This window comes from Neofelis nebulosa, chromosome 2, assembly GCF_028018385.1.
Source record: "Neofelis nebulosa isolate mNeoNeb1 chromosome 2, mNeoNeb1.pri, whole genome shotgun sequence".
Lineage (NCBI taxonomy): Eukaryota > Metazoa > Chordata > Mammalia > Carnivora > Felidae > Neofelis > Neofelis nebulosa.
The window spans coordinates 6,789,583-7,028,106 of record NC_080783.1 but is presented as its reverse complement, the minus strand read 5'-3'; the positions used below and the strand labels follow the sequence as shown (position 1 = coordinate 7,028,106).

Below are 238,524 nucleotides of genomic sequence, written 5' to 3'. Positions count from 1 at the left end.
AAGGGAGTGGATATTCCGGAGGGTTCTACAGCTGGGTGATTCATCAGATGTAGGTGGTGAAAGGAGGGGGGGGTGAAGACTTGGATTCTGGCTTGGGAGACTGGGTAGTTGGGTGACCACGTGGAAGAACAGGTTTTCACCGTAAAACTGGGAAACTCAGGTGAAGTAGGGCTTTAGTGCCCGTAAGAAAACCACCTGGGCAGCGGGAAGTGTGGACGAGGCTTAGGAATGACGTCAGGTCTGGAAAGGCAGATTTGGAAGCCCTCGTGGGGAAAGAGCCCTGGGAGAGCAGCAGACAGACAAAAGAGAAGGCCAGGAACAAAAGTGGGGAAGCAGCCGTATTTCAGGGGATGGGGATGAGACAGGCTGGGAGGGAGGAACAGCAAGGCGGGGGGGCAGCAGTCAGGGTTCCAGAAAGGCGGCACGCCACAGCGAGAATGTTGGGAGAGGGGAGCGATTGGAATTTTGACAAGAGGTTTTCAGTGGGAATACAAGACGCTGTGACAGCAAGGACAGTTTCTGCAAAAGGATCACCAGTGAAGGCACAGAATTGGGCAATACCCAGGCACGAAGGAAGCAGGTGGGGACTTGGCTCTCAGTCTCGGCTGCCCACTGGACTCGCCGGGGGTGTCCAGACCCTCCTGAGAGATTTCTTTTTAATTGGGCTGGTGTGGAGCCTTTCAAACGCACAGCCGAGGCTGGGAACCCTTGGCAGGGAGGGTTGTTGTTGATTTAAGATAGAAAAATTTTAAGCTTCCTTGTGGGACGAGGGGGAGGAGAGAGAGAGAAAATCTGGGGGGGGGGGGGCAGGGTGCCTTCAGGAGCTGGTGTCCCAGCAAGGTGACACGGGAACCCAGAATGGCGAGGAGAGAGGCTGATGAAGATACATTTGAAGGTGTCCTGGGAGGCCCAGCTACCTGGGCAGAAAAGTGAGGGGTTTCTTTTTTGATGGCTTCTGGCTTCTGGGTGAGCTGCTCTGAGGAGCGTGGGGAGGTGAGGTAGGCCAACGGGGAAAACGCTGGCGCTGGCCAGTGGGGAAGGCAGAGGGCATGTCTGCAAGAGCCTGGCCGCCATGCAGGTTGGGAGCTGGGCATCTGTCCAGGCTAAGCTGCCTGGTAAGGGGTTGTTCTGGGGAAGGTCAGCACCCCATCCGAGGGAAGAACCTGGCTGGAGGCTTTCAGGGAGGGGTGGCGGGAGGAGGGGGTGGGGAGAGGAGTTGAGGGTGGAGAGAGGCCCGTCATGGGGACAAGGGAAGGGGGGAAGGGTAAGGACTGAGGTCTGTGGAAGACAGAAGGGAGGGAGGTGGTGGTCTGAGGGGTAGAGCAAGGTCTGGAGGTCAAGATTTGGTTGTACACATTCCGGTAGCCACCGCTACAATGGACAGGCGTGGGAGTAGATGCCCCTCCAGACATGGAGTCAGGAGGTCTCCTACCAAGTCCCCAAAGGTGGGGTGGGAAAGAAGAAGGGACGAAGGGACCCGGGTTAATTTGGTGAGCCCGCTTAGAGTTTTTGCAAATGCAGGATTTGCAATTGCAGAGGCTTTGTTCTACGGACAGCCAGGAGCCATCAGAGGATTTTCAGTTGGAAGTGGCTAGACCAAAGCAAGGCTTTAGGAAGATGACCCTGGAGGTTGTTTGCAGTCTGGATTGTAGCCCAGGGCTTGGAATTGCAGATTTGGGAGATGAGCTTGGCCACTACTACAAGGAGAACAGGGACCTGCAGACGGGAAGGGATTTGCAGGTCGACAGGTTCAACAAGCAGCCGAGGCCCCAGTGCCCCCTACCAGGTGGTCATCACACCATACTTGAGTTCACGGGAAGAAATCTGGGGCACCTGGGCACCGGCTGGTTAAGCGTCTTCATTTCAGCTCAGGTCATGATCGCACGGTTCGTGAAATGGAGCCCTGTGCTGGGCTCTGCACAGCACGGAGCCTGCTTAGGATTCTCTCTCTCTCTCTCTCTCTCTCTCTCTCTCTCTCTCTCCTCCTCCTCCTCCTTCTCCTCCGCAATTTGCATGCATGCACTTTCTCTCTCCCAAAATAAATAAACACAAACAAAAAGAAACCTGGAGGGTTGAGTGTGAACCAAACTTCTGTTCTCCTCAAGGAACCTGTTCTAATTCTGAAACTCTTATGAGCAGGAGACCAGCACCCTTGCCTGGAACCCAGCTACTCCTTCACCTGTGCTACTCCCAACAATGGGGGCCCATGGGGCTTCCACAGACGATGCAGGGAAGCCTTTAGGTGAATGGAGCAAAGGCTCCAACCTAAGGATTCCAGAGTCCACACAGAATTTCAGTCTCATCCAACCCAAAGTGTGCAATGTGCATACTGGTTATGAGGTCAAGCAGACAAGAGCTAGAATCTCCGATCTGCCACTAACTTGCAGATGAATTATTTACTTAATGTCTCTGGTTCTCCATCTCTCTGCCAGTTGAACGGAGATTATAATGAGACCCCCTATGGGGTATCACGAGGAATGAATGAAGCAATTCATATGCCAAGAGCTTAGCACAGTGTCTCACACATAGTAGCTGGTAGATAGATATTAGCTTTTGTTATAATGCAGCAAATATTTAGTAGGTACTGCTGTGGACCAAATCGTTTCCCTTCTGAATTCACATGTTGAAGCCCTAACCCCTAGTGTGACTGTATTCGGAGATAGGGTTTTTAGGAGGTAAGTAAGGTTACATGAGTTCATCGAGATGGGGTCCAAATCCTAGAGGTTTGGTAGCCTTATAAGAAGAGGAAGAGTGGGGCGCCTGGGTGGCTCAGTCGGTTAAGCCTCTGACTTGGGCTCAGGTCGTGATCTCACAGTTGGTGAGTTGGGAGCCCTGCATCGGGCTCTGTGCTGACAGCTCAGAGCCTGGAGCATGCTTCAGATTCTGTGTCTCCCTCTCTCTCTGCCCCTCCCCTGCTCTCTCTCTCTCTCTCAAAAATAAATAAACATTAAAAAATTTAAAAAAAAAATGAGGAAGAGAGAGAAAGTCTCCCACTCTCCCCCGTCTCATACAGGCCACGTGGGGAGGAAGCGAGAAGGCAGCCATCTACAAGCCAGGAAGAGGGTCCTCAGAGGGGCATTTCAGAGACGACGTTCACACAGCTTGGGGACCCCCTCGGGGAGCAGGGATACGGTCAAGAAATCCCAGGGCTTCCCAGCCAGGGGCCTCCGCGCAGGAGGAAGTTCACAAGACAACAGTGGGCAGAAGATGCTGATGGGAATGAAGTTAGAACCAACAGCATGGATTTGCTTTTGGTTTGGGCATTGGTGAAGAGCTCTGCTGGCCGTGGAGGCAAAGAGGAAGACCGACCGAACACGAAGCCGGGAAGGAGCTGACGTGTAGTCGCCACGGAAAGCTGATGGCTGTTGGCAGAAAATGCATTTGGGAAATGCAGCGACAGGCCCAGGCAAGGGAGGATTGGGAAGCGCTCAGGGCTGGGACAGAGGCTGGAGGTGACGTGGAGATGTCAAAATAGGTAAAAACGTGAAAAAAAATTTAAAAATAGAAGACGATATGGCATAATTAACCCCAAAGGAAAACGTGCACTGCCTTTGGACCCCTCGCCCTTCTGAGGATCTATATCCAGCAGACACACTGACTAGGATTTGTAATAACAAATATTGGAAACACTCTCAGGGGCCACCGGTAGGAGACTGGTACAATGCATGATGCTATGGCATATCATAGTATGCTAGCTTTTTTTTTTTTTTAAGTTTTTTTAAAAATTTATTTCTGGGAGAGCACAAGTCGGGGAGGGGCAGAGAGCGAGGGACAGAGGATCCGAAGCGGGCTCTTCGCTGACAGCAGCGAGCCCAGTGTGGGGCTTGAACTCACGAACCTCGAGATCCTGACCTGAGCCAAAGTCGGACACTCAACCTATAGCCACCCCGGTGGCCCTAGTATGCTAGCTTTTCAAAGACTATGGTAGATACAAAAACTCCACGAAATGTTCAGAAATATTGTGAAGTGAAAAAAGTAAGCTGTATGACAGGGTTAAAAGAAAAAAAAAAAAAGATGAGGCCTTGGTTCCTCTCTCTTCCTTATGATTCCAGAGGGACATGTAACTGGGATGCAACCAGCCCAAAGCCAAGTTGTCCAGAAAGATTTCACGCAAAACTTCTGGAACCCTAGTTGTCTTTGTATTTATTTAATTTCTATTTACATAAAAGTAGCATGTGGTCCTAAAGGAAATCTGGGAAACTAGAAGGAGGAAAAAAAATCGCTCGTGGATATGCCACTTAAGTCAGCACTCTTCAGATTCGGTGATTTCCCAGGATAAAGTTTTTTCCACAGCTGGATTCATGCTGTATCCTCAACTCGGTTTCCTGATTTTTTTTTCCTTTTTTTTTTTTTTTTTTAACTTACCATTGTATTTTGAATATGTCCCTGTGTCCTTAACAATCTTGGCAAAAGACACAAGTTATTTTTGTAGATGTGATTTTTCTCTCTTACTCAATTCTTCCCCCAAATCGAGCCCTATTCTCCTGGTTGCAGTTCAGGCCTATTTGATCTTCTGGCAAGGGGAGAGCTGCTCGCTGCCAGGCCTTTGGTATTCGAGGGAAATCCTTGAGCACAATGATGAACTCGGCCCCTGGACTCCTTGGGAAATAGCCCCCCCCCCCCCCCCCCCCCGTCCCTATGGCGTCGTTACTATGGGAACGGCAGAGGCGGGACTCTTGGAAAGGAACAGCTCTCCCCACACAGGAACTCATGGATGGAGGCAAGAGTTGGAGGCTCCCCCTGGTGGTGGGGGGTCGCAAGGCTCAGAATCTGACCTATTTTCGGTTATTTTTAGTTGTAGGTAAAGAGCACTTTTATAGAATCCTCTCTTTCATACCAGGGTTGTTAAATCAGTGGCCAGCGTCAATGGCACTGGCGGCTGGCTGGGGCCCCCCAGGACTCTGTCGTCCAGCCACCGGTCAGGGGGGCCCCCTACGGGAGCCGTCTCATCGGAGAGCACCTGCCTCACACCAGACCTTTCAGTGACTTCACAGACACTCCGTAGCAGCGGGATCTTGGGGCAGAGCTGGGGCTCAGACCCGGCCTTGCTCCTGGGTGTGTGCCTCGGGGTCTGATTTCCAGCCCTGAAATAGAACTACTTGATGGGGCGCCTGGGTGGCGCAGTCGGTTAAGCTTCCGACTTCAGCCAGGTCACGATCTCGCGGTCCGTGAGTTCGAGCCCCGCGTCAGGCTCTGGGCTGATGGCTCGGAGCCTGGAGCCTGTTTCGATTCTGTGTCTCCCTCTCTCTCTGCCCCTCCCCCGTTCATGCTCTGTCTCTCTCTGTCCCAAAAATAAATAAAAAACGTTGAAAAAAAAATTTATAAAAAAAATTAAAAAAAAATATATTTGAAATAGAACTACTTGAGACTGGAGGGAAAATAGTGTGGGCGCGCCGTGAACGGAGACCCTGCCTTCCCACCCTTCGGGGTGCTCCGGACTCCGGGAGAAGCCCCGCCCAGCACTCAGAGGACTGCTGAGCAGAATTTATGTCTGCAGGGGCCTGGGGGGAGGATCTGGAAAAGCCACCCGAAGATGCCATAGCGGACGCGGAGCCGGGAGTCTGTGAGAAGGCAGGCAGTTGGAGCCAGGCACCCTGATAGCGCTGGAGAACCCGCAGAGGTGAAGCTGGGAGACAGAGGGCCCAAGAAGGAGGCACCCTTCCTTCCCTGCAGAGGGTCGGGGGGATGATCCTTGCTATGTTTGGAGGTGTCTCAGCCCTCAGAAGATCTCTGCTGGGTCGTCGTCTTTCACTCTAGTGGAGAGTGAGCCCTTCCCCATCTCAATAATAAGTGTCCTTGACCTTTGATTTGGGAGGGGTCAATGGGGACAGGGTATATTCTCAGGGCAGAAGAGGGTGTCACTCTTTCCTGATGGGGGCGCTGACCCACTTGCCCTGGGCCCCCTGGCACTGGGAGCAACACTGCTTGACCACAGGAGGCTCAGGCCTCCTTGTCCTATCCCAGTTTTCTGGGAATGGCTACCCCATCTCCTTCTTCAGCCCAAGATGCCTTTTTCTCAGGTCTGGGGGGGTGAGGGAAGTTCACTCCTGATGACACCAGCCCGCGGGCAGCTTTCAAACAGTTCCTTCTGTATTGGTCAGGGTTTTCCAGAGAAACACCACCAACAGGATGTGTGTGTGTATGTACATATATATGAGAGAGCTTTATTTTTAAGGAATTGTCTCATGTGATTACAGAAACTGACAAGTCCAGAATCTGCAGGGTGGGCTGGCAGGCTGGGGGGGGTGGGCGGGGGTAGACTGCAATTCAAGCTTAAGGCAATCTGCTGACAGAATTCCCTCTTCTTATGGGAGCCTTGGTCTTTTTCTATAAAGGCCTTCAACTGATTGCATGAGGCCCACCCACCATATGGAGAGTAATCTGCTTTACTCAGAGTTTACGGATTTAAATACTAACCTTGGGGTGCCTGGCTGGCTCAGTTGGCAGAGCATGCAACTCTTGATCTTGGGGTTGTGGGTTTGAGCCCCACGTTAGGTGCAGAGGCTACTTAAAAAATAGAATCTAAAAAATGTTTAAATAAAATAAATACTAATCTCATCTAAAAGTATCTTCACAGAGACATCTAGAATAATGGCCCAGCCAAGTTGCAGAAAATTGACTATCACGGCTCCCTCTGTTTTTGGTGACTCAGTGAGTCAACACTTCCTTCACTCCTTCATTCCTTTGCCCTCCAGTAGGAATCAGTGGGTGACTGTCTGCGCAGGCTGGTGGGCCGTGGGGAGCCCTGAGGTACAGCAAAGGGCTTCCGTGAACCCAAGACACTAAAAAACAGGATCTGAACAGGAAGCAAGAGCCTGGACGTCACAAAAGACTCTTCAGTGCACTGACTGGACACTGAACATATAGATAATTACCTCCTCTCTATCCATTATACTAAATCTTCAATGATAAGTCACTGTACCTCACGTGGGTGCATGAATTTTATAATACACATTTTTAGTACATTGTTTATATAGACAGGGGCCCCGCAAAAAATATTCACCCAGGCCCCACCCACCCGCCGAAAGGGCAGCCCTGGTCTAAGTGTCGTGGTTTTCCGAACAGGGCAGCAGAAGGGCAGGGGGACCAGGAAGCTGACCGTGTCAGATGGCTCAGGCAGCTGGGTTGGATGGAAGTAGAAATGGGATGGGCCTTCAAAATTAGGGAAATGCGTGTGTCATGTATGTGTCCTGTGTGTCCAAGGAAAATCACAGGGGTAAAGGGCAAAGGTGGTCCCACTGGCCCCCCGACTCTGCTGAAAGGCAGGACTCGGTAGGGACAGAGGCCTGAGAGAGGGAGTGTGGGAAGCTGGAGAAAGTGGCAGGAAGGCAGTGATAAGTGCAAGAGTCTTGGACGTGGTGGAGGGTCTGGTCAAGGTACTAAGGGGTCAGGATTGCAGATGGATCCTTCTGATGGGCCCTAAAGAGACCAAGGGGCCTTGAGGCTGAGACCAAGGAGGAGGTTATTGGAGGGAGAGCAGGGAGGCAAGAAGGGTGCTAAATGGTGGTGATGGGAGCGTAGAGCTGGCTTCCAGAAGGCTGGAGTGTGGAGGCCAGCTCTTGTCCCCACGCCTAGCTCAGGGCCTGCCCAGAGGACCCTTGCTTTCTATGTCCTGAGAGTTTGGGAGTTGAGTTGTTAGTCCAGTGGGAGGAGCCGGGCAGGGTCCGAGGTCAGGGGAGAGGAAGCTCAGAGTGGCTTAGGGAGGTGGGAGTGAGGACTGGGGAGTTCACTGAGCTGGAGTTTCCAGAAGGAACGTCACCTGGAGCCCAGAGGCCACACTCTGGCCTCAGAATCAGGACATGCTTGTTCAGAATCACCTGCCGTGTGGAGGTCCATGCAGGTGGAGGTTCTAAGGGCTCATCAGCACAGGCGAGCTCTGTTAGGGGTTATTTCCTCAAGATAGAAAAGAGGAAACCTCAGCTGAGAGAAAGACGTCTGATCAGCTCCTGAAGCTCCGATGTAGAGCTGGGGGGGCTCAGACGGAGGCTCACTGAGCTCGGGCCTCTGGAGGGGGTCTCTTGTCATGTCTTGGGGGGTGGGGCGAGGCCTGGGTGTGGGATGGGTCAGCAGCACCCCTTGACCCTGCTGGGCCTGACCCAAGGACGGAGTGCACCCCACGAGCGGACGTCTGCTTTGGTGCCCTCAGAATCTGCTGGTCCGGGATGGCGGCCCCATGGGGGCAGCTCTCCTTTGGGCCACCGGCAAGTGCAACCACGGCAGCCTGGAGGCGCTCCACTGGCCACCCCGACTCTCCTGGGATAAAGGGCACCGGAAGCCATGGTCTTCATCCTTGGCCAGGTGGTCAGCCTGTGGGGAAGTGTCATTTCCGAGCGTCCTGGAAAGACCCAGAGGGGAAAACCCAGCCCGCATTCTCTCTGTGCAGGGTCAACGTCCCCAAGCCCTCCACCCCCTTCGTGCGTGGCTAAGCTGGACCGCCACGGAGAACAGGGTTCCTTCACACCCACCGGCGCTTGGGGACGAGTGTAAACGTGTCACAGAGCTGTCACCTGGGCCCTTGGAGCCCTCCGGTGGTGTCCCTCAAGGTCCTTCCAGCACCCAAGGCTGTGTGGTGTCCTGACTCTCTCACATTGGGAGGGGGCTCCACTGCGCCCCTCTCCCTCAATCTCGCCTGGCCCTGGGGGGCAGGCGGTGGTCCCAGCTGAGTAGCCCCTGGAGTAGGGTAAAGCCGAAGGCGAGGGATCCGGCCAGGGCGTGGCCATCCCACGTGAGCATCCAGACAGGCCTCCAGTGGCCACTGTCCTGGCCCGTCCACCTGCCAGGCCGCGCTTCTCCGGCAGCCGGCCGTGAGCCTCCTGACCCCGACGACGACCCAGCTGCCGCCCCGGGGAGGCCTTGGGGGGGCAGCGGGAGGGGCGGCCGGCGGGTGGGCGGGGTGGGAAGGTGGAGCGCGGCCTCCCCCGGCCGGTCTCCGCAATGAGGAAGTTCTCTGCCGCTGCTGGCTTCCTTTCCCTCGCTGAGCTCCTGAAACAGGAAGTCGGGCAGGGAGCTGGTGGCAGCAGCGGGGCAACCGAGAGGGGACCGACGGCGGCTCGCGGTGCGGGGGCCTCAGCTCCCCTCGGTGGCGTGTGGGTCCCGGGGTGGCCGCCCGCCCGGCCCGGGGAGGCCCGTGGCCGCCATGGTCCCCTGCTGGAACCATGGCAACATCACCCGCTCCAAGGCCGAGGAGCTGCTGTCCAGGACGGGCAAGGACGGGAGCTTCCTCGTGCGTGCCAGCGAGTCCATCTCCAAGGCCTACGCGCTCTGCGTGCTGTAAGTGCGCCGGGCCCGCGGGAGGAGGCGCGGCCCGCCGGGGGACAGGGTGGCTTCGGGTCACGGGATGCGTGGGCCGGACTTGTGTGCTGCCCGGATTTGTTGATGGGTCCTGCTGAGGCCCCTGTGGGCCTGCGTGGCCTTGGAGCTCAGGTTTTTCAACGCCGGACCCCCCAGAGCCACTCTGGGCCTGGTCACACACGAGCGGCAGGGCCAGGGGCTGGGACGAGGGTCTCCAGGCTCTGGGAGGCAGGCGGGAGCTCGGGGCTCCAAGGTGGTGCCCTTGTTAGACAGCGGCTGGCTCAGCTCAGGTGTGGGTCACAGGTGCCCAGCCCGGAGACCCTGGTGCAGACCTCTGGGGAGCAGGCGTGGCGAGCGGGGACCCTTCTGGCGCCTAGGCTTTGGGTCCCCGGAGGACGCCGTTGTTCGGGAGCCAGAATGTGGGGTGGGTTCGCTCAAGAAGGACCTTTCAGTTCACCTAGAAGTTGCATTCGGGGCCCTGAGAGCAGAGGAAGTCACCATCACTGACGGGGAGAGCCTCTTCCCTCCTCACCCCGGCACCGGGCTGTGTCCCCCACCCATTTCGGCCACCCTCATCTACCCGCTTCACCTCACTCCCGGCTCCGGGAGATCGCCCAACGCTCCGGTTCTGTTAACAATGGAGGAACCAGCCACTTGCTGGAGGTTCCTTTTTAAAACACCCTTCTTGACCCATGTCGGAAGAAGGCCCTCAGCCCTGCAACCCTGGCATCTAAGCACCCCTGCATGGCCTAGGGCAGCACCAGGGCACAGCAGGGGACGGGCTGTCCCCCTGCACCTCTCAGGTAGCATCCCCGGGCTTGCAGGAAGTTCCCTGTGACCAGGCAGCAGGGAGGCAGGTCACTGAACACAGACCCGTTTTGAGCATTAAGCGTACGTACTTGTCGGGGCGTTATCTCATTTCGTTCCCACGGCAACCTGAACCGCAGGTGCTGGTGTCACCCCCCTCCTTTGCAGTTGAGGAAACTGAGGCTCGGATAGGTTAAGCGACGGACGACGGTCGAAGCCAGGGCCATCTGACCCCAGAGGCTGCACCCAGGCCACCCCACTCCTCACCCTGTCAAGCTGTGAGCCTAGGTTCCGGGTGATACAGCAGGAGAAGCCAAGGTGTCTACGAGGACCAGCTGGGAGTATTAGAAAATGCTCCTAAACAGGCCTGAGTGTTGATGGCACCAGAGGCCCACCTCCCAAGGCCAGCTTCCCATGCCCCCCAGTCTCACACTCAGAGGAGGGGACCCAGGACCTCCCCACAGGCAGTGCCCCCGTGGGGACCCACCAACAGGGCCTGGGAAATAGCGGGGAGACTCCAAATTGACTCCGCTGGGCCCTCATGGACCGGTCTCCTGCCCCAGTGGGCGGCCGGTTCTGTTGGGTGTTCGCTGTGTGCTGAGCCCCCGCTGAGACCTTCCAGGGCTAACCGGTGCAGCAGCCCTCTGGTCAAGGGGCTCTGATTGTGCCCCGGCTGCAATGCAATCTCTGACTCCAAATGGGCAGCATGATGGAGGCCAGAGCCGGGGCTGAGTGGAGGCCTTGGGAGGCCTTGGGTCTCGTCCGATGACCCCTGAGTTTGCAAGTGAGCGGAAGGAGCTTTGAGAGGGTGAGGCCTATGTCTCCACTGCCCTTACTAGCTGGTGGCAGGCTGGGATCCAGGCCTGGTTTCCCATAGTCCTTCCTCCACTCCTCCTCCTGTCCCCTCTTCTGCATGGAGTGACTCTCAGAGCTGCAGAGAGTTCGGGGTCTGCATCTTAGGGAGGGCGCCCATGGTGCCCAGCTGTCCACCGTCCTCTTCACCGAGGCCTGGACTTGTCATCAAGTTCCTGTCCTCGAAACCCTTTCAGGTCTAGACCCCAGGGCTTGGATTCTTCCCTGGGAACCCTGCCCTTCGGCCAGGCCCGGGGCTCCCCGAGCCCCTCTGCTTTTCAAGGGAAGCCATCCTGCCCGCAGGGTCAGGAGCCACTCCAGGCTGTGGGATGCCAGGGACCACCAAACTTTCCCCAAACCTGTGAGACACAATCCTGCTGCCACCTTTCATTTTGCCAATGGAGGAGATTTAAAAATGAAAAACTGACTAAATGGGTGACAACTAACTGGACCTTCCAAAGGCTCATTTCATGGAAGAAAGCATCCTTTAACACCGAAAAGCAGGAAGAGTGTAGTCTTTAAAACAAAACAAAACAGGGGTGCCTGGGTGGCTCAGTTGGTTAAGCTTAGTCTGACTCTTGATTTCGGCTCAGGTCGTGATCTCATGGTTCATGGGTTTGAGCCCTGCATCGGGCTCTCTGTGCTGGTAGCACAAAGCCTGCTTGGGATTCTCTGTCTCCCTCTCTGTCTGCCTCTCCCCTGCTCATGTTCTCTCTCTCTCTCTCTCTCTCTCTCTCTCTCTCTCTCTCAAAAATAAATAAATGTTAAAAACAAAACAAAAAACCAACCAAACAAAAAACAAAGCAAACACCAGTCCTTTAAATCGAATAGATTTAACCTCTTGGGAAACAAAGCCCACCATCCTTAGTTTTCTCTGTTCCCCGTGGCCCGGTGCAAACCTTGCCCCACGCCGTCCTGTCCACGGCCTGCGGGGTGAAAAGCAACTGGGCAAAATGTCCTCGGTTTCACAAGCGACAGGCTTCGCCCCTCTGCTGTCTCTCTGGAAGTCAGCTGGGAGTACGGGGACCCAGCTGGTGGAGGTGTGGGGTCAGGGCTCTCAAAGTGAGCCAGGACTGCAGGAGGAGACCACCAAGACTCCCCTCCTGCTCTAGAAATATCCACAGAAAGAGACCTCATGGCCCTGCGTGCGCAGGCCTCATTCTGCCTGTGCCCACTGCCTGGAGCCTGTCCCCAGTCCCCTCTGCTGAGTGAGGGGACAGCAGGGGGCCTCCAGCAGCCGGTTTAGGCAGCTGTGTTCGGAGCACCAGGAACTGAGTACAACCTCCCCAGTGGCCTTGGTGCTCAGGAAAGAGAACAGGATTTGACTATTTAAATGAAACGAAGAGGGGGGTGAGGAAGGCACCAAAAGACAAGGCTGCAATTCAGTGCCACCCACGTGATGAGAGCACACGTTCACCCCAGGCCTCGCAAACCCGCATTTCCTCCAGAGAGGTCAGCCCTACCGCCCACCTGCCACTGGGCAGGAAAGCTCAGGCCTCTCGTCAGCGCTCAGAGAACCCCGCTTTAGGGAGGCCTGGAGGCCCATCTTGGGCCCTGAGAGCCGGAGGGGGAAGGCCCCAGGCAGCTCTGCCGTCTTGGGGCAAGGGGGCTTGGAAACACGAGCGACAGTGTGCTCTTCTAGATGGGGCCTCTGTCGTGCTCACCTGACCGCACTCAGTCCCACCGCAGGGGAAGCTGGAGGGGGCCTCCGGCCCAGCTGGGATGGGCATACTAAGAGGCCATCTAGCTTGTGCCCTCCTCTCCGGCCAGGACAGCATAGGTGCTTTATGCTACAGAAAAGAGATACATACCTTTGGGGATGGGGGTCCCCCCGATGTAAGAGCCAGGAGTCAGCAGGGCCAGCCTCCCCTGGCTCAGGCCACATAGGCAGAACCAGAACAATGGCCCAGTGTGGTTGGGAACACAGTCTGCCCAGTGGGGTGGCGTTCCCACTGTGGCACACTAGAGTTGGCTTCCCTCCTGGAGGAGGGGCAGACGTGCGCTGCCTCAGTCCAGCCAGCTGGGGGGCGGGGGGGGGGGCGGGTGGGGAAGTAATCTCGGGTTCCTCAACACACAGCCTTCCCCGAGACGCCCGGGTCCACCCACGGCCTCCTTCCCGGGGACGGCGGCCAGGCAGCCTGGATTGTGGCCTCGTCAGCACAGCCCCAAAGATGAAGAAGCACAGGCAGGACATTCAGTCACCAAAAGCTCCCTCAGAGAAGGCCGCCTTCTCGTTAGGAAGTGTGACAGGCCAGTTGGGGTAGAGCAGGCCCTAAGCCTTGCTCCCCTCACAAAAGGTGGTTGCTAACCTGTTCTGCCTAAAAATAACCGCGAGAGATTCACGAAGGCTAACTGTGTGCCAGGCTTTGTTCCAGGCTCTTTATGTGTATTAACTCACCGTCGCCAGTGACCTTCGGAGGAAGTCCTGTTATTATCCCCACCTTAGGGATGAGGAAACTGAGGCCCAGAGAGGTTAGGTAGCATGCCACATTTACAGGACCGATAAATGGCAGGGTCAGGACTTGAACTCAGGCCGTTCTCAGGAAGGAGAAACAGAGGGGAGCCAGCAAGCCTGGGGGTGTGTGGGATCGGGTAGGCCCGGAAAGGGGGGACACAGAGAAGGGACTTGGGAGGGCAGAAATGTCCAGGAGAGGCATAAAGCCATTTCCGGTGGTGTGAACGCATGGATACAACCCCCTTTCCTCCAATTCCCTTCCAAAGTTTCAGTCAAGTTTGCACTGCTCACTGGTTATTTTTGTGCAATGCAAAGAAATACACTGGTTTTCGTAGCTGGGGTTGACAGAAAGTGGGGACCAATACTGGTCCAAACGGTAGCCTCTAGCCAGGCTGGAGGACCACGGGCTCTTGAAACCCAGTTTACGTCAGAGTTGGTCCAAGTGTTCTTTTTTCTTCTGAGTTTTCTTTCTGTGCGCAAGACGGGAGAGAGTGGAGCGCCCATGAAGGCCTGTGCGTTAATGGCTCACTGGTGTCTTCTGTGCACGGTGAGGGACTCACAACGACCTGGTGAAGCTGACAGTCTCCAGGCTTTCTGCGCCCGTGCCCAGCACACCAGGGCAGCTCTTCCAGAACCAGCGTAGGCTCTGGCTTTGGTGTGTTTTGCAAGTTGGCCTGCTTGGCGGGTTAACTTCACCTGGACACAGACACTGGTGCCTCCCCGTCGAAGGGTCCGCTCTCCTGGAGCGTGAACCCAAACATGGTGGTGAAATGGCTGCGGTGCTCCTGGCCAGGCATTCCTCGTTGCCCCGGAGATGGGGTCACAGGGGGTCTGCCCTTCCCGCCTCTATCCATGCCGTGCGACACAGTGCTTAGCAGACAGCCCTCCGGGATTGGCTGTGTTCGATGTGAGTTCTAGTGTTTGCGAGATGCTAACCTGCCTGTGCCCACCCAGCGTCCTCGCTGGTGAGGTGCCCACTCCTGGGGTTAATTTGTTTTTATTGAGGTATAATTCACATCCCACAAAATCCCCCTTTGCACAGTGTACAATTCAGTGGTGTTTAGGACATCCTTAGCGTTGTGCAGGTATCACCACTGTCTAACTCCATCATCCCAAAAAGAAACCCTGTACCCACTGGCACTCACTCGGGATTTCCCCACCCTCCAACCCTTGGCAACCACTAATAGACTTTCTGACACTTGCCTGGTCTGGATATTTTATGTGAATGGAATCATACAATATGCGGCCTTTGTGTCTGGCTTTTTCCACCCAGCATAATGCTTTTGGAGTTCAGCCCTGTTGTAGGATGATTACGGTTAAATAATAGTCTGTTGTGTGGCTAGGCCACATTTTAATCATCCATTTATCAGTTGGTGGACGTTGGGGTCGTTTTGGCTATTATGAGAAATGCTGCTGTGAACATTTATGTACAAGGTTTTTGTGGTTTGGTTTTGTTTTTAAAGTTTATTTATTGGGGTGCCTGGGCGGCTCAGTCAATTAAGCGTCTGACTTCGGCTCAGGTCATGGTCCCACGGTTGGTGGGTTTGAGCCCCGTGTCGGGCTCTGTGCTGACAGCTCGGAGCCTGGAGCCTGCTTCTGATTCTGTGCGTCCCTCGCTCTCTGCCCCTCCCCTTCTCGTGCTCATAAATAAATAAACATTTAAAAAATTTTTTAAGTTTATGTATTTATTTTGAGAGAGACAGAGACAGCACAAGTGAGGGAGGGGCAGAAGGGGGGGTGGAGAGAGAGAATCACAAGCAGGCTCCACAATGTCAGTGCAGAGCCTGACGTGGGGCTCGAATGCACAAACCGCGCCCATGATCGTGACCTGAGCTGAAACCAAGAGTCAGGCACTTACCTGGGTGAGCCACCCAGGTTCCCCCCTGTGCAAGGTTTTGTGTGAACACGTGTTTTCAATGGTCTTGGGTGGGATTGCTGGGTCAAATAGTAATGGTAGCTTTCTGTGGAACGGTCGCACTGTTTTCCACAGGAACTGCACCGTTTTATGTTCCCATCAGCCATGACTGTTCCACATTTTCACCAACCCCCGTTATTATCTTTTTGGTGATAATGATTCTGGTGGCTGTGAAGTGGCATCTTATTGCGACCTGGGGCTGCGTCTCCCTAAATGATTAACGACGTCGAGCTTCTTTTCGTGTTTATTGGCCATTTGTCTATCTTTTTTTTTTTTTTTTAATGTTTTTATTTCTTTTTTAGATAGAGACAAGAGCACAAACGGAGGAGGGGCAGAGAGAGAGGGAGACACAGAATCCGAAGCAGGCTCCAGGGTCCGAGCCATCAGCACAGAGCCCGACATGGGGCTTGAACTCACAGACTGTGAGATCATGACCTGAGCCAAAGTCGGACGCCCGACCGACTGAGCCACCCAGGCGCCCCGGCCATTTGTCTATTTTATTTGGAGAAATGTCTCTTCAGATCCTTTGCCCATTTTAAAAGTCGGCCTATTTGTCTTTCTGTTGTTGTCATTGGATTACTGAGAGAGGGTAAAAATGGGAGAATGTGGGCAAAATGTGTGACCCAAGGCCAGGCACACACGGTCAACACCCACTAAACCCTGGCCGTTATTTTTTACAACTCATAAAGTGAGTAGTGACATTTCAGATGCAGAGGAGTATAGGGCCCCTCGGTGGAGAAAGTTCCACAGCAGAAGGAAAGAGAGCACCGGCAGAGTGACACTTCTAGAACTTCCTGGAGCCCTGTAGGAGCCTCCGGGAGACAGCGAGCTGTCATGTGGGGCCTCCTCAGAGGAAGTGCTCAAAAAGATAAGGCAGGAAGAGCACTTGAATGGCGCATGAGTGTCCAGTGGCCGCTGGGGCCAGGGTTGAGCTCCCGGAAGCCTGACAGAGAGAAGGGTCTGGGGCATGGATGCCAGGAAGAAGCACCAGGCAGATTGAAGATAAAATCAAGAAGGAATGGAGGCCGTTTTAAGAGGGATTAACTAGTTCCCATTTGGGAGGGAGCTACTGAGGGGACAAAAGTCCTAAGGCTCTGCAGAGGGAGCCAGCCCAGCATGTGGACGGGGTGGGGATCGGTGCAGGTGGCCGAAGCAGGCCCTGCCAGAGCAGAGTGGGTAGAATAAGCCTGCAGCTCTGGGGACCAGATCTTTCCTTTCTCCCGTGCTCATTTCATACCCCCGTTGTCCGTTAATTAGAAAAGCATTGTATCAGGGCGCCTGGGTGGCTCGGTCGGTTAAGCGTCCGACTTCGGCTCGGGTCATGATCTCACGGTCCGTGAGTTCGAGCCCCGCGTCGGGCTCTGTGCGGACAGCTCGGAGCCTGGAGCCTGTTTCAGATTCTGTGTCTCCCTCTCTCTCTGCCCCTCCCCTGCTCATGCTCTGTCTCTCTCTGTCTCAAAAATAAATAAATGTTAAAAAAAAAAAAAAAGAAAGAAAGAAAGAAAGAAAGAAAAGCATTGTATTAACAAGGACCCAAACAATTTGGGTTCAACTACTTTTTAAAAATCACCCCAGACAGGGCTGGTCCCCAGAGCATCAGCTGCTCCGGCCTTGCACTCATAGCCAGGACCCTGCCCTCCAGAGTCTCGAGGCTTGTTGAGGCCATCACAGACGTCAGTGACGATGCAGAAATAGATCTTCTGATAAACAGCGCAGTGTTCTTTCAAGTAACTTAAAAAAAAAATAGTGTTAAGGGGAGCCTGGGTGGCTCAGTCAGGTAAGCATCAGACTTCAGCTCAGGTCATGATCTGGCGGTTTGTGGGTTTGAGCCCCACATCGGGCTCTGCGCTGATGGTGTGGAGCCTGCTTGGGATTCTCTCTCTCTCTCTCTCTCTCTCTCTCTCTCTCTCTCAAAATAAATAAATAAACTGGAAAAAAAATCTTAAAAAAATAGTATTAAGCATAATGTGCAAAGAGGTATAAAGAAAGAAAGTAATCACCCACCTATTGACAGACAAACGTGAATACTGCTAATTTGTACGTGTACCTTCTCATTCTCTTTATTCCTCTTTCTCCAGGGATGTAGAAATCTCTGTAATATTATATCTAGCTATACGCACATAATTTTGGTCTGTGTTACATTAACATTCCTCAGTTGGTTAAAAATTTTCCTAAATATCATGTTTAGCGGGCGCCAAGATTCTAGCACAACATGTGCCACAATTGATGAAATGACTTGTGTGATATGGCATTTAAGTCGCCAGCAGTGTTTTATTGTTATAAATACGATGGTGATGGAGGTCTTTGTGCAGAATTGTGACGTTTCTGGGTATAGATTCCTAGAGGTGGAATTATTGGATCAAAGGATAGAAATACTTTTTAGATTCTTGGTACAGAAAGACCAACGGCTCTCCAGAATGTGGTTCCACTTTGTGCTCTGGTCGGCTGTACAAGAGAGTGCCTACCTCATTCCAGCGGCCGTGTGCTGAATCTTTGCTCCTAAAAAAACATTTTTAAGTTGCAAGGTGAAAGGTGGTTAATACCTGTTCATTTCTCTTTGCATTTCTTGATTGCAGTCGTGGTAAACTTGTTTGACAGGTGCATTGACCTTCATCATTCCTCTTCCGAGAATGGTCTGTCCATTCTCTCTCACATTTTGCTTTTGAAGCTGCCGTGTGGTTTTTCTGTTATCTGTTTGCATAAAGTCTTTGTATCACATTTGTTGCAAATATTTGCACTGTGGTTTCCCTTTAAACTTTGATTTTCTTGACATTCAGAGACTTTTCCCTTCTTTTTCCTTTGTGATTTTTTTCTCTCTTTCTCCTTTGCTTTTAAATGTAGAGAGTCCCTCCGCTCAAGATATTCTGGGTTTGTTTTTTTTTTTTTAGTGGGAGGCAGGAGGGTTAGGACAGGGCCTTTGGAACTTGATAGACTTGGGCTAAGGAGGACTCTGCCTGTCCAACCTCCAGCAAGTTGTCTAATTCCACGGGCCCTTGGTTTCCTTATCTGAAAACCAGGCTAAGAATACCTTTTGGGGTGCCTGGGTGGCTCAGTCGGTTAAGCGTCCCACTTCAGCTCAGGTCATGATCTCACTTGTGAGTTCGAGCCCCGCATGAGGTTCTGTGCTGACAGCTCAGAGCCTGGGGCCTGCTTCAGATTCTGTGACCCTCTCTCTCTCTCTGCCCCTCCCCTGCTCATGCTCTGTCTCTCTCTGTCTCTCAAAAATTAAACGTTAAAAAAAAATTGTTTAAAGAATACCTATGTAGTAGTGTCATTGGGTGGATTGAATTTAAGTGTACATCACGTGCAAAGTATTTGGGAAAAACAGATGGAGAGATGATAAATTTTTCATTTTTGTATGTTTATTTATTTATTTTGAGAGAGGGGGAGGGGCAGAAAGAAAGGGAAAGAGAGAATCCCAAGCAGGCTCCATGCTGTCAACACAGAGCCCAACACAGGGCTCAGTCTCACCAACTGTGAGATCATGACGAGCCAAGATCAAGCGTTGGATGCTAAACCGACTGAGCCACCCAGGTGCCCCCAGTTTTTTGTTGTTTGTTTTGTTTTGTTTTTTACATTTGACACTTTAATCTCTCTGGAATTAATTTAATGAGTAGCGTAAGCCAAGGATGTATGTGTATTTTTTTCAAGTAGCCAATCATCTTTCTCAAGAACTTTCACTGAATGATTTACTTCTTTTCCTTTTCTGATTCATCCTTCACTGTATAGTAAGTCTTATATATCTCTTTCTTGCCTGTTAACCCTGCTCTGCCTATTGTCTGTTTTCTTACATCACTATCATGCCAAATGCATCACCACAATTTTATAAACGATTTTATTTTAGGATTTTCACATCTATCGTTTTCAAGTATCCTTCCAGGCGAACCACCTAATAATTTTGTCGAGTTGGGAAAAAAGACAGTTGCACCTTCAATTAGAATTCCATGAAATCCATAATATAACTTGAGAAAAGGGACATTTTAGTATTAGTCTTAATGACAAGTATAGCTACCCCTATTTAAAATTGTGTCATTTTCTTCATACAGATCCTTCATATTTCTTGTTATGATTACTTCTGATTACTTTACAATTTTGTTAGTTTTGTACATGATAGCTTTTCCCCTGCAGTTACCCTTTTGTGGTAACTGAGAACATACAGGAAAGTTACAGTTTTCATGAATTCACCTTTTATTCTGTTACCTTACTCCTCCTTGTTTCAAATTGCTTTTCATTTGCTTCTCTTGGATTTTCTTGATGGACAATCCTGTTGTAAGTAAATTGTGATCATTTTGTGGTCTACTGTCCAAATACTTATAACTCTGATTTAGATTTCATAATTTATTACATTGGCCAGTATTTCTAAAACACTGCAGCGGAGGGTATTGGGAAGAGAACATATCAACCTCAGGAAGTTCTGTGAGAATCAAACGTGACAGTTCCTGGAAAGAATTTGGTACAATACCTGCATGGAGTTAGCACTTGATAAAAGTTAGTTGTTGCTCGTTGTCACGTTAAACAAGGACCCACCTTTCCTAGTTTTGTAAATAGTTTTGAATGACTAAGTATTGAATTTTATCAAGTGCCTTTTTAGTATCTATTGAGATAGTACGTTGTTTCCCTTATTTCAGTATAATAGCTTAATTTTATAAAGTCCCTAACATTGGGGCGCCTGGGTGGCTCAGTCGGTTAAACATTTGACTTCGGCTCAGGTCATGATCTCATTCATGGTTTGTGGGTTCGAGCCCCGCGTCGGGCTCTGTGCTGACAGCTCGGAGCCTGGAGCCTGCTTCGGATTCTGTGTCTCCTTCTCTCTCTGCCCCTCCCCTGCTCACGTGCTGTCTCTCTCTCTCTCTCTCTCTCTCTCTGTCTTGCAAAAATAAATAAAATGTTAAAAAAAACCCACTTTTAATAAATAAATAAATAAATAAAGTCCCTGACATTAACCATTTTTGCATGGTTAAAATTAACTGGTTTTGATCATGACAACTTTTGATTGTATTCTGAATTATTTAGGATTTTTGTGTATATGTGCATAGGTGAGATCGATTTATGTGATTTGGGTCAGGTTGTGGCTTAAGAGTCATATAAGTTTTATAAAATATGGAGACATTTATGTGGCATCATCATTATTAAAAAAAGTTGGGCAGAGGTGCTTTTCCTCAGAGCCACTTATAGAGATCATTTTTATTTTTCATTTATTTTTTATTTTAAAAAAATTATTTATTTTTTTAAATTTTATTTCTTATTTTTTTTAATTTATATCCAAATTAGTTAGCATATAGTACAACAATGATTTCAGGAGTAGATTCCTTAGTGCCCCTCCCCCATTTAGCCCATCCCCCTTCCCACAACCCCTCCGGTAACCCTCAGTTTGTTCTCCATATTTATGAGTCTCTTCTGTTTTGTTCCCCTCCCTGTTTTTATATTGTTTTTGGTTCCCTTCCCTTATGTTCATCTGTTTTGTCTCTTAAAGTTCTCAGATGAGTGAAGTCATATGATTTTTGTCTTTCTATGACTGACTAATTTCTCTTAGCATAATAGCCTCCAGTTCCATCCATGTAGTTGCCAATGGCAAGATTTCATTCTTTTTGATTGCCGAGTAATACTCCATTGTATCTATATACCACATCTTCTTTACCCATTCATCCATCGATGGACATTTGGGCTCTTTCCATCCTTTGGCTATTGTTGATAGTGCTGCTATAAACATGGGGGTGCATGTGTCCCTTCGAAACAGCACCCCTGTATCTTGTGGATAAATGCCTAGTAGTGCAATTGCTGGACCGTAGGGTAGTTCTATTTTTAGTTTTTTGAGGAAGCTCCATCCTGTTTTCCAGAGTGGCTGCACCAGCTTGCATGCCCATAAAAAAATTTATTTTTAAGCAATCTCTACACCCAACTTGGGGCTTGAACTCATGATCCCAAGATCAAGAGTCATATGGTCTCCCAACTGAGCCAGCCAGGTGCCCCAGAGATAATTTTTAAATATTTCAGGTGCCTGGGTGGCTCAGTTGGTTAAGCATCCGACTCGATTTCGGCTCACGGGTCATGGGATCAAGCCCCGCATCAGGATCTGTGCTGATAGCATGGAGCCTGCTTTGGATTCTCTCTCCTCTCTCTGCCCCTCCCCGACTTGCGTGCGTGTACTCTCTCTCTCTCTCAAAATAAATATGTAAACATTTTTTTTAAAAAGTTTTTAAAAAAAAGCATCTGTGCTTTCAGAAACCCCTATTTATGCATGTATGAGGACAGAGATCCTTCTTGTCTCTTATCTTCCCTCCCTATCTTTTCTTTCTGTACTGAATTTCTCGAACTTTTCTTCCCCGTTAACATTCCCCAGGACACGAGCTGTTGTGGTATTTAGTGCTGACTCGTGAACTCCACGTTTTCCACTTCTGATCACTTTTCCTTTGTCTCCTGCTGCTCAGTTCTCACAACTGACTTTTCCCACACCAGCAATGCAATGGTGTGCTGAGTTCACAATCAGACTTCTCCAGAATGTCTTTTATTCTTTTCGCAGTGATTCTGTGAAACATGGAGGTAACGCCTTTGAGTCCTTAGAAAAATGATGCCCTTCTTTTGAGTGGCGATAGGTTTTCATATGTCTGGTGTTTTTTCTTTTCTGACAAAGAACTGTCAGGAAACGTCGAGTCAGATTCTTTTGGAGATCAGAGTGGGTTTTTGCCCAAATCCTCTTACTAGCAAAAAAAAAAAAAAAAAAAAAAAAAAAAAGGACCAGCAAGATTGGGGGTGGGAGCCCTGATCCGAGATCTAGCTGATGGGGGTAAGTGATGAGGGGTGTTATGGCCTCAAGGATAGGTGGGCTTCCTCCCAGGGGTCTCATATAAGGAACAATTTGCTGGACCCCCAGACTGCTGGGGCAGGGTGCTCAGCAGACCCCCAACAGCACTCTGGCTGCCTCCCCTCTGCCTCTCACCCGGCCACCTGGCCTTCCCTCACCTTCTCTCTTCTGAACTAATGGCTTCTTATAATTCATCCATTTTCTTACTCTCTTTCTCTGGGATTCTTTGAGGTTCTGGTGGTGAACGGTGAACAAACACTGTTGGTTCCTAGGGCTGACACACATTTTCCCTTGTTTCTATATGGTCCAAGTGGCTTTTTTGAACACAAGGTTTCCACCCCTTGTTCTCCCACCCCATCTTGTCTACAACACTTAAGGAAGAAAAACAAAACATGTACAAACAGCACTAGAAATTGAACTGATATGTAACAAGAGTTACAAAGGGACTTAAAAACAATTATAGGGCATGCTAAGCCAATCAGCAAAGCGAGACAGAGACACTCATGAGGTTCTTGAATTTTAGAATTTGATTTCTGCCTCTTTCTCTTTCTCTCTCTTTCTCCCCCCATGGGGCTGGCTGTGGCAAAGGATGTTTCTGGGTATGCTCATCAGTGTTTATTTGGCTAGGAATAGTCATACAGATATAGTCCTGTTTATCTGACAGAATAAAAGTGCTGTGATATTTCTTCCTACTTCTGTTTCCTTGTCCTCTTGCATTAAAAAAAAAAATTTTTTAATGTTTATTTATTTTTGAGAAAGAAAGAGACAGAGTGTGAGCAGGAGAGGGGCAGAGAGAGAGGGAGACACAGAGCCGGAAGCCGGCTCCAGGCTCTGAGCTGTCAGCACAGAGCCCAACGTGGGGCTTGAACTCACCAACCGCGAGATCATGACCTTAGCTGAGTTGGGCGTTCAACCGACTGAGCCACCCAGGTGCCCCCGCTTGTCCTCCTGCATTTACGTATAACTTCCCCAACCATATTGGGATTGATCAGGAAATGCCCTTCCCGGGAAGCATCTTCCCTCTTAGAACAGGATGGGCACCTGCTGTCACCTGGCAGCTGTTGGGAGTCATGCGGGAAATTTGCTGTAAGCCCCACGTCATCTGAGGTGGGACAGCCTCCTCCATACCCAGCCCAGCACCGTCCCAACGTGGGTCTCCAGTGGGACTGTTCCTAACACATTCACCTTGAAATGCGACGTGATCACTGGAAGGAGTAGCAGCCGAGGGCCCGTGTTCGCACCCTAAATTGTTACTGAATCACCCCAAAAGAGCTGGGAAGGGCTGGATGACGCAGCCAAGCACGTTGTCTGGATTGCGTTCCCGTGTGGTCGTTGTCAAAGCTGATAGAGTCGTGGAATCTTCACTTGAAACATTTTACATGTGAGATTGTGCATGTACATGTCGGTTCCACGTCTGTATGTGGAGATACGCTTGTATGTACACGTATATGTGTGTTGTGTGTGTGTACATGTGTGCATTTGTACAACGTTTGTGCATCTGGGACCAGAATGCGGTGTAGCTGCTGAGGAGTGAGGGAGACCAAGGAGTGCCCCCCTCCACCTGCTCGCGGAGCCCCCGGAGCCCCACGGCATGCAGTCTGGAACAACTCATCTCCTGTGGGCTGTGTGTGTGGCATGAGTGGTGGTGGTGGTGACGTTGTACATTTTCCCCACAAAGACCTGAAATGACCCGGCTCCGGGGTTGGCTTGTCTGGCCCTGTGCACTGGGGCTGCTGAGATATCAGTGTCTAAGGGGAAATGTCCTCTCTTCCTATCGGACTAGCTTCTGAATCCTGGTCTGTTTGAACAACATGGAACTGAGTCTGTCTTTCGGTGTTCCTAGAACTTCTCTGAAAAGGCCATAACGGCTTGTCTGCCACACTTGATTAACTGAAGGGCCGTTCCGGTTCCGTGCAGTTGTCTGCGCCCCTCTCCTTGGGACCCTGTTCTTTTGCTTTAGGGGCTGGTGTTTGGGGCCTGCTGAACTTCTTGCACAAACCAGCTGCCCTCAGCCAAATGAGACTCTTCTGGCCCTGGTGTCATTTGCATATCTACTGGAGGAAGTGTCGTGAGAGCCAGCAGTGAAAGATAAGGGGGTAGCAGGGCGGAGCCACTCTTGGCATTTGTTGCTGGCTCTGCACGGGGGGGGGGGGGGGGGGGGGGGGGGGGCTGAGGCTGGAGGGGATGGCGACTGGGGGCTTGGACTGGGGTCCTGGGGCCGTCCTCCGTTTCTGGGACCTGTGCGGGAGGTGACGTGGCAGTGGCCTAGAGAGTCATCCCTGACATCTCTGACATAAGCCAGGTGTGCTGTCAGCTCAGGCTCTGGAGACAGGGTGCAGGTTGCTGAGAATTCAGAGATGAGACAAGACAGGAAAAGAAACTTCCCTGTGAGAACTGAACCAGGTGGAAGTGAAATTACGCAAAACATTCTCTAAAAGTTTCCTGAAATATCCATTGGTTCAAAAGCCAAAAAAGATTGTAAAATTGACCACATACAATCGTAAAACACAGCTAAAAAAAAAAAAAAAAAAGTCCCATGAGCACTGTCAATGACAACTCCAAAATAGGGTAGCATCTATCAAAGTCTGGCAAATAAATAAACAAAAGATGGTCTTAAAAAATGTAATTCGCAGAAAATGTCAGTTTGTAAAAAGAAATTCGCAGAAAAAGAAAGACAACTATGAAACATAAGAGAACGCGTTCAACCTTCCTCATAAAGAAAGGCAGATTAAAGTAAGCGATCATTTTTCTTTCACCTCTCAGATTTGCAAAGATTGAAATGTCTGATAACAGCCAGTTGGCAGGGTGTGGGGAAACAGACATATCCGGTTAGTGGGAGAAAAAAGTGACACAGCCTCACGGGAAGGCAATCGGTTGTCCCTGTCTCAAAATCTAGAGCCCGTGTCCAGCTCTTCTCGTGCCGACCTCCCCACAACCGCTAGTAAATGTCAGCACGTGCAGGGTTTAGCGTGCTCCAGGCATGTTCAAATGCTTTTCAGGGGTGCCAGGTGGCCCAGTCGGCCAAGCATCTGACTCTTGATGTTGGCTCAGGTCATGATCTCACAGTTCGTGAGTTCAAGCCCCACGTCGTGCTCCTTGGAGTTCTCTGTCTCTCCCGGCCACGTGCATGTGCTTTCTCGCTCTCCTAAATCAATAGGTAAACATTAAAAAATGAGAAGAAATGGGGCGCCTGGGTGGCTCAGTCGGTTGAGCGTCCGACTTCGGCTCAGGTCACGATCTCGTGGTCTGTGAGTTCGAGCCCCGCGTCGGGCTCTGTGCTGACAGCTCAGAGCCTGGAGCCTGAGCTCCAGATTCTATGTCTTTCAGATTCTATGTCTCCCTCTTCCTCTGACCCTCCCCTCTTCATGCTCTCTCTCTCTGTCTCAAAAATAAATAAATGCTAAAAAAAAAATGAGAAGAAATGCTTTTCGTACGTTAACTCGCTTAATCGACACAGCAACAGGTAGGTGTTGTTCCTGTCCCCGTTGTACTGACGGGGAGGCTGAATCTGTGACTTCACCAGTGCATGTGAGATGTAGGCACAGAGATGATAAAAAGTTAAGAAGTAGCTACTCATCTCTCATCATAGGCTGGTCAAATAAATGATCACACAACCACATGGTGGAACATGAGTTGGGAAGAATTCTAAGATTTTTTTTTTTTTTGGGGGGTGAGAAAAGCAAATTTCAGAACAGCATGTATACTATGATATTATTTGCATTTAAAAAGACAGGGACATATAAGCTTGCATGTATGTTTAAAAGTTCCGGAATGGCTTACAAAAAGGAGTAGTAAATCTAAGAAGTGGGGCTCCACAGGAGCAGGAGAAGGAGACATTTATTTTTCATCCTTTACCTTTCTGCATGGTTTTAAATTTTTAAAAATCGGGGTATAATTTTAAGATCTAGTTACCCAACACGTATAAATGTTGAGCAGAGTGCCAGGCACCCAGGAGGGGCTGAGTAAGTGAAACTCCTGTAACGAAGCTGTGTCTTGATGGCGGATTCCTTTAAATCAGACCACGAAGCTGTCAAGCGCCAACGTAAATCACGCGCAAAAGACCCCACTGCCTTTCTTCCTAAAGTTCCTTGGGTGTGGAGGGGGGCGGGGAAGGGGGCTTGGTACAGGACTGCTCGATGTCAAGGCCGATCTCCACCTCCGTATGATCGGCTCCAAAGTTCAGAGACATCGTGCCCAGATTCCTCCAGCCAGGTCAGGAATTCTCCAGAGAAATGAATTCTCTTGCGTGGGTTCTGATAAAGTCTTTGGTCTATTTCAGGTATCGGAATTGTGTTTACACGTACAGGATTCTGCCCAATGAAGATGATAAATTCACTGTCCAGGTAAGCCCTTTATCAACCTAGACACTGGCCCTGCGTGGAGCCCGTGTTGGCACAAGTGGGTGACAAAGAAGAAGAAGAAGAGAAGGAAAGCCTGTGCCCCAGACAGCCTGGACATGAGGGCCCGGCTGAGCCTCTTTCTCCCCCAGAAGTCTGTGGTTGGGGGTGGCTTAGTAGCTAAACTATGACCCTGCAGAGTAACCCCGCTCCGTGACACGTGGAAGCAGGCCTGACAGACATTAACTTGTGTTCCTGAGTGCAAAGGAGAACGATGGTGAGGAAGGATGCCCAGAGGCAGAGGAAGGGGACTGTGGCTTGTCAATTCTTTCCTTCAGGGAGCTCAGCTGAGTGAAGGTCAGTGGGCCAGGGAGGAGAGGAGGGGGAACTTCCAGGAGAACGGACCGTTCTTCCTGAGGGACTAGATGATTGCCCGGCGGGTTAGCGTGAGATGGTAACTTTCACTTCGCAGACGCCCGTTCTGCCCAAGGCTGATGCTCATGGCACCTGGCTGCACCAGGTAAAGTCCAAGTGTGTAAAATTTGCCGTTAAATGTTAACAAAGAATCAGCTGCACAAGTCTTTCCAAGTCTGGAAAGACCACCCTACACATAGTTTGCATGACAAACACCACGGGCTCTGTGTGACCGCAGTGCATGACAACCAAGTGAGGTGGAGGCCAGGGGAGCTATTTTTATCTGGCTGTGTTAAGAGAGCATGGGGGTGGTCAGAACAAAGGAGGTGATGCTCTCAGTGTCCTCAGCAGGGACAGAGGAGTCATGCTCAGTTCTCGAGAGGCACCAACAAATGGGGTGCACCTGTGTGTGGAGCAGAGCGGAGGAATAGAGCAGGGCTGGGACACCGTGTCATGTAGGAGCAGCAACGGGGTCTGTGGGGTTTAGTTGAAAAGAAAGTAAAAGTGGAGGAAGAGAGGTGGGGCCCTATCGTTGATTCCAGAACGTGAAGGGAAGGATGCATTTTGTCCAGAACTAGATGCAGTTATGGAAACAGGGCTGGACTAGAGGGCAGGACAGCAGGCGAGTCCCTGGGGCACAGGTCACTGGAAATGTGTCAAGAGGGAGAAGCTGTGTGGAGTGGAGCACCTCTGGGGAGAAGCTGTGTGGAGTAGAGCGCCTCTGGGGAGAAGCTGTGTGGAGTAGAGGGCCTCTGGGGAGAAGCTGTGTGGAGTAGAGCGCCTCTGGGGAGAAGCTGTGTGGAGTAGAGGGCCTCTGGGGAGAAGCTGTGTGGAGTAGAGCGCCTCTGGGGAGAAGCTGTGTGGAGTAGAGAGCCTCTGGGGAGCCTATTTACAGGGTCAAAGGAATCACTTCAATGAGCCACTTGTCAGAGAGTGATGTCCTAAGGGCATGCTTGAACCAACCCAGGGGGTTGTGAAGCTGCCTCCTCAGGCAGCTGGGGCTGTTTGATGCAGGGGCTTCTGGGAGATACAAGTTTGGGCTCGCTCGGAATTACTCCACCCGGTAGAGGTCAGGCTGAGAGCCGCTTTTGGCTTCTTTGTCCTTTCCACATGTGCACCTACACCAGTATCTGAAGAGTATCCATCTGAAGAGTTTTGGCTAGCCTGGGGTGTCCCCCTGTCTCAGCTTGGTCACCAGGGATGAATGGTAGCACATCTAGTATAAGACTGTCCGTTCATGTCCCTGGCGGCCGCTGACCACTGGTACGGTTGTCTCTCACGTGGGCTCCTCGCCTGCAGGGTGAGGCCTCAGGGAGGCCCGTGTGGGGCGGGCAGTGGGCCTCAGCTGCCTCGACCACTTTACGTATGTCTAGGACCGTGTGAACTTTCCTGGCCGGGTTGGCATCCCTGACAGGTGGTTTGCTGAAAGGAGTCTACACTCTCTTAAGTTAAAAGTTGGTCAATGCTTTTGATCTTTTTTTCCCCTTGTGGTTTCTTCTTTTCCTTCAAAGGGCAGAAGACTTTAAATATGACTAGGCCTTAAGCTGGAAAAGACACAACTTTGTGGCTTCTTGTATATACAGCGGCACCCACGACCTGTAAACACGTATAGACTGCGTCTAGTGTGCCCCGCCCCACCCCCCTCCACTCACCTTCACACCCTTGCTGCTGGGTGGCCTGTGTGGCTGTGCGTGGCGGGGTGGCGGGGCACCGAGGGAGAAGGCCTGGACTGGGACCAGAGGGTTTGGGGCCCTGCACCCGGGTGCAGCCTGCCGCGACTCAGCCCTTCTCTGTGGGTCCGCTCTTTCTCCCACCAACAGGTGCACTTCTCAGTTCCAGTCCCCAGAGGTAATCTGGGTGGCTCAGCCACCAACAGCTTTCTCTGCACAGGCCACTCGGGGGCCACGGGCCTGTGTGTGAACGGGCTGCCCGAGCCACTACCTGCCCCACAGTCAGAGTGTGAGGACAGAGGGTTACCTGAGGCCACGCTCAGCCAGGGCGATGGGCGGGCAGGTTCCCTAGAAGAGCTGGGGCCCTGCTGGACACGTGTGCTCCCGACCCCGGCACCGGGCCTGCGACTTCTTTGGTGGCCAACAGCAGGTAACCAGGGTGCGGGGATCTGTGAGGATGGGCAGCCTGTGGAAGCTTCCACGCCTAAGAATACACCTTCCTACAGAAAGACAACACCTTACCGAAATAATGAGAGTAGCTGGCTGCTGAGGAGCTACTTAAAGCACATGCCCCATGAGGTGAAGTCAGAGACTCGACGGGGCCTCGGTCCTCGCCAACTGCCGCTTATTTTAACTCTGGTTCCTCTTTTCATGTCGAGGCAAAACCTCATACTCTTTTCTGAGCTGAGCCACAGTTTCTAAATAACTCATTCCTTACACCTGAGTCTGCTCAGTGCCACCAGAATGTGAGGCTCCTAAAATAAGAATCGGGCCTGAAAAACTTGGCCAAGTGAAGCGGCAAAGGCTTTACTGGCTTTCTCATGTTAATTGCGTCCGCTCTTCTCCTGGGGCTTCTGTCTTTTTGGCAAAACCAAAGGGCCACTCCTGGGCTGTCCGTCCGTCCGTCCGTCCGTCCGTTCTTTGTAGAGGGACCTCATGATGAGTGCATCGTGACCGGCAGGAGGAAGCAATCCTGGCCCTCTGTGACCTTGCTCTCTCTCCACCTTTCTCAGGCTTCCAGATAATCAGAGAGGGGAGGGAAGGATGTAAACTAACTTCGTTCAACGCCCCCCCCCCCACCCCTGCTGTTAAGTACGAATGTGGCTGACGCGTACAGACGGTGGAGCTCAGACCCGGGTCTCCACCCCAAAAGTGTGTCCAGACCTGGCTGGGTGTTGGCCCCCTGGGAAGGGTGGACTCTGGCAAGGGAGGATGAGGAGGCAGGGCCATGTGGCCTCTCAGAGAGAGAGGCCTCTCTTCCTTCCCACGGTTGTTGATGACACTGGTCGTCACTGGCATTTGGGCCTTGTGGCGAATCAATGAGGCACCTGGCACTGAGGCAGGAAAGCATAAAACGTGTAGAACACCCACCCGGGTGACCGGCTGACATGGGGGAGCCATCACCTCCACCACTGCTGTCTTTATTGGCTGAGAGGAAACCAACGTAAGTCAGTCCTACCTCATGCTCAGGTGAGGGAGGGAGGGAAGGAAAAATGGAGGAAATGAGATGGAAAGATGGGGGGAGAGAGGCAATGGAGAGACAGGGAAGAAGGAAAGAGAAATGAATGAGAAAAAGAGGAAGAGGAAGAAAAAAGGAAGGAAGGGGGAGGAGTAGAGGTGGGTGAGGGTGGGGGCCTGTTTTGACAGAAGACAGCGTGGAAATAGGTGTGGGGCAGAGCCAGCAGAGAAAGGGGAGGTGGGGAGAAGGGGAGGAGGTATTCTAGAAGATTCTAGGCAAGTGCCTAGGGGTGGTGGGAAGGGGGCAGATCTTGTGGTGACCAGTCTCTCTCTGCTCTGCTCCTTGGGCTGTGGATTTCTGTGTCTCGGTTACCTCAGGGGCCCGTAGAATTGTCATGGAGTTGTTCAACACCCTCTCTGCCCCCCAGGGCCTGAGAACCTTCTGGTCCTCAGGGGTGGGCAGTGCTGAGAGCCCTGTGTGAGGCCAGAGGAAGGCACACCAGCTCAGCCCCTCACGCCTGAGTTTCCCAGGCCCAGAGCTTGGGTTTCTTGTAAAGCCCAAACTCCTTTTCTGACTTGGAAAGGGAAGTGACACTCCTCTGAGGAGCATTGACTCCAGAATGAGCTGTTAGGCCTCTGTGGCTTTTAAAATGGCCCTCCTCCGTGGGAGATTACGGACAAGTTTGAAGCAGCACGAGTGGTCCTGATGGGCCAGCCTGAGCGTGAGCAAGGGGAGAGAGGAGGCTCACGACATGGCTCATAAATGGCTGTCCCAAAGCCAACACCACAGTCGAAGTCCACACAGTCCTTTCAGCTGTGTTCCTACAACCCCTCAACCTTTGCCCTTGTTCTGACATCCTTCCTACCAAGAAGAATAAAGCAGAAAATAAAAACGGCCCCTGGTCCCCGTCACATCAGTGTTTGCGGTGAACTTCCTGTCTTTTCTCATGGTTGAGACTGTATCCAGGATATGGACTGTTTAAGACAGGAACACGCACGAGTTTTAACGCAAGTTTAAGTGAAGACAGAATGAATTTGAAACTCTGCCTCATAGACTCTTTCGGTCTTCTTTCCTGATTTAGAAGAAAAAGCCCAGTGGCTCAAGCCGCTCGGGTGAGAGGCTCATGACTCAGTTCCTGGTCCCTGACAGTGGCTGTCATGTTGCTCTGGGCAGTGTGGCTTTGGGAGACAGAAAACAAAACAACTTTCTAAAAGTTGTTCATTCGTCACAGTGTCCCGGAGGGTAAACGGTTGAGCCATTGTTATTAAGTTCAGGAAGAGGGTGGTAGCTGTTATTGTTCTGAGTGGTCACCAAGTGCAGTAAAGATTCCGTCTGAGCTGCTGGGCGAAGGATGTGGCTCTAACACACATTTCCTGACATTGCACAACGAGAGGGAGCAGAGAAGGTGCAGGCAGCAAAAGACACCCCGGGGCCATGCAGAGGGCAGTGGGCCTGGTGGGGGCCCAGCAGTCCCTTCAGGCCTTGAAGGCCACATTCTAGAAGCCTGCATTTCTTTACATTGAATTGAATTGGCTTGAACTGAATCGAATTGAATTTATTTTGTGAATTTTAAAAATTTTGCTTGCTGCAGAACACAGGCCAGTTTTCTAAGCTCCTGAACATCTCAAAACGTCCCCAGTTGCCTTTACACTCAAAGGGAAATTTGATGGGGATAAAATTTTTTGAGGACCAAGGTTTTTTCTCAAAATCCTACAGAGGTACCCTTCCAGTGCCTTCAGAAAATAGCCCCCAGTGCAAAACCCAAGGCCATCCTGGGGCTGGTTCCATTATGGGGAATCTGTTTTTTCTAATTTCTCTGCTCGGAAGCTGGTGTGAATTGTTTTCTACCCTTGTCGTTTTCCTTTCGTCAGTAGTTCCTGGAATGTGTTCAGCCTGTGTGCTCTGCAAATTTGGGTCTGTCTTTGGCTCAGACTTCTCTCCTGTTTGGTCTTTGAATAAGCTTTTTTGCCAGCTCTTCTGACTTCTGTTTGTCACAGCTACTTCTATGTGACTGTCTTTATCTTGTCTACGCACCCCCCCTCCCTGTCCCCAGACATCTTGTCCTGTCCCTGCCTCTCGTGCCCTAAGCCTTCTGGTCCACCTTGCCCCCCGAGATGGGCCCGTTTCCTCTTTGTTGCCCAAAGCAAAGCTCCCACAGGGCCATCCCCAGCTGTGGCTGGCAGGCTTGGGCACGGGGATGGGACGCAATTGTGACCAGTGGAGTGTGAAGGGAAGTGTTCCGTGGGGCTTCTGGGAAAGGTTGATTTGTCTTAGAGACACAAAGACAAAATGGCCCCCTTTCTCCTTTCAGAAGCTGTCATAGTGTGTGGTAGCTGGGGCTTTTGCCCCCCCCCCACCCCCGCCTTGCACCCAAGAGGCAGCTGGAGAGAGAGGCCAATACGTAGAGGAAAGAGCAGAAAGATGAAATGCACCTGAGGCCACCATCCCCCATGATGCCATTAAATGAACTGAACACGATTAGCCAACCTGGTCACCGCCCTGCCTCCAGTCTTTCTTTCTGTTCAAGTAACTGAATTAGGCCCTTCCGTCACCTGCAGCCAAAAGTGTCCTCACATGCAAAGGTTCGGGCTCCCTAAGGGGAATTTCAAAGCAGAAAATGAAAATTTTAAATTGAACATCCAGTTTCACTGCCCCACAAGCCCACAAGCCCACGACATGTCCCATGTGGTCTCTGCCTTTCCGCTGTCCTTAGCTGCCGCCTGCGCCGTGTTCCTGGACTCACTCCCCAACCCTCCCCCCAAATATTGCCCGTGATGCACCTCCATGCCAAACATCCTGGCGTTCAGTGTCCCCTTCTCCAGCTGTAACCACAAAAAAGAGCACAGAAACCAATCCGTATCTTAGCAGCTTCTGCCCTGGGAAGGCTCCTCAGTTGCTGCTTACAGCAAATGGGTTAGCCCCTCCTCTGGACTTTGCCTTTCAAGATGAGATCCTGGGTCTAGCTGTGGCATATGGAAGAGGCCACTTAGTGTTACCCAACAGAAGGGAGTCTTTCCTCTAAGAAAATACCTCACCTGAGAGGCCTGCCCTGACGACTCCACAAAAATATCTACCCGCACCCCCGTCCCCATATCTTGCTATATCTTCCATATGGCACTTGTAACTACCTGACTTTATATACTTCTCACCTGATTCATGTATTGTCTGTCCCAGAACTGTCTCTGCCATGCAGTGGCCACTTGGTAAATATTTATGGAATGAATGAATTCTCTGCCACCCTTGAGAATACAGAAAGAGCTACATACTTCAGTCACAACTTGTTTTGCCCTAGCCGCACTCAGCAGTCCTAAATTGGGTCTCCACGGGATCCACTTTATCTGTTGACTACTCACTCCTGTTTTTCGTGCCCTGTTTCTCGCTGCCTTCAGAATGCCAATTTCCTCTGCATTCTGGGCAGGGGCCTCTGTCCCACAGTCTCCGTTTGGCTGCCACTCCCTCCCATGTGGATTAGAAGTTCACCATTGAGTTTTTCATTTTGCTGCAAGCCTGCCTTATCTGGCTCATCTCCCTCTTTAACTGGCCTTGTCATTTGTTGGTTTTTCCCTTCGTCCTCTTCTTGTGGGTTTTCACTCCTGGGTATTAAAGGCCCCGCCTTCTACATTTGTGTGAGGACATCAGATGCTTCCCAGGGTGTTTTCCTAGTTTCTGCCGCAGCATTTTCAGAGAAGGCTCCTTCCCGTCTTCTTCCCTCTACCCTCTGTTTCTTCTTCTGAAATACTGGGATAAAGGCAGTACGTGCCTCGTAGGCAGGTTTCCAGGGTGGAGGGAGATGGTTTATGTGAGGCACGCAGTGCAGTGTTGGATGTATGTGTGACTCCATGAATGATCGATTTACAACAAGGAACGGGGGAGAGAAGCAGGGAGCTTCTCTAAGTCAGCTAAGCAACCCCCAGGCAGAAGCCCAGGCCTGCCAAGGGTTAAGGATGCTAGCTGCAGGGGAGGCAGGAAGTCCAGACATTTGGGGACACAGAAGACTCAGGAGTCCTGGGATTGGTACACGACAGTCAGAGGGGCTTGGGAAGAAGTGTGAGTGGCCAGGCATCCTGACTGGCCAGATTACTGCCCAGGAGCAGAGAGGAGAGGGAGGCACCAAGTTTGGGCTTCTCTGTCCTGTCTGGAAGGGGACCTGTTCGAGAACTGTGATTGGCCTAGGCCTGCTCATTCCCAGCTTTGAAGCAGTAGGGAAGACAGAAGCAGGGGGTCAGGGCAGGGGCTGGTGGCTGGGGTCCCCACTAGGCAGCTCTCAGAGAGCCTTGAGGATACCGGAGAGGTCAGAGGGAGGGTCCTCTCACTCCCCCTGGGTCCTACCTCATCGTCCCTTCTCACCACTGCCCCCCATCGATTGAGCCCTTCTTGGAGCCAGCCACTTGACATATGTTCTTTAGTTTAATCCTGGAAGGGAGTATCATTATCATTATTCTCACTTTAAATACAAGGAAACCAAGGGGCCGATATTATTTGCTTGGTTCACACAAGTAGTCAGTGACAGGATAAGGCTGTTATTTGACCGGCCATGCTCTGGCTCTGGCCAGGCCACCCTCCCTCTCTTCTTAGCTTGGCTCTTAGTCACTAAGGCACCCTGCAGCCTGGGCCTCCGGCTGGAAGGTAAGCGCCAGACTGAGTCTGCTGCTGCCACCATGTTTGACTATCGGCCTTTGGTTTCCCAACCACTGGAGTATGGCCCTAGCAATGGAACCAGCTGTGAGTTGTATGGCATTTTAGCCTTTAACCTTCTTGAAGGAGGCTCGAGATGACCCTACTTTTAAGCCGAGTCCAGTCAGCTCTATAGCCATATCTCCTGACCATATTCCTTAATGACTTGTCATTCCAGAATGACTTAGCTCAGAGATGCCCCATTTGTACATCTGCTTGTTCACGCAGCAACTTCTGGTTGGGCGCTGGGGGTACAATAGTTAGCCAACTTCCTAGGCATTGTTCCTGCCCTTATGGAACAGATGTTCACCCTAGAGACTGATGACAAGCAATCATCAAGATTGTCCCCTGGACCGAGATCTATACCGCTTGAAGTAGAGGTGTTTCAGGTGTTTCTGTAGCAAAAGGAGCCCGCCCCAAATGGGAGGAGATGAACGACCCAACCCAATGCCCCTAAAATATCATCACTCCCTCTTCTGTGCTGCCATAGCACTCCCCCTTTTCCCGCTACCGTGCCCTCTCCGTGTGGGTGGTCCTCAGCTCTGTTGTCTGTCCCCCACCCCCCGCCCCCCGCTCTGGTGAACCGTGGGTGCCTCACGAACATGTGTGAGGGCTCGTTTGGTTCTGTGTTGCCCTACAGCCTGGCACAAGACAGAAGGTTCATAAGCATTTGTCCAACAAAAGGCCCGGTTGGACTTAGCTTGAAAATGGTGCCTCTGTTTACCACTCAGGGCTCACAAAACCTCTGGAGGTTAACCTTAATCCCCCCATTTCTTGGCAGAGGTGTGCCCTGCTTTGAGCAACCACAAGAAGGAAAAATCCAAATTTCTTCCTAAGTATTGAATGACTTAATAGATAATCCGTTAGTCATTTTTACAAAGAAATTCACCATAAGAGAGTAGGAAGATCTCAAAGTCCCTTCATTTCTTCTCTTCCTGACAGTCCAAGTCAAGAGACCCTCAGTGCCTGCCCATCTCTCCGCCACACTTATGCTCCTTCATGACTTGGGGGGAAAGTTTCTGAAGTTTTGAAATGAAGAAATGTGTTTTCCAAAATCCAGTATCTCTGGCAAATATATATACTCTTAAGACCCTAAGAAGAGGCCTTAGTACCTCATACTGGGACAAGGAGAGAACACAGGGACACAGGGACACAGTCCCAGGCTTTAAGGAGGGAAACCAGACATTCAAACAAGTAGATTTCAAGGTTACTCAGAAGTCTGCAAGAAAAACCATTGACTGCTCGGGAAACCGGACAACAGAATGGCTCTCTCTTTGTGGGAAGGCATCAAGGAGGTAGAAAAGATAGTTACTTCTACCAATACCAAGCTCCTTCCTGCCCCAGGATCTTTGCACTTGCCCTGCCCTCTGCCTGTGACTCTGTCCCTCTAGATTACCATGTAGCTAACTGCCCCAAAGTTACTCCCAGGTCTTCCTGTCTAAAGTCATGCCCTGCCCTGACAATCATTCTATTTATACCCCTTTCTTCATAGCCCTGATCACTGTCAGCAACCGTATTAGTTTCCTTTTGCTGCTGTAACAAATAACTGCAAATGTAGTGATTTAAAAACAACACAAATGTGGGACGCCTGGCTGGCTCAGTCGGTAGGGCATGTGACTCTAAATCTTGGGGTTGTAAGTGGGAGTCCCTCGTTGGGTGTAGAGATTACTTAAAACTAAAATCTTTAGGGGCACCTGGGTGCTCTGGCTCAGTCGGTTAAGCATCTGGCTCTTGATTTCGGCTCAGGTCATGATCTCACAGTTTGTGGGATCAAGCCCTGCATCAGGCTCTGTGCTTACAGCATGGAGCCCGCTTGGGATTTTCTCTCTCCCACTCTCTCTCTGCCCCTCCTCTGTTCACACACACACACTCTCTCTCTCAAAATAAATAAATAAGTATCATAAAAAAATAAAATATTAAAAAAAAACATAACACATATGTATTATTTTACAGTTCTAGGGGCTGCTAGCCTGAAATGGGTCTCACTGGGCTAAAATCAAGGTATTGGCTGGACTGTGGTCCTTTCTGGAGACGTAGGGGGAAATCTCTCTTCTTGCCTTTTCCAATTGCTGGGGGCCACCTGCCCTTCTTGGCTCACAGCCCATTTTCCCATCTTCAGCGTCAGCAGCAGCCAGTCAAGGCTTCCTCCCCATGCCATGTCTCTGGTTCTGACTCTCCGACCTCCCTCTGTCCCTTCTGAGGACCCTTGGAATTTGACTGGGCCCACCTGAATAGTTCAGGACGCTATCCTTATCTCAAGGTCAGTACATCAGCGACCTTAATTCCTTCTGCATCTTAATCGCCCCCCCCCCCCCACCTGCCCCAATGCCATGCAAGAAAAGCTATCTATGGGATTCAGGGGTCCGGGATCCGGACATGGCCTTCTTTGGCAGGTTGTTGTTCAGCCCACCCCAGTGACTGTCTTTGTTATTTACCAACTCCCCTGTTTGTCCTCTGTCTCCACCATGAGGATATGAAACCCACAGGGGAGCTAAGACCTTGGCCGGCTTGCTCACCACTGTATCCCCAGCTCTTAGAAGAGCGCAGAGCACATAGGCGGTTCACCATAAACATTTGCTAAATGGCTGAATGAAGGGGTCAATTTGTAACATGAGTGTGGGAGGAGACGCCTGCATTTCTTCACCTCTCAGTGGAGGGGAGTGGGGTAGGGACCATCAAAGGCCTCTGTGCTTTAAAAGTCTACGATTCCTTCCGTATCAATGACCTCAACCAAGGTTTAGGAGAAGGGGTGCTCAGAGCAGCTGTTTCATAATCTGTTCCGGGGTGTGGCGGCACACCGGGTGTGGCAGGCGGTGGGTCTGGGACAAAGTGAAGGCAGCAGGGGAGTTTGGGGGCGAGCAGCAGAGTTCGTTAGGGAGCTGCCCCAGGCGGCGTCCCCCCCAGGCAGCTCCTCTCCAGGCTGAGGACTCAGAGTCTGTCTGCCAGCTGTCATTTCTGTCTCCCCCGGAGCACCTTGAGAGCTTCACAAAGAGAAAATGAAGCAAGCTGGAAAGAAGACCATCTCAGGGACCTGTAATTAAGGATAAAAATATCCCTCCTCGCCTCCCAGGAGCGGAGAAACAGAGAATGCCTCTGTCCCGGGGACCCGGGGAACCATGTGGGGTTTGGAAAGATCATGATTAGCACAGGTTGTTGGTATGGATGAGCTTGTACAATTAGAAACACCACCTATATCCGAGCAGTGCCAAAAGACATGTGGTTAACTTCCTGACGGGGAGGACTGAAGCGTGAGGCATGTTAAATACAGAACCTTTGCTTGAGGAGGAGACAAAAGGGGAACTGGACACAGGGAAGGAGAAGATGGGCTTCCTTCTCTGCAAGCGTCAGAGGGAAATGGCGATTCCGAAGGCGAATGTCGAATACTGGGGGTGGAGGGGGACGAAGAGACCCCCGGCAGCACCCCCGCCTTCCCCTGCCTCCCGGCCCATCAGTCTTGAGCTGGACTGAGCCAGGCTGTGGAGCCCATGACTGTCCTGGGCCCGCAGGTGCCCCCACCCCAGCCCCCTGCCCCCCTCAGCCCCACCCATGCTTCCCACCTAAAGGACGTATCCCTGCTGGCACGGGTGAACACATTTGGACCCCGTGGTGAAAATGGTTATGCAGGCAGGAACGGAGAGGTAAATCAGGAGCACGTCCTGAGAGCGATGTCTTCCTGTCTTCCTGCTTACACAGCCCGGCTAGGACCACTCGATCACTCTGTCCTGTCGGCTAACTTTTCTTTCTTTGCATTCAGAAGGATTACTGCGGACCAATGTGTGTTATCTCTGCTTTTGCTCTTAGCAAAGTAGTAAGTGAAGGTGAGGAAGTTCAAACCGAAAATACTAAGCAGAAATGAAATCCCCTGCCCCTGAGCCATGCCTTGCTTCCTGGGAAACCGTCCGTGTAAATGTGTTTCTCTAAAATGTAACTTTAGAAGCTGTGACACATTTGCCGTCTTAAAAATAGTCTTAAAAGTACTTTGAGTGCTCGTTAACGCCCTCTTTAAATGGTGACACTCCTCCCGTAAGTGGGGGAGAGATTTGCAAAAATTTGGCAACGATGGTGTTGTGCCCGGTCAGCTAGAGCAAACACAATTTTAAGTGTGCTCTGATTCCCTTTAAAAGTGGAAGTGGTCAAAAGGTGCACACTTTCAGTTATAAAATAAGTAAGTCGTGGGGAGCGACGTATAGCATAGTAGCTCTAGCTAATGGGACTGTACTGTACCTTTGAACGTTGCAAAAAGTAAGTATATGGCAAAAGCTCTGATTACGGGGGGGGGGGGGGGGGGGAATTGTAACTGTGGTGCTGAATGTCAACTAGACACGTGGTGATCATTTTGCAACACATATGCTTATATCGACTCATCATGTTGTACACCTGAGCTAACATGTTGTATGTGAGTTCCAGCTCAATGTTTTTCTTTAGTTTTGAGAGAGGGCGCAAGTGAGCGAGGGGCAGAGAGAGAGGGAGAAAGAGAGAAGAACCCCATGAGAGAGAGGGAGAGAGAGAGAGAGAGGGAGAGAAAGAGAGAGAATCCCATTTAGGCTCCCCGCTGTCAGCAAGGAGCCTGATGCGGGGCTCGAACTCGCGAACCGTGTGATCGTGACCTGAGCCGAGTCGGATACTTAACTGACTGAGCCACCCGGGCGCCCCTCAATTTTTTTAATGTGAAAAAGAGTTTATTGGAAATGTTGCCTAGGAACAGGTCAGTGATAGTGCTGGTAGTAATAAGAGCATCATTGCTTGAAGCCCTTATGCCATCCGGAGCTCCTGCTACTGTCAGTCCTGAGGCAGCCTCAGGCCACACTCCCTTTGGCCAAAGAATGTTCTCACTAGTGCCTCCCGAGTGCCCTTCCTCTGCCTCCGCCCCATTCGCCCTGTGCCGTCCCCTGGTTCCCTCCCTGGTAGAGCCCAAGAGGTTCTCTAGCTCTGGGGAATGAGGCAGCCGCTGGCCCCAGGAGGACATAAAGTATTTGGGTTGCAGCTGGTCTGAACGGAGATGTGCAAAGTGAGAAATGCACACCAGATTTCAAACACTTAGTACAAAAAAAGAAAATTGAAAATTTTAAGAGACAAAGAAAAGAATAATATATCTCATAATGATTTTTTTTATTGCCGATTGAAATCCTCCCATTTTGCTCTATTGGGTTGAATATATGCATCAACTTAATTTTACTTAATTTTTTAAAGCCTTTTTTTAACTTTTTTTTTTTTTGTAATCTCTGTGCCCAATGTGGGGCTCAAACTCACAACCCTGACATCCAGAGTTGCATGCACCAGCAGTCAAGCACCACGTAAAATTCTTTTTTTTTTTTTTTTTTTTGAGAAAGAGAGAGAGAGAATCCCACAAGGGGCAGAGGGAGAGAGATAGAGGGAGGGAGAGAGAGAGAGAAGTGTGGCTTACCCAAAGTGGGGCTCCAACTCATGAACTGTGAGATCATGACCTGAGCCGAACTCAGATGCTTAATGACTGAGCCACCCAGGTGCCCTTAAATTTATTTTCAATGTAAAAAAATTCTTTTTAATGTAACTACTAGAAAATTTAAAACCATATATAAGGCTCGAGTTGTATTTCTATTGGAGAGCCCAGAGTGTGGGCCAAAGACCAGCATCACCTGGGAGCTTATTAGAAATGCAGAGCATCAGGCCCAGAGCTACTGATTCAGAAGCAGCATTTAAACAAGATCCTCAAGTGACAGCCAAGTGTGAAGACCATGTGTGCGGGGGGGAGGGGGGGATGGCAGTTGGTCTCACACATGATGGGAGGGAGGGCAAATCACCAGTATCCGAGAGCACAGATAGCGCCTGGGCCCGTGAGGATGGCTGAACCACCGAGAATGCGTCCAACAGGTCACATGGTCGGAGATACACACAAGGGCATTCACTGCAGCCATCACTGCAAGCAGGGGACCAGGGAGAATTGCAGACAACCTGACTGTGATTAATAAGGAACCGATACGTGAATTGTGGCCTGGCTAGTGGAAGATTTTGCAGTTATTTGAAAAATTAAGGCAGAGTTGTGTACAATAGGCTGGAAATCTCTCCAAAATGCTAAAAAAGTTGCAGGATGATATGCATTCGAGTACAATTGCTTTGTTAGGGGATAGATTATATACACAAAGCTACACATGCATCAGAATAACAGGAAAGATGTCTGAGAGACTGTTAACAGTGGAACAAGAAGGGGGATTTTCGGGCCATGGCGGGGGGGGGGGGGCAGTTACCAACAAGAGAAAGGAATTCTACTTTCCAATTTACACCCGTTAGTACCATTTTAATTTTTTTTTTTAACCATGGCTGAGGTGGAACTCCCGTAATCATTATTTTCTTTTTAATATTTCACTTCTTGCCTTTATTTAAAAATTATTACTACAGGAAATGGGATCGTCTCAGAAAATCTGGGGCTGAGGTTGCTGTAGCTTGGGGTCCCAAACGGGAGTCCCCATAGAGGTTGGGGAAAGACAGCCTGAGACCTGATTGAGGAAGGGCTTGAATGCTGGGCTAGGGAGGTCAGAGACCGTTCTGTGGGTAGGAGGGAGTCATGGAGGGTTGTTTGTAACTGATGTGAAATTCCCATCACACAAAATTAACTGTTTTGAAATGAACAATCCTGTGGCATCTGGTACATTCACAATTCTGCATGACCACCACCTCTGTCTAGTTCCTGGACATTTTCATCATTCCAGCATAAAACCCCAGACACATAGAGTAACCATTTGAAAGTGAGTTGTTGTTTTTTAAATGACCATTTATTCCTTACACCCGTTTCCCCGACATCAAGACCCTTGTAGGGAAGTGCTCCTGTTCTCTTTCCTTCCCGTTCTTTCTCGTTTTCCTGCCCTTTTTTTCTTGTTTTCTTTTTCAACCCAAATGAAACGTGAATATACCTTTTAAAAGTGTTCAGACAGGGACGCCTGGGTGGCTCAGTCGGTTAAGCGTCCGACTTCGGCTCAGGTCATGATCTCACGGTCTGTGAGTTCGAGCCCCACATCGGGCTCTGTGCTGACAGCTCAGAGCCTGGAGCCTGTTTCAGATTCTGTGTCTCCCTCTCTCTCTGCCCCTCCCCTGTTCATGCTCTGTCTCTCTCTGTCTCAAAAATAAATAAACATTAAAAAAAAAAATTAAAAAAATAAATAAATAAAAGTGTTCAGACAAGGGCGCCTGGGTGGCTCAGTCAGTTAAGTGTCTGATGTCGGCTCAGGTTGTGGTCTCATGATTCATGAGTTTGAGCCCAGCATCGAACTCAGCATCCATGCTGACAGTGCAAAGCCTACTTGGGAGTCTCTCTCTCTCCCTCTCTCCCTGTACCCCCCCACCCATCTCAAAATAAATAATAATTTTAAAAAATACTTAAAATCGTTCAGACAAAACAGAAGCACAGAGAGTAGAAAGCAAAATTCTGCCCTCATCATCGCCATACCCCTCTCTCCTCTGTGGGGGTAACCATTGCCAATGATGTGGTGTACATTTACATAGAGATATGATGTACAAATATATAGCATTTAAAAAATAAATGGGATGATGTGGGCCGCCTGGGTAGCTCAGTCCGTTAACCATCCGACTTTGGCTCAGGTCATGATCTCATGGTTCATGGGTTCCAACCCCATGACAGGCTCTGTGCTGACAGCTTCTCAGAGCCCGGAGCCTGCTTCAGATTCCCTCCGTCCCTCTCTCTCTCTGATTCTCCCTCACGGTCTCTTTTTCAAAATAAATAAATAAACATTAAAGAAAATAAATGAGGGTAAACATTTTTTCCTATGTTCACTGACCATTCATATTTCTTTTCCTGTAATTGCCTATTTATAGTTTGTCAGTTCTTTTTCCTTTTAAAAAATCCTTCTGGTTAAAAAAAAAACTCTTTATATGTTTTCATATTAATTTTGGGGTTAGTTAGTTATGATGTAAATATTTTCTCCCAACCTGTCATGTTTTAAAAACTTTGTTTGCGGTTCATTTGTCATGCGGAATTTTAACCACTTTTATGCAGTCACATGTTTTCACTTATGCGTTCTGCATTTTGTGAATTATTCATTTCAATATTATTTATCCAGGGAAAATACTAGTTTTTCCTAACAGTTTCATGATAAGCTTTTTTTAAAAGTTTATTAATTATTTTGAGAAAGAGAGAGCGCGCATGTGAGCATGAGTGGGGGAGGGGCAGAGAGAGACAGAGAGAGAGAGAGAATCTCAAGCAGGCTCCACACTGTCAGCACAGAGCCCAATGCAGGGTTTGAACCCACGAACTCTGAGATCATAACCTGAGCCGAAACCAAGAGTCGGATGCTTCACTGACTGAGCCACCCAGGTGCCCCATGATAAACTTTTATGTTTATCTCTCTATTTTTACACTTGATATAAAACAGGGGCAGTAACCCCATCCTCCGAATGGATAGCCGTACCGTATGTTAGACAGTATTCATCCCACCATCTTATTACACACTAAGTCCCACATCCCGCTAAAATGCTTTTGGGCTCTTCCTTTGGACGCGCGGACTGACGAATCTATTCTTGCCCTCGTTCCATCCCGTCCGCGTGACACGGCTTTGCTCTCTGTGCTCCCATCCGGTGGGCCAAGTTCCTGTTTATCGCGCTTGTTTTTATTCCTTGGGGGTTTCCGTACATTTTCTTTCCCAGATGAATTGTCTAATCAGCTTGCAAAGTTCTTTTGAAAAATCCGTTGGCGTTTTCATGTAATTACATTGAATGTATAGCTTAATTGGAAAATAATTCGTACCTTTCCACTACTGAGTCCTTCTATCTGAGAGCGTAGCCCCTCTTCCGTTTGTTCAGGTTTCCTTTTATGTCCGTTTTGTGCTGTCTTTTATAATTTCTCACTGTAGTTCTTACGCCTTATGTTCTTACATGTAATGTAGTTTGGTTACCTTGGCAGACAGAATCCGTCCTCTTCCGTGATTTTCCGAGTGGGCCTTGTTGATGTCTAGGGAAGTTATGGTGCCTGTAGGGTGCCCTGACCTATGTTTCTGAATTGTCTCGTGGGTTTTCCTTTCTTTAATGTGTCCTTTGGCCCCTCTAGGGACACGATCTTGTTGTCTGCAAATAAGGCTAGACTTGTCTCTCCTTTTCCACGGCTAATTGCGGGGGGAGGGGAACTGTTCTTGTTGCTCTCTGCTGGGGGGACCCCCGGTGCGGTCATATCCAGCAATGGCAGAGTGGTACCACTCGTCTCGTTTGTGATTTCCGAGGACGTTTTTGCTCCAGATGGAGGGTGCAAATCAAAGACAAGGAATAAAAAGGGGGAGGCGGAGGGGAGGGTATCAGCCGCACAGTGCCCAACCCGGAAAGACGCAGCTGATGGGAAGCTAAGCTAAGCAGGGCCAGGTGGTCGGTGCCCAATGGCCTTCCACCTGACTCGCCCACTGCCTCAGATCTCGGAGCTCTGCCTCCACCTGCTTCTGTCTGGCACCCAGCGAATCTGAGAAGCCGGAGGGCTTGGAGGTGGCCACACGTTGGTGAGCCCGCCACGGGGATCCTAATCTGAATCACTGGTGTAAACGAGGAGGAGAGCCCAAGAGCACCAGAGGCCATGCCCAGGCGGACGGGGGTGTGCTCTCACCCCAGTCCATATTCCTCCACGTAGCCCTCGACAAAACATCATGCAAGAATATCACTTTATTGGAACTATGTATGTTATATCGAAGATCACAGACTGGCCCACAGCCCCTGCTGTGTTGGATTTAGTGTTCTCCTTGCCTGACATATGTTTTTAAAAATTATGAACCAGCTAAAAGCAGTTTTAGGAATTCTGAGAGTTCATAAAATATTCTGAATTTTTCACTTTCCTTGAAAAACTTGAAGATCTGGTAAGCTTAGACCTGTCTTAGCCCACGGTAAGCTTCCCCCTTTTAATGAGGCATTTCTCTTTGACGTGACAAGGTCCCCACCTCTCCCTACCGCCCCACTTCCCAGCCTATTCCACTTGTTTATACCGGCTGCCTGGCCTCAGTAGGCAGCGGAGCTGTGACCTCTATCAGTTACAACCAACGATCTAATTCTTTAGGCTAGCAAACCTACATCAGCCTTCTGTGTAAATAAAATAAGAGGGGCGCCTGGGTGGCGCAGTCAGTTAAGCGTCCGACTTCAGCTCAGGTCACGATCTCGCGGTCCGTGAGTTCGAGCCCCGCGTCGGGCTCTGGGCTGATGGCTCGGAGCCTGGAGCCCGCTTCCGATTCTGTGTCTCCTTCTCTCTCTGCCCCTCCCCCCTTCATGCTCTGTCTCTCTCTGTCTCAAAAATAAATAAACGTCAAAAAAAAAATAAAATAAGAAAAACAGGTTCACCTGACCTGGTCTGGTCCCAGCAGACTCCTGCTGGCTCCCAGGATCGCTCCTTGCTCTGGCACGTCTTACCAACCATGCCGATAGTAATCTGATCTAGAATCTTGCCCAAAATGAACACAAAGCTCACTCAACTGTAAGCTACAGAAGAACCCGCCTGACCCATTGTGAAAATCACAACTGGCCTGCCTGCAGGCATCTGGCCTTCCTCTCTGCCCTTCCCTCCAGGTGGTCAGTACTGTGTGGTTGACTTCCCACCCCGATTGCACTTCCTCCCCTGGGGGAGGCTTGGATTCTGCAGAAGCAGGTATGGCTGTGTTCCCCGTTTCCGTCTGGGGCTTCGGACCCGTGACGTACAGGTGCTTATATCGGTCCCTCAGAGCCAGCGGGAGCCTGCACACGGTGGTGACTTTCGGTTCCTCTGCAGAGCATATGTTTACCCTAGGCTGCCCATTCACTGCTGTTTACCTAACCTGAGCCTCTTACCCCCCAGAAAGGGGGCTCTGGAGGGTTCATTCATCCCTGCATCTGGCCGACCAGAACATTTTGCTACCGTCCTTTGTAGACAGTCTCACCTCCCCAGCAGGCAGGTGGGAAGCTTCCTGATTTGATCTGGATCTCTATCGTCTTTAAGGGAAAAAGTGCTCTTCCTCACTGAAAGGTCACCCCCCACCTCTACATCCCCCCCGCACCCAGTGAATCACCAGCCATCTTGTGTCAACGATATTGTTTCCTGATCCAGTGTTGCTTCCAGAGGTTGGGGCCGTGCGGCGCAAAAGGCAGGTGTGTCCGTGAGGCCTCTAGGAATTGAAGGGATGATTTTGCCAAAGCTGTAAATGTCGCCGGGGCCCATGCAGTGGCAAAGACGACAGGTTCTCCAGGGAAGAAGACAAGATGCCGTTTTGCAGTGCTGGCCAATTCCTGTGGTGTAAATACGCTCACCGTGACCTCACCATAGTGGCCACATGTAATACCCAGCTCTTGGGGTTCTGGAAAAATTGGGCTTTGGGCCAGTATGAGTTGGCACAAGCTGGCACGAGATTATAAATGTATACCTGCTCCTGCCCTGGCCGAGTCTGCGTGCCTCTGGGACAGTAGACGTCTTTATTAGAGACTCCCGTGGCTTGTTAGGGGTCAGCCAGATTAATAATCACTTCTGCTTTACTTAAAGTCCTTTTAGGGGCGCCTGGGTGGCGCAGTCGGTTAAGCGTCCGACTTCAGCCAGGTCACGATCTCGCGGTCCGTGAGTTCGAGCCCCGCGTCAGGCTCTGGGCTGATGGCTCGGAGCCTGGAGCCTGTTTCCGATTCTGTGTCTCCCTCTCTCTCTGCCCCTCCCCCGTTCATGCTCTGTCTCTCTCTGTCCCAAAAATAAATAAAAAACGTTGAAAAAAAAAAAAAAGTCCTTTTAATACCCAAACCCTTATTTATACGTTATTTTAACTCAGTTTCACCCATTCCTTTTTATCGTATTTGGGGAAGATATTTGTTTTTCTTTTTTTTTTGAGAGAGAGAGACCCACACACACAGACTGTGAGCAGGGGAAGGGCAGAGAGAGAATCCCAAGCGGGTTTCATGCTGTTAGCACAGAGCCCAGGGAGGGGCTCGATCGCAACCTGATCTGAGATCAAGAGTAGCACACTTAACTGACTGAGCCACCCAGGCACCCCACTTCCCTTGAATATTCTGAAGTTCTGGCAACTTTAGGCCCATGTCACCCCACAGGGATGTAATTGGAGCTACACGAAGCTGGTCCCTTCAAAGGGACGTTTTTCCATTGTGCCACAGTCCCCACCTCTCCCTAGCGCCTCCCACCCTGCCTGCTTCGCTCACTTCAGGCTTCAGATTTTGTGTTTTTACCTACAGGCCATATTGCTTTGTGACTAACAGTTACTTCCCCTTGCCCCTTTCCCTCTCCACTTGACCAAGAGAAAAACAGACACAGAAGGTTTAGGTAATTAATTCAGGTCAAATCAGAAAGGCCACAACACAGCAAAGAACCCATCTTTCGCTATCAGGCGTCACGATCAAAACCGCAGTGCATTCTCGCTATAAAGTAATGTCTTACCAACGGCTTGGGTCCCTTCTGTCCCCATATGCACCTGCATACCCTTCCTTTAATAGGCATCCACTTGAGTGGGTTGTCTTTTTATTTGACTATGCTCCTGTGAAATGTATATTGTCGTTCGTGTACAATTTTAATTTGCTGAGACGATATCATAGCGCTCAGTCTATTTTCTACTTTCTTCACCAAAGGATCTTCTTAAGACCCTTCCATGTTGCCTCTGGCTGCTGTGTGACTCCTCACATGCACTGGGACTGCACTTTACCTCGTCTACTCTCCCAATGCTGGGCACCCAGATCTCTGCCGCCGCCGAAGTTGTGATGGCCATCCAAATAGGTGGCCCACGGTGACACTCGGGGCATATGCCCAGGGGTGAAAACGCTGTGCCATAGACTATACACATGCTTACAGTTGCGTCTGATGGTTCTGCAGAACTGGCGGGCTACCTGGATCCTTTATATAACACAGACGCGGAGGGAGGGGTAGAGGGAGAGGGGGCTGTTAAATATATATTATCCGTTAGTAAATAAGGCCTTTTGGATGGAGTTCAAAACAGACTTGCCTCGGGGCGCCTGGGTGGTTCAGTTGGTTGAGGGCTGACTCATGATCTCAACTAAGGTCATGATCTCGCGGTTTGTGAGATTGAGCCCCAACCTCTCTTGGGATTCTCTCTCAACCTCTCTCTCTGCCCCTCCCCAACTTGCATGCTTGTGCTCTCTCTCTTTCTCTCTCTCTCTCAAAATAAATAAAGAATCTTTAAAAACAAAAAACAACCAGACTTGCCTCCTACCAAAGGTACCAGAACACACAGGCAGAGAAACTGGAGGGTAGCCCCCTTTCGGAGTGCAAGAGCACAGAGCCTGGAGTAAGGGACCTGAGACCTGGTTCAAGTCCTGGTGCTGCCTCTTACGAGCCAAGTCAGTTGGCCCTTCTGAGCCTCAGTTTCTTCCTCTGCAAAGTGGGAAGACCAACAGAAACTTAAGGAAAGTTGTTTGGGTACTTGAAACATAGTCATCCTTCCTTCCTTCATTCTCAGCCCTGAAGTAAATATGTGATGCGTTTTGTCACCCAAATGCTGAGTTTCTGAGTGCGCTCAGTCTCATCAGGGCATTGAGTCTAGCTGACTCGGGGACTCACGGGACCAGAGGCCCAGCTACCAAGAGGGTTTTGGACTAGTCTGCGCAGGAGGCGAGGCAGGGTGTACAGGAGAGTGCGCTGAGCCCCAGGGAGGGGAGGAGGGAGGGAGCAGGGAGGGATGGTAGTGGTCCTCATGGGCAGCCATGTTTGGGGGGGGAGAGGAAGCTAAGGGCTTCAGGTCTGATCAGTTCCTCCATTAAGTGGTGGGGGAGGGGGCAGGGTTCCAAATTCTTTGCTGTTGGCCGGGGGCCTGGGTGCAGGGCGTGAGGGAGAATCCTTGGATCGGCTGTCGAGGGAGGGCTCAAGATGGACAAGGACCCGGTTGGGGAGTTGAGCCTTACAGGTCACATTCTCCCAGAAGTACACCCTGAGCTTGAGGACCAGTGATGCACTAGAGAAGAGCTCCCAGGAGAAGCCTGGAAGGCAGTGGGAGATGCAGGAGAGAGAAGGGGTGAAGCCAAGTGGTGCGGGTAAAGCCTGAGACCCAGCCTGATCTGCTAAGAGCCCTGGAGTGTGAGTTACATCTTGGGTGTTGTCCCACACGGAAGCGAGGAGCTGGGCTTTTGACACCCACCCCAAGCACATGTCAGCCACCTTGGGTGGGCACAGGGAACCCAGAGCTCCCCAGTCTCTCCTGAATCTCTGTGCGAGTGAGGTGGCTCCAGCGCCCAAACGGAATCATCTGAGGTTGCAGAGTCAGGCCTTCAGCAGCAAAGCACAGAGCCCCCAGGAGAGTGGGGACGGGAGCAGAGTGGTGAAGGGATCCTGGGAGAAGGGGGCAGGACACCAATAGCATTCCGTTTAAGGACCTAGCTGTGATCGGAAACCATAATTTGTATTCACGCAAATACTTTGCGCGAGCCGCTCCCTCTGCCTGCCGTGATGTCCCCCTCTCTTCGCCTCATCAACTGCCATCCACCCTTTGCATGCCAGCCCAAGTGTTGTTTCTTTGAGAAATAATTCCTGACCCGCCAGACAAAGTCTCTTTGTACGATCCTCCCAGGGCACCACGGTCTTCTCACAGCCTCTGCACCTTGGAATTATTTACTTGTTTATTGTACCATATCTCACTTCTTTGCCAGACTGTGGACAAGACCAGCACTGGGTCTGTGTTGGTCCCTGGTGAAAGCCTGCGGCCAAGTCCTGGGCAGGGCCCACGGCAAGAGGTTAACAAAAAGTGTGTGAGTGCTGCCTGCTGGCTCCACGAGCTTCCTGGCTCTGGTTTAGTCCAGTCGTGCTCAGGTACAGAAGGTGGTTGGGCTGCTGATCCTGGGCAGCGGCTTGGATGGGCAGGGCCTGCAGACGTGTGGGGCGGGGGTGGGGGTGGTCCCATGGCGCTAGGAGCTCTCGTGGCCACAGAGGGCTGCAGGCTTGTTGGAAAGATGGTGGAGCCCAGAGGGGCCTGACGGCCTGCGCAGAGGACGAGCTTGGAGGCTGGAGAGCAGACATTGTGGGAATGAGGGCATGAACTGAAGGAGTCGTCCCTGTGGCAGGTCCTGGTGATAAAATAAGTTGTGTCACAGTGGGCAGTTGACCGAATCTCTTGGACGTTCAGCTTCCTCCTGGGTAAGTGGAGATAATTCTGCCCTGAAGTTTCAATAAAAGGAAGACTCTCAGGAAAAGTTCATTCTTCCCTTCAAGCTTGTATCTGTCAGTGTTTGCTGCGTAACAAACTCAGAAAAAATCTCAGCAGTTCACAACAGGAAACATTTCTTTTCCGGTCCTGGGCCTGCAGGTCAGCTGGTTGGCTGATCTAAGCTGGGATCTCCTGGACTCAGCTACGCTGGGCTGGACTCCACGTTTCTGATCAGCTCCAGGTCTGTTCCTCTTGCCTGTATCCTTAGCCCACGCTGAAGGGCCAGAGGCTCCCTAGGGCATGTCATCTCATGGCAGATTGCAAGGGTCCAGGGCGGGCAAGCAGAACCCCACATTGCCCATTAAGCCCTGAGCTTGGAACTGGATCTTTTGCCTACATTGCATTGGCCAAAGCAGGTCATGTGGCCAAATCCAACATCGGTGGGCAAAGAAGTAAATTCTTCACACTGTAGTGCAAGGTGTTGCAAGATGCCATGATGAGGGGTGTGGCTGTGAAATTCTGCAGCAGGGAAGGGCCACTCAGCCTCAGCCCTCCTTCCCAAGTAGAGTGAAGTCCGGGCTTCGGTTTTTGTGAGATCCTAGAGAAAGCATGAAACTTTTCCCACAGGGCCTGGCAGCCTAACTGGGATGTTGGGTATGATGCATAGTTTCTAGGTGTCAACTGTGACTATTGACAAAGGACCCAGCCTTTCCCAGGGTCTGCACTGTGGGCCTGAAGTCCCCAGATGGGGATTCCCCCATCGAAACACCCAGACCACATGCTGGCAGGCAGAGCGTTGTCATTGCCTGACCCCTGGCCCCGACTGTGGTGGCACCTACGGAGACCTCAGACGACGCATCTCAGAACTGTCATTTCAGAACCAGCCAGAGGCACCGCGTTACCATTCAAGCTGCAGCTCCTTTGATGTGAGAGGTTCAAAGCACTTTATAAGCTGTTCAAGTCTGCGAGGAGAGCGTGGGGCTTACTCCCCCTGCACAGATATCAGAGAGCGAGAGGCAGAGATTTGGGACCTCATGATCTCAAATCCCAGTGGGGATGCCAGCTCACGAGCGATAAAGCTGAACGAGCTGCTGAACGCCTGGTGGGTGAGGGCTGTTGACCCGACACCCGGGGCTTCCCCGGCGGGAGAGTGCAGTGGGCAGGGCCGTTGGCTGTGTCGGTGAGGGCACGGGGCAGTCTGGGAGGGGGCTGGCTGCTACAGAAGCGGGAGCCGGGAACCGAGAGGCGGAGGGTTCCCAGCCTGAGGAAGGGGCATGGGTTGAGAAATGGAGATGTTGGCTCGGAGCACCGGGGAGGGATGTGGATTTAGAAGTAAGTGCAGACTGGCAGAGAGCAGAACTCATGCCAAGTCGTTCTGGGAAGTCTGCCCAAGACAAGGCAAGAGGAAAGCCAAAGAACCCAGCTTCAGGAAGTGGGGACAGGTTAGAACAAGGTAGATGGGAGACCCCAGCTTGATGGCCGGGAGTGAGACAGAGCCCCCCACCCCATGCAGTTCTGGGCTCACCGGACCCAGTGGGCAGCCTGGTGCCCGCCTGGGAGCTGGGGGTGAGCACGGCGTGAGCTGGGAGCCGTGCGCCCTGCTGGCTGCAGCTGGTGGGTGGGGCTGGGGCAGGCTTGGCCGTCCGCCCTTTTCTTCCTTTGAGCTTCTTGCCTCCTCACAGAGCTGCCACATGTGAGACCGAACCAGCCTCGTGTTGGCTTTCATGCTTTCGGCGCCTTCAGACATGTGATCGGGGGGGGGGGGGGGGGGGGCCTGCCACGGGGCAGGTCCATCGGAGACAGAACCGTGCCCACGGGTTACAGATGCCAGCCTCCCCACCCCCATCGCCGCCCACCACAGCTCGGAGGGCAGGCCCGCTGCCACCCAGGATATGAGCTTTTCCCACCCGCGGGGTTTCATACCACCCAGCCCGCCCATTGCGCCGCTGGGGGCTGAAGTGTGCCAGAGGATCTCCAGCCACCTGGTCCCACCCCGAGTTGGCAGCTCCCTGTGTCTGCTCTCCTCCTTCCTGTCTAGCTAGAAAGTCCGTGACACCCCCCCCCTCCTCTCTCTTGTCTTGAAACTTTCCCTTGGGTGCCGTTCTTCCAACAGCGTCACCCATACAAGTCGCTTACCCACTCTGAGTCTGTTTTCTCAGCTGTCAAATGGGGCAACGGCACCCACCTGTGATATTAGGTATACTGTAAATTAGACAACATACCTAACATAGCTGGCCCGGTTTCGGTTTCTTCCTTTGGGGAGGGTGGAGTCGTCACCCCAGAGAGGTTCCAGGAGACCCCTCAGAGGGACCCCGCCCCTGCCCCTGGCGTAGGACGACAGCACGCAACGGTGTTCTTGCTGCCACGAACTTACCTTCTGTCTCCCGTGGCCAACGCCTGGACTGTTCACGGCTCCTAAAAGAGGAAAGGTGGCGTAGAGCCTCTCCCCTGCACCTGGAGAGTCCTTGTTCCCCACCTGCTCCCTCCCTCCCCTCCAAGTGCTCCCGCAGCTCCACCCTCCAAGCCCCTTGAACTCACAACACCAGGCTGTTTACAAAACATGGCAGCTCCAGGGGCGCCTGGGTGGCTCAGTCAGTTAAGCAGAGGACTTTGGCTCCGGTCGTGATCTCACGGTTCCGTGGGTTCGGGTCTGTGGGTTCAAGCCCCACGTCGGGCTCTGTGCTGACAGCTCAGAGCCTGGAGCCTGTTTCAGATTCTGAGTGTGTGTCTCTCTCTCTGCTCTTCCCCTGCTTGTGCTCTGTCTCTGTCTCTCTCTCTCTCTCTCAAAAATAAGTAAACGTTAACAAAAATTAAATAAAACTTGGCGGCTCCAGCTTCTTGCAGCCTGACTGCCAGAAAGTGGCGCCTCTGAAAGGTCCCACAAATAGTTCTGAGACCCTCGAAGACCCCTCAATGTGCCCTCCGCCGGCACCGAGCATTGTCCCTTTCTCCTTCATGCGCTCCCGCTTGTGAGGGGCTGTGGCAGGGGAGACCCTTGGAGAAGTTTGTGCTGCCCTTTGGGTACCCCGAGGTCACCAGGGTCCCTGCCCCTGCCTCTGTCCGCTCGTGCCGGGTGACCCCTGTGGTTGTCTTTCTATTCTTGGTATGTTAGTATTATTACAGTTCTGAGCGTCAAAGATGTTTCCGAGATGTAGTTTTTGTACACAAGCCTCCAGAAACGTTTTTATCCAACTTTTTCAAAATCTGGCACTCTTAGACAAGATGCCTTGTAAACCCCTCTCCTCTGTGTGTGTCTGCTTGTGTGCACGTGTGTGTGTTAAATGGGCTAGGTTACAAAAACAGATTTTAAAAACTATTTAATTACTGCGTATAGCTCAAAAAAGCGTTTACATGTGACCGAGGTGCAGAGTAAGATAAATTAATCTTAAGATAAGTTGTAAAGTTACCATCCTTCCCTTTACTTATTTATTTTTTTAAGTTTATTTCTTTATTTTGAGAGACTGAGAGAGAGACAGAGAACGCCGAGGAGGGGCAGAGACAGAGGGAGAGAGAGAGAGAGAGAGTCCCAAGCAGGCTCCACACCATCAGCACAGAGCCCGACACGGGGCTCGATCCCAGGAACCGTGGGATCACGACCTGAGCGGAGGTGAAGCGTAGGTAGTGTTATGGACTGAGCCACCCAGGCGCCACACAAAGTTACTATCTTTGCCTTTAAAATTACTCACTATGTTATGAGGGTACATTTTTGGCCACTTGTACACCCCATTCGTCTCCAGACGCTCCCGGCTGGTCTTTAGCGTCTGTGCGTGCTTGCCTGAATCTCCTGTTACTGTGGTGGTTGGCAAACAGTGACGATTTCCATCATTCCTTCAGCAGTTATTAACTGGCATTCTCCTGTGAGGAAGAGCGTTTCCGTCTCGTTTGTTTCCATCAGAATAGACTCACCAATTGCGTGTTTATTCCATGAATTATAATTATTGTTAGTATTCATTTTGCTGCTCAAACGGAGCTCAGATAATCCTCTTTGTTTTCTGAGCATTTCCTTATTTTCTGGGACAACGGATGCCCCAGGTCTATCGCAAACCCTTCCTGCCGGGCCCTGGAATCGGCCTTCTCTCCTGGGAGCCCGGCTCTTTTTAGCGCTGAGTGGTGTTTCGCGACCGAGACCTGAGCTCTGGGTTTACTGACTGCAACTGCGGCATCTGTCGTTGCCTCCAGGCTGCGTCAGCAGACAGAGCTGGGACGCGTGTGGGTACACATGCACACTCACACGGGCATCAGTATTTACCTGAGTTCACCCTGATACGTCCCTGTCTAATACGACACTACAGAGTTCATTCTAGCCTGACTCCTTTGACAGTGAGAAGCCCCACTCCCCTGTCTCTGTATTTCTCGCCCTTTGTGCGTAGCTCTGTGCCCCTGGGCCCCCGTCAGACTTCCTTCTAAGGTCCCGGCCACTTCCTTGTCCCACCTGTGTCTTCTGCCTGCTGATCACCTCCTTGGCCCCAGGCCCCAAAGCCCTGCTGGCCCTGGCCCCTTGAAAGGGAGAGCAGGGAGAGGAAGCAAACCCATAAATATGTTTTTTTTTAAGTTTCTTCATTTATTTTGAGTGAGAGAGATAACACAAGTAGAGGAGGAACGGGGGGGGGGGGGGGGGGGGGAAGAGAGAGAGAGAGAGAGAATCCCCAAACAGGCTCTACACTGTCAGCACGGAGCCCGATGCGGGGCTCAAACTCACAAACTGTGAGATCATGACCTGAGCAGAAATCAAGAGTCAGACACTTAACCAACTGAGCCGCTCAGGTGCCCTCTGATGATTATGTCTTTTTATTTTATTTTATTTTATTTTATTTTATTTTATTTTATTTTATTTTATTGTTTTTGTTTTAACGTTTATTTATTTTTGAGACAGAGAGAGACAGAGCATGAACAGGGGAGGGGCAGAGAGAGAGGGAGACACAGAACCGGAAGCAGGCTCCAGGCTCCGAGCTGTCAGCACAGAGCCCGACGCAGGGCTCGAACTCACAGACCGCGAGATCGTGACCTGAGCCGAAGTTGGACGCTCAACCGACTGAGCCACCCAGGCCCCCCTGATGATTATGTCTTAAAGAGAAGAAAAGGGGCACCTGGGTGGCTCAGTGAGTTAAGCCTCTGACTTCAGCTCAGGTCATGATCTCGCGGTTTGTGGGTTCAAGCCCCACGTCGGGCTCTGTGCTGACAGCTCGGAGCCTGGAGCCTGCTTCCGGTTCTGTGTCTCCCTCTCTCTCTGCCCATTCTCTGCTCATGCTCTGTCTCTCTCTCTCTCTCTCTCTCAAAAATAAATAAACATTAAAAAAAAATTAAAGAGAAGAATAAAAGGGGAGGGAGGGAAGGGCAGGGCTGACTGGTTTTTAAGGAGACACATCCTGGGGTCCCTCCTAGGCCATATAGTTGAAGAGGGATTTCTAGATCTGAAGTTGGCCTCCAAAGCTCTTCCCAAACAGGACTATCCCCTCCTTTTTCCTCATCAAGGGACACTGACATCAACCAAGTTACCAAAACCAGAGATCTGGAGCGTCCTTCCTGGCTCCTTGTCCCTCACCGACCCCTCCCTGGCTGCTCCGGGCACAGCTCTGGCTCCATCCTGGCCCCTGGCCCTCCACCACACCTCCCCCGTTTAAGCACCAGAGTGGGGCTGCTAGGCTCCCCGCCCTGCAGACTCTATCCTGCCCTACACTAACTGGCCAAACTGACATTTTCAAAAATGTGAATCTGATCAGGTACACACGCACACACTTTTAAATGTCATTAGTAGGGGCGCCTGGGTGGCGCAGTCGGTTAAGCGTCCGACTTCAGCCAGGTCACGATCTCGCGGTCTGTGAGTTCGAGCCCCGCGTCAGGCTCTGGGCTGATGACTCGGAGCCTGGAGCCTGTTTCCGATTCTGTGTCTCCCTCTCTCTCTGCCCCTCCCCCGTTCATGCTCTGTCTCTCTGTCCCAAAAATAAATAAAAAACGTTGGAAAAAAAAAAAAAATTTAAAAAAAAATAAATGTCATTAGTGGCTCCAAATCAATTTTAGAACAAAATCCAAACTCTGCAAAGCCCCAAAGGTCTCTCTGCTTCCTCCTTCTTCACCCAAGTTGGGGTCTGCAATTCTTAGGAAGAGGTTTTGAGAGAGAGAAGGTTGTAAAGGATTGAGAACAACCCCGAGGGCAGAAGGAAGCCAAGGAGAGAAAACAGAGGGGAGGCAGAGGCGGTGGCCAAAGGGAGGTGGGTCCCAGCTGCGGCTGGGACACTGGACAGCAGTGTCCAGCCCCTGCTGAGCTCCTCTCTGAGTAGACGAAACGCTGCTGGACCTCAGAGGTCAGGAGGTGATGCCCCAGAAACGGAGGCTGGGCCTGGACGTTACCCCTCCCTCTGCTCCATTGGCACGGTGCCTCAGGGGATGTGTGGGAGCCCCGGGTCTGGGGGGCCGCGAGGCCTGGGCTGAATCCAGCCCTGCCCCCACTGCCCCTCTGAGGCCTCCAACGCCTCTCCAGCCTCCAAGGGAAAATGGGGACAACAGTGACACCGGCCTCCCCACAGCCCTCCCGGCCCCTTCTTCACAGCAGCCAAACGGTATCGTCACCTGCTCAAGAACCTCTAGTGACTTTCTCCCTGAACTTAAATGAAATGCTTTGCTGTAGTGGGATAACGAACACTTTCTCGTCCTCTGCGCGGTGACTGCATATGCTTGTTAATTTAAAGCGATTGTATATGCTTGTTAATTGGCGGAAGCTTGAGGAGGGGGCCCCTTGCAGCAGCGGCTTCCTGGCTCCCCGTCGGATCCCACTCTGCTCCCTGTGCTGGCTTCCTCCTGTGTGTTAGGGCTCTTTCGGTTCCCCATTTAGAGATCCCAGACAGTGCTGAAGTTAAAGTTACCCCCTGGGAAAGTTTAGCCCATCCAGCGCTCTGGCCTCCCTGCCCTGCTCGCCCTTCCTCCGGAGGGTGTCTGAAAGTCGCAGTTATTTCTGGACATACCACATTTCTCAGAGTGCACAGCCCTGAGTCTCCAACAGACTGGATGTACAGCTGCCCTTTGTCGTAAAGACCCTGGTGGTAAAAAAAAAAAAAAAAAAAAAAAAAAAAAAAAAGACCCTGGTGGTGGTCTCTTCCTGAGCCCTGGGGCTGGGGCTGGCCATCTTCCCTTGCTGTACCTTCCCCAGGAGCACTGTACCTGGGTGAGCTCAGGGGCCAGGTGGTGGGGGAAGAGGCGTTTCCCTGCAAGGCCCAGCCTGGCAACCCGCATCTCTGTTTCCTTCTGCAACTTTTCAAACGCGAGGCCTGTTTTATGCCATGAGCACATCTCCCCAAACAGAGGTGGGGCGGGTCATCACCCTTGAAGGGGCTTCAGGGACTGTTTGAGGCTGAGCCAAGCAGGGTCCCTTTCCTTCTAGGACTTAGAAACTTGTGGGGAGGCAGGCATCGCTGGGTGTGGGGACGAGGGCTTTGTGGAAATGCTAGTGCTGGAAAGTGCCTAGAACATTCCAGAGACGAGATTGTAACGGAGACAGAAGAGACCGGTGTTTTGTTTCACCGTCGAAACTACCCCCTACCATATTTTTTCCTGTGTGACTTTTGGTGATGAACATAAATTCATGTCCGTTCTGTCGCTCCCACAAATCCCAAGAGGCGCCTGTCTGCTCTGTACCCACACGCCGTAAGTTGACAGGCTGACCTAGCGCGGGAGATGCTTCGCTCTTTGCATTTTCAAAGTCGAGCTGGTATGTGCTCTAGGTGTCTGCCGAAGAGAGAAGGAACTCACTCCTGGTGGCAGGGGAGTCGCCACAGAGCGGAAAGCCGGCCATCCATTGGCAGTACCCTGGGGAGGGTCTATAATCACGTGGGGCTCACGCTCTCAGTGCAAGTCTAACGTGGGGCTTCAGGGTTTCTCTGTTTCAAAATGACTCGATAAATCTGCTCAGGAAGGCAGTGGCTGCGGAATGCGGAACGAAGTCTGGAGGCCCCAACAATCAAGGATGGAGGGCAGCCCCCCTTCCCGGAAAGCACGGCCGGTTCCCTCTGCCCTTGCGAGCGCTGCCTTCCCACTGCTTCCCTGGGGGCCCACCCCACCGCCTGCATGTGCCGAGGCTCTCCCGGTAGAGCCCACCTTCGCTCCCTCCCCAGCCCTGGTTTCCAGCTGGTGGAGGGGAGGCACAGCCACGTGAGGGTGCAGGACGGCCTGTCCTGGCCACAGAGGGCCGCAGCTCCTGCCGGACAGCCCTCTTGGGGTTCCTACACCTGCCCCACTTCGTGGGTGGTGCCACAGGGCGGCAGCTGCTCCCCTGTTGCTGGCTCCGGAAGGCTGTACCCCTCTCATTGGTATCCCTGAACCCCCATCCACTAAATTCTCCCCCAAGGCCCTGATGTCACGTGACATCCGGCTCCTGCCAGGACCTGAATGATACATACAACAGACTTCTTGTCAGCATTTGTATGTGCAAGTGGTTGGAAAGGCAGCACTTTTGAGGGAGGGCTGTGGTCCTGGGTGGTGAGGGGGGAGACCTCCCCACTGCCAACACCGCCCCACCCTGTTTCTTCGCATCCCCCTGCCCCGGACCCACATCGGGTCCTCTCTGACCATCTCTCCTGGCTCCAGATACCCGGCTCCTACCCCGACTCCACCAGAGCAAGTCCACAGGGTACGTGGTAACGTGGATATGAACGTGACCTGGCCTCTATCCCCGAGGGACCTCAGTGTTCCTGCTGGCCCATGGTCAGCGCCCTGTTCACCTGGAAGCCCCGACAGCTGACTCCCTGCTCCTGTCATTGACTTGACAGTGTTTGCTAGGTGGCCCCCAAGTCTGGCTCTCCTCTGAGCAGCCCCATCCCCTTGCTGGCCACACCACCCCACCCTCTTGGCTACCCTACCTGAGTGGAGAGCGTTTCTAGGTCCAGCTGAGGAGCAGGAAGGCCACAGCTGGGCTGCTCCTTTCTGTGCCTGCCAGGTGGGGACGCCCACCTCCTGTCTGCGCTGCACTCCTCACCCCTGCACCCCACCCTCAGCCTGGGCCAGCTCAGGAGCTTATATAATCCTGGGCACCCTGACCTTTTTCTCTTCCTGTTGCTGTTCTAGAATGTGCTTTGAACATAAGTTATTCCAGGAGTCTCTGCAAACCCCTTCAAATCTCAGTGCCAAGAGCAAATACTGATGAGAACAGTTCCTCCTCCGGAGAGACCCTGACTTTGGCCTAATTGGCATCCTGCCATCCACGTTTCCTCCGCGTCTGTGCTGCCTGTTGAGACAGGCTGCTCCCTGTTGACCCACACGTGCACAGCGTGTCTTCACTCCGCGTGGGATCTGCTGCGTGTAGACCTGCCCCCTGGCGAGCGCCCCATGCCTTTCCTGGGTGCTTCCCTCTCAGGAGTGGTGGGGGAGGTGCAGGAAGGCATCCCCTCCCCCCAGGAAGCAGTGCCTTTCAGTGACCACTCACTGGCTTGCGCACCCATCCCCGAAGACAGTCCTTGAGGCCTGGGCTCAACCTTCACCATCTACCTTCCTGGGTTTGCCAGGCCCTGGCTCCCTGGCCTCTGTGAACCGTCCAAACACAGGCAGGGTCCGGCATGTCTCTCCCGCCAACAGCACTCTGCATCTGCTTCTGGCTGCCTGGTCCTCCCACCTGCCTCCTGCCTCCTGCCTCACGGGATCTGTAGGGATTAGATTCATGTTAGGGGGCCCTGTTCCTCTGCATGCTTAAGACACTGTATTTCATCAGTTCTAAGACGCTTATTTTCTCACATTGAACATTTCTGAAATAAAACGTGTCCATGCTTAATGGCGGATCGTAGTTTACGCGTTAGCCTTTTTAGGGCTATGCGTAATAACATGGGTCTTAGCATCGATGCCTCTTAAGTCCCACCTCCAGCGTGCCCCCCTCAGACACACATTCCTGGCAGAGAACCCTCCTCCACACTCACGTATGAGCCGTTTCCCTTTGGCTTTCTTTGGTGGTTTCATATCCTTGTTCCGTACGCCTAAAAGCTTGTCGTCCATTAGCTGCAAATTCTTTGGCAAGGTGACGCTCACCACGGCTGCTTTAATGGAAGCGAGTTCATCGATCTTGCATCATGTCAGATTATTGTTGTTATTCTGCTCATTTTTGGTTTTGAACCTATTCTTGTTGCTTTTGAGAAGGTCTGCTGCTCAGAGATCTCTGGTTCCATAATGTTTGAAAGAGACTGCTTAACATGGGGCTTTGTGACAATAGGGAATTTATTGAAAATAATCTTTAAAAAAAAAACCTTTGTTAAACTATAAATTTACTAACTGGCTTAAACAGCACAGTCACACACACATAGCCTCACGTACAGATTTACACGCGTGTGGTGCAAATGCACAAACGAATACACTTGGAGAGACAGAGAGGCCAAGTGGAGAGCCGAGGCGAAAGTCAGGTGGATTCTTGTTGAAGGCAAATGCATCCTCACTACGGCATGGGGTTAACCACCAGGAGCAGGGCCTCAGGGACGGGTCTGAGTCCTGGTCTGTTCCCAGAGGTCTGGGTCTTTCCCGGTCTGGGTCATGCTGCTTCGTTTGCTATCGCAATCCCACTTACCTATAGCCCTTCGTGAAGACCTCCAGTCCAAGCAGCCACCCCCAGCCTCCCACGTCAGTCCCAACCATGCTGGAGTAATGGGTACCTGACTTGGAGGTGGGCAAGTCAGGATGGTCCAGCCACACTAAGCCAGACCCCCTGCGTTCGCCCACCTGGCAGGCTTTCCATCCCCCACCCTATTGTCCTATTGGCCTTCCTTCCCACCTGTGGTCAGTCCCAGCCCCTTCAGCAAGAAGGCTGCTGGCAGCCCCCAGGGGAGTGATGGCACCTTCTCAGCTTATTGTAAAATTCCATGACTGCCAGCGGGCGCCTGGGTGGTACAGTCAGTTAAGCACCCGATTCTTGATTTCATCTCAGGTCACGATTTCACGGTTCATGAGATCGAGCCCGACATCAGGCACTGCGCTGACAGCATGAAGCCTGCTTGAGATTCTCTCTTTCCCTCTCTCTATGCCCCTCCCCTGCTTGTGTGCACTCTCTGCCAATATAAATAAATAAACATTTTGAAAATAAATAAATAAAATTACATGACTGCCGTGGACAAGATGGGTGTTATGAAAACGCAGGTGAACTTAGTGTTAGGACCCAGATGGCTGTGCTCTGACTCCAGGGAACCCCGCCCAGAAAGGGGCGTCCTTTTGTATCATCCCTGTGCCCACCAACAGCCTGGTCCCTTTCCCCTGTCCAGCTGCACCAGGGTCACTGCTCCTCCCCAGAGCCCGGCTACATCTCCCTCCTCCACCCAGGGCAGCAACCCCACTCAACCGCTTCTTGGCTGGATCCGGAACACCCGGCCTCACACTGTCCACATTTGCCCTCTGTGCCAGAGGGAGGGAGAAGTCCAAGATGCCTCTGGGTTTCTGGCTATGTCAGTGGGGACATGATGCTGCCATTCCTTGAGACAGGGAGCACGAGGAGAGGCAGGCAAGGTACTGGACAGGAAGGGTGCACAGGACTTGGGGACACGGTGGGTTAGGAGGGTAGGGTACTGCATTCAAGAGAAGGTGAGTCTCCTTGTGGTTCTCACATCCAGCCCTGCCGCCTGATAGCTTCTTGGTATGGGCGGGGCCTCAGTGGGTGGGGCCTCCATTAGCCATGCTGGCTGCCCAAGGCCCACCTTGAATTTTTTGCTGGAGCCACTGTACAAGCAAGAGGAAGGAGACCTGGCCCCAGGGCATTTGAACAGCACTGCAGAATCACCTGCTGGCTCCTCTGTCATCAGCAACAGAGATATAAATCAGGGAAAAATACTGTGCTGCCTCACCATTTTTCTGAGTTTTGATAAAACAGAATTTTAACAAATGAAAATATTAAAATTAAAGCAAAACAATTGCCAGAATAGATTGCCTTGTGTTTAAAGATAAATTATCTTGGGGGGGGGGGGCGCGGTGAGAGGAAATAAAAATAATTCCCCAACAGAACACACATATACACACAGTCTAGAAAAACTTATTCCCATGTATTAAAAGTGGGTCTCGGGTGCCTGGACATCTCAGTTGGTTGAGCATCCGACTTTGGCTCAGGTCATGATCTCATGGTTTCTGGGTTTGAACCCCACATTGGGCTCTGTGCTGACAGCTAGGAGCCCGGAGCCTGCTTCAGATTCTGTGTCTCCCTCTCTCTCTGCCCCTCCCTCACTCACACTCTGTCTTTCTCTCTCTCAAAAAAAAAAAAATAAATTAAATTAAATTAAATTTAAAAAAAAGTAGGTCTCTTGGGGTTTGGGACTACAGGTGAGTTCTTTTTTTAAAAAAGTCTGTATTTTCTAATTTTGCCATAATGAAAATGTATTACTTGTATAACCAAATGCTTTTTAAAATAAAAGTTAAAAAAAAACAAACAAAGAAAAAGAATCTTTAAGACTGTCCTATTTGTGCCTTTTGCAGACTGGCTCTTGGGGCTGCTGGTTCCAGGATGTGAGGGTGTGGGCGTGGTGGACAGACACCGCGTGGGAGCCCAGGGCTTTTTCTGGATCGAGGTCACTCCCTCGGCCTTGTTGGTCTCTGCTACAGGTGGCCTTTGTGGTTAGGTGATGTCCCAGCCAGTTCAAATGTGTTTCTGTTTGGGGTTCTGTCCTCAGGCGTCCGAAGGTGTCCCCATGAGGTTCTTCACCAAGCTGGACCAGCTCATCGAGTTTTACAAGAAAGAAAACATGGGTCTGGTCACCCACCTGCAATATCCAGTGCCCCTGGAGGAGGAGGACGCAGGTGATGAGCCAGAGGAGGACACAGGTAGGAAGGGGTGGAAGGGAAGGCAGGAGGGGGACAGGGAGCCTCTAAGCACTATGGGGGGAAAGCCCTGGGATGTTTCTTTCACTACAAGGCCTTGCAGATTAAGTGAGTCTGATTATCAGAAGGGGAGAGGGTGACGTGGTGGCTAAGGACGAGCTAGCAAGGTAGCTCTGGGGTCAGACAGACCTGGGTCAAACTTCCTGTTCCCCAGCTTCATAGCTGTGTGACCTTGGGCAAACTACTTAACCTCTCTGAACCACAGACTTCTCTTAAAGAGACAGTAAAAATAATATGTACCTGTCAGGGTGTCACCAAATGAGTCAATGAATATAGCACACAGTAAGCACTCAATATATGCAGCTATCATCCTCATCAAAATAACTAGCTGCATTTCACTGTAAAGAGAATGGATGAGGAAATACTTGTAACTAACTGGAAGGCCTGTGAGAGAGGTGTTTCTTTATATCATCTCTAAAAGGAAAAAACAGTAGAGCCCCTAAAAAGTCTGTGAGAGTCAGGCCTCCCCTTAAAACCGTGGAGGGCCACAGACCAGTCAAACAGGAGCCCGGCAGAGGACCCTGCAGCACAGAACCCCACCTGGACGGCACCCTTTTCGCCTCAAAAGTTCGCTTTCTGGGGCGCCTGTTCAGCTTAGTCAGTTAAGCGTCCGACTCTTGATTTCAGCTCAGGTCATGATCTCACGGTTTGTGGGTTCGAGCCCCACACTGGGCTCTGCACTGACAGTGTGGAGCCTGCTTGGGATTCTCAGTTCCTCTCTCTCTGCCCCTCCCCTGCTCGTGCGCTCTCTCTCTCTCTCTCTCTCTCTCTCTCTCAAAATAAATAAATAAACGTTTAAAAAAAAAAATTACTTCCTAAAAGAAAACCTGAGATAAGTAACTGAGCCCCTCAACTGGTCAGGATTCCTCCTAAGTCCCCAGGGCCTGGAAACAGGTCCCCTGGACTTGCCCCCCCTAAGAGGGGGTAGGTTAGACCAGAGATGCTGAGGTCCCTGGGCTGGCTCCCACCCTGTCCCTGCAGGCTGCTGCCCGCCATGTGCTGGGCGCCCTTTTCACCCCACTCCCACAGGCTGGCTTGTGGGCCACAGGCCCATCTTCCTCCTGACTTCCTGGGGACCCACTCTGAGTGGTTGCATAGTTCATAGGCCGCCTCAGCAGAGGATAAACTCTGAGGAGCAGAGTTCTCTGGGCCAGGCAGAGTGTTGGAAAAGGACCGAAGCTCCGTGGAGACTGAGACAAGGCCCAGGCAGCCCGTGTCCCTTCTCACCTCCCTCCGCTGAGTAAGAGGTGCCCTCATCTGAAATAGCCCCAGATGACGTGTTCCCGGGTGAGTCCAGGGTCACTCACCTGCTCCATGCCACGGCCACATGTCCCCCGGCTGTCCCCAAGGCCTCGGCCTTGATGCTGAGAAGCCGTCCTGCAGAAATGCCCTTCACACGCTGGTGTCCTCACTCCCCGCACACCTTGATGGCTTTCCGGGGATGGCCGTCTGGAGAAAGACCCCGGCACCCTCACTAGCAGCTGGGAAGAGAAACCCAGTCTCGTGACGGCTGGCTTCACTTCCCCAAAGGAGGCACAGTTGTGGGCTTGAACCCAAGCAGTGTGGCAGTCACCCCCTCCGCCCAGTCCAGGGGTCTGATTTGGCTCAGGTCTCAAGGTGCTGCCAGTCCCCCAGGGCTCAAAACGCACTCATATCACCGAAAGAACCCCAGGCCACAGAGAGTGTGATGAGCTCATCCTTTAAAGATAATGTCCCCGGGGCAGCCCGGTGGCAGGGGGCCCTGGTGTGGCCATTCGATGTGGGAGGAGGCCCCAGACAGGAGGTCTTGGACCCAAGGGGCTCGGATCCCTCGTCCATTTGTGCTGTGCACAGGAGAGCAGTTCTCCTGAGGGTGAATGTGCAGGAGTCCTTTCTCCCAGGCCAAATTCAAGTTGTTTGTTTTATACTTCAGTTCTCTGGGTGAAGGAGGCCCTCGCATTCTTTATTTGTCTCCTAGGGTATGGTGGGGAGAGAAGGAGCAGCAGAAGCTGGAGGGAAAGCAGAGGAAGGGAGGCCGGGGTGGGAGAGAGAGGAGCCGGGCCTGCTTGCTCCCCACCCTTGCGCCTCCTGTCTGGGGAACTGGGCCTGTGCCCCATCCAGGGCCCCTGCCTCAGCCCTGAAAGCTGGCCTTCCCGCTGAGGCTGCTGGCTCCACCTGTCCAAGGCCAGCAGCCCTGCCCGGTGCCCAGCTGGCGGGTGTTTGCTGAGCGCCTCAATGGGCCAACCTAGCCGCACGGCCAAAGACTTCTAAGACCGGGCCCCTGCCATCAGCAGGCCCCCCATCTAGTCAGGGAGCAGAGACAGAGGGGACCATGCAGGCACAGATGGGGTCTGTAACTGGGCGCAGCGGCCTGGACCCCCTCCCCGACACAGGAGGGGTCACTATGCCAGAGACCCTCTGTAGCGGGGGGGTGACCCTGAGAGAAGCGAGTGCTCAGACCAAATGGCGTTCCTGCTCTTCTCTTGAGTAGAAGGGGTCCTGTCCCCTCCTGAGCTGCCACCGAGAAACATCCCTTTACCTGCCGGGCCATGTGAGGCCAAGGAGGCCCCTGCTTCCAGCGAGAATCTGAGAGCCACCGAGGATTGGAAAAGCTGGTCGAGCCTGTCCGAGCTATTGTTTCAGCGACTGCAGAGCATAGACACTAGTGGGTGAGTCCCTCCACCACGTGGCTCGAGTCTCAGAGGCCCGCCTCCGTCCCCACCACGCCCGGCTGCCTGGCAGGAGCTGGTTATGGACGGACGAGCGGTCCTCCACTGCAGAGGCCTGGTCCAGATGTCAGGGGCCTATGCTGTGATCCCCTGCCCGGGGCTCGCCGTGAACCTCACGTGGCATCCTCTTGCATCACAAATATCGCAACTGCCGTGGGATCCATGGAGTCCGATGGGCCACAGAGGGTTCACTGCAGGCTGGACCTGCCACGTGGCCCTTTCCTACTCTGGGCCCAGCTCCGAGGGGGCCACCTTGGTCACCCGTACATCGGCCAGATCAGTGTCTCTGTGTATGGTATGGGCTGTGATCTACACCGCACGCCTCTCCTTTCTCCGTGGGACATGCAGTCATTCTAATTCTTTAGAATCTCCTTGATCTGAGTCCAGGCTCCCGGGGTCTTGTCCCGTATGTAGGCCCACACTGGCTCCTACGGGTCCGTGTCGATGAGATCCTGCAGCTTCCTTGCTGTGTCCTCCTGTGTCTCTCTTAGCAGGCCCAACACTTCCCCTGCTGGATGGTAGCAAGTGGGGGTATCATGTGGGAGGGGTGGGAGTTGTCTTACAGACCACAGGCCCTTGAGTACAAGACCGGCCAGGGCGGGTGGCCTTAACAGGAGGGAGCTCTCTGAGGGGAAAGATGCCCCAGTGCCCAGCACATTGCCTGGCACGGAGGAGGACTGCCCAGGTGGTGCTGAATGAGCTAATAAGTTAGTACGCGGTGACTTCCGTGCATTAAGAACCTTAAAAATATGTTTTTTTCTTTGTTTCTTTGTGAGAAAAAGGCCCCCTCGAAGAATATCGAGGGGCTGATGCAGGGCTAATTAGCTTCAGGGCTAATGCAATCTCTCTAGCCTGAAGGATCAGTGAGGACAGCTCTCCCACCATCCGATTTGGCAAAATACAGAGGAAATGCCTGAAAGTACACACGAGCCGCCTGGTTGCTACGCTACCTGGTGTTGTTATATTTCCACTTTGAATACCCCTGGATTCTTCTGTAGGCCCACCAGGTCACATCCTGTGTGCACTCCTTGAATGACTTGTGTTGCCCCTGAAATAGCTAAATCCCCGATGTTTTTAACCTGTCGAGGTGTTATCACCACTACTCCCTCCTTGTGTGCACATAACAACTACTTAGTAAACCATTCCGTATAGAGCCATCGTGCAGTTTCCACGAGGGTCTGTTTCTCTCCAGGGTTAGATGCTAAATGGACTGAGCTCCTTGGGGAAATAGGCTCCCGACTCCCTGGCATGTCCTGGTCAGTCCCTCCTCTCTAGGGACAGGTGCTCTCTGGGGCCGCCCGGCACAGTGACACAGGACGAGGTGTGCAGCCTCGAGAGAGAGGGCAGGGGGCGGCTGGGGGCTTGTGTGCTCTCTGTTTCTGCTCCTCAGCTAACACATGGCAGCGGGGCACTCCTCACACTTCTGCTGGGAGCTGGGGATGAGTAAATGGAGCACAGTGGTGGGACCATGGAAGCAAGGGCTTGTCCTCTGTGCTCTTCTGGGTCATGGAAGACTGAGATTCTGCCTTGTGTTTTATTTTTTTTTTCAACGTTTTTTATTTATTTTTGGGACAGAGAGAGACAGAGCATGAACGGGGGAGGGGCAGAGAGAGAGGGAGACACAGAATCGGAAGCAGGCTCCAGGCTCCGAGCCATCAGCCCAGAGCCTGACGCGGGGCTCGAACTCACGGACCGCGAGATCGTGACCTGGCTGAAGTCGGACGCTTAACCGACTGCGCCACCCAGGCGCCCCTGCCTTGTGTTTTAAAGTCAGTCTGTTTTAGGGCGCTTGGGTGGCTCAGTCGGTTGAGTGTCCGACTTCGGCTCAGGTCATGATCTCACGGTCCGTGAGTTCAAGCCCCGTGTCGGGCTCTGTGCTGACAGCTCAGAGCCTGGAGCCTGCTTCAGATTCTGTGTCTCCTTCTCTCTCTGCTCCTCCCCCACTCTCGCTTTGTCCCTGTCTCTCTCTCAAAAACAAAATAAACATTAAAAAAGTAAATAATAAAGTCAGTTTGTTTTGCATGGAAAATAGCTTTTTACATGAAGGACTGCCTTTTGATTATTCTTCGCTATAAGACAGCCTGCACAGTCTTTTGTGCAAGTTAATTAGATCTAATCAGGCCATAGTTAATAGTTATTATGAGACTGCTGAGTGAAATCAGGCTTCTCTGATAAACAGAGTTCGCATCTTTATGTGAACACTTTCCTACGACGAACGTCCTAACAAATACAGCTTCCTATAACAAGCACTCGTGGTCTCAGAATTATGAGTCAGTAGTCTTTGGAACCGTTAAAATACGTACCTTACTGCCGTGGGAGTGACTTTGTCCTTTTCAGAGACAGACTCAGGCAGAAACTGGATTTTTATGATGTCAAGACCCAGAATGAGTGTAGATTAACCTTCAATGTGATGACAGCTGGTGTGTAAATAGGTGCTGACTTCTCACTCTAAGTCAGTCCGAATGGCCAATGGCCGAGGGCCTTTCTCATCTTAAGAGCAACAGCTTTCCAGTCTTTCAAAGATCCTGTGGAAAACACCTGTGACCTCTAGCACCAACCTGATTATATGTCAAGGCTGGAACAAAGATTTTTAAAGCTTGTAATAATTTTTTCACACAGGCAGATCAACAACCTTTAGTCTCAGTTTGCTCATTTGTAAAATAGGAATAATAACAATAATAATAATAATAATAATAATAATAATAACTGCCTCCTAACATTGGTTTGGAGACTAACAGGGAAATGGGGCATTAAGTGCTTAGCAGAGTGAGTGCAATGCTATTTGAATCATTACAGGAACGAAGACTCTAAAGTAACCCAGGGCGGGGGCAGGGGGGTGGCAGGAGGGGGAATGTGCTGGGAGAGAGGATACAGAGGGACCATTAGATTCACGTGATGGACCTGGTGCCACACAGCCTGGGCCCTGCCTCTGCTGGGCCGTCATGCACGGTGAGCGAGTCCTGCCTGCATGTACGTCGCCCAGAGATTGAGGGGCTTGGATCCAGACCCGGGAGGGCGAGGGCAGGGCACTGAGCCGGGCACCCTATTCCCAGCCCATCACTCACCACCGAGACTTCCCCTTGGAGCCCAGCACAGCTCAGAACATCCTAAACACAGAGCTCCAGGTGGCCTTTGACCGTGAATTTGGAGTTGGGAGGTGAGCTAGAACCATTTGCCAGCTCTACGCTAAGCATCACTCAGCCCCCAGGTGCTGTCTTTAAAGGTAAAGGAGGTAGGGAAACAAGTCAGTTGTACATTTTCCAGTTGTTTTGTCTCCTTTTTAAAGGATAAACATGTTTATGGAAATGTTTATTTCCAACCAGTATCACTTCCTTCCAAGTATGGGCTTGGGAAAAAGCCTTTATGGCAGGGTGAAGAGGCATCCTCCCTTGCCAACCCTTAAACTTGCCCAGACCTGCTTCTCGACCCTTTCCCTGAGACCAGGGGAACCATCCAGGAGCGTACACGTGTTCTGAAGGACGGCATCTCGGCCGAGATGCAGAGAATGATTTCTTCCTTTACGGTTGGTGTTTGCAGCTAAAGGAGCAGAAGCAGCATGTTTCTCTTTCTATTATTTTCAGGCTTCCCGAAGAGCATCTTAAAGCCATCCAAGATTACTTAACCACTCAGCTCGCCCTGGATTCTGACTTTGTGAAGACAGGCTCCAACAGCCTCCCTCATTTGAAGAAACTGACCATGTTCCTCTGCAAGGAGCTCTATGGGTAATGGCTCCGTGGGTGTGGCCATCCCCCAGGGGCGGGGACAGTGGGGACAGTCCCGGGGAAGAGATTCAGCTCATTAGAGTGAGCCGGGCTCTCCGCCTGGCTATCCAAATACCTCAGCTGTACTCAGAATAATAGGGCAGAGTTGGCAGAGGTTAGAAACCTTTGTGGTTGTTTCAAGGTTTTGTTTTCATGGTGTTTAAACTGTGGCTTTTTTTTTTTTTAACTGAAGTTAATTTGAGGCCAGTTGCTGTGGGAAGGGGTGAGTGGGAGCCCTTCCACACCTGCTCAGGATCCAGCAATAAGACTTTTGCACTGGCCCTCCTTCTGCAGCCAGCACCTCGGACAAGCACAAAAGGGCTCTGAGAGGAAAGAAATTAAAGTCAGCCAATCTTCTGCATGGTTGGGGACGGCCCAGGGTCGCCAGTTTTTTTGTTTTTTTTTTAAGGGAGCCAGGTCTCCAAAGCTTTCATTCTCCAATATTGAATTCATTGAATGACCAATTGGGAAAAATTCTGATTTTTTTTAGATTTTGAAAATTTTATGGTTTAACTTAATGTTAAAATTAACTTCAAGCTTCAGTACATTTTAATTGTTAGAAGCACAAAATTAAGGCTGCTGTGCTATCTGAAGAATTGACAGAGGGCTATTTTAAATACTTGGAAAAAAAAAAACCCGGAAAATACCATTCACAAGAAATCATAAGGAGCCAAAACAATCCCATTTTATTTTATTTTATTTTATTTTATTAATTTTTTTTTTCAACGTTTTTATTTTTGGGACAGAGAGAGACAGAGCATGAACGGGGGAGGGGCAGAGAGAGAGGGAGACACAGAATCGGAAACAGGCTCCAGGCTCCGAGCCGTCAGCCCAGAGCCCGACGCAGGGCTCGAACTCACGGACCGCGAGATCGTGACCTGGCTGAAGTCGGACGCTTAACCGACTGCGCCACCCAGGCGCGCCAAAACAATCCCATTTTAAATGAAGGGTCAACATTTTGGTGGGAAAAATGGCATTTCATGTGGGTGAGGCTTTTTCGGCCTATACCATTTCCTATGTATTTTATTATAAACTTACGGCAGCTCCAGAAAGAATCTTTCATCATCAGTAATCAAATTGAACTTTCCTCTGAAAGGCTCTTAAAAGCACAGTCAGTACAGTCGGGAAATTTAACAAATAATTTTCTTTGACAAATGGAGCACACTCATCAGATCGGCCAGTCGGGTTTTGTTTCAGTGAATTGGCTTTCAACTCATGTAGTTTCAGCCAAGTGGACCTAGAACCATTTTTATAGATTTGCTTGGAGAGATATTTTTCCACTTGATACTGTTGTTAGAAATCATGTCTCACTAGGAAACACACACACGTGCGCACACACACACACACACACACACACACACGGCACTTTTTCTTTGTAAGAGACACAGATTTATGATGACTGGGAACAAGCTTTTATTTCTGTTCCAGAGGAGATCCTGTTCTTTGCTGCTTCCTTGTGTGGGAGGAAGTACATCTCCAAGTCTCTCTGCTGGCTCCCACCCCCCCACCCCAGTCACTTCTAAGCCTTCCCCACCTCACTGCCACCTGCACTTTCCTGGATCTCAGTCCCCTCCCTTTCTGGACACAGCAACTTCCCCTGCGTGCCTGCCTCTCTGTGCTGGTGGGAAAGCTTCCTTGGGCTTCCTGCTTTCCCCGTCTCTCTTCACTGAACACTTAACTTCCGGCTAGAATTAGAGACACTGTGATGTATCTCACTGCACACCTGTCTGTCTTCACCCTCAGAGGCAAAAGCATTGGAAGACTTGGTTAACTGGGGGATGGAATTTTAGAAAATCTTACATAGAAGCAAAGTTATGTTTCCCCTTCCACACCTCTGAATGTGTGGGTTTCAAACTGCTTTGTCTGGAACAGGTCTTCAGTTCATTCATTCTGTCAGTCAATCATTTACTTAACCAATGTGTGTGGAGGGCCCCCCTCTGAACTTCTGGGTACTAGGATCCAGTAAAAACACAGTGCACAAGCCTTCTGTTCTTTGAGACCTTGTTGGAGCTGACGTCTCAGGAGCACCATAGTAGACTAAGTCTGTAAACAAAGATAATTTTAAGAAGCACTGTGACAAAATAAAACAGGTAAAAGTGACAGAGACATTGGGTGGGAGGGTGTCAGTGTCCTTTGGAGGTTAAGGAGGCCTCTCTGAGGTGGTGATAGAGCTGGGACCTTGGTGACAAGGGGCAGTTAGCCACCCAGCAATTTCGTGGAGGGATGTCATGAAGAAAGGTCCCGAGGCAGGAATGAGGCCAGCCTGCGAGGAACAGAAAGTCTGTGTGGCTGGAGCACAATGAGGGAAGGAAAGTGTTAGCGGCAGAGGCTGGGGACAGGCGGGTATGGGGTGGGCCAGACACAGGATGAATTTGAGTTCAGTCTGAATTTTAGATACATCACAAATACGTTTTTAGTGTAAGTATATGCCATGCAGTGCTGGGATATACTTATACTAGTAGATTATCCATTATTTATCTGAAATTCAAATTCAGCTGGATCTCCTGCGTCTTATCTGGCGGCGTTAGGCAGGAGCCACAGCAGGTACACCTCACAAGACTCGAGGTCTTACGGGATTGTGCCATGATCTGAGTTCCGGCTGTGGAGAATGGATCTCAGGAGGCTGACACAAAGCAGGAGAGCAGTTCCAAGCTCAGGGGCTGTGATGCGAGGGCAGTTCATGAGAAGGGAAGGCGGGGATGTGTCTGGGTTGCTTCCTGCTGAGTCCCGGGGTTTGGGACAATGCCTGGCACGTGGAAATGGCTGATAGATGTTAGTTCAGTATGATGACCCTGGACGTGGGGGTGTGCAGGCACTGACAGCAGTGTGACCTGGGGCATGTGTGGATGCTGGGGCTGGTATACATTTGCTGCCTGTTTGGATGCAGGATCGGGGGAGAGGAACGGAGGGCGACCCCTAGATTTTTGGTGTGAGCAGCTGAGTGGGTGGGGATGCCAGTTACTAAAAGTGGAGGTTGAGGAGGAGGGTGTGGAGCTGGCGGGGGGGGGGGGGGGGGACCTTTCTCAAGCTGCAGTGGGCTTGAAGCACTATTAGGCATCCCGCCAGCTGAACCACCAACCTTGGAGTTATGCCAGAAGCTTAGAACCCGGGAGACCTCAGGGCGGGATCTACATTTGGGACTCATTCGTGTAGTTGGCACTTAAAGCCTTAAAGAGACAGGTGGGGTGAGGTCACCACAGGGGGAAGGTGAATGGAGGAGAAGGGGACCCAGGTTGGACGTTTAGATGTGGGGTATAGGAAGGAGGAGCCGGAAGAGGGACTGAGTGAGGGTAGCACTGAAGATGACTAGGTCCATCCACTCAGACGGCCTGGCCCGACAGGAACGTCCCTAAGTGGGAAGGTGACAGAGAACTGAGGAGTGAGAAACAGGGCCAGAGCCTCCCCTGCAAAACGTCATGCTGAGTGTGCACGTCTGAACGTCAGCGGCACAAGGGCTCGAGGGCGATTTGTGACCCCAAGTTAGATTCCCTAGAACCAGACAGAAACTTTTCCAGAGAAAAAAAGAATAGAGAACAACGTCACCAGAGTCTGGAAATATTTGGTAATGCTTAAAATGGAGAAATGAGAAGAACTCCAAGTGGAATTTTAAAGCAAAATGTCCAAGTGTGGAAGAGGGTATTTTATCTATTAATGAGAGCAGGGTTAAGATTTTAATAGACAAATAAACCCGAAACAAAAATACGTCACCCGCATTACAACTGCTTCATTGGAGGCCATAAAAATAAACCCATAGTTTTCCAATCAAATCTGAAAATTAAATCACAAAACAGCAGAATGTCAGGGAAGTATATATAGAAAACACGGGAGAGCTAACTAAGCTTATAGAAAGAATGTGTGATAAAAAATTGTGATAGTCTTTGGAAAGAGGGCATTCATAGAGATTCAACTTAGAGCTGGTAGGATGGGCTCTCGAAGAAGCAGGAAAAAACAATGCATAATCAATGGCTAAGTATATAAAAGAAAAAAGTATTCCCAGGCTTATAAAGGACCTAAATCCAGGTATTGAGAAGCCTCATAAAGATCCAATTAGCAGAACAACCAAATAGCACCATCTAAATCTCTCTCTCTCTCTCTCTCTCTCTTTTTTTTTTTTTTTTTAACATTTATTTATTTTTTGAGAGAGACAGACCATGAGCAGGGGAGGGGCAGAGAGGGAGGAAGACACAGAATCTGAAGCAGGCTCCAGGCTCTGAGCTGTCAGCACAGAGCCTGATGTGGGGCTTGAACTCATGGACTGTGAGATCATGACCTGAGCTGAAGTCAGATGCTTAGCCGACTAAGCCACCCAGGTGCCCCTCTCTCTCTTTTTTTTTAATGTTTATTTTTGAGAGAGAGAGAGAGAGAGACAGAGACAGAGCATGAGCCGAGAAGGGGCAGAGAGAGAGAGAGGGAGACACAGAATCCGAAGCAGGCTCCAGGCTCTGAGGTGTCAGCACAGAGCCTGACGTGGGGATCAAACCCACGAACCGAACCGTGAGATCATGACCTGAGCTGAAGCCCCACACTTAACTGGCTTAGCCACCCAGGCGTCCCTAAATCTCTTCTTACAAAATTTCCAAACTACAAGGGAAGATGAATTCAGAAAGTAAATAATTATAAACAGCACCCTTACTTTAAAAAATGGCAATATGTAATATCATTCCCACTGCCTGATAATACAATATAAATTCTGAAGCAGTATCTCCAAGGAGAAGATCACTGACCTGGAATCAACGGAACATAGATGTCATTCAAGAGCACAGGGAGTCAGGGTGCCTGGGTGGCTCAGTCAGTTGCACGCCCGACTCTTAACTTCGGCTCGGGTCATGGTGTCACAGTTTGTGGGTTTGAGCCCCGCGTCAGGCTCTGCACTGACAGCACGGATCCTTCTTGGGATTCTCTCTCTCTCTTTCTTTCTCTCTGCCCCTCCCCCGCAAAATAGATAAATAAGCTTAAAAATAAAAAGAGCACAGGGAGTCTTTGCAGATTTTAAAACCTTGTAAAAATGTTCTAATCACATGTGTTTCCTTTAAAAAGGATCTGAGAATTTTTTTCCCAGAAATCTTAGAGTGCTGGTGGTCCTAAAAATAAGAGCCCAGCAGCTTACTGAGCAGCTGGATATGAATACACCCAAAGCAAAAGTGTTCATTCTGTACTCCCAGAACACAACATGACAAAAATAGAAATAAATAAGAAGACTAGCCACAACCACCCAACCACCTGCACACTTTCAGATAGCCTCTTAAATCACAGCTAAATTAAGGAAAGAACCAACACAAGGGGTACCCTTTATGGGTAGTGTGGGGGCACTGAGTAATCAGACCACCGCGTAGGAGAACTCTGTGTGGCACAGCCAAAGCACTACTTGGAGGAAAAGCCATAGCTTTAGATGCTCTGTTAGGAAAAAGGGGGTAGGATGAGTCAAACACACAAACTGAATCCAGACTGTGAGTCTCTTGAAGGTTATCATGGGTCAAGTCCTAATAGCCTTGCTATTTCCCACATCCAGCAAGTACCAGAAACATGTGTTTACTCAGTGCTCATGAACGGAGATTGAATGCGTGCCGAGTATGTGTCATGCACTGTTCCAGGGATGGAGACACAGCAGTGACCCACACAGAGTCTTTTAAGAGGTCTCTGTCTAGCAAATAAACAATAACAACAACTGTTAGAGGGGGTATGGTCAAAATAAAATCAGAAATAAGGAAAACAGTCAGTTACCATTTTAAATATTAGATGGGCGCCTGGGTGGATCAGTCGGTTGAGCATCCGATTTCAGCTCGTGATCTCCCAGGTCTTGGGTTGGGTTTGAGCCCCACCTTTGTGCTGACAGCTCAGAGCCTGGATCCTGCTTCGGATTGTGTGTCTCCCTCTTTCTCTGCCCCTCCCCCACTCGCTCACGTGCATGCTCTCTCTCTCAAAAGTAAATAAACATTAAACAAATTTAAAAAAAAAATTGGAGGGGCGCCTGGGTGGCGCAGTCGGTTAAGCGTCCGACTTCAGCCAGGTCACGATCTCGCGGTCCGTGAGTTCGAGCCCCGCGTCGGGCTCTGGGCTGATGGCTCGGAGCCTGGAGCCTGTTTCCGATTCTGTGTCTCCCTCTCTCTCTGCCCCTCCCCCGTTCATGCTCTGTCTCTCTCTGTCCCAAAAATAAATAAAAAACGTTGAAAAAAAAAATTTAAAAAAAAAAAAAAAAATTGGAAGCATAAGAGACTTAGTAATCGGCATTAAAGATTTGCAAATCAAGAATACAGTGCACGGGGATGGGACGCCTGGGCGGCTCAGTCCGTTGAGTCCGACTTTGGCACCACTAAACGAGAGAGGGGAAGTGTCCATGAGCTGCGGTGACAGCTCAGATCCTGCTTCAGATTCTGTGTCTGCCCCTCTCTCTGCTCCTCCCCTGCCCACACTGTCTGTCTCTCTCTGTCAAAAATAAATAAACATTAAAAAGGAAAGAAAAAATTTTTTTAATTAAAAAAGAACATGATACACATTGACATGGCTACAGATCTTCATATTATAGTTTAAATGGAACAAATATTTTACATACAATATGAAACATAAAAATTACCATGCGTGCCCTCCTTTGAAATTTCAAGAAGCAAATGATGACCATAATCTATAAATTATTCCTGAATGGCAAAAATCACCTAATTCAGTCTTCAAGAAAAATACAATAGTCAAGATAGCAGCCTGAAATAAAACGGTATCCATTTATTAATATAAATGTTTAATATTTCAGTAATGTTTTAGTATATATAATTTAGTAATATGAAGAATGGAGGCTTAGATAAAGAGCTCACTTCAAAGAAAAGTCAACATAAAACACCATCATGTAGTAGATTAAAAGATGAAAGAATCATTTGCATAGGTATCCTAACAGATGTGTGATTTTTAAAAAGTCATTTCTGGGGTGCCTGGGTGGCTCAACCCAGTTGAGCATCCAGCTCTTGATTTTGACTCAGGTCACAATCCCAGGGTTGTGGGATCGAGCCCCAAGTCTGCCTCTTCTCTGAGCTTGGGCCTGCTTGAGATTCTCTCCTTCTCTCTCTCTCACTCTCTCTCCCCCTCTGCCCCTCTCCCCCACTCACTCTCTCTGTTAAAAAAAAAAAAAGTCATTTCTAATTTTAAAGCATTTTGCAAATGGAATAGAGGGGTACTTCCTTAGTAATGCAATAGGTGTCAATGTAAAACCAATTACACTCGACAGGGAAACAGTAAAATCATTCTATTAAACATTCTAACAAAAGAGAGGCACCTGGGTGGCTCAGTCAGCTAAGCGTCCAACTTTGCTGACTTTGCTGACTTTGGCTCAGGTCATGATCTCACAGTTTGAGTTCAAGCCCCGCATCAGTCCATCAGCCTGTCAGTGCAGAGCCTGCTTTGGATCCTCTGTCCCCCTCTCTCTGCCCCTCCCCTGCTTGTGCTTTCCCCAAAATAAATAAATACTAAAAAAAAAAAAATTTTTTTAACAGAAGAAAAAGGTGCCCTTTATCATCTGGTTTCATGTTGTATGGGAAATTTTGGCCAAAGTAAGATGAGAAAAAGAAGGGACCCTAACCAACACTCCTAGACACATCTGGGAGCCAGTCAGATTTGTCAAGATTTTACAGTTTAAAAATAGAAGGAAAACCAGCATCATTCTTAGAAAACCCTAAGGATTCAGCTTGTGTATGTGTATTTGTGTTTTTAGGAAAACATTTTTAAAAAGGAGAACCATGAGGGACATCTGTTTGACGTTAAAACATGTTCAGAATTAGTGCCTTGGAAATTTTTTTATTTTAACCCAGAATTCTTGTATGAAAATGATAGTTTAAAGGGAAAGCTGCTGGGGCACCTGGGTGGCTCAGTGGGTTAAGCCTCTTCCTCTTGATTTCTGCTCAGGTCGTGATCTCATGGTGGTGGGAGGTGGGATCCAGCCCCATGTCAGGCTCCACTTGAGATTCTCTCCCTCAGTCTCTGCCCCTCCCCTGCTCACGTGCGCTCTCTCTCAAAACAAATACATAAAGATTAAAGATAAATAAAGGGAAGACTGCTGCATGAACAGATGAATGAACTCTGGCGGAGGGGTTGGGGAAACCCAGAACCTGCCTGCCCAGCCTTCCCCTCTCTCTGCTTTGCTAGTCAGTTCCCTCCACACCCTTCCTGGTCCCTGGAGTAGACCCACTTGTGATGCCTTCGAAACCAGCAGGTTAAAACACCATCCCCGAAACTGTGAGACGTTGTAAATCTGCCACCTTGGCATTGCCTGGTACACATGCGGAGCTCTGGATTTGTAGTTAAATGAATGATACGGAGCCTGGAAACAAATCCTACCATATTCTAGAAGAGCTTATATGCTCGATGAGCCCAAAAGAAGTATGCAAAACAGAGCAAGTGTTGTTGAGTGAAACTGAATAGTAATACGGAGAAAGATGAACCTAGTTCCACCCCATATTTAAAAAAAAAAAAAATCTAGATGAGGTAAGGGATTAGAAAATATAATATCGACAAGAAAAACCCGTATGTAATGTAACTTAAAAAAAAAGCAAGTAAGAAACCAAATTAAAATGAGCTAATAATTGCTTACTAGTAAATACTGATGATAAATTTTTAACTAAGGGAAGCAAAGAGTTACCAAGGAAAAGATGAAAAATAGAACAACAAAAAATTATAAAGCACTTTGCAATGAAATCCAACCTGCCCAGGATGAAAATAACAGAATGGGGAAAAAGTGCAACATCCAGATTAAATAAAAAGCAAAGCGGTATGTAACGTTTATACCAACGTCCAAAAATTCTGGCAAAATTCCCAACAGAAAACTGACAAAGGACACAAACAATTTATACAAAAAGAAATACAAAAAGAAAAACCAACTATGTAGAAATATATTTAATGACAATAAATTAAAGGTATACAATCAATGCATCAATATTGAAATGCAGTGTTATATCCACTAAACGAGAGAGGGGAAGAAAATCCTAGAATGAGGACAGCACGTCAAATGGGCAAGCTCAGACAGTGTCCATGGCCCGTGATGGGTACCATCACTCAAAGGCTTAGCAATACTGCTCAAGAGACACAATCTCTGCTTATCATCAAATTTAATTGAAAATAAGAAAAGAAAGGGTATGGGAACAAAGCTGTTCAGAGCAGCCTTTATTTGTAATCGCCAAGATCTCAAAATAACCCAAGTATCTAGCAATTCACTTTGGCACGTTTACTCGATAGAATATTTCAACACCATTAGAAGTTAAACATGTAAAGACATGAAGTTTGGGGTGAAATAAGGGAGAACGAGAACTCAGAATTGTCTGCCGCTGTGCTTAAAACAATGTGAAAACAATAGAAAAAGACAGGAGCAAAGAATGGGTAGGAGTTGTCAAGGAATTAGACAATGAAAAAAATCTCTCCAGGCATCCGTCTCGGGGGCGGGGAGGGGATTTGAACTAGAAGGCGAAGACGACTGCTAGCACCGGAAGCCCCTGGGGCACGCATTTAAAATGCAGATTCGGGACCAAATCGGGTTGGGGCCCAGAAATTTGCATTTTTAACACCCAGGTGTGTTTGCAATTCTTCTAAACACTCGAGGTTGGGAACCAGGGATTACTAAGTGATTTCATAGTAGTTTCGCGATCCTAGATTTGAATTATCCACAGCCTGTGAGTATGGCTAACCAGAGGTAAATCAGATCTACGGATCTACGCATTGCGACTCCGGTTTGGCCCAGGGTGGGCAACAGGATGGGAAGAGTGGGGGTCTTGGTGGGGGGAGGGGGGCCAGCACTGGCAGGCCTGGATCTTTGCCCAGGCTTGTCTTTTGCCAGACTGGGTGTGGCCATGCCTCTGGCTGGATCCTTCCAAGCCTTCCCTGGGTCCTCACTAATCCTTGACCTTCACCTTGTCTCCTGCTCCCAGCGAAATCACCCGGACCCTCCCCTCCCTGGAGTCTCTGCAAAGGCTGTTTGACCAGCAGCTCTCCCCTGGCCTCCGTCCACGGCCTCAGGTAAAGGCTCTGGGGTTGGAAAGAAGAGATTGATAAACTGGGGTGGAGGTGAGGGGTGTGGGGGGTAAGGTAGCCCGAGTCCCCAGGGCTCAGAAGGGAGCCCCCCATCCACTCACGCCCTGAGTTGGCTGGGGGACCAGAGCATGGGGTGGCCGGTGGGGGTGGGAGATTCAGGACCCTGTACCACCAGTAAGGCATTTCCCTGCTGCCTGATTTTGACTTGAGTGAAGATTTCAAATTACATACTCAGCAGAACTGCCTGTTAGTGTTGAATAAGGGAGCACGGCACGGCCTTTTCTCATCATTGTTCATCGGAAACTATTAGAAAGAAAAACACGGGGTGCCTAGATGCTTGATCCTGCCTCTTGCCCCTTAAGGTGAAGATGCTCCCTGCCCCCATCCACACACAGGCTCACAGACTCGCAGGAGCCCAGGCCAAGTCATCTAGGGAGCAAAGATCTACATATTGAAAGGTGTTACCAGCAGAGTCAAAAAGCAAAAGCAGCATCTCCAGAGAAAGGACTTGCAACAAATATAAGGGACAAAGGATTAATATGTTTAAAAAAAAAAAGAAAAGAAAGAAAGAAAAACTTCTTACAAATAAGTAAAAACAACCCTATTTTTAAAATGGGGAGAGGTTATAAAAAAAGGCTTTCTCACTAAAGAGGGGTGGGAGTGACCAATATATATACAAAAACTTGTTTAGCCTTACCTCATTAGTAACTGGCAAATGACATTCATAACCTTGCCTATCAGATGAGCAAAAAATTGATTGGTGAAGTCAGGGCTTGGCTGGGCTTTTGGGGTCAGGGACTCATGGGTTCATTGCTGTGCAGTTGGGAGGAGAAATGGGGTTTCTGAAACATTGTTTATCTGCAACGACCATGTTAATTGCATACATCCTTAAAGCACCCCGTTCTATATATAGGCAGCTGTCTTAGGGGAAAAAAGCAAATGGCAAAACAATCTATAAACTCCGAGGTACATCTATATGTGGAAATCAGACCAGAAGGATTTATACCCAAAGGGCTATTCTGGTCACCCTCAGGGGGGATGGACCGAGGGAGAATGGGGTAGGCCAAGAGGGACTTTAGGTTTGACCATACTGTTTGCTAAGAGGTTTTTTTACTGAGAAAATGTATATGTGCTATTTATACAGCTTAAGAATTCACCAGAAATTTAAAAAGGTGATTTTGCTTTCCTCGAAGTGAAGGATGATACGTTAATTTCTGGGAAAGTAAAAGCAAATCCAGGTAAAACAGGGGCCCTGCCAGACCCTCACATTTACATAGTTCGAACCGAAGACCATGCCCACATTTTTGAAATGGACCAGAAGAGGTAGAGGCCCCCAGGCAGTTAAGGTGACAACAGTCAAGCTGAGGTGCTGCAGGACAGAGCTGGGACAGGATGGAGAGAAACCTCAGATGAGGTTGGAGAGAGGGGGTTCTCCTTCCCACCCTCCCTTATGAGACCCTGACCCACAAAGAAATGCAGAGGTGGTTCTTGCCTTCAGAAGTTCACAAATGGAGGAGGAAGTTCCAAGGCTGCCAGCAGTAGAGGAAAGAACACTCAGAAACAGATGAGCTCAACATCTGACGTGCCCCTGGTGGCCTTTCGTTTCCTTATCTGTGCAATGGGTATAGCGTGTCTGATACTGCAGGGTTTTTGAAGGAGTAAGTGAAATGTTTGTGCGAGATCACATGACACTAGGCCCTTCTCCTTGGGTAGGCGAGACCTACTAGGGACCCCTGGACCCCTGTGTGGAATTTAGTTGAGAACTGATGGGAGGTGCAACGTTACCAAAATGACTGCGGACTTCAGGGTTAGGAGAGACCTAGCTTTGCCCGGTGTGAGAAGGGAGAGTCGTTAACCCTGGAACCCACATCCTCCCTTTAAAAGGGCAACTAAAAAGCAAAGTAAAATAACTGGGCCAGTTTATGGGAACCCGCAGGTATCACTCAGACCAATTCGCTCACTTCTAGGCTAAGCTGTGAATTATGTCCTCAGCCTTGACGTTCGTGACATTTGGGGCCAGGTGATTCTTGGTTGTGGGGGACTGTCCTGTGTATTGTAGGATGTTAACGCCTTCTTGTTTCTACTGACCAGATGCCATTAGCATCCCCCAGTTGTGACAACCCAACATGTCTCCAGACATTTCAAATGTCCCTTGGGGGGCAGGATCACCACCAGCTGAGAAACACTGGGCTAGATCTACTTTAAAGTCTCAGGTCTATACTGGCTGTGTGACCTCGGACAAGTTGACTCACCAACTGTGACTCAATTTCCGGTCCACAAAACAAGGGTTAGAAGAATCGATTCATGCTAGGATTAGATGAATGGATGCGTTTAAAATGTGCTTGGCAGCAGCAGAACTCCTCAGATTCTCCCGTATGTTCTGCGGGCTAGGACCCACAAGTGCAGGCATCATGCTAATCCCTTCGGTCCTGAGAACCAACCCCCAGTTTGTCAATAGCTTTGTTTACACTCGGTAAGTTTCTGCCAAGCCTGCCTCATAAAACACAGCAGAGGGGAAGAAGACAGCAGCCTAAATCCACAAGGTGACTGCCCCGGGAAGCCAGCAGGTCATTCCAAGTGTCCAAGAAGGAGAGGAGGAGGTCAAATCTGTTATCTTTTAAATTTTTTATGAGAAAAACAACCCGGAACGAAGGGATCCTGAATTGTCCCTCTGCTGATCAGCTGGTCTGCACCACCCCCACCTGAGGCCCCTCCACCCCACCCCACCCCACCTGAGGCTTGACCTTGAGCTTTGTTAAGGAGCAGGGCAAAACCAAAAGAGAAATGTTGACAAATAGGATGTGTTTGAGGTGTTGACAAAGTCCTGAGCGTTGTGGGGGGTGATGAGGGTGGTTGGGGGCAGTTGTGATGGCCATGGTGGGGGTGGTAGCCGAGGTGATGGGACAGGTAGTACACTAAAGTGGGGGGTTGGAATTGGATGTCAAACAAAAGTGTAGGGTGGCTGACTTCCTACGCAAGGGGTGAGGTGAAGGGATTTCACCTGGTTGGCAATAACCGTCGTTCCACTCCATACACACGTCTGATTTTCTCCTCCAGCTTCTGGAAGGCAGGGATGGTATCATTAATTCCACATGTGTGACTGCACATCTGGCTCAGAGTAGATGCTTTGTAAATGTCGGTTCTGGGAATAAACGCTTGAGACCGTGGATTTGGTCTCAAGACGGTCATGGATTCAAGTCCCGCCCTGCCATTCACTGGCTGTGTGACTTCAGACAAGGAACTTCGGCTCTCTGGGCCTCCTGTACGTGTTGACCAACTTCATGGAGCATCTTCTATGGCCAGGTGCTAGTCCTGCATGCCATGCTCATGGCCCCAGTTCTCACAGAGCTCCCGTTCTGGCAGGGAAAACACAAGGAACAGATGAATGACCTAGGTGATTGATATGGAAGCAAGCAGAGTGATTTGATAGAGGATGGTCATCTTTAGCTAGTGTGGTCCACGAACACCCCTTTGTGGATCTGAGACCTGAGTGAGGAGGTGGTCCTCCCAGGTGACCCCCACATCTCTGGGAATTCCTCGGGGAGTGTAGCTCAAGGACACGCGCAGGTCACAGGTGAGGAGGAGAGTGGCTGGGGGTGAAGGGTCACCATACAGAGCCTCAGAGGGCAGGCTAAGGAGTTCAAATAATTTTCTCCCAGTGGTGGGTTTTAAGCAGTGAGATGGCTATATTTTGGAAGTAGAGGAGGGACACCAATGCTGTAGATGTAGGGGGAACCAAGGTAACCATCAAGGCCAATCCCAGGATGTTTTTTAAGCAACTTGAGTGGCTGAGGTGACAGGACATTGGAGAAGCAGATGAAGGTTTATTTTTTGGCGACGCTAATGCTGAGATGATGCGACATAGCTGATGTTCTTGTCTGCGAAGGGGGGTGATAGCACTTGGGGGGTGGTCGGCGGGGAGAGCAAAATGAGAGAGAGCGTGGAAAGGGCCCAGCAGAACGCCTCTGGATGGTGACACTGTGACTGCTGTCCCTACCTGCTCTTTCCCTCAGGCGCCTGGTGAGGCCAATCCAGTTAACATGGTGGCCAAGCTCAGCCAACTGACGAGCCTCCTGTCCTCCATTGAAGACAAGGTATTAGGACATCCCGGGATGCAGCTTCTCTGGGCTTCTCTTTGGTCCTCTCTTCGCTTAGAGAATGCCCCCGTGTGCATGCTCTGTGCTCCCTTTCACTCTGTCCCCAAAGACGCTGCTTTCCCTGTGCCCCCCAACCTGAAGAGCCTTATGCATTCATGCCCACAGGTCAAGGCCTTGCTGCATGAAGGCACTGAGTCTCCCCATCGACGTTCCCTCATCCCTCCGGTCACCTTTGAGGTGAGTGGATGTGCCCTTGTATTCCAGGAAGCCGGGGGCCGTTCTGGTCCCTGTGGAAGGACAGCCTTTTGGCTCAGCAGAATGAAGGCAAGGAGCCCGACACTGAGAGTGCTGGTTGGCAGGGCCACGTGTGGAGCTGGTACCCAGACAGGTGTGCGAACCCCCTTCAGGGAAGGCTTCCCAGGGGAGAGCTCCTCAGCCCAAGATGCTTTAAACTGTATCTTCCAACTCGTGGCAGTAAGTGACATCAAAAAGGGGCCCCCAAAACTGGCAGCAAAGTAGTGCCTCAAGAGAAGAGCAGGAAAACAATTTCCATGATTTCCCCGAGCGTGACTTACATAGAACCTCCGAGCTCAGATACAGAAATTTGTTTTTCTTAACGATCCACACAGATTCTGGTGCAGCCAGCCCAGCCCTGGTCCCACATTCCAAAACACAGGACGAGATGAGCCCCAAAGGCCCTTTCTGGCCCTGATGATAATTCTGTATTTCCATCTCCAGCTTCTGAGCATGCCTAGGCAATTGTCTTTTTCCTAATTGTCATCAGTAAATGTTAAATTGTTGGTTGTAACAAGGCCCAGGAGCTTAAATCTGTTATGAACATCCTTTCTGGGAATAGATGACGCATCACATTAATGAGTGTTGTCAAATTAAGCAGTGAAATGAATCAGTTTCCGGTAGTTCACCTGTTCCCTCTGCCAAACCTGTTGGCAGAGCAGCTGATGTGCACACGACGCTCGCCAGGTTCTCGGGGGCTGCCCGCAGAAACACGGACTGGGGCTCTGGGGCGAGGGACGCTGGGAGGTAGGAGCCCAATGGCACCGACGGGACACCAGGGCTGGAGCGGCCAAGGGCTGTGCAACCCCATGGACGAAGGGCTCACAGGCTCCGGGAGAGTCTGGAGAGAGAGAGGGTGACCCACGTCTCCCCTCTCCTTGCAGGTAAAGTCAGAATCCCTGGGGATTCCTCAGAAGCTGCAGCTCAAAGTCGACGTGGAGTCTGGGAAACTGATAATTAAGAAGTCCAAGGACGGTTCTGAGGACAAGTTCTACAGCCACAATAAGAGTAAGACCCCCTCCCACACCCGTGACTCTCCCCTTCTGCAGGTGCCGTTACCCCTGGCCGGTCAGTAGCGGACCGCCAGAGAGGAAGTCCCACCAGGCACGCCCACCCCTGTGCCAGGATGCTCACCACCCCTCACCCTGCCTGTGGGTCCCCCGCCCAGCTCCGAGGCCCACCTCGCATGTGCCTCCTTCACGAGGCCCTCCGTCTGTTCCACTGCCTTCCACCAAAGCCTGGGGAAGGGAACTTACATGCCCGGTGCCGGGCGGGGGACGGGGGGCACTTCTTTGTGAACGTGCACTTCCCCACTAGGAGCCAGGCTGTTGCAAAAGGCCACGGCACGGTCCCCGTACAGAGCCCTGCACGTGGAAGGGTTGCCGGGCCAGTCAGCGTCTTTTAGCGTAGCGTAGACTGAGACCCAGTTTAGCATGTGCTCAAGCATGTGGGTCCTGGAACTAAACTGCCTAAATTCATATCCCAGCTCTGCCACTCAGCAGCTGTGTGACCCTGGACGCTTCGCCCAACTGCTCTGGGCCTGAGTGAGCATCAGCGGAGATGGCAGGCGCAGCATCTCATGGCATGTTTCACATGGATCTCTAGACTTACCCGTCAAGAACACTCACCTGAGCTGTCTCTTCAGATGGCAGATATTTGGCTCGACAGCCAAGCCCTACAGCAACATCCCCCAGAGTCCCCTACAGCTGGGCCTGCAGACTGGCAGGAAGGGAGATTCTATGTTCAGTGCTGGCTTGGTGCCAGACTGCTGGGCACAAGGGGACAGAGAGGAGTGAGGGTAGATCAAGGCCCTGCCACTTGCTAGTGATACCATGTTGGCCTGGTTACTTATGGCCTCTGTGCCTCATTTTCCTCATCTGTGAAATGAGAATAATAGTAATAGTAATAACAATAACAGATTTCTCCTAGGTTTGTCATGCGGAGTAGATGAGCTGAGGCATTTGAGAGCACCTCCTTTGTGCCCAGCAGCAGCACCGGCCCCATGGCAAAGTGCCCAGGCAGAGGCCGGGGGAGAGAGGTCAACCCCACGTGGGCCTACTCCGGCCTGCAACCTCTTGCTCCTATCTGGGCTGTGGCACCAAGGTCCAAGGGGTGCTCTCAGGGCAGCAGGTGGGGTGGGAGTCTGGGGACCAGCCCCATGCAGGAAGTGGGGTGCAGGGAGGGGAAGAGCATAGATGGTACAGGGGAGACGGTAGAAGCCCAGCCTTGGATCCCAGCTTGGCCGCTCGTGACCTCGGTCTAGTGCCTCTCTCCGTGTGCTCTTGTCACAAGGATACACATCCTGTGGGGCTGCCACAAGTCTTAAAGAGATCAACTTAGAGTAAGTAGTAGGTGCTCGTGAAAATACCGCGGCTGTTCTAATCATCCTTCCAAGGTAAGGCAGAAGATGGAGAGGGCAAGGTGCAGCAGTGAGGAAAGACCAGGAAAAGAAAGTCCCTAGACACGGGGGTGTCGTGACACAGACACAGACACGGGCTGTCATGGTCATGCAGGGTGGAGGTCACGGTGTTGAGGCAGGGCCAGAGACATGGGGCATATGAGGGTTTGAATAGGATTGGGCTGTGTTGAAAGTGATCCATAGAGCCGTACTTTAGAGCATGCTTCCTTCCCTCTCACCTGTCACAGAGAATGAGTTACAGCTGGAAGGGGTGGACCCAGCTTAAGAAAATGAAGCCTGAGATGAGGGAAGAGGGTGTCACAGTGCCTGACTGCTGTAAAGATCTCGAGTTTCTGGACTTGAGGGTTCTGGGAAGCACTGTTCACCCTTGTCAGTTTAATTCAGTGGACGTTTTTCCTTGGAGTATCTTCCACGGACCAGTCCCGAGTATAGTCCTCCCTCAAAGATGTAGCAGTTTAGAAGGAAAGTTGACTTGTGAGCACGTATTAGAATGTGTGTCAGATGCAAGGTTAGCCTGGAAGGACAATTGATTAGCTCTGTTGTGGGATACATAGGGAGGCTTCATACTACAGATGGCTCTGTCTAGGGCTTTGAAGGATGAATAGGAGTTCACCAAGCATAAGGTAGGAGAGGGCACTAGGACTGAGTGGCATATGTCGGAGCAGGGTGTTAGGGAAATCTCATGTTACTTGTGGCCCCAAGGGGAGGAGCAGTGGGGCATGGGGTCCCAGATGTGGACAGGGCCCTGAATGCCAAAGTAAAAGTTGGAGACGTTCTGTGGAACGGAGAGCACTGATGGATGGGTTGACCTCCTAGAGGGGTGAATATACCCCTTTGTGGGATTATGGGCGGTGTGAGAGTTGCCGTCAGATCAGGGATGGGTGAAAGAGCCAAGCTGGAGAAGAGCGGCCCTGGGAAAACCCAGCTTGTGTCGAGAATGCACTGTTACAGTGGAGGTTAATGAGCCTTTGAAGGAGAAGCATGGATGCCCAGAGCCTGCCGGCCCAGACTGCCTGCGGGCTACACCTACCTGGTCCCTGTCCTCTCAGTCCGTGGAGCCCAGCTCACCCTCTGTTACGGCATCTGTCACATCAGGACACAATTACTTGTTCACAAGTTCCCTCCCCTAAGTGGGCCAAGTCCCTATCTTACACCCTCTGAAATCCTGCACAGGACCAGGTACCCAGCAGGTGCATAGTCAGGGATTGCCAATTGACTGAGGCGCTTGCAATGTTGCTCATAAATTCCCGCCCACCAGAAAAATGTGGTCTCCACAGAGGCCAGGAAGTGGGGCTTTTTTGTTTACTGCTAAATCCCCAGAGTTTACAGCCACACTTCCACAGAGTAAGTGATTGATAAATACATACTGAGTGAATCCCTGAGTGAGTGAATGAACAAATGAGTTCAAGACCATTGCGGTAACACAGTCCATGGGGCCACGTGTTTAGGGACTTGTCTATAACTGGCACTGGAGGCGGGGTGCTTCAGCAGTGAGGAGCTCTGGGTAGACTGGATTCACATACTGTGTCTGCATCCTTGCTCCACAGCTTGATAGTGGCTTGACCTTGAATAGTGGCTTCACCACTCACACTCCGTGTCCATAGCCATGAAACGAATTCCTGTAGGGTCATTGTGAGTTCTGGTGGGATAAGGCATGTCTTCAGCCAGTCCTGGCACAGTTTCCAATCATGGTTCTGTAAAGTGCTGATCATTTGAAGGAAATCTTCGACTGCAGGTGTTGGAGCTTCCTTGCCCTGCTCCAGTCACCATGTTCATGGGTAGCTTTGGCATTGAGCTCTTCTGTGCATAGGAAAAGCCAGTTGCTGTATGAGGAAACCATAATGTATTCACTCACTGAGCAGTTATTAGGTGTCAGGTGCTGGGGATGCAAAGGTGAATAAGCCGGGGTGGGGGTGGGGGTCCTCGTTCTTAGGGAGGTTCCATGCAAGTAAGGGTCGAGGAGAAAATTACCAAGTACACAAATATATAAGCCAGTAAGGCGTCAGGGAGTGATAAGCTCTAGGCTGGGAATGTAAGTAGGACGATAGGACAATGATGGAGGGGTGCCATTTGAGCTGCCACCTGAGTGTCAAGAAGATGCTGGCCATGCAAACACCATGGACAGCGGCCCTTGAGCAGAGTTTCCAAGATGGGAGCAAGCTTGGCGTGTGCGAAGGCTGGAGTGGCTGGAGCACAGATGGTGCAGAGATTGGGCACCTATCCTGGGCTTGGTGAGCCGGGGTATGTTCTAAGGGCAGTGAGCCACTGTTAGGAAATTGGAAGCAAGGGAGTAGTGTGATCCCATTTAAGATGAACTCTGGCTGCTGTGCTAAAAGTAGATTGTGGGAGACAGGAAGACAGACCAATTAGGAGGCCTTGACAGTCACCAGACAGTTGCCATGGTGGTGGCTTGACATGTTGAAAGATGGACGTGGGGAATGTTTTGAAGGTAGAACTGCTCACACCTGCTCATGAGTGGATGTAGAGGGGCAAAGAAGAGAACCACAAAGAGCTTCTGGTTTTATTTAACTAGGTGTGGGGATAAGTGGGCCACATACCAGGCCTAGCAGAGTACTAATCCTGATCGAGCAAGATGTCCCATCTTGGAAACAGCCACACAATCCTGCATATGGTTGTCAAGGAAAACCAGGAGTTTGGAAGGAAGGAGACATGGCCTCATAGTAGCGGATTAGGAAGAGTCTGAGGGTATCCCACTTGGTAGCAGTGGGAGTCACACCATGGGATATTTACGGTGCCGACAAGGCTGATGGGATTTCTTTTTTTTTTTTTTTTTTAATGTTTATTTTTGAGACAGAGAGAGACAGAGCATGAACGGGGGAGGGGCAGAGAGAGAGGGAGACACAGAATCGGAAACAGGCTCCAGGCTCCGAGCCGTCGGCCCAGAGCCCGACGCGGGGCTCGAACCCATGGACCGCAAGATCGTGACCTGAGCTGAAGTCGGACACTTAACCGACTGAGCCACCCAGGCGCCCCAAGGCTGATGGGATTTCTGAGCATACAGGACATCCACGATTTCCCTTGGGTGGGATTTCTGTCAAGATGGCCGTTGAACATACACATTTGTCAGTTCCCTCCTAAAAGCAAAACTCGCGGGGACAAAGAGACCAGGTGAGAAAATGATGGCAACAAAATTCTAAGTGCTGAAAAACAGATGGATAATGATAACCAACTTATAGGAACCAAAACTCAATTTTAAGCATGTAGTAGGAAAAACTGAGACACCTGACTCATACCACAGAACCCACAAAGGGTACAGGAATTGATACTGTGAGGGGCCCCTAGAAGTGGGGGTGAAGGTGAGATTATAAACATCAGGATTGGAAGAAAATCTCTTTTAAAAGAGTTAGACCCACCAGATCTTTCTCCATTCCTCACAGCCTCCCCTCCAGGTCCCCTCACTCATTAGAAGACTGGATGTTAGTTCTCCAGAGAAGGTAAAAGCTGGGGGGACACCAGGCCTGGTAAGGGCCGAGGAACCCACTGGAAACACAGGACTAAATAGCAGTTACTTCTGAATGTTGATCCCACAGCCTTCATCCCTGCCTCGCCCGGATGCTGCCAGCCAGGTCTACACGCTGTGGGCAGGAGGTTGAAAGATTCTTCTCTGGAGCACACGACCAGCCCAGGGGCAAAAATCAAGAGGTTTCCCCATGAGTCAGCCCATGAGACCACCCAGTACAGAAGCCCAGTGTGACTCTGTCACTGTTGGAAGGCACAGCCAAGAATCACCAGACATTGAAGGGAAGCCTGGGATGGGCAGTGAGACTCAAGGCAAAAATAAGCAAAAAGACCAAAAACTTGGAGAGAGCAAATTATGAAGTTTGAAAGAAATTGCACCATGAAACAAGAACAGAGTGCTATTTTAAAAGGAACGTCCAGAGAACAAAGTAGAAGGAGGAAGGAAGAGAGGGGAAGACGATAAGGAAGCGGAAATTAAAACATTACAGCAGAAAGTTTTAAAAATAAAAACAGAATGGAAGGGTAAAATGATAAAGTTGAGGAAGTCTCCCAGAAGTAGAACAAAAGAACAAAGTGAGGGGAAAATAGAAGAGAAGAGCTTATTTAAAATTAGACCAGTCCAAGATGTCCAACACCAAAATAAGTCAGGAAGAGAAAATGGAAACAATGAGAAAAATTCTCAGAGCTGAACACCAGTTTCCAAATTGAAAATGGCCCACAAAGTGCCCAGCATAGCAGAGGAAATTTGTTCCACCTTAAGGCGCACACAGCGTTGGAAATTCTTAACATTCGTGTCAAAGAAAAGATCCTAAAATCTTCAAGGTAAAAGATAGATTACAGACTGTGTCAGGGCTCCCCCCAAGTCTATCTCTGGGTTTAGGGTCTCACTAGGAGAACTTCCAGGACTCAGCATAAAGTCATACAGCTGTGATTTATTACAGTGAAAGGATTCAAAGCAAAATCAGCAAAAGGAAAGGGCACATGGGAAGAATTCCATGGGGAAACCGAGCACAGGCTTCCAGGAGTCCTCTCCCAATACAAGTCACAAAGGGCACGCTTAATTACTCCCCCAGTGAGTTGTGACTATACATGTGAAATGTCGTCTATCAGAGAAGCTCATTAGAAAGTCAGCACTCAGGATTTTTACTGGCGACTGGTCACATAGGCACCCTCTCTGCCTGGCACGTACCCAAATTCTAGACTTCCAGGAGGAAAGCGGATGTTCAGTGTAAACCATACTGTTTTAGAAACAGTTTGGGGATAGTGAGCTGCTCTTATCAGTCAGGAGATGCTGGGACCCTTCCCAAAACCATGTTCCCAGATGCCCTTCAACCACCACCTTGCAAGCATCTTTCCAAGGATGGTGGTCAGGCCTCCCAGGTTAACTCTTCTGCAGACAGGTATATCCAAATGACTTGGAGTTTCTCAGCAGCAGTGCCCAAAACTAGACATGACAGAGCAAGTTCTCCAAAGGGAGAGTCCCGAGGAAAATTATTCTGAAGTGTGAAGGTAGGGTTTTCAGGCATGCCAGGCCTCCAAAAGTTATTACCCATTCCCTTTTCTTGGAAAACTTTTAGAGATGTTGCTCTACCAAAACTTGGGCATAAAGCAAGAAAGAGGAAGACATGATAGCTGAGAAATGGGATCCAGTACAAGAGAGACAAGTGAATGAATTCCTGAATGATGGAGAGGGAAGTTCTAAGGTAATGGCTATGCATTAGGCTTAGAGGTCCCCAGCCCAGAGAAGAGAGGGCCCAGAGGCTCTGGGAGAGGCTTTCCCAGGATGGCAAACCTGTTGAAAGTGTTTAATTACAGGAAAAAGAGAGTTACATAACTAGGAGGGTTAGGACCAATGGAAAAAAAAAACATGGCAATTATTAACTCCAGGAAAAACAAAGTTGTGTAGGAAAAGGAAAGCAGTGGAGGTTTATCTGTCAATAGCCCTTCCATAGTCCTAATAATACACTGAGTACTTACTTGGCCAAAATTACTGGAAGATGAGGAGGGGACTGAAATTACGCATTAGTAGGGGGAGAGGAGTGTGAGAAGGGAGACAGGTTGAAAGAGATCTAAACCTTCATCTTCTGTAGTGGGAAGTCGATATGTAATAGGAAATAGCTAAAACTGAAACACCAAGAAGTAATATAAGCATGTTATTTAGAGACAGTAAAATTCCCAAAGAATCCATTAAGGGAGTTGAACGTGGCTGCCTGTCGGTAGGAGGACATTGGAGGGAGGTGGGGTTGGGGGGATACTAATGTTTGTAAAAAATCTTGTAGAACGATTTGAGTCTTGGTTGTTGATAGAAGTAAACAATTTTAGTTTAGACACAAACTAAAAGCAAAGCAAAAGAAGGAAGGAATGGAGGTAGGAGGAGAGAAAGCAAAGGAGGAACATGAAAAGGTGACAGTTCACACTGTCTCTGCTCTGGCCAGGCTGCCTCTTGCTTGTACAAAGCACCACCCTTCTCAAGCATGAGCCCTTGTCCAGAAGAACAGCCAGGAGCAAAGGGATCTAGGAGATTAGGCATAAATTTGGTGCTCACCTGAGGATGGGAAGTCAGGATTGTTGATGATCAGGTGGCAGAATATAGTGTAGACCCTACATATTGTGTGGTAAGTAGATGAGTGAATAAATTAACTTTCATTTCTCTTAAGTCCTGCAGCTCATCAAGTCTCAGAAGTTTCTGAACAAGTTGGTGATTTTGGTGGAAACTGAGAAGGAGAAGACCTTGCGGAAGGAATATGTTTTTGCTGATTCCAAAGTGAGTGATGACAAACTACTTAGATGGGTCAGGAGGGGAGTGAGGGACATGTGTCTTTTGAGGCTTGCTTGTGCCTGGAAATGTGCACCATTAGCTCACTTGGTTCTCACAGCCCCCTTCCCACCTGGGAAAACCAGTCCCGGGGAGATTGGGACACGTCCCAGGTCTGCTGGGATTTGAACAGCTTGCCCCCGAGGGGGCACGTCCTTGATCACTTGTGCCTCATCCCACCCTGAGCCCCACTGGGAGACCTTTTGTCTTCTCTGGGCTGGACTCAGAAGCCCTCTGGGGCACCTCAGATTTAACTCCAAAAACCAGCCAGCACTCCTTCCGTGTCTGCATTTTGCCCCACTCTGCAGGAGTGAGACGTCCCACCAGGACTGGCTCCTGGAACAGGAGGTGGTGCCGGCTGATGGAAATCCTCAGGGTCTTTGGGCATTGCGGGGGGCCTCTGTGTAGCCAGAGTCCGGCTTCTCTATGATCTGATCCCTCTGCTATGACATGGCAGCCAGGGACTGAAACCCTCCACGTCGGCCTTACTGTTCATCCGTTAATATATGGCTCATGTGAGGCAGGGCGCAAAGCGCTCTAATCACATCAGATTGTTGGCTGACTGTGTGTTAGCACCACGGGAAGACTGAGGGACAAGGGCTCCCAGCTTAGCTTACCAAGTGCCAGGACCTGGCTTCTTTCATGTGCCCCATGGATGAAGTGGCAGGGGTGGGCTGGTGGGAGGCCAGTGGGAGGCCCAAAGGTGCCCAGAGCTGGCTGAGAGGGTGGGAAGAACTCAGAGGCATGACAGCGAAGGGGCGGGGGGGGGGGGGGGGGGGGGAGGTGGAGAGAAAGAACGCGTGGCTGGGCGTCATTCTGCATACGGGGACATAGATCCCAACACCAATTCTGTCCGTTGCTGCAAGCTCAGGATTGAGACACAGCAGTAAACTGAGGCACCAAATTTGGAGCCATTCGTACGTAACTGAGGACAGGATTCCATAATGACAGTCCTCACGACGTCCTTGTGAGCTGGTTTCTTCAGAAGTGATTACCTGGGATTTGCAATTATTAGGTCGAATCGAATGAAATTGCCATCTCTGTAGGTGTGAAACAGGCACATATTGGTAATTTCCTATGGTACAACCTGAAATATGTGTGTGTGTGCTTTTTCAGCCTGCCCTTGACGGCACGCTCTGAGAGAGCTGCGCTGCTTTGTCCCCTGCTGTATACCCAGGTACCCGGGACAACTCAGTGAAGACTATGAAGGAGACTCTGACAGCTTTCATCTGTTCTTTTCTTGTTAGCTTCCTTGATCTAAATTTTCATTCATTAAATACGTAGTCTATTCTCGGGGTGCCTGGGTGGCTCAGTCGGTTAAGCATCTGACTTTGGCTCAACTCACGATCTTGTGGTTTGTGAGTTCGAGCCCCACGTTGGGGCTCTGCTGTCTGTTGTTTCTGCTGTCAGCACAGAACCCGCTCAGGATCCTCTGTGCCCCTCTCTCTGCCCCTTCTCCTGCTGATTCTCTCTCTGTCTCCCTAAATAAAGAAATAAACTGGAAAACAAGCAAATACATAAGTAATCTATTCTCATTGGTGGAAAAATAACAAGTAAGCAAAACATTTAAAATGAAAACACACCTGTGCTACTAGTAGACTTTGGACTCTGTCTTTCTGGATGGTTTTTGTTTGTGTTTTTATAAAAATGCAACAGTGCTATTCATACGGTTTCGTCAACTGACTTTTCCCACCTAACAATATAGTTTGGACATCTATGCTTGTTGAGAAAGTGTTTCTGCACCAAAACTTGTAAACCCTACGGTATTCTGTCTGGCATGTGGATGACTCATAATACGATTATTAATTTGCTTCCTAGGATTGGACACTGAGGTCGTTTCTAATTTTTTCTGTGTTGAAGTGCGCGCTACGGTCCCCGTGACACAGTTGGGTCTTCGCACAGTTCCTGGTGGTTGTTAGAGTCAGGCCCTTGCGGAGGAATGGCGGTCAGAAGCCACTTCCTTAAGACTTTGGACCCACATTTCCAGATTGCTCTCCTGCAAGTTCGTACTGATTTGCGCCCCTGTCAGTTTTCTTGAAGCTGACCAAGCCCTTTGAAAGTGTAATGTGCAGGGAGGTGGAGGCCTTTCTGAGTCTGTCTGCCCTTCCATCCCTAGAAGAGAGAAGGCTTCTGTCAGCTTCTCCAGCAGATGAAGAATAAGCACTCGGAGCAGGCGGAGCCGGACATGATCACCATCTTCATCGGCACCTGGAACATGGGTGGGTCCACATGCCCCCCACCCCCATCCGCTTCCTCCCATCCCCTCCCTCTGGGTTCTGCTTTGCTGCCCCGGGCATCTGCAGACGGGTGGGGGACACCTGTCCTCCTCCCGCCCCCACTCCCCAGCCCATGTACGCAGCCTCCTTTCTAGGGCATTGTGGACTTCTCCCTAGACAATGGATGAGAGAAATGAGCTCTGGGATTCGCATGCCCCAAGAGCAGCCGGGCTGGGTTACCTGGCATGTCTAAGCTGGAAAGTGTTAGGGAAACCGCCTATATGGGTGATGGGGCTCTTGGGCACCTGCCAGCCTTAGGCAGCTCGCCAGGGGGCCTCAGGCCTGGAAGAGAGAACTCCCTTGTCAGATTTACTGAGAGGAAGAGAGAGCTCTGATGCCCAATTGCATTTGAATTTCATATAAACGGCACAGTTTTTTAGTATTGGTGTCTAGGTAGAAATAAATACATACTGAATATATATTATGCTAAATATATACTATATGTATTTATATATGGATACATATTATATGTTAATATATATTATACTGAATATAGGTCGTACCAGGTAGTGGAAGTATTCAGCTAGAAATAAGTACTAAATATGCACCAAATATATAGTTATAACCATGTACTGTATACTTATATATTAATATATATACACCAAATATATAGTTATAACCATGTACTGTATACTTATATATTAATATATATACACTAAATATATCACACTAAATGTATACTAATTACTTAGTGTAAGTATTCAGCTAGAAATAAGTACTAAATATGCACCAAATATATATATATATATATATATATATATATATATATATATATACACACACACACATATATATATATATATGTTTACTAACCATGTACTATATACTTAAATACTAATACATATTTATATACTAAATATATCACACTAAATATAAGTCATACTAATTATTTAGTGTAAGTTTTCAGCTAGAGAAAAACTAAGTAGGTACAGGATGTCTAGTCAATTTTGAATTTTAGTTGAACAGATATTGCCTGGGACAGACTTCCTCTAAAAGTTATCTGTTGTTTATCTGATATTTTAATTTAATTGGGTGTCTCTCCTCCCCGCACTGTCCAGAGCGGAGTCAGCCTCCGCCATCTGACACGGCTAGTAGTCCCCTAGCAGTGTCCTCTGGGAGGAGTAGGGTGAGTGGCAGCCCTTCATGGAGGGACAGGAAGTGATCTGGAAATGAGAACGTAATTTGCTAGTCCTGGACTGTCGGCTGAGTGGAGAGTGGGCTAGTCTTCCAACAGGGAAGTCAGGAGAGCCGCTGACCCTGATTCCACAAGCCACCAGGCCTTCATGCCCAGATTTTTTTCCAGGGCCAGAGTAGCCCTGAAGTAGAACTCTGGCCCATGCCTGGGGACCTTTGTCCTCTTCTGTCCTCTCTAGTATTTCTTGCTGGCTGCCTGATTCTATCAGCTCTCCACTCGGGTTCGTGCATGCGGGTACGCTGTTCCTCTTGTGTTTCCTCTGTGAGCATGGAGGTCTTAGGTTTGGCTGGACGTGGTTAGGCCCATCCTGTTCCCAACTGGAGGGAGTGCCCTTCACACAGAAGACAGTGTGGAAGGAGCTGGCTGGCTGGCTGGCTGGCTGGGTGGGTGGGAGGCTTTCCCCAAGCAGAGACCACCGGCCCCGGGGTCTACAGTCCCACCACGAACCATAGCAGAGAGCAGAATGATGGCAGTCAGGTTACGTCGGTTCTTGGCACTTGTGAGCCAAGAGGGTTATCTCCTTGGGGGAAAAGTTTACTCAATCTTGAAGGGGGTTTCGAGGAGAAATGTCTTTCATCGTTTCTTTATTGAGTTGCTTTGACTCATTTTTTGAAATGAAAATGGAGGAGGTCTCCACACTCTTCCTGTTTCTTTGGCTCTTAGTTTTCAGCCGAGATGTCTCTGTTTTGCAAGGAAGTCCCTGTTGTCTCCCAACCCTGGGCTAAAAGCCCCCATCCCAAACCTGCCAGCCTGCTGGGCTGTCATGGCCAATGGAATGTACATTGCTCAAGGACTGTCTCAGTCACTAAGTTAGCCCCAAAGACTAGGACAGTGTTTGACATCTTGTGCCACTCGTTCAAGGCACCATATGGCATCTTCAGGTACTAGTTCTCATCTTTAAAATTCATGTTATCTTTACAAAGAAACGTTACTGCACTCTGACCCTACCTGACATCCTGGGAACAATTAGTACCTCATCCTCTATCTACAGTACTTTGTTGGGTGACCCAAATGGTTTTCAGTGACTGTGTGAACTTCCTGCCCTGCATACTTCCCCCACCTGTGTTTTGAATTCTCCTGATGTGCCTTTGACTCACTTGGTGTTGGGTTTTGCTGTTGAAGGTAACGCCCCCCCTCCCAAGAAGATCACGTCCTGGTTTCTCTCCAAGGGGCAGGGAAAGACTCGGGATGATTCTGCCGATTACATCCCCCATGACATCTACGTGATCGGCACCCAGGAGGACCCCCTGGGAGAGAAGGAGTGGCTGGAGATACTCAGACACTCCCTGCAAGAAATCACCAGCATGACTTTTAAAACAGTGAGCACCTGGCCAGGGCGCTGGGTGGGACTCAGGGGCAGTGGGCTTTGCGAGGCTGGCCAGGAGCATCTCAGAGGCAAGGGTCGGCTCAGCCTGTCTCCTCTCTCAGTTTCCAAAGATGCCTGAATGTTCCTTGGTCGTTCTCCACCACCACCGCTACCTTCCAGGGCCAGAGAGGGGCACCTGTTCGGAAATTGGGGTCCGTGGGCGTTGCTGCAAATCACTAGCACGTCCCTTCTTCCCTGCCCCTGCTTGTAGGTCACTCTTGCTTCACTGAAATCTTACCAGTCCTGGTTCTTCATCTATGTTGCACCTGCAAGGCATCATTAGGAGGCTTCGTGAAGCTTGGGGGCCCTAGACAGGTTCCCTGCACCTCGGGGGTGAGGGCTGGGTGGGAATCCCTTGCCGGGTGGTCAAGCACCATGCCCGGGCCAAGGGTCACCATGTTGTGCTCCCCTCCAGGTTGCCATCCACACCCTCTGGAATATCCGAATCGTGGTGCTGGCCAAGCCGGAGCATGAGAACCGCATCAGTCACATCTGCACCGACAACGTGAAGACGGGCATCGCCAACACGCTGGGTGAGCAGGGAGGGGCCGCGCTCCCCCGCTGCGTGTCCCCGGCTCCACTCGTGTGCCCATCCCGTCCCCACCAACGGCGACATCCCTGGGTGGAAAACTGAGCCTCACTTCCTGGGATCCCCTCGGTCCCGGGCAGCCGGAATGGTTGGTTCCTCCAGCCTAAGCCCATCTGGGGTCTACCCCAGAGCTGCTGGGGATCTGGCCAAAATGCAGGCTCTGACTTAGCAGGTCTCAGGCGGAGCCTGACATTCTGAGTTTCCAGCCAGCTCCCAAGTGGTGTCACGCTGCTGGCCCCACAGACCCCCACCTTGAGAGTCCAGGACCTAGGACAGGGCTTGATGGACTTGCTGTAAAGGGCCAGATGGCAGATGTTTTAGGCTCTATGGGTCCGTGCTGCTCCTTACCCCTGCAGCCGCGACACAAAAGAAACTGTGGGTAGCACGAACTTGAATGGGAGTAGCTGTGTTCCAGAAAGCTTTGCCTACAGACACAGGTCGGGGCTCAATTTGGCTCACAGGCTTTTAAACAAATTTTTTATTCCTACATTTTTTTGAAATTTTTTTGACGATTTTCATTTTTGAGAGACAGAGAGAGACAGAGCACGAGTGGGGGAGGGGCAGAGAGAGGGAGACACAGAATCCGAAGCAGGTGCCAGGCTCTGAGTGGTCAGTACAGAGCCCAACGCAGGACTCCAGTCCACAAACCGTGACATCATGACCTGAGCTGAAGACGGACGCTTAACCGACTGAGCCATCCAGGCACCCCTGCCCACGGGCTTTATGTTGTCAACCCCTGGTGTAGTTCTAGAAGGACTCAGGTTGGATGTGGAAATGCTGGTTTTAGCGGTGAGCCTGTGGGGACCCGTCAGGGCACCTCAGAGAATTGAATTAAGAGCCGGGGACTTCAGGAGTGTGTTTGTGAGTGTGAGTCTTCGTGTGGGTGTGTATGTGAGTACTGTGAGTATGTAAAGGTGTGAGTCTGTGTGTGTCTATATGTACGAGTCTACCTGTGCAAGTCTGAGTACGTGTGTGTGAGTGTACATGCGGGTCTATATGTGTAAGTCTGTGCTTGAGTGTGCGTGCAAGTCTGCGTGTTCGAGTCCGTGTGAGTCTGTGTGTGTGAGTGCTCACGCAGGTCTGTTCACAAGTGCACGTGTGAGTCTGTCGGTGAGTGTGTGTGGGCTGGTGCACCCACGCGGGCCGTGGGTGGAGTTGAGGGCAAGGCTAGTGGTTTCTGGTGGTTGGAGTCAGGGACAGGACAGAGTCCCAGAGACAACAGGATGTTGAGAGCTCTCTCGGCTTTTCTGCTGACAAACCGCAAGCTGCCCGTGTCCACACCCACTTGCCCCCTTCCTTCCTGTCTCCGTAGCTGCCCTGTCAAAGCCCACGCCCTTCTGCTGCCCAGGAACCTGTCTTTCCTTGCTGCATCCTGCCTGGGCTGCCCGTCTCCCTTCCCCGGCCCCTTCCCAACAACACGTAAGGTGCTCGGACCCCCTGCTACAAGATAAAACCACACCTCAGCCAGACCTCGCCTCCGGCTGCTGCCCCCAGCTCTCATTCATCACTACAGAGCTGACACCGTGTCCCCCAGTGCGGTGCTATGCGCTGGGCAAGTGACCACGCAGATAGCAGCCTGCTTGCATGGATAGACAGACAGTAAGATGGTTTCTAGGAGTAAGCGTGCACAGGGCAAGGTGCACAGGGCAGTGAGGCCCCAGTTCTACTTGAGATGGGGGTGGGTCCAGGGGTCTCTCTGAGAAGGACTCAAGTCCCGGGGGTAAGGAAGGATCAGTATGGGTAGTGTTCACACAGCAGGAAAAGTGAAGCAAAGGCCCTGAGGCCCCGGGGCCGCAGCTCTAGTGGATGTCGGGGGGCGAGGCCAGAGAGGGAGGTATGAGGTCTGGGCAGAGTCCGAGTTTCGTGGCCATTAGCGGGTAGCTTGGAGGCCAAGGCGTTCCTATGCACCAGCTCCTCCCTTCCTCCCCCAACCCTGGGGCTGGCCTCTACTCTCTCTACTGCTCCCCTCAAATGGCTCCCAGCCATGGTTAACATGGGGCAGAGCTCGGGGAATGCTGGTTGGCTAATGCTGGTGGACGTTACCTTAGAAGAACTAAGGCCTTTTTGAGAACGTACATGTTCATGGCCAAGAGCTAACTGCTTTATGAGTATTATCCCATTTAAGATAAATGCCCTGTGGGGACAAGGACTGACAAGATGCTGGAGGCTACAGTGACATTTCTTAACCTGTCCCTAGCACAATGGCAGGAAAGTGATGAGCAGGGATTTAAGCCCAGGCCACATTGCAGGATGGGGAGAAAGCTGGAAAGAGAGGCTCCCTGGGGGGCAGGGGAGCTGGGGCACCCATCGTGGCCAGGGCAGACCCTGGTCCAGAGGAGGCAGGGCGCAGGATCTCTGAGGTTCTTCAACTTGGGCTCCAGCCAGCGCTGTCCAGCCCAGTCAGAAGGTGAGCTGTATAGGTTGTTATGAATTTGCTAGGAGCCACATTCAAGAAAGTAAAAGGAAACTGGTGAAGTTGGTTTTAGTTAGCATTTTATCAAACCTCATTCACTCAAAATATTACCATTTCTGGGCACCTGGGTGGCTCAGTCGGTTATGTGTCCGACTCTCAGTTTCGGCTCAGGTCATGATCTCTGGGCTTCATGGGTTCGAGCCCCTTATCGGGTTCTGCATTGGCAGCATGGAGCCTGCTTGGGATTCTCTCTCTCTCCCTCTTTCTCTGCCCCTCCCCAACTTGGCTGTCTCTCTCAAAATAAATAAATAAACTTAAAAATATATATATTACCATTTCCATAGATAGTCAATATGAAAATTAGTAATTATTTTATATTTTTCTTTTTTTTAATTCTTTTTTAAGTTTTATTTATTTGAGAGAGGGAAAGAGAGAGAGAACAAGTGGGTGAGAAGCAGAGAGGAGGAGAGACAGAATCCCAAGCAGGGTCTGCACCACCAGCACAGAGCCCGACGCGGGGCTCGAACTCACAGACCGTGAGATCGTGACCTGAGCCGACGTCGGACGCTTAACCGACTGAGCCACCCAGGCGCCCCTCTCCCTCTTTATTAAGAACATCGCTTCACCTTGATTTCCCGCCACTTGGTAAACTTGCCTGTGTGACTGACTTCTTCCCTCTCCCCTCCCTTTAGGGAACAAGGGAGCCGTGGGGGTGTCGTTTATGTTCAACGGAACCTCCTTGGGCTTTGTTAACAGCCATTTGACTTCTGGAAGCGAAAAGAAACTCAGGTAATGGAGCTCCTTTCCCGGGCGGTCCAGGCAGACCTCACATCCCTAAACACCAGAACTACTGTTCAGCCCTCGGCTTTTCCCGTAACTGTGGCACAGGAGTGACCTCTCGTGTGGGTGAATTTTGTCGGGAGGATGGAACACACATTTGCTTATGTCATTCATCTGATAGATGCCTCAATCCCGCTCCATTTCTAAAGGGAAAAACCTCATCCGGGCATCCTTACAGATCAAAGCCCATGTGGCTCATTTGGCCCAGGCACAAAGACAGCTCTTTAGAATAATCATGATTCCAGTTCCCTGCTAAATGGATGCTCCGGGAGGCCCCCTGCCATGTGTTCCCATTTCTGCCTGAAAGGCCCTTTGCATCTTGGCTGTGCCCCACCTGCACGTGCAGGTGGTTCATTGCAGCAGGGGCCGGAGAGTTAAGGCTCCGTCCCCCCAAGCTCCCTCTGATTTCCTGCTGCAGTGGTGACATAAGGGGCCAACGGCCTCATGCTACATGGCTGCTTTTTCACTTAAATAGGCGAAACCAAAACTATATGAACATTCTCCGGTTTCTGGCTCTGGGAGACAAAAAACTGAGTCCTTTTAACATCACTCACCGCTTTACACACCTCTTCTGGCTTGGTGATCTGAACTACCGTGTGGACCTTCCCACCTGGGTAAGGAGCTGCCCACCTGGGGAAAGAACTGTCCACCTGGGGAAGGGGCCACCCGCCTGGGAAGGAGCTGCCCATCTGGGGAAGGAGTGGTTCACCTGGGGAAAGGGCCATCCACCTGGGGAAGGAGCTGCCCACCTGGGGCTGGGGCTGGGGCTGGGGCTGGGGCTGGGGCTTCATGGGACAGAGAGGCTCCCTTGAGTTAGCTGAGGGCATGGGGCCATGGAGGCACAGACTGAGCTGGGCCAAGGCAACTACTCCCCTTCTGGGACTCAACACTGTTCTGCTGTTCTGTCTTGGAACCCCTGCCTTTCTTTACACTTTACCTCTGCTCACACTTAGTTCCCACACAACTGTCCCAGCCGTTCTGGTCCTCCAGTGGCTCGGCCCAGATCTCCAGGAACTGTTAAGGTCTGAGGAGACCAGCACAATTTTCTGCCTAGATGTTGGTCACTGGCCAGCTAAGGAAGAAGTTACTTACGTTGGATGCCCAGGCACGGTCCACTGAGCAGTGGTCAGAAGGGCCACCTAACACAGACATGCCTCGCTCGCTCAGGCAGAGCAAAGTGTTCTCTGGGAAGGTGGGGGGTGCAGGCCTGGGTGCAGAGCTGTGCAGTGTGCCCAGAGACCTTGGTTACAGCTTGAACGTCCCTGCCAGGGATGGAGAACCTTCATACCACATCCTGTGAGGGCAGAAGCTGAGAGGCAAGAACCCTGGGGCACCAACAGGCTAAGAAATAGCCTGGAGTCAGTTTCTGACCAGTGGCAGTTGGGATTGAGCCCAGACCTTCTCACTCCTCTTCCCCCGTGTTTCCCCAAGCATCTCGCCTCTCCCTCTTGCTGCCCCAGCGGCTCGGCAGAGACAGGAGGAACTGAGGGTCTGTTTATGCCCCTTACGTCCCCACCACTCCCTCCCTCGTGGCAGATGGGAGAGGACTAGGCAGGAACCCCACAGATTTCCTCACCGGGAGGTCTGCCAAGGGCATTCTCCAGAGCAGAGGTAACAGTCTGGGGAGAAAGGACGGCTGGGTTCCATCCCACTGATGCCGCGCTGACTCTTGGGAGTCCTGATGCCCACAGATTCAGGGGCTGGGGTTTCAACTCCTTCCACGGCCTCACAGCAAGCTGCCTCGGTTCCCATAGACAGCAAGGGAAACATACCTACCTGCTAATGAAGTGTTAACAAAAAGAATACTAAAAGTCCGTGTGAAAAAGTGAAATGTCCCTCTACAAATTTGGAACGGCCAAAGCTTGTATTATCAGGTTGACAGTTAACTACTTTTGTAGAGTTTTCCTTATAAAACAGTTGAGTGCCAGGGGCACCTGGGTGGCTCAGTCGGTTAAGTGTCTGACTCTTGATTTCAACTCAGATCATGATCTCGCGGTTCGTGAGCTTGAGCCCCACATCGGACTCTGTGCTGATAGCACGGAGTCTGCTTGGGATTCTCTCTCCCTCTCTGTCTCCCCCTCTGTCTCCCTCTCTGTCTGCCCCTCCCCCACTCGTGCTCTTGCGTGCATACGCGCTCGCTATCTCTCTCTCTCTCTCTCTCTCTCTCTCTCTCTCTGTCTCTCTCAAAATAAATAAACGTTTTAAAAAAGCAAAAAACAGTTGAGTGCTAAGGAAAGCCAACCGGGGTGCCGCAGGACCAGGGTCTGGTGCAGAGTCCGCGGCTCCAGGCAGGTGAGTGGTGATGGGCCTCATCCTGTTCGGGACGGGGAGCATCTCACCAGTGGCCTGGCTGTGTCCTTGCTCCAGGAGGCAGAAACCATTGTCCAGAAGATCAAGCAGCAGCAGTACGCAGACCTCCTGTCCCACGACCAGCTGCTGATGGAGAGGAAGGAGCAGAAAGTCTTCCTGCACTTTGGTAAGAGCTGCGGCGCTCTGTACCTGGGCCCTCTTCAGCCATCGCCGTCTCCCCTTTTCCCGGAATATCCTCCCGGGGTTGGGGTGGGGTGGGGTGGGGGGAAGGACTATGCCTGGAGAGGAAGGCAGTGTGGCCAGATGTGAAACAGGGATCACAGCAGAAACCAAGGTTTTGTTTGATTTCAGAGGAGGAAGAAATCACATTCGCGCCCACCTACCGTTTTGAAAGACTGACTCGGGACAAATATGCCTACACTAAGCAGAAAGCCACAGGGGTGAGTGAGTTCTCTTCACAGACGTCACCCTGACCCTCTATCACCACCCCCTTGCACATCTCTCCCCTCTTGTGTCCGTTCCCACAAAGACGAGCAGGAAACCGTTGAGCATCCTCGTCCACTAGGCAACAGGAAAAAAAGGAAAATTAGCAATCACGTGTTGATTGGCATCACTGAGCAAAAACCTCTTCTAAGGAGAGGCTGGGCAGCCACACTTGCCCATGACGGGGAACCGGACTTGTGACTCTGAGGATTTACCTTCTGTCCAGATAGTCTAAGATTCTGAGAGGGTTTAAAGTATTTCTATAACTGAGTCCTGAAGCTCTTTCTAAAGTTCTGTGATCAAATCTATTTGCTCATCTGCCAAGTGAATCATCAGTAAACAAGCTTCTTTGCTGCGGGACTTATCAGAGCCTTTACAGGTTTGTGAGCATTGTGGTTCTCCACAGTGAAATGTGTGTGCCAAACTCAATTGGTCATGGCCAGTTATGTTATGAGGCCCCTCGTGTTCCAAGGAACGGTGTTTCAGGGAAGATGCAATAAAACCTTCATTCGTTCTTGCTCAACAGATACTTACTGATGACCTGTGATGGGCTAGGCACTCTCCTAGGTGGTAGGAGATCAAAGATGAGACAACACACAGCGACTAACCAGAGATAGAACATGATGTTGCCGAATTGCACAGAGGAGCAGTCAGAGAAGGACATGACCTACCGGGCAAGGAAAGATCAGGAGAGGCTTCTCAAAAGGGCCCAGGGGTGGTGCCTGAGGGACGGCTTGGATTTCCAAAGTGGACAGGACAAGGGATGAGGCTTATCATTTCCATTTGAAAGAATTGCTGGGACAGATAGGGAGACAGGAAATTCTGGCACCCATCACCTTCTGGGTCCTGACCGAGGGAAGCCAGCGCCCTGGCCAGGCCCTGAGGGGTTACAGGTGCGGAATGGCGTGTTTCCCAGTTTCTGGGGTTACTGGAGACCTAAGGAAATGGAGAGCAGCTCAGAATGTTGCCAGAGGGCTCGGGGCAAGAGGAGAACTTCAAGGGGGAGGGTGATGCCAAAACAAAGTAGGAGCCAATGGAGGAAACTAGACGGAGGACGAGGCCGAGACCCCCAGGGCAAGACACCTGCTGTGCACCTGCAGCCCCCTAGCACTGTCAGGGCAGGTCCATGGGGACGTTGGGGGGGCAGTGAGGCTGTGTCCAGGTTGACTCGAGCATGCGGAGAAAGAGACGGGGGTGTAGCTGGGGTGAGGGAGGTCCTAGATGCCAAGTTAAGGCTTTAATCTGTTTGACGGGCATCAGGAAGCCACTGAAAGTTCTGCCGGGGGCTGGCAGCATGGCAGCGATCTACAGCACAGGCCGGTCTGCCTCTGTAGAGGATGAGGATACAGGGAACCAGCGAGGAGGCCGTATGGTCCTTCCAGCTGAGCAACCGGGGCCTGAGTCAGAATCGGGAACAGACCATGAAAAGCAAGAGGAAAGAAAGGACGTGTTGGCAGATCTGATTGCCATTGATAGAAATGAAAATCGGAAGGCGGAGCAGGCTCGGAGGGGTAAACAGAGCTTGTCTTCAGACTTAGTGTGTGATATTAGCCGACGATCTCAGAGGAAACCTCTAGAAGACAGTTGAGAATAGTAGATGACGCTGGAGACACAAGGACTGGGTCATAGATTGGGGGGTTGTGCCCGCAGAGAACATGGGCACAGCCGTGGGGGTGGGTGAGTTGTCGGGGAGTAAGTGAAGGATGCAAAGAGAATAGCCATGGGCAGGTTTGGGGGCCATCCGTGTGCGAAGGCGAGAGGAGGAAGCAGACACAAGGAAGCAGATGGGACATGAGTGCTCGCGTAGGTGGCCGGAGGACCAGCCAGGCATCTCAGCACCACAGAAGCCAGGGGTGAGAGACTGTCAAGGATCAGTGGTGGCCAGTGTGGAGTGTGAGTCTGGGAGAGCATGTGCCCTGCACGTGAACCATGCCCGAGGAGCTGGCTTTGTGGCCCAGAAGATTTACTGGACTTGAAAAACAGTTTGCAGAGTCTTGGAGGTGAAATCCAGACTTCAGGAGGATGAGGGTCGCTTTTTACCAAGTGGGTGCAGAGGACTCTGGTGACGCTTTCCAGAAATGCAGCTCTCTGGGCCTCATCCCCAGAGGCTCTGATGCAAGAGCCCTGGGGCAGGCCCCGCCTTCTGTATCTTTGTAAAGTTCCGCTAGTCATTCTTGAGGCAGCCAGTGCTGAGGACTGGAACGCTAAGAGGAACAGTGTGGCAGCATCTAGGAAACTAATCTACCCTGTGATCTGGTAATTCCCACTTTGGAGTAGTACATTTGCTTGTCAAGAGGAAGATACAGGAATGTTTATTGCAGCTTTGTTCACAATGTCCAAAAACTGGGGACAGCCCTATTTCTGTCAATAGTAGAGTAGATAAATGCAGTATATACATACAATGGAATACAACCACAGCAGTGCAGCAAATAAACTTCTACAGACAACAATATAGGTGAAAGAAGCCAGACATCAAATGATAGATACTGAGTGAATCCATTTATAAGTTCAAGCTTAAGCAAAATTAATCAGAGGCATTAGTCACCATAACGTTCACCTCTACAAGGAGGTGGTATGGACACAGAGGCACATGAGGGAACCTTTTGAGATGATGGAGATTTTCTAGATCTTGATCTGGGTTGTGGTTAAATGGGTGTGTACAAATATAAAAATTCCTCAAGCTGTATACTTGAGGTTAGTACCCTTTACCGTGTGTAAGTTGTACCTCAAGTTTAAAAAACTAAATGGGTGGTCCAAAAGTAGAGGCAATGAGAGTAGAACCCTCTTGGAAGAAAGTTGATAAAAAGAGGAAAGTAATTGAAAGAGATGGCAGGGGTAGGCTCTTTTATGATGAGTACCTTGACATTTATAGGCAGAGCAGAGGGGCGCCTGGGTGGCTCAGTCGGTTGGGCGACCGACCTCGGCTCAGGTCATGAGCTCGCGGTTTGTGGGTTCGAGCCCCGCGTGGGGCTCTGTGCTGACAGCTCGGAGCCTGGAGCCTGCTTCGGATTCTGTGTCTCCCACCTCTCGCTAACCCTCCCCTGCTCACGCTCTGTGTCTGTCTCTCAATAATAAATAAACGTAAAAAAAATAAAAAAATATATAGGCAGAGCAGAAAGGGCTAGAACTTAAAGGGATAAAGGATATTGCCAATGTGCCTTGTCTATCACACCCAGTGAGCATCTCGCTTGCCAGTGTAGCCTGGGAGAGGGCTTGTCTTAATACATTTTGTTTGACTGATTGGATGGTTACATGGATATGCAGATGGGTGGATGGATATGTGAATGAGTAGGTAGGTGGGTGAATAAGTAGGTGGCTGACTGATGGGATGAGTAGAGAGGTGGATGGCTGTGTGAAAGGATGGATGGATGGATGGATGGATGGATGGATGGATGGATGGATGGATGGATGGATGGATGGATAAGTAGATGCTTGGCTGGCTGGATAAGTAGATCGGTGGATGGCTGTGTGAATGGGAGGGGTGGCTGGAGTGTGTTATTAAAGTAAGGAGCTGGAGAAGAGAAGCAGAGACTGGGTTGAAAGTACCCATGTGTGGGGTTCATCTGAGTCAGAAAAAAAAGAGAAGATAAAAACAGAAAATTCTGAAATAATGCGGAGGATAGGTATGAGCACATGGCCAAGTGAGTCGATCTTCCAAAACAGGAATCCAAGGCGTCTGACAGTGTGGGGGCAGCAGTGGACTCAGGACTTAAGGCAAATGAAAAGGCTTGAAGGCCACCTATGGGGAAAATCTATAAAGCTCCAACAGCACATGAGTTCAAGGATTACAGAGGCCACATGTTAATCTTTTCTTTTACTGACTTACCTATTAAATAAACTAGCAGGCATCTCACAAAACTCGTGACTGTGATTTACAGATGAAATACAACCTGCCTTCCTGGTGTGACCGAGTCCTCTGGAAGTCTTACCCGCTGGTGCATGTGGTCTGTCAGTCCTACGGTGAGTGACAAGCTGGGAGCTTCGGCTCCCTGAAACTAACGGGCTGCAGTCCGTCTCTCTCTGAAATGGGAGAAGTCCCTGCAGCCCTGGTCAGGTGACCCGAAGGAGCTGACGTACCCTCTCGTGTCTCAGGCTGCAGCATGACAAGTGTCTTCTGATTTGGGAAACACCAGAATTAAGGAGCCCCTCTTAAAAGAAATCCAGACTTGGGGTGCCTGGGTGGCTCAGTCAGTTGAGCGGCCGACTTCGGCTCAGGTCACGATCTCACGGTCCGTGAGTTCGAGCCCCGCGTCGGGCTCTGTGCTGACAGCTCAGAGCCTGGAGCCTGTTTCGGATTCTGTGTCTCCCTCTCTCTGACCCTCCCCCGTTCATGCTCTGTCTCTCTCTGTCTCAAAAATAAATAAACGTTAAAAAAAAAAATTTTTTTTTAAAGAAATCCAGACTTGTTCTGAAAACGCATTAGGTTTGAACCACATAAAAGTGGTATTTTTGTAGGTCAGAAATAGTCAACTATTGGAAATTCATATGGTTCAACCTAACATATACCATGGGTATATGTGTATGTATTTATGGACGTTTAAAGATAAATTGAGTTAAATTGATGAGAAAGTTATAATATGCAATATTAAAATAAATAATTATGAAAAAGTTAGCAAAACAATTCAATAATTATTGACTCTAGAAGTTTAAGATATACTGAAGGAATTCTTAATTGCTTGAGTGCTCATTCTTTTTTTTTTTTTTTAAATTTTTTTCAATGTTTTTTATTTATTTTTTGGGACAGAGAGAGACAGAGCATGAATGGGGGAGGGTCAGAGAGAGAGAGAGACACAGAATCTGAAACAGGCTCCAGGCTCTAAGCTGTCAGCACAGAGCCCGACGCGGGGCTCGAACTCACGGACCGCGAGATTGTGACCTGGCTGAAGTCGGACGCTTAACCGACTGCGCCACCCAGGCGCCCCAAGTGCTCATTCTTAAAAGCTACCTCTTAATTCCCATTATTTGGAACTCTTCTGCACTGTGTACTTAGAAATTCAGAGCAGGGGCGCCTGGGTGGCTCTGTCAGTTAAGCGTCTGACTCTTGGTTTTGGCTCAGGTCATGATCTCACGGTTTCGTGAATTCGAGCCCCATTCCGGGCTTTGTGCTGACAGCTCAGAGCTTGGAGCCTGCTTCGGCTTCTGTGTCTCCCTCTCTCTCACTCTCTGCCCCTCTCCCGCTCACATTCTCTCTCAGAATAAATACAAAATAAATTTAAAAAATTCACAGCAGAACTACCTTGAACACTTTACTCACTGACCATTAGGATATTATTTTTGAAACATTGCAGATTTTCAGGCAGTGACATCCAAAGGAGGGCCATCCTTGTTCCCATCCCAAGTCACTGGCCTGAGACCCCTGGTGGACTGTTCATGACCTCACCCCTACCCCACCCACCAAAGGGAGGTTCTTGCTGCTGCCCAGTGGCCACCTTTGTGGCTCCCATCCTCTCTCTGGGGACCAGCAAACACCCATGTTTAAGTCCGGTCCCAACAGGTTGAATTGATTTCCATTCCTTTTTTTTTTTTTTTTTTTTTTGGTCCATGCCTCCTGATGCCCAGAGGGGAACAAAGCGACTACCCTGGGAAGGAATGCACCCCACAGTCCCCTAGCACCTGAGCTCTGTCTCCCAGAAATGACTTCACTAGACAAACTGCACACCTTTAGGTGTGCAGAAAAGCATCCCACCCCCATAGCCACAGCCAAAGAATTATTCCGCGCTCAAGACCAATGAAGACTCCTATCCCACCCATTGGCAATCATCCCATTTCTCAGTGGTGCCTCTTTTCAACATCCTGCAACTCCATGAGTCCTGCCAATCCTTGTCTCTAGGAAGATGCAACCATCTGCCTTATTCAGCAGGTCTCTGCGGCGATTCAGGAGAAAGTGCTGGCTTGTAGCATTACTGCTCTTTGAAGCTCTTTAAGCTTGGCGTCCAAAAAACTCCATAGTGGAGATTTTTAGGAAAACGGAGGGAAATTGGTCTGGAAGTGGCATTGAGGAGCAAAGGGGACACACCTTCCCACTTTCTGGACCCACATATGGGGGACAAAGCAGACAAACAGCCCTTAGTTGAGACGCTGTGGTATTTTCCGAGGAAGGACCAGGTATAGAATGTGATGGGAAAGTTGAAGACGTAGGGAATTTTGCTAATGATATTTCACTGAATGCCGGAGGGTGTGGAGGAAGAGTTTAATGATTTGGGGGTGAGCAAGAAACTAGGAAAGAGAAGGGAATGAATGTCCAGAGCTCAGGAAATGGGGGTCAGCTGGGAGCTTGAGTCTTATGGTGATTAACATAAATAAGATGTATCAGTTAATCTGCTGCGTAACAAACTACTCTAAAACTTGACAGCTTACAGTTCTCTGGGCTGGACTTGGGACTGTTCATCTCTGCTCTCTTTGGTGTTGGGCGGGCGCACTCAGGCCAGGAGCCCACCCAAACTGGGGGTTGGTTGGCCGGTTAGCTAGCTGTCAACAGGGGCGATGGTGGTAACTCGGCTGTGTTCATCACCCAACAGGCTAGTCCAGGCTTCTTCCTGGTCCCAGGGGTCCCAGATGTGGAAGAACTTTTCGAGTCTCTGCTTGTCTCACATTTCCTAATGTCCCGCTGGCCAAAAGAAGCCACAAAGCCAAGCCCAGACTCACTGTGGGAGGGGGGCATACAGTATGTGGTTACAGAGAGGCCACCCAGGTAACCATCACCCTCCCAGTTTTCGGGGCACAGGCATCATACTGCTAGTGTTGTTCTGCTTGATACGTATGTAAATATTAAAAATGCTGGTCTACCCTCTAACTTGTCGCTAGAACACCCCACGCTCGTCCTGATTCCCCCGCCTCCCTGCTTCACACAGCACTGGACCCTCCCTGACTTCTTCCTGTCTACATCCAAATGTGACTTAGGCTGGCGCCCTTCCTACCTTTTCCCTTCTGTCTCAGAGAAGGGGTGTCCTCCCCCTCTCCTGGCCCCTCTCCTCCATCCCTTCTTCCTTCCCCAGACCAGTACGCCCGCCTTCCTCCTTGTTCTCTTCTTTCATTCTGTCTCATTGTTTCAACTGTCTTTCTGATGGTTGTTAGCAAGTGAGCATGATTTTCCATGTTTGGTAGCCATCCATATTTCTTTCGGAATTTTCTGCCCGTGTCCTTTGGTTGGTTGAAGGGTGAGGTGTTTCCCTTTGTCTTGCTGATTTATAAACACTTTATAGGAAAGGATGTAAATCGCCTTCCTGCCTTCTTGGTCTCCTGTGCTATTTCTCTTTGCCCATTACTGGCCGGTGTAGCTTGGGCCTCCTGCACACCTCCCCTGCGGAGCCCAAACATCCTCATGGCTGCTGCTTCCACCTCACATCGTGACTCCAAACCTAAAGATAAATCTCCAGCCTTGAGTACCCAGCTGGACAGCTCCACGTGGCTCTATTATAAGCACTTAGAACTCGGTATTTCTAGAGCTGTGTTCTTTCCCTTACGCCCTCCAAACATGCCTCACTGCATTCCCTCCAAGCGCCATGTTGCTTAAAAGAGTTGTCTACGCTCTGTCTACACTGCACGTTCCACTGTCTCCCAATCCTACGAGGCATTGTGGGATGGGGGAAGGCACCAAGTCAGTTGCTGATGAGCTCGGTGACCTGAATCCCCATCCCACACTGGGCCGTGAGCTCATCGGTGCAACAAAGTGCTGAGACCAGAAAAGTCTGAACGCTCCACGATCTATTTAAAAACTCGTGTGTCTCGAGGAAAAACTAGCACAGGCACATTTTTGCCACGGAGGAGAGAGTGTCACCCACTTCCACTGAGACTTTTGAGCGTGGTTGTGGAAGGCCAGTGGACTAACGGGTATAAGATCATGAAATTTCTGGAGGCTTCCATAAGTACAAGTTGATTTCTACCATGGGTTTGACCTCCTTGGTTTGACCAGAAAGGAATTCTCATTCCTTCCCTCCCCTGCAGGCAGCACCAGCGACATCATGACAAGTGACCACAGCCCTGTTTTTGCCACATTTGAGGCAGGAGTCACCTCCCAGTTTGTCTCCAAGAATGGTAAGTGGTGGATGGTGTCCGTCCCTCTGTCGTCCGCGATGACAAGAGGCTTCGGGCACTCATCTTCTGATTACAGCAGTCTGTTGTCCGTGGTAAATGGGGGCTCATCCTTCCAGACGAGCCCACAGTCCACGTCAGGCCGCATCATGGTTTCAGTGCGGAGCATTTGCTTGTTCTCTTTGGCAGATACGTCAGCTTTCTGAGCCTCAGTTTGAATCCAGTCCTTAAAACTGAGTAAACGAGGGGCACCTGGGTGGCTCATTCAGTTAAGCCGCCAAGTCTGTCTCTTGGTTTCGGCTCAGGTCATGATCCCACGGTTCGTGGGTTTGGGCCCCCATCGGGCTCTGTGCCGACAGCCTGGAGCCTGCTTGACATTTTCTCTCTCCCTGTCTCCCTGCCCCTCCCCTGCTTACTTTCTCTCCCTCAGATAAATAAATAAACTTAAAATGTTTTTTAAAATAAAATTTAAAAAGTTGAGTAAGTGAATGTTTTTCCAAGGTGTGGCATGTCCACCACCAAAGGCCATTCCGGGTGGGCCACGGATGAACATTCGAGAGTAATGCGTTTATTTTGACATGTTTTGCATCTGTCTCTTCTGTGTAAAGGCAAGCCACGCTGGTTTTTCATTCAGTCTCGTGGTGTCCTTTCTTACTTAAACATGTTTGCCTAAGTTTAAACAGTGAGTCTATTTAAAGAAAATATTAAGTCAGCGTTCACGTGGGTGCACGGTGGGCGGAGACAGTGAACATTGTAAGGATGGGATGTGGTGACTGAGTTTGGGAAATGCTAGAGTAAATAATACTTAGATCTGCAGGTAAATTTTCAAGTAATCCAGCTCAGCCCGGCTCACCGGGCCACCGTCATCCCAGCAGGGGTCCGGTGTTCTCTGTGGTGCATCCAGCCTGGGCCTGGGTGACTGGGGAGCCATGTTGTCACCTCCTCTGTAACCCTCCCCCACCCCTCTTCTGTGGTCAGCAGACAGTCCGGGCTAATTTAGGACGGTTGAGTGGGGGGCTCAACGCAGGTAGGAAAAGCCTGTATTACTGTGTGTCCGTGCCATGAAGGATGTGGGCGCGACTGGAGTACTGTCTTTCTGGGACACTCCTCTCCATGCTGTTGGGTCTAACATCTATTCTAGCAGTGTGCCCTCCCCTCTCCACACAGCCTTAATCCACCACCCTGTCTCCATGCTAGCTCTGAGCACGGTCTTTCCAGAACCTTCCATCTCTCCCAGGCCTCTCACCCATCTCCCATCTCTCTGAGTTCCTGCAGCTTTGATGGGGTGGCTGACGCCATCACACACACCCTCGGTGAGGACCCTCATCACATCATCGGTATCAGGCTTGTCTTCCCTCCACTGGCACCCAGCACACAGAAGACACAAATGCCCATGACCTGGATTGAGCATAGGTTGACTCTTCCTAAGCAGAGCCTGGTCTAGATGCTGTGGGATTTAAGAACATAAAAGAAAGCTGAGTGAAATAAGCCAGAGAGAAAAAGTACCATAGGCGTATGGTATCGCCTCTACGCGGGATCTTGGAAGAAACCTCCAGTTTCATAGAAACAGTAGGAGGGTGGTTGCCAAGGGCTGAAGGGAGCGGGAAATGGGGAGATGGAGGTCAAAAGGTCCAGACTTTCAGTTACAAGATGAGTAAATTCTGGGGAGCTAATAGCATGATGACTACTAATAATACAGTATTGTAAACTGGAGATTTGCTGGGAGTAGATCTGAAGCATTACCACACACACACACACACACACACACACACACACACACACCCCAGTTAATTATGTGGGTGATGGATGTGTGAATTGTCCTGATCTTGGTAAGCATTTCACAGCGTATATGTGTATCAAAGCATCACGCTGTACCCTTTGAATATGCACAATCACATTTGCCAGTTATTCCTCAATAAAGCTGAGGGAAAAGGAATAGAAAGGAAAGAAGGGCGCACGGGCGGGACAGTGGACCGGGATGTCTGTCCTTGCTCTCGGGTGGCTCAGAATTTACACGGAAGGATGGAACTTGTTCAAAGCCAGCCTGAGGACACTTGCAAACACAATCCCCTCCGTGAGTGCCATGAGGAGCCAACTGTGGATGAGGGTAAAGAAGGAGTGGAGGGAGGTCAGCCAGAGGCAGAAAGAGCAGGTAGCCCTTGCTACCCGGACCTAGAAACGACACAGATTTGGGTATCGACCAGAGCCTTTATACAAGCTCTCTTTGCCAGAACAAATGGGGAGACTGAGGCACTGAGGCTAAGGGCGTCGGGCTCTTGGCTCCTTGAAGTCTTTGCTCTTCCCACCCTGCTCTCCGCACATCAGAGAGGGCGTTCCCACCGTTGCCATTGCTCAGCGCATGTGGTGGGATTCAGGAAAACCTCTCCTTCACCTGGGCCTCACCTTCTCTGGGCACATTGTGGAGCCACATCTCTTTGTCACCTGTTCCAGGCCCCGGGACCGTCGACAGCCAAGGGCAGATCGAGTTTCTCAGGTGCTTTGCCACGCTGAAGACCAAGTCCCAGACCAAGTTCTACCTGGAGTTCCACTCAAGCTGCTTAGAGAGTAAGTGGGTGCCGAGCTGCTACCTGTTGGCCGTGCAGGCAGGACTCTTTTTCTTAGGTGCCTTTTCATTGGTGGCGCCTCGCCACTCTTCTCTCTGGGAAGGATTCACAGATGGGCCTCACGGGGGTCTGCAGGGGGAGTGTTGGAGTCTGTGGTTACTGTGGGGGCACCCCCCGGCGGCTTGTGATCCTGCCGTTGTGGCCTCAGAGGCAGGGACAGTCACTGAAACACTGACCCGTCGTCAGCCCTTGGAGGTGACCGGGCCGCTGGCTCCTCTCCTTGCCCCTCGAGTGTAGCCCCCGAGGGTCCCTCCCCTCCCCAAGCTGGGGCTCTGACTCAACCCGAGGGTCCTGGGTGGAGGTCCAGAGCTCATGGAGGCCAGTGCCGGGCCTGACCAGCTGCTGGTAGCCACCTGTCCTTCCTTCCGGAGTCCTCTGCTCCTTTGTACACGACGGGCATCTTTCTCAGGTGTTCTGGAGCATCCACAAGCAAGCGAGAGACGGACGGCCTGCTCCCAGCCAGCAGCAGTTAGCGCAAACTGTGTTTAGCAAACACCATTTCCGGGTGACATTTCTAGGCATATTGTCTAAAGCTGTTTTGAGGCAAGATCTGTGTGGTTTCTAGCTCCCCTCGCCGAGATGGTCTGGAGTGGGGGGAGGGGGGCAGAATCAACTCCATCGAAGGAGGCATTTTGGGACAGGATGACGGCTGCTTCCAGAAATCCAGAAGAGGAGTTGCCCCACTCCCCTCCCTTCCTTCTCCCACTCAGCCCGGGCTCAGTCTTGCCGACAGACCTGCCTTCTCCGCGAAGTTTCCAGGTCCCGAGTCACCAAGCAGGGGCAAGGCACCTCCAAAAATGATGAGGATTTTTGTGCGGGTGTTTTTAATAAACTATCGAGACATTTGCATACATTTCTATGGAAACAGCATATTAGGAAGCTTAAATTAGCATTTCGAAAGGCTGCTATCTTGAGTGGCGTGGGACAAGCTGTCATGTTTCCTAATCTCCTTGCCTGTGATGTGATGATTTCTTTGTTGCCTGGTTTGTTGCAAAAAAAGGAGCTGAAAAGGAGGGAAGTCTCTGAGTTTTTCCTAAAAATAATCCAACCGTGTTGGCAAATGACCATCCCCTGCATCAAAACAGAATCCCCCACAAGCCTGACTCCGAAGCAGTGCTATGGCCCCTACAGATGAAAGAGGGAGAATATGGGGCACCTGGGTGGCTCAGTCGGTTAAGCGTCTGACTTCAGCTCAGGTCACGATCTCACGGTCCGTGAGTTCGAGCCCCGCGTCGGGCTCTGTGCTGACAGCTCAGAGCCTGGAGCCTGCTTCCGATTCTGTGTCTCCCTCTCTCTGACCCTCCCCCGTTCATGCTCTGTCTCTCTCTGTCTCAAAAATAAACAAACGTTAAAAAAATTTTTTTTTAAAAAAAAGAAAGAGGGAGAATATCTTCCTCGGTCTGGGTGGGGCGACCCTAGGAGTCTTCTCTGTCTGGCTCTTGTTTGTTGTTTGAAAACCAGCCTTCTTGTCCTCTGTCAGGTTTTGTCAAGAGTCAGGAGGGAGAAAATGAAGAAGGAAGCGAGGGGGAGTTGGTGGTGAAGTTTGGCGAGACCCTTCCAAAGGTAAGTCAAGAACAGGATGTAGCCGGGGAGAACTTGGCATTCGCCAGCCCCTGTGGCCCCAGCATTCCTTAATGGATCACGGAAGAGATCCAGAGATGGATTTGTCTGACCATGTGACTTTACAAAGAAGGAAACTGAGGCAGATCCCAGAGAGGCTGGTTCACAGTCACACAGCCACACAGCTGCAATGACAGGCCCCAGGCCCCGAGGTCCTGATCCTCCTGCAGTGGCCTTTCACCTGCTCAGCCCAGCTTGGGGGATCAAGTGAAGGGGCAGAGAGGAGTTCATTGCTCCTACCTGAACACCGGGTTCAGAAAGAGCTTGATGTGTCCATGGCCCCGTGATACCAGAGGGTGGAATTGAAAACACATAGACCGACCGTATTGGCAACACGTTCCTCTTTCTTATAGAAAAAAAAAAAAAAAATTGGTGTTCTACCTGGGACCCAGAAAAGCTTTTGTGACGTTGAGTTGACGGTGGCCACGTCTGGGTGTTCACGCTGGGTGCGCGGCGGAGTAGGACCTTGTGGGGTTTTCTGTCACATAATGAGAAAAGGGTATGCAGAGGGGAGTTCAGGCCAGGCAGATCTGTTGTATGCGGCAAGAGTCCCAGGGGCTCTCCTGGAAGATTCCCTCAGAGGTGACACCCAAGGTGAGCTTTACAAGATGGCCTTAAACAGGCGGAAGGACCCATCCTCTCCTAAGGCTTGAGTGGGACATGGGCAGTTTTGGGGGGCTGTTGATTGGAACCCGTTCTTGGGCCACATCACAGAGTCTCCTAATTGGGGAGCACTTCTGATCGGGGTCCTCCACAAGGGCATAGCTGTCAAAAGTCCTCATACTGGGGCTGTTTTCAGGTACCTGAATCCCTGTGGCTTAGGTCTCCAAGGTGACATCCTGCCTCAGCCACCCACCCGACCCTTCTGTTCCTCCCCTCCCGGCTGCCCCACGCGGCAACCAAATGGCCCATCTCCTCCTTCGGTCAAGTTGTGAAAGATGCCAGCGTCCCCGTCCATATAACACATGTACCCCCATCTGGTTCAGGGGACTCCAGGGTACCCTGGCCCTCCATCCCCACTGCTACCAAGACCTGCTCTTCCTCCTGCCTCTGTCCCTCCTCTCCACCTCACTGCCGCCTCCCTCAGGGTCTCCATCCCACCCGCCTCCTTGCTGAGGCATCCTGAAGCCTGATGGAACTCTCTGGAATGCCTGTCTGGTCCTGGCATTCCCCCTCTTTATCTAGTTGGCTCCCAGCCCCCTCCTCACTCTCCAGCTTCACCCGCTGCCCCCACAGCACCTAAGGGGCCCCCTGACCCTCCACCCATCCCTGTCACCTGACAGCACCCTCTCTGTACACTCTATAATCCCACCAGGGCACCCTGACAGAAGCTCCCTGCGCTCTGCCGTCACTCCCACCACGATGATCATGTCCCCTGGGAGTCAGCTCTAACCCTGTCCCCTTCTCTGTGCAGCTGAAGCCCATTATCTCTGACCCCGAGTACCTGCTGGACCAGCACATCCTGATTAGCATTAAGTCCTCTGACAGCGACGAATCGTATGGTAAGGGTCCCTGGAAAGGTTGCTGCACCTGCTGTTAGCCAGTGGCCTCTCATGTAAGGGAGGCACTGGCATCTCCGTTCCAGAAAGCCCACCTCCCGCTCCCCATCCTGCTCTCCTGTCCCCCCTCTCCTCCTCCCAGGGCTGCCGGAGGGACAGTTACTGGTAACTCACCCTTCCTGCCTTGTCGGGCTTCTGGGAGGAATAGCCAGTAGCCACAGCTCCTGTCGTTTATGGAGTCTTTCCTGCATCAAGAGTCTGTGGCAGGTGCTTTGCAGGGATCATTTAATCCTGACAAGACCTTATAAAGCACGTACTATTCTGTCAATCAGTAGGTGAGTAAACTGAGGCTCAGAGAGCTTAAGGGACTTGCCTAAGTCACAGGTAGAAACTGGCTGAGCCCAAATTTGAGCCCATGTCTGTCTGGCGTTGGTCAGTGCCCATACTGGGCAGACACCAACTAGAGGGACGTCATCTTCTATGACATTTTCTTCAGCCAGTGCGTGGCTCCAGCCCAACGTCAGGTTCGAACTCCATACACTCATTGTGGTTAGAACACAGGGATAAGAGGGGCAGGTGGCCAGAGCGAGGCTGGAGGCAGGAGCCAGATCAAGCAGCTCCTTGCAAGAGGTAGACAAAGATGAATCCTGGTCCCAGGAGGGTGTTCAGTTTTCAATGGAAGGAATTTGAAGGTGTTTAAATGCTAATCAGGGGAAGTCAGGAAACAAAGAGGCCGAAGACACAAGGGTGTCTATGTGTTGGTGGCCTACTGTCCAGGCTCGCCAAAAGCCCTGGAACGTAGGTACAATGGCTACCTTAGCTGCAGAGGTGAGGAAATGAAGTGACCTGTCCAAGGTTACTTGTCCTTGGCCACTGAGTGACTTTGACAGGCTACCGTGTGACCTTGGACTTGAACCCCGGCAACCCAGCTCCAGAATCCTGCCCTTCACCCCCTCCTAGCACAGCACTGGACAGAGGGTCCCAGAGCCAGGCAGGGGTGGCCAGAGCCTGAGGATTGTACCGGCCCTGGATGGGGGAACCCCTATCCATCATGTCGAGGCAAAGAGAACGGATCCATGTGGAGTCAGAATGTTTGAAGTTTTGGTGGTAGCACACAGGAGCACAGGAAGGATGGTTCCGTTTTCTTGTTCAAATACTGTCTTCTTCCTTTGTTTCTGCCTCTTGGTATTCACACAAACAGCATATCGTAATAATAACGGGAAAAAAAAAGCCAGCCCACAGTCTCATTCCCCACAACGGGAACCATGTTTATTTTGGTCTCATACTTCTATCCTCATACATAGGCATACATAGATTTCTATATTTACAACCACCACAGAGGTGCCATTTTTAATTTTCTTTCTCCCCCAGTGATAGACATGTCAGATGATACACGTTTTCGTGATCATCCTCCTTTACGGCCTTCACGACGGCTGCATTTAATGGCTTAATGATATCCCATGGGTTTGCTGTTGATTATTCCTGGCCGTGTTCTCAATAATGCTGAGATGGATGTCTTTGTGAGCATTTTTGATCCTCCTTCAGCCACATTTTTATTCTTTCGAATCCTCTCTTTAGGATAAGTTCCCACGTGTGCCGGGTCAAAGGGCACAAATACATTGGTGATTCTTGACACTCGTTATCAAACTGATTGCTGTAAAAAAAAGTCTTGCCGTGTTGACCTCGCCATGTCCAAGGGTACGGGTTTCCCCAGATCCTTGCTGGTTCTGGGGATTCTTTTGCTTCCTTCCATCTTGTACTAATTTCCTGTCTGTAAGAGTCCCTTAGGGCTGTCTTAATTTGCATTTTTGATGGCAGGGAAGACTGAACTAGTTTCCATTTATTGAAATTAACCAGTTACAATTATTTTTGTGTGAAATACCTGGTTGGGTTATATGCCCAGTTACCTGCTGGGATTTGATTTTGAGGAGTTCCTTGTAGGGTTCACGAAGCCATCAGTCTCTTTCACATTTTCCTTTCTGTCTTTGTGCAGAAGTTTTAAGCTTTTATATCTTCTTACCTGTCGGTCTGTTTTGTCATTTCTTACATTGCCTCAAGCCCTAGGAAGTTATCATTCGCTCCCGCAATCAGATTAGTGGTTAAGTCTGCTTGTCTGCTGGATTTTCTAGGATTTAATTCTTTTTTTTTTTTTTTTTTTTACATCAACTAATCCACGTGGAGTTCATTCCACTATAAGGTTTGAAATGTTTTTCCCAAATTGCTGAGGCGTTGTTCTAAAAGCTTTATTCGATAATCCCCACCTTGGACATTGTTTCGAAGGATCATCTTTGGACGGTGGAGTTAATCTCCACGCTGAATGCATGGTGTTTCTCCCGTGAAATGCCTCTTGACATGACTGTTGTTCTCCCCACCTGCCCAGGCGAAGGCTGCATCGCTTTACGGTTAGAGGCCACGGAAACTCTGCTCCCCATCTACACGCCTCTCACCCACCACGGAGAGATGACAGGCCACTTCCGGGGGGAGATTAAGCTGCAGACGTCCCAGGGCAAGACAAGGGAAAAGCTCTATGGTGAGTGGGCACGAGCCCTCCCCTGCTCACTCTTCAGTGCTGCTGGCTTAGGGACAGGAAAGACATTTCTCTCCCCTCAGCCATTGCGTGTTCTCTCTGCTGTGGCCTCAGAACAGAAATCCAGCATCACAAGGGATGTCAGAGACCATCTGGCCCGATTCTTAACTGACTCAAGAATGTCCCTACAGAACCGCAACATCCCACGGCCGCACGTCTTCGTTCCCTGACCCCAGTCACCTTCCATCTGTAAGGATGGGAAGCTCGTGAATTTTCCAGATGCTCTGCTGCTCTTGTCTCCTGTTAGTCTTTTAGGCCTTGTCACTCCCAGTTAGCACCTCCACCAGAAAGACCAAGATTAGACAATAAACCTGCCTGATTCTGAATAGTTCTTTCCAGGCTGCAGCTCACACATACATACCTACGTAGCTACGCCCTGCCCTCATGGTGCCGGCCAGGGCTTCTGGGCCTTCCAGATTGCTGTCACACACCCTGTGCGCTAAAAAGCGGCCCCGTCCTCATACTGCGCACATTTCCTTGGCTTTTCCCTACCTAGGCCCCACCCACCGCCCAAAACAGCCCCATCTTCTCCTCTGTTCCTTGGCAGGGTCCCCCAGCACCTCTTCCAGCTTGACCTCAACTCTTTGTGTCCTGCAAAACGACACTTGCTTCTTTCTGCTGGCCGTCAGGAGGACATGTTTCTCGTGGCTCTCAGAAAGGACACTGTGCAGCCATGCTTGGGAACAAATGCTCATTGGCAGCGTTTCTTCACCCCACGTGATGTCCCAGCCTTGGGGAGTCCTCTCCTGTCTGTCCCCAGAGGAGACTCCGCTGATTCCCATTAGGGAATTGTAGATGCCTCATCTCTAGATAAGAATTGTCACTGCTCCTCTGGGGAATATTGAAACGCGGCCAAGAGACCTTAATAGCCGGGAACACGAGGACGTTTCTAGACTCAAATCTGTAATTTTCTCAGAATCCTTCCCCAAAATTTTAAACTTGGAAACTAGCATGTAGAGTCCTCAGTAGTATCCATCACATTAAAACCTCTCTGCTTGAAATAACAAATGATTTGAGGGATACAGAGCTGCTCAAAATGTGTTCATCAAGCATTTCTTGCTTCCCACACAAACATCAGGTGGTTTTTCCTTCCTTTTGCCTTTAATTCCTACTCAAAAGCACTCTAACAACAATGCCTAAAATGAGTCGGACTTTAACTTGATGCTGGATAATGTGGGAAACGATGGTCTTATGAATGTCATCCCATTAATGCCTTGCAGTAGCCCTGACAGCCCGGTTTCGTCCTTGTGTGGTAGATGGGGAAACTGAGGCTCAGAGAGGTTCAGTGTTTGGCTGAAGGTCATATATCTAGCAGGCGCCTAGCCCAGGGTGAGAGTACAGGTTCACAGGGTGCTAAGGTGGAATTCATAAACACCACGGGGGCCCGAGTCTCACATGGATAATGAGAGCAGGACTCACCGTGTGTAGACGGTCAGCACTCCCTGCTTCTGGGAGGGCTCTGGGCCCCCGGGGGTACTATCTCCTGTGGATGGGGCTCCCTCTTCCGCCCTGTGGGAGCTCCTTTCTCCAGCAGAACCACAGGCTGGGGGGAGAGGGACTTGCCTCCTGTGCAAGCACAAGCCAGAGTCCGAAAGGAAGATGGCGTCCCAGTTCCCCTTTCGACGAGCTTGGCTTTGGTCTCGGATGCTCTTACGGAGCCACCTTGTTAATGTCTGTTTCATTCGGATCTGCCAAGAAATGTTTCCCTGCCCCTTGTGAGACCAATAAGTTGGACACATCACATGACAAGACAACTCTGGGTGTGGACTCTTCTCCCCGTGGAGTGGGGGCACGCATCCTTCTTCGATCACTGAACTCATGTGAGGCCTCAGAATCTTGCTCGGCCCACCTCCCAGACAGCCACGGTTGACTGTCCCGCGTCGGCTGCCAATGGAAACTTCTATACCATCCTGGCCCGTGCTGGGCGCTCTGGCCCTCACGTGCTGGTTGCTGTATTTCACCCTGCAGACTTTGTGAAGACTGAGAGAGATGAGTCCAGCGGGCCCAAGTCCCTGAAGAGCCTCACCAGCCATGACCCCATGAAGCAGTGGGAACCTGCCACCAACAGGTAGAACGGGGCGGGGTGGGGGGTGGGGGTTGCCAGGGCTTCCCCACCAACTAATGTTATTATGCAGACCCAGGACCCAGGGGAGGGTGAGTGGAGCACAGGGAAACCAGGGACCAGGAGGGAATGAGAGCTCTGGCCAGGGAGAGGCGTTGTCCAGCTGCCAGCCCCGGGCAGGTGGGTGTGCCTGTCTGTGTACGGCCTGGGAGACGCTTCTGTGTCAGAGAGCAGTGGACTTCACTGACATTGGCCGAGCCCTTGGCGTGTGTCAGAGTCCAGAGAAATCAAGGCAAAGTAGGTGAGCCCCTGATTTGGGAACTCCCGGCCTAGCAGCAAGATGCCCAGTCCAGGGGGAAGCCACTGCAGAGGTGACTGTGGGGAATGGTTCCCGCGTCTCCTGGGGACCCGTGACAGCAGCGGCTCTGTGGTCAAAAAACCCATCCTGTTGCTAAGGGGAAAACAATCACTGAGGAAAGTGCACACAGGTTGCTCTTGGCAGAGCCTGGACTGGGAATCACACAGACATTAAAGTCTACGTGACCAGGGGACAGGAGTCCCCACTGGCAGGGCCGCCTCAGCTCACTGCTGGGGTCCTGAGTCCTAGCATCAAGCCAGACGGCGTCATCATGGTCCCTGTGCCCGCTTGCCTGCTGAGGGGGCGAAGCCATGCCGGTTAGCCAACGCGAAATCCCAGACGCCGCTGCAGAGCCCGGCTTAGTCCCCTCCTTCGGGCCCCCAGACCACTGTCCCTCCGGCCCTTGTCCTCGCACCTGCCCCACCCATGCACCAGGTCTCCCCTCTCCCAGCCAGTCCCTCGCCCACTTGGAACTTCTGACCCTCAGAGCCATATAATGTTCCCTTTCGATCTTTTTCTTCCAATGTTATCCCATCAATGAATGTATCCTAACTCTCAGATGTCTGTTTGGTTCCAGAATCAGGATCAGTGAGGGTCAACAAATTCTTTTTCCATTTGGCTAGTATTAGAACTAACGCTTCTCCTTCTTCTTTTTTTTAATTTTTAATGTTTATTTATTCTTGAGGGAGAGAGAGAGAGAGAGAGAGAGAGACAGCCTGCGTGGGGGAGGGGCACAGAGAGAGGGAGACACAGAATCTGCAACAGGCTCCAGGCTTCAAGCTGTCAGCACAGATCCCGACGTGGGACTCGAACTCAGGAACCATGAGATCATGACCTGAGCCAAAGTCGGAGGCTTAACTGACTGAGCCACCCAGGCGCCCCGAACTAATGCTTCTTAAATAGGCATTGACGGATGGGGAAGAGATAGACTGGGGCTGGTTGAGCAGATGAGAGCTGGGGAGCCTTGCTCGTCACCTGTATACTCAGCTCTCTACTAGTTGGTTCTCATAAGAGCACTCTCACAAGGAAGGACGACACTCTTGTCGCCGAGAGGCAGCACGGTGTGTGTGTCTCCCAGGGTCACCTCGGCCAGTTCAGTGTTCAGCCCTCCACAGTGTTGAGCTGACTCCCCCTGACATTCGAGGTTCCGGCCTTGACTTCTGTGACCTCCCGCCCATCATTCCAAATGCCTGCATGGCCGTCCCCATTCTGATGTCTCACGCAGTGGTGCGAGCCGACACATTCCAGATGGAGCCAGCCGTTCATTTACCACCCCCTCCACAGCCCTGCCCCCCCCCCCCGCCCACGCAGCCTGACCTCGCCAGCCTCTTATCCATTCTCCCCACTTGCTCACAGCCCTTCAGGACTATGAAGCCCCTCCTACCAGGGCCTCCCACCCCGTCTCCCCTCCCTTCCTTACCTGCCTCCTCAGATAGGTCTTCTCTGCTCGCCCTGTGCCCAGTTCATCCCAGCCCTCCAGCTAGTCTGTCTCTGCCTCCTTTGTTTCCCTCAGACTTCAGCACTACGTGAACACTGTGTTTCTTAGTCACTGTGTTTTTGTTTTCTTGCCTGTCAGACGTGGATTTTATGAGAACACAGACTGGCTGCTCTGTTCACACCCATATTACCTTCTGGCCCAGGGCCTGGTACTTACTAAGCACTCCATAACTATTTTGCTGTAGGAATGAATGAATGAATGAATGAATGAATGAATGAATGAACGAATCCACTGTCCAAAGAGTGAAGGAATCGCGGAGGACCTGGGTTCCCCGAGGGACATCAGAGGATGCTGGCCTCATGGGGTGCTGACCTGGAGAAGGGAAGGGAGCCCTGGGGTGTGACTTTGGGTGTTTTTCCCCTCCAGGGTCCCTCCATGCAGTGGCTCCAGCATCACGGAAATCATCAACCCCAACTACATGGGGGTGGTGCCCTTCGGACACATGAAACAGTCCTTGTCCCCTGACCAGCAGCCCACAGCCTGGAGCTATGACCAGCCACTAAAGGACTCATCCCTGGGGCCTGGAAGGGGAGAGAGCCCCCCAACACCACCATCCCAGGCACCCATATCACCGAAGAAGTTTTCGTCCTCCACAACAACCCGGGGCCCCTGCCCCAGGACACAGGAGTCAAGGTGAGCGTCCTCTTCATCAAGTCCTCTCCCTTCCCTGGGTTTTCATCACCAGGAAACCTGACCCTAGAATAGAAGCTGCATGAAGCTAGGGTTGTGTGTCCACTTTGGTCATCGACTCATCCTCAGGGCCTAGAACACAGTAGGCACTCAATAAATGCCTATGAAATCACCATGTCCTACCCTATTGGTATAAATTGGAAAGACTTTAAAAAAATAGAACATTTTTTAAGATAGTGCCCCAAAAAACAACTTCCCGTAAAAACTACATTTATTGGAAAATATGTTTCTATCACCAGTGAGCCTTCATGCAACCTCTCAAGGAACAGGTGGGGATTTCTGAGTTCCCCTGCTTTTTCAGCCACAAGGGTCCTGTTCCCATCCACAACTTTTCCATCTCTCCTTTTGAGGCCAGTAAGAAAAAGCAGTAGCTATGCGGTGCGGGGTGGGGGCATGGATTTTGAAGGGTGGGAGGGCAGCCGGCCTGCAGAAGGAGTTTGGCCAAAAAACTTTGGGAAAGGCCAGGAGCCCAGAGAAAGCTGGCCTGCATCTAGAACGGCCAGGAGGACAGAGCCAGGAGGAGCTCAGGCCAGGCAGCCAAATCTCCAACCACTTCTCACTTGTGCCACATCACACGTGAACCCATCCTTTAGCACCTCATGGAAATGCCAGAGAGGGAGCCCTACGAGTTTTCCAGTAAGCACAGGATGATCGGGAAATTAAAAGTGCAGATCCCGATTAACGATGATTGGAGATGTACAAAATATCATGAGCACCGTCTTTCCTTGGTTGCTGTCTTGGTAGTGACTTCAGGGGGCTGCTTCTGGACCTCTCTTCCCCTCTGAGGTCCTCTGTTCCTCAATGGTGTCTTCCATCATTTATGAGGAGCCAGGGAAGGGACCGTGGTCACACATCATCGTTCTTACTCAGCACACCTCGTCTGGCAGGAGCCTCCTTTGGATTGAGGGGTACTTTACAGGTTTGCTTCTCAAGCATTTTTGCTAAAAACAAATTGGACAGATGCACAGAGGGGAGGAGGATGTGATAGGACAGGAGCAGTCGCGAGGCCTCTGAGCCTCACCCTGTCTGTGGCCCTAGTCTTCAGGGTTTGTTGATAATATTTTCGGACTGTGGTCACCCTGTAAGAGCCTTGGAAGAGGTTTCTCCCTGGGAAATGGAAACAAAAGCCACCGTTTGATGGGTGCTAAGGTCCCTCTGTGGCAGCCCTGATTCTTTAAGTGTAATGATTTTAAGTTGCCAAAGTCAGTGTATCTTTGTACTTAACAACTTGAACACAGCACACAGCCTGGAACTGGGTGGGGACGTATTCTCTTTGGTTCCACGGGTGACAGCTTCAGAACGGGCACATCTGTAGGGAAGGGGTCCCCAGGGTGGGGTTCTAAGCTCACTTCGCACAACCGAGGTGATTCTAGGCAAGAAGCCAGCAGCTCCCATGCCTGGCGGCAACCCTCTCTCCACTACTCAGACCCCCGGCTCAGCCTGAGTGAAAGGCTGGGGGGGGGGGGGGTGTCACCAGAACCCTCTGTTCCCTGCCACCTCCACCCCACACCCAGGTGGAGCGAACAGCCGTTTCCGTTTGCTCAAGACTGTCCCCATTTCAGCACTGGGAACCCACGTCTCAGGGAACTCTTGAATCCTGGGCAAGCTGGGACATATCTCTGGGCTGAAGTCATGTGGTGAGGAAGGGGGGCCTGTGTCAGACCCTGCTCAGTGCTTCGCTTTAGAAAGGAAGATTCTGGAATCTGACAAGTGGGGTTACTTTGCCCCCTGGATATTGGTTCACTCATTCCACAGCCATGGCCTCCTCTGGAACTTGGTTTCTTGTAACCTGTGGTCAGGGAAATAAGACTTTTTGAATTTCTTGTGGTTTTCCCCAGTCAGCCTGCCCCCACCAGACCCCTCTCTCGGAGTGACAAGAGCCCCCTCAGGTGGAAGTCTTAACTTGCCCCCTGCTCTCTTCCCGGCCCTGCCCCTGATCCTCCTGTCTGTCATTTCAGTTGCCAGGAATCAGGCCATGCATTTTTCTTTCCAGCTTCTTGACTCTATCGGAAACGTCTGGTCGATGCTGCTTGGACCTTCCTGCACCTTCCTCCCTGCACCCATTCATAGCCAAGATCTTTGAGGACCCAGCAGGGGTACAGAGGGTGGCCTGACGTGGAGGGGCAGCTTTCAAAGTCTTTGTTCAAGGCCCAACAATTCTGATTATGCAACTGCTTCTAGGTCTTTACAAAGAGTAATGAGCAAAAACCCCAAGTCAACAGTCAAGCCCCCTTTGGCATGTCCCCGAGGCTCGCCTCCCCCACACCCGTGGCCTCTTGTCTCATGAGGACCCATGTGAGGGTGACATCTCGCCTCTGTCCCTGGAGCCCATGCCTATTTCCTGAAGAGCCTATTAGCCTTGGCCTTTCCGCGACTTTGGAACAGTGTTTCAGTGCACATTCCATCAGTAAGAGGCATCGCGGCCTCAACACTTCATTGGTTTCCTAGGGACCTGCTTGTTCACGACAGCTTCCCCTTTTTGCAGAAAGCAGAACCCAGAACACTCCCCTCCCCGCCCCCCCCCCCCCCGGGAGACTGTGCTGTTGGCCAGAAAGTAAAACGTGTTCCCATTCCTGATTATAATTCACTCAGCAGGAAATCACCTCGAGTCAAAGCAGCAACAATTCAGGAAACACATCAACACAGGCAGCTCTTAACCTCCTTGCAGTTGCAACCGGGAGTATCTGCACTGCCCAGTGTCAGACGGGCCTGTCCGCTTGCCCGGCGCTGGCCCACGTCTCTCCCGGTTCCCTCTGAGTTTCCGCACGGCCACCCATTTTTCTTTTCCTCTTTGAGTGAAGGAAACCACACTCACCAGGAGCTCTCCAGGGAGAGAGGGCTTGTGTGGTTGGGAAGAATGCTGTGCTCATTGGGAGCATCGGTCCCCTGAGCACAGATTTTTGTCTGGTTCGTGGCCCCCTCCTGTGCCTGAGGCAGCATCCCACACATTGGGGGCCCCTGCTGTCTGTTAAACGGAACTCCTTGAGCTGGGGCCCTGGAGCAGCACAGATAGGTCGCTGAGGGGGTGCGGTCCCCCGCAGGCTTCTGTTCTGAGGGTCTGAACAGAATTTGCTAGAGACAACATAGAGGCTGTGGGGTTCTTATGAGGGGAGTCCAGGAAAGGAGGTCCATTAGCTGCTGTGAGGGGCGGGGGTGTGGAGGGCAGGCTTCTCTGATAAGGACTGAAGAGGTGCCTTTGACATTGATGGTGCCGTAGAAGTGAACTCCTTCTTCCCTTTCTCCTATGAAACCTTCAGTGAAGCCCCCCCACCTTGCTCCCTAGTGCTCCAGTGTGAGCAGTGAAAAGGTCTAAGGCAAGAGGCGAGCTTACCTGTGAGATCATCAACAGATGAGCAACACGGCACCGTCTCCTCTCATTTTTAGATTTGTTTAATTGAAGTGAAATGCCCATAACAAAATTAACATTTTTTTTTTAAAGAATAGAAATACTCAATTTTGGTGGCGCCCAGGCTCGTGAGTTTGGGCCCCTTTGCATTCTGTGCTGGACAGCTCGGAACCTGGAGCCTGCTTCAGGTTCTGTGTTTCCCTCTCTCTGCCCTTCCCCCACTTGCACTCTCTCTCTCTCAAAAACAGACATTTAAAAAATTTTATTTTAACGTTAAAAAAATAAATAATCAATTTTTTTTCTCATCGCAGTCAAAATTGAAGGAAATCTTTTATATGAAACTCCAGGAAAATCATTGCTGGATGCTTCTTTTTCTTTCTTTTTTTCAATTTTATTTAAGTTCTAGCTAACATTTAGTGTAATACTGGCTGCAGGACTGGAATTCAGTGATTCATCACTTACATATAATACCCAGTGCTCAAGACTGTGCCCTCCTCAATACCCACCGCCCATTTAGCCCATTCCTTGCCCTCAGATTAACCATTTTATTGTTTATTTGTTTTTTGTGTTTTATTTTTGAGAGAGAGAGAGCTCACGCGAGCAGGGGAAAGGGAAAAGGAAAGGGAGAGAGGGAGAAAGGGAATCCCAGGCAGGCTCTTTGCTGCCAGCTCAGAACCCAGTGTGGACTGGAACCCACCAACCTTAAAATCATGACCTGAGCCAAGAGTTGGAGGCTGAACCGACTGAGCCACTCAGGCATCCCCCAAATTAACCATTTGAAAATGAACAGTTGCGCTCGCTTCGGCAGCACATATACTAAAGTGAACATTTCGGGGGCATTCAGAACAATCACAAAGTTGGGAACCATCACCTCCATCCGGTTCCAAACGTTTTGATCCCCGCAAAAGAAAACCCCGTCGGAATTAAGCAGCCATTGTTCACACGTGCTTCTCTGTGTCTCCTCTCTGCCACCCTTCAGGCTCTGCGACATGGGCAAGAACTCAGCAGAACCTTCCCCTCAGGAGGACCCGCAGCTGACCAAGCCTGAGATGTTTGAGAACCCGCTTTATGGGTCTGTGAGTTCTTTCCCTAAGCTGCTTCCCAGGAAAGAGCAGGAATCGCCCAAAATGCTGAGGAAGGAGCCGCCGCCCTGCCCGGACCCGGGAATCTTGTCGCCCAGCATCCTGCTCCCCAAAGCCCAGGAGGCGGAGGGCACCAAGGGGACAGGCAAGCCCGCGCCCGCGCCCTTCCTCAGCCCCACGCCCCGGCTCCGCTCCTTCACCTGCTCGTCCTCCGCGGAGAGCCGGCCCGCGGGCGGGGACAAGAGCCAGGGCAAGGCCAAGGCCCCCGCCAGCTCCCAAGCCCCGGTGCCGGCCAAGAGGCCCATCAAGCCTTCCAGGTCCGAACTGAGCCAGCAGACCCCACCCGCGCCGGCGCAGCGGCCGCCCCTCCCGGTCAAGAGCCCCGCCGTCCTGCACCTGCAGCACTCCAAGGGCCGCGACTACCGCGAGAACGCCGAGCTGCCCCACCACGGCAAGCACCGGCCCGAGGACGCGCCGCTCGGCCGGGCGGCCATGCAGGTGCGCGGTGAGGGTGCGTGTACGCATGCGCGCGAGACCGCGGCCGTGCCTGGGGGCGTGCCCAGGGAGGGGGGGGTGTCCCCGGCCCCACCCCGGCCCCCCTGTGCCTGGGGGCGTGCCCAGGGGTGCCTGTGCATGCCTGTGATAAGACAGCAGGCCCCTGTTTAGATCTCAGAATTTGAACCCAGACCTCCCGTCCCTGCTCCAACACTAAAAGGGCTAAATAAGGCGCTGGGGACAAACTCTCTGAGCCCTCCTGTGTCTGGCCTTCAGGAACTCAGGCTCCACAAACACAAAGACCCCGGATCGTTTACATTTCACGGTCACCATCATTAGTGTTAGTACTTAAATGTTTCCCAGTATTTTGGAGACTTCAGATGCGCTGTCCTCTTCCTTCCTATAAAATAGTTTGTTTGGTTTTTTTTGTTTTTTGTGGTTTTTTTTTGAGCAAAACTAATAGTGGTTAAGAACTACCTCAGGAGCCAGACTGTCTTGGGTTTGGATCCCAGCTCTCCCACTTTCTGGCTCTGTGCCCTGAGCCTCAGTTTACTCATCTGTAAAAGGGGGCTATTAATGGAATCTGCCTCATAGGTTTATAGGGAGGATTGCATTTTATTATATGTTATTACTATGTTATAATTTACATATTAACTATATATTATACATTACATATTATTTCTTCCGTATACTATAATCACATATGCATATAACATGTGCACATATATTAGAAATCAATTACACAAAACAGTGTGTTGGCTCTTTGTAGCACCATGTTAAAGGAAGCCTGATCTAGCCCACCTTATGTAAGGACGTGGGCACCTTCAGTTAGATCTGGCCTGGTGGAGATTTTGGCACTGAGAGTCTTCTGTTCTTGTCCCACAGTAAAGCCCCTGGTGAACTGCCAGCGAGACAGGAGCCCAGAGGAACAGCGTGAAGCCACTTGGACCCTCTCTCAGGACCCCCTGTTGACTCCTCCTACCTAGCTTCCTGTGCAAGGCTTACTATTTTTCAGGAGAGGGCCTAGCTTCTGTGTGGTCACAGAGTGCTCTGGCTATGAAACTTGGCACCAAATGCTAAGGTTGGAAGGGAAAGTGTACTTGGGCCCCCAGCTTGATCTTGGTACTTGGGACCCATGAGCCTTGTTCCGGTCATCATTTTGAAGAAAGGAACTAAAGCGCTGATTTGCAGGTGGAGATATAAAATAATAATAATAATATTAATATTAATAATAATAATGGCTACATGTATGGAGCACTCACCACATGCTAGGTACTGTGCTAAGTGCTTTACAAACATAAGTTGTGTCTTCTTCAGCCAACCGAAACCACATCCCAGACCCCCAGTTCAAAACAGTGTGTTCTGAGTGGTTTGGACAAAGCATTAAAAATTAAGGCCAGTGCCTTCCTGGAGCGAGACAGGGCTTGGCCTTTAGGGAGCTGAAGAGTGAGTGGTTAATTTAGGGTACAACAAACCTGGCCTTGTCTAGCTTCGGTGATGCCCACTGCTTTCGCTAAGGCCCTGGGGGGTCCAGCAGAGCTGGCGCCGAGGGAAGGGATCTCAGTTCTTCAGTCGGAAAGGGAAGGAAAATCAGCTCCTACTCTACAGTGGAGACATCCGGCTTCCACCTGTGCTGGAGATGCCCAGGCCCTCCTCGAGGTGGGCAGCTATCACCAGGCGGTGGGCTGAGCCAATCCCCCCAGCACTTATCTCATTGTGCTAAGAGAAAAGTCTCTGCCGTCGTTCCCAAAGCCGAGCTCTCCTGCCTGGCTGCCAAGCGAGGGTGATCCTCTCTGTTCCAGCTCTCAGGACAGCGTAGCCATCTCCTCCCGAACTCCGTGGCTTTTGGCTCTGCTTCCTTGGTTACTGGGAGGGTAGGTTGGTGGCGTCTTTTCTTGTGTTGCTTTTTTGACATACAGAATTAGTGTAGGAAACCGAATCCAGAAGCGTGAGTACAGGAGAATGGGTACGCACCCCACGTCCCCGTGTGTGTCAGTCTGTGTGACCAATAAATTGTGCCTTTCTCACTCAGATCCCATCTGTGTGGCATTTTTTCCTGACATTCAGCCACAGACATGCTCCTAGGCTGCTGGGGCTGCAGAGTGGCCGGCACGGGAGGAGAGGAGGTTGAGGTTCATGGTGGTGAGGGGCACTCATTACCCTGACTAGAGGGGACTTTGTAGCACCGGGTTGAAGTTGGGCAGAGACCAGTAGATGTTACACGGCTTTGTGGATTCCAGGCCCCGGGCAGCCGGCCAGCTTCACCAGTGTCTCCCCCCACGGACACACCACCATCACCTGCTGTCCTGCAGCCGCCAGGTCCTGCTGGCTCTTGTAAGTGTTCGTGGCTGAGCTCCGGAGACCGTGAACACATGTAAACAGTCCCCAGGTTGTGGGCCTCCAGCTCCCTGCATTCAGGGAGGGCCGGTGTGGGTGCGCTTGACCCACCCCACCCCCTTTCCAGGGTGCTCTGGCCCAGGGCTGCTGTCCCCACCACCTCAGGCTACCCAGCCTCTGCTCAGGTCCACAGACACCAGGCCTGGAGCTGGAAGGAGTGGTGTTCTCAGCAGCCGTGGAGCAAACCATTTGCTTCCCTGCACCCATGGAGCGGGAAAGCCTATCCCAGCTGTATCTCCTCCCTGCAGTCAGATGGGAACCCCTCTCCCTGCAGGCTCACTTCCTGCTCCTCACACAGAAACACCAGAGTCCCCAGGTACTAGCCTTTGACTCGATAGGCCAAGGGCCAAGGTGGAAGGACAGCTGGAGACACCCAGGCATCCTTTAGGGCAACCCCCCCGTCTAGCCATCACCCCACGGCTGAGGACCTGGGCATGATACCTGTGGCTCCTGGGGACCCACTGGCTGCCCGGATGGGTGGGCCTTCCGCGAGCCACCTGTAGCTGCCCACTCAGGAAGAGCATAGACCTGGAGCTTCCACCCCCACCCAGGATGGACGTCCAGGCCCTCGCCACCATTTCTGAGGCTTCCCAGGGGAAATGAGTTGAGGACCAGCAGTGGGGGGTGTGCTTTGGACTCCCCATCATCTTTGCGTTCTAGCCACTGCCTGAGCAAGTGCGTTGCCCCTCACGCGTCTCCCCCAAGTTCTGCCACAGGCTGTGCGAGCACCAACCAGGCTCTGTCAGCTGATGGGTAACAGAGGCCACTGATGTCTGGGACTGGAAACTGAAACGTAAGCTTCACCCTTGTCCTCCCGGCCACTCGGCCCTGCGCCACCCCCCCCCCCCCCCCAGGGTCCCTGACCACCTTCTCCCTGGGCTCTGTCCTGCCACCGCTTTGGGGGACCACTCCAGCCAGAGTTCTCTGCCCCGTCTGCCGTGCTCCCAAACAGCCGACCCCCGTCCTCTGGCAGGATGATCGGGGACCCAGCAATTCCCACCTCTTTGTCACTTGAGTAATTGACCTGTGTTTAGCTTCAGCTAGCCTTCACCAGGCTCCCTAACCGAGAAGACAGGTTGATTAACACGCTTTCCTACAAGGGTGCCCCTACCCCGAAGATGCATTCTGTCGCCCTCTGTGATGGCAGAAGTTGCTCCAGCCGTCATTGTTGAAGAAGCAAAATTTTCCTTCCTTGTGTGATTGTATGAAAGCTGGTTCAAATGGCAGAGTTTATGCTGACGGGAAGGTATAATCGCAATGGATATTCTCCAATGGCAGTTCACACCCAGCATCGCCACCCCCAGCGGCTCCGTGCCAACCCCCCTTCCCGACCCCCCTGGCGGGGAGGGGGTCAGCCACACTGCTCCTCCTTGTTCCTGGGTTTCCGTTCTTTTTCCATGCCATTTTTTTCCACCTCGATAAGAGGGAAGTTAGTGAGTCATTCAGAAAAGCTCTCTCCCACAGCTACCTTCCCTAACCCCAGCCTACAGGTCCTCATCTTCGCTGGTCCTTAAAATAGCTCCTTTCTCTCTGCAAACTAATTTCCATGGAGATCCAGCCATCTGAAGGCCTAGGAGGCTTCTGCAAGGCAGCAAACGCAATGGAAAGAGACCTTTATAATGCAAATGCCTGGTCTCACCCCCACAGACAACCCCACCCACAGTCCAAGAGGGACATCTCCCACCCAAAAAGATCTCGTTTTGGGAAATCTGCACTGCTCCGGAACGACACTGGCAGGTTGTTTCCTGTTCTTTGCTGATTGAGACCCCTCTTCTCAGGTCACCGCAGACCCGTCTGTGCCCTGGACTCATCTGTGAGTGCTTACAGGCTACGTGTGCACAGCTCATGGCCTGCCTTCGTTCCCCCAGCCACATAGGTGTTGGTGGCATGTGCAGGGCCTCAGGGGTCAGCACGCTTATTAAAGGGGACCTCAAGGGGGAGGGGTGGTCAGACAGAATGGAGTTTAAATGTCTTCCGTTTCCTAAAAATATAATCTCATACTGGGCCTTAGCCTTTCTGAACCTCGGTTTCCTTGTCCATAAAATGGGGAGAAGGACGCCATCTGCATGGTGCAATTGTGCAGATTCGTGAGCTCGGCTCTGCAGAGACTCAGGGCCCGCCCTGGTGTGGGCTTCACTGAACATTAACATTAGCCTCTCCCTCTTTCTAGGAGACCAGACAGTGGTATGGGAGGGCTCTGGAGAGATCACACTGGGGAAGCAGGCCGCAATCAGGGAGGTTGCTGAGCTGGGCTTCTTGGGACTATAGGAATGTCCTAGAAGGTGGTGGGTAAAGGCCTCCAACATCTGGGCAAGAGAATGACTAGACAAGCAAGGCGGGGGGTAGGGAAGCCTTGAGAACAGGGGGCTGGCTGGGGCCAGTTGGGCTAGATGAAGTCAAGGAAGGGCTAGTCGAGGCCAGGGCTCTGGTTGGATTGCTTTGGCTACACAGACCAGAGTCACTCAGACCGCCTAAGCCAGTGGAACAGGCCTCAAGGACACGAGGACGTCCCTGTGTGGGCACCCAGCCATGCCTCACAGGGCCGCCCTCCTTTCCATCTGGGACATGTTGGCAGTCCCAGTGGCCGCATAGCCTATGCCGTTCTGGATCGCCCCGTCCCGTGGAAGACTGCTCTAGCCCTTCTGTTTCTCTCTCATTTGGCTTCTTCCTCCTTCCCTAACCAAGTGAATGAGTCACAGCCCACGCTTCATCCTGCAGGCACTGGGGTCCACAGGGACTCAAGCAGACAGTGACATGCTGCTCATGTGTTGAGGCAGGTCAAGGACAGAGTAGAGCAAGTGAGGCTCCTGGGAGTAAAAGGTTCAGGGGCATTCACTCTCAGCTGGCCACCTGAACTTGTACCACCTGAATGTAGCGCCCCAGCGCCGGTCTTGCCTCTGCCCGGCCCCGGCCTTAAAACCGGGGGGGGGGGGGGGGGGGTCGGGGGGTGTGTGAGCACTGCCCGTGGATGCCAGGAGGAGTGATGGTCGGCAGTGCTCCAAACTGCGGCCCCAGCAGGGGCCCCGGGGAGGAGAGGGAAGGGGTGGAGAGGCAGGCAGGAGAGGCTGTCCTTGGAATTCTGTGGAGTCATGTTTTAGTGCATGGGATGTCAATAGAATGTTCACGTCTAATTTTGAGCATATCCCCAGGCACGGTTTGTCTTGCTTCAGTTATTTTACAAACCAGCTTGCAGTATGGGTAGTGGCTAAGAGCACAGACTCTGGAGCCAGAGTGCCTACATGTGCCCCAAATGGGCCAGGCTCCATGCCAGGCTGGGAGGACCCCCAAAGAATAAGGCAGGGCTCCCAGCTTTGAGCAGAGGCCCGTTTGCGGGCTAACAGCTATATTACCATGTGGTAAGAGGTGTGTGGACAACAGACCCGTGCTCTGAATTTCCTTCAGGAGTTAGCTGGGGAAACATTTTGCGACTTAGCACTTAGAAAGGCCATTACCACGGTGGTGAGGATCTCGGGCTCTGGGGTCACACCGCATGACCTTGACTAAGCGCTTCACCTGGCATCGCCTCCTTTTCCCCACCTGCAAAAAGAGAGTGATGTCATGCACTCGGGCTGTCATTGTGAGGGCGGAGAGACCTAACCGTGACGAATCAACCGTGGCTACGTGCGAACCCTCAACGAACGTCTGCTGTAGCCGGAGTGATGATCTGACAAAAGCAGGGTAGGTCTTCGTGTTTCCATTTCAGCCTCAGCTGCCAGAAAGCCCACTTGTGTGGAAGCTGCCGAGTTTTTGCCCCTCACGACTGCTTCTCCCGGTGACTCCTTCAATCCCGGGTTCTTGGGCCGGGTCCTGGCTCCGGATCTGACGAACTGCATGGCTTTGGCCTGGTCACTCCCAGGGCCACACGTGTCCGTGACACCCGGGACAGGAGAGCTAGTGGCCTGGGCCCGTCAGCACTTGGGATTCTGCGTCTCCCTCTCTCCCTGCCCCTCTCCCACTCATGCTGTCTCTGTCTCCCTCTCAAAAATAAATGAACTTAAAAAAAAAAAAAGATAAGGGCTGCTCACCCTAGAGCAGGTTCTCAGCCGTGGCAGCACTGACACTTGGGGCCAAATCAATGTTGTGGGGCCGTCCTGGGCGTTGGAGGTGTTTAGCGGCATCCCTGGCCTCTGCCCACCGGATGCCAGGACACCCCGCCCCCTCCCCAACGCTGCTAAATGTCCCAGTGGATGACGGGGGAGGGGCAGAATCATCCCCGGAAGTGAATAACTCCCGTACCACACTTCCCCTGAGAAAGTTATTCCTTCTGGAGAAGATAAGGACACACTTTCTGACACCCAAAAACAACAGCCAAAAGCAGCAGACCCGGAAGGAGGCTCTCCCCACACATCTGCAGAAATATCACCAGGCCAGTTAGGCTCCTCCCGTTTCAAGGGACAAAGATGTGGGGGTCACGTCAGGGGATGGGGTCCGGCGCCAGGGTGTCTGGAAAGCGAGGAGGTTTCACAGCCGTGCCTGGAGGGAGCAGGAACGGCCGTCGGGGTCCGAGCCCCGTGTGAGCCCCGGGTCAGCCCCGGGGCCCCAGTCCTGAGATGCCATCGGATGCCAGCCACCGTATTCACCACTCTGCTGCTTCTTGTCTCTGCTTGGCCCACGGTCCTAGCCCTTGCTCAGTATGTCCTATGTCTAACACTTCCAAGAGCTTCATTTGGGGTCCGCTAATCTCCACCTGTCTTATTAGTCTGGGTTCCCCAGAAACAGTCTTTGTGACAAAGTAGGGAATTAAGACCAAGAAGGGAAGGAAGCCAATGAAGGACGCCCTGGGAGCAGGCGGCCCCCGCGGCCAGGTGGGACTTATTCCGTGGGCCCCACGCCTGCATCATCCCACCAGAGAAGAGAGCTGGGGGCTTTCGCCCCAGCTCCCATGAGCCTCGGTGAAGGGCCGCCTCTGGAGGTGTTAATTCCTCAGCTCTTCTGGCCCGGGCAGCCAAGACAACTCCGGCGGCCAGAGTGTCATGGTGGGGCACCAACGTACCTACTCCACCAGCTCCACTCCAACCAGAGTGCCCGCTGGCCTCTCCTGTTTGTACTCTGTGCTTTTGGGCTGGTACTCCTGAGTGCTCAGAGACACTGTCTGAAGAGAGACTTAGCGTACGTGTGTCCCGAATAATATAACGAGAGGCTGAATATACAGACAGGGGTCAGACCATACATAGAACTAGAACTCTGACCCGCAAGCTGCCAGGAAGCCAAGCCGTCCTCCACAGTCACCGGCCCAGGGGGGCAGCCTGCAGTCTCTTTGTGACAGTCCAGCCAGCCAATCAACAGCATCTCTAACAACTGGCCCCAAATAGCCAGGATTCGATTAATAACCGAGAGCTTCCCTAATTTTTGTGCCTGCTTCCAACTTAGGACCAACCAGAGAGCCAAATATGCCCCCCACAACCAGTCCCATAGCCACTCGCTTCTAGTTAGCCCGTCTCCAAGCTTCCCTGGGCCCCAGGCTCCCATCGGGGCACACTGCAGACTCCCCGTTTCCCTTGTGAGCTCCCCGACTCCTCTGCCTGCCTTTGAGGCTCTGCTGCAAGGCAGGGACTGTGGCTGTCTCCCTCGCTCTAGCAAATTCTGAGTAGATGGCCTTGGTCTTTCTCATTTGATCGGTCTTCACTTATTTCTACAGTTAGTCTGTCTCAAATAATTCACACTAAAAATGTATGGGTTTTTTTGTTAGAGAGAGAAAGAGGGCACACAAGTTGGGGAGGGGCACAGGAAGGGAGGGAGGGAGAGAGAGAGAGAGAGAGAGAGAGAATCTTAATCAGGTTCCATGCTTAGCACAGAGCCTGATGTGGGGCTTGATCCCGTGACCCTGGGATCATGACCTGAGCTGAAATCAAGAGTCAGACACCCAACCAACTGAGCCACCCAGGGTTTTTAAAATCTGATATTAAAACTTAACTGGGTATCCTGAATTTTATTTGGCAACCCTAGGGATGTTCCATCTATCTGAGGAGCCCATGAAGACTCCAAGACCCCATCCCCCAGAGCAGGAGGACTACTGTGCTTCCACAGCTGGAATGAGGCACTTCAAATCTCTCAGGTACAAGTCTGTAGCAAGCAAAGAGGAGTAATAGGAAATAACACTCACTGCAGACTGGATTGTAAGTTCTGGTTTCCCATCAAAGAGAACCAAATCAAAGCTAAGGGAGTGCTTGTTTTAGGGTAGAATGCTTTTTGTTTGCTTGTTTTTAAATTGTTTATTTTGAGAGAGAGACAGAGACAGAGACAGAGATCGTGTGCACACACGAGCAGAGGAGGGGCAGAGAGAGAGGTGGAGAGAGAGGATCCCAAGCAGGCTCCATGCTGTTGGCGCGCATAGACCAACATGGGGCACAATCCTGTGAACCATGAGACCGTTACCTGAGCCAAGGTCAAAAGCCAGACTCTCAACCAACTGAGCCACCCAGATGCCCCTAGGGTAGAATTGTTAAGCATTAGATGAAAATTGAGAAAAGTATATATCCCCTGTCAAAGCTCTATTTCACTCACGGGGCACCTGGGTGGCTCAGTCGGTTGAGCATCTGACTTCGGCTCAGGTCATGAGCTCACAGTCTGTGGGTTCGGGCCCCGCGTCGGGCTCTGTGCTGACAGCTCAGAGCCTGGAGCCTGTTTCCAATCCTGTGCCTCCCTCTCTCTCTGCCCCTCCCCCAGTCTCACTTTGTTTCACTCTCTCAAAAATAAAAAAAAATAAAATAAATAAAAAAAGCTCTATTTCACTCTTAAGCTAGCTGTGTTACTTTGGTCAAGTTATTCCACACCTCAGGAGGGACAGAATTTGCAGTGAGTTTAGCCACACCACCTGCCTCAAAAACTAACCGAAACAGTCCTCCTCCCCAGAGGAACAGAATAGAATTCTGAGAATCCACAATTTATCATTCACAATGTCCAGCACCCTCTCCAAGATGGATTTATATAAAAAGAATCTGCAATACGTGACCTATCTCAAAAGAAAAGATAAGCAGCAGAGATCAATACCATTCCATAAATTAGAATTAGTAAAGAGGGGCGCCTGGGTGGCTGAGTGTGGAGCCTGCTTAAGATTCTTTCTTTCTCTCTCTCTTTCTCCCTCCCTCTGCTCCTCTCCCCCACTCTCTCTCTCTCTCTTTTTCTAAAACAAACAACAAAACAAAACAAAACAAAACAAAACAAAATGGGGCGCCTGGGTGGCTCAGTCGGTTGAGCATCTGACTTCAGCTCAGGTCATGATCTCATGGTCTGTGAGTTCGAGCCCTCGATCGGTGTCTGTGCTAACAGCTCAGAGCCTGAAGCGTGCTTCACATTCTGTGTCTCCCTCTCTCTCTGCCCCTTCCCTGCTTGTGCTCTCTCTCTCTCTCTCTCTCTCTGTCTGAAAAATAAACAGACATTAAAAAAAATTTTTTTAAGAAAAATATTCTTGAAATACATAGATAAAATCTCAGCAGAGAAATAGACATTTTTTTAAAAAAAGTCAACCCAGAATTCTAGTCCTTGTGAGAAGACCCTTCAAGAATTAAGGTGAAATAGGGGTGCCTGGGTGGTTCAGTCAGTTAAGTGTCTTACTCTTGGTTTCAGTTCAGGTCATGATCTTACAGTTTCGTGGGTTCAAGCCATGAGTTGGGCTCTGTGCTGGCAGCACAGAGGCTGCTTGGGATTCTTCTCTGTCTCCCTCTCTCTCTGCTCCTCCCTTGGTCATGTTCTCTCTGTCTCTCACAAAACAAATAAGTAAACTTAAAAAAAAATGCATTAAGGTGAAATAAAGTCATTTTCAGATAATAGAAAACTTTGCTCTCCGATCTACCACCAAAAAAAGGATAAAGGAATTTCTTCAGGCTGATGGGTTATAACAATAGGTAGAAGCTCGGATCTTCAAGAAGGAAAATAAAGCATCGGAAGTGATAATATGAGGATAAATAGAAAAGACCCTCCTTCTCTTTTAATTTCTTTAAAATACGACTGCGTAAAGCAATGATTACAAGGATTTTATCGTAGTGGTTGCAATGAGTGTCATAAAGAATAGAAGAGGGTGGAAAATGAAGCTATATGCTTGCAAATTTTAGACATTATACTTGACATGGGACAATATTAATTCTGAATAGACTGTGAAGGGCTAAAGACACGTATTTGCATGTCGAGAGTCACCACCAAAGAAGGGGGTTCTTGGGGAACTTCTTCCAGTGGTCTCTGGTCCCACCTCTGTATTCCCTCCATACATCTGGCCTTTTGACCCTTTGCTGTCCCATGCTGAACGCTGCCCTGATTTCTTTGCTCTACAAAACAGCACTGCTGCAAGTCCACAAGTAAGACGGAGTTCAGTGAAACTGTAAGACAACGGATGGTTGGTCCATCACAGAACATCCTGGCCAACAACTTACAAATAACTATGAGACATGTTTGTTCTTTTTGTTTTTAAGTTCATTGATGTATTTTGAGAGAGAGAGAAAGAGAGCAGGGAAGGGCAGAGAGAGAGGGAGAAAGGGAATCCCAAGCAGGTTCCACTCTGTCAGCATGGAACCTGATGCAGGGCTCGATCCCACGAACCGTCAGATCGTGACCCGAGCCGAAATCAAGAGTCGGGCACTTAACCCACTGAGCCACCCAGGCGGTCCTAGACAGGTTTGTTCTTACAAGTCTTCAGTTACCCGGCCGCCAGCAATTTTTCCCTGATCTCCTTTCCCCGGGACCCCCTGCCCCCACACTTGCCCTCCACGATCTTCCCGCTTTGTCCTATTGGGTAACATGTTCTGCATCTCATTCAAAGCCCATCCTGGCCATGCCTTGGGGGCCAGCACCTCATAGTAGGCATGATCCTCCAAGATGTTCTGCTACAGAAAAGTAGTTTCCTCTCTGAAAATCTCCAGTACTAGCTTTTAAACCCATTTTCCTTCCTTCCTACATACAGATAACACGGTAGAGCTGTCTCCTGGCTCCCTTCTCTAGTAAACGGAGCAAATGAGCTCCAGTGCAAACCTGCATCATCCACTCATGCAGGTCCTGCGCCAAACAAGTGCCTTAGAAGCATCAAAGCTCACCCTTACTGGCTATGGGTACTGAAGTGTCCCCTCTGGGATCCCACTCCCCGTCTGGCTTATTTTCTCATCCAAAATATCACTTTATGAAGCACCGCCTACGCGTTGGGCACCCAGTGTTTGTTACATACACAACCCTCCCTAAGAAGGGCTTTTCAGAAGCCTCCTTAGAAAATTAAAAAAAAAAAAAAATCCTAGTATCTGCTATTTCTCTGTATCATCTCCTTGTTACTGGTAAACACAGGGCCACCTGAAAGCCAGCTTAAAATGCCCAAATCTGACTGTAAAAACTTCGTGCCAGCCATCTCTTGCCATGTAACACAGCACCCCCAAACCCAGTGGCTTTGAACAACACTCATTTTGCACACAAATCTGCAATTTGGTCAGGGCTGGTTGGAAACAGCTGGTCTCTGCTCCCATCACCGTTACTGGGTGAGCTTGAAGGCCGGGGGCCAGAACCATTGGAAGTTCATTCGTTCACAGGCCTGGTGGCTGATGCTGGCTGTCGGCTGGGACCTCAGTGGTGTGGGAACGGCTATGGCCCAAGTTCTGAATTGCTGTGCTGCATTCCAGGTGAGGCGAGCCCACATTCCAGGAGGGAACCAGGCTTCACCTTCTGCTGGGGGAAGTGTCAAAGAACTCACTTTTTTTGGTTTTGGTTTTAATTTTTTAAAATCTTTATTTATGTTTGAGAGAGAGAGAGACAGAGTGCAAGCGGGGGAAGAACAGAGAGAGAGAGGGAGACGCAGAATCCAAAGCAGGCTCCAGGCTCCGAGCTCTCAGCACAGAGCCCGACACGGGGCTCAAACCCACAAACCGTGAGATCATGACCTGAGCTGAAGTCGGAAGCTCGGCCGACTGAGCCACCCAGGTGCCCCTTGTTTTTGTTTGGAGAGAGAGTGCACAAGCAGTAGAGGGAGAGAATCTCATGACCCTGAGGTCACGGCCTGAGCTGAAACCGAGAGTTGAACGCTTCAACAACAGAGCCCCCCAGGTGCCCCTCACAGACATGTTTAAAACCCCACAGCCTTGAGAAGAAATGTTGCTGATAACTGGGCCGCATAATCCACAGGAAGCCTCTTAACATCCTCCTTGCCAGTTCTCCCCACAGATCAGGGCATCCTGCTGCTTCTCTCCTCCCCTCCCCCTCCTCCCACCAGGACTGACGCCCAGTCTTCCTCACTCTGCTCTCTGCAATTCCTCTTACACCAAGCTACACTTAGACGCTCATGTTTTCCCTTTCCCTGTAATCCACCTCTGGCAATTTCCTCAATGGAACCAACGAAGTCTTCCCGGCCTCGGGAAGAGGGGAGGAGTTGGGTTAGGTAGTCACCTTTAGCATTTTTCATGCTAACCCTTGAACATCACAGGTTTGAACTGCAGGAGTCCGCTTCTACGTGGATTTTATTTTATTTTTTTAATTTTTTTTTACATTGATTTATTTTTGAGAGACAGAGAGGGAGCATAAGCAGGGGAGGGGCAGAGAGAGAGGGAGACACAGAATCCGAAGCAGGCTCCAGGCTCTGAGCTGTCAGCACAGAGCCCGACGCGGGGCTCGAACCCACGAACCGTGAGATTCTGACCTGAGCCAAAGTCGGACACTTAACTGACTGAGCCACCCAGGCGTCCCTACGTGGATTTTATTTTTATACAGAATATACTGCAAATGTATTTTCTCCTATGATTTTTAATATCATTTTCTTTCCTCTAGCTTACGTTATTGTAAGAGGACAGTAGGTAGAGTTCACACAGGAATTGTATTTCCAGTTAAGCCAGTAATTGGGATAGACTGGACCTCTTTGTGAGCACATAGCTGTGAATATAAATAGATACACCTGAACGTATAGGGAAAAGGGCACGCTCAAGGGATACCTTAAATGAGACCCTGTTTACAGAGACTCGGGCAGAGTGGACAGAGCCAGCAAGGGTATTGAGGCACCCAGGGACCAGCCACAGCAAGAAGACACTACCTCCCTTAGACCACTTGCTATCTAAGGCAGTGAGAGTTAGAGTCAGAAAGAGGGGTCCCTGCTAGACGCTGTAGCCATAAAAGAAACCAGGAAGAGCAGAGAAGGGCATGGCTTAAAGGCACCCCTCCCTCCCTTTTTTCCTTCTCTCTTTTTAAAGTTTTATTTATTTATTTTGAGAGAGGGCGAGCAGGAGAGGGGCAGAGGGAGAGAATCCCAAGCAGGCTCTACGTGCAGAGCCTGATGCGGGGCTTGATCTCAGGCACCATGAGATCATGACCTGAGCTGAAATTGAGAGTCGGACGCTTAACCAGCTGAGCCCGCCAGGCACCCCTCTCCTCTTTTATCCCTCGCTGGTTCTTCCATTGCCCAAGCCCAAAGCAGAGGCCAGAAGGCAAGGAAGCTCGGGCAGCGACACTGTCCGTAGGGGGGGTCAGCCTCTGGATAGGGAACACACCGAAAAGCGCAAAGAATGGAGGAGGGGAGCGGACAACGGCACCAAAATCAGCAGCAAAATCCGCTACAAAAACGGATAAGATCACCTTTTGCCAGCAACTCTTCCAAACTAGACATACATTGGGAGTAAAAGATGGTGGGGGGGGCACATATTTAAACAGTTAATAAAAATAGACAGTCACAGTAATTGGCATGACAGCCGCTCTTAATTACACGAGCTAATGGAGTGGGATTCCTGGCATGACTTACTCCAAAGTAATTTATATTTGGCTTGGAAAGCAGAATGGTTTTTATAACAGATTTTCCTAATTATGTTTTGCTTCTGTTAATACGAGGATTTGATTCCTCAAGTAAATACCACCTGATCACAAAGCGGGACGGCTCAAAAGCACACTGAGCACCAGGTGGAAGACAGCCTGGGGTTTCACAATTTGCTACAAACGGCGCAGAAGTAAATGGCAGGTTTTGCTTTGGTTTCCCAGGAGCTGCTCTCTCCAGCTGGTTTGCAGAAGCGTGAAGGGCAGCTACTGTGTCTCAGGCTTCTTCTGGATTCCCCCCCACCCCCACGCCAAAATAATAACACTCGAAGTTTGCCATGGGTGAGGATCGCCTGCCCAACCTGCAACAATGCATGTTCCCAGGCCCACCAGAGTGCAGGCTTCCCTTGGTCCGGATGGTGCCTAGGAATCTGAATTTCAGTGGGGAGCTGCTGTTCAAACTGCTGCACATAGTCACGTGCAAAGGAAGCAAAGTGGTGTAATAAAGCGGGGGAATGGTTTGGGGTCAGAGCTGGGTTCAAATCCCAACTTTGCCATTGATTAGTTGAGACCAGTTTCCTTCTCCTTCATTTGCGAAAAGGATGATAAATATACATGAGTAAATATACATAAATATACATATGCTTGGAAGTGATAAATGAGAAGTGAAAGTCATGATTAATACATCATGGTGCTCACTGTTTGTACCCAGAAGCTTCCTGATTGAGCCTTTCTCAAGATAATTGGGTTCTGGGAGTCCTACCTTGCAAGACCCATGAGGACGGCACCTATAGGGTGTGCCGGATCTGATGGCCAGCGCTGTGTCCTTGCATTCAATGGACATCACTGAGACAGCATATTTCATACATTTCAGAGTTTTCGAGGCTCACTCTTTCCTTGTTTCCACTCAGGAAATTATTATTCATCCCGCAGCATACGGACAACAGGTTTTTGCCCAATCTCTCTTGCTGCTGGCATTATACCATCCAACAATATGGTGTTAACAAAAAATATTAAAACTAGCCATCTTAGATTTTTGGTTCTGGTTCATAAAGTAACATAACGAAAGGGAAAATCTTTCACACAGTCCCGATGGTGCAGAACCATTTAGAAATGATTCTAAATATAGATTCCCAGATGACAGAAGGGTTGTTTTATGTCATTCTGTGATTTCTTTTTCACAGCATGTTCTATGTGCTGGCATAAAAGATTTTAATGAAGTCAGAATGCTAAATTTAAGTGAACCTTTGCTCTCGTTCATTGCAAAATACAGCTCGTTGCCATTTAATTGGCTGTGCGTCTTGGCATCAGACCCACAAGCACCAAAACAAGAATCAGACCTCATAATGCAACCGTCTTGATTGTGCCCAGATCCTCTAACTACCACTGTGGGACTTTCCTGATCTTTTATGTAACTGACCTTCAGTGAATACATGCAAAAAAGAGTTTCCAATTGTTCCTCTTAAATCACCCTAATTGGACATGAGTATGTGATCATCTATGACTTGAATAGTTTACATAATCTAACTACTAATCCTTGATGATATATGATAAGCTCCAATTTTTTTGGTCAATAAACAGCCTATGAATACTGCGTATTATGGGGAATAAATTTACACCGCAAGCTGTTCAAAGCAAGCCATTCAAAACGTTCACTTATAACTTAGGGACAACATCGACAGTAACCTGTTAGTGACTATAATATCTGAAGTGGCTCCGCCAGAACCATTCTTCCCAATTTAGGAGTGCATAAAAATCACTCGAGGAACCTGCTTCAAAATGCAGGTTTGGGGGCCACTCACAGAGAATCTGATTCAGTAGCCCTTAGGGACAGGGCCAGGTGAAACCAGCCACATGCATTTTAGTCAACTTCCCAGGTGATGCTGATGTAGCTGCTTGGCTGATGTAGCAAGTCCATTTGTCCTGGGGGAACTGCCCATTCCCTCACCTGGGGGCAGACTCCAAAACTCGGCATCCTCTCAGCACCGGGCTGGAGGCAGGTGTGTGTCTAGGATTAAGGACCGTCCTTCGGCTCTTGAACTTCTCTTGGCCTGGCCACATGACAGTCTAATCACAAACAGGGTAAATTTACGAACATCTAGCGGGTTACCTATCTCAGGATTGCTAAGAGAGGTTCTAATACCAGTTGCCTTTAAGGCCAAATAAAAATACACAGTCATACGCGTTCTTTGCTTGATCCTCACTACTCAGTAGGGTGAGTCTTGCCCATATTTTATAGAGAAGGAAACTGAGGTTCAGGGAGGTCAGGGCACTTGGCCAAGTCCACAGAAGAAAGGTGGAGAAACAAGTCTCCAAACTGTCTTCAGCCTTCAAATGCATGCTTTCCAACTCCTTGTCAAGCGTTCGGTTGTATTGCTAGGATACGTAGAGGTGGGTTAAGCATTTTACAGAAAAAATAAGCTAATTACCTCTCGGAATTAATTTTCTATGCAAGAGGAGACTGTTCTGCATTCGCAGAACAGCAGTGACACAGGAAATGATCAAAATTCTAAGAAAACTTTCCTTCAGTCTCTATCTTCAGACCTTTTACAATGCTTCCATCTTTTGGTTAGGAGTGAAAATAGAAAAGCAAGTTGAGTCCTGGTTTGCCTCACATTTTCAAACCCACTATCAGTGGCCCGGGGTGATGGAACCGCATCCCGGAGGGATCAGAAGAGTAATCCTCACAAACCCACCTCTAGAATTTCCCTTCGTCTTTTGCAGTTTGCATGATTTTGTAGTTTTGACGGTCTGCTCCGACTGCCACGACAAAACACCATACTGTTCAGTTTCCGGTGAGAGCCCACTTCCTGGTCCCCAGGCGGCCAGTTTTCTCAATGTCTGCACGTGCATGGCAAGAGAGAGGGAAAGAGATCTCTATCCTCTTCCTCTTTCTATAAGGCCAACATTCCTATTGGATCAGGGCCCCACACTTATGACCTCATTTAACTTTGTCTCCTGAAAGCCCTGTGTCCAATTATAGTCACATCGGGGGGTTAGGGATTCAGCACACAAATTTTGGGGACGACCCAAGTCAGCTGATAGGAGATGGAGTCAGTCATTTTCCAGGAAAGCAACTTTGGAAAGGTGCAAGTGGGAAGCTTTTCCTAAATGAAGACAGAAAGTCCTGTCTGAGAAGGTACCCTTCCAACCCTTTGGTGGAGAAAGGGATGGTGTAACCGGAAGTCAACATGTGGGGTTTCCAGCCCTTAGGCAGAGCATGAGAAAATTCAGAACTCTGAATCTGGTTCCATAGTGTCTCAGGCAGAGTTGTATGCAAATGTGTACATAATGGTACATTTCCCGGAGAGGTTTGTTTCAACCTCGAAGGCTTCCCTGCTGGTTTTTGGACATATCGGGCAAGCTCTGGCCTTAGAGCTGCCTTGGGCCGGGTTCCCTAGAAGCAGAGCCTGAGACTGGGGTTCTCATGCAAGGGATTTATTGAGGAAATGCTCTCAATCCAAGCATCAGGAGAGGCATTGAGGGCAGCAGGATAGGTCAAAGAAGTTAGGCAGAACTGTAGTTTCAGAAGAAGTCAAGCCTAAGCCTGCCCCCTGGGCAGCTTGGGAAGGGACGTACATCACACCATGGAGATTGTCCTGTGCAGAGGTTAGGGCACTGGACACCTATGCCGCCTCCCATCAGTTAGTCATTGGCCACCTCCCAGGCATCTCTAGGAAGGGAGGTCAGCCTATGGCAATCCTCCAGAGAAGGGGACGAGTGTGAGCTTTTAACAGCCAACAGCCACTACAACAGGGGGCCGGGGGCACAGGCTGCTACAGAGCATTGGGTGGCCTCCAACTGCACCTGCTACGGAGCCTGCCCTAGCTGGGCCCTCTGCCTGAATGCTCTCCCCCTAGATAACCTCTTAGCTAACTCCTTCACCTCTTTAAGGTCTTTGCTAAAATCTAACCTTCTCAGGGCGCCTGGGTGGCTCCGTTGGTTAAGTTTCCAACTTCAGCTTAGGTCACGATCCTGTGGTCCGTGGGTTTGAGCCCTGCATCTGGCACTGTGCTGACAGCTCAGAGCCTGGAACCTGCTTTGGATTCTGTGTCTCCCTCTCTCTCTGCCCCTCTGCTGCTCGTGTTCTGTCTTATTTAATTAATGTTTAATTAAATAAACATTAAAACATTTAAAAAACAAAATCTAACCTTCTCAATGAGGTCTATCCTGGCCACCCTCTCGACATGCAAACTGTACCCCTACCCCCCACCATCATCCTTACTCTGCTCAACTTTTTCTTTTTGGCCATAGCTCCCATTGCCCACACGCATACATAATTTGCTTCTTTCACATGCCCAGGTTTTTTTTGGCTTGTCTCTCCCCATTAGAATGGAGACTCTTTAAGGAAAGAAATACAGGTCTAGCCATCGCACCTAGAATACTGCCTGGCACATATTAGGCATTTAATAAATTCTTGCTGAATTCACTAATTAAGTCTCAAAGGGGCCCTGACCCAAAGAAAGGAGGCAGTCAAGAGCCTAAGGAAGGAGATGATATACAAGGGCTCTAGCCAACCCACTGGGCATGTAGGCCCTATACCTCTATACCTCTCCACCCACTGGGACCTGCAGGAGGGGTACCCCGACTTCCAGGAATACATGGATGATATCATTTTTGGGTCCAAATGAATGTAAAGTCACCATTACAATATGCTCTGGGTCCCGCCCAACACAGCTGCTGAGCTGGAGGACTTCAGCTTCTACTTACCCTTCTGAAATTACTTGGTTTTCACTCTCCCTCAGAAGTTGCAACTTGGGGAGTGCCTGGGTGGTTGAGTGTCTGACTTCGACTCAGGTCATGATCTTGTGGTTCATGAGTTTGAGCCCCACATCGGACTCTGTGCTGTCAGTGCAGACCGTGCTTCGGATCCTCTGTCTCCCTCTCTCTGCCCCTCTGCTGCTCTCTCTCTCTCTCTCTCTCTCAAAAATAAATAAACCTTAAAAAAAAAAAAAGAAGTTGCATCTTGGGAAAACTGTGGTCCCCCTGATAGTACCTTACTTAGCAGAACTTCTCATTCAAAGACACGACAACGCCTCATAAACAGGAAATGAAGAATTTTCACACCTTCCTGGGAGGATGCTTACCAAGGTTAAGTGACCAGGCCAATAGCCACGTTCTATCTGCCTGATAAAAAAAAAAGCTATCTTGGACAAATCCTGAAAAATATATATAAAAAAAAAATCAAATCTTTCCAGCCTTCCCCCCAAAGAACACATAGGTAATTGTCTACCCCTAGCCTGGGCAAAAGGGGCAAAGAATTTAGACAGATATTACCCAAAGAGGATGGATGATGAATAGAGGAATTGATGAGAAAATGTTTAATGTTACCAAAGAAATGCAAAGTAAAACAACAATTGGATGCGATTATCATCTATCAAACCGAGAAGATTTTTTTTTTTCTATTGTACTACTCAAACTGGTGAAGATGTGGTCACAACGAACATTCTGCAGCACGGGTGGAAGGTACAGTGGTGAAGGCTGATGGAAAGTGCGTGGCCAGCTGTTTTTAGAGACTTTGCTATCTTCATCATCTTTAACCTACTAGAGTCAGAGCCCTGCTGGAAACCTGTTCGGTAGAATCTGAAATTCAGATGGTGGAAGGCAGGGAGGCCTTCTGAAACCAGCCATTAGGGTTTCTAGCAGGACTAAAATGGCAGGAAGAGAAAGGGAGAGAAGCAGATTACTTGCGTGAGTGGGCAATAGAGTCCCTAAACGTTTTCTTTGGCCTCACTTTCTATCACAATGACAACTTTCTTTTCTCTTCTCTTTTCTCTTCTCTTCTCTTCTTTTCTCTTTCCTTTCCTTTCCTTTTCTTTTCTTTCCTTTCCCTTTCCCTTTCCTTTTCTTTTCTTAATTCTATTAGGAAATTATACTTTTGGGCACCTGGGTGGCTTAGTCGGTTAAGCGTCTGACTTCGGCTGAGGTCACGATCTCACAGTTCGTGAGTTCAAACCCTGCATGGGCTCTGCACTGACAGCTCGGAGCCTGGAGCCTGCTTCAGATTCTGTGTGTCTCCCTCTCTCTCTGCCTCTCCCCTGCTCACACTCTGCTTCTCTCCCTCTCCAAAACAAATAAACATTAAAAAAAAGAAAGAAAAGAAATCATACTTCCGGGAGCTCCTGGGTGGCTCAGTCGGTTAAGCATCGGACTCTTGATTTTGGCTCAGGTCATGATCTCATGGTCTGGGGTAGAGCCCTGTGCTGGGCTCTGTGTTGGGCGAGAAGCCTGTTTAAGATTCTCTCTCCCTCTCTCTCTGCCCACCCCCCTTGTGCTCACTCTCTCTCTCTTAAGGAAAAAAAAAAAAGAAATTGTACTTCTGGTGACAAACATGTTTTCAGGTCTCTCAGACATTTTATAAATCCTCAGATAATTGTGTGACCAAAAGGTCATTTGCTCTGTCAAAAACATTTACTCAGGCTGAAATGCCATTTGTACACATTTTCTTCATATAACTTGACTTTGCCCCTGAGTCAGATAATAGAGCTGAATCCAGCATCAAAATATGTAAACCCTTCCACCTGAGATGCAGACGTCAGCCAGGGCAGAGACGGGCTTCAGAAAGCATGGTGCGTGAGGGCATCGTTTCGAGTGAGGGTGTGTGCGTGTGTGCCCAAGGACAACTTTTGTCACGTTTACCCTGTGGCCCAACAAATACAGGAATTTAGTCTTATAATTGGAATTGTTGATTTTGTGTACTTTTGACAGCTGAATCATGTTTCCCATAGTTCTGGAAACTTCTCTCTGCACATGGCTCTTCGTAACCTGGAGCCATGTTAATAACTATTTTATTTTCAAAATTCAATAATTCAAAATTCAAAATTCTCCCCCAAAAAACATTTTCTAAAGTCTCTTCATATTCTTTCTCTTCGAACTTCACTCACTAAAAATCAACCAAAATTGGAGTTTTTTCTGTCTCCACTAGAATAGACTCATCAACAATGGATAGTTTATTTTTCAGGGAAAACATTCACTGATTAAAAAAAAAAATAGCTTGGGGCGCCTGGGTGGCTCAGTCAGTTGGGTGGCTGACTACAGCTCAGGTCATGATCTCACGGTCTGTGAGTTTGAGCCCCCCCATTGGGCTCTGTGCTGACAGCTGAGCAAGCTGGAGCCTGCTTCGGATTCTGTGTCTCCCTCTCTCTCTACCCATTCCCTGCTTGCTCTCTGTCTCTCTTTCTCTCTCTCTCAAAAATAAGAAACATTAAAAAAAAATTTTTTTTTAAATAGCTTTAGGGGCGCCTGGGTGGCTCGTCCGACTTCAGCTCAGGTCATGATCTCACGGTTTGTGAGTTCGAGCCCCACATCGGGCTCTGTGCTGACAGCCCAGAGCTTGAAGCCTGCTTCGGATTCTGTGTCTCCCTCTCTCTCTGTTCCTCCCCAGCTTGTGCTCTCTGTCTCTCTCTCAATAATAAATAAACTTAAAAAATTATTTAAAAAAAATATTAAAAAAATAGCTTTAGCCCATGAAACAGGCACTCACCCAAAATACAATTTAAGCTTTTGTTTTTTAATTTTTAGCAGGAAAGCTGCTTGCAAGGTTGCTGGCAACTTTCAGTTTTTGAAGGTGGTGCTTCTGTAGCAAAAGATTTCCCTTATTACTTCCTAAAAATATCCACCCAGACTTCATTTACTTTGGAAAAATTAATAGAAATGCCCTGTTTAGTCCCCAGAAGGTAAAGCAAATCCCTGTCCATCCATCTTAAGGATGCTGTGAAATCACCACAAATGGGAATACGGACTGCTGGGGGGAGGGGTGGAGAAGGTTGCACTCACTTTGATGCAGGAGACCTGCCCTCTTGGCCTTGTGAGAGAGAGGTCACCTGGGGTGTGGCAGGAAGGACAGGCCCCCCTCCCCCACACACTGCAGCATGAAAGGCCATCACCTCCGTGGTCATGGTCACGAATCAGGGCCTGAGAAAGGGCACAGAGAGGCCCCTCTCCCTCGGTCCCAGAGTCTTTCCCTGAGGGTTTCCTGCCCTAAAGTTCTAAATTTCCCTTTTAGTCAAGGTTCTTTGCTTACAAGGAAGAGAAACTAGCTGCCAATGGAGAGCTGACGAAGAACACGCCCTGGTGGTGGGAACAGGGCTGTCCCGCAGAGGGCTGCCCCACCCTGAGCCCTGCTCTCTCCAGACACGTCCTTTGCCCACCTCTTCCTTGCTCCTGTCCACAGACGGCTCTTCTGCCCATTCCTGGTCTCCCTGGCTTTGCTTTGTCTTGGCCTGGCTGTTCAGACCCCTGAAGCCCAGCTCCCCACTCTAGGACCCCTGGAAGAGGAATTTGGCCCAGCTTGGGTCAAATGGCCATTGCTGGTCCAAAGAGCTGAAGGTCCAGTCACATGGTAGAACCTTAGCCACCAGAGCCATGATGTTATCAGAGGAAAAAGAAAAGTGGACTTGGGAGGGACAGGACACCCCCTCTGAATGTCTACAGCAGAAGTGGTAGCTCCTTCCCTCCCCAGTCTTCTCCTGGTATTTGGGTTCCATCACCACCTCCTCTGGTTCCAGGAGCAGCACATGACAAGGAGGACTTGATGTAAGATATTTATTGAGGGAGATGCCTCTGGGGGAAGATGGGAAGGTCACGGGACAAGGCTGGTTCTCTCCGAGATGTCTGCTCAGGCTGCAATAACAAGATACCATAGACTGGAGGGCTTAAATAATAGACATTTATTTCTCATAGTTCTGGAGTCTGGGAAGTCCAAGATCAAGCTTCCAGAGGTTCTATGTCTGTCAAGAGCCTTCTTCCTAGTTTGCAGACAACCGTGGGGAAAGAGCGATCATCTCTCAGGTGTCCCCTCCTAAAGGGCACTCATCCCACTTATGAGGGCCCCACCCTCATAACCTAATCACCTCCCAAAGACCTCCAAATACCATCACACTGGGGGTTAGGGCTTTACCATGTGAATTTCAGGAGGATACATTCAGTCCGTGACAGTGCTCTGGAGGCAAAGTCGGAAGAGGAGTCTCCCATGGCTCAGGAGCTGCCCTGCCTCAGTACCCCTGCAGTGTTTGGTCACCGGCCGGGGCATCCGTGGGTAGTGTGGACACAATTTGGATGTGCTGGTGGGTTCAGAGTGCAGCAGCTGGGGCCGTTAGTAGATTACATTTCCCCAGTAGGAGAGCTGAGAGGCACAAGTTCAAAGGCCAGCACACAGGCCCTTCTTGAGTTTAAAATACAGAAACTACTTAGCTTGAAGGCTGTACAAAAACAGGTGATGAGCCGGATGTGGCCCGCGGGCCATATTTTGCTGATCCTTGGTTTAAATTACAGATTAAGGTTTCTGTTGCTCGCAGCTGAAATCCTCCCAACTTCCACAAGAGGTAAGTACGGCTGACACCAGAACGCTGATGTAAGGCTGCTTGCCGTTCTAGTTCCCAGTGTAAATTCATTCTTGACACTCAGGCTTACAAATACGCAGACCATGCCTCGCTTTACTTCTTGCATAACTCGAGGGTAAAGTAACAGGTGTGGAGTGGGGGGTGGGGCTTCTGTAAGAGACCTGCAAGGGGAAAGGTACTCTTAGAGTTTACCAAGGCACAGGAGCCTCACTGGCAGGAATCAAAAGCTGACTGTTAGATGCTTCCCTGCTACCCCAATCCCAAACACAGCAGAGGGGTCACCTACTCTTGCCTCCAACACACACACACACACACACACACACACACACTAAATGAGGATACAGAGCTGAGAATGGTTGAAAAACAGCCTTCACGGGGATGGAGGTCAAGTTGGGCCCCAAGGAGATGGGGCTTTGAGAGAAAAGAAGTAAAGAGAATGAAAGAAACTGGAAGGAGGGAGGGAGAGAGAGACAGAGACAGAGGGAAAGAGAGTGAGACAGAGAGAGATTGTGGAAGAGAGGGTGTGGGCCACTTTGCCCACCAGGGTGTGATCAAACGGTGCATCCCCAAGGTCTAGGGCAGGGCCCAGGCCCACGGGAGATCTCGGAGGCAAGCTGGAAAGACCAGAGGAGCCATTCCTGAACCTCTACCTCCATGCAGACTCTGTAAGAGCTGGACTGGATCACTTGAACCTGTCAGGAAGGATGATGGAATGTTTTCCAAGATCCTACATGGACTTCACAGGCTAGATCATTCTGCCCTGGACTGGACTGCCCCACACCCCCCCGGAAACAAGGGCTGTGCTGGAATTACCCAGGGACTTGGAGAAGCCATTTATCCATGTGCAGGCTTTGACAAGATTAAGGGAGCTTTGCAATTTCACTGTGGGGAAGCTTAAGAGACAGAGGCCCAATGCACACGTTGGGATAGAAAAATTTGCTTATGGGAAAGAAGAGGTTCAGGACAAAAAAGCTGGAGCCCGTATGCGTCACACACCACAGCGTGGCCAGTCCTGTGCCCCGTCTCTGTTGGACACTGTGTCCCTGGCTCGTTCCTTCTTATCTGGGGCTCTGCCTCCCGGAGGTGAAGTGCCTGGGCATTCAGATTTGCAGAGCAAACCCAACAGACTGCTGTTTCAACTTTAGACCTTTTTAAAGACAAAAGATCCATTCGATACCTCAGCAAAGAGCCATATCTCGTGACATGCAGGATTTACTTATCTACTTAGAATCGTACTCCACCGCTGCCTGCTTTCTCTGTGGTTCTACTGTGATGTTGGTAGGCGCTCCGCAGAGTTATTAATACCCTGTGAGTCACTCCAACAGTGCTGCTTGAAATGGTGTCCCTTCACTTTCCGTTGAGGGGGAAGAGAAAATAGTTCTAACATATGGCAACAGTATTTCCCCATATTCCAGGTCTATTCTAATATTTCTAACTGTAACTTCTGGGTTATTAAGATTTTCTCTCACTGGCAGATACTATTACTTAGAACAGAGCTTAACTCACTCAAAAGTTTAGGAGATCTCAGATCTAGACCCTCTTCCCCAATAAGTCTTGAAATGGGATGCCGATTAACACGAAAAGTGCATGGTGAGAAGAGAAACGTGTTTGTCAAGATTGTAAAAGGGAAAACCCTCCCTTAGTGCCCACCTTGTGTGTGTGTGTGTGTGTGGCGGGGGGAGTACCATTTTGCCTGCCCAGCCCTAGTTTTTTCTTGGGCTTGCCTGGTGTATTAATCAGGATTCTTGGATGGCAAGTGGAAATAAAAACCCAATATAAACCAGCTTTAGTGAAATGCGGTACTGTGTTGGCTCAAGTAACTGGACTGGGAGGAGAATAGGGCTGGGCTAGTTTCAGGAGTGGCTGGAACCAGGGACTCCAATGGCATCAACATTCTTGGTTTCTTGTCTCCTCTTCCCCTTCTGATTGCCCCAGTTGGTTTTTTTTTTTCTTCCAGATTAAACTTTTCATGAGACACTGATGCATATCCTCAGACTTTCTACCCAAAGGAGAAAAGGGGCCCTCTCTCCCAGATCCGGGTAGAAAATTCCTGTGGAGGACAGTGATTGGCAGGGGTTTCTATGCCCATTCCTGGGATCGATTTGTGGTGTGGAGGGGCAGGGAAATACCATGAATGTAGTCAGGAGGGCAGAATGTGTTCATAAAAGAAGAGGGGGCTGGGCAGTTTGAACAGAAGATGTGTCCTATATCTTCCTTCCTCTGAGAACTGTCCCTTTCCTTCTGTCCAGAGGGAGGCATCCTGGAAGGCTGCCCCATCAATCATTAGACATGGGCACCTGCTAGTCCACCAGCGTCCTTCCCCAGGAGTTTAGAACTGGGGCTCAGAGGAGCCAGCGCAGTCTGTGGCTTGCTTGTACCGAGAGGCTGTTGGAAGGGACATTTCTTCACTTCCAGTGGGAGGGTGGGGGTGGGGCAAGGAGCCGGGGCACCAGACAAGAGGAAAAGGAAGCGGCAACTTACACGGGGAAGTAGACACCAAGGGCTGGGCATTCTGATGGGATTTGCATCCTGGTTCCAGGGTTCCTGGTGTCCAGCCACATCCGTTGCAACACCCTTTCCCTTAAGGAAGCACAAATTGCATTTCTATCGCTTGTAATTAAAAGCACTCTGATCTCCATCTCACCCTAAAAACCAGCTACAACCCTGATGCGTTGACATATGGCACAACAGCATGATTAAACACACACGTGTGTGTGCATGTGTGTGTGTGTGTGGAGGGGGGGTCTGGCATCAGTTTTCCTCGAATGAATCCAAATTCTGCCTCGTACTAACTCCGTGACATCGCACAAGCCACTTGACCTCTCTGTGTGTCAGTTTCCGCACCTGTAAAAGGAAATATTAACAGCACCTGCGATCGTGTAGGGTGGGGAAAGCAATGTTAAACCATGTAGAGCACAGTGCCTGGCACGCAAAAACCACTCAATACTAGCTGTTATTCACAGTAGGGCACAGTAGGGCAGGAGTGTCTGGGAGAAATGTAATCATCTCTTTGAAGATCAAAGAAGCAAGCCACGGGAGAGTAACTTCCCACAAACACACTCTCTAGCCAGGGATCATATTCCCAGCTTGTTAGATGTGCCATGTTGAAACGACCAGCCACCATTCCAGATGCTTGGCTGCCAATATAGACGAGGGATAAATTTGTCCTAAGAAAATTGAGCTTTGCTGGAAAGCTCGTATTGGAGTATGAGGATGATACTCACCTCAGACACTGTCATGTTTAAAATATGACATCTGAGTGTCAACATATAGAGGGAGTAGATGACCAGACCCGCATGTGGGTTAGTCTGGGTACAGAATCTAGAAATTCCTTATAATGATGTTTTCCTGCAGTGTCCATACATAGGCAAACACAAGCAACCCATGTCTATAAGGGAGCATGATTATTGTCATAAAAAAGGCGGTATTTGGAGGGATCATCAGTATGTCTGAAAACCTATGTTGGCTGGCTTCTTAGCCATCTTTTGGTTTACTCTGGAAGCTACTATGTCTATACAGTAGACAGTTAACACAGTAGCATGGGTAACTTAGCTTACTTTCACTTTTAGTGATCTAATTTGGGGAAGAGCTGGAAAGGAGTGGAAATAAAGAATCAACAGTGTTTCGTTTTAATGACGATTATATTTTAGAAAAAAAAAAAAAAAAAAAAATTAAAAGGGGCGCCTGGGTGGCGCAGTCGGTTAAGCGTCCGACTTCAGCCAGGTCACGATCTCGCGGTCCGTGAGTTCGAGCCCCGCGTCGGGCTCCGGGCTGATGGCTCGGAGCCTGGAGCCTGTTTCCGATTCTGTGTCTCCCTCTCTCTCTGCTCCTCCCCCGTTCATGCTCTGTCTCTCTCTGTCCCAAAAATAAATAAAAAACGTTGGAAAAAAAAAAAAAAAAAAAAAAAAAAAAAAAAAGAAAGGCCTAGAGGGGAAGGACAAGAGTAAAGAGGACAGTTGTCTGAAAGTTGGACTTGGAAGTCCTCAGGATTGGGGCAGCACTAGACGACCTCCCAGGTGAGGTGTACAGGCGGATGGTTAAGGTGAAAGTCTCTGGGAAGGTTTTTTATTTTTGTTTTTGTTTTAATGTTTTTTTGTTTATTTTTGAGAGAGAGGGAGAGGGAGAGAATGAGTGGAGGAGGGGCAGAGAGAGAGAGGGAGACACAGAATCCGAAGCAGGCTCCAGGCTCTGAGCTGTCAGCACAGAGCCCGACGGGACTCGAACCCACGAGTCGCGAGATTATGATCCGAGCCGAAGTCAGGCACTTAACCGACTGAGCCAGGCTGCGTGGCTCAGCACTTAACCGACTGAGCCACGCAGGCGCCCCTGCGGGAAGTTTTTAACAGTGGAAATGCTGTTACATGAAGTCTAGTTGTACTTTCCTTCGGTGATACTAAACCTTACACAAAGAAAGTTCTTCGGTGAATGATGCCTCTTCCATTCCGTGAGCAAATATGCGCTGCTTAACACACGACGACAAGAATCTTGGGATGTTTGACGTACACCTTGAGGAAGAAATGGTTTTGTACACGTGTTCATTTCTGTACCTTTTTCTTGCATACGAAGTACAGGTGTAATGTGGAATAATTAGAAAACACATAAGACATAGAAAAAACATAATAAAACAAAAAATGTGTCAACTATACTCAAAGAAAAAACAAAAACACCAGCAATGCCACTGCCCTGAGCTAGTATTCTCAGCATTTTCATGTATTCCACTCAATGATTAAACGGCAGTTACTGAGCACCGAATACCTAACAAGCTTCCTGCTCTTGCTGGCTATGATGTTGAGCAAAAAGAGACACAGCTCTTGCCTCAAAGGTTACAGTCTGGAAGACACGCCTTCGCCAAGTAATGATATAAATATGTATCATTATATAAAAAAGCTCCAACTGTGATCACTGCTATAAAGGAGAGGTGCGTGTGTAGGGACACCTGACCTGGTTGTGAAGGTCTATTATTGGAAGTTTGGGGCAGTGATTACTGAGCTGAGGATTAACTCCTAGGAATCAACTCAGAGAAATCAGAAGGGAAGAGTGTGCATAACACGAGCACCATAAATCCAAAGGCCCTCCTGTGGGAGGAAGTATGGTGAACGGCAGGCTGAAGTGTGTACCAGATAAAGCTGGTGAGTTAGGGAGAGGGCACACCTAGCAGAGCTTAGTATCCTTAGTTTAGAAATTATACCTTCTATGCATTTGACAAGTTTTGCCTGTGAGGAGCCAGGGATGCATTTATTTTACATAGAGCAGATTTATACCATACACTGTTTTTATCAGGGACTTTTTTTAAAGTTTATTTCTTTTGAGAGAGAAAGAGTGTGCATGCATGCATGATCAGAAGGAGGGACAGGGAGAGGAGAGAGAATCCCAAGCAGGCTCCGCACTCTCAGAGCAGAGCCCGACTCAGAGCTCGATTCCACGAACTGTGAGATCATGACCTGAGCCAAAATCAAGAGCCGGACGCTTAACCAACTGAGCCACCCAGGTGTCCCAGGGACATTTTTTTGAACAATAAATATACACTTATTTAACCCAGCTCTTGTTGTTGAAAATACAGGTCATTTCCAATTTTCCAGTTAAGAACAATGCTGTGAAAGATGTTTTTATATTTGGACATTTTCTACAAGTGGAATTGCTGTTTCTGCAAACTTGTTAACATGTTTTGATGATAATCTTATCTGGAAAATAAGCACATTCAACTGTCAAGATTTGATGCTTTGTGATGCTATGGTCTTTTGAGGTTAGTACCACTGTCACATTTGGAGGCATTTTTGGTGACTTTCAAAAAACTGCTCTCTCATTTTCCTCAGTATGTGAGAAAGTTCCTTCTATTTCTGCTTCTTCCTTGTCCTTTCCACAAATTCAGATCACTCAGTGCTGACTGCCAATGAAGTATCTCTAACAAGGCTGTAGAAGCCTGACTGAGCTACTCCCGGGCTCCACAGGAAAAGCTTTTTTATCTGTCTCTGAAGGAGCTTCCACTGGACTTAAGACATTGGAAGAGAAGCCCGGTTCTGATACTCCTTTCCTCTCCCCTGGCCTCCTATTTTGTCCAATTCCATTTCATGCAGCAAATTCACTAACTTGTTAAAGGCAAATGAAGCTCAGACGATTCTATTACAGACCATTTCCATTCTGAGTTGACAGATGCCATCTTCTCAAGAAACTGTCTTCCACTGACCATTTTCAGTATCTACTGGCAAACTGGCCTTTTCCTCTTGTTTACATTCCGCACCCTTAGATTATCTTCTAAGAACCCATTTACTGTTAGATCATAGATAATTTCTAGGCTTCTAATCTTTAACATAGCCAATCTATTTACATTTTTCTTTAACCGTTCTTTGCATTCCATGTCTTCATTGTAAAAAAAAAAAAAAAAAAAGTTCCCAAGGGCAACGGACCAGCTTGCTAAAGTATAGCGCAGCCAGACTTTGGGTAGGCCTTGGAAGATACCGACGGTCTAGGTGAAGTTAGGCTTGCAAAATACCAGGTACAGTACGGTGCACACTGCATTACATAGGTTATTCCTTTTAATCCTCACGGCAACCCTGTGAGGTAGACCCGTAACGGGTCCCCGTTTTACAGATTAAGAAATTGAGGCTTAGCGAGGTTGCCGCTCATCTACAGCTACTAAGTGGGGAGTGGCTCCCACTTCTGCTTGTAAACGACGCGATGAAGAAAAGGGAGGCAGGCCAAGAAAAATATAAATAGCGGGGCGGGGGGGAGGCAGAGAAGTTAACTTAAACTGGCGGGCGGCACCCTCCCGATCTCCTTCCCGCCCGCAGCTGAACTTCCAGCGTAGCCCGCACGCCTCCCAGCGGCCGCTTCCCTGCTCCCTGCTCTTCCGGCCTCGGGAGGGCGTCAATACCCAGCGCCTCGCGCCGCCAGCGGCCTCGCGCGTGCGTGTGGCGTAAGGCGTCGGGTGAGGAGGCGGGTCTTCCGGCCCAGATTCAAACCATTTCCTGCAGGAGCCGGAAGACCGTCCCGGACGGCGTTCGGGGCGGCCTGTGTGTGGAAGCGAGCTCTGGGCCGCCGGCCTTCCCGCGCCGGCCAGTCGCCCCATGCCGCGGGCTGCGGCCGCCAGTCCCCGCTCGCATTGGCGGTGCTGAGGCGCCGGGGCGACAGCGCGCGAAATGTCGTCGGGCCTCCGCGCCGCCGACTTCCCCCGCTGGAAGCGCCACATTTCGGAGGAGCTGAGGCGGCGGGACCGGCTGCAGAGGCAGGCATTTGAAGAGATCATCCTGCAGTGTGAGCGGCGGGCGGGTGCGGGGAGTGGGCGGGCGGGGCCCCACAAGAGCCGGCGGGAAGCCGAGGCCGAGCCCTGGTGACGCCCGCGCGCCTTGTGGCCGCCCCAACCCTTTTTTGGATCTTATTCTCTTTCACTGTAGACGGTTTCCCTACCAAACTGTGTGCTTTCCAGGGGCAGGCACCGTTCGTGCTTGTGCTTGGAAATCCAGCAGCCGCGCTTTGTGTACTTGAATAGGCTCCGGAAACGGCTCGTCTCGGGCCTCGTGTTATGAAACGGTCACCGACTTTAAGCCTTAACTCGCACAACTAATGTCCTCTTAGTGTAATGAAATGTTCAGCCTTGGAGTCCTCAGACCTCTTGTCTTTACTCCACCTCGGTGTTCTTCAACTGATACAGGTTTTGAGTCTTACTGTTTAGGTGGGACGTTGTAGTCTTTACTATTACTGAAAACTTCAATATGAAAGAGGTGGATTCCTCCTCTCTCCACCCCTCTGCAATTTGAGGACAAAAGTGTTTGTACCTTTAGATGAGTCCTAATGAGCATTTCTTTGCCCCCTTCCCAATTTTACCTAACTGATGACACATTTGGGGGAAGAAATGGGCCCTTTTCAGTCCTATGGTTCCATCTGCCCTTTGGAGAAAAGTCTGGAGTTAATGTCGATGATGAGGTTCAAAGCAATAGAGGTATTGAATTCTGACTGTGCTAAATCAGTGGTTCCCTATCTTATGTGCACGTTGGTATGACGTGGATCTTTTAAGAATTAAAAAGCCCAGACCGATTAAATTGCAGTATTTAGGGTGGGACAGGGGTATGAGTGGTTTTTGGTGCTCCCCAAGTATTTCTAATACGTGGGCTAGTTTGAGTGCTGTGGTAAATATGTGGTATGTGTTATTTCACTTTATCTTCTTGAAAGTTCTATGAGGCAGGTCCTAGTGTTGCCTTAGGAAACCCAGGCTAAGAGAGATTAAGTATTTCTTTGGGGAGGCATGCAGATTTGTGTTGGAGTCTGGATTTGAACACGGATGTGATGGGTCCTAACTTTTGCATTAAAAAAATTTTTTTTAATGTTTATTTTTGAGAGAGTGAGACAGAGCATGAACGAGGGAGAAACAGAGAGAGAGAGGGAGACACAGAATCTGGAGCAGGCTCCAGGTTCTGGGCTGTTAGCACAGAGCCCGACGCAGGGCTCGAACTCACGAACCATGAGATCGTGACCTGAGCGGGTCAGATGCTTAACCGACTGAACTACCCAGGAGCCCCTGCATTTTGTTTTTCTCACTGGAGCCCCCAAGAAATGACCCTTCCTTGCTTTCGCTAAATCCACCCTCTTAAAAAAGATGGGAAGGAAAGAGAGGTGATGTGCTGTTGTGCGAATTCCTTTTACCCTAAGAGATGTGGCTGCCAGAAGCACAGGAAACCCTTCCAACTCAAACGCACATGGGTTACGTAAATTCAGGTGGTCAGGTATTTATTGGATGCTTAATCTTAAAAGCTAACACGTACCGAAAGTCACGTTGGACTGGAAGTCTGACTCCACACCTTGCTGAACTTTTCACTTACCTTTCTGGGTCTGGTTTGCTGCATCTGTAAAATGCAGGTGAAGCTTGCCCTGTCTGCTTCATAAAAACTGTGTGTGTGAGTGCTTTGAAAGCCATCTACATAACAGCCCATAAACAGAAGTTGCTTGTAATTGTACTGACAGAGATCGAATGGTTTTTCTGCATTGAAAATGGACATTTTGATGGGGTGGGGGGGATGTAGGAGGAAGGTCGGAAGGAGACCATCCTGGAGAGGGAACCCATCATTAAATAGCTGTAGTCAGTAGCGTGTGCCTGAGGGGCTAGGAGCCCCGACTGAGATGAGAGGTAGTTAGAGGGCTGGAGAGCAAGACAACCTTTGCCTGTTAAGTTTTTCTCTTTGACATTTGGGAGGTCACTTCCAGTTTGCCTGTGGAACACCTTCCACTCCTTCTTGCCTTCCCAGGCCAGTCAAGTTCAGTTCCTGCCCGAGCCTAAAGAGAGAGATGAAAAGAGACTGTAGGGACAGGTGGCAGCTCTCCCTCAGCTGGATCCTTCTCTTTAGTGTGAAGAACTTTCAAGCAGGATCCCTCTGGAATGCCTCCTGTCCTTTTTAAGACCTGACTATCCCCGGGCACCCAGCTCTGGTGTGACACTTTAAAGACCTTATTAGAGCCCTTTGATGTGCGTGAACACCCAAGGTTGCAATCACATTTCCGTGTTCTGTTGAACTGATGGATGAAATTAATCTAGACCAAGAGTATTTCTGTTTCTGTCCAGGAGTTCCATTTTCCACATGTAAAGGAGAAGTGGAGCTCAAGACTCTTTTAGAAGAAAGATAAGCCCTTCCAACAGGAGTACTCACTGGCACGAACCCTATCGAAATTTTGTTCTAGAGAGGTTCTGATCTCACACTTGTAGGATTTGTGACAACCCCCATCAAATGTAGCTATTCTGCAAGTGTCCCATGATCAATCTCTTGTTCTGCTCAGTGCCCCTTCCCCTCTTGCTAGTCCCCGTGGACCGTCATGCCTAACTACTTGTCATTTGAATTCCTGCGCCATGCTTCCTGTCACTTTTGTTACTTTTCGGAAAGAAAACTCGGTTTCTCTCTTAAGTTCTCCACTCGTGTGTTCTTGACACGTTAGCGTCTTGCAGCCAGTCGCCTGAGCGACGAAGTTCAGGATAATCTTTGACTTCTCACTAATAAATCTCCATTCATGTCACTGCCTGCTTTTCAAATCTGTTAATTCACCACTGCCAGTAAGAAAAGGTCTGAATTTTTCATTCTGCTCGTTCACGTGGTGGCTGGCTCCAAGTTTTCATGTCTAGCCGCTTAACTGGATACCTGCCCGCCCTCCCGCCTGGACCCCACCATCTTCACCCGTGAAACCATGCAGGCAAATGAGGGAAGATCACTCTTCTGTTCCCTTTTGTGCTTGACCCTCTGTTATACTTGAGCTCCTTGAGGTCAAGGACTTTTCATAGTTGTATCTCTAGTGCCCAGATCTAAAAATTAAATTTTCCAAATGTCATAATACGGTAAAGCTGTTTCACGTTGCTTAGAGGTGTGTAACGTGTCATTTTTCCATTGTATTTGGTTGTGGTTTTTGTCTCGTTTTATTTTTTTACTCCTATGATTAAAAATAGGTAAGTGGGGGACATTCTTGCAGCAAAGTTTCCACGGGTTCCTTTGACTGGGTTGCTCATGCTTAGGCCAAGAAGCATCGAAGGAGCGTATGTTCCTGGGTTTTGAACGGTTGCTACCATTGCTGTCAAAGTGCAGTACCTAGGACTTTGAGGCCTCTTGAAAATGAAACCTATCTAGTCTTCTGGTTGTTTTTTTGGTCCAGATCTTTATAGGATAATAAGTAGTAATAAGGTGTGCACTGTTAAAAATTTTTTTCTTCTCTTTTTTAACAGATAACAAGTTGCTAGAAAAGTCAGATCTTCATTCAGTGCTGGCCCATAAGCTACAAGCTGAAAAGCATGACGTCCCCAACAGGCATGAGATAAGGTATTTTGGAACTGTCCTGTATCGCTTGTGTCTCTTCAGCAGAAACGTGTCTCTGTTTAGTTGTCACTGCTCATTTAGAGGCGAACAGAATACCGCGTCTGTGCTCCAGTTTGAGTCTGCTCCTTTCAAATACGAACTTCTGAAGCCAAGTACCTAAAATTATTTTCTGAAGGTGTATGCCCAGCCAGAAGGCTTAGCAGTAGGTGCTGTGAGCTTGAGAAGTTGCTCAAGGCAGGTAACTGTGCCAATTCCTTCTTCAGCCTCGGGGTCCACTTTTTCTGAATAATCACATCACTAAGCATTCTTGAGCAGATTTACACGAATCTTGTTAATACTGGATTATATCCTGGTGCATAAACGTATAAAGTGCTTCGTATATAGAACAGGTCTATTTGATCCTTTTTAGTTTGGTGGATTTCAACATATTTTAATAGAGTGTGAAATTAAGCTAGCTGGTGGCAACAAGCTTTTTTTTTTTTTTTTTTTTTTTTTTTAAGAAAGATTAGGAGAAACCTGCATTTTAACAGAAAGGGTAAGTTGTTTCATTAAACATGCAAGTATGTGTTCATAATGGGAAGTTTGATATGTTTACTTGGGTTATTCATGTAAACTGTATTTCTTTTTGGGGGGTATGGTCCAAGAAAATCTAATAGCCAGACTTAAGCAAAAGCAGTTTACCATAGGGGCGCCTGGGTGGCGCAGTCGGTTGAGCGTCCAACTTCAGCCAGGTCACGATCTCGCGGTCCGTGAGTACGAGCCCCGCGTCGGGCTCTGGGCTGATGGCTCCGGAGCCTGGAGCCTGTTTCCGATTCTGTGTCTCCCTCTCTCTCTGCCCCTCCCCCGTTCATGCTCTGTCTCTCTCTGTCCCAAAAATAAATAAAAAACGTTGAAAAAAAAAAAATTAAAAAAAAAAAAGCAGTTTACCATAGAATCATTCTGTAGTGTTATTATCTTTTCCATGTTTATCACATTTGCATATTACATATGAGAGTTTGTATGGGAATAGTTCCCATTATTGCTCTAAAATCTATATACTTTTTTGCCTATCCGTTAACATTTACCAACAAAAACAAGTTGGTAGTAATTCAGCGATTTTTTTTTTAAAACCCAGAAATGTGAGGTGTGGCTGAATTTATTTATCTCTGTAGCTAAATCTGCTGTATAACCATCTGCCATCCATGTTTCCTCATTTCACAAGATGGTCTCCCAGCACACCAGAGTGGGCAAGAGGAACAGATGGCCCAGCCCAGGGTTTGTCCTTGCTTAATAATAAATTCAAGAGATCCTGCCTGACTGTGGCCGGGGTGGGGGGTGGGGGGCCTACTGTAGTATTTAAAATATTAGTTGCAGTGTTCTGGTCAATTTTAGGTGTAGAAAATGCCATTTTACCTTTTTCATCTAAATTCAGTCAACTGAAAACTTGTAATACTTTGTTTCTATGTAGTTAGATTCTGGGTGATTATACTTTATTCTTTATTGGTCAGCCAAGCTTGTTTGTTTGGAAAGGTGCAATAAACAAATACACAGTAATTCTTTTGACTGTCACTGGAGTGGTAATTTAGTTGGAGGTCCTTCCTTTCCTACAAACTTGAGCCCCTAATCAGGCCTCTCCTCCTGACCGCCTTGTTTCGATTAATGGTGTTCTTACTTTCCACAAGTCATCTATGATTCCTTTTTCCCTCAGTATCCTGCCCCTCCTTGTTGGTAGTCACCCACTCAGGCAGGCTCATTTTGCACTCACAGCCTCTTAGTGCATCTGTCCCTTCATCCGGTGGGGAGACTGGCTCAAGGGGTGTTTGATGGTGTCGTAACGGTGTTTGCAGAAGATGGGCCTGGTTGTTTCCTTCTGCCTTCTGGCTCCTTAAGTTCTGCCTGTCCCGTCCTAGTTATTCTTAAAACGCTACTGCCCGTGCTTAAAAAGCTTTATCTGGATCAATTATCTGCGTCTCTTCTGAAGTGTTTTAATCCCTTTGCTTTCTGAACAGGTTAACATTAAACTCCTCAGCCCAGAAATCGTTCAGGCCTGTCTTTGTGTGTGTGTGTGTGTGTGTGTGTGTGCTTCCTGGACCGCAGCATCTGGCAGAATTGTTAGAAATGCAGAATCTTGGGCCCCCGACCAGACTTCCCGTTTCAGAAACTGGGGGTGCAGGGATGAGGGTGGTAAGGCCCACCATCAGCTGTAATTAGGTGATCCTGAGAACCGCTGCTTTAGACCATGGCTGCCCAGGAGTCCTTGTCAGCTAGCTGCGTCACCTGAGGGGTACGATGAGCGGCCTGATGCTAGCGTCCTAGAAGAAGGGGCTAGTTTTACATTTGCCTGTTGCCCGTTGCTCTGCATTAAAATAAGAGGATTTAGTACAAATAATTTCTAGTCTTTCTGCCCAGTTTAGGATGGTTTCTTGTAAAGCGTTCCACTTTCTAATCTCTTGGCTTCGACTTCATGGGCTAAAATTGGGGAAGGATTAAGTTGCCTCAAAGGATGAGGTATTAGGATGTGCTTAGAACATGTGATAGAAATAGCTTTAGACATCAAGGGTAAAGTGGGGAGGGACTGTCATGCTGCTGTTCCCTTTTCCCTCTGGTTTGTTACAGGGCAGACAGAGGAGGCTGTTCTCCCCCCTCCCTTTGGGTGCTGGTGTCCTACTTTTCCAGCATCTTCCTCTTCTCCATCTTGTGCTTTTCCTGGGTGATGGTTTAAAGGTCTGACTGTCATCTGATGGTTCTCATCTGTAGCTGCAACGGAGACCCCAGCCCTGAACTGGAAGCCCACAGTTCAGTCATCTGCTGTTTCTGAGAGAGGATGTAAACCCTTGTGAAGTCTCCAAAACCACATTGACCCTGAGAGAATCTGAACTCAGTTCTTTGGTTTCAGACATAATCTGTTTGCTGACAGCTTCTACTTGCTCTCTTTGAGCTTGGACCTCTTTACGTGACGTGCAGACTCTGACACCCGGTTTCCACTCCACACACCAGCTTGGGTGTCCAAACCGCACTCTTCAGGCCTCCCCCGAAGCCTGCTTTCCCCCGAGTCCTAACCATCTCAGTAGGTGGCACCTGTGTTTTATCAGTTGTTCCCAACGCCTTGGAGTCCTCATTGACTGCGGTCTTTCTCGTAGACTCCGCAGCCAAGTCCAAGGCAAATCCAAGGACTCTCTTCGGAAGGGATCTAGGATCTGACCACCTCTCACTCCCTCCGCTGCTACCACCTCGACGTGAGCTGGACTGTGTAACAGCCTGCTAACTGATCTCCCTGGTTCTACCCCTGCCCCCCTGCGGTCAGCAACCATAGCTGTGCTTTTAAAGCATACGTTACTCTTCTGTTCACAGCACGACAGTGGCTTCCAGTCATGCCTAGGAAAAGTCAAGGTCCGAAGAGGGGCCTGGGAGGCACTGCGTGATGGCCCCACCTCCTCCCTGACCGTCTTCTCTACCCTCCTGCACGCGGGGCTCCTCTCACACTCTCCCGAGTGCACCAGTTGTGCCGCTGCCTCCGAGCCTTTCCAACACTTGACGTTTTTCTGTGCATCAGGCTCCAGCCCCTGGGGGCTGCATAGCTTGCTCCTCACTTCTTTCCAGTCTGCAGTCATGTGTCGCCTCCCAGAAGCCTTCGAGTGCCCTAAATAGAACAGGACCCCTGTTGCTGTGTTCCCCTCTTTACCCTTAGTTTCTCTTCACATCTGACCATCTGACTTCATGTATTTACTTGTCTGTTGTCTGCTCTTAACTGGTTATCAGTTGTACGAGGGGGGGCCTGGGTGGCTCAGTCAAGCATCCACCTTCGGCTCAGGTCATAATCTCGGGGTTCGTGGGTTCAAGCCCTGCATCGGGCTCAGTGCTGACAGCTCAGAGCCTGGAGCCTGCTTCGGATTCTGTGTCTCCCTCTCTCTCTCTGCCCCTCCCCTGCTCACGGTCTGTTTCTGTCTCTCAAAAAAATTTTTCACTTGCATGAGAGCAAAGCTTTGTGTTCACTTCCTTCTTCCAGCTCTAAGGTCAGTGCCTGGCATAAATGGACCTTGTCTTCTCCATATCTACCTAAACTTCATCTGGAACCCATGCTTTGTTCCTGACACGACCAGTGTTTGGGTTGTGGCTGGTTTATTTTACCAAGTGTCTCATGTTTCCTGCCTTCTAGAACTCCATTGCTTGGAGGAACTGAACTGCTCTACTGGCTACGTTGTCATGTGCAGGTTTGAAATTCTGAAGTTACTGTTCACTGCCTGATCGAAGAGGTTTGAGGTCTGATTTTTTTTTTTTTCTTTTTCCTTTCCTCTCTTTTTTGCACGTTCTCTTCGTCTTCCTGGTCTGGGGATTTAGTCCTGGCCACGATGGTGCGTGGAATGATAGTCAGCTACAAGAAATGGCCCAGCTGAGGATTAAACACCAAGAAGAACTGACTGAATTACACAAGAAACGTGGGGAGGTACCGATAGCCGCTCCCCATCTGTCTTCTGCTCCGTGCGGGCCCTGTGGGGGGGGAATAGGTGGGCAGGCACACTAGAATTAGCAGCCATCCCAGCTGCCTGTGGCATCGGCCTGTCTCTGAGAACGCAGCATCGGGAAAGGTGAGGTCTTCCCCTCCACCAGCAGAAGGGTGAGCCCGTGGGATAGCTGCTGGTTGCTACACTCACAGGTGGCATGACAGGTAGAAGTGGAGAAACCTCGAAGGAAACAGCTTGCTGCTTGTTCTACCGAAGGTCTGATACCTTCCTAAAGCATTTGAGAGCGAACCCTGCAATTTCAGAAAAGTTCATTAGAAGAATGAAAAAGTTCTGGGCTGTGTTTATCCTGGGTGGTGGTCTGATGGCAAATCGTAAAAAGAAAAAGTTATCAGTTCAGCTCAGTTGATCATTTTATCAGCTGAAGGGTTTGAAAAGGTGGCCAGCAGGGGTGGGGGGTGCAGACAGGTGTCCTCAGAGGGAACCTGTAGCACTTCTCGTCTGCCCACGGCTGCTGTCGGCAGGCGGGGAGCCCACATCGTTCCCATGAGTGTCCCCATTGACCCCTCTGCTCCTTGCTGCCACCTAGCTCGTTTCTTCTTGGTGCCTGGGCCCAATCCCACGGGCATCTTTTCTAGAGTAACCCACTGTTGTTTAGTTTCCAGCTGAGGTCCTGAAATCTCTCACTGATGAAAGTGTTCTTTCCTCCCCAGTTAGCTCAGTTGGTGATTGACCTGAATAACCAAATGCAGCAGAAGGACAGGGAGATGCAGATGAATGAAGCAAAGTGAGTAGAGGCGACCCTTCCGGGACTGGTCATGGGTTGCACTTGTCCTTTTACTGTCGGCCGGTGGGCGGGGCCGGGGGTGATGGCTGGTGGATGGGAGCCACACCGGGCTCAGCAAGAGTGTCATTTCTGTGCATGCACAGCCTACCTGCTCTAAGGGAGACAAAGGCAAGGACAGTGCCCTCAGTCTCCCAGGTTCCCAGCACACCCCTGGGAAGTACCCTTGGCCCTTGGAGTGTTCCTGAAGCATTCATGGCTCTCCCTGTGGGCACTGCATATGGCAGCCGGTGTCTTCTGTGGTGGAGATGCGGCCAGCATATGTGAGTGTGTGGCCCTTGGGAACAGGGATGAGTTTGTGGGCAGGACTATTCTTGATCAGGGAGAAGCCTGGGATTCCCAGTCCTAGGACGTTTGAGCTGGAGGGGAGCCTGTCTTTCATCTGTGCCTTTTTCCCTTTCTCTGCAGACAGGGGTCTCCAGAGGCTTAGAAAGGCATCTTTGCTCCATGAATGATAGAATCAATAGAATGTGCAGAATTTCCAGCCTCCTCTTAAGCCCCCACTTTAGGCATCAAAGCTCCCTCTGGGGATCCTGCTTTTGTAGTCATTCATCATCTGGATGAATTTCACCCTACATATTTCCTCTTCTAATGGGCTTGTCCTGGAAACCACTGGGGCTGGGCTGGGCTAAGTAAGAGTCCTCCGTGGCACCAGGTGTGCCGGCTGAGGTGATGGTTGGCGGCCCGTGCTCATGTACCTGGCCAGGGTCTCCGGCACAGGGCTCTCGCGTGGTGCCATTCCTCCTCTCCGTGTCCTGCTTTCAGAATTGCAGAGTGCTTGCAGACCATCTCTGACCTGGAGACGGAGTGCCAAGAACTGCGCGGTAAGCTCCAGGACCTCGAAAGAGCCAACCAGACCCTGAAGGATGAGTATGATGCCCTGCAGATCACGTTTACTGCCTTGGAGGAGAAACTGAGGAAAACTACTGAAGAGAACCAGGAGCTGGTCACCAGATGGATGGCCGAGAAAGCCCAGGAAGCCAACCGCCTCAATGCAGAGAATGAGAAGGATTCAAGGTGAGACATCAGTCCACTGTTAGTGGTTTCCGTTTTTGGGGAAGTAGAGCCTAGTTCTCTGAAAACAAAAAAACCTAAATCTGTAGCTCTGATGATGGGGGACAGGATGAGACAGTCAGAAAACACTAGTCAAATTAGAAATAGCAGTGGTGGATATGGAAGAGATTTGCATTTATAAGAACACTTTTGTGGCTGAGCAGAGGATTACCTTCCAGGAGGGTTTTTGGCCTGTACAGTTTTTGCCAGTTTCTTTCAGTTTTCTAGGAGAAAAGCTGATTCATTCTTTGTTTTTGTTTTTTTTTTTTTTTAAATGTTTATATTTGAGAGACAAGAGTGTGAGCAAGGGAGGGACAGAGAGAGGGAGACACAGAATCCGAAGCAGGCTCCAGGCTCTGAGCTGTCAGCACAGAGCCCGATGCAGGCCTTGAACTCATGAACCATGAGATCGTGACCTGAGCCAAAGTTGGATGCTTAGCCAACTGAGCCACCCAGGAGCCTCAGAAAAGCCAATTCTTGAACAGTATAAGGTAAAGCAGAATTCGAAAAAGATTGGAGTTTCCCCCACCCCTAACTTCATAAAACTGTCCAGACCCATACGAGGTTCTTGCTAGTATACAAGAGGGGTACGATCTAATCTTGCATGAATATAGATGGGAAATTCCAAAGTCTCAAATTTCACTGGTACTTTTTTTTTTTCCTACTAGGATTTATCCCAGGAATGAAAAGATGGTTCATTAGGAGATCAATTAAGTCTATCACCTTGCATGGTAAACAGTATGACCACTTTAGTAGATCCCCAAAATGCCATTTGTTCAGACTCAGTTCCCAGTCCTGATAAAAACCCTTAAACTTGGAACAGAAGCTTTTAATAAAAACACCTGTCTGCAGCCAGTAGCTGATGGTGTACTTAACGGGGAAGCCTCCCATCTCAGACCCCAGGAGTCCGTCTCAGTGGAGGGAAATGTGTGTTGAAAATTCCCACAGAGTCCCTAACACATCAGAACCAGGACACGGAACGCAAGGTGCTAGAAGCAGCAGGTGGGGGTGGGAGAGGGGTCATGCTGATCCACCTAGAAAGCCTAAGAAAATCCCCCGAGAAAAACTAGCACTTCGTGTTCACCAGAGCTTGGAACATACGATTTTAAAGCCCTGGGTCAGTAGTTTAGAATTTGAAAAGATAGTTGCCGTTAATAATCTAAGAGAATGAAAATAGGAAAAGGTCTTGAAGAGTAATAGTGATAGTTACTCCTACCAAATAACATATTCAGGTAGTTTTCAGAATCTATGTAAAAACTGAAACCATGAGGTAGAAGTAAAAAAACCTGGTTATCTGCTATTGTATGAAAAATTCCTGAGTAGTATGAGGACTTTCTAAACATTAAAAGTAACAGAAAAAGTGGACTGTGTAAGATTTTCAGATTTCTTAAAGTCAGAGAACACAAAAGCAACCAATGGGACATGTGATTGTCAAGTAAATCTCCTGATATGGAATTGGATTAAGGAGTAGGCGAGCCCTTGCACAGGTGGGAAGTGCAGGGGGTTCGCAAAAGCACGAGCGCATGTGGTCCGTCCATCTGGCCCCCACGGGCTTGGGAAGGAGACGAAAAGTGCCTTCACGTTGCTCATGGCCAGCCCGTTCCACCACCTCCCGAAGGGCACCCGGGCAGGACCTGAAAAGTGTTCCCACTTTTTGGGCTTCATCCTAAGCTGGTACAGAGACTTGGTCACGGATGTTGTTTTGTGACGGCACATTACTCATAGTGAAGAAGCACTAGAGCCCTTGGGGGAGAAATAAATAGGGATATTTTCCTCCAGTGGGATTTTACAAAGTCATCTAAAAATACATGTTTTAGGAATACTTAGTGATGTGAGAAAATGGATAAAATTAATGCCACTAAAAATAGGATGGGAAATGTTTTCATAGAACATCTAAAATTTGAATGAAATCAGATGATTGAAAGGAATTATGTTGTTAATGGTGTTTAGTTCTGGGTGGTGAGAATGTGGCTTTTGTTTTCTCATTTTATACTTTTCTGTATTTTCTAACTTTAAGTTTCTGTTGCATTAAGAAAATTGAGCTGTCCTTTTGGATTCTGTCTCATACACTTTTTTTTTTCCTGTAAGATTTTACTTTATTTTTATTTCGTTTTTATTTTTTATTTTTAAAATTTTTTTTAAATTTTAACTTGTTTTATTTTTTATTTTTTTAAAATTTACATCCAAATTAGTTAGCATATAGTGCAACAGTGATTTTGTAAGATTTTATTTTTAAGTAATATGTACAACCAGCATGGGCAACGTGAGGCTTGAACTTACAACCCCAAGATCAAGAGTCACATGTCCTGCGACTGAGCGAGCCAGGTGCCCCCGTGTTCACTTTAAGTAAAATAGCTCGGCCTCTGCTGTGGAGTCCTTAGGCAGCTTCAGGGTGGTGAGCTCCCCTGGGATGCCTGGAAGTCATAGTGTTGCGTGTTGAACACCTGCCCAGGGAGAGGCAGGCAGGATGAGGAGCTTGGTCATCACAGCGGATGGGAGAATAATACAGACTTGCGGTTGAGAGTGGTATGAGAGCGTGTTACATGTGTGCTCTAGTTCCTTCCTTTGGAATGTCCTCCTGCGGATATGCTGTCGGGGGTATTACCATCTGATTGCGTAGGCAGGGCCCGGGCTTTCTTTTCATTACTTTGCTCAGACTTTACTCCTTAGAAACTTTCCCTCCTTCCTGCCAATCCCCAGGTTAGATGTCCTCCTCCTAGCAGCCTTTGTTTACCTGATAGCGTGGCCCATTCCATGTTCTGACGTAGCTGTTCATGCTCTGCCGAGGTCTGTCCTCATGGTCAGGCACAACGGCTGCCGTGTCACACACACTCGGGGAGTATCCAAGAAGGACGTTTCTTTTTGGCTCCTCTAATGAAGGCCGGGCTGCTGGTGTTCTCTCCTCCCTGTGACCCTCAGTCTGTCCTATGTCCCTTGCTTGCAGCAGGGGCCTTTCCAGTAGAGGAGGGTCACACACCCCACCCTGACATCCCAGTTTCCCTCAAAGGTATCTCTTCCAACGAAGAAGAAATTATTAAAGTTTGTCATTTGTCCTGTTCTCGTCTTCCAGGTAGAAAATCAAGAGTGTGATGCACTTTCTTAAGCTGCAGCCTCATCCCTTCCCAGGATTCAGATATGCTACCTAGGGAACTTTTCCCCATTTTGAGAATTAGCACTGTGATCGAAGCTTTACAAAAAGTTCCAGCAGAATTCTTGGCTGGGGCTTGATAGCAGTGCTAGAATTCTGCACTGGGGCATCTCCACATAAAGGGTAAAAACCACAAGAGACGAACTTGCCGTGGGAAAGAAAACGAGGCCAAGGTTAAAGGTTAGGGAGATCTTGAATTTAGGACTTGGGGAAAGACAAGAATTGTTCTGAGAAGAGGAAATAGTGGACTCAGCTGCTGACCACATTAAATTTTGTCTGCAGCCGAGACGTCTTGTGTCCAGCCCTGGTCAGTTGAAGCCATGTGCGTTCTGACAGTTCAAGAATCTCCTACCTCCGTTTCCTTATCTGTAAAATACTGCTTAATTTCAAAGCATTGTTAACGATTAAATGAGTTAAAACCTGGAAGTAATAATACCAAGCCAAGCAGAAGTAAATTCTAAGTAAATCTTAACTGTTACCATTCATGTTCTGGGTACATTGCTGCAGAAAGCCAGCTCTAGACCACCACTAACCCTGGATAAACCTGGTGTGCCTTTATGTCCTGAGAGGCCCCGGGTCATGACAGGCAGGCTTCTCCCTTGCTAGTTCATTCACTGCTTTCTCTAAGAACATAATCCCTCTTCTGGGCTTTGCTCTGGAATCCCTTAAGATAGGGTTCCTTACTGATGTTACTGGTGTGGGCTTGGGACTGTGGCAGTTTTGCCCAGGGCAGTTATGTTACTGTATTTTATTTTTGAGTTTATTTTGAGAGGGAGAGCGAGAACCCCAAGCAGACCCTACACTGTCAGTGCAGAAGAGCCCGACGCAGGGTTCGAGAACCGTCAGATCATGACATGAGCCGAAAAGAGACGCTGAACAGACTGAGCTGCCCAGGTGCCCCCAGGGCAGTTATTTTAAATGTGCTGGATATTCAGATGTGTTATTGGAGCTAGAAGTTTATTGAGAGCCGAAACCCCATGCTTTCTTCAAGCAGATATAACCAGTGGGCTTTGTTTTAATAGGCGGCGGCAAGCCCGGCTGCAGAAAGAGCTTGCAGAAGCGGCGAAGGAACCTCTACCCGTTGAACAGTAAGTAGAGAGATTCCCGTCAAAACTGTGCTGTTAGTAATTTGATTCACTCTTTTAAAATGACTTTGTAATGTTTTTATTTCTATAAAACCGTGTTATGGATTAGTGGAAAGAAAACTAAAAGATTTAAGGGAGCCGATAAAAACCTACTCGTTCCCTCCCAGGAGGCACCTCTAGTGTGTGCTCCTCATCAGCCATGAGCGCGAGGTCTGACTTCCCTCACTCTGAACAGGTGACTGCTGCCTGCCTGCTGCTTTCCTCTCGACACTTTGATCCATTTTCTACCCCTCGTCGGGCCTGTTGCCCTGTATTGCCGGCCTGGGGTTCTGTCTCTTGCTCTCTGTTCTCGGTTGGTGACTCCTGTAGGAGAAAGGTGTTCATACTGAGGCCCTGCTTTAGATTTAGAATATGTACATTTTTCTGTACTCCCAGATGTGGAAAATAAATCTGCAGTGTATTTTCCTGAAACTACAAAAAAATGATTGACCTAGAAATGACAGCTTTTCCGGAAACTACAAAAAATGATTGACCTAGAAATGACAGCTTATGGAAGCTGTTTATGCTGCCTCCTGATTGCAGCATAAAGAGGTGGCTGGGCGTGACACGACTCAGGTCCCGCATACTGCCCAGGATCTCACAGAACAGAGCTGAGCAAACCTAACCTAGGGGTGTCTGACTATAGAGGCCTGTTCTTCGTCTCTGTGCTTCCCACTCAGTAGGATTTCTGGGTCAAAGGCCGTGTCTGTCTTTGAAGGGTTTCGATTACCAGTTGCCACATCCTGGTGTTTTCTTCGGGCCCTGGGCCTTTGCACCGTCTGAGTGTCCTCACGTTGTGGTATCTGAAAGTATTCACATAGGGTCAGCTCACGTTTGCTGCTCTGTTGTCGCCCTTGTGTGAACACGAGTGACTCCCCCAACCCACAACCTCGAAGAAAAGAAAGGCCAGCCTTGTTCTCTTTCTTCAGGCTTGCCTTTGGTCTCCCGACATCCCTGCCAAGACTGGGGTCAGTTGCATGGAGTCCTAAAATCAATAGCCAGGGAAAATGAATTTACTTTGACTTGGTCTAATTTGCTTGGTAACAAGTATGTATTTACATAATCCAGATAATTAATCATGGAAAAATCTTGCTTTCAAGTTCTAAGGAGTCCAAATATTAGGTGATAAAGTCTTAGGTTGTTAGGTTTTATTACTTCTCCGTGAAGATTGCAACTCGGCAGGAGGTCATTAGGACCAAAATAATTACTTGCCTTCCCCTGAACCAGGAAGGGGAAGGGGAGGGGAGTGCCTTCCAGAGGCACTTTGTATCCAGTGGAATAAACAACAGTGCCTTTCTGTGGTTTGATTATCTTGTGGGACATGCGATGGACTGACTCCCAAGATGTCAGAAGGACCAAGTGTTTGAACACAACCACAAAATACCCAGAGTCAAAAATGAATTGGGTTTAGATTTGCTTTCCCGTTTTTTAGTATGAAAGCACTATTTGAACCCGATAGTAACGCAGCCGCTGATTTCATTGCTGTTCCAGTAGTCCTTCGTGTCCCCTGGGCCTCCTCCCTACACTGCCCTTTTCTTTCTTGTACTCCATACCTGCCCCGGCCGTCCTCTGTGCCGCTCAGTCCATCTCACGGGACTGTATCGGGAGCACTGCAGTTCAGTGTGCGGGAGCCCTGCAGCTGTGAGCCAGACTTCTGGAAAGACTGTCCCTTGGCACGCCATGTCGTGACAGGCTTACTAAACCATTGTCGTTGCCTGCTGAGTGAGAGCTACGTTCACACCTCACAGGATCAAAAGATCGCTTTTCAAGTTATTTCCAGCTGCAATTCTGGATTTGATTTCAGCAGGTTAAATGTTCCTCTTAGTACGTTCAGAGTGTGGCCGCCCCTGGTCCTCCAGATAACCTTTGGCCGTCTCCGAGGCGCACAGGCCGTGAATAGGCGATGGTGACGACATTCGTAGAGCGGACTCGCCTCGGAGCTCCTGGTGAGCAGAATCAAAGACTCGGCCCCTTGCCTTTCTTTCCAGGGATGATGACATTGAAGTCATCGTGGATGAAACTTCTGATCACGCCGAGGAGACTTCTCCTGTGCGAGCCATCAGCAGAGCGGCCACGTAAGTGGATGGGGTGGGCCGGGAGAGGAGAGCTCGAGCCACAGTCTGACAGTACATTTGTGGCCAGGACATGAGCAGCCTGATGCATCCAGGGCCCTCGCTGGAGCGCCCGGCCCCCCGTCCTAGGCATGGAGCGTGCGGGCTCCTGAGTGTCCCCGTCTTCCTCAGGTCACCTCTTAATGGGAGACAAGCTGTCCCTTCGTGCTGCCACTAGCTGTGAGGGGAGGCAGAAAAGAGTGTAGTGGTTTTCTGCAGGAGGGACAGGGACACCTTGTTGGGCAGATCAGACTGTTTACTTCTTACTTGGGTTCCAGGATTTTTTCTCTTTGCTAGAGCAGGACTGAAAGGGTGGGGATTGGTTATTTACAGACCCCTTGAGGTCAGATTAACTGTGTCCTTGTCTAAAGCACGATTTCCAGGACAGTTAACTTAATGTGTGGGAACCTTGTTTCTTTTAAAACTTGGAAGCTAGGTCCTCCCTCCTGCCTTCCCACTGTTTCTGGTGGTTTGCTCCTCTGAAGGGTTTCTCAGCTGGGGTTTGGGGACTCCATGGGAAACATACTCCCAGATGTCTATTTTTGTGGACTGTGTTTTATTGATGAATGATTTGGGCAAAATGTTTCTAAGGTTTAAACCTATGCTCCCCTCCTCTTTAGTAAGCGACTCTCGCAGCCTGCTGGAGGCCTTCTGGATTCTATCACTAATATCTTTGGGTAGGTTAGAAAACCTTCACCTTTCCTTGTTAAATGTGTGTGGATATTCATAAGTATTATTTAGGATTTATCACCATTTTAAATGTACACCAAAATTTCAGTGGTGCTGAGATGCCTTAATTTCAGCTTTTCACTTAGCTTCTTCCTTTTCTCCTCCGTTTTCTTTATCTTACTCCCGCTGCGTGCTGATCTCTGGCCTTTCCTTTAGTCTGTCCGAGTCTCCCCTTTTGGGACATCACTCTTCTGATGCTGCCAGGTGAAAATACTACCCTCTCTTGGCCCGGCATGCGAGCGTGGCTCCTTGATAATCGTAATCGTGCTGATCACCGCTTCACCATCCCCCACCGCCCACCCCTCCCCGCCATGGTCGGATGTGCATGTGCACCCAGGCCGCTGTGCATGCTCCTAGGAGCGCTTCGTCCTTTTGAGCAGGCGCTAGGTTGAGCTCTTTACCCAGCAGTCACGCTCTCATCCCTCTCTCCTTTGGCATGCATTCGACTCCTCCTTGGCCACGGTGTACGTTGAGGGTGATTATAAGTAGGCATAGATGTCACCTTGAAGTCATCTTACAAAAATACAGATGAGCTCCCTCTGAGCGGGCAGTTACAGTATGTTGAAAACGTTTCGTAGCAGCTTATTGACTGGGAAGCAATAGTTTGGGATTGCTTTTCGGTGTTGGGTTTTGGAGTCCATGAGTTAGCAAGCCGGAGAGTACAGGTATGTGCTGGAGATCTGTCCGGGTGTCATTTGGGTGAGGGTGCTTCTGATCGGGTGCATCACTCTGTGGTTTGGAGAGTCTAGGAGGGAGAAGAAGCTACTGCCAAAAGTCGTCTGTGAAGCCCTTCTGGGCGTTTGGTGGACATTAAACCCTGTGCAGTCCTAATAGTTTCCTTTATGTTACTTCTTAGGAGGCGCTCTGTCTCTTCCTTTCCAGTTCCCCAGGATAACGTGGATACTCATCCTGGTTCTAGTAAAGAAGTGAGGGTGCCAACGACCGCCATATGTGTCTTTGTAAGTATGGTTTAACCCCACTCCCAGCAAGCTTTGTATGGTAACAGAGCCTGACAGTTAAAGGATCCATTCTGTGCTGCAGCTAAGTTTCCTACCATTGTATTTGTAGCAATGGCGAGCTCTTACGCCTGTTGGCTCTGTCTGAAGGAAGGGATTGATACATTTTTCTTAGGTTCAGGGGGCAGGATTTATTGTAACCATTCTCTAATATAGGACTGGCTGAGAGAAATTGGTAACATGAGAGATGGGAAAAGGGAGAAGTGATTAGGGTTGGTGAGAAGTTACAGTCATGCATGTAATTGTCGTCACCAGTTGGTTTCCATCTAGAGTGGAGATTCTGGTCAGTAGTCTGTTTTAGAAGGTTGATAAGGGCAGCTATTTGCTTCATGACTCTGCCCAAACCCGTGTGACTTGCGATTGTTAGGAGGAGTAAGGTTGGAAGCAGGAGACTGTCCTGGGCAGAGGCCACTCGATAGCCGGACTGTCAGCTGGAGTTCAGAGCTGGGTGCTAGTACCGAGGAGTAATTAGGTCCCCACTGGGGTGATTGAGCAGCACTGGGCCCAGCTTGGAGAAACACAGAGTACCTGGCTCAGGGCCAGCAGGCAGGAGGCTGGTGGGGACTGAAAGTCAGAGCAAGGCCCAGGTAGCTGGGCTGACTCTTGGATTGCATGGGGTGAGTTAGAGGAGCTCGCTTTCAGGGTAGAGAAAGACTCGCTGTCAAAATGGGATGGAATTTATATGGGGGAAACTTTCAGTTCCAGGCATAAGGAGGAACTCGGGAGGTTTCCACACCGCAAACTGGTTGAGTGGTTTAACCACCTTGTATGTTGTCAAGGGAGTCTCCCTCTCGATGAGGAGTTGAACTGAGACAGTCAAGACCCCTTCGGTTTCTCCTCCACCCCTGTGATTCCCTGACAGGCCCTAGGCACCCTGCGGAGGTCAGTGATGATTGGTAAAAGGTCTGATTGCACTAAACATCACAGCCCCTTCCCTGCCCTCACCTCCCAGCAGCCCATTGTTTCCTCCTGTCACATTTAAGTCATGTGTACGGGGTAATGGAGCAGCTGATAGTTTGGGATTCTGTCAGTGTGTGTTTCTGAAAGTGAACAGTTCACAGCTGACAAATATCCGACAGAACCAGCTGTGCAGGAGATTGAAGAGTGGCAGCTATGGGTGTGATGGTGCATGATCTCAAGTTTTCAATCTGAGACCTCCCAAGTAGAAAGCATAAAGAAGGAAAAGGAAGGGAGTCACATGGAGGCAAAAAAGATTGGTCCCCCTACAGCTCTTCAGCAATTCAGAAGGGCTGAGGTGGGGGTGTCATCACCAGGGAGAATAATAGTAAGACAGTAATAAAGTGATGTTTCTGTCGCCATCACTTAATGGTCATGTTTCTGATAATATTTCAAGCATCTTTTTCAGTCCCAAGCAAATGTGACAGATTCTGTCTTCCCAAAATGATGTTTTCGGCAAGTGATTAATGACTTGGCTTGTTGGTTGGTTGGTTGGTTGGTTGGTTGGTTGGTTGGTTGGTTGGTTTGAAGTTTATTCATTTATTTTGAGAGACAGGGGGAGGGGCAGAGAGCGAGAATCCCAAGCAGGCTCGGTGCTCAGTACAGAGCCCGACGCTGGGCTTGATCTCACGACCCACATGATCGTGATCTGAGTGAGTCCATATCAAGAGTCAGATTTTTAATTGACTGAGCCACCCAGGCACCTCAGTGATCTACTACTTGTGATCCGTGTTTTCCAGTCTTTTTTTTCCCCCTTTTAATTATAGAGATTTTCAAATCCAGAAAAAGAACTTCCGGTACCATCATCTGTCAGGCAGCTCTAGTTAGCCACGTTTGCCAGTCTTACTCTCTCGCCCACACACTTTACCGGAGCACTTCAAAGCAGATTGCAGACATCGTAGTTCATCCACAAAGGTTGCAGCATCTGTAGTCCTTTAAGAGAGGTTTTAGTGAATCTTCTCATATTCTATTCTCCCATCTTAGGAGAGGATGCTTTCTACTCTGCTTCCCTTCCCATCCTGAACACAGAAAACATGCCACCTTTTCAGATTATTTGTTCTAGTTTGAATGCCAGTCTCAAAAATTTCCCTGTGAAGAATTTAAATTCTCCCAAAGTAACACCTATTTTATTGAAGGCCTTCTCGAGGTCAGGCACGGTCCTGGGTCACAAAACCTGCGGAAGTCTTTTCCTGGATGTGGGCAAACCGAGGCTTCGGGAAGCTAAGAAACTTGGCCGAAGTCACCCTGCTAGTACACATTAGAGAGCCATGTTTCCAGAACTGAATAGAATCCCCCTGTTACACTGATATGTGTTGTAGCAGCAGGAATGGCATCCACTCGTATCAGGACTCCATGTTCAGATTACTCCTACTAGGAAAACCATAAAGGCTTTTTTTTTTTTTTTTTAAATCATGAGAAGTCATGCTGTACTTCCACTAGATAAAGAGTTTAGTGTGTGGCGTTAATATAATCTGGACCAAAAAAGAGGCAGTTAAATCAGAGGCTTACTTTTAGGCTGTGAAGGTCATAGAATATAGATTGAAATTGCATTTTTCTTAAGAAGAAATAAAATGAAGGCAAAGACAAACTTTAGGCGGTGAATCTACACAGATTTTGATTCCTTTTTAAGAAGGTTGCTCTGTATTTAAAAAATGGAACCGTAACTTACAAGAATAAAATGGTAGCAGAGTCTCGGGGAACCCTAGGCTAGGAACCCAAGTTAGTTTATGAGTGATCTCTTTTATTTATGGATAAATGTCTAACACCTTTGGTTAGGCATCCAGAATGTTCGTTTGTATTGGGCTCGCTCTTCTCGAGAATGACAGTGATTGGGGTTGAAGCAGGGTGCTTGTCTTGCAGGACGCTCATGATGGGGAAGTCAACGCTGTGCAGTTCAGTCCGGGCTCCCGGTTGCTGGCCACAGGAGGCATGGATCGGAGAGTTAAGCTTTGGGAAGTGTTTGGAGGTGAGACCTGAAGAGTGAGAGAGGGAGGCTGTGTTGGGGACATCTGGTTGACCTTGCTTTCAGGCAATCTTTGAATTTTTCATCTTCTTAAAATATACAGTATTTTCTGTAAGGGATCATCTGACCAAAGCAGCATTACCATCTCAGACATTACAGCCAAGTGGCCGTTGGCTCTGAGTTTTTAAGTAGTGACTACAAAATGCTGTTAAGTTACAGATACTTTCGTGTTTGCATTTTCTCAGATACGTACTAGAATATTTTCCAAGATAGCACAGGTTTTAGAAGGAAAATAAAAAGTCTTAAAGTTTTAGACTTTATAATTAAACTACACATTGAGCTAAAGTGTGTGCATTTAATAACACAAGTGGCCTTGGCCTGGGGAAAATGACTGAGGTCATATCTAAGCTTGGGAAGAAAAAGAGGGGTGTATCTCCCAGGAATAAATGTATTTAACGAGCAGCTTATCATCAAGAGCCCAAAGATCAACACCCAGTCTCTTTGATTAGACCTTGTTTCCGAAGTGACCTCTGAGTACTCAGAAATGCAGTGGCGTTAGAACAGGAAATGGGGCTTAATGAAACCATCTCTTAGACTTCTGAAGCTGGGGATAGCTCAATTTCAGCATTTTGAGATTTAGTTAGCTACTCCTGGGTTTTTTTTAAATAAAGCAAGGTCAAGGGATAAGGCTGAAGGTGTTAGTAAGAACCAGTTTGTCAAGTTTCTGCAGTTGTAGCACACGCACGCTCGCTGTCCAGCAGTGAGTAGCTCCAGGATGCCCTGGTCTCTATCGTTTCCCCCGATCCTCACAACAGCCCTGTGCAGTTTGAAAGGTATGTGTCGCCCTACTTGACAAGACGAAAATGGGAAGACTCAGAGACCCTACTTGATTTGCGTTGTTGGTTTACATGGCTGATAATTGATCGGTGAGGCAAGGAAGGAGCACAGCCGGGACCCGACCTGGGTCCTGTGACTGCGGAGCCCTCGCTCTTCCCACTGCGGCCTCCCTTTAGCTGTAGAACTGCTAAGCCTGTGTTGCTGCTTTTAGTGTGTTTAGAGCAAGAGCAAACTATTGATCCCTTTGGTTATAACAGATTATCAATAAAGCACCAAACTTGTGTGCTCTGCCCCCCCACAAGAAGGTGACTCTGATTAAATTCCTGGCAGTTACAGCTATTTGAAGGCCATCAAGATTTGTGCCGTTTTACCCAGAAACACCTTATGAATGATAATTGCGGGAACTGTTGGGAAGACAACAGTAAAGCCATAGAGTAATAATGGAAATTTTATGAGATTTGGTTTTTTAAAATCTTAGGCAGATAGCTGTTTTTTGTTTTTAATTTTTTTATGTGTATTTATTTTGAGAGCAAGAGACAGAGTGCGAGTGGGGGAGGGGCAGAGAGCGAGGGAGACGGAGAATCCGAAGCAGGCGCCAGGCTCTGAGCTGTCAGCACAGGGCCTGATGCGGGGCTCAAACCCACGAACTGTGAGATCGTGACCTGAGCCGAAGTCGGATGTCCAACTGAGCCACCCAGGCGCCCCAGTAGTCTGTTTTGATTGTGCCTTGTGATTAAATAAAAATCACCCTAGAAATATTTTTTACTTCTGAGTCAGTAAAAGCACCTATAAGAAAATGAGAACCAACCTTTAGTAACAGTGTTACATTTTTGCTGCCGAAGAGGAAGTAAATGCTAATGGAAATTATGAAATAGTTTGAGGGGGTCCTGTTTTTTACCCTTTTAAAATATCAGAATAACTGCAGTTTCTGCCCAGTAGGAACATCTGTCCTTGCTCATTCTATAAAAAGCACAAGCTCCATTGGGAATTATTTATATACATACTGTTGACATAGCGTCCCTTGGTGTCTTCTAGATAAAAGAGCTTTGGTAAGGTCTTTTTGGTCATTTGAGATCATGTAGAATAGCATTTATTGATCCTTTCTTACATTTTGGCCTGTGTCAACTGCCAGAGAAGTAGACCGATATCTTGGGCATAAGCCAAAGAGATATTTCTTAGAATTTACAGTAATATTTTTGTAAAGATCTAATCTAAATAAAGACCTTAATTAGTGGATGTTGGCCTCTTTTTGACTTTTGAAAATCTAATGAAAGCTAGGATCAATAAAAGGCATTAGATGTGCCATACAGGTATTTTGCAGATAAATTCAGAAGGAGGGATTCGCAAAGCCCTCAGTAATCCTGACCCTAAATATTTGACAGCTCCAGACCAGTATTTATATCATAGTTTTTACCAGTTAGAGAAAAGGCTGTTCTTTGTAATGTTCCCTATTTTGTGCTCCCCTTTTATGAATTTGATTTGAATGGTTTCCTAATTGTTTCTCTCGACTTGTCATCGTTAAGCTGCTCTTTAAAAAAGGAACTTAGTCACATCATCTTGAGACTCGTACTCTTACGAGTTTGTGCCTGCATCATTAAAGTTTCTGCGTGGGTGGCCAGAGCTGTGTGAAAGCAGGACCCGGGCACGTGGCTGGGCCTGTTGGTGAAGGCGGCTGGGGAGAGGGGAGCATTGACAGGCAGTGGGATTGCCAGAATCTTAGGTTCCCGGAGACAGAGTAAGCATAAGGACAAATTCCAGAAACTCCAGACTAGCTTTACTGGCATTCTGAGGACTAGCCAGTTACACAGAACTAAAAAAAGAAATTCTTTTCAGATCCGAATGAGAATTATCACATGGATCCTGAAAATTTAGTGGTCAGCTTCTACAGAAGTGATAGCTCAATTGATGCGAATACTGATCAGACCCAAAGACGTATTTATCTGAATTAGAAACATTTTACTCAGAAGTACCAGAACTAAAACTCAGTCTCTAGGTGCATTGACAGGTCTTTAAAATTCCCGCATCTACCTCTTTGTAAAGGGAATTAATGACTCTGAATTTCTTGAAAAGACCAACCGAATGCATGCGAACTGCTAAGCTCTGCGTCCATGTACACGTGCATCGTCCTTCCAGCTGACTAGCTGTGTTTTTGTCCTGCTATTCTTAGACTCTGCGTCAGTGCAGGAAAGCTGCTGTTATGAGCCTGTAATTGGTTTCCATTGTGTTTCAGGTGTCCCATTGTAACTTCAGTATTGGCTTTACTCTTTCTTTCATTTCTTTCCTCAATCTTTCTTTTTTTTCCAGATAAATGTGAGTTCAAGGGCTCCCTGTCTGGCAGTAATGCAGGAATTACAAGCATTGAATTTGACAGTGCTGTAAGTATCTAGTATCCGGGGAAATGGATGAGTTTAGAAGGTCTTAGAAAAAATGTAGGACATCTGGTTCTTGGAGTTTAACTCAAATGGTTTGTCTGCTGTTCTCTATCTTAAGTGATATCAGTGATAGGTCAGGATGCAGGTAGATTATCAGTTCTTTGCTGGCTGTGACTATGATGAAGATGGGGGGGGGGGTGGTGTCAGGTCTGCTGTGCCCCAGCCCGTGATTGTCTCTGCAGACTTGATAAAGGCCGTGGCTGAAGTCCCAGCGGTGCAGGTGGAGGGGAGAGGGGGTCTGGCCAGATGTATCAGAGATGCGTGGGTCTCCGAGGAGAGTAGTTAGGAGATTGAGGGAGGGGAGAGCCAGGGCCTCTGGGCTCTGCAGCTTGGACAGTGTGTAGAGAGCATTGGCATTTGGGGTTACTGAAGGGGGGGTGGGGGCACTAGTGAACTCAAGAGGACAAGTTCCAGGCTGAGCTGGAGGGTCTGCAGCATTCTGATGGGATGGGATTGAGCAGACTCAGGAGAAAAGTGGATTTACCAAAATTGGTGGGTTGACAGAATACTGGGGATAACGGTTGGTATTCCACATCAGGTGTGCAGCTTTTAGGCATCTGAACCTTTCCTGGACCTGATTCTTGGGGAATTTGTATTGTGTGGACTGAGATCTTCTAATTCGTCTAAAATTTGTCCCCCCCCCCCCCCCCCCCCACTCTCCCTCATTCCCATAGGGATCTTACCTCTTAGCAGCTTCAAATGATTTTGCAAGTCGAATCTGGACTGTGGATGATTATCGGTTACGGGTAAGACTCAATTAAGAAAGCTAATATAATCTCCAAACTTCCATGAGGTTTTCCAGGGACAAAATGTAGGAAATGGCAGGTTGATTAATGAGGAGAATCGTGTTTTCCTGAAAATCATACTTGATTCCCTCTGCCCTTTTCCCTTTCTCCCTTGGGAAAATTTACATTTCCACATTATGTTCTTTCTTAGTCCAAGATTCAGTTTCAGAATATTTGCAGCAGGAAACCCTCACATTTCACATGAAAGTCTCCGTGTTCCTGTTCAGAACAGGTGCCTTGGGTACGTGTCACTTTTAGCTGACCTTCAGCTATCCTGACACCATTGTATAAATTGTGTTTGTTATGGGCTCTAAAACTTAATAATCACTTCACAGAGTATAGCTGAAAGTAGGACGTAGGAATGCATATGGATGCATTTAGGACAGTGATCATAACCAGGCTGGGAGATAGGTGTGAGAGAGAGGGAGAAGGACAGGGTTGGACGTGGAGGGGTTTGCCCTGGAACCCAGAGTTGCCAAGAAGTTGCTTGGCCTCCACAACAAAGACCAAAACTTGATGGTTCTTATCACTTTTGTTCTTTTTTTTTTTTTTTTTTTTAAAGTTTATTTAGAGAGAGAGAGAGGACAAGCAGGGGAGGGACAGAGAGAGAGGGAGACAGAGCCCGATGCAGGGCCTGATCCCACGAACCGTGAGATCATGAGCCGAAACGAACAGTCAGACGCTCGCTCAACTAACGGAGCCACCCCGGCGCCCCTGTCTCGCTTTTGTTCTAATGAAAAACAAGTAGCTTAATTTGGAGACGTGCTGTTTTTCTTCTTAAGCTTGAAGCAGTTTTCACATGAGCTCATGAAAGGCTGTTGCAGGTAAGGTGGAGGATGCACTTTTTATGAAGAAAAAGGCTTGATTCAAGCTTTCGTATGTCAGCCCCCATGAAAAGTAGGACATGATGTTAAAACCTCAAGATAAATCGCAGAGAGGTGGGGAGCTGCTGCAGAATGGTCCATTGGGTAGGTGCCAGTCGTCTGATTTGAAGACGCAGCCACGCGGCGGGAAGAATCTTCAGAAATGCACGGTTACCGTATCACGCAGGCTGTCCGTTTTCTTGAAGGAGCTGTATGGAAAACCCCCAGTACTAGATGGTAGTCGGGACCTCCCGGGAGAGAATTCGTCATTCTCAGTTGGAAGAAGACCCAAGGCTGCACGTGCGAAGTGTGGGATGTGCAGGTGACAGAGATGATGTTCCCTTGTGAAAGCTGGAGAGCTTTCAGGCATGTTCTCGACTGAATGGAAGAACAGGGAGGTGGGCAGCTGGGCGCCTGTGGACGGGGCTGGACTCTGCTCAAGCAGTGCTCACTGCCGTTCAGGCGTTTGAACAAGCTTTTAGTTTAGGCCCTATAGTTCTGCCCCCTCAACGCGGCCTAGCCTGTTCTCGTGGCAGCATTGTAATCCACACACTGTGTGCTCTACTCTGTTCCCTGTCGATCACTTACTGGACATTTGGGACAGGGTTGAATACCTCTGGAGTCCTTAATTTGCCTAAAGGAAAAGGGATCTCTTCTGGAGTGGCTCTTACGTGTTAGGCCCAGCACTGAGATACGTTATATACATTACTGCTTTTTAACTGCCAGGGGCACAAGGTGAGGTGAGTAGGTATGTGAGGAAACTGAGGCTCAGGTAGGCCCACAAAATTGCCTAAGGTCACACAGTTAACAGATGAGAAGATGCGAGTTGGAACTGAAGCCTGTACTCTTCTCTGTGTTTGATTGACCTGGATTATTCTAGTACCTCTGGAGACTGAGGTGTAGCAAAACTGTCTAAGAGTGAAGAGGGACATAGAGTCTTCCTTACATTGTAGGCCCTTGAGGAGAAAAGCAAACAGTTGAGTTGTCAGCCAGTTGCATAGGATGATATTTTTCATTGGTGGAAGAGTTCTGCTCAGGTGGGCGCAAATAAGAAAGGGACTTGGAGGCAGGAGCTAGACCTGGAAGACAGAGGTCACAATGTTGGCACACTCTTTTCAAGTGAGCTAGCTTACGGAGGTGGGCTGGGTTTCACCGGAGAGGTGCTCACGGTGCTGGGGCACCAAGCCTGAGCTGGGGTTGCTGACAGGTTGGGGAGCTGGTGCCAGGATGGTCGCCTCCTTTGCCGAGCTAGCTGGCTTTGAGGGCCTCCGGTCAGCTCTCGGTAAATGTGTCGTGAAGATCGGGAGGCCTTTTTAAAGATTGTCTGTGCCCAGCAAAACCACATGAAACTCTTAACCACGCTCCAGGAAATAACGGGCTCCCTGTTGTAGGAGGTTTGGGCTTCTACATAGATAGACCCTAGTTAACAGAAGATATCGGAAGACGTGAATGGAGGGAGCCCCACGTTCCGAAATTCAGGATCCAGGCCTTGGTCGGTCGGTATCTCCTTAGCTTTTATGATGAGGGAATGGTGTTTAGGAGAGACCAGAATGCAGGGAGCAATTGGTTGAGTGTTTGCCGTAAAATCCTTGTAGCGAGGGTATCCTAGAAACAGCCTGGTATTGAAAGGAGTCCATGACAGAGGACTCCCTTGAATCAAGCAGATGTTCTAGACCCCCTTAAAAATCCAGAAGGCCAGTGCAAAACTCAAATGTGATTTGAGCAAATGGATTTGAAGAACCCACCTGTTCACTTCCCTAATGTTGACGTGGGAAAGTAACCACAGTGACAGGACTGGCTTTGTCTCAGGACCTCCCTCCTCAAGGTGTGCATTTTTCTGGGGTCCGGTGCCGGCTTGATTGCGAGTCCGCCCTGAGGCACAGAGGCGCCTGGCAGAGCCCTTGCTTTGAGGGAGGCTCAGGCTGCTGTGACATCTGAACCCACTGCCCCATCTCTTAGGAGTCCCTGTTGAGAAGAGGATGATAAAAGCTAAAAGTGTTAAAATTAATGAAAAGAAACATCAGAAACACTGAAAGGATAAAAATTTTACGTAAAACTGATCCATTTAAGAGAAGGACATTTTAAATTATGCAAAAGAGCAAATGCTGTAGGAAGCTCCATTCCATACCCCGGAGAGCATGGAGATGAGGCCTGTCAGCTGGATTTCCTCCAGGAACGAGGCTTGCAGCGGGCCAGACTTGGCCAACCTACGTATGAAGAGCCAGGAAGTAACAGTATCCCTTTTCTTTCTTCGAGGAGTCCGTGAGTTTTATTCCGGGAAATTAGGGGAAAGCTGTGTGCTCGTAGCCATTCGTTGCAGCATCGTTTGCGATGACCTCGCGACTTGTAAAGTGATTCTAACTGTCCCGTGTAACCGTGAGCGCTCTTCAGGGGTGCAGAAGGGATGAGCGCCAGGGCCCCCGGCCGTGGGGCCTTGTGCTTAGGTCACCTTGTTTGGTCCTTACCCGGACAGCGTGAGGAAGAGGGTGGTCTCCCGGCTGTTCCGGCCCCCGGGTGCTCAAAGCCAAAGCGTTGTGACCCCAAAGCCCGTGCACCTTCAGCTGTCACGTGAGAAACTGCTTGCACTATGACGTGAAAAGAGCAGTGGGTAAACTTCTAGGAGTACTTTGACATGAAATAGAAGAGAGTATTACGAACGTGGAGTTCACAAAAATGGGCGTGCTCACACAGCCCATTCGTGAGCAGGGTCTCCAGTGTTGGCGAGCTGTGATTTTACTTCTGCAGTAAGAAGGAAATCAGCGAATGTGCCCTAAACTTTGGGTACTTTGTTGAAATAGTTCTTTGCTAAGAACTTAATTTCCGTGGTGTGAGGAGGACCTTCCCGAGTGTTTTGTCTCCCCACGATTCGTACAGACGGGATGGTGTGTGCCGAGTGGCGCCGTCGCTCCTGAACCGTAGTGAATGGAAGCCTCGTTGCTGGAGTTGTCTTGATCTTACGAGCAGGATCCGTGGGAGGTTTTTACACAGCCGCAGCCACAGCACAGCTGCCCCCTGGCTGGCAGCAGTCGTACGATGCCGTTCCAGCCTCAGAGTGGGAGAGCGGAGTCTTGGAATCCGTGCCAGCTTCTCCCTTCCTGAGGGAGGAGGATGCGCGGGCCTGCGTCTTCTGTTCCTGGGCTGAAGTGGCGCCGCTCCGCTGAGCAGGGAGGGAAGATTGGTTTGAAAAATTCCAGCACTAAACGCGTAACACAAAACTGAGATCTCCTCCTTGGGAGTTGGGGTTGAAACCCAGTAAGTTAGTTACCAGTTGTAGTAAGTATATTATTAAAGCTTTTCTTTTCTTTTTTTTTTTTTTTCTTTATTAGATGGTTAGGAAAAAAAAAAAAACCAAACCAATGAATACCCAGTGAGCCTTTGACAGTTTGCACACATAAGCATGTTGGCCCACACTGAAAAGAGGTCAGCGATGAGTTGTGAACAGTCAGACTCCCCGGCTCCCCTCCCCTAACCCTTGGCCTCCCGTGGGCCTCCGATAGTGCTGTGATGGGCGGGGGGGGGGGGGGGGGGGGGGGTGGGTGCTGCTGGCCCTAGGTGAGGCCTCAGTTCTGTGCTCAGTGGCCGGCACCCGACAGCCAGCCACAAAGGGGTTTGATTGTCGGGGGTGCTGGTGTGTGTGGTTCCCAGCTGACTTTTCAAGCCGAGACCTCTGATTGAAAAAAAACCCCAGGGGTTTTAATTGTTTATTTAAAGAGTCCTAATGTTTCCTTTTGTAAATTATGCCTGCAGGGAACCTGTCTGTTCTGACTTTAAATGGGGTCTGGACTTTCAGAGGCACTGGGTAAAACCTGGGCTTTTAGAATTTTGTAATTTGATATAAGCCAGCTTTACAGAAAAGCTACGAGAGTACTGCGGACTCGTGGCATCTGTCCCAGGGCTTATGTCAAAAAGGTACTCCAGCTGCCTGTCCCATTGTTTTGAAGATGGAGGCGTGTGTGACGTTTGTGCTGCTTTTGTTTTGTCTTGGAATGTGCTGGGAGATTTCTCCTCTTCCTCTGGATACCTCACCCCTGGGCAGCGCGAAAGACAGACTTTCTGGATGTTTTGCCGCACTCCATGACGTATCCTTTGGTCTGAGTCTTCCTGACCAGATCTCTGGGTGTTTTGAGAAGCTGGCTCTCCCGACGTGGTGCGTGTGTCCCCCAAGGCTCACCCCTGCTGTGTTCTCTCCCCTAGCACACGCTCACAGGACACAGCGGCAAAGTGCTGTCTGCCAAGTTCCTGCTGGACAATGCGCGCATTGTTTCCGGAAGTCATGACCGGACCCTCAAGCTCTGGGATCTCCGCAGCAAAGTCTGTGAGGAAATCAGTCTCTCTGAATATATGTACGATTAGACGTTAACCGCGAGGTGTTTGTTTCCACCCGAAAGCCTGCGTTTAGTGTGATACAGTTTGAATTGCAAGTCCGGTTTCATACTCAGAGTGGCGTTGAGGTAGTGACAGCTTTTCACGTTTGAGATTTTGTTTAAATGAGGAGCTCTGGCTAGCTGGGGCGAGAGGGCAGCGCTGCTGTGCGCACGGCCACCGAGGGGCCGCTGCCTGATCACTAACGTATGGTTTTCCTACAGGCATAAAGACCGTGTTTGCAGGATCCAGCTGCAATGATATCGTCTGCACAGAGCAGTGTGTGATGAGTGGGCACTTCGACAAGAAAATTCGTTTCTGGGACATCCGGTATAAAACCCGAGAGCTCGGTGGAGGCGGCTGAAGGGAGGGTCTGTCTGTGGTGGAACTCTGGTGATGTTTTGTGTCCGGGTTGTGTTTTTTAAAGTCCCTGGAAGTGGCAGAAATGAGCTCCGAGTGCACACTTACCGTAATAGTTCCATAATTCTTTACCATGAGGCAGACCGTTGCGTTCAGCGGTCACTTATGAGCGTGCCCTGGGCACTCACTGGGCCCTTTACCAAGTGCCGCGTAAGCGAAGACGGACAGTTCGGTGGTTCAAAGCTGACACGCAAGCCTGCGGTGTTCTGAAGTAGAGCTGGGCACCTCTGTCCAAGGATGTGAGAAAACACCGGTCAGGATGAGTCTGGAGCAGTGAGCAGGCGTCACGTGGCAGAAAAGCTCACTGACAGACTCTCCAGAGAGGACAGCGGGACGGCCTCGTGTGGCTGAGACGGCAGTTCGGGCTGTGGGCAGACAGGACCAGCAGGTGGCGGGTTGGGAGCAGATCCGTGTTTGCAAATGACTTGACCCTCTGAGCCATCGGGTGTTTGAGGGAGGACGGCTCCTCATGCGCACGAGTGAGCAGACGGTGTTAGTGCTGTCTGGACGGTGTCCTGGGAACGGGGACCTCCTCCAGCAGCGTGGGAGGCAGGCAGGGGAGTGGATTTGAGGGAGAATCTGCATCTGGGGGGTGAGGAAGGGGAGAGTTGAAGCCACGCGGGGAACAATCGACAGATGCTGTGTTCAGATAAGGACGTGACGTTTGTGCTTTCCCAGGGACATTTGGGTAAACCGGAGCAGAATTTTTGGGAGACCTTGGATGGGAGGGAAACGAGTCCTCGCGGGAGGACTCCAAAGACGTGAGGACAGAGTTACTCAGTGGTGGCCCGTGAAACAGGAGACCGCGTTTTAGGGAGCCACCGAGGCAGGGTGGTCACAGATGGGGAGGGAGCCGGAGGGTCCTGTTGTTGGGCCACGGGTGGGGGAGCAGAGGAGTCTGAGGGCGAGGGGAGTCCGGTGGGACGAGGCCGGTAGGTTAGGAGGGAGGTCGCTACTGGTCCCAGTGAATGCAGGACAGTTGTGGAGGGTGGAGACGAGGAGCCTGTGCTTCTAGATGATGCTTAGGAAGGCCTGGTGTGAAGCTGGCACCTCCTGGGCAGCCCTCCCAAGTTGTATTCATACCCCCTGGTTAGCCTCTTTGAACCTGAAACATGGCATGTTCGTGTTGAACTGGGTATCGGGAATCTCCTGGTCCACCCGCTGATTGGACAGGTGAAGACAGACCCTGAGGTGCAGGGAAGGGCATCGGCTTGCCTCCAGCCACATGTTTAGCGACGATGAGATCAACACTGTTACTTAGCGTGGGTTTGGGGTAGGACATCATTTCATTGAAAGCTTACGCCAAAGTGACTACGGAAGGGTCCACACCTCCTTTGGCTGTATCACCCGACAGGGCCTTGGCAGGATTGCCGTTCACAGCCCTGGCCGGGGACTCCGCCCTGGAGTCCAGCTCCACACCTGGAATCACGCAGCCGGACTTGGGGGTCCCGGAGCCGAACTTTGTAAGGCAGGGAGCCCGTGAGAGGCCACACATGCGTCCACGCACAGTACAGCATCCCAGACCCACCGGAGCAAGTTTCTGAGCGCTTGGGTTCGGCAAAGTGTTATCACTGAAAGAGCCTTAAATACACGATAGCCCTGCTCGGTTTGTGCCGATCCGGAGCTCTGATTGGCACTCACATCATCCCCCAAATGAGCGAGGAAACGAGTTCTTCCCAGATTCAGAGTTCTGGTACTTAAAATATTACTGTAGAATTTACTGACAGAAAAAATAACAAAAGCAGCCACTGAGGCGATTTCTATAAGGTTGGAACACATTCGCTGTCCTTGAAGAGTACCGCGGTCCAGTCGAATTATCTTCTCCCCACTTCTCTGTGGAGCACGGCATCCTGGTGAAAATGGGCAAGTTCTGACACTTCTGTGTCCCGTTTTCTCAGACTTCCCTTCCCTTTTGTAGATCGGAGAGCATCGTCCGGGAGATGGAGCTGCTGGGCAAGGTCACTGCCCTGGACTTAAACCCGGAGAGAACCGAACTCCTCAGCTGCTCTCGCGATGATCTTCTAAAAATCATCGATCTGCGAGTAAACGCCGTCAGACAGACGTTTAGGTAACTGGACCCGTTGGTTTGGGTTGCATTTGAATCTTGCCAGTTTCCTGGGGGGGTCACGTGAACACCAGAGGCCCTGGCCCTGCTCGTAAGTCCCGAGTGTGGTGAGCTCTTGGGGTAACAGTGCTTTGTTGGTTGCAGCGCCCCTGGGTTCAAGTGCGGCTCTGATTGGACCAGAGTTGTGTTCAGGTGAGTGGTGGCGCTGCTCCCGCCTCGCCCCTCGCCCCACCCCCCACCCAGTGCATCCCCAGGGGGCCTTTGCACACCCTCTCACCCTGAGGGAGTGTCCAAGAGTGACCTGTAAGCTCATCACTAGGGGGTCATTATCACCGTCTCCTTCCTTTCTGGTGTCCTGAGAACTGTTTGAAGGCTTCCGGGGAGGGTGGGCGCCTCCCCGGGACAGCGCCGGGCAGGCTCTCTGGAGAAGGGCAGCCCCCTTGCCTAGCTCTGGCTCTGCCCGTGTGGCGCTTCTCCCGCAGGACGCTGAATCGGGGGTGGGCGGTTGACACCTTATCTGGTCTTCCGTGTTCTCTAGCCCCGACGGTGGTTACGTGGCAGCGGGCTCGGCTGAGGGCTCCCTCTACGTCTGGAGCGTGCTCTCGGGGAAAGTGGAGAAGGTCCTTTCAAAGCAGCATGGGTAAGGTGAACCCTGTTAACCCCCTGCGGTCGTGAGCAGGTCCTGTGACTTCATCCCAGGGGGTCCTTTCCTCTTCGGCCACGGACCTGAGTCAGCCCTGCGAGGGCAGCATGCGCTCGCTTGCTCTGCCGTGAGCTGGGTCGGTGGAGAGAAGCTGGGGCCATTTGTGCAGTACAGAGGAGGGCGGCGTTCTGCTTATTGGTGTCACGGGCTGTTTCGGTTAGAGCCATTCGAGTAGTGGCTGCCGGAGAGAGGTTGGGGAGACAGTCTGCCTTCCTCAATAACTGGCCCCTCCTCTCCGCCTCTCCTCCCTTCTGAGCCCCTTTGCACAGGAAACTGCTTGTAAAACACTGATTTTCGCCTGCTATTTTTCAGTCTTCCCCCGGCCTCCTTTCTGTCTTAGCTTCGTTCTCCACCCAAGCTCGCTGCTAGTGAGACACCGGGCTTTCCTCCGTCACCACCTCTCTCCGCCCCCAAGAGCAGTGGCCACTGCCCGCCCCTCAGCCCCCTGAGGCTCTCGTATGAGGGTACGAGCTGCCCCCTTGGGGTAGGAGCCTTGATAAGGCCTAGCTCCTTTCATTCCTAAACCGCTTCCGAAAATACAACGCAGGGTTCCTTTGGGTTTTTTGGCACGTTAGTAAGGGCCTGCCTGTGAGTGGGAGCAATACTGCCAAGTAAACCAGGCCCTGGAAAAGGCCTTGCTCCCTGAACGTGAAGGGGACCTAGTGTTCAGTTCACCGAGATCTCACACATGTTCCGACCTCTCCCTTTGAAGCTCGTCCATCAATGCGGTGGCGTGGTCCCCCTCTGGCTCCCACGTGGTCAGTGTGGACAAAGGAAGCAAAGCTGTGCTGTGGTCAGAATATTGACGGCACCTCCTCGAGAGAGAGCAGAGCCGAAGCTGGAGACGCACGCAGGCTCCCGCAGCTCTGTCCTGGCGGGGGGTGTGTTGGGTGTAGCTCTGACCGCCAGTGGAGAGCCCGAGCCACGTGGCGCAGTGGCTTCCTTTGCACGGGATTTCCGAGGATTTGGGCTGAGGTCTCTACGGCCTGAAGGAATAACAGTGCGAGAACCTGACCCTGTAGTCACTTAGCAGAGGTGCGGGTTCTTGCCCTGATTCGGTGGGAAACACTACTGGCTCTGATCTTCCATACCTCAGTGGGGGGAGCGGGGACACCTACCGGTTTCCTCGCAGGCCGGCAGTGCCGGGAACACCCCACACGCCTGGGGTCGGTTCTCCCTCCAGGCTTTCTCCCGACCTTCTACGGTTGGTTCTGGCCGAATGCATGTCCTGTCACCCTGGGGTCATTTTCCTGGTGAACTCGCTTTAATCATTGGATTAACAGAAACCCAAACAGGATTACCCCTGTCCTCGGCTGCGGGGGCTGCCCTGATTTCTGAGGAGACAGGACTGTGGTCCCTCCCCGTTGGTCTGTGTCATTATTACGAGGCTCTTAACTCTGATCTCATCTGATTACTGTTGGAATTTCCTTAGCTCTCCCAAACTGTTCTTAGAAAGCCTCTGTTCTTCAAAGCTTCGGGCGTCCTTTCTCCCCAACAGTGCTATATACTAATTTCTCAGTCAAGAGATAAATCCCAACTTGGTTAAAAAATACTTTTTGGAGGCGGGAGAGGAAGGGTGCAAACCTTCTTCCAGGAAAGTGTGCTGCAGGGGCAGAGTGTATTCCTGTGTCCATCTGTAGACTCCCAGAAAGTGGGTGCACGCCACCTTCCAGGGGTGCCTCGCTTCTACCCGCGGGTGACGAGGGATTGGAGGCCTCGAATGTATTCGCCTGGAGCCGGTAGTTCCAGGTCACTGCCCTTTTGCCAAGCCTACGTGCAATAGCCCCTCGGTGCTTTAGTGCGAGAAGCCCATTCCAAGAAGCATGGGAATGTCATCTTTAGGTTTCAGGAGTTATGATCAAGGCCGGGGGCAACTGGCCTGTGGCTTTCTTTTTTGTTTGTTTGTTTGTTTTTTTACACATTTATCCTTACCATTTTACCTGTGTATATCATTTTAGTTTTTGAGTGACTGAAACACCGATACGTTTATCACCTTTTAATTTGCACTTTATACTTTTCCTTCTGCACTTGTTCTCTGGACAGCTGTGGGTCACGAGAGCTGGAGCTGGGTGAGGAGGGGGGCCGCCGCCGTCCTCCCTCTTTGCCCGGCCCTCCTCCCCCCATTTCAGCTTGCTCCAAGAGCTCAAGGGGAGGTGGAATTCATAGGCCAGGGCGCAGCTGTTATTTATTTAATTATGTTGCCCAACAGAACTTGATTGTAAATAAAAAAAGAAATCTGTTCTATACTTTTCAAACTCTGTGTCTCTTGGTGGTTATTTTATTCTCTTCTGTCCTTAAGAGAAAAAGCTGTTTATCTCTTTTCCTGGTGTTCGCTCATTTGTAAATAACAGCTAGTATTCTTCTGGAATCTCTCCTTGTCATTCAGCATTTAAGCCCAAATTGCCACTGCCTGAACACCAGCATTCCAGTTTCACGTCACATGTAAGTCTTAACCCGACTTTACATCTTACAACCTGACTGCATCTGGGCATCTGTCCTTCCGAGAGCCCAGCGCGCCGACGAAACTCCCGCCGTCGGCCCAGTGCTGTGGCAGATGTGAGCCTCCAGTTCCTCACCGGAGACCTTGCCTGTAGGATTGGTGACGAGCTATACCTGTCTCCTGTTGGTCTCTGGCCTCTTCTTTGCTGAAGGGGCAGGAGTTACCTCACAGAGGAGTGATTTGTTCGTGGGCACTCTGGTCTCTAGCAAGCAGCCTAGTGCTAGGACGAGTCCTGATGTTCCGGAACCCTCCCCGAGAGACCGCTGTCCGGTTCGCTTACTGCTGCATTTACTGAGGGGCCTGCCAAAGTCCATTTAGCCCAGCAGCTGGGCTTGGGATTCCATCACGATCTGAAGTCTCAGAGGCAGCTGGCAGCCTCCAAAGAGCTGAGAGAGCCCTTTGTAGCTCTTTGTACTCACTTTCGAGGAGGTGAGTCATTCTCAGAAGAGGCCTCAAGTAAGCATTGCAGTAGCCTCCGGTTATCCTGTTTTCTTTGAACTTGCAGGGAAGCTTGGCTGCTCTCTACTTTGAACAGAGATGCTTCAGTTTGAGGTCCGTCCACACTGTGAAGCTCTCTTCGGGTCCCTTGACTGCCAGGGCTGAGCTGTTCAGTGTGCGGGCACCCACTGCAGTGGAATAGGATTTGCACCCAGTTCACGGTCCTGATGCTCCCATCTGTCAGATCTGGGGCCCTGCCCCACTGCTGCGGCTTCTGCTGGCAGGGGTGTGGGGTGGGCGCGGTTTTCCCGTTTCCCAGGTGAGTCCGAGTGGTCGGAGCTGGTACGCTTCTGTGGAAGCGGTGTTGGCTTTGACCCGGACATTAACATATCTCAGAAGTTGATTGTTTTGACATATTTTTTAGATGAACTTCTGTTCCGTAGGTCGTTTCCCCAAATGGTGTGATAAATCAAGCTTGGTGCCTTACTCGTAAAGCACATACTGTGTACACGCTAGTCTTTGTCCTAGAAATCTTGCAAAGCCCCTCTTCGTCTTTCACTTTTCACGTCGTGGCTCACAGATTTTGTATGGATGCCGGCGTGAGTGGGTGAAGCTGCTCTCAGCTGGGAGGGGCCTGCCTGCCCCCAGGGGTGAGCTGCTTGGGAAGTTCCAAATTGCTGAGTGTACCAGGGTCTTCACATGCGTAGCACAACCGTGCTCTTAGAGAACTGGAAGTTTTGAAAGGTGCACTTGAAACTCCTCACCCTTGTGGGCACCGGGAGAGAGAGCAGCCATGATGAAACGCCCCACACACGAAACCACAAACGTTTCTGGATTTCTGCGAGATCTTGGGTGGTCATCAGGAGCCTGTGGCTCTCAGATTCTGTGATCTTCCAACCGCATCCCGTGTCACAAGTCGGGGCGTTTCACAGCTTGGCAAGAAGCTGTTCTAGGGTCCTGACCCCTAGTGGGCGCCGTTGCCTGCAACCTGCCTGCTCCTCCAGGCCCGCGGTGCGGGGCTGAGCCCAGATGGCCCCAGGCTGGCCGAGTTGATGCCTTTACTCCACTACGTCTTTCCTCTTGTGCCCTACTGTAATTCCCACTCGCTAGAAATCCCAAATTTGCAAGCCAATAATAAACTTTGGAAATCTTGAGTTAAGTGAAATGTACCCATTTGTTAGAAAATGGAGGGAAATTGGTGCAATCCAGTAAGATTGGTCTCTGATCAAAAAATTTTTTCTTAACCTGCTTCATCTCGGCAAAATTTGATTTTCGTACCTCAGGAAGCTCTGGGTTTCATAGCACAGCCCGACTGGTTTCTGTCTGTGCCTCCCAACCCCTCCCTGTCTTCCTTCCAGATACTTTTTCCATACTGTTTGTGCTCTAGCTGGGCTGTGCTCCTCGAACACTCCCCGTCTCTCTCAATTCTGCCCAGAGCTGTGCGGCCCTCATCTGGCCCTGACTGACTGGCACAGGGCACAGTGAAGACACCCACATCAGGGTGGATCCAGAACCTGATGAGGCTAGAAGAAGTCCCGGTGCCCCTCCCCTTGCCCGTGTCCCCCCCCCCCCCGCAGCTTTGCCGGAATATTTGACAGCAAACTTAAAGCATGTCATTTTCCCCATAAATCAGCATGCATCATCCCAAAGCTAACCAGGACACTGTGCCATAAGTTACACCTCGAAGAATTAACGGGAACTCCATGTCCCTGACTATCCAATCTATATTCGAATTTTCCTGATTGTTTCAACAATGGGTTCCTTACGATTGGCTTGTTTGGATCAGGGTCCAGTTAGCTTTCACTGCATAACAAACTACCTTAAAAAGTAATGGCCTGAAACAACCTTTATTTCTTCCGATTCTGTGAGAGGGCTGGGCTGGCCCAGTTGAGGATGAATAGTAGAGGGTGGCCTCACGTCTGGCGGGCAGCTAGGAGAACACGGATGACGCACCAAGCATGCGTGCCTCAGTGTGCAAGCACTTGTCACTCTGCCTGGGTCGCCTTTGTCACATCCCATTGGCCAGAGCAGATGGCACAGGCATCTGCCTGAGTGTGGGGCGCCACATGGGGACAGGAAAGGGAATTGATTGTCCACAGTAAGGCCTCATTCTGTTCTCCTCTTCGGTCTTTTTTATTCTAGAACAGTATCTGTTGCAGACTTCTTTCTATGCCGCATGCTGGGTTTGGTTGACTTTGCTCATAGGGGCAGTACGTGTGTCCCACGTGGGAACAAGCAGCCCTGCATGCCTCTGTGTCCCAGGCTCCTGTGGATTTGCTCTGGCCCTAGATGTGGAGAGGAGAGCAGGTGAATTTGGGTTCTGGGCTTCCTTTTCCCAGAGAAACAGACTTAGGAAACCACAGTTATGCTTGTAAGTCAGGCCAGGCAGCACGCAGGCTGGACACAGTCTGGTTTCTGGTCGGGAATCAGAAGTGTGTTGATCCCTAGAGGACACGCCCAGATGGTTCTAAGAACCTGTGAGTAAAGTCTCAGGAGCAGCCGTACCCTGGACCCCCAGGCAGTGCTTGGCACAGTGGGCACTTGGTCACGTTTTTATTTAGTAGGATTGAGTCAGCAAAAAGCAAACCAGATAGCCCCTAAAGGGGGGGCCAAAGGGACAAGAGAGGAGGAGGGATGGAGAGTAGTTAGAATCTAGGAATAAACCACAGAGGAAGTGGAAGTGTTGTGTAGAAGCTGTTGTGTGCATGTAGGTGTAGGTTTGGGGTCACAGTGCAAAATGTGTACTGTTTTTAAATGTATTGAAATTCACATAAAATGAGCCATTTTAAAGCGGATTCACAGTGGACAACCACCACCCCTAATTCCAACCAAAAAAAGGGGGCATTTTTGAAACCAGGTTCGTGTCTTTTTTCCAAACACTTTTGATCTAGAGCAGTTGATCTACCTGAAGAAAAGTGTGCGCCCTTGTCTCAGCTCAGGTTGCTTTAAGGAAACACCACAGACCAGCTCAGACAGCTCAAGCAATAGATACTCCTTTCTCCCACTTCTGGAGGCGGGAAGTCTGAGGTCAAGGCACCGACAAGGTGGGTTCCGTCCTGCAGCCTTAGCTTGCAGGTCACTGCCGTGCACCGCGTGCTCGCCTGACCTCCTGCTGCACTTGCAGAGTGGAGAGTGGGTGTCTCTTACAAGAAAGCTAATCCTGTCAGATCAGGGCCCCACCCTCATGGCCTCATCCAACCCTGATCACCTCCCAGCACCCCATCACACAGGGTGGGGGGTGGACACAAACTCAATCCATAACAGTACTCCCCTCGGAAAGGCGTCTTCCTCCGTGCGATCTGCATCACGAGGAAGCTGCTCAGTTTGTGGTCGGCTCCAAAATCTTGTGTTGAGGCAGCTTCGTGACCCCTGAAGGGCCCTCTGGTGTTGGGACCCACGTGGCGTGGTCAGGGTGAAGAAGCCCCCGAGGCACATGTCATTGGCCGCTCGTGGGAGAGGACAAAGGGAAGTGTTGGCCAGGATCCCCCTGCCTCCACTCTGCACGGGACTCTCCTTCTATAGGACTCACCTGCACATTCGATGCATCTCCCCAACTCTGCAAGTCAGGAGTCTGTAGGTGGCAGGCCGAGGCCCAGCTGCCTCCCCAAGGTCGCAGTGGACCCATCCGTAGGCCACAGAGCCCAGGACTCCAGTCTGGAGTCTCACATGTCTCCTTTACATGGAAACCTGGAGCGCCAGGTACTATTCCCTACATGACTCCTCAGCACACACATTTGAAATCTGCGTAAGGGTGGGCCCCCGGCATGGTGAGAGGGTTTCGATGCCCATGAGGAATGACCATCTGTGTCCTGATCATGAAAGAGTCACACGTAGAAGATACTGGATTAACTTGCAGCAATGAAGAGAGGTGGAAGGGAAGCTGAGTCCTTCCTAACAATTTCCCCATGGGTCACACACAGTTTGAAAGAAAGGTGGTAATGATTTCCCCATCCCTGGAAGCATTCAGCCACTTCTTTTTTTTTTTTTTTTTTTTTTTTTTTTTTTTTATTTATTTTTGGGACAGAGAGAGACATAGCATGAACGGGGGAGGGGCAGAGAGAGAGGGAGACACAGAATCGGAAACAGTCAGCCACTTCTTATTGTGGATATAGAGTAGAACCAAGCTAGGGGTGGAGTGTGGCCTACATCCTTTTTTTTTTTTTTTTTTTTTAATTTATTTTGAGAGAGAGCAAGCAGGGGAGGGGCGGAGAGAGAGGGGGGTGAGAGAATCCCAAGCAGGCTCCACACTGTCAGCACAGAGGCTGATGCAAGGCTTGAACTGACGAACCACGAGATCATGACCTGAGCCGAAACCAAGAGTCGGACGTTCAACCGACTGAACCACCCAGGTGCCCCTGGACTACGTTCTTTTCCGAGGTGTCTGCCCAAACCCACAGGATTCCATTTATGGTTTCACATGCCCTAAACCACCCTGACCTAGAACAGCTGTCTGTTCTTTAGGTCAGTTGACCAAGAGGTGCATGTTGGAATTAAGGTGGTTTTAAAAGCTCTTGATTCCCTGGCAGTCTTCGTAAATACAGTAGACCCCAGTCTTCTCGGGTCCTCTCTGCTTCGGTGAAACCAAGGCAATGAGGACACAAGGTTTTCATGTTGTAGTTGACGTTTAGCGGAGTATGCCAGCGTTCCTTGCACACGTGCCCTCGTAAAACCCTAACACGATAACCTAGCCCCAAAGCCCATAAGCTTCTTAAGCTGAACATCCCCAGCCTGGTGCTGTGTCTGGTACTGGGAGGGGAAGCCCAGGGCTTGTAGCTTCGTGGCACCGGACGCCGACTCCAGAGAAGCTGGCATTGCTGTCGCCGGTGGTTCCCAGACGGCGAGCGTTCAAAGAGCAGTCAGGTTCCAAAATAACTAGAGAAAGGTTGACAACTTTTTCTTTGGGCCAAGTAAGGATGTTTTTTTTCTGAACTACCATCTACTCTAATCTTTATTTTATAAGAGAGAGGACATTTTGTTCTTATGCTTAGCAGCTGCATTCTGAAACATTTATGAGTGAAGTGTCATGATGTCTGCATTTTGCTTTCAAAGGGTTCCAAAGGAACAAGCAATAGACAGGTGGAACACACACAGGGAAGTGTTCGTTGTCAGAGCCCAGTGTTGACTGTGTGGGTGTTGCTTGTATTATTCCAGCTTTTCCCTACATTGTAAACAATAGGTTTCAGAAAAACGCAAAATTCATGGCAGATCAGTGGTTGCCGGGGACTGGGGAGGCTGGTGGAGAAGCTGATTGAAATAGGGGCCAGGGAACTTCTGGGGGTGATGGCAATGTTCTGTCTTGACCATAGTGGTAGTTAAGCTCCTCAAACTGAACACTTCAAAATGGGCAGACTTGGGGCAACTGGGTGGCTCAGTCGGTTAAGCGTCCAACCTTGGCTCGGGTCATGATCTCGTGGTTTGTGGGTTTGAGCCCTGCATTGGGCTCTGTGCTGACAGCTCAGAGCCTGGAGCCTGCTTCAGATTCTGTGTCTCCCTCTCTCCCTGCCCTTCCTCAGCTCGTGCTGTCTCTCTCTGTCTCTCAAAAATGAATAAACATTAAAAAAAAATTTTTTAATGGGCAGATTTACTTGTGTGTAAAGAATGCCTCAATAAAGAGAGAGAGAGAAAGGACATTTTAATATCCAAAAGCTGAGAACTTCATAACCTTAGGATAATTCACATTGAATGCATTTGGCTCCATGACAAAACTTACAACAGCGCCCTTCTTTTTCTCACTTTTCTGCCAAGCAGAGAAAAATTCACCACAGACCAGAGGCTGGGAACGACTACCAGAGACTCCATTTCCCAACAAATGAGGTCTGGTATCCGGCCCACCCCCAGTTTTTCCCACCTGCCAGGCGTCGGCAGGTCAGCAACTGAAGTCTGCCGATCTGTACCCTCCCAGCAGCCTGGTGCTAAGAGAACGGTGTCCCAAGAGCACCCACAGCCTGGTGCTAAGAGAACGGTGTCCCAAGAGCACCCACAGCCTGGTGCTAAGAGAACGGTGTCCCAAGAGCACCCACAGCTGCAGGCAGGTCCCAGGTGCTGCGGCCACCGCTCAGGGCAGCCCTTCTCATGCAGACTCTAAAAGAAGCACCCTGGTCATTTGCCTTTCTCTTATGTGCGTGGTTTTTTGTTTTTTTTTTTTAATTTTTTTTTTTTTACGTTTATTTATTTTTGAGACAGAGCATGAACAGGGGAGGGGCAGAGAGAGACAGGGAGACACAGAATCTGAAACAGGCTCCAGGCTCTGAGCCGTCAGCACAGAGCCTGACGCGGGGCTCGAACTCACAGACTGCGAGATCATGACCTGAGCCAGAGTCGGACGCTTAACCGACCAAGCCACCCAGCCGCCCCTGTGTGCGTGTTTTTAAGGGGGGAAAAAAAATCAGAGATTCTTTTAAATTTATGACAATGTTATGTTTTAACCATTCCTCTATGGGAGAAGTAAATGACTCTTGGAGAAAACATTTTTAAAACAGGTGAAACCTAACATACCCACCACACAGAGACCACTGTTAGTTCTTTATACATATCCTTTCAGATTCTGCATATTAAACATGCATATGTGTGTATACACATATAGGTACAAGTTTGCATAGGTGCATAGGTGTGTATTTGCAAGGTGTGATCATATTACGCATGCCATCCTATGATCTTCTTTGTGCAGTCACTAGCTCTCCCTTCTTATTCCAGATATTTCCGTCTTACCTGCCACCTAGACCACATCCAGATTTTCCCAGTAGACCCAAAATGTCCTGTAGATCCGGTTTTTCCAATTGGAGATACGCAGTCTGGGACCACACGTTGCATCTGGAGGTTGGGTCCCTTACGTTTTTTGATCTAGTACCTCCCTTTTCTGTGACATTGACTCATGAAAGACATCAGCCACTTTTCCATTCATCTAGTCACTCTCTCGTGCCATCTAGCTCGTTCCTCTCTTCCCTGCATTTCTATAAACTAGAAGTGATGTCTGAAGGCTTAATGGATTCCAGTTAACCCAAGGTGACACGTGACATCTGGTTGGCATCATTGCCAATTCTGAGATTGACCATGGACCATGCCTGGTTCCCCCAGTACTGTGAGGCTTGCACCTTGTGATAAGCCCAGGATCCAAATGCCATCACTTTGGTGCTATAGGAGCAGCCATTTCCCCATCACCTCTTCACCTGAGGCCTTTGACTCCAATGAATAATTGTCTGAGTCAATCATTTCATCAGTATTTGATAGTAACTTTCACCATCATTCAGCCACGGTAAGGCCAACAGATCAGGAGACAACGGCCACTGAAAAGATAATCTGTTACAGTTCCCAAAAGGAGGGGACAGCCCATGCCGCGTGGGGCCACATGGGGAAGCACCAGATTTTGTCAGGGGGCAGAAGGATGGAGGGGAAAACATGGGCAAGAGTCTCTGTGGTTTCCCCAGGAAAGAGCTGATGAGGCAAGATATGTGGGTTGAAGATTGGGAGAGTTTGAATAACTTCTTCCGGCTCTTTAGTGATGGGCTCTCTCCAGTGTCTGAATCCTGGTCTGGGGATAATTAGGGCAGGGCAGTAGTAGCTCAGTGTGAGAGCCTGACCAGGGAGGAAAGGAGGCCTCCAAGGTGTGTGGGCTCTGAATTGGTTACTTTGCGTATGAAAGGCTGTCTCTAGGAAAGGGCTAGCAGTCTCCAGGGGCCGCAGAGCCCCAGATGGCAAGGCAACAGAAATAGGGAAAATATGGGGCACCTGGCTTGCTCAGAAGAACAGGTGACTCTTGATCGAGGGGTTGTGAGGGGTTGTGAGTTTGAGCTCCACAATGACTGTAGAGATTACATACATACATACATACATACTAAAATACAGAAAATCAAAAGGCATGGCTGGCTAATGGAATCAGAGTTTGTCAAATGATGTTTTTCTAATTCTGTCATTCCTTTTGCCAGCTACTGCTGGTATTCCTCTGGTTTAAAAAAAAAAAAACACAAAAAAAAGCTTTCCCCCTTAGAAATTTATAAAGTTTCTGCCAGCTATTACACTGTTGCAATCCAGAGACTCATCGATGGGCTGCTTCAAGGCTAGTGAGATCCCTCTCCTAAGCGCTGGAGATGGGATAGGTAGTCGGAAGTCTCTGTCCCCCCTGGAGCATGCATTCCAGGAACGATGGGGCCGGGAACAGACAGGAAAACAAGGCACACAGCTTCTCCTGTATGTGAGACAGTGATAAGTGACAAGAAAAATAATGCAGAGAAGGCTGCAAGTTCTGGGCGAGCTGGTACCTTATAGGCTGTGGGGTGAATGGGGTGACATTGAAGTAAAGAGCCAAAGGAAGGGGCTCTCTGTGAGAGGAGTGTTCCAGAACAGGAAACAGTTAAGCGCAAAGGCCCTGTGGCAGCTTTAGAGAAAAGTGAAGAGACCAGTAGGCCGGAGAAGTGGGTGAGGTAGTGAGAAATAAGCCCGTCGGCCCACTCAAAGGAGGGATGTGGAGACTCAGCGCGCAGGGAAGTGAAGTGAAGTGAAGTAGTCTGATTGGGGCAAATGTTCATTCCCTCCTCCCTTTGTTCTTTGGCGCGTGTTCTTTGGCCTCTGGAAATAAGCGCTCAAAAGGGAGAGGGGAAGAAGAACCAAGAAGTGAAGTGTGTAAGGGTTTGGGACTCCATTGGGGGGGGAGGGTGGGGTTTGTACATACTTCCAATAGGTTATAAACCTGTTAACTGGACAGTGTAGCTTTTATTTGGTATTTCTGAAAATGAGTCATCTCCCTTACTTCTCACAAGAGGTAACAGGGGAGCAAATCTGGGAGGGCCTTGCAGGCGTTGTCCAGGCAGAGGGGGAGCCCCCGGAATGTTTCCATAGATGCTAACACCCCAAAGTGTTAGAACATGCTTTTTGCTTAGACTTGGCTTCATTCCCGGACACAAGGTCAAGTCCAATAGGTAAATGTGTCTGCAGCGTCCCATGTGTTCATTCCCTGAGTGTTCTTGTGAGCAGCTGTCGTTCTAGGCACCGGGAACGCAGAGGTGAGGGAAACAACAGGATGGGTGCCTGCCCTCCTGGAGCCAAGAGTCAAGTGAGGGAAGAAAGATCATAAAATAACCACACAAGCATCAAATGCAGCTGTGCCTCCAGCCCAGCCCCGGAAGTTGGGGAAGGCTCCCTGGACGATGGGACTCCTCACTTATAGCACGGAGGGTGAAATGAGTCAGCAAGTTGAAGACAGAAGAAGAGGATTGTTCTTTTTTTTTTTTTTTTTTAATTTTTTAACGTTTATTCATTTTTTGATAGAGACAGAGCAGGGCGTGAGTGGGGGAGGGGCAGAGAGAGAGGCAGACACAGAATCCAAAGCAGGTTCCAGGCTCTGAACTGACAGCACAGAGCCCGACGCGGGGCTCGAACCCACGGACTGTGAGATCACGACCTGAGCCGAAGGCGGACGCCCAACTGACTGAGCCACCCAGGCGCCCCGAGAAGAGGATTGTTCCAGGCAAAAAAGAACGGTGGGGGTGGGGAAGTGGGGGGAAGTGTGGTACAGGACAATGTGGAAAGCAGGGAGAGATTTCAAGATGGTGCCCGTGTCCTGACAACAGTGGGAGATACTAAACGGAGGGGACAGGTCAGGGTTTGGGAGGCCCCTCTTCCACTGCAGACAAGGAGCCGGAGGCTGGACCTGGAGGTAGTCAGACGGCAGGAGACATTATGGTCCAAGGAAGCAGAGGGGGTGGTGTGGACTCAGGAGGAGGCTCTGGGGATGAGAAGATGTGGACAGGTTCCAGAGACAAGGGGGGAGGAGGGGTGCAGGTGGGGAGAGGAACAGACAAGACTGGGGACAATAATCAGGAGGGCAAGGGGTGGAGGGGAGGCACCCATCTGGTCTGGCTTGAATAACACCAGGATTCGGCTTGAGGTTGACATTTCTCCTTGACCTTTTTGTTTCTATCCCCACGCCCAAGGTTGCATTAGCCACCTGCTGAGTTTAATCAAGTTTGTTGAGCACTCGAAAATCCCCTGTCCTGGTGATACTGGGGGTGAAGGGCTAATCAGTCTATTTCCAGAACCCAAAGAGGGTTAGGATAAAAAGCAGCTTTTCCTGAGCTATCCACCCCCGCACCACGCCTTCCCCACTGGCGCTCCTGCACCTGTGAGCCCCTCTGGACGGAGACTCGTGCCTTTGCCTAATGCTTAGAACTGCTGAAACCATCAATTCGCCGGTCTCAACCCTAATCCCTTCTCCACCCTGCTCCTTAAATGGGATTTGGCTTCTAGACACTGAGACCCGGGTGTGGGCACCCTCCCCAAGTTCCCTACAAATTCCCCACGCACATCAGCCAGGGGCCTCGGTGGGGTCATCTGGTTACACAGAGCCAGGGCCGGCTGCTCACCCCAGAGGGACAGAGCCCTTCTCCTCGCCTCCCGGGCCCATCTGGCTGCACAAGGTACATGACCATCCCCAGCACAAGGCTTCTCGGAAACTCGGGGCAAGCACAGGGAAGAGCAAGGGTCAGGACGATGGGCGTTTTCATGTGGTCAGTCTGTCCCAGGTTTGCCTTCTCCGTGTGGTTTCGGGGACTTTGCTTGCTAAAGAGGCTCAGTTCACTGAGTTCCGGACAGCTAAGATGGCTTTTCCACTGTGCGTAAAGCTGGGGAGCAGTGAGAGAACAGGATAGGAAAACAGCTGAGTATGAGTTGCTGGGCAGAACTTCTGGGGACTTGGGGCACCTGGGTGTCTAAGTCAGTTGGGCGTCTGACTTCGGCTCAGGTCGTGATCTCACAGTTTGTGGGTTCGAGCCCCGCGTCGGGCTCTGTGCTGACAGCTCAGAACCTGGAGCCTACTTCGGATTCTGTGTCTCCTCCTCTCTCCGCCCCTCCCATGCTCATGCTTTACCTCTCTATCAAAAAATGAATAAACGTTAAAAAAAAAATTTAAAAAAGAACTTCTGGGGACTTGACATAGTTTGAAAATAATATTTGTGAAGTGGTTATCTAGTGGTCTTCAGGAACTTTCTCTATTCTAATTACCATAAGACATCGTGAGGATAGAATTTTAAATCCAACCTGGCTAAGTGTTATCATACCAAAGGCTAATCAGGAAGTAAAACCTTCTCATTGGAATCTAGCTGGGCTTCTGAGTGAGGTTTTCTAAGAAATGTTTGAGGCTTATCAAGAAAAATAAAACACATGTTTTTAAAAAAGCACACCACCGTGTAATAGAAACTAGACAAAGACCTTATTTAATCAAACATGGATATTCAAGCAGATCCAAAGAAATGTCTAATGGATCCACAGCATCTCACAAGTTGGTTTTATACCAAGAATGTCCTTGACTGTATATTGAGGATCATTTTACCTTTCCCCAGCCCTCTAACACCTGACTTACATCCCTCGGTGGAAGAAGCTTCCAGGGACAGATAACATGGCGGCCAGCGGGAAGACCGGCAAGGCTGCACCAAACCATGTTATCTTCAAGAAGATCTCCCGGGACAAATCGGTAAGTGGTACAGAGGTGAGCAACTTGATGCAATTTTTTTAAAGGAGCCTTTTCAAGAATAGACACGGGGATGGGGATACCTGGCCAGCTTAGTAGAGCATGCGACTCTTGAACTTGTGGTTGTGAGTTCAAGCTTCACGTTGGGTGTAGAGATTACTCAAAAAAGAAAAAAGAAAACAAAAAGAATAGACACAATCAACATCAAAACCCTGTGAGGTTGAGGAAGCTCTGTGTCTATTTTCTGTCTCTACGGGTGACAATGAGATATGAATGAATGAGTGAATTGTACAAATACAACTTCTTTTCAGTCTCATCAAGAATTTAGTCCTGAGACCTGTCATTTTCTCCTCATCTCTCAGTCCCCACCCCTTACCCCCCCATTTTACTTGGCTGGCCTTGAACCAATGACTTAAATTTTAAACACTATCTTAAAGGGAAGCCTGATGGAAGGTCTACACCACAGCCTCCATGGACGGGGTCTCCTTGCTCCACCTGATGGCTTCTTAGGGGCCAGCAATCTAGCTCGGCACCGTCCAATTCAAGCTGCAAATGTTATTTTAAAGTTTCTAGCAGCCACATTTATAAAAAAGAAGAAACAGAGGGAATTGATTTTCATATATACTTTTATTTAACCCGATATAGCCAAAAAACTATCATTTCAACATGCAAATGATATCAAAATTAATTGATGACATTTTACATTCACTTTCTAAGTCTCTGACGTCTGGTATGCATTCTACATTTATAGCACATGTCAGTTTGGAATGATATTCCAAGTGTCCAGGAGCCCCCTGTAACTAGTCGCCACTGCACTGGACGGTGTAGATCTAGATCATTCTTCTAGTTGACTTCTGAGGGTTTCCCGCGGAAGTGGTTGAGAATTTTCCTTTCAAAGGCTCTTGATACAGTTGGATCAGTCCACTCTTTACTCAAGCAGCTTAGACCTGGAGACTGGTTCCGACACTGAGTCTATGTGCAGCACACAGAGAATCATCATCACTGGCCCAAGTAGACGCTTAGCCAGCACATGCAGTTCTGAGATCAGGTGCTCCAGGGACTTCTCAGCGCTCTATTTTCTGTGCTCTGTAAAACTGAACTTTGGATTTTTCCTTTAGGGTTTATCAAATGTTAAGCCTCCCTGGGCCCAAAGGAAACTCTCTGACCCTCATAGTGCAACACAAGAGAAACAGGTTTGCACAGGGCACTCTGCCCTTTCTGCTCCCAGCTGAGGAACTCCACTGTGGGGTGATAGATAATTTGGGGACTCCTCAACCATTTATTCTCCAAACTCTTTCCCACTTGTGTCTTCCCAACTTCTGGCAGAAGAAGAGAGAAACCACTCCTGCTGGGCCATATGTTTTTCCCACTATTTTATTCCCCACACCTAGATAGACATCCTTTGAACCGAGAAATTTAGAATTTTTGTGCGTGTGGGCAAATCTATCAATTAATGTCTCACATATTAGGATTATTCCAATTGCAGGCTCTGTATGGCCCCAGGCAGGGTGCACCAGGAGCCCTGGGCCCATTTCTCTGTGATTCTCTCCACTCTGCCCTCTTCTGTGGTCTTCATCCTCCAGCTGGTGGCAAGATGGCTGCCCTAGCTCCAGCCATCTCATCCTCACTTCCTTCCTGAGAAAGGAAAAGACTGTTGCCTTCCTGGTGTCTCTTCTTAAGAGTGGGAACATATTTTCCCAGTAGCCTCCAGCAGACTTCTGTCATATCTGATCGGTCAAAACTGGCTCACATGCCCACCCTAAACCAATCCTGAGCCAAAGGAATTGGATGATCATCATTGGATCAGGCCAGTCAAGAATTATCCTCTGGGGCTGGCCTCCTCTTAGCCTGGGCCCCATGGGGATGGTGAATCCTGAATGCAGATGGCAACTTCTGTCCAGGAAGAAGGGCACATGGGTCTGTTGGTTGAGCCAACAGCATGTCGGCTGCCCCTCTGCATTGTTCGGCCCCACTTCCCTACCTGCTCCTGTCCCTTCCCCCACTCCCTTTCCGGTTGCAGCAGAACACATGCCTTTGCTCCCATCCAAGGTTCATGCTGTTTACACGTACGTCTCTTGGTCCACCTCCTCCTTAGAGTCTTACCATCAGCTTCCCTCTCTACCAGTACTTTGTCTGAACGTAAAAGCAAGGATGGACCTCGTGCATATTTTAAAAACATTTTTTTAATGTTTATTTATTTTTGAAGGAGAGAGACAGAGCATGAGCGGGGGAGGGGCAGAGAGGGAGACACAGACTCTGAAGCAGGCTCCAGGCTCTGAGCTGTCAACGCGGAGCCAGATGTGGGGCTCAGACTCACAAACTATGAGATCATGACCCGGGCCGAAGCCCGATGCTTAGCCGACTGAGCTACCCGGGCGCCCCCGGACCTCAGGTGTATTAAAGACAGCAACCAACAAACTCCCCTTAACCTACCACCTTTCCAGCTCCTCTTCCTCCAAGCTAAAGCTTGAAAAAGAAGAAAACACACTCTCTCCATCCACCTTCTCTCTTCCCTCCTCCCTGCCTCAGTCAGCTGCCCAACTGGCTTTCCTCTCGTCCGTCCATTCTCCACTTTGACGCCAATGTCATCTCTTCTATAAAATGGGGCTAATTCCTGTCTCATAGAGTAGTTGTGGGGATTCAGTGAAATACTGTAGTCAGTGCTTAGCTTGGCACCTGGGACATGATAAGCACCGAAATGCTATTCAGTCTTTCGTCCTGCTTAAAATGCTTCAACAGCTTTAAGGTTGGAACCATCACCCTGCATCCCCATTTGGTGGCCCTTCACCTGCAGATGAAACCATTGGTTCCAGAAGCATTCTCTTGGTTCTGGGCTTTGTATACACTAATGTTTGTTTTGTCCAGAAAACATCCTCACACCATCCTTCCCAGCCACCTGACTATGCAGTCCTTTGGGTGTTTCATCAATAATACAAATAACTTAGAAGGCACGGGGATTCACTCCAGAGTATCTGATGTGAGGAAGTAGATCTAGGAGATGATTGAATGCCAACAGAAATTATTTTGGGTGGTTCATGGAAATAAAAATATGAATTTAAGAGGCTTAGGGATGAAAGGGGCTAGGAAGGGTGCGTGAACTCACTCATTGGGGCCCTTAGCAAATGCTGATTAGATCCCTGCAGTGTATCAGACACTGTGGCAGAAACCTTGACGGCTGAAAGGTGAAAGAATTCTTACCATTAAGGCAGTCACAACCCTGTGGCTTAGAGCGGTGCGCTTTGATGAACACGACCTTTGTGCTTCCATAAAGGGGGTTGGCAGAGACCATCACTACCAGGGGCATGGAAACAGACAGCAAGAGGACCAAAACCATGGTCATTGCCCCCCAACTCCCCACACCCTCTTTCTCAGGGCATGGGTTCAGGTTTTCCCATACAGGAGCTCATCTGGTAGGATTTCAGGGATTACGGAACTCCTCCTGCCTCTTTACTCAGTTCAGAAATTCCTCTAATGAGGAGGGGAAACTGGTTCATTCAACAGCCAGCTGTAAGAGGCTTAAGTGTCGGGAGGAGACTCAATGTACATAAGCATAACTTTCCACGGAAGTATTATCAGTGAATTCAACAAGGTTACCTGGATGATCTCAGACCTGGGATGTCAGACCTGGGTTTCCCAGACCTCCAGGCTCTGGGAAAAGGTGGGAGAATGGGGACCATCCAAGGGGGTGGGAAGAATCCCTTGGAGCAGATTTATGGGGCTGAAGAAAGAGCACACCTTGCCTGCAATCCATAGTCTCTGCCCACAGCCAAGCAGGGAGAAAGTGGGTGATGGGCAAGCTGCAGGGCCAGGCAGCAGCTCAAGATGAATCAAAATGTGCCAGCTGTTGTGGGGCCAGGGGTTTTGTTTGTTTGGTTTTGGTTGTTTTGTTTTGTTGTTGTTTTTTTTTGTTTTGTTTTGTTTTGTTTTCTTTTGTTGTTTTTTTTCGGTTGTTGCTGATTTTTAACATGAACACTTTAGTGCTTTAGTGTTCTTTGGCCACTTGGAATCCCCATGTGTTCTTCCCACAGGTGACCATCTACCTGGGGAAGAGAGACTATATAGACGATGTTGACCAAATAGAGCCTGTGGGTAAGTTGAGTTTGGAGTAAGATTGTAATTAAAAAAAAAAATTTTTTTTTAACATTTATTCATTTTTGAAGACAGACAGAGACACATCGTGAGTAGGGGAGGGGCAGAGAGAGAGGAAGACACAGATTCCGAAGCAGGCTCCAGGCTCTGAGCTGTCAGCACAGAGCCCAACATGGGGCTTGAACCCACAAACCGCAAGATCATGACCTGAGCCGAAGTCGGAAGCTCAACTAACAGCCCCCCAGGCGCCCCAAGATTGTAATTTTAATGATGGTTTTCCTTTAAGTCATCAGACAACTGCTAGTTTTGTATTTCTTTCAAATCAGTTCAAATCCGCTTTGCTAATAATCTAATTGTAGGAATGCAAATTAAAACATGAGGTGCAATGCTGATTAGAAACAATTACAGAGCGTGGGGGAGACAAAGGACTCATTTCTAGAATATATAAAGAAACTCAACAGTAAGGACAACAAAATCCAATTAGAATTATGCACAAAGGGGTGCCTGGGTGGCTTAGTCAGTTAAGCATCCGACTCTTGATTTTGGCTCAGGTCCTAATCTCATGGTTTGTGATTTGGACCCCAGAGTCGGGCTCTGAGCTGACAGGCAGAGCCTGCTTGGGGTTCTCTCTCTCCCTCTCTCTCTGCCTCTCCCCTGCTCACTCACTCACTCTCTCTCTGTCTCAAAAATAAATAATCTTAAAAACAATAGAGTAAAACTGTACATAAAACAAAGAAAACACACAAAAAACATGAAAAGCAGTTCATCAAAGAAGATGTATGTATGGCAAAAAAGAACACGGAAAAATGTTCAACATCATTAGCCACTAGGGAAATGCAAATTAAAGCACGGTGAGTTGAAATATCATTATACACCTGTCAGGATGGCTAAAATTAAAAATGGCAACCATACCAAATGGTGGTGAGGATACTGGGAACTGGATCACTCATACATCGCTGGCCGGGATGTAAAGTGGAACAGCTCCTCTGGAAAACAGTTTTGGGGTTTCTTTAAAAATTAAACATACACTTACCAGATGACCCAGCAATTGCATTCCGGGCACTCATCCCAGAGAAACAAAAATTCACGTCTACACAAAAACCTGTCCACGATTGTTTATAGCAGCTTTATGTGTGACAGCTCCAAGCTGGAAGGAACCAAAATGTCTCTCAATATGTGAAGAAGGTTAAGCAAGCTGCTGTACATCCATACCGTGAAATTCTACTCGGCAATGAGAAAGAATGAGCCGCTGATACACACCACAGCTTATGGCTCTCAAGGGCATTGTGCTGAGCGGGAAGAGCCAGTCTCAAAGGATATATACCGTGTGATTTCACTTATATAACAATCTAGAGATAGCCAAATTATAGAAATGATAAACTGATGAGTAGTTCCCCGGGGACAGAGGATGGTGGGGGAGGGGATGATCCAAGAGATTGCTCTATGGTGGGGGAAACCTCTTTTTATCGATTGCAGTGGTGGTTACACAAAACCCCACATGAGATAAAATGACTTTAGAACTGTACACACACTGTATCCTGTACCCATGTCAGCTTCCTGGTTTTGATATTGCAGGACGGTTATCTAAGATGTAACCACTGGAAGAGGCCGAACGAAGGATACGCAGGGACTCTCTGTGCTATCTTTGCAACTTCCTGCGAATCTATAATTATTTCAAGTAAAATAGCTATTTTTAAAAAGACTGTAAAAAAAAACCAAAAAACCAACCCTGGCATTTTTAGGCACTTGAGGATGAGAATGTCCCTCAGCAGAACATTTTCTGGAAGGTCATTTGGCAATATGTCATCAAAAGCCAAATCCGGTTCTACCACTGATAGATCAAAGATGTATGTAGTAACGATGGTCCTCGCAATACTCGTTATAATGGGGAAAACTGGAAACAACTTAAATGCCCTAACAAGAGGGGGTTAATTAAATAATTTATGGTGCATCCACTCAATGAAGCAATAGCAATGTATAGTCATTAGAATGATTAGTACATTGTGTGTGTGTGTGTGTGTGTGTGTGTGTGTGTGTAAGAATAGACGTTTGCAATATATAGTTGCATGAGAAAACCAGTTAACCGAATAGTATATAGAGTGGGATCTCAATTTTTCGGTAAAATCATCCATATAAGTGTATGTACATCTGGAAAAAAAACCTGTGCCGATATCTTGACAATGGGTATCTCTGAATGGTGGAAATTTGGGTGCCTTTGTTCGCTCTTTGCTTAAGTCTCCTTTCTGATTTTCCTATAATGAACATGGATTACTGTGTAATTAAAGAACCACAGATAAATATATAAAGAAGGCCTCTGGTGTCTTTCATCTTCTCCGCCTTCATTATTCTTTTCCTTCCCGTGTAGATGGTGTCGTGTTGGTGGATCCTGCACTTGTGAAGGGAAAGAAAGGTGAGGCGGGCTTCTTGAACTCTGAGGACCTGGTCTGGTCTGGTCTCGGCTGGCTCTGGGGGCGGAGGGTCGGGGAGCCCGCTGGCGCTCTCTCACACCCATCGCTGCCAGGCCCTGTCGCCCACACTCCCCAGTATAATCTTCAGGACCCTGTCCTGTTCACGTCAGAGCTCATTGTCCTCATTTCCCACATGAAGGTAAAGACCCAAGGGAGTCACTTGTTCAGGGTGGCAGGACAGGTAAACGGTGGACGGAGCGTGGAGAGCAGGTCTGTGGGCTCCATCAGCTCTGTGGTCACCCTGTGCCTTGTGGCTCTCTGCTGGAGGCAAACTCAGGAGGGAAATTGATGGGAAATTGAGCCCTGCTGGAAGGCTCATTTTTTTAAATGCTGACTGTGGTGGTTCTGAACCACAGCATCACAGCATCCCTGAAGACGTCTGGCAGCTGTGGTGTGTGTGGCAAGTAATTTGGTGCTAATAACAGTTGTGTGAACTAAATTAGGGCAGACCCCAGTTCTCCTTATGATAACGTTACTGACTCTGTTCCATTGTGAATACGCTTTTTAGAGTGGTTGCTACTGGCAACTACAAGGCGTCATTCCCACCCCTGGATGTGACCACGGAAGCACGTCAGAGGTGGGGCCATCAGCACCCAGGGGTCATGGCAGAAATGGGGTTGAAAACCACCCCTTCTGCCGTCTCTGACTTCCTCCTGGGTATCCTGCTTCCCTCTGGCACCAGGAGGATCCTGGTTTGAGCCCTGACAGCCCACACCCTTGGCCAGAGAAGGCCTCCCGCTCTGAGGGAAAGCACTGTCCAGTGAGGGAGGCATAACGCCCAGGCATCTCTGGGCACCTTCTCTTACAAACACTGGATGAGGGACAGGCAAGTGATCATTGGCTCTTCTGAGCTTAGTGGGGAGGACACAGACAAAATCTACAACCGATGACTTCTAGGACTTGGGGGCACCACTTCTGATATGCTTCCTGTTCAAGAATAATGAGCTTTGCGTGCTTTTATTTACCCCATTAAAGACTGTTGTAAATAGTCCTCCCTCAAAACGTAGAGTTTTTATATAATCCATTTTGGTTCACTGGAGGCACAGATTATATCTGTTTGATTAACCTGAATTTGCAGAAGTTTTGGCTTAGAGAATGCTTGATGGGTTTCTGAACAATGTGAAAGAAGCGTTTCTGGGATCTGGTTTCATCTGTCCTCCTGGTCCATAAGGCCCTGACCAGCGCCTCTGGCAGGCCCCTGTCTGGCACAGGTCTGTTTTGCTCCCTAGTGCTGTTTCCCTCTGCTTATCACCTTCATTCTCAACTCCATGCAGACATCCTGTCCCCAGAAGCCCAGCGACCTCGCACCTCCTGAGGTCCCTGAGCAGGCGGGTCAAGAGGAGGGGGTGATAGGGTGGAGGACACAGGGGAGCCTGAAGGCAAAACAGGCGGTTCATGGAAGGTGCCTCTGTGTCCTCTGACATACACTTTAGAGTAATTAACACAAGCCCCAGGGAAGGTGCTGGATCTGCAGAAACAGGTGGGTGCTGTGGTTCTAGATGCTAATGGGTGGATGTCGGTGGCTGCCCCACACCCACTCAGCCAGGCAGAGGCGCCACGCCAGTGGGACAAGCCCATCCTCCTCTTGTCTCCCTTCCAGTGTACGTCTCTCTGACCTGCGCCTTCCGGTACGGCCAGGAAGACATCGATGTGATTGGCCTGACCTTCCGCAGGGACCTGTACTTCTCCCAGGTCCAAGTGTTCCCTCCTGTGGGGGCCGCGGGGGCCCCCACAAAGCTTCAGGAGAGCCTGATGAAGAAGCTGGGGGAGAACACATACCCCTTCCTGCTCACGGTGGGTGACTCCTCTCCCCTCTCCCCTCTCCCCTGCCCCGGCTCCTTCACCTTACAGTGCGACCAGGAGCGAAGGAGGAGGGGACAGAGTAATGACTTCACATTTGTGGGCCTTCAAATTGCATCCTTGGAGGAAATTCTAGATTGCACGGGCTGTGATTGTCTTTTTTTAAGCCCTTGAAAATAGCCTCTCAGCCTTTGAAGGCACCATTTCAACCCATGGTTTAAATATTTCCCTTCATCTGACCAGCTAATTACACGGGCACGTTATTCCCTCACTTGCTGATCTATAAAAAGAAAGAAGTGCCCCTCGTTTGGCCTGGACTCGTTCTAGACGTGAAAGGGCTCCCTGCAGGATGGGAGAGCTTACTGAAGTCAGAAGTCGTCTGTACCCTTGACCGCTGTTCAGTGGTCACGGCAGATGAGTGGCTCCACCTCTCCTGGGGCTTTGTCCCACCTGGTGAGACCTGGTGACCCATGGTGCCAGCCTGCGTGCCTCTGAAGACTTGGGCGTGAACTCAGTACAGCCAAAGCAGCTACTGCCGTCCCTATGAGCGTGTCTGTGTGTCTTACGATTATCTATTGCTCCAAAGTTACACGGCTCAGCCTCGAAAGGGAAGGGAAATTCTGACACATGCTGCAACACGAACGAACCTTGAAAACATCAGACTAAGTGAAAGAAGCCAGACACAAAAGGACAGACTGTATGATTCCACCGACAGGAAAGGCCTGGAGCAGTCAGATTAATAGAGACAGAGCGTAGAATGGCAGGTGCCAGGGAATGGGGGGGGGGGTGCTGGGGGGAGCAGGGAATCAGTGTGGACCAGGTACAGGGTTTCAGTTTGGGACAAGAGGAATGTTCTGGAGACGGATGGTGGGGATTATTGCAGAACAAGGTTGGATGAACTTCATGCCAATAAACTATACACTTAAAATGTTTAAGTTTTACATTATGCATTTTACCACAACCTTTTTTTTTTTTAATCACTTAAAAAAAAAAAGTTTTGTGGTCGTGCATGTCCTCATGATCTTGTACTGGGAGTTTGAAGTGACGTAACTTTTTTTTTTTTTAATGTTTGTTTGTTTGTTTATTTTTGAGACAGAGACGGAAACAGAGACAGAGACAGAGAGACAGAGCACGAGCAGGGGAGGGGCAGAGAGAGAGGGAGACACTGAATCTGAAGCGGGCTCCAGGCTCCGAGCGGTCAGCACAGAGCCCGATGTGGGGCTTGAATTTAGGAACTGCAAGATCATTACCTGAGCCGAAGTCAGACACTCAACCGACTGAGCCACTCGGTCGTCCCTGAATTGCCATAACTTTTTAGAGATAACAAGCCAGCATGTATCAAGAACCTTTAAAATGTGATTTTGACCTGATGGTTCCCTTTCTAGCAGCATAGCCTCTGGACTTAATTATAGAAAATTGTGCTAAGGTAGATGAAGAAGGAGGTTTATTGTAGCATTGTTTATCATGGCAAAAAAAAAAAAAAGCAAAGCACCATTTCATGAAGGGCCAGCCTGTGAAGGGGGCCGGCGAAATTAAATGTGGTGTTAACAAAGCCCCAGAAACAGTGGTGCAGAGCTCGCACATAGAAAAACGGTCATAACGCATTCTGAGTAGGGCTAGGGTGGCGATGTGAGCAAAGCAGAGGACAGGACATGTGCATCATTGGCCTCATTTCTGTAGAGCACACATCTGCATACATGTTTGTGGGCAAGGGTGCCCATAGGACGCTTGCAAGTTTGTGTCTGTGATGTTATTCCGGGCGACCACGGTGTTTCTGTTTGTTTGTTTTTGTGGTTTTTGCTTGCTCGTCATCGTCTTCCAGTTTTTGTACATTGAGTGCATATTACACGTGGAAGAACCCCCTCTGAACAAAATGATTTGTTTCTTCCTACAGTTTCCTGACTACTTGCCCTGTTCAGTGATGCTGCAGCCTGCTCCACAAGATACGGGGAAGGTTAGTTCAAAAAGAAATGCCATGGATTAATTCGTTCCTTCAAAAGACTTTATATATATATATATATATATATATATTTTTTTTTTTTTTTTTTTTTTTTTTTTTTGAGAGGGGAGGGACAGAGAGAGAGTGGGGAAGAGACAGTCCCAAGCAGGCTACAGTGCTACCAGCACAGAGCCCAACGTGGGGCTCCATCCTATGAATGGTGAGATCGTGACCAGGGCCGAAATCGAGAGTCGGACGCTTCACCCACTGAGCCACCCAGGTGCCCCTCAAAAGACTTTTAAAAATAGCCATATATTGTGGAAAATTTCAAATAGATACAAAAGTAGAGAGACATTCTAATGAATCTGGCCACTGCACTGCGAGGGACTGGATGGGTCAAGCATGAGCTCCAAAGGAAGAGAGAAGCAAAGGGGCTGAGTGTGTATAAGGAGGAGTGGCCAGGGAGCTCTAAGTGGTGGGCAGAGGCTCTAAGCCTTGAAGGAGGGTGGTGAGGACAGGAGGCGAGAATGAAAGGTGCCAGGACCCAGGGATTACAGGCCCTGAAATCGGAGGTGTCACGAGCGAGAGGGCTAGACAGGAGTGAAGTGAAGACCATAGTGGCGAGGCTGATCCCGGAGTACAGAGGGGCACGGTGACAGACGCCACAATCTGGGCAGGGATTTCCGATGTGGGGATCTTGCCCCACTGGTGGTTTGTGAAATCGGTGCAGTGAACCAGAAGGAGCATTTGAGAAAAATCGAATAGAATGAAGTAGGATAAAATGGGGAATCTGCACAAACCTCAGTGTTACTTCCCGAGCCATTTCACACACGCATGTCTGTTTACTGGGCCACATTATAAACTTTGCTTCTTACCGTGGGGGTGGCCTGAAACATTCGAAAGCCACTGGTCCAGGAAAACCCAGATGTGGGTGGCCAAGATGGAGGAAGACGAGGTCACTAAATCAGAGTGGGGGACCCTGTGCCAACCCAAATGCTCCCTCTACTCCATCCCAGCAGCAGGGCTGTGGGCATGAGCTGGGCCCATGGAGGCCCGGGAGGGGAGTGGCTGCACGGCTGAGGGCCTCGGGGCCCTAGAGCTGGGGAGACCCTGGAGCTGGAACGGCAAGAACACCAAGGAGTTTGTCAAATATAAAAAAGAGGGAGACAGAGAGGCTTGAAGCGTTCGGGTAGAAGGAACAGCATGTGTCCAGGGTGGACCAGAGTGAGGGCTTGGCCTGTATAGGCAGCATCTTTAACGAAGTGGGTGTAGGCGGAGCGAGGAGGGACAGAGAGGGCTCGGTCATGCCACTAAGCAGTGCCGGCGTGATGGTGGGTAGTGGTGCCGGTGTGTTTGCGACCTAGATTTCAGACTCGCCACGATTCCACAGCTGCAGAGCCAATGAGGCTGTGGCTGGTATGCCACTATCAACGCAGCTGGCCTCATGCCCTTTCTCCCTCCGGGCAGTGGGTGAGGGCGGTGCGGCCCCCATGCCCCCCATGAGTGATAATGTGCAGAGATGAGCAGGCTGGGGGGGGGCCCCATGTGGCTGGGGGTGGAAGGTGTGGGGGGACGCTTTTGCTTTACCCACGCAACATACCGTTAGGTAGGTCATTTCAACGTTAGCAGACTTTGCTCCAAATTCCATTTCCAGCTTCTCAGCACAAGTTGGAAGAGCCGCCAGCACCAGACCCCCCGGTCCAGCCTGGCCATTGACCGTGCCCCTCCCTGCCCCCCTCCCCCACCCTGGGCCGGGCGTTGGTGGCTGGCATGGGCCGTCGAGGGCCTTCTGTTGCTCCGTGAGCACCTGAGTCTGGCCCCCACTGTAGGTAGTGTGACACACATGGAGGGTCACATCTAGAGGGACAACTAAATGGGGGGGGTGGACACCATACATGATCACCTTGGGGGCTTGGGGACCACGGTGTGCTTCTCGTGCTGATGTCATTATTTCCTTACACGGTGAATCTCTCCTCACTGGGGCAGCCCCAAAAAGGACATGGCGAAGATAGAGAAGGTGGCACATAACATCCCGTAGGCAGTGTGACCCCAGCCCCCAGGAAGGGAGGTGCTGACTCAGGCCTTGTCTCTTCTCTTGCCCCCTGCAGTGCTGTGGGGTCGACTTTGAGGTCAAAGCATTCGCCAGAGACAGCGCAGAGGACGAGGAGGACAAAGTGCCCAGGAAGTAAGAGTGTAGCTGTGGGAGGAGGGGTGGTGCTGGGGAGGGGGGGCAAGGAACTAGGGTAGAAAACCACCCCTTGCTTTGGCTCCGTGAACAGGAGCTCTCCCCACAGGGCTGCGTGGCCAGGCAGTCAGGAAAGACTGTCTACACAAGGGGCGGGTCAGTGGCTGATCATTTGAGGGGTGATGGAGAGGAGTTAGCAACCTCAGGGGTTCACATAAGCCTCTGAAAGACTCCAGATTCCCCCTCCCTCCCTCCCTCCCTCTGTTCCTTCTTCCTTCCTTTCTTTTTAAGTTTATTTATTTTGAGAAAGAGAGCGCACATAAGCGAGAGTGGGAGAGGGGCAGAGAGAGAGGGAGAGCTCTGTCAGCAGAGAGCCTGACGCGGGGCTTGAACTCACAACCTGTGAAATCATGACCTGAGCCCAAATCTTCATCCGCAGGAGCTCCGTGCGTTTACTGATCCGCAAAGTACAGCACGCGCCCCTGAAGATGGGCCCCCAGCCCCAAGCAGAGGCCGCCTGGCAGTTCTTCATGTCCGACAAGCCCTTGCACCTCGCGGTCTCCCTTGACAAAGAGGTGAGCAGGTGACAAAGAGGTGTGTCCCGTGTGGGAGCAGGCCTGGGGGACAGGCCCCGGGCCCCCGTCTGCTGTGAGTGTGTGGCACGCGATCTTGTTTCTAGGCACAGTTAAAGCACCAGCATTTGTGAGCAGTTGGCATTTTTCATAATTTGGAGCTCGTGGAGGTGACCCTTAGAATAGCGTCCTGCTGGCCACATTTCCCTATACTGCCAGTCCTGACCAACTCGGGAAAGGGGTGGTGGTCTCCACATCCCCCTGCCCCAGACTCTTTTTCGCCCCCTCTGCCCCCACGGGCCTCATTTACCAGTGTAGCACCAGTGGGTGCAGCTTTGCAAATGGTTTACTTCCCCTGGGAAATTTAAGTTTCAACATCATGAGGAAGGGGTGGCTGAATCACGTGAATGTCATCACTCAAGTATGTCACAGTGGAAAAGGGCGAAGAAGCACCAGCCAAGGCCATCTCTGGTCCTCTGGTTGCCAAGAGCTGGGCACACACATGGGCAAAAGCTCAACATACTGCGTGGTATGTGTGTGTGTGTGTGTGTGCGTGTGTGTGCACGCGCATTCCCGTGTGTGCGCATGTATGTCCGGGTGTGCCCACCTGGGCCTAGATCATGTGGGGAGCATTGCGGACGGGAGTTTGGCTACTGGGCTCCCAGTGATTCCCAGTCACTGCACTCATCCTGCCCCAAAATGGCCTTATAATTCCGCTCAGGACCCCCACGGCCACCTCTGCCGTGACCCTCAGACCCTCTGCACTGGGTGTTCCAGGCGGGAATACCCTCGCTCCCCTCCACGTTGGTCACCATAGTCTTCCTCAGTTTATGCCACACGCAAGGCAGGCTGTGTTCTGGACTATCACCAAAGGAAACATGTTGCTGTCACTTTATCTTCCTTGAAAGTGTGGGAGCTCAGTCACTTTTACACTAGTTAAAGGGTTGAGATAAACCTAGAAAAAGCCATGAGATTAAAGATACCACCACCCTCTGTTCCTTTTTTCTGACTTGTCTGCTGACTTTTACAGATCTATTTCCATGGGGAATCCATTACTGTGACCATTACTGTGACCAACAACACAGACAAGACAGTGAAGAAGATTAAAGCATTAGGTAGGACCCTCTTCTCAAAACGGGAGGGTAGTGTCTTCTAGAACTTCTCAGTCTGGTCCTATTTCCCAAGGGTCTCTCCTCTGCTTGGATAAGGACTTCCTGGGTTTTTGGAACTGCCTGTTTATCTATTGTCACGGACAGCAGGGACTTGCTGGAGGCGAGACCTTCAGCATCACCTCCTGAAACCTTGTGTCTGCTTTAGGGCTGTCTTTTGTCTTGAAACAATGTCCCTGACAGGCCATCTTCCATTTTTCCATGCCATGCCTTCCTGGAGGAGCCCCTTGCCAGATCTCCGGGGAAGGCATGGAGTTTTCTCTCTCGGATCAGAAGGAATTTTTGTTGGTAGATACCGCACAGCGCAGTGGGCAGAGCACTAGACTGACAGCCAGAGGCCTGCTGTGTGCTCTCAAGCCGTGTGAGTCCTCTCTGAATCCCAGCTGACATCCACGGCCCTGATTCCTGGTCTACCTGCCTGGATTTCATGAGGCTGCAGGGACCGGTCACACTGGAGGTGCTTTGTGAACGGCAAAGCCCTACCGTCTCTGCTGCTGATGCAGCACCACGAGGTGATGACCACGCCTGGCCTCATGCTACCAGCAGGGCACCTCCTGCCTGCTGTTCTACACACCTCTTCAGCTCAGAGGGCATCAAAGTGCAGGGGATGGTCTGATGTCATGGTCTTACAGGGGCTACGTAAAAAAGACACAGCAGAATGGCCAGGGAGGGTGACCTGTAAGCTCACTGCTAACTCAAACCCCCAGTGATTAAGTTAGACGCAGAGTGTGGATTTTCAATGCTAAATGGGGCGAGTTCCAGGAAAATCAGGATGGTTGATCGCTCGTGTCATACATACACCACTTTCCTCTGTGTTTGTGTGTCTATCATCAATAAGGAGGTTCAGGAGTTTGGATGAATGCATACTAAGGAATTATAGAGTTTTCCCAATACGAATATGAATGCTCACAGCTTTGTTTTATGTGGGTTATTTTGTCTGCATTTAGTCTTTGTGGGACCTGGAGTTATTTAGCATCTTTTGTGTGTAGTATCTAACATAGTGTTCCACAAAGCAGCAGGATTGAGAAAGTATCATTTGATCCTTTATTTTCTGTTTTGTTTTTTTAATTTATTTTTTATTTTTGAAGTTTATTTATTTATTTTGAGAGAGAAAGAGAGCATGTGTGAGTGGGGGGAGGGCACAGGTGGGGGGGGGGGAGAGAGAGAATCCCAAGTAAGCTCTGCGCTAACAGTACAGAGCCCGACACGGACCTCGAACTCATGAACAGTGAGATCATGACGTGAGCCGAAATCGAGTTGGATGCTTAACAGACTGAGCCACTCAGGCAGCCCTATATCACTTGATACTTTGATTTTAAATTGTTTCTCAAAGTTTTATGGATTCTAACATCGAAGCCGTTAATTTTTGAAAGAAGGTTGAATTTTCTGAAGCAAGATGTTAGTAGCTTTAAAAAATTTTTTTCATGTGTTTTTTTTTTTTAATTTTTTTATTTTGAGAGAGAGAGCAGGACAGTGGCAGAGAGAGAGAGAGGGAGAGACAGAATCCGAAGCAGGCTGTCCGCTGTCAGCGAAGAGCCCGATGCAGGGCTCAGTCTCACAAACTGTGAGATCATGACCTGAGCCCAAATCAAGAGCCAGACGCTTAACCAACTGAGCCACCGGGGGTCCCCTTTAGTACCTTTTTATATGCTGGGTACTGTGCTGAGTGCTTCACGCAAATTGTTTCTTTTAATCCTCAAATTTGGTTTTAACAGAGATTAAAAATTATCTTTTTGATCATCACAACAACCATGTAAGTTAGATACAATTATCTCCCCCATTTTGCTGATGGGGAAATTGAGGCTTAGACGAGCTAAGTAACTCACCCTGCGGCTCATGGCTAAGCTGGGATTTGAGCCCAAGTAGTCTGGCTCCGGAGCCTACCTTCCTGTCAGTCTTATGCTGCCGGCAGGTGGTTTCTAGCTTGAACAACTAGAAGGAGGCACTCATTAAATAAGATAGTGTTGGAAAAAGGTGGGTTTGGAGACAGAGCAATTGGTGAGTTCCAGAACACTTGGAAGGATACCCAGGGGTATGCTGTGGGCTCTGCAGAGAGGGGTCTCCCAAGAGGTGCCATTTGAAGGAGGCTGGCCCATGGCTGGGAGCTGCCACAGAGCAGGTGATCGGTGAACAGAAGTGTCCTGAGCACAGAACCCAGAAACCTCAGCCTTAAAGCCGAGCCTGAGAAGTACAGTCCAAGAGTCACTGGAGAGGGAAACCAACCGTGTCCCCTGCAGGCTCCATGCACATGTGCGGAGGACCCCACGTCGAATCACCATCCCTGTCCCTCCTTTGCAGTGGAACAAGTGGCCAACGTGGTTCTCTACTCGAGTGATTATTACACCAAGCCGGTTGCCGAGGAGGAAACACAGTGAGTCGCTTGTTGGGTTTCTACTTCCTGGACAGCTCAGGCTTCTTTGTCAAGTTCCCCTTTCATTCACGCTGAAGAGGGAAGTAGGATGCTTCGCTTCCTTCCTTTTGTCTCACTTCAAGGGCTGCAAAGAAAGTTAGCATGTCAGTTCCATTCTCACTCACAAGAGTTCTGCGAGATCTCACTCACAAGGGATGATGGAAAGGAGAAGAATAAAGATCCAAATGTCCAAGTGGGAAGAGGTGGGACTTTCTGTTGATCCTTGGAATACGTTGGTAGGAATTTGGATCCTATTTCTGCCCCCAGAGCAGATAAGCAAATGATCTCTCAGCTCAAGCGAGGGTTCTCTGTGTTTTGATCTTCAACTCAATTTGAAAATGTGGTACCAGTGACAGCCGGTTCCAATGATAGATCAGTTCTGAGCCCGGCATCGTGAATCATTTCTCTCCCTTCATTAGAATCAGAAACAGATGAGAATCCTGTGATGGCGTCTTCACACTGGAGCGAGAGACCTGCCCGGTTTTGCTCCCCGCTTTTCATTCCCACACAGGCCACTGGGGTGACGCCTCCCCCAGAGCGTGTCGCTTGGGTGGGTCTGTTCCTCTTTGTCTTGCTGGTGTGTCTAAGCACCGTTGTATGCAAAAAATATTACCAGAGTTACAGGAAGGGGACTGGTGAGGAAAGACAGACTGATTCAGCAAGAGAACATGACGTCAAGTTTAAAAGACAACTTTGGAATAAACTATTACTCAAAGCAGATCTGGCCTCAGGTTTAAATATAGATCCAGAGGGGAGGGAGGAGGAAAGAGCTGTAAGTCACCAGCTGCTCCCTTGGTGCTGGGCTGGTGGGGCCTGTTCTCCCTTGCAGGTGCGGCCTCGTACATCCTCGTGTCCCGGAGTCTCCCGGGCTCACCTTTGGCACATGCTCAATGATGAGAGGAGAAAATGGCCCCTGGCCGAGTTTTTCTCTCAGAGAGCCCATTATCTGGTCTTCTTCTCAGCAATTCGGTGCATTTTGGAGCAAATGATTCCCAGGAAACTGGCCATCATTCTAGGCCCCCCCCCCTCCCCCCCACCAAGGGTGGGAGGCAGGGAGACTGAAAAACCTGGGCCGGATGGTGCCCACGGGTCTCTGACTAGAAGCCACTCAGAAGGCTGTAGAGCCTGAGTCACTGTCCCTGAACCCTGGGGCACCCAGGACCCTGGGGGCCGACTCCTGGGATGTGTTTTCGGGGCCCCTCTCTGCCTTCTCCTGGCTGGGTACAAGGATGGAGGGTGTGCCAGGAGCACTGACACAGGCTGCGGGCTGGCCGGGCCCTGCGGCCGCGTGACCGCTCTTGGGCATAGGCCTGGTGTGCGCCATGCGGGTGAATGGCAGAGCCAGCCCTGCAGCCTCAGTTCCACATTCTCTCTCCATGAGCCAGGGATGCTCCAGACCCCTTGCTGCTGTGTCCCCAGCTCCATCCCCGACCTGCAGACCCACGGTTTGTCATGGGCTCCCTGTGTCTGTCAGATGCTGAGAAACTCACCACCCGGCCAGTGACAGGGAAGCTCTGGGAGAGACAGAGCACGTGTGCCTTGAATCCAAACCAGTCCAGTCTGCGAGGCTCACAGAGGGCCGCACTGCGCCCTCCTCAGCGATCCATTCCCCTGGACACGTGCCACACCTCCTGGTGTGGTCCCTGAACCTTGTGCTAGTCAGTCTCATTTAACCCCACAAAATACTCCAGAAATTCAGTGACTCAGAACAGGATGAGGAAGGAATGTCCTAATGTTGCTGGCGGCCTTTTTTTTTTTTTTTTAATGTTTATTTATTTTTGAGAGAGAGAGAGAGACAGAGCACAAGCAGGGAAGGGGCAGTGAGAGGGAGACACAGAATCCGAAGCAGGCTCCAGGCTCTCAGCTGTCAGCACAGAGCCCGACGTGGGCTCGAACTCAGGGACCGTGAGATCACGACCTGAGCCGAAGTCGGACGCTTAGCCGACTGAGCCACCCAGGCGCCCCAACTGCTAGCCCATTTTGAGCTGCCATAATGCTTGTTGTAAAGCAAGTGCTCAGATACCTGAACCGTCTTCCCTGTGGGTTGCAGGGAACTTGGATCCGATGGTTGCTTCATGACCATAAGAACAGTTGGCCAAATATCCTGTCTTTCTTCCTGCAGAGAGAAAGTGCTACCAAACAGCACTCTGACCACGAGACTGACACTGTTGCCCTTGCTGGCCAGCAACCGTGAGAGAAGGGGGATCGCCCTGGATGGGAAGATCAAGCACGAGGACACGAACCTGGCATCCAGCACCATGTGAGTCCTTGTAGCTCAGGAGACGGGCCCCTGGGACTCAGTGCAGGGGTGGTGCCCGTCTGCCTCCCTCCTCATCTCACCCCGTGGTCTCACGGGCCCACGTGTGGCATGATGGCTGTCCAGCTCCACTGCGTCCAGTCTGGGCCACCCTGGGCAGATTACGTGAGCTGAGAACCTCAGTTTTCCTGTCTTTGCAGTGGGGGGTGCTGCCTTTCCTCCTGGAGAAGTTTAGGATGATTATGGGAGATAATCCATGGACAGTGTGGTGCTTGGGATGCAGTGAGTGTTCCAGAAATGTCAGCCGTTCCCTTGTAAAAGTATCACTCGCTAGTGTGGCGCCCTCTGCATATAATAAACTTCGTAATGCAGTTGGCTGCACGAATGACGGAAATGTCATTTATTCATTTCTACCAGGAAAGGTAAAGAACAGGAAGTGCTGGTAGCTACAGATGTCAATTAAATTTAAATGAAGTTCACTGATCTGCTGACCCCAACTCAAAGAACAGCTGGCTGCATTCAGCCAGCGGATCTAGCAAAACCAAGAGTGAAGCTTCAAGGTCAACTCTCCACTGCCACTTCTGGCCATCTTTGGAGGCTTCCACTCCCAGAGCATGTCTGTTGGGGAGCCCTGAGTGTTTGGGCGGAGCCGCGGCCGAGGCTCAAGGCCCACTGGCTGCCATCCCCCGTGTGGCACGCTGGGGCTCCCTCCATGGCCCCAGCAGGCCACCTCCAAGGTGATGCCGTCGGGCAGAGGATCGCCTGTTTGACCTCCATGACCCCATAGCTCAGTAGCGCACGTTCTCTGAGACAACAGTGGGGTCAGCAGACATTTGGCAGAAAGCAGCATCACAGGAGTCAAAGGATTTTCTGAGGGTACTTTGCCGAGTTGGTATGTTGGGTTCTCAGGCGCTTTGGTGAAGGTCTAGGAGACTGACGCTAGGTCAACTTATTCCAGGGTGTGTGATCACCACATCAGCAATGGCACGCCGCCTTTGTGAAAATGTTTTAGGGTTCACGGGCTATTTCACAAACATGTAAGTCGTCCACACTTTTGTGTGGAAGGTGAGTTTATACTCATTTTTTGAATAAGGAAATTGAAGTTCAGCCAGAAGGGAGCAGCTTGACTAAGGTCACCTGGTCAGTTGATGACACAGCAAAGTCCACCCCTAAACCTGCGTCCTTTACTTACCCCCACCTTCAGGGCTGTCTTCCAGGGCTCTGGAAAGCAACAACCACAGCAGAACCCAGATTAACCAATCTCTCTCTCTCTGTGTGTGTGTGTGTGTGTGTGTGAGAGAGAGAGAAAGAGAGAGAGAGAGAGAGACAGATAGACAGACAGACAGACAGACAGAGACAGGAAGAGACAGACACAGAGATGGAGATAGACTAGGGGGAAGCAGACAGCCTAACGCATTCAAGGAAAATGGCAGGGGAGAGAGTCTGCAGGATATTCTCAGGCATGAGACGAAGCACATTCTCTTCCCCAGCTATTTGACCCCATTCAGTACAAGTCAGAGAGTCAGTCCTGGCAACGGGGTAGGGTCTCAGGCTTGTATCCCTTTTTGCCCCCTTTGGTGGCAACCTCTCTCTATTGAGTGACCACATCCACGGTTCCAGACAAAGGCATTTGCCCTCCACAAGGAGCTCCAGGCACTAATGAGCCGATGGAGTCTTCAGGGGGCATCACGGCTCTGGGAGCAACGTCCAAGGTGCATCCCATCACGTGAGATGGATCCCTGGGCTGGGGTCTTTGGGCCCAGAACGTGCCCTGCACTCTCTCAGACCCTTCTCACACCTGTCAGCACAACCATTCCCCCTGCGTTCTGCCTCAAGCCTTCAGCTTTCTTGGCCACGTTATCTATTGTCATTCACACTGTTCCAGTTAGCATGTCATGATGTTTTTCAGACCATAACTCCTGTGACTGGGCATCCGGGAATACTTAATGTCCCCACATCAGACCAATGAGACGATAATCTGTGTTGCCGATGCCCAGCACGGTGCCTATCAGACAGCAGGAGCTCAGCACCTGATAGTAGAACCTGGAATGGAGTTTCCGTTGAGGAAAGTTAGACGGCACTGTCTCTGGGGCACACGTGATGGCCCCACGCACCGCGTTCACTCGATATTGCTTCAACACGGTGCTGGGTGCTGGGGACACAGGGCCAGAGCACAAAGGAGAGAGACCCAAGCTGCTTGGTGGGTGTCCAGGAAGCCTTCACAAAGGAGGCTCAACTTCAACTTGAGATCTTAGAGAGCAGAGGAGGAAGGCATTATGTTTGGCAAGGTGGGCACATGGGAGACGCTGAGGCATAGCAGGGCCTGAGGTGGCAAAAGCAGGCAAGGCCAGCCCCCAGACTGCCTCCCAGGCCATGCTGGGACTTGACCCCGGGAGAGCTCTCTGGCTGCAGGGTGGCTGAGAGCTCAGGGAAGGAGCCTGGCCTGTGGGAGGTAAGTTACTGAGATAATATAGGCAGGAAAGGTCAATGAGGGACTCGTTGGTTGGCCCAGGGAGGGACTCAGTAGATGGCAGGTGGGGCAGAGGGAGGAGCTGAGGAGAACAGGGGTTTCTGGCTGATAAGCCGGTGGATGAGCATCAGTGGGGACAGAGCAGGGAGAACCAGGAAGCACACTGTGGCCTCTGAACGTCCAGGGGGAGAATGCCAGGCTACAATGCAGGAAAGGAATCCCCTTCCCTGAGTAAGGAAAGTTCTAGGACTTTGACAGCTTGATTGAGTTCACCGGTTCCTTGCGAAGATGCCCCCCTTATAATAGGCTTGTATGGAGGTGAGGGCTTTGTTCATCCATCCGGCTCTTGCTTTCTGCTGCTGCACTACATCCTTCCCCTTTTCCCTTCTGTTTGAGCAGACTGAAGGAGGGCATAGACCGGACTGTCCTGGGCATCCTGGTGTCTTACCACATCAAGGTGAAGCTCACGGTGTCAGGGTGAGTGTCCAAGATGCAACGCTGTCTGCTGTCGTGGCCTTTCCCGGTCTGAACTGACCCTTCCTTGAATGATTGATTAGGGGCCAGAAAGTAAGAAAGGTTTGCAGATTCAATTGCTGACCAAGTAGAGGTTTGGACAGATCCTACCCGTCTGGCTGTCAATTCTGTCTGATATGACAGCACGTGGAAAAAAGTAGAAAAGCGAACTACGAAGGATGTGCCCTGTTAGTACTGCTTGGCAAAAGTGAGCGTGGAATGCTCACGCGGTGGAAGTTGATATGCAAAAAAGGGAAATAAGTTTAGCACTATGTTGCCCTGCAGGAGGGAATGGCCACTGCAGACACACTCCGGGCAGATCTTCATGCCTGCCTCTCAGGAGGCAACCATCCATAATGGGAACACCTTTCCTTCCTCCCCAGCATGTAATCATAGGATTTGGGAGTCTCCTTCTCATAATGAGAGCACAGATACCTCAGATTTCTGGAGAACTGATTTTCCTTTTTTTTTTTTTTTTAAATTTAAATTTTATTTATTTATTTTTAATTAATTTACTTTGAGGGGGCGCCTGGGTGGTTCAGTCAGTTACACATCTGACTTCAGCTCAGATCATGATCTCACGGTTCATGAGTTCGAGCCCCGCATCGGGCTGTGTGCTGACAGCTCAGAGCCTGGAGTCTTCTTCGGATTCTGTGTCTCCCTCTCTCTCTGCCTTTCCCCCTGCTCGCACTCTTTCTCTCTCTCTCTGTCTCTCAAAAATAATAAATACACGTTAAACATTTTTTATTTACTTAGAGAGAGAGAGAGAGAGCTAGGGAGGGGCAGAGAGAGACAGAGAGAGAGAATCCCAAGCAGGTGTGGAGCCTATTCAGGACTCGAACTCACGAACCGCGAGATCATGACCTGAGCTGAAATCTAGAGTCAGACGCTCGACCTACTGAGCCACCCAGGCAGCACCCTCCCCCCTCCCTTTTTTTTAATGAGATGAACTTCTATTTAAAAAATCTCATCAAAAGGAAAAACTTTGAATTCTCCTTTTCCTTTCAAAATCTATTGCCAAAGGCTCTGGCCTTTCACCTTGCCATCACCTTTCGCTTGCCATCAAAGGCAAGTCCGGGCATATTTTCCATAAATCTAAGTCGATAAAGAGCTGCCCAAACGTTGCTTTGGACAACAAAATAGAGCATGGGTTGATTTCACAAATTTTGTTACTACGGTGTCCATATGTGTAGTGTTTTTCAAAGTGTGTAGCATTTTCTTTGATTTTCTCTGAGAGGATCGAAAGCATTCAACAGAGTTTCTTTTAGCAGTCAAGATAAGTGAATAACAGGTATTTCGCAATGACCTTTGTGGTTTATTCTCGAACATCAGGGCTTGGACCCAAGTGATTCCTCTTTTTCGCTAATCCGCCTGAGAAAGAGATGAAAACACAAGTAGAGAGGATTAGTTGAGTTGCCTGTTACAGGGACGCACGATCCCTAACCTACAGGTAGGTTGTGAGTGAGGAGCGTGCCTGGGACAGGTCCACCGCTGAATAATGGGAAATAAGGTCACGTTACCATTGGGACAGTCACCAGCCCTGTTTGCTTTTGTGTTTTCTAGCCTTCTTGGAGAGCTGACCTCCAGGTAAGCCTCGTCACCTTCCTTCCCTGCCCGATTCCCAGGATATCGCAGGGGACCAAATCTGAGGTTCAAAACAGTAGCAGTGAAATCCGGTTTATTGGCAGTTATGCTCAGAGGTGTTATGAAATGATGCCCACTTGCCTTTAGGATGCATCATGTGAACCTTGCCTCGTCGGTGTGAGGCTGGGGATATTTCCCCCCGAGACTGCAAGCCGGGCCTCCCCTGGGCAGGGACACATAGCTACACACACACTCAGAGAGCTGGCGTGCTCCAGGCCACTGCCTTTGTGTCTGTGTGTCTGTGTGTAACACAAAGCTGACCATTTTAACCATTTGGTTTTATTTTATTATTTATTTATTTACTTAGGCATTTATTTTTTAATGTTCATTTTTGAGGGGGGGAGGGGCAGAGAGAGAAAGGCGGAGAGACCCAGAATCCCAAGCAGAATCACAGCCCCATGTGGGACCTGACCTCACGGCCTGGAAGATCACCACCTGAGCCAAAGTGGGATGCTTAACCGACCAAGCCCCCCAGGCACCCCTCATTTTACCCATTTTAAAATGTACAATTCCGTGGCATCGAGGACCTTCAGAATGTTGTGCCATGGCTACCCCTATCTGTCTCCTTCATATTTTTACCGCCCGAAAAGGAAACCCCAGACCTGTTAAGTGGGCTCTCCCCTTTCCCCCTTTTCCTGGTCCCTGGCCACCCCCAATCTTCCTCCCTCTATGGACTCGCCTACTCTGGGTATTTCCTGAACGGAATCAGACGGTATTCGTCCCTCTGTGGCTGGCTCCTGTCGCTGAGCGTCATGGTTTCGCCGTTCATCCGTGAGGTGGCCCGTGTCAGTGTTTCGTTCGTTTTGTGGCTGAGCAATATTCCACTGTGTGGGTGGACCACGTTTTGTTCATCTGTTCGTCAGCGGGCGGACATTTGGGCGGTTTCCGCCTTCCGGGTGTTGTGAATGGTAACGGCTACCTTTTATAAATCGTGTCCACAGAGGCAGGGTAAGGGATGTTTGAGGCAGTCACTGACCTTCCATAGTCCTTCCCTCAGACCCTTACCATCTCCATCCCTCGCACGGGACCCAGGGTACATCTTTCCTCCCAGACCTCACCTGTACTGGGGACTGACGACAGATGGGCTTTGATGGAAGCTGGCAGGGGGAGGCCGTGGGTCCTGGGTGAAGCAAGGAGAGGCCCTTGTTTTTTGTCACCCTTTCCTTTCCATTCTTCCTTGGTCCAGATTTCCCTTCTGTTCTCCTTCCTGACTCCTTTCCTCCCTTCTTTTTGTATACATTCCAAGTCTTCCCGAAGCCTTTCAGCTTCTGGAATTTGGAGGGCCCTGCTCATCTCTGTTCTCTCTAGCAAGCGACTATGTGACTGTTAATGTGGAGTTAACATTTAAAAAGTCGTGTACGGTTTTGCCAGATTTTTTCCAAAACCATCCTTTCTCCAGGATTTCACCTCTCCTCTCCCCACGACATCATGTCACTGAAACTAGAAACCAGGAGGGATGGGGAGCCTACAAATCCTAGCTGTCTCTGCCAGGCCTAAGTGAACTTTCTGGACCACATTCCAGGGAATACATTTAAGATTCCTACTTGACCACTTCCTGATTTCTGGTTTGTTTTGTTTCGAATCACGCTGAATCCTCTGCCAGCTGGGAATCTCTGCAGCCACAGCTCTTCTCCGCGTGACTTGTAATAGTGCACGTGTTCTCACCTATCTGCATTCTTTTTTTCTAGTGAAGTGGCCTCTGAGGTGCCTTTCCGCCTCATGCACCCCCGGCCCGAGGACCCAGGTCAGTCACACGTTGTCGTGGTTTTCTCTAACCGTTTACTGTTTGCAGATTTCTTATTTATCCATTGGTAGTCATTCCTGATCGAGTCTCTGGGTGTCTCTGGGCGTAGGTACAACAGGTGATGGTTTGCCATCCTCAAGGTGCCCCGGGCCAGCCCACAGGGGAGGATTTATCCCCTCAGCCATGAGCCATGGCCTGTCTACCTTCAGTTAGAACGCGGAGGACAGGGCATCCCTCCTCTTGGACATGGGCTCTCTTGTTGGGTTGGGTCAGGAATGATTTATTTTTATTATTATTATTATTATTATTATTATTATTTTGTTAACATTTATTTATTGTTGAGAGACAGAGACAGAGCACGAGCAGGGAAGGGACAGAGAGAGAGCCAGACACAGAATCTGAAGCAGGTTTCAGGCTCTGAGCTGTCAGCACAGAGCCCGATGTAGGGCTTGAACCCACAAACCATGAGATCGTGAGCTGAAGTCGGATGCTTAACCAACTGAGCCACTCAGGCGCCCTGATCAGGAATGATTTAAAAGCAGAAGCTCAAGTGGGAATAGAACCTGATTGAGATTGAAAGAAAATGTAGGCAAAAAATGCATTTAAGAGGCTGAGACTTTTGCATTTCATGGGAAAATGTTAACAGGCATTTAAGATGCCTGACAAGTATTTTGGACAGTGATTTTTGACAGGATTATCGTGAGAGCACTGAAAATACTAGAAAAGAGTGTCAGGCCGAGTTCCTGACACCTTGGCTCTCCTTTGAATTGCAAATCTGTTGGCTCTTGTATGGCTGTCTGAAGAAAACGAAGCCAGGGTTGTACGACTCTGTGAATATACTAAAAACCACTGGAGTGTGCATGTAAGTCGGTCAATTGTGTGGTATAGGAATTAGATCTCAACACGGCTCTTTTAAAGGAAGTAAATGGAGCAGCAAACAGCACACAGGCGCGAGCTCAGAAATTCTGGGGGAAAATTCTCCACTGTGTTAACGTTAAGGTGGCTGAGTTGGCAGGAAAGGAAAATAGACTTGGGTGAATGAGCACCCTCCCTAGTTAGAGCAACAAAGAATATTTTAAGTAAAAGTGTTATAAACAGGGCCGCCTGGCTGGCTCATTCGGTAGAGCGTACGACTCATGATCTTGGGGATGTGAGTTCACACACCACGCTGGGTGTAGAAATTACTAAACAAACAAACAAACAAAAGTGGTATAAACAAGGAAGATTTATTTTTCTTACACTTTCTAGGTTTTTAAATATTGATCATGAAATGGCATTTAGACATTAGAATGAGCCCCACCCCCGTACTCATTTTGGGTTGGTCTCAAAAATACTTTGTCTCAAGGTATTTTTTTCCAAATGTTTTGGATTCAAATAGTCAATGTACTTTGGGGGAAAAGTAGTCTGGCCACATTTTTCTTATTCCTATATGCTGGCATCATTCAGATACTATTTTTTAAAAAAAAAATTTTTTTTTTTAACGTTTTTATTTATTTTTGAGACAGAGGGAGACAGAGCATGAACGGGGGAGGGTCAGAGAGAGGGAGACACAGAATCTGAAACAGGCTCCAGGCTCTGAGCTGTTAGCACAGAGTCTGACGCGGGGCTCGAACTCACGGAACATGAGATCATGACCTGAGCTGAAGTCGGCCGCTTAACCGACTGAGCCACCCAGGTGCCCCCAGATACTATTTTTTAACTCTGTGAGATTGAGATGCATTCCGGTCCCTTCCGAGGACATTTAAAAAGAATATTTTAAAACTATGACCTGAGGGGATGTCACCATTTATGCCAGAATGTTTTCTAAAGCTGTGAACAGACTTTTCAACTTCACTTGGGGGAAAATGGGGCTCTTCCTTTTTTGGGTATGACATTTTCGTGTTTCAGTCATTGGGGCCCTCCCTTTGAACATATCACAACATCAAGACTACACAATGATCTTTTATGCTGTGAGATTTCAGGGGGAAAGGACAAATCACGCCATGGCCTCAAAATTCTGACTTTGCAGTCTGGATTCTGATTTGAGTCACAGATGTTTCATTCACAGGAGTGCACACATCTTACCTGTCTAGTTCCTGGCTCTGAGTTAGACAGGTAGACTGAGCAGGAAAGGTGTAACTTATAGCTAAGAAGCCTTGCCAGGACCAGGGGCCAAGTGATTTGTACCTAATACACACTACGGAAATGCTACCAAGTTCTTATTATTCCATGTCAAGAGCATCCACATGGAAGGCAGGGGTTGATTTGATTCTCTTTAAGGCTGATGGTCCCAGTTAGTATAATCATGCTAGCACCGTGGGGGCCCAGGATGGTTCTTGCCCAGGGACCTCTCTGTTGGTTTCCTGTGGTCAGCAGCCCACATAGACACTTCCCTCCCAGTGCTTGAGAGACCAGAGCAGTGACTCTCCATCACTCCTGGGCTCTCAGAAAAATCCTCTGGAGTTGTTCACTTCACTTAATTCTTGCTGATTCACCACTGAGGGTTACGACAGCGCCTTACTAAGTGGGCAGAAAGCGAAAGGAGCAAATAAAGAGCAAAGGACCATTCAAATGAGTAGCAGTCAATCACGGGCTGCAAAACGTACCTGAAAACATAACTCAATGACAACAACAACATGATTAACCTGTTCACAGAGAAATCAGACCCTGAGGGGCCCGGGCGTGGTTCCCAAGCTTGAGCGCGTACCCCAAATACCCCAACCACGGGAGGTGCTGGTTAGACATCCAGTCCCAGGACACCCCTGTTGCGAGCCGGAGGAGAAGGTGTGAGCCGGGCCTGGCGAGCGGGTCCTTACAGCACCTGGGACTCTGCTCTAGATGCAGTCCAAAGGACAGGAAGGGAGAAAGCATCCTAGAGGTGAGGGTGGAGGAGGTGAGGGCAGACACTCTGTAAAGGAGGCCGTGGTTCGAATGTGCAGGGAGAAGGGCTCCGGGAGCTGGAAAAGACAGAGAGTTGGGGATTACGTGCAGTTGTTGTGAAATGCGCGTATCTGGGCTTCTTATCCCTCTGACTATAAAGTCACCAAAATAAGGAAGAAATTTTTCAGGTGCAACTGTCAGACAGAATTTATTCTGATAGATTTCTCTCTCTCTCCTTTATTCCATGCTTACAGCTACGGCAAAGGACAGGTGAGCCATTGCTCTGAGTGTCCCTGTGTTCTGTGACTCCCTCCTTGGGTCCAAACCCCTTTGGGGTTCTTTTTGTACACACCCCATGCTCTCAACACCACCTCAGGCCCTGGTTTTCTTTTTGCTCCCTAGCACTATGGCATGTGTGCGTGCTCAGTTATACTGGGTATGTGTGTCTGCCTTGTGGGTTTCTTCATTGTCTCTTTTTTGTTTAAGAGATTTTATGTGAAAAGCTGTGAGGAGGATGGCTTGATGCCCTGCTCCATCATTTAGAAAAATCTTGATCAGTTCCTCTGTTGCAAAAGGAAGAACAAAGATCTTGCTTTGCTTGGGATTTCATTGCAAGCTTCGAAGAGCATGCCATGATCGAAACGTTCTTTGCTTTATTGTAGTTTACAGGATGAAAATTTGGTTTTCGAGGAGTTTGCTCGCCAAAATCTGAAAGACTCGGGAGATACTGAGGAAGGGAAGAAAGACCGGGAGGCCGCGGATGAGTGAAGAGGTCGCCCTTGGCACTGGGGAAACGGGGTAGTTCACAGCCTGATGAGGGGAGCTCCACAGTTAGTCCTTTAGTTATGCTAAATACTGAAGTGTGGGTCTACTCACAGAAATAAAGTTTGTTCTGCTCTGATTCAGGCTGGCTTGTTGAGGGGCCCAGGTGACATCACCCACATGCAAGCTGCAGCCATCAGAGTCCCCACGTCTCAGGTGGGGGAGGGCGGGATCTAGAAAGGAAGCCCGACCCGCTCAGCGCTGGCTCATCGAGGTGGGAAGACATCCCAGATGTGGTGTGCTCACCTGGTGGAGCCTGGTGTGTCCAGGGCTTTCTCCGGGGGGCCTGGGGTAAACAGTTTCCCTGGAAACATATAGGCGGCGGGGGGGTGGGGGGGTGGGGGGGTGGGGGGAGGCAATGTTTCTAATGACCTGACCAATCCTAGCTCCACGGCCCCCCAAGAGCCTCCTGAGATGAACAGAGCAGAGGACAAATGTGGCCAAAACACTCTTCATCACTCGCTTAACTTTTGCTCCAAGTCCCTGTTTGAGCTCTGGGTTGTTGGTTAAGTCTCTCTTGAAAGCAAGCAATGAAATCAGATTTGGCTGGTTTAAGGGAAAACAGGGAGTGCACTGGAAGGACCTTGGAGGGGCTCAGAGAATGGAATTAAAGGAAGAATCTGAGGTGGGCAGGAATCAGCAGCTCCCCGGGCTGCCCTCTGGGCAGCCATTCTCCCGTAGTGGTGGCCCGGCACCAGGTACCCTCAGCCTCGGGGTCTCTGGTTCCAGTGTGTAGGTCCTGGGACGGAGAATCTGGCTGGCCCAGCTTTGGTCAGGCTGGTCAATGCCCAGCAGCCGATGATGGCAGAACCCAGCCCTAGGAATGGCTTGTCCTGGAAGGGGGCACTTCTCAGAGTGTCTTCCCTGAGACTAGGTGGGGGACAGGCTGCTCTGTGTCAAGGAGGAAGGGGGGCTAAAGGAGAGCCAGGGTGCTGTAGGTGGTGCCTGGTGGTGTCCTTCAGAGTCCCCTTCCTGGCCCGTGGTATCTGCCAGCTTGGGGGGCCGCTAGGGCCATGGAGGGGCTTTGGGGGGTGTGTAGGCTCTGGTCCATGTTTCAAGGGAGTAGGAACAAAGAGGTTTGCAGAGCTCTGCACAGGTCTACCCCTCACAGAAGGTAGGAGAGTGAATGGAGGGGACAGGGGTGGGGTAGACACGTGGGGTGGGGTCTCCAGGACCACAAGCAGTGGCAGAGGGCTGCACAGCAGCCTGGGTTCCATGCACACGAAGGCTCCCACATCTGGGCTTGTTCAGCAGGATTCCAGGCTGGCTTGTGTCCTGGGGACTGGGATTTAGGCTGGAGGCTCCCATATACACAAAGGAGGGTGTGGACTTATGTGTCAAGTTTGAGCCATTCTGATATTGACAGGGATGAGGATTCATTTCTGGAGAAGGAATAGTAATAATAATAATAGGCAGAAGACTGGGCCTTTGGCCTGTGGGTTTGCGGGGTCAGACACAATTTCTCCTTAGCGTTTCTCCGATTCGAAGAGAAGAGCACGTTCCCATGCCAGCCTACGCCCCCTCTCAGGATACTCAGGAAGGATCAGGGCAGCAGGCCACTCTGGGGATCCGAGCCCCTCTTCTGTTTCCACCCAAGCCCACAGGCCAGCT

General features: G+C 50.0%; 3 protein-coding genes, 2 long non-coding RNA genes and 2 other non-coding genes across 12 annotated transcripts; 6 read left to right on the top strand and 1 right to left on the bottom strand.

Annotated features, from left to right (window-relative positions):
• The first annotated feature begins 8,962 nt into the window (after positions 1-8,962).
• INPP5D (inositol polyphosphate-5-phosphatase D) lies at positions 8,963-131,536 on the top strand. Of its 3 annotated transcripts, none has more exons than XM_058700907.1 (27): positions 8,964-9,270; positions 26,402-26,465; positions 62,359-62,509; positions 65,037-65,214; positions 68,856-68,996; positions 78,932-79,019; positions 83,048-83,128; positions 83,297-83,368; positions 84,310-84,433; positions 91,982-92,088; positions 94,256-94,358; positions 96,733-96,929; positions 97,392-97,509; positions 100,671-100,767; positions 101,294-101,432; positions 103,186-103,294; positions 103,480-103,568; positions 107,490-107,571; positions 111,556-111,645; positions 114,094-114,207; positions 115,747-115,829; positions 117,301-117,388; positions 119,766-119,915; positions 121,941-122,040; positions 124,257-124,523; positions 128,906-129,519; positions 130,389-131,536. In XM_058700907.1, exons 1-27 carry the CDS (start codon positions 9,137-9,139, stop codon positions 130,487-130,489), a joined length of 3,681 nt encoding a protein of 1,226 aa, XP_058556890.1. In that variant the 5' UTR covers positions 8,964-9,136; the 3' UTR covers positions 130,490-131,536. The 3 variants fall into 3 exon arrangements, with proteins under 3 accessions (XP_058556905.1, XP_058556890.1, XP_058556896.1); XM_058700913.1 differs by having other exon boundaries at positions 8,965-9,270; positions 128,906-129,506; XM_058700922.1 differs by lacking the exons at positions 94,256-94,358; positions 96,733-96,929 and having other exon boundaries at positions 8,963-9,270.
• Positions 124,774-126,408, bottom strand: LOC131495786 (uncharacterized). Its single transcript, XR_009254120.1, has 2 exons — positions 126,157-126,408; positions 124,774-125,687 (listed from the first exon to the last, which is right to left on the bottom strand). It is a non-coding gene; the product is annotated as an uncharacterized LOC131495786 (long non-coding RNA).
• Positions 131,537-134,864: 3,328 nt separating the features above from the next.
• Positions 134,865-139,255, top strand: LOC131495764 (uncharacterized). Its single transcript, XR_009254111.1, has 2 exons — positions 134,865-135,578; positions 137,847-139,255. It is a non-coding gene; the product is annotated as an uncharacterized LOC131495764 (long non-coding RNA).
• A 20,646-nt stretch (positions 139,256-159,901) lies between these two features.
• Positions 159,902-195,831, top strand: ATG16L1 (autophagy related 16 like 1). 3 transcript variants are annotated; one of them, XM_058700832.1, is made up of 19 exons: positions 159,902-160,192; positions 163,635-163,728; positions 168,043-168,148; positions 168,878-168,951; positions 169,774-170,025; positions 174,232-174,297; positions 176,322-176,408; positions 177,065-177,121; positions 177,330-177,377; positions 178,030-178,132; positions 181,007-181,112; positions 184,251-184,321; positions 185,053-185,124; positions 190,221-190,341; positions 190,613-190,718; positions 192,727-192,876; positions 193,018-193,065; positions 193,412-193,513; positions 194,289-195,831. In XM_058700832.1, exons 1-19 carry the CDS (start codon positions 160,078-160,080, stop codon positions 194,380-194,382), a joined length of 1,872 nt encoding a protein of 623 aa, XP_058556815.1. In that variant the 5' UTR covers positions 159,902-160,077; the 3' UTR covers positions 194,383-195,831. The 3 variants fall into 3 exon arrangements, with proteins under 3 accessions (XP_058556815.1, XP_058556822.1, XP_058556826.1); XM_058700839.1 differs by lacking the exon at positions 177,330-177,377 and having other exon boundaries at positions 159,903-160,192; XM_058700843.1 differs by lacking the exons at positions 177,065-177,121; positions 177,330-177,377 and having other exon boundaries at positions 159,903-160,192.
• On the top strand, positions 179,071-179,345 carry LOC131505907 (small Cajal body-specific RNA 6). The gene has a single exon (XR_009258659.1). It is a non-coding gene; the product is annotated as a small Cajal body-specific RNA 6 (non-coding RNA).
• Positions 189,446-189,692, top strand: LOC131505908 (small Cajal body-specific RNA 6). The gene has a single exon (XR_009258660.1). It is a non-coding gene; the product is annotated as a small Cajal body-specific RNA 6 (non-coding RNA).
• Positions 195,832-206,739: 10,908 nt separating the features above from the next.
• On the top strand, positions 206,740-236,992 carry SAG (S-antigen visual arrestin). Of its 2 annotated transcripts, XM_058700858.1 has the most exons (16): positions 206,740-206,923; positions 207,845-207,975; positions 212,001-212,061; positions 214,427-214,471; positions 216,130-216,323; positions 218,224-218,283; positions 220,377-220,453; positions 220,893-221,028; positions 222,056-222,140; positions 224,493-224,565; positions 226,727-226,864; positions 229,731-229,808; positions 231,408-231,431; positions 233,177-233,232; positions 236,346-236,361; positions 236,754-236,992. In XM_058700858.1, the coding sequence occupies exons 2-16, from the start codon at positions 207,901-207,903 to the stop codon at positions 236,857-236,859; spliced, it is 1,224 nt and encodes a 407-aa protein (XP_058556841.1). In that variant the 5' UTR covers positions 206,740-206,923; positions 207,845-207,900; the 3' UTR covers positions 236,860-236,992. The 2 variants fall into 2 exon arrangements, with proteins under 2 accessions (XP_058556841.1, XP_058556851.1); XM_058700868.1 differs by lacking the exon at positions 236,346-236,361 and having other exon boundaries at positions 206,741-206,923.
• The last annotated feature ends 1,532 nt before the right edge of the window (positions 236,993-238,524 follow it).

Excerpts from the sequence above, each read along its gene's own strand:
- SAG (XM_058700858.1), top strand. The coding sequence starts at position 207,901 with ATGGCGGCCAGCGGGAAGACCGGCAAGGCTGCACCAAACCATGTTATC. Across the intron at positions 214,472-216,129 it reads ACTTGTGAAGGGAAAGAAAG|TGTACGTCTCTCTGACCTGC; the intron begins GTGAGGCGGGCT and ends TCTCCCTTCCAG. Across the intron at positions 216,324-218,223 it reads CATACCCCTTCCTGCTCACG|TTTCCTGACTACTTGCCCTG; the intron begins GTGGGTGACTCC and ends TTCTTCCTACAG.
- ATG16L1 (XM_058700832.1), top strand. The coding sequence starts at position 160,078 with ATGTCGTCGGGCCTCCGCGCCGCCGACTTCCCCCGCTGGAAGCGCCAC. Across the intron at positions 170,026-174,231 it reads GAGAATGAGAAGGATTCAAG|GCGGCGGCAAGCCCGGCTGC; the intron begins GTGAGACATCAG and ends TTGTTTTAATAG. Across the intron at positions 181,113-184,250 it reads GCTTTGGGAAGTGTTTGGAG|ATAAATGTGAGTTCAAGGGC; the intron begins GTGAGACCTGAA and ends TTTTTTTTCCAG.
- INPP5D (XM_058700907.1), top strand. The coding sequence starts at position 9,137 with ATGGTCCCCTGCTGGAACCATGGCAACATCACCCGCTCCAAGGCCGAG. Across the intron at positions 65,215-68,855 it reads CAGAGCATAGACACTAGTGG|GCTTCCCGAAGAGCATCTTA; the intron begins GTGAGTCCCTCC and ends TATTATTTTCAG. Across the intron at positions 97,510-100,670 it reads GGGCATCGCCAACACGCTGG|GGAACAAGGGAGCCGTGGGG; the intron begins GTGAGCAGGGAG and ends CCCTCCCTTTAG.